This window comes from Gopherus evgoodei, chromosome 7, assembly GCF_007399415.2.
Source record: "Gopherus evgoodei ecotype Sinaloan lineage chromosome 7, rGopEvg1_v1.p, whole genome shotgun sequence".
Taxonomy (NCBI): domain Eukaryota; kingdom Metazoa; phylum Chordata; order Testudines; family Testudinidae; genus Gopherus; species Gopherus evgoodei.
In genome coordinates, this window is record NC_044328.1 from 28,228,906 (window position 1) to 28,473,135 (window position 244,230).

Below are 244,230 nucleotides of genomic sequence, written 5' to 3' on the forward strand. Positions count from 1 at the left end.
ATCATATAATTTGCATTTTTTATCTTGGATGCAAATTACAAATACTTTTACATGGATTATTGATTGGCAAATTAATTGGGTCTAAAAATACTACGGAGCATGTCTTTAGAATACCCATGACCATAATGGCAGCTATAAAATAGATTGGTTATATGTTTTGTCTGCTATACCTAACTGTAAAAATATCTAGCCTGGAAATATGTAAATAAGGAATGTGACCACTACATGCCCTTCTTACAATACTTCATATTTTTCTATTTAACAATAAACCTAGAAATGACTGCAAATGTCCAGATATCTTAAAAATACACATTTATTACTCCAGAAATGCAATGGCTTCTCTGCAGTATCTGCAAAAACACAAATATATTGCCATAACTTAAATTTTCTTATATAATATGGTGCTATTTTCATGCAATAAAAATTACAGAACTGTATTATCTTAAAATACAAAGATATACTTACATATGTGATTTGCACTGAAATAACTAAAAAAAAAAAAAAGAAGCCTGCAAGGCATCAGTATTTCAGCGCTGTTTTAAGTCAAGTTTATGCTGTTGCAGACATGTCTACTGTTTTTCAAAAAATAGTTATTATTACTTTTACTTTTTTGGGCAATGAATAGACCAATAGTTAGCAAAAAAAATTAACCCTTAAGGGACAATTCCTGCATGCCTTTGTCATGCAAAATTCCCAGGAAAGTCAGCTGGAGTTCATTGGAAGGTTTTTTAAGTATTTTCAGAACTTTCCGATGCAACAAACTGAGAAAAGAGGACATTACTTATTTATAGCAATGAATTGATGATAATACTATTACAAATGGCATATGGATAGTACAATGGGTTGTGGAAAAGAACAAAGATTGTATAGATGCATCATGAAGAATGATTAACACACAGAGTATTTGAATAGCTTATGCAGATTCGATTTAGTATTGTGGTTCTGGTAGGAGAGCTAGAGATGGCAACCAATGTTAGTGATCAGCTGTGGAAATAACTGCAAATGATAGCTGTATTCCATGAATTACACTGAGAGTTTTGCTTCTGTACCAAATACAGCATCAGGCTCTAAAATAAGAGATACAGTAAAAAGAGAAATGGTGCAGAGAGAGTCAAACCAAAAATATATTGTTAATAGGAACCAGTCCATTCACAAATAAAATAGAGCCCTACAATACCTTAACGTCATTCATTACATATAATGCAATGAGCTATGCATGTCTTTAGTCTCGTTTTTGCCATGGGTACAGTCAGACATAAGTGGCACATGATTCATATTTTATTTAAAATAAAGTTCCCATGCCACTACTGTCAAGAGCGTTTCTGGCAGTCGGATTTACTATTTACCTCCTGCCCATCATGCCATTATGTACTCCCAAAATTCCCACTGTGTTTTGAGGGGTGTAAGAAATTGGAATAGGGCCACACTACATAGTCACAAGTGTTCTTAAATACCTTACACTTTAAAGGGCCTGGCATGTAAACATAAAAGCCAGCGTAAAACATGTGATCTCCATTTTCCAGAACTCCAGCCAGTCTAAGAATTGATTCTACTAACCTTTAGAATTGTTTAAATGATCAAATACTAAAATCTTTACCTAGGGCAAGCCCTATGGAATGTGAAAAGCACTATTTGAATTATAATAGAAAATGGATTTGTTTAGCTATGAATATAAATAATATAAACAACATCAGAAAAAAATGATTCCTTCCCTCAGTCAAGGATTAGCATTGATGACCTTGGCACTCAAGGTAAATGTTTGTTTAATATTCTTGGCTGCAAGGGTAGAAGAACTAGAAAGCTAGGGACTCTGTGATCTTACCCCACTTAGTCCTGCTCACCGAAGGCCTTAGTCATAAATAAGGGACATAAGTACAGACTAGAAAATACATTAATTTACTATATAGCAGAAAGACTATGCATTAAACTCTGGATTTCTAAAGAGGTCTAACTGTGTGTGTCTGTGTACATGGTATTGATGAAATAATTGAACAAAGAAAACAATCCTATTGTCCTTATACGGTTTATACATATCAAATGAAGTTTTACACAGGGCATTATTTGAAATAGACAAAAAGGGCCCAATCAAATGTCTGCTGAAGTCAATAAGAGGACCATGGACTTTAAAGAGCATTGGATCAGGCCCAATTTGTCCAAAAGATTATACAATTTTAATCAAAGACTCCTAAAAGGAACATAGAAATCAGTACAATGCCACCCAGTCAAGTAAAGAGCCAGCATTAAAATTATCACAATATCATCATTATAGATTCTACCACACCCAAAACAACACATACTCCATAGACAGCAAAGAGAAGGAGATCTTGTAAAATATGCTGGAGTGCACAGCCCAGAATCCTTTCACATATTTTTTTCTAAAGCAAAATATACATTTTATGTTGAGAACATACAAACATAAATGCTATAATACATTCAGCAGAGTTAAACCAGGGATGAATTTGGCCCATCATATTACACCTCACTTTTTTGTTTAAAACAATAAAGCAAATATGTATCCATGTCTTACAATTTGTCTTCTTTTTACAGTTACTGTATGCATGTAATCTCTTCTCTAGGGAATATGTGTAAATAGGCACCAGTAAACCTATTTCCCAGATGGGTATTAGAGAGGTACATTTGCATGCATTATATAAGATAGAAAATGAGTACTAAAATTATATTGCACTCAGGGTGATTCAAATACACGGGACAATAATTCTAAAAGTCTCTCTTTGTCATGTCATTTGCTTCTCGGAGATCAAGATTTAGAAATGCATTTAAGAGAGGCAGAAATAATGTATACCCAAGCATTTCCCAGATCTTGTTTCCTTAGGAAACAACATGTTGCACTTCAACAGTGCCTCTGGGTGACCAGACTTTGGCTCCTAATGACCTAGAAGCAGTGTCTTCATTGAAGCTTTGCTGTTTAGTGCTTGGTACTACTGAAGACATTTCATGCTTGGTTCATATGGAAAAGATAAGTGACAAAAAGTGGAAGTAATGAGCAATAAACAAAGCCTGAACCGGAAAAGTCAGTTCATTCCTATACACTGTTACTTCAACTTCAGAAACCATGTACACCATGTGCTAACTACAGCAGTGAATGGGTTCTATTGCTTTTGCTATTACAGTATATTTTAATGGAGCTGCAGAGAGTCCCTTTAAATGGAGAGAGTTTCTGACATTAACTTGTTAGGAGTGCATCCACGCCTGCCAAACATTGCTCATTTCATTCCCATCGCTACATAAGTTCCTCACAATTTTGGTGTGCCATCATTTTCTTGGTGAAAATTATTTACATGAGAAATAAAGAATAATGAAATTGACACGAGAGAGCCATTTATACCGACAGACTGAGGCTCACAACATTTAAGTATCCTGCACTAATAATGTTTTGTTCCCTTCACATCTTTGCCACACACTGCAACCCATATTTGAAGCTTGGCAAGTTGAGGTATGTTTGCACCTACTTATCTCAGAGCTATTTTTTTCAAACACAAGAAAGAGACAATTCCTGATGCAAATATTGAGTGCTCTGATATGGCTATTGGAATGGGGGATGAGAGTAAATAGCTGTTATTTTGGAAGGTGCCTATGGCATTAATTATTAATTTTGATTCTTTTAAAAAGGTAATTTCCCTGCCATGGGACAGTGGGCTGGTTGGGAAGCTGCAACAGAAAGGGGAAGGAAGAGAGACAGAGAGAGAGCAAAGCAAAATGTGTCTTGGATCAAGACAAAAATGTGAGGCTTTATTTCCATTACCTTTACAAAAATAAAATGTAAGTGGAGAAGGGTGGAATCTGACAACAAAATGCATGAGTAGGGGGGCAAGGTGTTCCTAGAAAATGTTCACTGAACTCTTTCAAAGCATAGGGCCCAGATCATACATTCTATTCAAACATGCTTTAATATGCCTTTGGCGGGAACAGCAAAAGCGGATGGCTGTGTGAATTCTTTTGCTAACTGGTAAGCAGCTGGAATGTTACTGCAGGGCAGAAGGAAAAGGGGGGGGAAATCTCCCTTTTAAAGTTGTTTGTGACTCAGAGCTGGGGAGGTAAATTTTCTTCTGTAGTTGGTAAGGAAGGGGCAAAAGGGAGGGGAATATTTATTTTAGATCTGTTTTACTACAATAAGCCAACCCTTACTTCAACTATCATTAGAGCAGAGATAGCTTATAGTAATATCTAGGAACATGAACATAGTTGGATGGCATTTATTCTTTGAAAAGAGTTGGCTTCCCATGTTAGGACCTATTCCAGCTCACACAACTCTGATTATACTCTGAACAATAAGATGTGGATGGTCATGCTCTAGCAAGAACCAGGGTCTTCTACAGTTTAATTACTAACAGGACCTACCATTTATCTGGTGGTGTCCTAAAAATAACTGTGCAACCGGTATAAAAGCTTTGGAGTCTTCCCCCACCCCCACTCCCCAAGTTGTGCCTGCACACTTGAATATTTTTTTATGAAAATTTGGTTCTGCATAATTTTCACCACTTACCAGTCTCCAAATAAAACTGTGGAAAAGTAAACATGTCTTGTTTTACATATAAAATTGTTTTACACATTTGTTTCATTCATGGACACTGAAAACTATATATCAACACAGCAGAAATTGCCTTGAAAGTATTTGCATTTGTTAAAAACATTCTCTATCCATTATGCTTCAGGAACATACAATAAAGTAAAGATGCAAACATGGCAAATTTCTTAAGGTCTGGTAACAAACAGATTGTGATAGCTTTTGTGTGGATGTAATTATAATGAGATATATGCACGGCACAATAATTGAATGGTGTAGTAGAACTGATGGCTTGATTTCAGTAATAGTAACTTAAAGCCACTATACAGTAGAATAAGCCACTAAGCCTAACATAGAAAAGGCTTTTGAAACAATTAGGCAATATCCACAGCTGAAGCAAAGTCAAGAGATCTCCTGTCCTAATGAAAAGTTAAGACAGGTACCAGTAGATTATGTACAGTACTTTATTTTACACTTAGAATAAAGTAAACAGAAGGGTAAAACTGACACCACCTTTCTTCTATTATTGAGCAGCATTTTATGGCTACCCACAGTGTACATTTCCAGTAAAACTGAAATCCAATAGAATTTATGTCCGATTAATTAAATGAGTTGAAAAAATAGAATAATTTCTGATTCATTTGCTTGTAATTTGCACAGCTCCTTGCAGCTAAGCATAGCCATACAAGGAGAGTAAATATTTTAAACCAGATCCTTTGGTGCAGTGCAACCACTTTGTGCCACTCCACTAACAGATTCTCTTTGTAAAGCCAGTATATCCAGCCCCTCAGGGATTGGCCCAGTGCAAGGAGAAACATCCAGTTGCATTGAGTTGACAGAGAGGGTCCTACATGTAGCGTGCAGCCAGAAGAAAGAGGGTGTGGCTGAGGTGCTCTTAAACTGCATGCTCCTCAGCTATTTAGTTCCTTGAGGCTGTTAGCACCTGTCATTAATCAGAGCAGCCTGAGGGCTTCTATAATTTACACAAGGGGCCAATCCAGTAAACAGTTTTCCGGAGTGCAAAGGTGAGCTTTACATCATCTTCTCAACCTTTCCCAAACACACACTTGTGCTGCATGCTCCTTGCTCATATGCAAGGATTTGACCGGTTCACTTACCATGTTCACATGTGCCTGAGTCAGCAACCTGCCATTAAAGAAGAGCAAAGAAAGAAACTGAACTATTTTCTCCAAGGTGTTGCATAGCAAGTATTTTTCCTCATAGTAGGTAATCCAGTGTTCAGAACTGGCCATCATTTAAATCCATGTATTCAGTTCTTTAAGAACTATCTACCTCTGCTACAGCTTTACAATATTGAATTTGTGACTTTTTTTTTCAATTATAGTACGCAGTGTACAGTATATATTCATCAGTGCAACCTGAGAATGATTTATTCAAGAGGCATGTAGGCTTTTGGCCCCTGGCCTTGAAACTGTAGTCCTAGCTGCTGCCTGTAGAAGAACATACAGAGCTACACATATTTAAATTGGAATTCTCAGATTCAGCTTCTGTCTCGGCTTCATCTGTAGTTTCAGGAGGAGAAATAGATTCATTCATTTGATCTTGACTCCTCTTCAACCTGTGCAGAACATATGAGTAACATGTTACATGCTTTATCTACACTCAAAATTTTGTAGAAACTATGGTTGAAAAAAACTGAAATGGAAAATGACTCCTAAGGTGCCCCTATCATCCATATGTACTAATGTAGGGGTCACAGTCAGGCATCAGGGGGTCACAATCACTTGGTAGTTCTCGGAAAGCTAAAGGGACCCAGGATAGATTCTTCCTAAATGGGAGGGAAATCCCAGTTTTGGAGAAGTATGATAACCAATGATTGAGCCATTGCAGTGAATTCTCTCTTTTTATGTGCTAAGTATCAATTGTAATACATGAAACAAATGCATGAACACATGTAATATATGAAACAAACACCCAAGTGTTTCTTCCATATTTGAGATCCACCTAACCCATATCCTAACGTTTTCATAAATTATTGTATAAGCCCCTGTGTTTTAAAGTCTTTTTGACTATAGTGTACCAGAACCCAAACAGCTGCAGGTGTATTCTTCTATTTTAAACACAATGGCTTATTCGGTGCTGTACATGCTGCAAGGAGATATCTAGTAACCTACTGTGATGCGTTTACTAAGGAGTATGGTTTGTTTAGCGGCGGTTTCCTTATTTCCTAGCTTGGGAAGAATTGCCTTCCATCATATTGTTTTAATTTAATAGCAAAAGTGTCATGAATATCTGCAAGCCACAGGGGAAAGCAGATATTTTGATTGCAGTGCTTTCATTCACCCATTGTGTGCATGGAGGGCATTTTACCATATTTCTTTCATTTGCCATATCGTCAAAAATACAGTGGGTGGGTAGATATTGTGGGTGTACTCAAGACTCAAAATCATAAGTATTTTAAAATCCACATGATTCTGTAGCATATTTGATTTAACTACAGAGTTTAATAATCATTGGGGCTTTTGGAGTTGTTTTTCAGTTCCATATTTTAGATAAGCTTTAAAGAAAAATAGGGCCTGGGTCTGCTCCACTGAAGTCAATAATGCAGAACTGGACCATTGCTTTGATTCTCATATTTATGGCTCCCAACAATCTGTTTTTGTGAATCCCAGTTCTGCTAAGTAAAAAGAAGCCCCCTTTCCTTATGAAAACATACCCCCCCCACTCACTTCTCTCTGTTAAAAATTACGAAGTCTTGCTGGATTGCTTCGAGGCATTCCTGGAGATAGTCATTTTCCTGTTTTGAAAAAAGAAAAAACATCACGTGCATGAGTAGTCAATAGAGAAAACATCAGACTATATATGTGACTACAGTAACTTCTCTCTTAAGGTTGTAGTTATGTTCCTGAAAAATGCGACTTTAAGCGAAACGATGTTAAGCGAATCCAATTTCCCCATAAGAATTAATGTAAATGAGGGATTTAGGTTCCAGGGACTTTTTTTTTTTTTACCAGACATACATATATATATATATATATATATACACACAAACACACACACACCTTTTTTTTTTTACCAGACAAAACACTATACATATATATATATATATATATGTAGTCAAGACTGATGGGGTGGAACTATCAGCGGGCCACATAGCAGACATACAGACCAGCTACAAGTACCTTGGCGTCCCACAGTCACATGGAAACCACGATGAGGAGGCAAGGTAGACAGCAACATCCAAGTATCATCAAAGGATAAGACAGGTCCTGAAGAGCCAGCTCAGTGGGAAAAACAAGATCCACGCCATTAACAGATTCGCCCTGCCGGTTATCAGATACCCTGCCAGTATAGTGAGCTGGCCAAAGGAGAACATGGAGGCTGCCGATGTGAAGACCCAGAAGCTCCTCACAATGCACGGAGGTTTCCATCCCAAGTCCAACTCTCAGAGACTGTATACCAGCCAGAAAGAAGGCAGGTGAGGCTTGGTGAGCATCAAAGCCACTGTCCTGAACGAAACCCGAAGCATCCAGGAGTACATCAGTAAGATGGCCCCCAAAGATGAGCTGCTGAGAGAATGCCTGAGGCGGCAGCGGACATGGAAGGAAGACCAAGCAGAAGAAGTGCCATGGCAAGACAAGATCCTGCATGGGATGTACCATCGACAGATAGCTGAGGTGGCTGACATTGGGAAATCCTACCAGTGGCTGGAAAGGGCTGGACTAAAAGACAGCACTGAGGCACTGATCATAGCAGCACAGGAACAGGCACTGAGCACCAGATCCATTGAAGCAGGGGTCTACCACACTAGAGAGGACACAAGGTGCAGACTGTGCAGAGAGGCCTCAGAGACAGTCCAACACATAGTGGCAGGATGTAAGATGCAGGCAGGAACAGCATACACTGAACGGCACAACCAAGTGGCTGGCATTGTGTACAGGAACATCTGCACAGCGTATGGGCTAGATCCTCCCAAGACCAGATGGGAGATTCCACAGAAGGTTGTGGAGAATAACAGGGCTAAGATTCTGTGGGACTTCCAGATCCAGACGGACAAGCAGGTACTGGCCAATCAACCAGACATCGTGGTAATAGATAAGGACCAGAAGACAGCGATGGTGATAGATATAGCAGTGCCAAGTGACAGCAACATCAGGAAGAAGGAATATGAGAAGCTGGAGAAGTACCAGGGCCTGAAAGAGGAATTAGGAGGATGTGGAAAGTGAAGGCCAAAGTGGTCCCAGTGGTAGTAGGAGCACTCGGGGCTGTGACTCCTAAGCTAGGTGAGTGGCTCCAACAGATCCCAGGAACAACATCAGAGCTCTCTGTCCAGAAGAGTGCAGTGCTAGGAACAGCTAAGATACTGCGCAGAACCCTCAAACTCCCAGGCCTCTGGTAGAGGACCCGAGTTTGAGGAAGACACATACCACCCATAGGGGTGAGAGGGTTTTTTTTATATATATATACACACACACATACACACACAAACATGCGCGCGCACACACAGAGTATAAGTTTTAAACAATTTAATACTGATACCCAGTGATAATGATTGTGAAGCTTGCTTGAGGTGAGGAGTCAGAGGGTGGAATATTTCCCAGGGAATGCCTTACTGCTAAATGATGAACTACCAGTTGGCTGATCCCTCAAGGGTTAACTCTCACACTCTACAAGGCAGCAGGAATGGAGGGAGGGGAGACAGCATTGCAGACAAAGACAGAGACACACACCATGTGTGTGTGAGAGATATGTGCTTTTCCCCTTTAAGTACACTGCCTTATTAATTAGATCAGCTTGCTGAGACCGCAGCTGCTGCCAGCAAGCTCCCTCTGTCCTGAGGCATGTCATATGTCCCCCCTGCTCTATGGAAGATGGGGTAAGCAGGGTACAGGAGCAGGGGGGAGCGAGACACCCTGACATTACCCCCTCTTCCTCTTGCCCCCCAGTACAGCAAGCAGGAGTCTTGGGGAACAGCTCCAAGGTAGAGGGCAGGAGCAGCACATGGCAGTGGGGGAAGGGACAGCTGCTGCACAGGGACCTTAGGGGAGCGGGGAGCTGATAGGGGGCTGCCAGTCCACCCTGGTTCCAAGCCCCCACCAGCTAGGTGCAACGGGCTCGTCTTCCTGCAAGCAGTGGACAAAGCAGATGGCTGCCAAACGACATTAGAAGGGAGCATTGCACAACTTTAAATGAGCATGTTGCCTAATTGATCAGCAATATAACAACGAAACGACATTAACCGGGATGACTTTAAGTGAGGAATTACTGTATTGTTGTCTAGATGCACATGAATATAATCTAATCAAGTAGTATGACTTTCAGCCTAAATTGATGATGGAAAAAAGCCACCCTCATTTCTTTCACATTTTTAAATCACTGTGTTCTGTTTTCACTTCTGGTGCAATAATTTCTCTACTACACAGATAACATATTAATACACACAATCCTTTACTATATGAATAATCAGTTTATAAATAGTGAAATTCACCCTGGTGCAGGGAGCAAGCATAAGGCCTATATACTACTCATTCACTTAAATCCTCAGAACAGGTTTTATGCAGGATTTAAGCGGCATATAGGCCTTTAACTAGTCCTATATCCAGAGGTGAATTTCACCTATATTGACTATCATCCTGAAGGATCCACGGTGCCTTAAGAGCTACAGGCATACAGCACCATCAAGGAGATTGGCAGGACACATAGATGCTGGAGAAAAATGTAGCACTGCCTTTAACTCACTTGTCAGTGAGTGCCTCTGCAAGTTATTGTTAAGTTTGCTTATTCTGGTTTTTGGCTTCCTGAATTATTCTTCCAATCTTTTACAGTAACCTTCATTGATTGTAATGTTAACTATTGCTGAAGGAGGAAATGATCTACTGCTGTTAATAGACTCAGCCCACAAGTCAGGGAGAATTCTAACAGATACTTCCTGCTGTTTATGAGATAAATAGTATTCTTAAAAAAATTGTTTATTTTTATTGGCAGGATAATTTTAATGCTCATGAAATTGAGAGGCAAGGAGCACTGCCCTGAGTCCAGAAATAAGTGGTTAGATGTTGTAATTGCTTTTTCACATAGATCTACCCATATACATCAGTTATAGCCTGCAACACCCCTTACGAATACTGGGTTTTCCCTGAGATGAAGCTACATACTATGCCAAATTATGTAACTGTTATTTTATGGGGACATGTCCAGCATGGAGAAGATTGAAACTCCTGTATTCATTTTACCAGTGACCTGAGTCTAGCCTTAACTCTGCTCCCATGATTATAAACACTTACAGAACTAGTTTCTAAAAGAATGGGTGTTTCCTAAATATTTTTTTCTTACCAGCAACAAAACTATTGCAGCCAATGAAAATAAGCATAGCACAATCTCATGGAATATTAGTGGGAATTCATGGGAGACACCTAGGATCTACTTTTCTTACTTGATTGTTTCCAAAGCTTCCTGCTACCTCTCAAAGAAAGGGTACTGTACGGCCTACCAAGAGTCATCATGAAGATCCAGGAGGGATCTACATGAAATGAGTGATTCTCATGCACTACTGGGAATATTCTAAATCAGGACTGCACAGGATATCCTAGTGTTTGGTTAGTTGTGTTGCAAAACTCAGTTGAGAATAGCTCTTGAGAACTGAACATGCAATATTTGAAACAAGCTGTGAGAAGCCAGCCCAGTAATACTGCAGAATTTTATTATTCTTTCAAGTGGAGGACTTAAAGCTTTGAATCATTAATGTTAGTGTCATCAGTATTTCTAACTTGCCACACATCTCATTTTACTAATAATTTGGTTCTCCTTTCACTAACATGAGGGTCAGTTAGGAGTAAATCCGTAGAATTCAAAGGAGTTACACAGGTGTAAACCTGTGTGACAGAAGACTCAGGACCTAACTGTGTAAATGATACCGCATCTGAGGTGAAAAATCTTTCTTCTCTATCTACATAGTGGATCTTCTGACATTTATAGTTTCTTGATCAATGTGCATAGATATCCCACTCATGTCACTTTAGGGATAACAGAAGAATGTGGAAGAGATCTGCCATGCAGATGGAAGAGGAGAATTTAGCTCTCAGGCAGAGTCAGTCTGACTGTCCACTTGGCTGAACATTTTTATTACAATGCGTATGAATAGAAAGCCTCCATGCAAAGTAACTGCTTTTATAACAAACAGATTTCAACACCTGAGCTTTTTGATTATTTGAGCTATTCAAGGACGGACTTACTGACTGTGAGCTGTCCTTGCTGTTGTCCCTGGACTTGTTTTTTGCGAGTCTTTTCTTCTTTTTATGCAAGGGTCTTGACTCCAGGATCATTTCTTCTAGCTCAAAGGTGGGATCGCAATGCAGACGGCCTTTCTGTTAGAATGGTACAAAGGTACTAACTGAAAGCTTAGTTCTGTGATTTATGAGAATATGTTTCAGCTAATACATTTAGGAGTTATTTCAGCCATAGAAATCCTTTGTCTTATTAAGTAAACAGTAATCATTGTTCAATAAGGGGAAACTGATTAAGTCATCACTTTTGCTTACATTAGGAACAAAACCTGGCTCCACCTTCTTCTCACAGATATCATCCCAGATGACATTTGATAAGTAAGCTGAAGTTTGAACATCAGTGAGGCTGGCAAATCGATGCTCAGGATTCACTGTCAATAGCTGAAATAATAGGCACTGCAGTAAGGCATGGTCTGGACTGAGAAAGAACAGGCATACAGAATCATTCTGTCTTTAATCATGCTCTTATTATTATCTAAGAGAGAAAAAACCCTTTGTGGGAAATGACTTGTAACTTATTATCTGCCCAAAAAAACAAACAAAAAAATTATTAAGGTTGCAAACTCAAGCACTCAAATGTTAGGAAATACCATAATTAATTATACTTGGGTTAGTTGATGGGAAAATTCCTCATTTGGGCCAAAAGGAGGAAACATTTGATTACTAGTCCTGATCTCTTGTTGCCTGGTAAGATCAGGAAGTGCTGTGTGGGTAACATGCTCAGCCTATGCTGGGAAAGAAATGCCCCACATTATTCAGCAATTCCTCAGCCAGCTGATTAAGGGCTAGTCTACATGGCTTGTGTAGTCGTGGCAGAGCACAGGGAGAGAGCTCTCCCAGTGCTCTAAAATAACCATCTCCACAAGGGGTGTAGCTGCCAGCACTGGTAGAGCGGCTACACTGGAGCTTTACAGCGCTGAAACTTGCTGAGCTCAAGGGAGTGTTTTTTTCACACCCTTGAGCAAGAAAGTTGCAGTGCTGTAAAGTGCCAGTGTAGACAAACCCTAAGAAAAAGTGACACTGGGCTCTGAAGAATTTCTCACGCTGCTCTCCTCAACTGGACAACGTTTTAGAGCAAGAAAACTCGTGGGATTCTTGGAGGCCTGGGGGACTTTTTTGTTTGGGGGTGATGACTGATAACTTTTGGATTATGGATATGTATTATTAATTTCCATATATAATGTTCTCTTTAAAAGCATGCAATCTCTGAGTTAACCCAGTAGATGGCATATGTGATCTTGCAGAGTAATTTTTATTGCAATAATAACTAACAACTCCGCTTCTTACTAAAATAAAATCTAATTACGTAAATTGTCCACCCAACTCTAACTTATATTGGAGTCACTTATTTGCTGTCAGTGGAGTGTTTTATACTCTCTTGATCAGCCACTTTTCTGAATCCTTTAATAAACAGAAGCCAAGAAACCAACATCAGCTTCAAATCACCAGACTTTCTTAGATATAAACAGTAAAATGAAAGTGACAGAGGACCCATTCCCCAGAAAAAAAAGAAAACAAACACATTTCTAATTACTAGACAAATCAGACTCAGATTCACTGACTGCAGAATTGGAGAAAGGGAAAAAAAGCATTATCACAGCAGGATATCCAAACACCTATGTATTTTATGCTGCAATCATTCTATGGTGAAAGGTAGTTATTTCAGCAGTCAGCTATGAATTTCAGAGTATTAGAGGTAATACATTTCCACACAGGCAGTTATGTTAACACTACAGATCTTAACCTGAGCAAGTATATGATTATATCACTTAAACCAATCAAGTAACACACCTCACTTGCTAACTAACAGAAGAGAAGATGGATAAAGCAGCAAATGACTACTCAAATTATATTTTGGAGAATTAAATTGTGCTAACCATTGTATAAAGACATAAAGGAGTAATATCTTGAAGCTGAACAGAAGATTAGTTTCTAATTAGCCCAGTACATACTGTAGCCAGTATGGAATTTGTGACCACACAATTGAAATTGTACTGAAGAAACAGTATTTACCTTTCTCAATAAAGCAACACTTTCTTTTGACCATACTGATGAATACTGAACACTTACAGTACTAAACAGCTGAATTAAAGACTCTACTGGGTTACTGGAGTGGATGTCATAGGGTCTCTGAGGAAAAGAAAAGGGAAATATGAAAAAAATACAATTCTTCCCTTTGAAGATAATTAAGAAAAATATCTGTAAACATCATCATATAAGACAATAGAGGACACCAGACCCATCCACGAAGAAGTTCGTAAGCCATCACTCCTAAAGACCACCAATCAACTTCAAAGGAGTAGCCTGTCCCACCATTCAGAAAAGAGTGAAAAATCTCTGGAGCTAAATAAAAACAGAAAAGAAAACTCTGGCTGTAGTATGTTTACATCCTGCTGCAGATTGGATTAAGCGACAGTTTATGGATGCCATAATTACTTTTATTTAGTGCCATAGATGAGATTAGGGTGACCAGATAGCAAGCTTAAAAAATCGGGACGGGGGGAGGGGGTGTGTGCGTAACAGATGCCTATGTAAGAATAAGCCCCCAAAATCGGGACTGTCCCTATAAAATCGGGACATCTGGTCACCCTAGATGGGATCCTACAAGACAAACAAGAAACTGAGTTCCTGTCCCAAACAGCTTCCTGTCTAAGAGCTGAGTCATGCAAGGTGCTGAGTGCCCTCAGTTTCCACCCAAGTCAGTGGGAACTGCACCTTCCAGGAACTGGTCCTAAGTTAGTGCAGGAACAACAGGAACTGATGATGACAGTGGGAGGCTGATGAGAGCAAACACAAAAGGTGTTTTGGGGAGAATAATTCACACATCTTTAGGGACAGACTGCTTGATTAATTAACTTTTCTGAATGACTAAGTCGCTTGCATTAATGTGTTAAATTAGTTCAATTACATCGTGTTAGGCACAAATTATAAAATGGTATGCTGTAAGTAGCCTTTCAAAGTAAATTGTAGAGACAATTAATAAATAATATTTCTTACCCATATATGGTTTGGTTCCAGCTAACGCAGTTGCTTTTTCACCATCTCTGATTATTGTTGCAATATTAAAATCTGTTAGGTGTGCATGACCTTAGAAATAAAGACACATTTTTAAAGAGGTATTAATAAAATAGTCATAAATGGAACATTTTGTAACCTAGACACACATTAAATTATTCAGAAAACATTTGATGCTTGTTTACTAAAAGGAGCAGGCACTGTGGCACCTGGCTCTCATTAAATGGTCATACCAGATCATGGAGGTATTCTTAAGGTCCAAGTCTTTTCAGATGGAAAAAAAATCGTTATTTTTCTGCCTTATTAAATGCCAAACTCGAGGTGCTGTTTTGCAGTCATTAAAAATGTCCAATTTATTCCAGCCCATACAAGCATCTGATCAGAGCTAAAATGAGTTACATATGGGCAAATGAATATACTGCTTTCTGCTCACACAGCAATGGATGCATACTTATCAATTATAACTTAGTGGCTTTCCAAAGGACAAGAAGATGCCTTTTTGATTTCCACAGTATATAAATTAACTCCACATAAGGCAGCCATTACAATTACACATGCATTCATAAACACCTGTTGTCCTTTTTGTCTGCAATGAATTACCCCTTTCTAAAATGTCTTTAATGCTTGTGTGGAGTGTTGGTTTGACAGATCAAGAATCAAAGATGATTGTGAGGGAAAAGACTCTTTGGATCTAAAAGCCTATTTCCTTGCCATTGTAGGATTCTGAACCAGAAACTTTCACAAAATAAATTTAAAAATTGGAAAATTTGATGAGGTTTGTTTGCCAATTTTTCATCATTTTTTGCAACCCAGTCATTTTCCAAAACGTAAAGTCAAAATTAAAAGAAAGGAACTGGATTCCTGGTTGGAAAGCAAGAGGACAAGAGAAACAGTGGTCAAACAAATTCAGTTTTTCAAATATTTAGATAACATTTTTCACTTTGTTGTTGTTTTGAGGAAGAGTGGTCCAGTAGTTAGGGTGAGAGCTTAGACATCAGGAGATCCATGTTCAACTCCCTGTTCTGCCACAGATTTCCCATTTATAAAAAATATATATTGGCTTACAAGGCGCATGGGGAGAAAGACTTGGACCCATTTTGGGCATCACCAAAAATTTTACAAACCTGCAGCCCATGCATTGCCCAAGCGGTAGAAGAGACAGTAGCCCCCCAGCTAGCAGCTCTTACTGCAAATAAAGAGCTTGCAACATGTGTGTTTTATGAGCTCCACAAGTTTTATAATATGCTCACTGTGTAAGAGCCACAAGTCCAAAGATGCTAACGTGCACTTAGGAACCTGGTTGTTCCCCAGCCGCTGTGGCAATTTTGTCTTTTCCCCATTACAGGGGATGGGCATCCCAGTTTGGACTTGTGGCTCCCAAGCAATGGGTAATAAATCTCTCATCTTCTGGTTGGAGAAAATCAGCTCTCTCAGGCAGATCCGGCTCTGGTTTTTTTGTTCTTTACTGCATGAACCCATGTATAAACCAGCAGGCTTAAATATAAACTGGCTTATCCATGAGTATATATAGCAAGTCTTCCAAACAGCTTGTGGTCAAAGTAAGCTGACAGTACCATATCCCTGCCATTTCTTCCTTCTTGTGAGAGGCTGTCTGATAGCTGTATGAATTATGCATATGAGACCAATGCTGCCTGATCTGAAAAGAGATGAAGACAGAGGGATAGGTGGACAAACTGTCAAGAAATTGCTTATAAATCATCAAAAGCTCACTGGTCTGTTTGCATTCAAGTGTCTTCTCCAGAGCAAAAACATATTTTGAATGAAGGAAGATGCAGCACTCTCTATTAGGTCCTTGAGAAAGAATTCAAAACAGCAAGAAAAGAGATGTCACTACAGTTAAGTATAGCATTGAAGGAGGAGAATTTGGGTTGTAGTGAACTCCAGTATTCCTTAATTCTTTAACTCTGATCATGCTTCTAATATAGCCAAGTCTGCTCTTTAAAAGAAGCTGGCTACATGCCAATTCTGTTTTTCATACTGTTAAGGTGGCTGTTCATAGATTACTTGTGTAACAGACACATCACAATAAAACTACATTAGGTGGAGCATATAAAATCTGTGGCCAATTCATCTACTCTGTCAAGGCAAACAAGAAAGAAATCCAACGTGAGTTGCAGCAGGTCAACCAATTATTCCAAAACTTGCCTGAGGGATAGTTACTTTCAAGCCAAGCTGGAAATCTAGTCCAAAGCAAACCACTATCTCTCTCTCTCTCTCCTGTAAGGCTATTTTCTGCCCTGTATCTGCATGTGGCTTCCCAATTGACATCTTTGGACGTTTCATGTCTGAATCAAGGGCTGAACAACCCCTTTTCTCCTCCTGTTTTCTTCTCTCCTCTCATTCTTTCTATCTTATGCTCAGTAGTTTTTCAGTGTTCTGCGATTTGCACTAGCTTCCAGTAAGCTTTCAGGTGGAACTCCAGCTGTTGGTTTGAACCTACAAAAACTGAAAAGGATTAGAACTTGGTTGCCTGAGAGATTGCCTCTTTCCCAATGACGTACGGCAACAGATGAGATCAGCAGAGGTGTGCAAGCTGGAACGCCTTCCATTTAAAACAGAGAGCTGCTAGTAGTACGTCCTCAGGGAAGATTCCTGATCTTGTTTCCCACTTTGTTCCATCAGAGCCTAGATTTGTTAATCTTCCAGGCAAGTTGTAGAGCCCATTCCACCCCCCACCCCCCCACCCACCCCTTCTGTAAGGTTGCTGAAGAGAGTATAAGCTGAGAAGATGTTTATGGGCAGTCCTTTGTTTATGTTCATGTTGTGATTTTTAATGTATAGCCCAAGTGCCCCAAGCACAAGTGAGGTGACTACAATTCTATTTTTAAAGCTCAAAGTAAATATATAAATACCTTTTTCCTTGACTCCAAAGTCCTGAAGATGACATGATTATGATACCTTGGCCTAAGGTATTTGTGGAAACAGGTCCTCAACATTGTTTATCAACCAGCAGATTGGTAGGACACAAAGTTATTTTCTAATAGTTAATTTGATTGGAAGCTATCATATTATTATCTTTGAAGACAAAATAACACTGTTTAAAATCCCAGCCAGAAATATTATTTGTCCTAAAAATATAAGAGCTAGTAAAAAGAAGCGTTGGTTTATGATGAACATACTTGAGACTTCATTCTCCCTTGCCTTGCATAACCTGTGTGCAAAATTAATATAAAATATTTCCAAACCAGAGCAGCAGTGTCTTGCTCCCACCTTGCCCAGGTGTAAATATGCAAACAAAATGCATGGTAGTGGAGAATCAGGACCTAGGCTAGAAGGAGCTGCATAGACAGACAGGTTTTGTTTTTTTCTTACCTTGCTCATCTAGGAGAATGTTGTCTGGTTTTACATCTCTGGGAAAAGAAATGAGGATGTATGTAAGAAGTTAGGCAAATGGAAAAAGCAACTCAAAAGAAAAGCAAAACTATTTATTGTGACCCAATAATTAGGGTAGAAAATATAAAACAATGTACCCTAGTATGAGATAAATTATTCATGCATGTGCCGTCTCTTATATGTGTAATAGATAAAAGGTTTTCCTGTGCAATCATGCAGAAAAAAAAAGGGGGAACAAAACTCCCAGATCCTGCTGTTGCAAAACTCCCATTAAAATTAATACTTCAAGATTTGGCATTTATTGTGAAGAACTTTATAACTTTGAATCAAATACTGGGCCAAATTTACACTGGGGTAAATTTAGAGTAAGTCTACAGATGGCAAAAGACCAGCTCCAGTATAAATGAGGGCAGAAGTTTAACCAAGGGGTCATATGGTCAGGTGCAGTTTAAATAGGAGCTGTTTACTGAATACCAACTGTTAATGACATTGGGATACTCATTAGCGCACAACACAATGGGGACAACTCCACCTTAAACTCAAACATAGACTGCAATGGACCTAAGCCAGTTTGCACCAGCTGACGATCTGGCCCCTTATTCTCTAATGAGCCTGACCGTCTCATTTATCCGTGTTGGTTTATTTAGCTGCACCAGTTTTCAACAGCTGAGACTAACAGATTTTGCTGTTACCTGTGAATAATATGCTGACTTCGTAAATAGTCTAGAGCTAGTGCCATCTCACAAATATAAAGCTTCACTGTTTCCTCCGTGAATTGAACATTTTGCTGTAGATGATACCGTAGATCACCACCTAAGAGTAAATCCACTACCATAAACATGTCTTCTTCATCCTGAAACGAGTACCTACAGAAAACAAACACAGGTGAGTAAACAGCATGGCATCTTGCAAATTTCACAGATGCTACAAAATGAAGGAGCTTTTTTTTTATCCTAATTATACTCTACTTGTTAAATGATAACGACCATATGCTCTCCATTTGCCCAGGTAAAGTCACAGGAATATCCTGGCTTCAATATTTACATCATTTTAGTCGTGCATGCATGATTCAATATACTGTCTTATATTTTTAACTCGTTACGGCTATGTTCTGTTTGGATGAATTAATCTGCTTGCTGCCTTCCTCATTTTGTAACTTACACAGGCTATCCCATGCAAAATTTCTGTGGAGGGGCAGCAATGCACATTAATTTTACCCTACTTGCACAATCCATTGTTATATCCAGGGCACTGTCATTTAACTCCTATATTCTTAACACACTCTTCCTGATATAATCAATACTGTGCTGGAATAATGAGCAGCAAACCAAATGCAATTATCTGATAAACCTCCCTGCTATCAGCTCTAATGAGTCACCAACAAGGAATATGCTACCCAGAGCTACTGTTAGCCAATCTCCATTACAATTAAAATATTGGTGCTAATTCTAGCCCCCTGACTGAGCCTCTATCTGCTTCTCTGACATCTAGTGTGAAGGACCTATCATGGGCCGGGGAGACTGTCCTTGCTTCAGCAGTAGCATGAGGTCAATGTGTGGGGTGCTATGCTGCAGCCTCTCAAAGGCCCCATTGTGGGGAGCATACCTACAATTCTTAGTTCAGCTGGGAGAAAAATTTTGGACAAATAGTTTAGCTGCTGAAAAATGCAGTTTCAGGCTAACTAAAACTGTTCACAGATTTGACACCAATTTGCTAAATACTTTTGGCCCCAAAAATGTTTTGGGATAGATTCATAAAACCAGAGGAGGATCCTCTTGTTTACCTTGACAAAGCCCTGGCTGGAATGATTTAGTTGGGAATTGGTCCTGCTTTGAGCAGGGAGTTGGACTAGATGACCTCCTGAGGTCCCTTTCAACCCTGATATTCTATGATTCTATTCTATGATTCTGTGATACCCAATGGCCCTGTGGCTAGAGAACTGAGCTGGGATGGGGGAGACGAGACCCAGGGTCAAGTCCCCATTCTGTCTGATTCAGAGCAGGGAGCTGAACTTTGGTTTCCCACATTTTAGATGAGCACCTTAACCACAAAGATATAGGATATCTCGCCTGTTGAAGCTCTTCCTCTTTGTATAAAATACTTAAATAATCATTGGAGCAGGAATCTGAACTTGGATTTCTCACCTCCCAGCTGAGCCTTAGGAAGGGAGAGTGAGAACCTGGTGGTTGGGTTAGGTGACTCACCTGGGTTGAGGTGACACCTGGGTTCCAGTCCCTGTTCCAATGAACACCCAGAAAGCCAGTACAGGATCTGCACCATTTACTCAGTAAGCCAAATTCTTCTCTAACACCATGTGCAAATCCTCTGAGGTCAGTGAAATTGCACACAACATGCATCATGGCAGCCTGCGTGTCAACGGGATCATATGTTACAAAAGTTTATTGCTTATGTATCGTTTAAAAAAACCCTCATTATATATAGTATCAGCCAAACAAAATTAAAGGTCCCATCCTGAGTGGCATTCAGTAGGAATAAAGAACCCTTTGAGTGCATTTAGCACTTAATGGGAGGGGCTAAGCAACTCACAGGATTAGGCCCTAACTTATTTAGTTGAAAATAGTTATCTAAGATTTCTAGGGCTTCAGATTCAGCCTGGCCTTAACCAGGCCTACAGTTTTTGTAATCACAGTTTTGTCAGCAGAAATAATTACAGGTGAAATTTGGCACTCTCACTTCTTTGAGAGTGCAATTTGGTTCAATTTTAGCCTAAGGCTGAGGTCCATAGTTCCCATTGTTTTCCAGTGGAGCTGCGTGCTTAGCTCTGAAAATCAGACCGTTAGGTATGCAGTTACCTGATTTGTGGCACTATCAAGAAAATGGCCTGAACTGCATCTACGGGGAGGCTAAGCTATGAAAATTTGGCCTCAAGTTTCAATACTTTGCACTAATGATTTTCACTGTGAGAAACATTGTCAATCCCTGCTAACCATTCACCCAGAGCTACATAGTTCCCTATTATCTTTTATGAATCACTCACCTCATTAACAGGTAAAATTTGGGACTCTACTAAAGACCCATTTCATTTTAACTTCAGATTCATTCTAAATGCAGATTTTCTGTATTTTTCATAAACTGATTTTTCTCTTTTTTGAAAATGAAGTAGGAGAACACAAGAGCTAATTTAATTCATAGAATGTCAGAGCAGGAGCCTTATATCAGTTACAAAATAAAAAGGTCTTTTTAAAATCTGAAATAATTGGCTTTTGTGAGAAAACCCACCACACTCTGGGCATACCTCAAAAGAATTCCCAGTAGTCGATTGTGGCAACAGTACTACTTAGTGAATTACATGTGGGATTGTGTGATGCATGCATCACAAATTATGCATCATAAATTTCTGTTCTTATACTGAATGTGTGCTGGAAATGAATGTACAATTCTATTATCTGATAGTGCTAAGAGAAAACACTTTCTTAACAACCCCAGCAGAGCAATTGTTAAAATGGTTTGACAAACTTAGGCGGTTGTCTTGACTATACTGAAGTGACTTATTGAATCTAATCCTAAAGCATCATGCATTGACTTTATTTCATCATTTTATTTTAGTGCTATTGGGGTTTTTTCAATCTTTGGGAAATTTCACTGCTCATTAACATGGCTGGAGGATTAGCACTGGCTAATAGAGACTGACTCCTTGAAGCAAACATCCCTGCCAACTCTATCAATGCAGATTCAGCCTGTCCTGCTATCAGATTTATGGATCTTTCCTGAGATAAAGTGCCAGTAATTCCTGATGTGTCTTTGTGAAGTCAAACAATATGCAACAGGGATTAATTTTAGACTAACAAACACACTTCATTTGTGATATTAACTTTGGAATCCAACAGGAAATTTGGAATCTATTAGAGAAAACTATGGCACTATCAATATGCTGTACTGTATTTTTTATTTAAAAAAAATCACTTTATTTACCAGTTATTTTATGAACACGGTCTTTTTTTTTATCGTTAACAACACACTTTTCTTAACAGTAGAGAAGTGACTGCATGAGTCTTTAGGTAATTTGAAAAACTGCTGGATTGGAAATATTGGCTACCTGACTCCATTATATTCTCCAGATTCCAAATGAGGAATTGGGGTTTTACAAAAAGCTACTTTATCATTTGAAATAATATACTACAAACTGCAACAAAGGATGCGTGAAGCCATTTGAAAAATATAAAAGCAACTCAAAATTTAAACAGCCCAATGCCAATTTTCAGGTGGGATAAGGATGCTGCATCTCTCTCCCTCTCTGTCTCACTTTCAGCCCCCTTCCCAGTATGGCCATATCACCCTTCCTCCTTGCAACCTTCTTACCTGTCCCCAGCTTCCTTCCACCAAGCTATAGAGATTTGACCTTCCCCACTGACTATAAATATGGGTCATGGACTCATTCCTGTATCTTCCAATATCACCTCTTTCCTAATGCTTTCTTCGAAGATTCTGTCATGGAACTCAGTAATTCTGAAAACCTGTTTGTTGGACCTGCCTGCCAATGAATCGGTATCTCCATACATAAAGTACAATAACGTATAAGCTCTTTAATTAAATACCGTGACTAAATTGTTTGACTGCATCAAGGTTCCTTTGCCAAACTTCACTTTAACATGTTGAATTGCAAAATTATTTTAAATTTAACTTGAAAAGTGTTAGCAGATTAGTTATCTGATTTTCAGATTTGAAAGAAAACTTGTTTACCAATTAAAAATACAAAATATTCCAAAGATATCATGTAAGATAATTTACCAAATGCATTTCAAAATGTGCCTTAAAATGTAGACATCTTAGCTGCCAGCACAGATTCCCTGAGTTTTCACATATGCAAGAAATCCATTGATGACATGGAAACAACTCAGTAGACCTCCTTCATCGCCCCTTGTCAAGTGCAAACTGACTATGAGTGTTACTGTAAGGTGTTTGTGAATGCACGCAGTCACTAGAAGTGTACATCAGAAAAGAAGATATTCACCAGAGATTCACCAAGAATACATGCTCAATTTCCTGCAGGATCTCTAATTCTCTAAACACGTTTCGAACCTCATCTCTTTCGATGCATTGTTGTTTGTTCATGTACTTCATGGCATACATCTTCTCCGTATCTCTCTTTTGTACAATACACACCTAGAACCACACAAAAAAAAAGATGACAGTGATATATCTTTACTTGATGTTTTATCTGACTGTAGCTGTATCATTTGGTATCTTGGGGCTCAAATATGTGTGGTATTCAGTACAGTGCCAATTAAACTAATGGGGAGGGGATGAAAGGAACACTCAGCAAAATCAGGCCCATTTTAATTCAGGTGTTCTTTAGACATGGGCCTGTACAAAGTTATCAGTTCAAATACTTGTGGACTGTAGAAGATGTTTGAATTCTGAATTGGATCTGAATCAAAATTTTAGAACTGACCCTTTATCTTTATAATAGGCCAAATCAGAATCCCACATCCAAACATCCCCAAATTCTGGAGTGATCAAAATCTAGATTGGCATTTTGTTGACATCCTTTAAACTCCATTCCCATCTATAGTCACTAGGCACTCCCTGTGCACCCATGGGACTGAAGCCCTGTGGGTGGCACACCTAATGGGTCAGGTATGCCCTTTTATTCATATCAGTATTTGTTATTTTATGCCATAGCTCCTAAAAGTTTCCAGCGGGGATCAGGGCCCTAGAGTGCTCCAGTCCAGCCACCCTTCCTTCGCAGCTGTTGCTTAGTTTTTTTCACCACTCAGGGATGGGCTTCATGAAATTGCAGACAACTGACAAAGATTCAAATGGTCTATTTGAAAAGAAGGTTCTTTAAGAATAAATTAAAAACGAGATTAAGACAAAAGAAATAGACTGCATAACAGATCTAGTCTCACACGTGGAAAGAGTTATGCTAGGCAGGTACATGTTTATGCTTAGTTACAGCAAAGTAACATATTTCTAGGGAGCACTTTTTTCCCTTGTGATCCATTTAGCCACCAAGCCTACCAGTCCCATGTTGCTTATATATTAGGTCTCTTTCACATTCCTCTTATGCATTTCTGGCTCCTTTGATATGACTGGCTTATTATCACACCAAACATCTCCTTCCCCCAGCCTGGTCTACACTACAAAGATGGATTGACCTAAGTCGACTTGTTTCAACATAGGTTTGTATTATCCAAACCTAAATATGTCTCCCATCAGCTTAAGCACAGTTACAGCCCCCCCAGAACCCCTGCCAAATGACGCACAGCCAAAGTTGACTATTTTTATCAGCATAGTGCTAATGTAGACACTGCATCACCTGTGTCAGCCTTAACTGTCCTCTAGCATCTCCCATGACAGTGGTCACTCCGGTCACAATTTTGAACTCTACTGCCCAGTGGTCATTGATCCTGGAAGCCTGTCCCACCCCGTCCTCTTTAAAAACCTCAACATGTTTTTGAAATGCCTTTTCCTGGCTGGCCTCCTTGGTGAGCAAACCTTCTAGCCCACCTTTGCGAGCATCTGACCATGCCAGCTTTGCAATGACAGAAGGCCTGCCACTTCTATTGCAAATTGTATGTCAGACTTGGTGGGAACCCTACCAGCACCCAGAATGTCATTGTGGACGCTGCATTAGACCCAGGCATGATAATTCCTGCAGTGCACAGGGACGAGGATGAAGAGGGGATGAGGGAAATGGAGGGTGATTCAAAGCCTGCAGTGAGCCAGAAGCTCTTCAAAACTCCACTGTAGTTGAGCCAGTCCCACCAGGCAAGCACAGATAGCCTGGAGATGAAGGGGAAGGGAGCCCAGGTACATGCACATGCACACCTATCCCATCTGCCCAGTTAGAGAACAAATTCATCAACTTTTGCTTCTTCACTTTACTTTTAAAACCAGCACTGGAAATACAATTAAAGTTAATGCTTTAGAATGCATACTTAGTTGACACTTCAATCAACTATGATGTGTTAGAAAATTAATTAAAAAAATATAGTGTAGTAATCCGATTTACACAATCCACAACAGGTCACTGCCCTCCTCTGGATAGAGGTAGAATGAAGAGGTACAGCTGGTGTTCGCTTTTCCATTCTTTGGCTTGTTGGGCTAGATAGGTGACCCAAAATTCTCCCCATGAGAAGTACCTGGCTTATCTGAAGAGCATCTCTCTATTATCTTCTTGAACAATCTCAAAACTTTCACGGAAAATGCTCTGCAACCCTCTCCCAAACATTTCTAGGGATGGCAACCTTGTGTTTTCCCTGGTGATAGGAGACAGCCCCATGCCACTCTGTGATGAGTTCTGCTGGCACCATTACAATAAGCAGGCTAGCAACCTGGGGGGGTTCGGGATGCCAGTAGCAACAGTGTTCTCTGGACCTTTGTCATCCTCACGAGTAAGATATTAGTCAAAATCACCTCTGCATGTGAAAATATGCTAATATTTACTCCACTTTCCCTTTACTCATACCAAGGAGCAGCCAGCATCTAAACCTTCCATGCAACAGTCTCCACACGCCCATATACTCTGTACTAACCATGACTTAAGCTGAAGAGTGATGCTGTAACAAGGTGCTTCAAAGCTAAAGTGACAATAGCATTTTTTATTAAAGGTTTTTATGGGAATAATGGAAGGGAGTTGTGAGACCTCCCTTTCTCTTTTGACTGTAAATATAATGCCGTATCTGTATGTTTTAATCAGCAGCCTCTAGAATGGGGGACTTCAGAAGTGCCCCCTCCATGACCACTGAATGCCTGACCCAGATCGGGGAAGAAGGAAGCAGACCAGGGAGGACATGTTTTGTGCTATCCTCCAGTTCTCCACAGCTGCTGACTATGAACATGGAGATTGGAGGGGCCAAATGGCTAAAATCAGGGTGAAGGACCAGGAATGGAAAGGCTGATTGTTGGAGGAGAGGCAAAGGACTGGGACGTAAGGCAGGAAGTGCACCAGGACATTATGGGTTTGCTCAGGCAACAAATGCAGATGTTGCAGAACATTACTGAGCTAAATGCCCAAAGACCGAATACACAGCTGCCTTGCCATTCCATGGAAAACTCTATGATCACTGATTGCTATACCCCACAGCATACCAGGTGGCAGCAGAACATGAACTCTTACTCCTACCACTCAATGGCAGGAGAAAACAAATAGAACCATGACTACACTTATTCTGATCTGTGATAACTACAGGATAAGCCAGAAAGCACAGTCCCCTACTTGTTTTTACCATGAATGAAACATTGTAATACATTTTTGAATATGTAAACATGCATGTTTTACTCAGTTTTTATAAGGAAGCGTCACACTCTTACAGTGCTGCTAAAATGTTTTTAACATGTTTATTTGCACCTTAACTTTGTTTCCCATTATTTGCACACAATAAAGTTTTTTTTTTAAATGCAGAGTAAATTTACTAGTTTGCAGCAAGCAGATTTGCCACATTACAAATTCATAACAGGCACACAAGTTCCCAAAAGCATTGTATAACACGACTATAGCTGACTGTTCAAATGACTTTTTTAAGGACTCCATTAACTGCATAGCTCCACAGCTGGCTCTTCTAATAGCCTTTGTGTCTGGCTGTTAAAATTCAGCAAACAGCAGGTCCACCTCAGCCCTTCACTCATCCAGTAGCTTTTCCCATTTTGTTTCACAAATATTATCTAATAGCAATAACAATAGGAATGTGTGCCTTCCTGAGATCCAGTATAGTTATTAAATATCACCGTCATGCTTTGAGTCTACCAAATGCACATTCAGCAGGCACCCTGAACCTGCTCAGCCAGTAGTTGAATCTTTCCTTGGTTCTGTCAAGGTAGCCAGTGTACAGCTTCCTGAACCACAGGAGCAAGAGATCGGCTGGGTCCTCCAGATTTACTACTGGCATGTCAACATTGCCAAAGTGAATGTGCCAGTCAAGGAAGAATATCCCTGCTTGCAGCTTTTGCAAAAGTCCTGTGTTCTTAAAGATGCAAGCATCATACACCTTCCCTGCCCCGCCCACACTGTTATGATCAGTGAAGCATCCTCAGTGATCCACTAGTGGTTGCAGAACCCTCGAAAAGTTCCCCTTTCAGTTTATGTACTCACTTGCAAGGTGGAATTGGTGCCAGAATAGGGATATGCATCCCGTCTATTGCCCTACCACAGTTTGGGAACCCCATTGCTTCAGATCCATCTACTATTTCCTGCACATTGCTGAGAGTCACAGTCCCATGCAGAAGGATATGCTTAATGACTTTGCATGGTTAGACGACAATGGCCTCCACTGTGGATTTTCCAACTCTGAACTGATTCCCAACTGACCAGACCATGACGGCCACTCCCTTTAGCAGTGTCAGTGCTGCCCTTCCTCTGGTATCTTTGTGCCAGAGACCTCAGCACACTCATCCAGGAATGTGGCCTTTCACATCCAAAAGTTCTATAGCAACTGCTCATCATCTTCAATCTGCATTACAATGTGATCCCACTACTCAGTGCTCATTTCTCGGGCCCTGAAATGCTAATTTAACAAGTGGAATGGCTTTATGAATGCCAGTAGTAACCTGGCATTTTTATTCTTTCATCCAGTCATCATCCTCATTGCACTACTGGTTGTAGTAGTCACTGAAGTTTCACAGATATAGGAGAATTGTGTGTCGTGTATTAGCAATAATCATAAGAATTGAGCTGAGCTGTGCAGGAGCCATACTTCTGCCAGAGAGATGTCAGAGACTGAAAAGTGGTGGAAATGTTAAAAATGGCATGAAATTATAGCATGGAATAAGCATTATGGGATGGAGAATGTGGGATTGTGGGAACTTGACCCCTAATTCCCCAAAAATCCCTGAGGGAATTGCTGGTATCCCACAAAGCACTGCTAGAACACCCCACAAGGCTTTGTACCAGAGGGAATATCTACCCATGGTGTATTACATTTTCTATCGATGCAACTACTTGTGATGAGGATATGCAGCACCAATGTAAGCAACCAACTGTGCACATATCTGAATGACATATAGAAGCTGGCAGCTGTAAGCCAACATAACATATATTGACCAAACTTTGTAGTGTAGACATAGACCCAAAGTGGTGTTTCCTGTCTCCAAATTCACAGAGGGTTGTATTCAGTTCTGTGGCTAAACAGTTTCAGGATCCGTTTTCCTGTGTCACTTTTTACCTTAAATATGCTTTTGAAAGTAGAGCCACACAACTACGGACTTTCGGGCCACATTTGCAACTCCCTCACCCTACTCTTTGGCTGACTGTCTGTTTTTAGAAGATCTTTTTTGAGTATGATTAACCTCCTTGTCTGAAGATGTCAGTTTATAGACAGCTCATTGTCTGCACTGTCTTTGACTTTAAATAGACGTGGCTTATAAAATTCTTAGATTTTCCTCTTGACTTTAGCTCTACTCTGTATCACATGTGAATTGTTGACAGACTGAAACCAATCTGTCACATAATTTATTACGAGTATTCTGTTCCTTATATTCTGAAAAGACATAATCATTTAGTTCATATCATAGAAAATGATTAAACAATTTATTTGCATTATATTTATGATGCAATGAAAAACAAGGGCTTAACTGTTTAAAATACTATATATATATCAAAACCCCATATTATTTATATCAATCCCTCCCTTCAGAAGTGAGTTCCTCCACTAGACAGAAATTAAGTCTAAATGAGTTGTTTGCCACTCTTGTTTGACTAAATATTTTGTACATTCAATTCATACTACCACATTTTAAAGGTATAAAATAAGTTCCAGGTATAATTTTTAACTTACTTGGATGACAGTTGTGATTCTCAGGCTACTTTTAGAATGGAACTACATTTTTGTTGTCAAACATTCTTATGGTTCAGGGTAGCTTTTTGTGTTTTCCCTGTCTACCACTGATAATTTACAATGTGTGCTAATGCATTCAAGTATTAAATATCACAAGGAATAGTGTCTGATCCCCAGAGCCTATTGAAATCAATGGGAGTCTTTCAATTGACTTTCTTAGGCCTTGCATCAGACTGGATGTGAATAAACAGTAAATGATGTGTAATAGCAATTGGCTGCAAGAATATCTATCTTTAGCCTTCTAAGGTGATGGATTTAGTTGAAATTTTTTTAAAAACAAAACACCTCTTACTAATATAACAAAAGTTACAAAAGAAGTCGATTTTTTTTTAGTTTAAAACACTGATCTCAAAGGAAAGTACAGAAAGACACTGATAAGGGCTTCTCTACACCACACAGCTTTTAGTGACAAGACTGCATCAACACAGGCTTGTTGCTGAAAGTCAGCATGTGTAAACACTTTTTGTCAGTACTTTGTCATCACGTTTGCCGACAGAATACTTCCAGCCCTGTGAGCGGCATTAACTTTCTCTGCAGGAGAGCCTCCTGCTGACAAAGGTGCGGTCAGACTGCCACTTGCTTCGGCAAAACTTCTGTCTTTCGCGGGTGGGCTTTTTTAAGTACCCATGGAAGACAAAAGTTTTGTTGACAACTTCGCAGTGTAGACATACCCAAAGATACACAAAGAGAAATATCAAGTTAAATGAGACCCAAAATGGGTATGTAAGCTGCAAACAGCCTTATTTTTTAGCAGTCTACATAGAGTATCCTCACTGACTTGAAAGCACTAGGAGCAAAGTATTTCTGAAGCAGAATTTGAAAGCTTCACACATATATCACCTTTCACACATCACATTACAATAGTGCATAACCTCTGGATTCCATCAGTGAAAATGTCAGCTTCCAATTAATAAATTAAATCTGTCAGTGCCTTGGACATCAAGAGTCACAATATCTTGTCCTTGATATGTTTATTCAGCAGCAGACATGATGGCAGCAATTGTTGGTATCAAAAGGTTAATTTGTTATTTTCCCCACCACCACCCTTAAGCATTATGAAATACTGCAAAATCAGTCAGCTTGATTGTGGATACTGGCTAATTTTTCTTTTGGAATATCTTTCTGTTATTCTTCTGTGTACTAATGAAACTCTAATGATCAAGGTAACTATTTTTAAATAAGCTAATGAAAATTCTACACATGGTATAGTTGTCTGTTCTCTTTTAATTGCCATACTTATGATTACAATGCAGTGCACACATTTTCTAAAAAAATCATTTATATAGCTCCTCATCTGGAACAGCAGACTAAGATGACCTCAAAGTGACTTTTCATGACTCATTAGAAAGAATCAATATCTTCCATTGTTGTATGCAGTGTTGTTGTAGCCATGTTGGTCCCAGGATATTGGAGACACAAGGTGGGTGAAGTAATATTGTTAGAAAGAGAACATTTATATGATATCAAAATCAAACAAGATAAGTTTTATACATGGAGGGGAAAAAAACAAACTAACCCATTAAACTATTCCAAACTTCCAGAATACTTCCATTAATAACAATTTGAAAGTACTAATGGCAGATAATATAAAATTATCATGGATATATTACAGCTTGAAAGAGACCGCATAGTGGATAGTTACTATTAGCTTGGTAAAAACATCTGATTTAAAGATACAGATTGAAATTGTGGGTATTATCTTGCAGTTACCAATATGATTCTTACTGAACAAGAATGTTATGGATTTAAATATTTATACACATACCTAGCTGTTGACACGTTTACTATGAAAAGAGATGTTAAACCAAGATCCTATCTATCTGCCTCCTGTAGCAGCTGGTAGATGTTCAAGGTTATCATCACATTATTTTCTCTGATGATTATTTCTTTCACTTGCTACTACCACAGTTACTGGTTATATGCATAATGGTAATAAATATTTCCTAAACCTGGACACACATGGCTGCATGATGAAATCTCTCTATTAACGCTAATCTTATTTTCTGCAATATGATATCTGCTGATATTAAAGGAAACTGAAGTGTAAAAGCTAGTAGCTAACAGCCACAACTGACACTCAGTTACTAATAGCTGTTCCTGTTTTCCATTTCTTTAGAAATAGAGGTCATGTTGGCAAAAGATATGAAAGAGATTATAGGCCTCACTCACCGCTGTGTTATTCCATCTTTGCACTGCAGTAAGGCCATTAAGATCAGAACTGAAGAGAGGAAAAGGTGACACATTAACCTCTTGGTGTCAGCACTTGTTGGCATCATGTCCATTATTGAGAATGAATACTGATTAAATTATAGCAACTCTGATGTTAATCTGGAATAATACAACAGTGAATCAGGCACTATATTTTAGATAACATCAACATTTATTCTATATTACATGTATTATAGAATAGTTATAGAGTTTAATAACTGTACCACAGCACTGATTCACTCAATATCATAATGATTATTGATGCAGGCTGGTAAATTCTGACAATGTTTCGTTGGTTTCTTCTTTGTCTGCTTTATCATCCATCTTTCTTTTCTTTAATCATCTTATTTTCTTTGGTGCTATTCTTTTTCCTTCTCAGTTTTCACAAGATGTTGGTATTAAAACTTGGAGGGGGGGCGGCATTTTGAAATGTTATCCTCTAACATGGCTCATTTTATGCTACTTCTGGAACTCCCTTCTATCTTACATCTCCATATAGCACTTTTTAAACTGAAAAATACTGTTAATAAAAGATTAAGGATTTAAAAAAAATTTATAAACAAGCGAGAACACACTAATAGCTTATTGTTGTTAGCAGGCAGCTAACTAAGAGTGGGAGTTAGAACTCATGCATCAAGATTTCAGCCTTTGAAAAATGATGGGCAAATGACTTGTTTATTAGTTTAGAGGTGGTGGATGAGGAGAAAAATGGGAAGGAATCTTGTAAGGGTCTTCAGATGTCTGCAACACCACAAACCTTGTGCTTCATACTGCATTAGGGTACTATGAACTCTAATGCAGTGATTCTCAACCAAGGCTCTGGGGCTGCAAGCAGTTTTCAGGGGGACCGCCAAACAGGACAAGCATTAGACTCACTGGGGCCCAGGGCAGAAAGCCAAAGCCCCATAGCACGAGGCTGAAGCCCAGAGCCCTGAGCCCTGCCATCTGGGGCTGAAGCAGACGCCTGAGAAACTTAGCTTCTTGGTGCCCCCTGTGGTTTTGGGCCCTGGGCAATTGTCCTGCTTGCTATCCCTTAACGCAGGCCCTGGCTTTTATATGCAGAAGACCAGATGTTGTGACACAGGTGGGAGGGCCTCAGAAAGAAAATTGTTGAGAACCCCTGCTCTAGTGGAAATGAATAGGGTTGGCCTCATGGATCCAAATGTTTGCGACGCTTGTGATTCTGATAAAAAACCAGTTTTGTGCATGCTGTTTGAGTGTGTGATGCAAAACCAGTAATTCATCTTGAAAACAAAAATGTTGAGAATATAAAAAGCACTCTACTTGCCCAATAAACCCTCCTCTCCGCTATTCACATTAACTACATTGTAGTTGACATACACATCATGCCAGGTTCTATCCTGTGCCTGAGCACCACTCAGCACAGAAGAGGGGGATACTGAGGCAGCTAGTTATGGCTCTCTGTTCCTGATGGCTGGTATATCCTTAATGGATCCCGTGTCTGTGAAGAGTTGGTACTGCAGAGCCCCTCTGACATGTCCCCTTCCTTGCCTGGTATGCCACTCTCTTTCCTGGTACATCCCCTAAGCTGCAGCCGATGAGCAGAAGGGCAGAGACCTAGATAGGGAATTTTTCTATGCAGGGGGAATTTTCTGCTGGCCATTTGTAGCCAGTTGCTGACACCTTTGTATTGCCTGCGTGATACAAAAGGGATAGATCTCAATAGAGAATCCAATCCTTACTGATTATATACTCTTTTGGGGAGAGAAAATAAACATATTCTTTTTCATTTATGCTGCTTTTCCCAATGAGGGTCGTGGCAACAGCATGGACAGTAGGGAAGACCAGACTTCCTTAACAGGTTTCAGCTCCTCCTGGGGGATTCTCCAGCATTCCCTGGCCAGACAGGAGATATAATCCCTCCAGCATGTTCTGGGTCAGCCTTGGGGCCTCCTCCCAGTGTGCCTGGTAGAGTTCCAAAGGAAGCCTCCTAGGAGGCATCCTTATCAGATGCCCGAACAACCTCAGCTGGCTCCTCTCGATCTGCAGGAGTAGCAGCTGTATGCTGAGGCTCTCCCGAATAGCCAACCCTCTCACCCTATCTCAGAGAGTAAGCTCAGCCACCTTGCATAGAAACCTACTTTCTGCCGCTTGTACCTGTGATCTTATCCTTTCGGTCATTATCCAAAGTTCATGACCATAGGTGAGGATGGGGACGTAGATCGACCCGTAAACTGAGAGCTTTGAGAACTCAGCTCCCACTTCACCACCATGGATTGGTACATCACCGCATGCCTGCTGCTGCCGCACCAATCCAACAGTCAATCTCACGCTCCTGCTTATCATTACTTGTGAACAAGACCCCTAGACACTTGAACTCTTCCACTAAAGGCAACTGCTCCCCCCTCACCTGGAGAAAGCAGTCCACTTTCTTCCAGGAGAGGACCATGACCTCTGACTTGGAGGTGCTGATTCTCATCCCAGCCAGCAGTGAAACATTTGAGTGCACATTGGAGATCACAATCTGAAGAAGCAAGAAGGACAATATCATCTGCAAACAGTAGAGATGCCACCTCTGAGTCCCTGTACTGGATGTACTCTGCAGCTCGGCTGTGCCTTGATATCCTATCCATGAAAATCACGAACTGGAGTGAGATTCTCAATAGAGAATCCGATCCTTGATCTTTATTGATTATATACCCTTTTGGGGAGAGAAAATAAACTCTTTTGCGAAATTCTTTGTAAGTGGTTACCACAAACCTCTCTCCGGCCTATCCAAACTCAGGAGTTTTCAAGCAGCCCCTCTAATTTCAGACTAAAGCCAGAAGGGGCCATTATGATAATCTAATCTGACCTCCTATGTAACACACAACATAGAATTTCACCCAATGATTCCTACAGGTAGCCCAATAATTGTGGTTGAATTAGAGCATGTATTTTAGAAAGATATAAAATGTTGATTGAAAGACTCCAATGAAGAATTTACCACAAGCCCGTGGTTGATTATTTGCATTATTTCCAATTTGAATTAATCCTATAAGAATGGGTTTCTAGCAGAGGCAGATGTAGCCTCCTGATTCAATGGATGCACTGTACTAAATTGCAGAAGGGGGCACCGACAGAGAGGCAGCCTGCCCAAACCTGAGTGGGGCTGCAACTCCATGAATCAGGTCTCAATGCCTGCAATGGGGAACCAGGCCCAGTACTGTGGGACAGGAGCTGCCACTGCTGGATGAGGACCGGGCAAACTCACTTTCTATCACCCACCCCAGGGACCTTCCATCTGCACCTGGCCAAGAGACATGTATGTTTGCCTGTTTTTACACCCATGGTTTCATGATTGCTGTGTGTGCAATTGAACCTGTTAAAGCCACCTGTGATGTCTAGGCTACAGGACCTGGTGAACTGTACCATCACCCATAATATCTTCTAGAATGGAAAAACTGCCAGCTCATAACTACCATAGATAATACTTAGTGGATAAAAAATAATTACAAATTTGTAGGCACAAGTAACATTTGATTCTGTCTAAAACAACCTAATACACAAATCTTGCAGAAATACATTTTACAGACTATAAGAAAACAACTCTACTCTTACCATTTCCTTGCTGCCTATACCACTTTAACCAGAAATGGTCATTGTGCTAAAGCCGTGGTTCTTAAGCTTTACTGCAGCCTGCAACCCTTTGGTTTTCAAAATAGCTTCTAGCACCCATTATAAAAAATGGTTGAAGTAGGTCAGTTCTTTAAACCTAGATATATATTTTTTGTTTGTATATTACAGCAATTGTTAATAAAAAGTATACTGTTAGTAAATACAAAGGTTTGATGAAACAAAGTAGTTGTACATGCCTGTGCTTAATTTGTGTTTTCGATGATTTACCTTCTAAAAATCTGGCATGTCTCGCACCCCCAGAAAGGGCATCTCGCACCCCCAGGGGGTGCATGCACCCAGGTTAAGAGCCACTGCTCTAAAGCATCCCTAAAAATGGCAATGTTGTGTTATATTATGTAGTTCAGCTGGGGGCTAGTCATGAAAATTGGAACACCCTCCCTAAACCCAAAAAACTCTTTGATTTCAGTTCATCTCATATTAAGGTTTGAAGACCATGGATTTCTCAGTGTGCATTTTTAAGGAGCAGGAAATGTATTCCAAGTGTCATGGATAACTCTACATTAATGGTTTTGATTTGTAATAGCATACCATGTACTTTGTAGTATATTAATTTCCTTTGCTTCTTGTTTACATGCGGGAAACCAGAAACAGTGTAATGAATGAGAAAAGGATGAAAGCTACTTGTACCCTGTAATCATAATAAATAAGTTTTATGAAATGTAATTGCACCAAGAAAACACAAAATCATCCCAATTTATTCAAGCTCTCTAGAAATCTTTGTTCTCGGGCTTCTTGAAAATGTTAATGAGAGTACATGGGAATTATCTTCTGTTAGCCAAGAATTTCAGCATGTGGTTAGGGGATGTGTGTGCAAAGAGAAGGGGACACTTGAATTCTGACACCCAGAAGTGTTGATATAATCCTAATTTCATGCTTTGTCTGGAGTATGGCTATTACTTTGGGATCTGATCTTGTGGGTCCTAATCCAACTGGCATTAAAATCAATAGGAGTCTTTCCATTGACTTTTAGGAGGTGGGAGTTGGATTGGGCCCTAAGAAGCAAGAGGACAAAGTTTTGTACAGCACTCTATGAAGTTGCTCTAATTTATGCCAACAACTACTTCAGTCACTGGAAGCTCCTAGGATTGCCATCTATGGCCCCCACATGAATCTGTTGCAAGATTTCTCTGACCACACAGACACGTAGCATATATATATATATATATATATATATATATATATATATATATATATATATATATATATATATATATATATATATATATATATATATATATATATATATATATATATATATATATATATATTATATATATACACACATATATACACACACATACATTTATCTTTTTTTTTCTATTTCTCTGCTTGACAGAGTCCTGTCTACAGGCAGAATGCACAGTATTTACTTGGTAAAAAGTTAAAGTATAAAAGTAACCTTATCTTTAAATTAATCTGAGATTCATTATTCAGGACTATCTTGGTTCTATTATACTGCATAGCATGGAAGACAGCAGAAAGAAGGAGGGTATTGTCCTAATTTCTCCAAAATCCAGTCCCTTATTGCATAGAAGAAAATTTTCAGCAGTTAAATATGGTCATTAGAAAAACTGTATTCAGTTTTGCCAGGTTCGGGATGCAGAAGACAGGGATCAGCTGGTAGTAGTTTGCTCAAGACATTTCATATAAAAGATTTAAGAGAGTCCCAAATAACCCGAACATTGAGCTGCTGCCAAATGGTTTGTATACAGCTCCCTTCACTTTTATTGCATTAAAAGCATAAAGGGTTTAGAAATGAAATTACATTTACTATTTAGGAAAGAATATATGAATTCATATCTCCCAAATCTATCTCACTTGAAACCCTGGACAATGTCTTGTATTCCCATCCACAGCTGACAATCCATTTTCAGCTGAACCTGGAGCTGCATAGATCTCTATTCCAAAACATATTTAAGTTTACTGATATATGTGAAGAAACATGGATCAGTGAGCCATGCAGTGTTTAAAAAAGTGGGTTGACTTCTTTTTGCAAATGATTCTATTTCTTCAGGCAAGTTACTTTTAAAATGTGAGTGGGTCAGAATACATGGAAACCTAAACTTGTGGATAGTTCTAAAGTCATGAAACTCACCTCTGCCTTCTGAATGAAAAGACAAACAACACTTGGTAGAGCCACAAAGAAATGTAATTGTTTCTTTAAACAGCTGCTACTAAAGTTTGTCAGAATGTTTCCAGAGTCCTTTATGCATCCTACCATATTAGGACTAGAATGCAGTAATCATTTGCCATGTAGCTCTTAAATACTAAATTTAAAATACTGACTTGCAAAATCCCTTCTCTGAGATGAAAACTTCTTAAAAGAAATAGGGATCATATGGAAGGAAAATAAAACTTGATGAGCATACGGTACCATTGGCATCTCTGCTCCTGAGAGCCAGGAGATGCTAGGATTTTGAGAAAACAGAACCAAAGTTGGTTGAAAACATATTTTGCAATACCTGAGTATTTATACTGTGTATAGAAGTTTGGTGTAATTTTTAACTAAATTGGCTAGTAATTTATATGGTTTGTCCTTTTTTGCTGGTTTATTTTGCGTCCAATAGAAAATTATATTGCAGTATGTCTAATACCAAACTTCTAGGAAAGTTGACAGATAAGTAATTCTGAGCAGCAGACTGTGAAATGAGAACATCAGAACTCTGTGTAGTCCTGGGCAAGTCATGCAAACTCTTTTACTTAGTTTCCCTGTCTATAAAAGAGGGATAACACTAGAGATTAGTGTCATAATTAATTAGCTAAGTGTTTTGAACCTTTTTGTCCAAATTCCTCAGACCACACTCTAGTGAATCACCACTGACACCAATGGGTCTGCTCACTAAACAGCCCCCAAACACTGTCTATTGGGTTTGCCTTTATCAGTAGAAGCAGTCAAAGAGCGATATCTAATATATGGTATTTATTTTATGCCCAAGAGATTTTAGCCATTAATATGATTTTATTTCTCTATTCCAAGAAAGACATTGCATTGCTTCTCTTTGCCATCTTTGATGTTTCACATAACAAAACAGGGCTAATTTTGCTGACTATTTGTTGTGAATTTGTCCCCATGGTTTCCACTGTCAGAAGTTTCCACTCTCTGTAGTGCAGATGGCAAATACATCCATTTAAAGCTTCTGAGATAATCAGCAAAATGTCCAAATGTCAAGGAAATGGGTACATGAACTGATGTAGCTGGAACAGCAATCTGGATATACTTTAAATTGCAGATGAAGCTATTGAACATGCATGGAAAGGCTTTATGATGGAGACTCCAGAATTATGAGGAAAATGTCAAGTCAATGCCATGGTCCAGACTGTGTTTTTGTCTCTAAGAGGAAAGCACAGGGGAAGAGAGAGCTCAAGGAGCTCCCTTAATCTGTGTCTCTGCACATGATCCCACTGCACTATGCCTAGGGAGTACAGATCATCATAGAATATCAGAGTTGGAAAGGACCTCAGGTGGTATGTAGTCCAACCTCCTGCTCAAAGCAGGACTAATCCCCAGACAGATTTTTGCCCCAGATCCCTAAATGGCCCCCTCAAGGACTGAACTCACAACCTTGGATTTAGTAGGCCAATGTTCAAACCACTGAGCTATCCCTCCCCCAATGTGAGGGCCCTCAGCCACAACAGATTTTCCTGATGAGTTGGAGTGGAGGGGCAAGGGCCATGATCCTCACCCCACTCTCTGTACTGGCCAAAAGAGGTGGCTGAGAATGGAGCGGAACAAATGTTGCACGCATTTAAGGTGAGCTGCCACTCCAGCATGCACTCCCTGCACACCAAGAGAAGGAACAGATGCTGAATCAGCCAGAATTTCTCCTGGCAGTCCCACCACAATGTGCCTATTTTTACACTACCTGTTGCAGGGCTCTGCCTTAGAGGAACAATTTAGTCCTGTTTGACTCCTGTACAGGGCTCTCCAGAAATAATTCAAAATTAGTGCATGAATCAGGGAAGTCTCTTAGAACCCCAGACAGAAAGCGCAGCGGAAGGCTTTCATTTTCTCTTGTAGCTTTTATTACCATAGTACTTAGGAGCACTAGTCAAGGAACAGGACCCCTTTGTGCTAGGCATTGTAGAAACTCAGAACCCAAAAGACGACCTCTTCCCTAAAGAGTTTACCATCTAAGCAAACAACAGGAAACTGCAGATGGAGATAGGCAGGCAGACAGACAGGAGAGAACAATGAAACAATGAGATAATAGCTATAAGGGGCAGGTTGTCTACTGGCAGCCCCTTGGGGCACTAGACACCCAGTGTATACAGGGAGGAGGCAGGATTGCGGCTCTTCTCACCCCTGAAAAGCATCGCTGGGTGACCAGGGTGAAAGTACATGCTCCACCTTCCTAAAAATCCACTCCCCCTGCATGCCAGTAAACCCTGACACTTTGTTTAGTTCCTGCTGCCGTAGTGAAGCTCCGTATTGCCCCTGTATACAGACATGTGCCAAAGAGATCCTAGATATCAAGCAGTCCTGAAATGCAAATCAAGTTTACTTAATTTTCTTTTAATATCTGGAAATCAAAGACAAACAAAAAGGACAGCTTTACCTTTTCTATTGTGGAAGAAAAAGAAAAGCCTTTACAGACTGAACAGCTGGCATAATTATGAGTCCATTGTTAGTGAAATGAGCTCATTATTATTTATTTTTGCCAGCTGATGACTGATTCATGGACAACATTTCAAACACCAGATCATAGCATGGTGTACTAATCTGGGGAATCTATGTTCAATTTATGAATTCTGTTTGAGATTATGAATTCTCTATGTGTATCTATATCAAACTACAAATTCCATTTTGATTGTAAGGCTGTTCTGCCTTCTCTGCTATCTTTTTACCTCCACCTTGGTTTGAAATTTCTTGACATAGGGCTAACAACAGAAGATCGTTAAACCTTGGTGATTATTTATTAGAATGGAGGCACCCTAGGTCAATGATTTGGCTATTATCCAAAAGAACAAGTCCTTGCAGATGGGTTGGTAACCAAGCAACTGATCACTGGATGGTGGGGAGGCACTGAGCCTGACTTAAGGGGTCACCTGACAAAGAGGACTGGAAGTTATAAAAAGAAGGCTCTCTTACCAGCTGTTTTAGAAAGGAAGAAGAGGCCAGAATTAGAAGGAAGCAGGCTGCAGGACTGAGCTCAGACTCCATGTTTTCGAGAAGAAGCCATGAGCTGCCATGAGCATGGATACCATTGAGGACTCCGTCTAGATTCCAAAGAATGCTCAAGAGTGATGAGAAAACTAAGGTGGGGACAGCATACAGGTGTTTATCTCTTGTGTTATCTAAAGTGAAGGGTGATTGGGCTAGAAACCTTGTGCAAAGTCTGTGTCTTTTTGTTTCAACTGTCATGTGTCCCTGAAGAGGTAAACTATAAAACAGAGTTTGAGGCCCTATACAGCTGGGCCATGGAGTCCCAGCTCTCAGAAAGGGAGGCAGAAAAAGAATCTGCATTCTGAGAGTGTGCCTAGAAACCCACAGCCAGAAGCAATGCATGCACTCTGCTTAGATTCAGGAAAGCTGCAAAGCACACAGGTCCAGTATGTAAGGCCCAAATACATCTGCCTGGTGAGTGTCCAGCAGGGGCACCTTGACAAAATCTGTGACACTTGAAGTTCAATATAAAAAGAAAACTAATATTAGGAGCAGATGAATGGACTGTGTTTGATAGACATGGATCTTTGACTGATTCAACCTCTACTGACGTACATAAACCTAGTCCTGCAAACTGTCTGTTGGTGAAACTTGCTTTTTTTCCTGCAAAGGTTACTCAAAGAGCTACTGTAATGGGTACAAGAATGTTTTCCAGCTCCTGCCAAAATCCTGGCATGAGTGAGGATGGAAATGGAGTATTGGAATCCAGATGCAGATCCAGCCTTCCCTCTCATGAAGGCTTCTTGGGATTAGAGGCAAAGGGCCATCAGGTGCCCCAAAATGCATGATGAGTTATTTGATTGTCCTGCCCTTGCCTCTTTTTGTGCTCTTTTTGTGGAGATTTTTGGAGATTTTCTTTGGTTGTTTTCTTTTATTAACTCAGTGTTTTGTATCTTTTCTTTTCCTCAGTGCTCATGCTGATACCTGCATTTTTTTTGGTCCACTTTACCAGCCACCTCCTTATATAAAGTAGACTTTGACTTTTTTTCCTCTAGAAATGTAATAACTCCTTTTCCTTGATGGTTTTGAATGACTGAAATGTGCTAAAATCCCCACTTAGATTAAAGGTCATCTAATCCTTTGATAACATGTCCTGAGTTATCTCAAACTAACTATACTGGACAGCACAATTTGTCGATGGGCTGAAACAAAAGCAAGTATTTTGTATTCCAGACAATGTCCATGAGGCAGATCAAATATTTGAGATTAATTGCTTATCTCTGCTGTATAAAGACATCTTTTTTTTTCTTCTGCAAATTCAGACGTCATTCCAAATTAAGGCACTCATGATCCTGTACTTCTCTTGGAAATTATTGTCACATTCAATGCAGAAATATCATTCTGCTCAAGGGATCTTCCTTTTGTTTCTGAAATCCGAGTGGAATTTTTTAAAACTTCTTAATGGCTTCTACTTTTGAAAGGGTGCATAAATGCACTGCAGTCCTTACACACACAAAAGTTTTTGTCAAGGCTGATTTCCCACTCTGGCCATTTGAGTGCAGAAGGTGAGGGCCTGCAAGGATTCTAAAAATTAATACTGGCCACTTCAGGCTTGTATTAAACTTCCACGGTTACAGCTTTTCTCTGACCTTGGATGGATAGATGCTGCCACAACCCAAGTGCAAAACCCCTTTGAGAACCCAGGAGGGCACACTTGGGAATTCCTTCCTGTGGGATACTCTCAAGCCTTTCACACCCCCACCCCCACCCCATTCCATGGAAGAGCTGAGAAAGAATTAAAGAAATCAGCTGTTGCCATCAGCTAATTAAACAGCATGTGCACAAACCTCTTAAGACACAAAAATCCAATTCTGTTCTTTAAAAAGGAAATTTTTATTAATAAAATAAGAGAGAAAATATAGCTGTGAACTTAGGCATTTGCTACATTTAAAAAAATACAACTACAAGGATTAAGCTTAGGTCAAGGAAACTGATTCACTCTTGGATTTCTACTGGCAGACTCCAGACTGTGGACCCCCAGATGCATAAAACCTACTCAGACCAGGGGAGATGCGTAGACGTCACATTGCCATTCTACTGCAGAGCTGGAGCTGCACTGAATGTGGGGGATGCTAGCTATATAAGGAAATGGCCAGGATGCTTGATAACGCACTGATTCCATTGACAGATCTTAGATGGTACCTAATGATAATTTAAAACTGTTTTCTCCACCTAGAACCCCAGGAGGGAGCATCAGTATAACATTTCTGTCCTTCCACGGGGTGAATCCCCCAGGAGGCACAGCTGCCCAGGGGGCAGCAACTTTCATCCATTAAGGTTGAATCAAGCCCAGTGAGGTTACTCCAGATTTATCCTGGTAAAAACAAAAGCTAAATTTGTCCCTTGATCTTCTGTCCATTTAATGTGAAGCTAAAGTCACCTTTGATATCAGTTGTTTTTTGAATTAATAGATTATCCAACCGATAATATGTGCAAATAAACCACTACAATGGAACAGAACGTACTCTGTTCTCTACAGCAGTCTATACTATTGCTGTTGAGTCCCCAGAATTCAGCCTGAAATGTCATTGTTGCTTATTTTTTCTAACAGAACATATGGAACCTTCTATATAGGCCAAAATACAGAGCCCAGCACCTGAGTCTAGAAGTTGGATTAGGTAAGGGAAATAGGAGACGAAGTGGGTATTCACCCACGAAAGCTCATGCTCCAATACATCTGTTAGTCTATAAGGTGCCACAGGACTCTTCGTTGCTTTTAAAGATACAGTTGAAAGTCTGGGAAGGGAGAATACTTAGTGGGTAATATGGCCCTGATTCATGAAAGCACTTAAGCATGTGCTTAAATCCATTTCCACTCAGCATAACACTTAAGCCTGTGGTTAACTTCAGCGTGTGTTTACTCCCCATTGGGATTTAAGGACATACTTAAGGGCTATCCTGAACAGGGATGCTTTTCCGAATCAGGGCCTATGACGAGCAATAGTAAAAGCTGAAATTACAAGGTGTTGCATAAATGAGTTGCAGATTTGATATAGGTTGCTGTAAATTATGCATTACACATGCTGTTATAAAACCAATCAGATTTTTGACTAGTTCTTTCTACTTGGTCCATCTTTAACAGTTCAGCTGTTAAACTAAAACAAGCAGCAAATTGTTTCATTTCTCTGAATGCATTCTTGTCACACACATTTCTGTCTGATGATTGGAATTAAATCAGGATTATGCAGCCTGCAAAGGAGAAGAGTTGGAGAGGACTTGATTGAGGTAATTAAGATTATGGAAGTTGGAATGGAAATGTATAATAAGACAGCATAATAATGAAAGGTACAACACCAAGGGTTCACAAATGCGGAACAAATGATGCGAAAATACTTATCACTATTAATGTTGGCCAGGATTTTTCTGTCAAAATGGTTTTTCAATGGAAAATGCAGTTTATTTTCAAGCAAAAACTTCAATGGGTAACCTTCAGTTTTTCAAAGAAAATTCCTATTTTCCACTGGGAAAGCTTTTTATTTTTCCAGTGGAAAATTTGAAACAATATATTAAGTTTTGCGTCTGCTTGATCTGAAGCAGAATACTTCAGTTTGTTTAACTAACCCAAAACATTTCATTATGAATCATTTCAACGTTAAACTGCATTTCTCCATTGTGGTGCAATGCATCATGGGAGCTGTTGTTTTTCTCCATTCTCTCCTATTGGCCAGGGTCCCTTGGCTAGACTATACCTTTCATGATGCTACTAGGATATCCTCCCCTGCTCAGTGGTATATCATGGACGTCATGACTAGAGGTGCATCATGGGAGAAGTAGTCTAGCCAAGGAGCCTGGCATATAGGGGAAAATAGGGGCATCAGGCTCCTATATCTTTTTTGAAACGGACTGGCCACATCTGCAAGCAGTATTCAAGATGCGGGCATACCATGGATTTATATAAAGGCAATTATTTTCTGTTTTATTATCTATACCTTTCTTAATGATTCCCAACATTCTGTTAGCTTTTTTGACTGCCGCTGCTTGTGAATTTACGCCAGCAGAGAACCTAGCCCAAGGTGTTTCACAGATTCATAGTAAGGCTGTCAAGCGATTAAAAAAATTAATTCCAATTAATTGCACTGTTAATAATAGAATATAAAATATTTTGGATGTTTTTCTACATTTTTAAATATATTGATTTCAGTTACAACACAGAATAAAAAGTGTAGAGAGCTCACTTTATATTTATTTTATTACAAATATTTGCACTGTAAAAAACAAAAGAAATAGTATTTTTCAATTCACCTCAAACAAGTACTGTAGTGCAATTTCTTTATCATGAAAGTTGAACTTACAAATGTAGAATTATGTACAACCCCTTCCCCCTGCCCCGCATTCAAAAATAAAACAGTGTAAAACTTTAGAGCCTTCAGGTCCAATCAGTCCTACTTCTTGTTTGGACAATCACTCAGACAAACAAGGTTTTTTTTTACATTTGCAGAAGATAATGCTGCCTGCTTCTTTACAATGTCATCTGAAAATGAGAACAGATGTTTGCATGGCACTGTTGTAGCCGGCATCACAAGATATTTACATGTCAGATGCGCTAAAGATTGATATGTTCCTTGATGCTTCTGTCATAAACAGATAGCTAAGGGTTAATGTCTCTTTCACCTGGAGCACCTGACCAGAGGACCAATCAGGAAACCGGATTTTTTCAACTTTGGGTGGAGGGAATTGTGTGTCTGAAGTCTTTGTTTTCTGGCTGCCTGCTTTCTCTGAGCTTTGGAGAAGTAGTTCTGTTTTCTAATCTTCTGTTTCTAAGTGTAAGGACAAAGAGATCAGATAGTAAGTTATATGGTTTCTTTTCTTTGGTATTTGCATGAATATAAGTGCTGGAGTGCTTTGATTTGTATTCTTTTGAATAAGGCTGTTTATTCAATATTCTTTTAAGCAATTGACCCTGTATTGTATCATCTTAATACAGAGAGACCATTTGTATTTTTTCTTTCTTTTTTTATAAAGCTTTCTTTTAAGACCTGTTGGAGTTTTTCTTTACTTCAGGGAAATTGAGTCTGTACTCACCAGGGAATTGGTGGGAGGAAGAAATCAGGGGAGATCGGTGTGTGTTGAATTGGCTAGCCTGATTTTGCATTCCCTCTGGGGGAATAGGAAAGTCCTTTTTGTTCCAGGACCGGGAACGGAGAGGGGGAGTCACTCTGTTTGGATTCACAGAGCTTGTGTCTGTGTATCTCTCCAGGAGCACCTGGAGGGGGGGAGGGAAAAAGGATTATTTCCCTTTGTTGTGAGACTCAAGGGATTTGGGTCTTGGGGTCCCCAGGGAAGGTTTTTCAGGGGGACCAGAGTGCCCCAAAACACTCTAATTTTTTGGGTGGTGGCAGCAAGTACCAGGTCCAAGCTGGTGACTAAGCTTGGAGGTTTTCATGCTAACCCCCATATTTTGGACGCTAAGGTCCAAATCTGGGACTAAAGTTATGATAGCTTCAACCACCATTCCAGAAGACATGTCCATGCTGATGATGGGTTTTGCTTGACAGTGATCCAAAGCAGTGCGGACTGACATATTCATTTTCATCATCTGAGTCAGATGCCACCAGCAGAAGGTTGATTTTCTTTTTTGGTGGTTCGGGTTCTGTAGTTTCTGCATTGGAGTGTTGCTCTTTTAAGACTTCTAAAAACATGGTTCACACCTCGTCCCTCTCAGATTTTGGAAGGCACTTCAGGTTCTTAAAACTTGGGTCGAGCGCTGTAGCTATCTTTAGAAATTTCACATTAGTACCTTCTTTGCATTTTGTCAAATTTGCAGTGAAAGTGTTCTTAAAATGAACAATGAGTGCTCAGTCATCAGCTGAGACTGCTATAACATGAAATATGTTAGAGAATGCGGGTAAAACAGAGCAGGAGACATACAATTCTCCCCCAAGGAATTCAGTCACAAATTGAATTAATGCATTATTTTTTTAACAAGTGTCATCAGCATGGAAGCATGTCCTCTGGAACAATGACCAAAGTATGAAGAGACATTTGAATCTTAGCGCATCTGGCATGGAAATATCTTGCAACACCAGCTACAACAGTGCCATGAGAACGCCTGTTCTCACTTTCAGGTGAAATTGTAATTAAGAAGTGGGCAGCATTATCTTTCATAAATGTAAACAAACTTGTTTCTCTTAGTGATTGGCTGAACAAGAAGTAGGACTGAGTGGTCTTGTAGGCTCTACAGTTTTACATTGTTTTGTTTTTGAGTGCAGTTATTAACAAAAAAAACTATATTTGTAAGTTGCACTTCCATGATCAAGAGATTGCACTACAGTACTTGTATGAGGTGAATTGAAAAATGCTATTTCTTTTGCTTATCATTTTTACAGTGCAGATATTTGTAATAAAAATATTAAGTGAGCACTGTACACATTGTATTGTGTATTGTAATTGAAATCAATATATTTGAAAATGTAGACAAACATCCCAAAATACTTAATAAATTTGAGTTGGTGTTCTATTTTCATTTGATTGTTAAGAAACCAGTCCTTCGAGAAGATTATTACTTTGCCACAATCTAATATGTGAGACTGTGAGTGGATCTGACTATCTCTGGCCCCTGCTGAAGGTGTTAGCATCCTGACAACCACTGCTCAGGGCACCAACAAGACTTAGTCCTCCAGATGTCTAGAAAGGCCAGGAAGAGACACTGACCAACAGGAAGCCAGGTGTCCAGTTAAGAATGCTTGTTCAGGCAATTTCTGGCAGAACCAAAGGCTAACGAACAACAGTCCTTAGATATCATTTGCTGGATGCTGGCTCCATTTGATGACAAGAAAACTGCCACTTGAAAACCCTCCTGCATTTCTGGGGACTGTTTAGGGACGATTTTTTCTCATCAAATATCATATACAGTAATGTTTCAGATTTACACCGTGCTTACATTGGCATCATCAGGAAGAGGGGCGCTAAATAAATAAGTACATTGACAACTACTGACAAAGAGGGATAGCTCAGTGGTTTGAGCATTGGCCTGCTAAACTAGGGTTGTGAGTTCAATCCTTGAAGGGGTGATTTGGGGATTGGTCCTGCTTTGAGCAGGGAGTTGGACTAGATGATCTCCTGAGGTCCCTAATAATCTATATCAGTAAAATATGGAGCATTTTAGCCGGACAAACTAAAACATTCCATCCAAAAAGTTTCTGATGATAATTATATTTACACATAATTTTATTTTCAATGCAATAGTATAGCTAATACGAACATCCACACCTTCTATAGTTCAAATGACTCACTCAATATTATATATGAACATTACCAAAAACTGATGTTCAGTAAGTAAACTGAACATCTGTCTTTGAAAAAAAGTGGAAAAGGTCATGATGTTAACATATGGATAAAGGAGAGGATCAAAAGCATGGAATCCACCTATTCCTGCCCATGCAAGCTCAAGAAATTATGTTGAGTTGCCACCTGTTCAGGTTTTCCCAAGATGGCCCTTTTTCGAGGTAGTTGTCCCGGAAAATTTGTAAGGGTGCTCAGTACTCCCTTACAGCTGTCCAGTTTTATGAGCTCAGGATTATCCCAGATGTCCCAGGTTTTTGTACCTCACAGATAGAAACCTTCACTCATTTGATTTTAGCAGCTAAAACAAATAGCCAGATTGTGGTCCCAGCCAGCACAGTTATTTCAGCATGCCAGGAGAAGTACACTGCTGCAGGAATAGGCTGGTATACAATATTCTTACTCCCAAACAGGGTGTGGGGAACCGGGAGGCAGACTGAGATGATCTGTGTCACAATCTGCTTCTTGGGCTGCTCCTGAGTCAGAGCAACAACATGCTGCAGTTAATTAAGTAATGAAAGAGGTACCAGCGCTCAAGCAATTAGATGCCAGGGTTCAAGCAATTTTTTATGTTCATAATTGATGCAGCAAGCCCAGAGGTGCCAGGCCTATGAACTTCCAAGCCTAGAGGTGTCAGGGCTCTGCCTTGGGAAATCCCGGCATTAATTAAGCACTGGCTGTACCATAAATGGGGCTTGTAGCAAATCCACAATGGAGGCCAAACCTTTTACTTACTTTACTGCATTTGTACTACAATTTTAAAAAACAATAGGTTCAAGTCTCCCCTCAGTAACACTAGGGACACCCCTCTGGCTTCTGCAGGGTTGCACCAGTAGCTCAGAGGATAATTTTCCCAATTATGTCAAAACCATAAATTAAAAGCAATCACTAGCTGTTATTAGAAATGTAATGAATGGGTTCTTATTACCAAGTCTAAGGTAAAATCAAAGTAATTAGTATTGAAACAAATTGGCCATTACCTATCCTAACGCAACAGTTGATATTGTTATTAGATGCAGTATCAGCTACACCGTTATTTTAAAGCAATCTATATCCAGTTTGTTTTATGATTGCATAAGTTGTAATTGACAGCCACTACTTCCTTGGTGATAAATGGCTGTGCTAAGTTTGTAATTAAAAAGATAACAAACTGTTCTACTGCTCAATAAATATTATGGAAAAAATCACTAATCAGAACCTTTATTAAGCAAAGCCAAGATAATGAAGATTAACTGCCTCGTATGTATCTTTTCAAATAACTAATTAAAAATTTCATTCATCAATTACACCAAGATTGAACTGTTACGGTCAGAAATTGGAAACAGCTCTGTTACAAATTCATGCATGTTTTTCCACAGACCTGGCTATTATTTCAGTACCTCACAAGGAAGCTGTATGAATGGCTGAAGTTGCTCCCTGCAACATTTTGAATAAAGTTAATTCCTAGCTCCAACTGACATGTAAGAGATGGCAATTCTGCCAAGGTTGTAAATGTTTCCACTTGAAACAGCATTGCATTCCCTTGTTTATGCTATAGTTAGAATGGTTATCAATTACTGCCAGCTAACAGTTCCCAATGGACTAGTGTGGTGAAGGACATGATATTTAGTCTACAAATAATGTGCTTCTTCTGGAACCTGGAAACTTAATTGTCTAAGTCAGCCTTGCTCAATCTGTGGGTCATCACCCACAGGGGTCAGCAGTAATTGTCTGGATGGGATGATAGCTTGCTCCAAATTCATGTCTCCAGTCCTCCACTGATGGGATTTGCTCAGTCACTCTGAGCTCCCATTAATCATTGTGCTTATCCACAAGGTATCTTTTTCTAAAAGATGATGGAAACTAACACCTCCTATGAAGGGACTCCATGAACCAATGCAAAGAGTTATAGGTTTTCTGAGGAGGACTTGTGTCAGGTTTGAAAAAAGTGAGATTCTCCTATTGTAGATCATCCCAAATTAAAAATCCCTAAAGGTAACAACTGTATTGAAGAACTGCACAAAGGAAGATACTCAGCTATGCGCACATCAATTTGGGTTCTAAAATGACGCTGAGTTTTCTCTTGTCTTTTTTATGACTGTTTATAGCTACTTAGATTTACTTTTTAGAGGTGACAAAAGAGGGGAGGGAATGGAATGGAGAGAAAGGACAAAGAAATAGTAAAGGATGATGGTGTGGTGACAGGAGCAGAGCAGAGGAGGGAGAAGGGAGGGTATGAAGATCAGGTGCATAAGTGGGGCAGGGAGGCAGGGAAAAACAAAGGGTATTGATAAAAACATTTTCAGTGAAGCAGATGGCAGTAAAGTCAGTTGATGGTGGACTCTAGGAACTGGGCTGGAGCACAGGCCTATTGCGGCCCACAAAGAAGAGAGAAGAGAGTTGGCAGTGGTGACTGACACTCCAAAAGGCCAGGGCTCTCGGAGATGTGAGTTGCTATGAAGTCTATTCATAAAATTTCTATGGATAGAAATTCCATGCTTGAATAACCAGAGTATAACGCTAGGAATACACTACCAACCGTAGGAGCAGGATGGTGACGGGGGCTGTGAAATGCTCAGAGGTTAGAGAGGCTACAAAAACAGAAAACTGCATAATAATGGGGAATTTCAACTATCCCCATATTGACTGGGTACATGTCTTCTCAAGATGGGATGCAGAGAGAAAATTTCTAGGCACCATTAATAATTGCTTCTTGGAGCAGCTAGTCTGGAACCCACAATGAGAGAGACAATTCTTGGTTTAGTCCTAATTGGTGCACAGGATCTGGTCCAGCAGGTGCATTTAGCTGAACTGCTTGGTAACAGTGACCATAATGTAATGAAATGTAATAACCTTGGCAGCGGGGAAGGAATACTAAAGAAACCTACCACAGTAGCATTTAAGTTCAAAAAAGGGAGCTATCCAAAAATTAGGAAGGTGGTTAAATGGAAATTAAAATGAACATTCTCAAAAGTGAAATGCCTGCAGGCTGCATGGAAACATTTTAAAATCTCCATAATCAAGATTCAAATGAAATGTATAACCCAAATAAAAAAAACAGAAAGAGGACCAAACCCCCCCCCCCCACGGCTAAACATCAGAGTAAAAGAGGTGGTTAGAGACAAAAAGACACCTTTTAAAAACTGGAAATCAACTCCTACTGAGGAAACTAGACAGGAGTGTAAACTCTGGTAAGTCAAGTAGAAACAGACAAATAGGCAGGCCAAAAAAGAATTTGAAGAGCGACTAGCAAAGGAGTGACAAACTAACAGCAAAAAATGTTTTAACTACATCAGAAGCAGGAAGCCTGCCAAACAATCAGTGGGGACCACTAGATGACTGAGATGCTAAGGAAGCACTCAAGGAAGACAAATCCGTTGTGGAGATGCTAAATAAATTTTTGGAATCCATCTTCACTGCACAGGTGGTGAGGGAGATTTCCCACCTGAGCCATTTTTTTGGTGTCAGATCTGAGGAACTGACTTAGATTGAGGTGTCAATAGAGGAGGTCTTGGAACAAATTGATAAATTAAACAGTAATAAGTCACCTGGACCAGATGGTATTCACCCAAGAACTCTGAAGGAACTCAAATATGAAATTGCAGAACTACCACTGTGGTATGTACCCTATTGCTTAAATAACCCTCAGAACCAGACAACTGGAGGATAGCTAATGTAAAGCCGACTTTTAAAAAAGACTCAAGAGGTGATCCTGGCAATTACAGGCTTGTAAACCTCACTTCAGTACTAGGCAAATTCAAAGGAAGAAATGGTGGTGATAGTATGTGACTGCATAGAAGCTCTAAAGTCCCGTAAATCAAAGCAGATTCCAGTGAAGATATAATTGGGCTGAATGAAGTGCTGGTTGTGAAATTGCATACATACTCTTCTGGTTTTAATCGCTTACACTTCCAACACGCTCAGAAACATGTTAGACTCACTAGATGCATAAAGCATGGGCTAATGAAATATAAGATCACTTTAAAAACAATCTAAACATAAGAAACCTATTGCAAGATATGACAACTCTTTCATTTCACTTTTATGTACCGGAGCTGATCTGGAAGACTGTTTTCCTGCCAGGATATGAAGCTCAGATACTGTTGCTGATGAGCTGCACTCCCATTTCGTTGCAAGACTGAGAATTGTGCATGCAATCTTAAATTTTTATAACAATTCCTTAACAATATACAGGCCACATTATGACTGGCCCTGTGCACATGTGGAAAGGGGTGGGGAGACTGGGGCGAGAACTCAAGGAGATGCTGCTGTATGCCCCAAGGCCAGAAGCTCCAGAGGTGACTGAACTTTCTACTCTTCTGTTGATGAACTGAGAACAATGCTGCCAACAATTCTCTAGTGACTCTTGGGAGGTAAGTATAAGTACACCCTAATTTGGATTTGGGGGGGATTTTTGGTAGGCTCGTAGAGAGGCTCAAAGAGAGGAAAAAGCTCTAACCCGTGTCAGAGCACACTTCCAATCATCTAGGACTCTGCTCCAGGGTCCTAAGTGCTCTTGGTTCCCCTCCCATGCGGCCTTTGCTATGAGAGACAACATAGACTGTGGCAAAAGACAGTGCAGGATGGTCCAGTGATTAGGACATTAGCCAGAGACTTGGGTTCAGTTCTCTGCTCTGGGTACAGACTTTCTATGTGACCTTGAACAAATCACTTAGCCTTTCTTTGTCTCAGTTCCCCTGCTGTAAAATAGGTATAATGGCTCTTCCTTACCTTACCAGGGCATTGTAAAAATAAATACATTAAAGACTGAGGCACTCAGATACTGTGGTGCTGGAGGCCAAGAAAGTACCTCAGCTCGACAGACAGAGGCCTTTAGGTCAAGAGATAATGCAAAGAACAGCAGTAGAACTGACTGTACTCCAGTGAGGCCCTACCTACCCAGCATTTATTCAAGCTGAATCATTAAGCTGGGTTAGGTGGCGGCACCTCCAGACAGGACCAGGCAAGCAGCTTGCTTGGGACTGGAGAGAGACCAGCAAAGAGACACTTGAACGACGGCTACTCACTGATCCCAACCATGGGTGGGGTTTGGTGGATACGTGATCTGAGCTATGGCCAAAGGATTATCGCCTGTGGGACATTCTCACTGGCATATGGAAAGGTAGTAAGATGGACTGCTACCCAAGTTACTGGAGAGGGGGGTATTTTACTCTTTATTAGCGTATATATTCTGATGGTGGGTTTTTCCAAGTTTGAGTGTGTTCCCTTTCCCCTAAAAAGAATTCCCTTGTCTGTTCACAGTCTTGGAGTGCTTGTGAGTGGGGAAGTTCTGTATGAGAAGGAACCCAGGGAAGGTGTGTTTAGTCTTCCCAGGTTTCTGGGTGGGGCTTGAGCCAATCTAGTTATTGTCAAGAGGGAACCTAGATATATTGAATGTGACATTAGTTGCTGCCATTAACCACCTGGCAGAAGGGTTACACTGCTCCACTGCCCACCTGCACAGTGAGGAGCCACAGTCCTGCCTGTGAGTGCAAGACAGGGCAGGGTTAGTGTCGCCTTGAAGTGAAAGATGATCCAAAGGGGGCAGGGTGATGGCTGGAACTGGTGCAAGGTAGGCCAGCACATGATACACACACTGCACTGCCCAAGTGCGGCTGCAGGAGCTGCTTTCTAGCATGGAACCTCATCAGTCCCTGGAAACATTTTGTGTGCCTGTACCGCTGGGGACTCTTGGTGCTGTCGAGGCCCTCTGGACTCCCCTCTCTCCCATCAGCCATGCTGTGGCTTATACGGTGGCATACATTCCTGTGTATTACATGCACAGAAAGGAATGGGAAGGTTAAATTTGGTGCAAGAATATTTAGGAATAAATTGTGGTTGGATTGGAGGAAAATGAATTATTTGGGCCAGATTCTCAGCTTCACTATGATTCCTTTGTACTGTACTGACAGCACAAAGCAGCTGTAAAGGCAGCTTAGCTAGCCATGAGTCTTCCTGAGGGATATAGAACCAGCAGAGCAGCTCTACACAATAACCCCTCCCATCCACCAGTACAGTGAGCATATCCACGGAAAAGGTCTGTTGGCAGCTGGTATAATTTGTAGCAGCTTTGTGGTTACGCTAACTTGCTTCTTGGAACCTGATCAGTACCCACTGGTCCCAGAATCAGTGAACAATGAATATGTCCCCTCCCTACCCAGACCACCTGAGCATGAAGAGTGGGGGAGGGGGTTTCCAACAGTACAGGTCTGACCTAGTTTCCGCTGCAGAGAAAGGCAAAACTCATTGGGAAGCAGACTGAGTGGTATTGTGCAAAATGTACCCAATATTTTTTCCCTGCACATTCAGAAAGGGCACTCCACTGTAATAGTGTGCGATGCTGTATAGAAACATACATCAGAGCAATAACAAAAGATCCTACTAACTGTGCTCGTGCATCTTATCTAGTCAGAGCTTTGTTCTGTGAGTAGTTTTGACAATAGTGTCACTGGCAGTGTTTTTGCCAAGAATTATCTTTAGTACACAAAGACCCATTGAAATGTATGGGACATCTGCAGCATTGATTTCAATGGCAATCTGCATAACAATACCATATATTATGCAATGTTGTGGAGCAAGACATGGTAGTACAAACACTTCCGTGACTGGTGGATGTGATAAGAACTTTGTTTCAGTCCATATTCAGTCCATAGACTCTGGCACAGGCTCTCATTGGCAGAAAAGCTATTGAGGGGAGAGTCTGCAATGAAGCGAAGTGGCTGCAATCTCAGTTGGGCCTTGGGTTAGGGTAGGCAGCCAGCACTGCTCCAAATGGAGAGATGCTGGTCAGGAAAGAGACAAATGAGCGTCATTATGTGCAGAGGACCAGGGGATGAAATGAATAAATGCAGCTTCTCCACAGCCTCTGTCTGTGGGACCGTGGCCATAAATGAGCTGTCCCCAGCCCTTTAGAGGGAAAGTGACAGCAGTATCCCATTTCCCCTCCCAGAGGATGATTATCCTCAGAGATGGAATTCACACTGCAATAGTGAATCTGTTTCATATTAGGCATATTGATAACATTACAGTTGTTGGCGCAGCATTTGATGTAATCCTACAGGCCTGCACCTTTGTATATTCCCTATTTTTTAAAAAAGAGAGAATGAAGTGTGAGAGCTGTTTTAAAATAGCATTAATGGCCTTCAGACCAAAGCAGCAAGGAAATTAAAAGCTGTGGTTGCCACTCTTCTCTTAACTAAGTGTGCCTTATGTTGTAGCTCATAGGGTATGTAAGATGACCCTCTCCTGTGAGACCTCTTTACAGAGTACTAGGGTGTATGAGCCGTGCAAAAGGGTGACTCAAGGACAAAACTGCCCTGGTAGCTGCAATTGCGGATTTCCAGGCTTCTGTGGGTTGAAGTCAGCTTGTTAATGTTTATTAATCTATATGTGTATGTATTCACTGGAAATCATTCACTACTTGCACATGATTAAATGCTTTGAAAGGATATAAATATTGTAGTGATACAATTCACTGTAGTTCTATAGTTAATTCTTAAGCTGCTGCTATTTATCCACTTTGCCCATCAAAGAAATGTAGTAGGAGGGAGCTTATAGGTGGTCTCAAATGCCAGTGTGTAATTAGAAAGTAGAGCTAGTTTCAGAGGTTTGCAATTCAAATAAGCAATGGCATATTATGTGGTGGTTCTGTGATGGGCAGATAATCCCTAGGGCAGTGGTGGGCAACCTGCGGCCTGTGCGCCACACCGGCCTATCAGGGTAAGCTGCTGGCGGGCTGCAAGACAGTGTTTACACTGACTGTCTGCAGGCATGGCTGCCCGCAGCTGCCAGTGGCCGCAGTTTGCCGTTCCCAGCCAATGGGAGCTGTGGGAAGCGGCAGCCAGCATGTCCCTGTGGCCCGCACCCCTTCCCACAGCTTCCATTGGCTGGGAACAGCGAACTGTAGCCACTGGGAGCTGCAAGCGGCCATGCCTGCTGACAGTCAATGTAAACACTGTCTCGTGGCACGCCAGCGGCTTACCCTGATAGGCTACAGGTTGTCCACCACTGCACTAGGGACTAGGATACGGTTGCTACCCAAACAAGCTTTCAGCTTGCCCATTCTTTGCTTGCAGGACATTTAAAGGATCATACATTTACTATGGGCCTGATCATTTAGTGATGTTGTATACCCTCAAATGCCATAACCCAAAGATTTTTCTTACACTGGACATAGGTGTATTTCAAGATGAGATGCCTATAGACACAGAGCTGGATGTCTTGCTGGGAACAAGATCTACTCTTGGTGCTGCTGAGGCGGCAGAGGGGAATGTAAAGTTAGCTTTCAGTGGCTTTTGCTGCACCTGGGTCTTGGGGAGAGATCCAGTCAGGGATCTTTCCCAGTCCTTCGTGTAATGTAAAACATTCTCAGAACAGCTCTAAATTAGGTTCAGAGGCCCACAGCCCCAAGCTACCAGTCTGAGAGTCAGTAATCACTATTGCTTTGGATAAACCTCCTTTTCCCTGGGAACACCTCCATCCAGGGCCCTGGATGAAAGCTATGTAGCTCCAACTACAGCAGCTCTGCACCATCTGGTAATTATCCAGGCTATGCAGATTTGCTGGGCTTTTGCAACTGTTTTGCACTACCGAAATGGCACTAAGTAGACAGAATGGGTCTGCAGACCTGTCCCAGAGTATTCTAACATCACAAGCAGTTTCCAGCTGACTTCCTATATGTTCCACCCTTCTGTGATGTTTTAAAGGTCCCAATTCCTCTGAATGCCTCTCACTCTTAAAGGTGCAGTATCTTTTCATACTTCCTAACACACATCCCTAACTGCTGACATAAGAATAAACAATCTCCTCTCCACCAGTGTTGTGAGCAGGTTACCAGAGCTTTGAAAACCTTATCTGGATTCCAGTGCCTCATCAGTTAGATCTACATTATAGATTAGTCTCAGCCAATGACACCAATAGAATGTCAAGAACCTCATGTTACACATGTGAAAATCAGGACTAACTCCACTGGAGTCATGGAAGTTACGAATGTGTAAAACTGGGATAAATGGGAAGAGACCGTAGCCTTTAAAAGTCTACTGTCAGTTCCCCCTGGGGAAATATTCAGGTTAGCAGCATAACAAATCATCTTATCACTTTAGTACAAAAGTTCAATACACCATTTATTTCAAACATTTCACCATGTTTCTTCTGAAGTATTTCTCAAGAAGTCTCATGACCTCTATTCTTCTTGCAACAAATATTAAAGATATAACTTTGCTGAAAGTTATGCTTTCACACAAAATTGAAGGAGTGGTTCATCAGAATGATGAAATCATTAGTCTCTTTAACCACTCACTGTTGGCAGAGAAATCATAAAAGCAGCTGTAGAACTTTTATTATAGCAAGTCAGTGATGTGTATTGTTAACATTGTCAGTATTCCATTAGAATTCAGTTTTTTCCCAATGTTTTTTATCAGCCATAAAAATCTCTTCTGACCTAGAATAAAACTGTCATTCAAGCCTGGACTTCATTGTATTGCACAGCAATAGCCCTATGTTTTTACATTATTGAATGCAAAGCATACATAGTAAATGTGTGTGTACAATTTCCAATCACATAAAAACTAACGATACAGATTTTTTTCCAGAATGAATCTTACTAGTTTCCTGCTGTTTAATAAAATACCACCGAAGACGTGACCTAACCTGCAAGCTAAAGTCAGCTCAAAAAAACCTCTAACATCATCTGCATGCAGTGAGTTGGGAGTCCAATTCTTATCCTTGGCACCTATAACAAAATTGAATTCAATTTTCCAGCAAGGATGCTTGAGGGGAAGAAACTAGAGAATCTGACTCTAAATCATATTCCTCTATATGATTTAGATTAATACTCTCTAGTTACTGATTAAACATCCATTGCACAACATAACAAAACTGCTTGTGATATTATATATTATACTGAGCTATGAATGTTCAATCAGATATTAAGCAGAGGTTGCTATAGTCCATACCTGGTTTTAGGTGATGATTTCACTTGCCAGGCAACAAATGCCTCCAACAAATATGCTGACTTCTTCAGTGCATGAAAGACGTTTATAGCCAAATACACAGAAAGGAAATGAAGGATGTGTCTGCATCTACATCTGTGAAAGCTGAATACAAAAGAAAGTCCTTCCTTGGATTTTGCTAATATTCTCTCACACCCTCCCCTCTTCACCTGCCTTCCATATTTAATTTTTTCATTTCATAAAAATTGGAAGCAATCAGGATTCCTGGAGACATATCATCGTTAAGGTAGTCTTTATATAAGTTTAGGGCTAGACTGTCCCGTTAGACACAACCTTGAGCAACCATCTTACATCTGAAATTGCCTAAATTTGGTGACCCTCAGAACATGCTGCATCTGTTCGATAGGGGTTTTGGAGGGGGCTGAGGCTGTATTTCCCATAAAGATGGAGTGGAAAGAAAGGTTTTTTTTGTAGCTGGCAGGCTGGAATCATTACTTTAATGATGCAGGAGTTTTGTAACTATTAATTATGAGTTAGAGCCCCAGAGAACTTGGATAGCATCTCTTTGGTATTTAAACAGAAGTAAATAAATAAGCCTGAAGTAGTTCCAAAATGCACCGTGAGTCAGAATCAGTTCCTCCCCTTTTTCCTGGCTCCCACAGAGTAGTAATTTGATGCTGGTCTATACAAGTGTCAAATTATGACAGTCCCCCTGCTCCAGTTGAGCTGAACTGGCCAGCAAACACAGGTGCAGCCAAAACTCTGCTCTTTTATCTCCCAGCCTACCAGCTCTGATTCAATGGAGCTATGCTGATTTACATCAGCATCTGCCCCCCAATATATACAGTACAAAAACTAGTAGTGACTTTTTCTCAGGTGCACACAGGAAGCTATCTGTAAATACATTATCCCATTGCTGTTTTTCATAGCAGCAGTACACAGTGTTCCAGAAGGTTTTGGAAAGTCCTATATTCGGGGTAATCTTTCATTATACCGATAATTAGCTTCTGCACTATTGTATATGCTTATGAAAGAGATTAGCCAAGCCATTTCCTAGTTACATGTATAATAAAATCTGTGGAACTGAGAGAAATCTAATTATTTTCAATGAAGAATGAAGGGGTTCTTTTTCTTTGAACATAAATTAATGTTGAAGTTCTCCATGATCCCAAGGCAATAAGACTCATTACACTATTAAGAAACAACTCAATTGCTCATCTTGAAAGGATGTTGCCAGGCAATGGCCTTGAGAGCTTAGTCTAGAGCTCTGGTTTTTGCATTGCAACTGTAACATGCCCTGAAGACATTGTGAAGGTTGCATTTTTATACTGAAATAAAAATAGTAGATAAACTATTCAACAAGAAGGGAAAATAAGGCTGGGGAACCTTAGCTTTCTAATGTAAATCTTAGCAGGAATGAAATGCAATCTACATCAAATGCAATATCCTTCAGCAACAGAAGCTTACTATGGTATACCAACCTACATACTGTACCCTGATCCTGCAAAGGAATCTGGGACATGAACTCCATCACAGAGGCTTGTTGTAATCAGTCAGTTTCCCTGTGTCAGTAAGAGTCTGTGCTTTCCAGCATCAGGTCCTCCGGGTAGTGCAGGGTACCCAGAACAACTATCATGCTACAGAAGGTTGCACATATGATGCCAGTAAATTATGCAGACTGTCCTCCAGTTCAGACAAGCTTAGAAGCAGCTGCCTTTTGGCTCACCAGCAAGAGCTGCTATCTGCAGACCATGAGGACAATCCAAACTTTATCACCAACTATTGTGTCTGCCAGCTGATGGTCAGAAATTAGAACAAGGCTAAACAATTATTACTGGAGTGCTCTAGTCAGTTGCTGAATTTTCTGTGCACATCCAGTAATGCTACTGCATTTGGGAATTTCTACAGGCACCTTCTTGGTCCAAACCAAGAGGGATTCTGGCCAGGCTACAGTTCTATCTGCTCACATTTTCTCTTTACAATTACTGCATTATAATTCCCAGTTTCTCCTTCCCTGGTGGAAAATTTACTGTATATCCAGAGCTTATAGAGTTGAACCAAACACAGAACTAATTTCTCAGCTAATACTTTTATTCTATACCAATATCTGCATCACTGAAAATGGAAAATACTAGCACAGAAGAATAGATTGAGAAAGTATCCCAGTGTAAAATCAATAAGAAAGTCATATACTGGGGATGGGGAGTGAACTGGGTTCTTTGGTTAGGGATCATTTAACATACATAATAATATCTTACTAGCTGTAGTGGAATTATAATTTTTAATAATTGTTTACCATCATTATAGAAAATAGTAAATAAAATTCTCTGGGGTCAGCACTGTGACAATACCCTAGGTTAGGGGTCGGCAATCTCTGGCATGTGGCTCGCCAGGGTAAGCACCCTGGCGGGCCAGGCCAGTTTGTTTACCTGCCGTGTCCACAGGTTTGGCCGATCGCAGCTCCCACTGGCCACGGTTCGCCACGCCAGGCCAATGGGGGGTGGCAGGAAGCCACGGCCAGCACATCCCTCGCCTGTGCCACTTCCCGCACTCTGGCAAGCCGTGTCCCAGAGTTTGCTGACCTCTGACCTAGGTGACGTTCTACCCAACTCCAGTACATACACACATAACAACTCCATGGAGAAATCTGAGTTCATAATCTATGTAATATCTCCTGAACCTGGTACCCAAGAATATATTTTTGTCATTGTTTATTATAGTGAAGTTAGTTCTCATGAAAGATACTAACTGAAGTATTTTTATTCACAGAAAGGCACAGCATAGTAGAGACCATTCAAGAGTCCTTACAGCATCCTACAAATGTACCTCGTTCTTGACATGAAGTGACCTCCTTTATAGGGAAGAAGGGAATTCAGTCCCCAAACCTGTTCAGTCCTTAGCTTCTACTGATCCCCTTTACTTCACTGTTATCCCTCCAGCTAGTCCCAGCTCATCTTCTGATTCTCATCAGACTCTGGTGCTCCTAGTAAACCCTTTCAACCTTTCCATTCCCGTCCTTTTCTGAAGCTCCTCCTACTTGGTTCTGGCCCTTTTCTCAATTCACTAGGATGCTCCTGCTAACAATCCCTAATGTTTTCATAAATTGTGCAGGCTGTTTCTGCACATGGGTTGTTCTGACATTGGTGTATCCACTCTCAGGAACAGATGAAGGATGGATGTATTCCGCCAGCACAACTTCATTTTTTTACAGAGTAATGCATAAGTTGCATAAAATGACTGCCACACCAAATCTGCCAAATAGTATTTAACTATACTTTATTACTATCGCAGTAAAGGAGAATGTGTAAATTAGCTTTTCAATGCTTACAAAATATCCTGAATACTCAGGAAATGAGAAGGAGCACTCCCCACTGGTGCCATCCCATTATGCAGCCATCCAGCTTTATGCTTTCATTAATTAACTCTCCTGAGTTTCCCACAATGACTAAGCAGTTTAGTGCTGTGGGATAGACTCTGCAACTCTACGCATGTTGACTAGCACTAACTTGAACAACCTATATAATTCCATGAGACCTACTCAGTGTGAGGAAGTACACCTCTAGCCCGATATAATGAGGTCCTCGGGAGACAAAAAAAATCTCACCGCTTTATAGGTGAGACCACTTTATATCAAACTTGCTTTGCCCCCGCCCCATTCATTGTTCCCTGACCACTACCTCCAGAGACCACCATCCCTAATCACCCTCAGGACCCCACCCAACCCCCCTGCTCCCTGTCCCCTGACTGCTCTGACCCTTATCAACCCCCGCCCCCCCCCAAGGCACTCACCAGCAGCAGCGGGAAGCAGAGCAGCCCGGTCCCAGCCCACTCCACTCTGCCACCTCCCAGCCATGGTGCTCCGTTTCCTGCCCCTAGTGAGCGCGGGCAGGTGGGGCAAAGGATGTCCCTCTCGCACTCACCTATGGCAGGAAGCAGGGCGACACGGCCCCAGTGGGCATTCACCTGACGAAGTGGGTATTCACCCACAAAAGCTTATGCTCCAATAAGTCTGTTAGTCTATAAGGTGCCACAGGACTCTTTGTTGCTTCTATTAAGTATGATCTTCATTCATTTAAATACCTGCTAGAGGAACAAGCTTGAGTACTGTACTCCTTGTGATTAATCAAGAGGTATTAAATAGGAACCAAAACTGTCTCCTTTGTTTATGCTGAGTAGAACTTACTCATACAAACACTCCCATTGACTCTGCAATCTCATTTATTTGCTACAGCTATAGCAATAATTTAAAATTAAGTACTATTCAGCAAGCTTCAGGCCTGATAGTACTGTTATGCTACCTAACTTTCTAGTACATTGACTCCTTTAATGGGTCTACTTGCATGAGTAAGTTCCCCTCTGAATGAACAGGGATGGCAAAACCAATCCCCAAGTTTCTTTATTAATGGCATTTGTTAACATTAGCCCAGCTGCTGAAGTAGTCCTTTAGCCGAGTACCATTCAGCCCAGTCCAGCTGAAAGGATGGTAGCTGCGATGAAAGGCCTTGAGGGTGAGGAATAGAGAAATTAAATCAGAGAAGAAAAATGAAGGGATTTTCAAGCTCACTGTTCAAGGACTCAGAAAAAGCAAACAAAATGAAGTTATATTGATCCTTGAGGTTTATACCTGACTTCCCAAATACAGATGTCCCTTTTGCTAACCATCCAAGGAAATAGTCAAAGAGTGAGGTGACTTGATCTAAGGAATGTGATCAAGCCTATTCGTGGTTAGAGGCGATACTGTGTGCTCTGCATTTATACTAAACTGCCAGCTTTCCTGTTTCTGTTTATACTGCAAAACAATGCTACAGAATTAGGCCTGGGGGGAGAGGGGACAGTATTGAATGAGATTATTGATGGGGAAGAACATTCCTTTTTATTCATTAGCAGATTTTCTCCCAGAGAAAAGAAGTAATCACCAGCTGAAGAAAGAACTGCCTCACCAACAATGGGCACTTAGATTCATATATTCCAAGGCCAGACTGAAGAGGCCTGTTATCATATATTGCTTCCCCACGTAGGTACGTACAGACAGTAATAACGTCACTACTTTTTCTTCTCTTTGTTGAGCTACATAATAGACTCAAGGAAGCTTATCACTATAAAACATGTTTTCTAAGCCTCTAATATTCTTGTGGCTTTTCTTTGAACCCTGTCCAAGTTATCAACATCATTCTTGAATTGTGGACACCAAAACTGGACCTATTATTCCAACAGCGCTGGCACCAGTGCCAAAATATGGAAGTAAAATAACCTCTCTACTCCTCCTCAAGATTCTTCTGTTCATGCATCCAAGGATCACATTAGCCATTTTGGCCACAGTGTCATCCTGGGAGCTCATGTTCAGCCAATTATCCACTCCTTCCACCAATCTTTTTTGGAGTCACTGCTTCCCAGGATAAAGTCACGGCTTCCCCTATCCTGTAAGTATGGCCCACATTCTTTGTTCCTAGATGTATACACTTACATTTAGCTGTATTAAAATGCATATTTTCTTGGACCTAGCTTACCAAGTGATCCAGATCTCTATGAGCCAGTGACCTGCTCTCTTCACTATTTACCACTCCTTCAATTTGTATGTCATCTGCAAATTTTATCAGTGACGATTTTGTGTTTTCTTCCAGGTCATTGATAAAAAAATGTTAAATAGCATAGGGGTAACAATAGATATCTGCAGGACCCCACTAGAAGCACATTCACTCAATGATGATTCCGTGTTTACAGTTATATTTTGAGATCTGTCACATAGTCAGTTTTAATCCATTCAGTAGTACCATATTAAATTTATATTCTAGATTTTTAAATGAAAATGTCATGCATTACCAAATCAAATGCCTTACAGAAGCCAAGTATATTACATCAACGCTATTACCTTTATCAACCAAACTTGTAATCTCATTAAAAAAATACCAAGTTAGTCTGACAAGATCTATTTTCCATAAACCCATGTTGATTGGCATCAATTATATTACCCTTCTTTAATTCTTTATTAACTAAGTTCTGTATCAGCCACTCCATTATCTTGCCTGGAACTGATGTCAGACTGACAGGCCTATAATTATCTGGGTCATCCTGTTTAACCCTTTTTTATACGCTGGGAACAACATTAGCTTTTTTTCCTGTCTTTTGAAACTTCCCCATTGTTTCAAGACTTACTGAAAATCTGCTTTAATGATCCATGTGATCTCCTCAGTTAGACCATTTCTAAAGAAGCAGACCCACATAACTTATGTCCAGAGTTTTAAAAGAGCTAACTTAGTAGCTCCTGTTTAACATCCTCCTAATGGATAAGAAAGTATATGTTAGTTTATGGCAAATTATACCAAAACAGCGATATATAGAGAACTAAAATTATTCTCAGAATCAGGCCCTAGGCCGTGTCAACACTAGAGAATTGAACCATTTGTAATGGAATTAGTTGGAGAGAACCAGTTTAAGCAAAAATGGTTCAGTGGATACACACTAGGCATGCTGATGCAGTTTAAAAACACTTACACTTTTGTCCCGCTTCCACTTCAGCATTGTTCTAAACTATTTCAATTGCAATAATTTCTGGGTTTCTGTCCTACAGTTCCCAGCATAGATCGTAAAGGGGAGTAGATTCTGGAAGATTTCAAAAGACCATTGGTGTACTGTGTCAGATGAGTAGGAAAACTAGTTCAGCGGTTTAACCCTGGCATTAAAACAGATCTGAGAAACATTTTAAAACTAATCTGATTCTTATGCCTGCTGAAAAAAAAATCTAGTCTAAATGGTTCTTGGAACCCAGATAGCCCAGTTGGAGCACTCCACTGGGAAGGCATAAATTCTAGGGGATCAGAATGGTAAACCTCTTTAATGTGATATGGAATGACCAACTGAACTGATTGCTAACTGAGCCACTCTGACTGCTTTTTGTTTAATGTTATACAGTGCTCATACTGTGTTTCTAGTATGGTGATAGGCACTATCTATCTATATCATCTCTATCAGCACAGAATGGCAGGTGTTTAGACAGATATATATGTCTGTGTACACGCACACATCCACATCACCATGGTTTACTGTTATGTTGTACACAAATAATATTGATGAAATAGGGTTTATACGAAGATTAGAAATGGATTGTTTTATTGATCATAAAAAGCGTGCCATTGTTATATATATTTATAACGCCCAGTGCAATGAAGTTGGGTCTTGACATGATCCTGCAGCACAAATGGGAAAAATAATTTCCATCAAGTGAACCTAAATATGCATTCAAAACTTCTGACCACACACCCCAGATGAAATTCTGGTTTTGCTGAAATCAATGGGAGTTTTGCCACTGATTTCCACGGGCCAGGATTTCACCTTTAGTACATTTCTGTAGTCTCTTGACTCACAAAGCAGCTGTTGTGCTACATTTAAACAGGAAAATGGGGAAATACTTTACCAGCTGAATAAAAATATTATATCTATTGTGACAAAGCTCCGAGTCTGTTAGATTCAGAACTATTAGAAAGTAGTTTCTTCAACACTGCTAGAAACACTGACCGCGGAAAACATGTACCAGCCCATCTTATATGAATCAATCATGGAATCTGCCTGACAGCAGGTACTTTCCCAGAGTTTGGCTGGGGTAGAAAGACCCCCCTCCCCAAGACTATCCTCAAAGTGTGTAATATTATCCAGTGACTTGATGAACATTTTAAGCTGAGAAGCTCTGGTTTACACTGCTAAAATGACACAAACTCTTTGATCTTTTGTCCTCCTAAAGTATTGCTTCAGTGAACTGCTGACGCATAATATGTAACTTATTTGACGTTTAGAAGATTTAGGGCACAAGGTCTCTAATTTAATTGCAGAGCTGATATGACAATGTGACGCTACCTTGGGGGAAAAGAAGGAGATGTCTGGTTTAATAAAAAATGCAACTTAGAATAGGTGTTTTACTTTTGATAAGAACCACTATCTACCATCAAGGACACTGCTTCATATGGAAAAAAAAAAAACCTTAAGTCAATTAAACAGATAAATTCAAACAGACATTCAGTAAGTAGCCTTAATTCTCAGCAGTAAGGTAGGAAAGCTTGAGGAGGAAGAAGCCTGAGGATAAAGTCCAGGAAGGCTTCAGTTTTTTGAGAAACAGCTGTAACCTATACCTTTGAGTCTACAGCTTGCTCCTCATAGCCTCAAAGCAGGACTCAGGCACCTTAAACACTAGTCTTATCCCTCAGACCTTGCTATCTATATATCTTTTACAGCACTTCGACCAATATTTGCACAGATTCTCAATGAACTCAGTGGGAGTTGCACATACATGACAGATGGTAGAACTTGCCCACTTCTCTTTACTTATCTCAGTGATTCTCAGACTTTTCCAATCCATGACTCCATAGTACAAGAGAAAAATGTTTGGAAATGCCAGTCCCATCTAGCCATACAAAAAAAGTGGTTGGCCACAACCCCGCTGGACCTGTTCAAAACTCCCAGGTTGAGAACCTATGACCTATCTCTCTTCCTGTTCTCCACCTCATCTTTGTGAGAAGGTAAAGAGAAATCCATGTAAAAGACTCAATGGCTGAAAGAAGCATTCAGCAGAGAGATGTAACATCATCTTATAATCTTACACAAGGTGAATAATAGAGATAAAGAAAGGACAGGCACATCAACCATAGGACTGAATACAGTCAAAGACCAAGAATTCATCACTTCTCTCCCCTTCAACAAAGGCAATTTTTGCTTGAGAACTAAATGAGAGAACGAGGAAGCCTAATTTTTATGTGGACAGGCACATACGCAATTTTTGCTGGAGTATTTGTGTTTTTATTCTGTTAAAGGACAGGGTTTTGTACTGAATGTTTTGCAATACATGTTCTGATTTGTTCCAAATCATCAGATTGTCCCTCTGTGAATTCTTTGTTGCCTCAGAACCTATGTTGGTCATGTGTTAAAACAAAGTGACCTGACTGCATGTCTATTGCAGTAGATGCTGCTGAGGATCCATTGCGTTATGCAGTGAGTCTCTGTATAGATATTCAAGAACCACACTGACCTTTGCTAAATTAATTTATTATCCAGAAGCAGTAAAATAAATGTCAAGTTTCTGTAAGTTATGCCAAAGCAGCATTCATTTGCTACTGGCAAAATGCCACCTTTTGTGTAGCAAAATATGTTTCTAAGCAGGCCCATGGTTGATTATTACAAATATGTTTTTCTCATGAATCAATGGCATCATAATTTACATTGTGAAATTCTGCAGATTTTTGTCATAACCTTACTGGGGAACATATTGCTCTAAATGTACCGTGGGTTTTGTAGTTAGCCAAAATATGTTAAGTTTTGAAAAATAAATTCAACTTTTGACCACAGTGCATGTGCCCCAAATGTCAGCAGGTTGATGAGTCATACTGCAGCATGCGCAGCTCAGCAGCACTCAGGAGCAGATAACATCCTCTGAAAGCAGAGTTTCATGGGTACACAGACTCTGCATAAAAGGCTATCATATGTATTATCAAATGCATTTAACGTTTACCTTACAAGCCTCCAGGATCACAAAATCTTTGCTAGGGCTGTGCTCATAAACCATGGTAAAGAGCAACATGCTAAAAAACACTAGCTAGACAGAGACAGATACAGATATGAACCAAATCAAACAACATAAATCAAAGAGTAAAAATAGCTACTGAGTTTGATGTTACTTGTCCTCAGTTGTTTCTCAGGGAAGCAGAGGTACAAATAAAGACTGCCTGGAAACGCACAGACCTGCTACAAGAGGTCACCTTATGCCAGCACTACACATGCAGCTATTTTTTAAATAAATGTACCAGTTCAAGGGAACATGGCAAATTATATGGTTAAGAAATAACCCTATAGTTCCGGGTGTGCCGTTCATGCTGCTGTTATCTCTGTAATGAAAAGGCAACTGAATGAGAGGTGACCAGCCAACCTAGTTTCATAAAATTAACACCATTTCTTAAATGAATTCTAGTCCCTCAGTGTCCTGAAATGCCACAGTGGCTAACATGCTCATCTGGCAGAGGAGCAGAATAAGTTACAAATCACTGGTTGAGAAGAAAGAAGGTATTAACAGAAAAGAAGGCATGTTTAGGGCCCTGGTTCTGGATGGAAGTCAGCCACCTCTGTGGCAGCATTACTCACTTCCCCTGAACCTCCTCAGCTCAAGGATCTGTACAGAGGAAGGGTGCAGGGCATATCAATAACCAACAGCTGCACAACTTTCCCCAGGTTAAGGTAGTAGAGGTAGAAATTATAGCACTGCACTGAGCCACCTCCCTTTTGCTAAGGAATCACCTCTTTCATGTGACGCTGTGGCAGCTGCCAGTTGGGGAAGCCCTGGTAGCCTGGCTCCAAAGGGTCATGCTGCCAAATAGCACAGGGGCAGAGTCCAAGAGTTGATGTAGAGAACCATATCTACAAATGTTGAACATTCACAGAAGATTTCACTGAAAACTTTGCAAAGGGGATCTCATTGAAGTTTCCTGGATCCTGTCCAGTAATATATGTGTGCATTTATCCTCTCCCTCCCGTCTAGCTGTCTGGGGGTAGAGGACCAGCCTATTCCAAGCAGAGAGAGGTTCTGTGCCTAACCCTGGTGGTTAGAATTTTCCACAGAAATGCCAGGCTTAGAAATTAATTTCATTTTCTTTGATGTATTCTATCGCTTTGCCCTTTTAAGTTAGGGCTGGTTCACTGAGCATCACTTACGCTTCCTTTTTATAGAAGCAGGAAAGGAGCAAAAATTTAACAGTGAAACACCACAGCAGAAAGCAGGCATTGAAGGTTTATGGCAGCCCTACAGTAACTTATTGCATTCGCTTTTCATCTGTAGAGACCATTGTCCAAACTCAGCTATTACAATGATGAGAGCCATATTAATATAAAAACAGACAGTGTAAGCAGGCATAACTCTACTAACTCCAATCATGATGCATTTCCTCATGCCTGGGCTAAATTAGGGTCCACGTGTTCAATTTCTGGTTTAGGTCAAGAGGGAAAGTGGATTGAATGGTTTCTATATAAAACTTTGAAGACACTTGTCTATATTACAAAGCCACCCTACAATTTGGTGCTACTGGTAGTATCTACTGAGGAGATCCCCAGTGCTCAGATAATAAGGATATTGCAGTTATGAGTGAAAACCGTATTGATCTTGTTAAGGTTCTTTGCAAATAATACCTTTTCCAGAGGATTTTCAGTGATTTTCATAGAAAAGGCTGCCTGGTGCTATGGGTGTACCAGTTAGGATAAAATTAAAATAAATTAAATAAACAAGCCAAGATATTATTTTGGAGATTGAAATAAGCTGATATTGTAACACTGCCTACAGTTAAGGTTGCCCAATACTTCCTACTACCATTTGGATTGAAGTTCTCTATGCTGGATGTCTGCCTCAGGCTGAATCTTTGTGAAGACTAACTAAAACAGTAACAATTGCAACTGAAATTGTTTGGAGCAGTGCTTTGAACACAGAAAGTACTATAAAAATGCTAAGCACTCTGAAAACAATCAGCCCATAGTATTTTCAAGTTGGGCACCCAAATTTAGTGGACACTTTTGACAATTTTGGCCTTCATCTCACTGTGCCTCAGTTTCCTGCTTGAAATGGGAATAATAATACCACCCAATCTCACAGGAGTGTTGTGGCGATAAATTCATTAATGCTTTTGAAGAACACAGGTACTCTGATGATAGTACCAAATTAATACCAATTAATAATTCTCTATTCAGTGCAGTTTGGATGGTGTACATTTAAAAAGGCATGGGGCCACACAAGCAATATGTAACATAAAACTAAGTGTTGAATAACCACTCATTTGCTGAACAAGGCAGAGGACCTGTGGAAAAAATAGTATATGATAATATAATTAAGAACTATATCATAATGCATATGCACAAGAGGGAGGAATTAAGGTTACACACATATCTTCATTCTGACTTTTCCTAACTTTTGCATGTTTGGCTTCACATCCTTAATATTCGTTTAATGTAATGTTTTGAAGTTATATCTAACAGCTACAGTTCCTGTGTTGCTAGTTTCTTGTAAGCCTTGAAGCAGAAATACCAAAAATACCCCACAAAAAGTTATCCTCAGGATATTCCTGGTCAAGAACCAAGGAGAGCTGGACATTTCATAAGATAACCTATTCTTATAAAATATTTCAAGAACTATTTCTAGATGAAGGAGTCGGTTAAAAGTCCAAACCTTTGAATGATCCTAATGAATCATCTTTTAAGGTTTACCCCATATTAATAATACTCTCTTTTGGTGAAAGTTCAAAATCCATCAACCTTGCTCACTTGACACACAATGGGTCATTCATCTACAAAATTGCTAGAAAACAGGAAAGGGGGCAAGTTCAAAGGAGAAAAAGAGCAAGGAAAATGGTGACCAAATGCACATGATGTGCTTTTCAGTGGAAGAGATGTTTTCTGAGAAGCCTCAATTGTGAGTAGCTTCTTCCTCTTAGGCAAGTCTAACTCACATACTGTAGCTGACATTTCTAGTACACAGAGCAAGCTGAAAGTCACCCTAACTATTGCAGAATTACATAAATAATATTATCAGAACAATAGCTGCTTTATGAACAGCATCTCCTATATGTTGGTTTGAATGTATTCTTTTATTTTTTCTGAGTCAATGTATTTTTATCATCAATGTACTGGAAATTCCACTATCTACTCAGTATGAGTTGCTTCTGCATGTGGGGACAGATTCTGATCTGCTTATTCCATAACAAATCTGGAGAAACGCTGATGAAACCAACAGAGCTACTCTGGATTAACTCTGGCATAAATGAAATTAGAATCTAGTGACAGAAAGCCATGCATCCTGGTTTTCTTTGAAGGCCGAGACCAGACTCTATGAAAAGAAATCATGAAAGGAAGAACGTTGTCTTAATGGATGCTGCAGATGCCATTTGATTATTTTGAAACTGTGGTGTTATCTGTAGTGGCACGAAGGGTGAACCCTATATTTACCCACGGAAATCCCGGCTAGAGTTGTTTTGAGGGTTGACTAGAGCCTAGGGTATCCTTGCTATGCTGTTAAACATACATAAAATCTCAAATATATGACAGTGTCACATATTGCAGTTTGTTATTGGACCATCCTGTTGCAGACTTAAGAACGTATGCAAAAGGCACAATCCTGCAAACGCACAGGCTCAGATTTCCACAATCACCTACAAGATTTGGAGACCTGATTCTTGTTATGAGGTACTGAATCCCCTCTGTACCTTCAAAAATCCCACCCATAATCCTTACTCAGAGTCTTGATCCAATTAACCTCAGTGGAGCTGCTTGCATGAGTAAGTGTTGTGAGGCACAATCTACATGCATGTGCAGGCCTTCAGTTAGCACAGGTGTTAAACCATTACATAGGAAATAATGAAAACTTTGGCAGATATCGAATGCATTAGCGATCCAGCTCCAAATCCTGGTCCCATTCATGGCAATGGGAGAGTTGTCATTGGTTGCAGTAGGATCAGGGTATGGCTTACAACTGGGGGTTTTGATAGCATAAACTGAGGTGGCTTTTAATTACAGTTATAAACTGTTAGCGGAAAAAAATTCTAAAATATTTCCTACTTTTAAGAAATTCTGTTGTGCTGCAGTGTGACACGGTGGTAGTGCTCATGATAACACGGCTTTTGCCATTGAGGACTGATATACAAAATCCACTCCTAAGAAAATATACATTCAACCTTTTATCGATGATATAGTTGAACTGAACATTCCTATTAATGCAACAATTTAGGAATTTTCTGGCTAACAATTTTTTCCCTGTGTTATTGTTGACTGATGGGTTTTTCTTGCACTAGAAGTGATTAGAAAGGGACCCTCTTAGCTGGGGTGCCACATTACATTTCTGTGCCTTCTGTGGACTTCACTGCTTTCAATTGCCTGTCCTGAAAATGCAAAGGAGCATCTTGCAGTTAATACATTTTGTTCTTTGCTGAATAAAGAACAAATTCCTAGTACATACAGGATCAGATCACTGGCAACAACAGCAGCTGTTCTAATGTTACACGCTGGGACTGAGGTAGGAGAAAAGGGCTGGAGTCAGAGGATTCACTTTAAGCTAGTCTTCTTAATTGTCAAAGAGTAAAAGAAATGCAGAAGGAAATCAAAATAACACCAATTGTGGTTCTCAGTGAAAAGATGTTACAGTGACAAAATGCCCTGCTCTCTGCTCCTCACAGCTGGAAGGTATCTTATTAAATTCAGTGATGCCTTTAGACCTGCTTTCTTTGTAGTCATTCAACTGATTTTCTTGTGAAACTTTCCAAATTGACTTTTACAGTTCATCCAAGAGTTGTCTCCCTCTGAATCTTTAGTTCTTCCTTTCACTGTCTCAGATTCTTGCTCAGTCCTTTTGATCCTAAACATTTATGTTTGCTTCAAAGCTATCTGCCATTCAACTGACAACACATTGCTAAATCCACAACAGGCCCCCATCAAAGGGCTGGAATGGAGGTAATAAAAGTGCCCACTGCAGACTGCATGTAAGAAAGATGTTGCGAGAACTTAACATTGAAAAAGTTACTGTCTGAGGTCAGGAAAAATCAGACAGTCTACTAGCCAGTTTGCTTTGATGTATATTTTGTAATATACGCAAAAAGAATTCTAGATGAGACAAGCTTAGCAAATCTCTTACTGCACAGATAGACAAAAGCAGCTGGCTGATTCACCTGCGAATGCAGCTTCTGCCCCAGCCCAAGGGGGTAATGATTCAAGTCCCAGCTACAGTTATCTCCAGAATGCACACACAGCATGTCCAGCTACCATTTGGGAGATAGTGTTAATTGGTTAAGTCTGCATTAGTGGCTCCGTTCTTTCTCTCTAAGAAACCAGTAAAAGGCAACTGCTCATAGGCCCTGTAGTAGATTCTCTCATGTGGAGTATCACCGGGGTCTATTTTGTCATCTCTCTTCTTCAGTGTGTACGAGGCTGTTAGGGAAATAAGTAGGCAGTGGGAGCAGCACTGACTCCAGCATATCATCTACACCACTTTCAGGCCCAGACAGTACAGTTGATGGGCTCTCTCAATGGCTGTCTTCGATCAGAGCATGAATGAGAGCTAATGAGGGTCAATCCAGATAAGATAGAGGTAATGTGGGTAGGGTGAGGAAAACAATCAGAGAATATGATGGAAATTATTTCCAGATATGTATTTCTTAATGGACTCGTTACTATAAGTTACACACCTAGATGAGCATTTAAAATAAACCGCAAATGCTTATTCAAGACTGCACTCAAAGCTAAATTAATTATCTGAAACGTGGCGCAGTAGCACAAATAACAACTATGGATACATTTATGAAAACCACTTATATATATTAAGAGTATTCTTTGCTTTATAAGTTGCTGTGATAGGGTGCAGAGCATTACTGACTCCCAGTGAACAAGGGGGTAATACCTACTCAGTCATTATCCCTTTTCACAGGTGCAGGGGAAGGGGAGCAGGCTATAATAGTGGCTTTGTGGGAGGGAACAGAGAATGCCTTAGGAAAGTCTGGCCTCACATCCAGGATCCATCACATCAAAGGACTGAGCTGGATCCCGCGTTGGAGACTTTCACTTGTTTACTTTCTGAGCATGTTAAATTATTTGACTTTCTTGTTACAAACACTAACCACTGAGGAAGAGGCATTGCTGACTGTGACTGTTTAGGCATTCCACACACTTCTGCAAACATGATTTAACCTTTTTATAGATTTCACTGTATGAAACCAGCAGCTAGAGGATGCCCTCAAATTCAGGGTTTGTGGCATTGCAAGGGGCTACTTGGGCCTTCCTGAATCCATGGGCAGAGGTCAAAAGAAACAGTATTCTGAAGTCTTCCCTTTCAGCCTTTCCATAATTGCTAGCTAAAAATTGTTTTAGAGAATTTTTGCAGGATAGGTGAAATATAAAGAGGAAAACATCTTCCGGGTTCTTTAACAGATTCTTTAATTATTAATAATTTTAAATAAAAATATGATTGACAATAGTAAAATAGTTTAAAATATCTTGTTCTTAAGTTATGCCAGATGCTCAATGTTATACAACAAAACATATTTTAAATAACTAATGGCCAGAGCGCCTGGCATGCAACTCCCATGTAGGCAGCAGGGTTACATGTGTGTAAGAAACAGTCCAGACTCACAGTCCCCTTGTCTAACCACTAAACTGTGCTGCCTCTCCTGTCTCCATTGGTGTATGGGGCCTATTTTTATGCTTTATTTATATAAGCTGAGTGGTGTATTTAGCCAGAGTGTCACAGCAAGGCTGTTTAACCAGTTCAGTCGTCTAAGATTATATAACCCTGTTGCTATAGAAATGACTATGTTCTATTTTCTTGCTCTGCACAGGCACAAGGTATAAATATTAGGAATTTATATGCCAGGCATTAATTCTCTGTAACACCAAAGGTCTACACAAATGAAATGTCAAACTCATCTTCCTAATTTACATCCAACTTGCAAAACTATTAATTGTATGTTCTGCAGTTAGGTTATATTAGAGACAAACTGAATTTGTTGTTAAAGGGAAACTATAGACCTATAGAAACTTAGTTTTGGGGGGAACAAACATTATTTGATAAAGAAAAGGCTGATCCCGAAAGTTCAAGTGCTGTACAACGGAAGTTTCAAGATAGGCCAGCTCTCTGATCAGGGGCGGCTCCAGGCGGCAAGCGCGTGCCTGGGGCGGCAAGCCACAGAGGGAGGCCTGCTGGTCACTGTGAGGGCGGCAGTCAGGCAGTCTTCGGCGCGTTACCAGCAGACCTCCCGCAGGCGTTCCATTGAAAGCCGCCTGACTGCCATGCTTGGGGTGGCAAAATACGTAGAGCCGCCCCGTCTCTGATTACCCAAACTGTTCTCCAAACTGCTTCATGGTGCCAGGAACTATGTCACTATTTCTTCAGCAGGGAATGTTCTGTATTGATCACTCAAGACGGTGGCTGAAGGCTGGTACTTGTGGAGTTGGCTGGTACTTGTGGAGTTCCCAAAGACATTTTGTTGTCAGTGCTTATCCATTTTTAGGATTTAAGCAGTGGTATGCATGGACAACACATCTCTCTGGAGCTTTAGTACACTCCTCAAGCAGGAGGCCCCTTGAATATACTCTAAATTTCCAGTAAGGTCTTCTTTGGTTCCAAATTCCATTGAAGTCTACTTTCATCTTCTACTTACTAATGCACACTTCAGTGTAGAATGATGAATATTTAGTTCCTAAAGAAACATTGATCATGCACCACTGAAGCCAATGACAGCTTTCTTATTGACTTAAAGAGAGAGCAGGATAAAGCCTTGAGTTCCTAAAGAGAGGGACTGTAGCACCATATCTGCTGCTTCTAACCCCTTTGGAATATGAAGGATTTTTTTAAACATCAGTGTCAAAATTGCAAAACTATTTCCCAAAGCCATTTTTTAATAACGCACAAACTTTTACAGTCTTCTCCTGGTGGGAATATTTTGATATGTTGCTATAACACTTGTCTAGCCCTCCAGTGACTGAACAGAACAGGAGAGAAACAACTGGTTAGTAAAGTGAGTTTTAGTGCTAGGGCCAGGGAGGTGATATGTGATACATTGACAGCCCCAAGGCTGCATCTCCACTGAGAATTTTCAGTGCTTCTGTCACTGCTGGTATTGTACTAATGCTACTCCATAGGTGGTAGCAATGATGGAAGCATGAGTATACAGAGGCACAGGAGTTTTACCACTTTGTTGACTTATCCTGCTCAAGTCTTGTTTTGCAATGGATTCTAGGGGAAAGGCTCAGATAACATGGTGATAAAAGCACCTGTGCCCAGTCTAAGCTAGCTGCGGCAATGCTAAGCCAACCACGAGCAAAGTGGTAGTGCAAATGGAACAAGCACAGACAATCAGCAGCAACGCAGCTTTCTCGGATTCAGCCTTCTACGTGCTTCAACCTCAAGATACTGGAGGACGCACTTGTAGGAGCAAGAAAATAATTCAGTTTCCCTGTTCATTCTGTCTCTGGCTTTCTGCTGAGACTGCCTACAAGGCTTTTGAAATAAGCCAACCCTGTGACAGTTTACAACCTGTCTCCTAGATCTGCAATAAGACCACTGACCCATATTCACATGGGCCACCGAGCAGTCCCCAGCTAACACTGACAGTTGGGCATTACTGACCTAGATCAGATATGAACCAGTGACCTAGAGGTGAAAGGCTCCTTATCCATTAACGACCCCAGGAGTCATCCCATCCCTCCCAAAACAATTTAAATTTCATATATTACTTGTTTTCAAAATGTCTCTAGGGGCTAAAGAGATTCTTTCTCTTTCTTTTTATTTAACGTTAGCAGTTTAAAAATCAAAACAATTTATTCCATGCAGTATTTCATGTTTCATAGCTGTTCTAAGGCTGCCGGAGAAAGAAAGCTTGTTTTGAAATGGCTCCCAGAGGAAGCAGCTGGTTTTATTACCGAATGGCAAACATGAGGCATTGGTTGTAAAGTAGCCAGCAGCCAAACCTTTCTTTCCTGACATGAACAAAGCCCCTGGAAGACAGGGGCCAAAAAGGAACAGGATGGTGATGAGGAAAGAATGGAGAAAATAAGACACAGGATCGTTGAAATACATATACTTGTTCTTCATTTTTATGTCAGTTACCCATGCTAAGGACAGTTTATAATGCCACCAACAAACGATATATAAATAGTATTAGGATACTGAAGCCAGCACATCCGAGTACCATTGTCAATACTATGACATTTTGAATTAGTGCATCCTATCAGGAAATCCTGACTCATAGTCCCTAAGGCTGCCATCCTGTTCCAACAGGAGGAATAGCCTGTTTTAAAAACGACATTGATGTTGCTGCTTTGCTCCTTGATCACTGCAAATGACTGGCTGCTGAGATAACAGAGGACAGCATTAGGGACAAAGCTATAAAATCACTCACAGTCCTGCTTCTGCCCAAGGGTTAAAGAAATAGTTTTTAAGAAAAGAGTTGTCTATTGTAATATACATTGTACTATCTTACAATGCAAGTGCAGGGCATTATGGATCAGTGTGCTGGACTGACTTCTGGATTTATAATATCTGCATTTTAATAACTAATACTGGCTGGTTTTCTTCTAGCTACAAAACACCAAATCTATTCCAGTGTTGGAGAGCTTTAATGGTGAATGGCAACTTGACAAGGGAAAATGACAGAGTTTCAGCAGAGAAGTAAAGAAGAGCTTCCCCTACCAGCTCTGCCAGTAATATTGTGAAAAGGGCACATTTCTTAATTATGGGGGAATCAACTGAATGAAAATATCATACTGATTATTTTGTAATAACTAACAGAGATAGGTTGACACACACAAATCTTGTAATCGTTTATGCTATTATTCTGTTGTTTTCAGAATTTAAGTGAATTTTTTAGCTACACAAATCAAGCTAGTGACAAAATTAAGCTACAGTGTGGCTTTCCACACATGCTACATCCATGCTCAGCTTTGTCTTTGTGTCCATTTTCTACTATCAATAAGTGGTAGAGGAGGGAGGCAGGTAAACAAAGGAGCATATGTGTGATAAGCAGGGAGAACAACAGAAATACCAGTGCAGACTTACTCCAGGCATAGCTTCACTGAAATCAAAGGAATGTCAGCCTGATCCAAAGCCCACCGAAGTCAATGGAAAGACTTGCATGGACTTTACTGGGCTTTGGATCAGATCCTATTTGAGGAGTAAGATATTACAAGAGTAAGGGTGCCAGAGCCTGGCCTATAAAGAACATGAAACTAGACTACTCAAAAGCCAAAATCTGGCATATCTGTTCCGTAATATGACTCTGAACTAGACAGTACATTGGTGAGCCCTTTCTCACGGAGGACTCTACGGAACCATTTCCTGTGAGTAAGAGCTCAACAATGTGAACAAGATGCACAGACTGTGTAGCCCCGGAGAGGGCCTGCCTGCTGCACAGTCTCCACTGAGTAGTGAGATTCTGCAGCACACCTACTGAGGACATGACGTTCACAATTTAGCCCAAAGTGAGCGAGGATGGGAGAATCCGGCCCACTCCAATAAAAATGCAAATTTGGCACTGAACAATGAGAAAATGATTAGCTCTTGCTGTAAATCACTGACCTTTAAAGACCACCTGATATCTCAGAACACTTTGAAACAACATTTTCTTGTAGGAACAGTTCCGCTGACTGCTGAGCAGTTGGATCCTCTTTAGTTGAAGTTTCTCTTGCTTTTTCACTGTGAATATTTAACATCATTTTCTGCTCTATAATTTTACTCCAGCTTCTCTCAAACTACAGTGCTCAATAGCAAGTCGGTGCTAGACAAGCTCCACACTCCTTTGTTTGCCTGAAATTCTTTAGATTCTCTTCTCTTTGGCATTCATCTGTTCCGTACTTAACAGGAAAGCTCCATACTTTGGGCTTTGTCCTTTAACAGCTTCTAGGAAGCAAAAGCAGAAAAGTAGTAACACCAGTAACTATGGCTGGGTGAACTCTGCATTTAGGTCCTAATTTTGGTCTCTATGTCAAACTCTAGTAAAAGAATTTGGCCACAGTGGGCAGGAGTGGCTCCAGGCTCCAGCATGCCAAGGGCGTGCTTGGGCGGCAAGCCGCGGGGGGCCCTCTGCGGTGCCGGGCGAGGGTGGCAGGCAGGCTGCCTTCGGCAGCTTGCCTGCGGAGGGTCCGCTGGTCCCGAAGCCACGGGACCAGCGGACCCTCCACAGGCAAACTGCCAGAGGCAGCCTGCCTGCCGTGCTTGGGGTGGCAAAATCCCTAGAGCCGCTCCTGACCGTGGGGGGTTGTGCCTCTGGGATTCTGTCCCCTGGGTTGAAGAACCTACAGTGGCACCATTCCATGACCAGTATTTCAGCCTTGGGATGCTCGTAGTCTCCGCTGTTGCTGTGCCCTCACCCATATGGGACTGGGGGGGGGGGGGTCTCGCCAGTGGATACATATTCAGTGATTGACCAGTCCCTCAAACTCACTGCAAGGATAGAGAAAGTCTCCGCTTAATATAGCTCATGGACATGAAATGGACTCCCTTCAGCTTGCCCCCACATAGGTTCTGCTGCATTCAGAAACTTCTGAACTCATAGTTTGCACTTTCACATATTGTATGAAACTACTGAATTTCTTCCATATATCCTAACTGAATTTCTTCCATATATCCTATCTCCCCATATCCTAACCTCAGAGTAGCTGCAGTAGATTTCATGCCAGCTCAATGGAAGATGGTTTCTGAGTGTCCCTCTTCAGGAAGGCTCACCTTAACATAATTTGCTTTGCAGAAGTAGTTTAACCTTATTATTTCTTGTTTTAATAATTCACATGGCCTGCATCTGTGTATGGTGAACCTTTAATCTCCTTTGTAAAAGTCACAAGGCCTACATTGTAGATGTGCTAAAAGTACAATTCCTTTAAAATAACTTTACATCTATTCTCATCTACATCACTCTTTGACATCAAAATGTGTTTCTTCTTTTGTTTAGGACTAATTTTAAATGTGCTGTTTTTGGGTTAGGAGAGGAGAGGTGAGAGGATGGTAGAGGGGATAAAAATGGAATGCCATTTTATAAGAAACTATTGACCCATGGGGGAAAATATATTTGGTATAAAAGCATTCTGAATATGCCAACAATTAATTATAAACTTGGATAACTGTGTTCTATGAACCTTCAGTGAAACTCTAGACATCTGAACTTAGCTCATCAGTACAAATGCCAGTAGAAAAAAATAGCACAGTTCCTTTCTCTTTGCATTGCTTAATAAGATGGTTTCTGTTTGTTTATTTTGGTTATCAACATACTGGGGAAAAGTTCACATCCTTTTAACCATCTCATCCTTAGCTAAGATCATTTCCTTTTCCTGCACTGGTTGGTTTGGCTGACAGCTACCTGTGACTACTGTGACCACTCAGGGTAATATTTTATGCAAATACATCCATTCTTATTGTTACCTTGGCTCCCATTTCCACTTCACCTGTTGTGTAGATGATGATAAACCTAGTCTGTGACCTTTCCAGGGAAGTGACTCTCATTTGCATAGTTCTTAGCAGAATTTAGGCCTCTGAATGCTACCACAATATTATTATTATTGGAGTAGTAGTAGTAATAATAATAATAATGCAACTGAAAAAAAGTATACATAGTAAATTCATATATTAAAAAATACATGCAGTGAATCAGAGAAATATGAACTGTTCACTATGCATATATAGGAGATGCAACTGTATCTTTCCTGTTGAGTAGAGACCACAGTTTTATTTAATAGACAAAATATGTATTTCTGTCTGTTCCACAATATCTAATCTATCTATATACCTACCTAGCTACCTTTTTTCTATAGTGTGTATAACCATAATATCAGAGCCTCACCATCATATCCAAGTATTGAATGGCACTTGGTGGCATGGCAGCAGCTTCATAAGTGCCCATTGGGATTGAAACCATTGGGATTTCTTTTAGGCAATCTTGGTTTTAACCATAAAATAGGCAGTTTTAAAATATCACTGAACTTTCATTCTGAGAAGGAGAATTTTCCGAAGTGACATCAGTGCCTATTCTTATCAGGCTTTGTGAAGGAGTTAGAAAAGTCTGTCTAATAAACATTCAGTATATAAATATATGCACTGTAGGCCAAATTATGCATAGGCACATATGTGCAATCCCATAACAATCTATAAGGCTGGGTGAAGGCACTAAGACTAGAATTTGTTCCAATATCTATAGCTCATCATAAATAAGGTAGTTTCCTCTACTGATTAGAATAGGAGTCTGTGAATCAGCCACTTCCCAGCTTTGCCACTATCTCTGAGAGGTATTGGGCAAGACACTTACCCTCTCGGTGCTTCGGTTTTCCTGTTTGTGAAATGGTTACTATAATGACACCCTCTCGACAGTATTGTGAGGTTTAATTAATATTAGTGAAACCCTGTGACATTTTGGACAAAAGGTGCTGCATAAATACAAAGTACTATTAGAGTGGTTGCCATTAACAAGTGGGCATTATATCACACAGCAGTGTTGCAGATACCATATTCTACAGGAAATAATTGCAGTAACTGTGTGGAATCTGTTGGTAAATACTGACATTTTAGTGTGACCTTTTATTGTAATTGGAACAGTTTAGGGCAGGTGAGAAAACTTACTCAAGGAAATGATACATTCAAAACAGTTGTGAATTAGTTTTAAAATTTCCAGTTTGCTCTGAAATGATCCAAGAAGGCTAATGTACAGATGATTAAATTACAATCCTGCAATCCTTAAACAGGCATAATGTCCAGTGAAGCCACAAGTGTGTATACTCAAGTAAGGAGGGCAGAATGAGGCACTTGGTGTTTTGAACTATAAAAGTCCAGCATGAGTTATAGCAAGGCAAATTCTGGATCATTTTATGAAAGACACGCCTGCTTTATACTAGTGTGAATGAGGCAAAAGCAGGCCCACAAATCTGTAGGGAATATTAATACCATCTCTGCATTCTGTCCTTGACCTGTTTGTAGTCAGTATTGTTTCTATTTATTAAACATTTCAGTGAAATTAGTCAGAAAATACTTTTGTGATATATGACCATAAATGTCTGTGTGACCATAAGTGTCTGTATTAATTAAATATTTTGATCTGCATCTCAAAATGCAATTTATATGCTTGACTTCTTAGAATGACAAAGAGGATCAGACAGTTTCCGCACCTTACAGGGGAGACACAGCCATAAGGCTAGTGATTACAACCCACTGAGACTAAATGGGTCTAACTGCCGGACCAGTGGAGAGGCCATCTTGAAGGCATTCTCCAGGATAGGCCCTGTTGGATGCTCCAACTGACTGGGAAAAATCCAATCTCAGGGCTTGACTACATTTACGGCACTGCAGCGGCTCAGCTGTGCCTCTGTAGTGCTTAGTGAAGATGCTACCTATGCAGACAGGAGGGCTTCTCCTGTTGGCATATGTAATCCACCTCCCCAAGGGGCAGTAGCAATGTCAATGGGAGAAGCCCTCCTGTCAATACGGCACTGTCTATACCGGGTTAGGTCGGTACAACTGTGTCGCTCAGGTGTGTGACATAAAGTGATACTTCACACCCAGTGCCCGAAATGAAGAAACTAGTGAGCAATAAGGTAATTGGACCCAAATACCCACAAGGGAAGGCAAGGACTTTTTAAAACCCTCTTTTCCACCAAGAGGGGAGAACACAGACTAACACAGAGGAGCATCTGGATTTATCAGAAGAATGTAATTTGGTTCTGTACTGTTCCTGTAACTTAAGAGAGAAGCCTATATAACTTAGCTTGTGGCAAAGCATACGGTTATTCATGTTTGTTGTTTTAAAATCCTTTTTTTCTCTCATGCTTTGTTCTAACTGCTAAATAAAAATACCTGTTGTTCACTGTCACTGATCACAGATTCCCAGGGGGAGGAAACGCAGATGCCTGAAAGCAGCTGGGAGTGCAGGGTGCTAACGGTTGGTTGACAAAGGGTAGTGGACTTGGATACCAGTCTAAGAGTGAAAGAATTGCAAGATTCTACCTTGTGGCAGATGAGGGAAAGACACCTAATTCCTGAGGGGGTGCTCTTAGAAAGACGAGGATGGGGTCCGAGGTGCCAATTTTGATCTGCATCCCAAAATGAAACTTATGTGCTTGATTTCTTAGAATGACAAAGGAGATCAGATTGTTTCAACAGCCTACAGGTGAAGGAAGCTTTCAAGTACATGGTATTCTACAATTGCAAATATGTTTGCTCTAACTCACAGAGGTGTGTGGGTTTTAAAATGTCTGCCAAATGCCTTTTCCCAAAGACAGCACTTAAACTAAGTGAAATGGGCAAGCTGCTCTCCAGATATTAATGAATTTAATTTCAGGCCTGTATTTATAGCAATGTAACTATCTTCTCTGTCACAACTCTCACATAATTGCATCTATTTGTATTTGCCATCCTGGATGACTCCTCTCAGTTTCCCCATAGATAGCACTTCTCCAACTGCTAAACTCGGTGCATTAATAAAAAGCAGGATTTTTTTTCAAACTCCGTCTCAGTGGACCCTGTCCATTACAAAAATCTTTTTACTCCAACAATTTCCATTGTATCATAACGTAGGCTAAAAATTATAGAAATAGCCACCGAGATTTTTAAAAAAGGGGAATGAAAGAAAGAAATGTGCCCACATCCATGTGAAGACTGTCCATGAATGGTCCTCTATTATAAAGATATGTTTGTTCTCTCTGTAATATTTCATTTCAATACTGTTCCTCATTCCATGTGATTTAGCCTTATGCTCCAGCAGATGACAGAGTGAGACTGCAATGTATGTTGAAGCAGCAAAGATCCTGTGGCACCTTATAGACTAACAGACGTTTGGAGCATGAGCTTTCGTGGGTGAATACCCATGCATGCATCTGAGGAAGTGGGTATTCACCCACGAAAGCTCATGCTCCAAAACGTCTGTTAGTCTATAAGGTGCCACAGGATTCTTTGCTGCTTCAACATACATTGCAGTCTCACTCTGTCAGCTGCTGGAAGCATAAGGCTAAATCACATGGAATGAGGAACAGTATTGAAATGAAATATTACATCTGCATATTACATGCATGCATCTGAGGAAGTGGGTATTCACCCACGAAAGCTCATGCTCCAAAACGTCTGTTAGTCTATAAGGTGCCACAGGATTCTTTGCTGCTTTTACAGAATGTATGTTGAGGAACTCCTGATACATTTTCCTTTCTTCCATAGCAGTAAATTCAAATTAAACAAAGATAATTTTCCCATAGCACTAGGTCCCTCTTTTGCCATTTAAAATAAAGGAAGAGGCATAGGCTGGTTCTGACTGTCTAAAGGAGCTTGCATAAAGGGAATGCAGAGGAAAGAATAAATTAACCTTCAGTAATGTTTTCCCCACTGGTCTGGGATTAGGGAATATAAAACAGAGCCAGATTTTTAAAAGTATTCAGGTGCCAGATGATGCAGAGAGGCACCTAATGGGCTTTTCAAAAGCATCCAGATGCCTAGCTCCCAAGGAGACTTGAGTGCCTAGGTGCTTCTGAAAATCCCGCCAGGTGCCATCTCAAGGCACCTAAATATCTTTACAAATCTAGCCTTGAACCCTTAGGAAACTCACCACTTCCCAGGTGGACATAATATGGAGAGTAGCTAGATTTCCAGTTTTGGAGAGGCTATGAAGAGAGGCTCTGAAGCTTTCGGCACTGCCTCTCTTCAAAGCAACATGGATGGATAATTGGTACTGGATCACAGGCAAGCCAGGAAATGGCATGGTTCATGGATCTGCAACTACTCCCCCACAACCAAATCTACAGAAAGTATGAGTGCAGGGGTAGTGGCTGCCATAACAGCTCATGTTGCATCATACACAATTCTTTTTCTCGCGTAGTCCATCGGTACAACGATGAGGTTTCCATGCTACCTCTTTTTGTGGATTCTGGAGTGACCCTGAAGTCCAAAGCATGATGCACCTGGTTGTGAGCAGATTGGGCAGACAAAGTCATTGGTGAGCGTCTTGGTAGCTATAGCAGTAGTCTGACACTTCTCCTTTGTAGCTAACAGTCGATTGTTTCTGTCCTCTTCAAAGGCTTAGAAAGGTCTGAGTGTTGTATGTTGCCAGGCTGATCTATTTGATGCAGCCTCCTCAAGATCATCCAGTTTTATTGTACCAATGTGTGTGCTACTCTTGATGCTGTCCTTGTAGTGCTTTCTGGGGCAGCTTTAATTCCACTGTCCTTGTGCCAATTCTCTGTATAAAGTTTTTCTGAGGAGTCGATGTTCAGACATTCTAATGATGTGTCCAACCCAGCTTAGTTGGGCTTTCAGCATGCTTGTGGCATGTGACTTTTGGAGAACCTCCAGGTTGGTAATTTTGTCTTGCCAGCGGATCTCAGTAATGGTGCACAGAGTCCGCATATGGAAGGCCTCTAGCTGTTTGATACGCCATTTGTATGGTGTCCAGGTCTCACTGAGAGATGTGAGCACAAAAGCATTGTAAAGTTTTGTTTTTTGTTGAGAGGGTCATGTTGTGGGATTTCAGGACTTTTCTGTGAAGCTTTCTGTGACTGAGAAGCTTTCTGTATCCTGTTCATGATCTCTTTGTCAAGAGATCCATCATTGGAGATGTTGCTGCCGAGATAGGTAAAATTGTCAACTTGCTTTAGTTGGATTCCACTAATGGTTATGCCAAGGGTTACGGCATGGAGTGGTGTATTTACATGTAATACAGATATTAGTAGTTTCCCATTCCCACAGAGGGTCACTGTCTCATATTCAATTCTAATAATCCTTTCATTGGTACCAGTGTATCTGCTTACTCTGAAGGTGGTGTCTGAATGCCAATCTGCTCAGAGGAGAGTCTGTGAGAAAGAAATCAATCTGGTATACATCTGCTACATAAAATGTATTATGCATATTTTAAAAGAATGTAATTTAGGCTATTTTTGTTATTTAAAAATCTATGGCAAGACACACTGTAAATTTAAATATGCCGATTTCAGTAAATATGACTTCATGCATGATCACGGACCGACTCATAGTACCATAGTACAACTAAACTCACCCTCTACAAATATCGCAGAGGTGTCGAGAATGAACAGATTTGACCTAGGTATATCAGGTCCTCCACACTCCAAAAGAAGGGACATTTTGGGCCCTCTTGTGCTTTGCTCAGTACAAACAGCCCTTGCAGTGAAGAGCTCACAGTCTCCAGAGAAAGAGACAAAGGCTGAGAGGAGAAGCAGAGGCACTGAGGGGTGAAGTGACTTGCCCAAAATTGCACAGGTTAGTGACAGAACTGGAAATAGACCACTGGTCATCAGATGCCCAGCTAAAGGTCCTATCACTAGACAACACTGCCTCACATGATGTCACATGAACTGAAGCACAATTCACATATTAGCACAAGCGTTGCATAAAATACAGACATAGTTAAAGAAAAGTAAGTATAATGATATCACTTTTTAAATATCAGACCTAGGGGTGGGTAGTTCTGCAAGGTACATAAATACGTATTAGTACTGAAAGATATTTTCATGTAAAAAAGCTTTGCTCTGTACCTTGGACAATTCAGCATATTGAAATAATTATTAAGAAAGGTTATATATGAAACAACACTGCATGTTGTTAAAAATACATATAAAACTCTGATGACTGATATGCTACTTTAGGTTTGACTTATTTTTCCATTCAACAAGGAAAGCTAAAAAAGGAAGCTCCTATGAGTCGCTCCACAAAAGTCAAAGTGGTGTTGCCTGAGGATAACATTTTTATTGCATTGTATTACATTTTAAGTATGATTAATTACTTCTACTATGCTTAGTATCACTGCATGTCAGAATCAAACTCTGTTTCTTTGGAGGGGGCTAGATTCAGAACAGAGGGTGAGGTCTCCTCATGTGAACTGTGCCTAAGAGCTAGACATGATTCTCCCCCCCACACACACACACCCCTGCACACTAGGGCAGTTACAGTGTACATGAAAGAGTGTAGCGAGTATGCGGTCATGCAAGCCTGGTGCATGACAAAGCATGTGTGTAATAAGGAAATACACAGTATAAAAGGTTAATGTTGCACTGATGGCTTCCTGGCCCAAAACAGATGGAAGATTCATGCTTCCCAGTATCCCCAAGTCTTTTTCCACTTCACATCACCCATAAACTCTTGAATTATTTTAAATTAAGCCCTTTTCTTCCTCCCACCAAAAATTAACTAAATCTTTTGCCTTTTTTCCCATGCTGCTCCTGTATGTATGTATCACTTGGGTTAAGAATTCATGTTAGTTCTCATATAAGGTGACAGCAAATCACAGGATAGGAAACTGACCTTGAAATAACAGATTGGCCCCCTCCCCAAGTTTCTGTTCTCTCTGTGACACTGACCCACCCCTCCACTTTAAAATGACTGTAATTTTGTAGCCTGAGTGTTTTTCCCTCCCCTATTTTCTGAATACACAGTACTTCTTAACATTTTTCATTAGTTCCTTTAACTTCTCTATTCAGTAAAAATCAACTTTTACTAATAACAGTCTGGCCCACACTTTGCTGGTGGGAACCAATGCTGGCACATACTGCTGCCTGTCCCTGCAGATTTTGTTTCACTATCCCACATTTTGGAATGTTGAATTGAAAGGTTACACAGTCCTACTGGAAACAGAAGTCATACAATTAAACCAACACCCATTCCATGACTCACAAATAGATTATATGTTGGGATCCTAACGTTCCAAGATATTTGGAGCTTTTATTTTAATCTTTTGGATTATTTTTGGATTAGCAGAACAATCATGTTTTTAATTTTAAATCCACTAATTAATGTCCAGGACTAGATACAGGCTTATCAAAATACTTTTAAAAAACCATGAACTGTGACCTAATTATGTTTTTGAAATAGACAGCGCTTTTCCTTCCTGGTTCGCCTGGTTTCTTGGTGAAGAGTGTTATAGCTGCATTTCCAGCATATATTATTTAGTACATCCTCTTTTCACTGCTGCTCAGAGAACTGATGTCTAATTGTATTTTACCCACTCATTTTTGTCTCATTGCTACAAGATCCCAAACCTTTTCTTCAGTTTTCTTGAAGTGAATAATAGCCTTTTGGAGCCTCTGAACTGCAGTCTGTCTCCATCGTTTTTGACAGTACCCAGAGTATTTACAACCAACTCAATAAAAATGCATTCATTCTATTAGCTGCTCAGAGCTGGTCTAGCCAAAGCATGGCCCTATTGGGTAAGTGAGACCTCTAGAGTTCTACAACGCACCTCACAGCCACCATTCAACATGGTGCTCTCTCTTGATAAAAGTGCAAAGATGCTTAGATCAAAACAGACCACTGTGTGTTGGTACTTGTAGGGTCAGACTTTGATGTCAGTTACACCAGTATAATTAGGGAGTTAATTATACTGTAGTGAGAGGAGTGATACAGATTTCCATTGGAATAGCTGAGATCAGAATTTGGCCTCTAGCCTCTTAGGGTCATGTTGTATGTTGGAACTCATAATCTCCATGGGTCACACCTTCATATCCAAAAACGATCTGCTCCATTTAATGCAAATTACTAAAGGTGCAGCCCTCAGGCTCTAGACAAGTTTTCAGTGCAACCCTTTTCTGGCAAAGTCTGGGTGCTCCCTGCCCAGAACACATTGCCAACAAAAAAAGCACTGAATGGAGAGAAACAGCTCAAGTCTCATTTCTGATACAAGGGCACACATCACTGTGCAGCCTGAAAAACTCTCTAAGGAATGCAACCACACATTGAAGCATGGCCTCACATCTGAGATTCAAGCCATGTCTAAAATTTGTGTCATGACCTGAAATTGAAAATCCAGTGTCACCTAGCTGTGAAAATTCCTGCCTGTGCAGTTCTTAAAGATAGTTTTAGTAACACTATCTGGTAAACAACACTAAGCCAGATTATTGGGTGTAGCATGGCTGCTTGCAGCAAACTGCTAATGTCATGTGGCGGTAAACCTGGCTCCAAGAGAGTCATCCCAGTACAGAAGTGCACCTGCAATAGTATACAGTAATAGGTGTTTGTGTGCCACACTCTCTCCCTGTTACCAGCTTCTTGTTGTTATAATTATTATTATATTGTATTACCATAGCATGTAGGAGCCCGTCATGGACCAGGACCTCTCCGTGCTAAGTGCTGAACAAACACAAAACAAAAAAAGACAGCCTCTGCCCCAAAGAGCTTCCAGTTTAAATAAAGCAGAGGACGGCTACAGAAAAGGATGTATGTGATCAGGATGTTTCTATGTCACATTCTGTGGACATTAAGACCAGCATGAATTGCAGTCTTACTGTACCTGGTCCTGGCAAGACTGCTATGCTGGGGCCTACTAGATGGGGCAGAGTAGGCCAATTACATCAGCCCTTTGGTGCTTTTCCATCAGGGGAATACTTCCATTGCCCATCGTGGGCTATATATACTGATTTCACAAAAGCAAACTAAATTTGAAAGATAAGGACACAATACATCATTTAGCAGCAGGTTCTGATGTTAAGCTGTTCACAGTCTCTAGAATCAGTAATTTGCTCTACAAGGAAAATATCTGTTAGCAACATTACTTGATGTGCTCTTTAGGGGCAGAACTGAAGACACTGCCAGAGCCTACGGATCTAAATCATTGTGCATGTTATAGGCTGCAAGGCAGACATTTTGTTCTGCCTAGTTCTCTATGCAAGATAACATGACAGTCATCAGAGGACATTTATAATACCTTTTATGGTCAAAGCATGTATAAATATTTCAGCACCTTCATATCTCTGATCTTTGGTAACAAATTGAGGGGCTATATTGCTAAATTTTGCACTTGTTACTAATTCACATACTAAGTGAAATCTAAATATTAAATCTATCTATTTAGCAATGCACCCCAAACACATTTTAAAATTACAGGATGTTGTTCAAGAAATTCAGACCTTTATGACCAAAGTAAATTGTAGGCCTCTCCTGTCACACTAAAAAAAAATAAATCTCTTTATCTCAGTTATTTTGCCTTGATGGAAATTCTATTGTCGATATGTCTATAGTAATTAAATAGTGAAGGAGGGTTATAGATACAACAATAAAACATTCATTCTTCAGCTTCTCTGGCACAGTTTTATATAGTTAATAACTGGCTTTTTTCACTTTATATATTCTTAAATAATTAAGAAAATTAAGTGTATCAGGTTGTTTGACAGGGGAGATTTTTAAAATATTAGATCTATTTTACTTAACGCAAAGTAACTTCATATATTCTCAAAGACCATAATTAAATATCAGTTATAATCACCTAAAAGCTTAAACAACCATAATAAAGTAATATTTTTTCAAGATTGAGAAATGGAAGCTAATTAACAGGATTAAAATGCCTTGGTTGTAACATTAACCTTCTGGACACTGATTTTCCCACTGTATGTGAGAGCAAGACATACTTTACATAAAACCTTGGTTAATTTATTATTAGTTCTTTATTTGTATTGAAGAATCACCTAAAGATCCCAGCCCTGCTGTGCTGAACACTGTAACAAAAAGATGGTCCTTTCCCTGAAAAGTTTACAAAATAAGACAAGTGACAACAGGTGGATACAACAGGAGAATGCAACAGGCAGACTGCAGGAAACACAATGTAACAATAAGTCAAGTATGAACAATGTCATAAGCAGCAGACACAGCACTTCGGCTGCCTAACCACTGAAAATTTCAGAGGACTTTCCCTTAATGTTTATACAAATCTAGGGACAGATCCTCAACTGGTGTAAACTGACATAGCTCCATTGATTTCAAAGGAGTTATGACAACTTACGCCAGCAGAGGTTCTTCCCTCTACAGTTTTTTATTCATTCTCCAATGTCTGTAACACCATCTTAGAAACATGACATTTTACTTCTTCATGTTTATTCTTTTCTGCTTGAGACATTAATTATTTTTTAGCCTACGACTGAAAACACGGCTGTTTTCATTTTATAAAAACCTCCTCTCTGACTTACATCCCATGTAGACTCACAATGAATCCAGCAGGAGTCCATGTGAGTTGATCTAGTCCTTAGTGTGACAGAATCATGGATTTGATAGCTCTCAGTGTTGGTCAATGGCCTGTTGCTCTGTATCCACAGAGGAAATGCAAGATAATATTTTTGTTGGGAGACATTAAAATAGTGGTTGTTTTGTTTTGTTGGGTTGATATAACTTCTGAAATTTTATGCAAGTTATGTCATGTCTCATCAAGACAAGGGTTGTTCTTTTTCATTCCCAATTGCTTCCTCTGTCTTGTCACTCTGTAGTTTTTAACTATTTTAAAGTACAGTTTTAAAAAACTGTATGAAAACATGGTCATCTTGGCAAAATGAGATCCACAGGGCTTCAGGGAGAGAATTCCTCCCAGCTTTGCTTCTGTAGAGTTCCCTAACACCCAACCACATTACTGAAGCTTAGCAAGGAGGGTAGAGCATTATAGTTCTGGTTATCCACATATAGTACTTGCCCTATATTACAGAGCGCAGATACCATGGCAATAGGTGGGTACAAATAATGGGAGAACAACACTGATTGCCCAGCAGATTTCATCTTAAGGGCCATATTCTGATCCCTTTATTCACAATGAATAGAACTTAATTATATTCCAAATAGTCCCACTGAGTTCGATGGAGATATTCATGGAGTAAAGTGCTAAACAAAATGAGACAGTCAGAATCTGGCCCTCAGTATTTGATTCATAAAAACAAAAAGAAAAAAATAACAGCTTCCTTGCCAGTACTCTGTTTGTTTCCTAGGTTATTACTAGGAGAAGGTGAAGTTGGTGAAAACTGTGTTGCAGCATTCTTTGCTCATCTGTTATGTGCTTTTGTAACAACTTTAACATTTCATATTTTGCAAAACTTCAAGGACCCATTTCCCTGTCCTCACCCACAAGACACTAGCTTGTGAAATTCACCTTTGGCACAAAGCTTCAGACTTGCAAACTGTCATGTAGTGGTGCTGTGGTAGCCATATTTGGCAATTTTTTCAATGTGTTAAAACCACTGCTATTACTGCTACTTTTTCTCTTAATTGTTTGCAGATGCCTCAGCTGATCAGAGATTTCAGAGGGCAGTTGCCCTTAGAACACAGTAAACTAAATGTGATGTAGGTAGCAGAAAAAATATGAAACAGCGGCACTGCAACAAGCTTCTGTCAGCCCAAAGTTAGAGGGTGGCTGCCCTTAATGCAAGGACACACACATGGTGTACTTCATAGATGTGGTGAAAAATAAACTGTGCAGAACATAAATAACAGACAAAAGCATAGAGGTCGAAACTCTTGTCAATGTAATTCAGGCAACACCAGAAATGTATTTTATAATTAATTTATATCTTTTTCATCTATCTTGATGCCAAAGATATATAAATTAGGAAAGAAAGAAAGCATCAAATATTAGTGCTGTTCTGATTGTTAGACATACCCCACACATATTTATTATTTCTCAAAAAAATAAACAAACAGCCCCCTTAACTAGAACTAGTTTTTCAGAGAAATGGAGACCAAATGACTTCTGAGAACCCTCCTGATCACATGATGTCAGCTCACCCAGTTAAGAAACCAGATCTCGTACCACGGGACTTATCATAGAAATGCAGGGCTGAAAGGTACCTTGAGAAGTCATCTACTCCATCCTCCTGCACTGAGGCAGGACCAAGTATACCTAGATTATAATGACCAATCACAACCAACAAACCCAGCTCGAAAACAAAAAATATAATACATAGTTTTGCCATGACATTTTCAGTTATTCTAGTAGTTAAAAATGAATTGTGTGAAATTTGAAACTTAGCATCTCAAAAATGCTGCAAATTTACAGATGTGCCAATGTCAATGAAATATTTTCTTGACTAAAAATTTGCCCACCTCTACTTACCACCCATCATACAAGAAAAAAATCACTTTCAGGATTATTATTCTTGCTACAATAAATAGTTTGTGCCTAATTTGTTTTTAGTTACAATGCACCGCACTGAGCTCATGAATAAATTCAACTTCTAACTTACCTTGCCAAAGCTTCCCTTCCCGATTGCTCGGAGTATCTGGAAGTGGTCAAAATTCACTACAAAGTAAAAACAAAAGAGTTTTAGTTCCTCATTTCCAGATATTTTCCTACCAACTTCTTAAAAAAAACTCAAAAAGAAAAAATAAGGAAAAGAGATGAGTAACTGATAAAAAAAAAAGTACGTTTTGATAGTTGGACAAGTTGTTGCCAAAAGATCAGTATATTCCAGAGAAGATTTTTATTTAAAGAAAACCAGTCGGATGGGCCCTTTGTATCAGCTTTAAAGTTAATTGCTTTATAAGGACTCAGTCCCCCTTACCCTGCTTATGGCCAGAATCGTCTAGTTTCTAACTCCTGAAGTTTCTTTTAATCATGGTTCCTGGATGTCTCATACCCCTATCGACAAAAATAAAAGGATACAACTAGGACCCAACTCTGACACTCTTCTAGTGAGCAATGCCTCACTCCATGAGGAGTTTTTTTCAATGAAACTACATGTGGAGTATGGTACTATTCTGTGTTGGTATCACAGAGTGTGTTGGACCATAGTGACTCTGACTGGCCTCTGAACTTTCCTTTACCAAGTCCTCTTTCTCAGCTGACATTGTTTGACTTTCACCCACAAATTGCACCGAAAATGCTCTCTAGCATAGTTAGCAGTGTGCTTAATTTAAAAAAAATTGCAAATGTATATAGAGATTTAAAAAAACAACTAAAAGTCAATTGATTTCAGGATAATGTCCACAGTGTATGAGGATAGGCACTTATATAGTAATATATAAATAACAGTTTGTTAAGTCACATGCCAATATTAAACTGGTGTATCACAAGTTAAAAAAAACCCCACAAAACACAAAAACTTAACTTATTACAAAAAGGAGACAGTGAATGAGTGCATGCATGTGTTAAAGGCTGTATGGACGGAGGGCTCAGGGACACAATACAAACAAGTCCCACTGCTAAAAATATCACAATGCTTTTGTAATCCATCGTTATAGATGGCTGCTGTTCTTGTACATGAAGAGCTTATTACTGTGCATGCAAGTTATCATAAACCTAGTCCCAAATTTGGACCTTAGCGTCCAAAATATGGGGGTTAGCATGAAAACCTCCAAGCTTAGTTACCAGCTTGGACCTGGTAAAGCTGCCACCACCCAAAAAATTAGAGTGTTTTGCGGCACTCTGGTCCCCCTAAAAACCTTCCCTGGGGACCCCAAGACCTAAATCCCTTGAGTCTCACAACAAAGGGAAACAAACCTTTTCCCTTCCCCCCTCCAAGTGTTCCTGGAGAGATACACAGAAGCAAGCTCCGTGAATCTAAACAGTGGGACTCCACCCTCCCCGTTCCCAGTCCTGGAAAACAGAATTACCGAGAGCTAATCTCTCTTCCCCCCTCACCCAGAGGGAATGCAAAGTCAGGCTAGTAAATCTAACACACACAAATTTCCCCCTGAATTCTTCCTCCCACCAATTCTCTGGTGAGCACAGACTCAATTCCCTGGAGTTCCCCACTAAAGAAAAAACTCCAACAGGTCTTAAAAAGAAAGCTTTATATAAAAAGAAAGAAAAATACATAAAAATGGTCTCTCTGTATTAAGGTGACAAATACAGGGTCAATTACTTAAAAGAAATATGAATAAACAGCCTTATTCAAAAAGAATACAATTCAAAGTACTCCAGCAACAATAGACATGTAAATACAAAAAAAAACATATAAATCACTATCTGATCTTTTGTACTTACAACTGGGAAACAGAAGACTAGAAAGGCAGGAGACAGAAAAAATCACTTCTCATAGCCGAGAGAGTACAGGCAGAAAACCAAAGAACAAAGGACTCACACACAAACTTCCCTCCACCCAGATTTGAAAAAGTCTGGTTTCCTGATTGGTCCTCTGGTCAGGTGTTTCAGGTACTTCTTTCCAGGTGTAAGAGACATTAACCCTTAGCTATCTGTTTATGACACAAGTGCTGCAGCCAGTTTGACTATTACTTGCTCTATCAAGAAGCCAACATGTTAAGGATGGGTCATTGACGTCTATTCCCTGGATTTTTGTATCCATCTGTACTTTAGCTGCTAGTGATTCCAGAGACAGAACGAAAAGTAATGGTGAGTGGTGAGAGTGTTAATCCAATACTTTAATTAAGTGCAATGTTGCTATGTCAGCAGCCATAGCAACTATAAAATTATGATTACTAAATTACTGCTGTGATCTAATCTCTCCAAAAATTAATCTCAAATGAAAGGTGCTATGTAGCCCTTCTGTCTACCTAAGTAATGATATATCTCCCAGTACCACAGATTTTGAATACCTCAATGACATTAACAAACATTATCGATGATGATGGCTACTTCAGTTTTGAGGGCAATGTTGACCATCATAGTTTTATACAAATGGGGTTTTGCATGACTCCATAGACCAATTCAGGAAGAACAACATTACTCCACTGACCACGGAGCCATTTGCTTAGTTGTGTTGATTGACCTGCACATTGTTTCTGTGGCTGGCGCTGTGCTTCCTGCTGCTCCACATGATTTTTCTCAAAGTTGTGAATACCCACCCTTCTGGTGTGGTGCCACACAATATGATTAATCGACAGTTGCTCAAAGGTTGAATAGGAAATGTTCATCTTGCACAGATTTTCTTTCGGGGTGTATTTGAAGTATTTCATCTGACCTCCATGCTTACAATGGCCAGAGCTTAATTCTGAATATCAGACTTATTTTTATAGATGGGTATCAGGTATTTGCATTACATGGCCAGTCCATCTCAATGGGCACAGACCAAATGAGCCTCGATGCTGACCAAACCAGCTTTCACCAGAACTTTAGTGTTGGAAACCTGGTCCTGCCATTTGATGCCCAGCAATCATTGTAGGTGTTGCAAATAGAACCTCTCAAGCTTTTTAATGTGTCATTAAAAGTAGGTCCATGTTTCACACCAGTAGAGCAATGTCATGAGGACATCATAGACTTTGGTTTTTGTCTGGATACAGATTCCATGTTGCTTCCAGATTAAGTGATAGAAGCGACCATATGTGGCACTGGCTTTCTTAATTCATGGTCAACTGTTGCTTCATTGTTCAACATGCTGTTGAAATAGGCAAACTGATAGCATAGAGCATGGTACCTTCCAGTCTTATTGACAGGTCTTGGTAAGGTTGTTGAGGAGCTGGCTGGTATATAACCTCAGTTTTCATTCAGCTGATGGTGGGGCCAGAGTTATGAGGCACCGCAGCAAAGCAGTGTGCAAGATACAGAGTGCACCATCAAGGCACAATCATTGGCATAGAGTAGTTCCTGGATCAAGGTTCCTATCATCTTTGTGTTTGCATGTAGATGGGAAAGACTGAAGAGCCTACCAGTGCAGAAGTGTATAAGGACACCATCTGAAGCATCACAAAGGGCTTCCTCTAGCAATGCAGCAAAGACCAAAATGGCTAGCAGTGAGACACATCCTTGCTTCACTCCATTCATGATTGGAAATAGATATGTTTGCACTAGCTCTTCCAGCCATGTCTTCAAGGAATTGCTGAATGATGGTAATAAATTTGTCTGACATCCAAATTTACTCAGCAATTTCCAGAGGGAAGTGCAGCTGACCATATCAAATGCCTTAGTTAGACTGAGAAACAAGATGTTGGTGCTATTCACACCATTTTCCCTGCAATTGTCGAATGATGAAAAGCATGTCATAAATTTTCCTGTAGTTATTGAATGATGAAAATCATGCTTGCGGAGCATGAAAGCCACACTGTGACTCAGATAGAACACTGTTGATTATTTGGGTCTGTCATAAACAGATAAGTAAGAGTTAATAGAACAGAAGTACTTCATCTCTATTTTGCCTGTAAAGGATTAACAAGATCAGTGAGCTAGGCTGTCACCTGACCAGAGGACCAATCAGGGGACAGGACACTTTCAAATCTTGAGGGAGGGAAGTTTGTGTGTGTGCTGTTAGTTTTTGGTTCTTGTTCACTCTGGGGCTCAGAGGGACCAGACGTGCAACCAGGTTTCTCTCCAATCTCTCCGATACCGGCTCTTGTAAGTCCAGAATAGTAAGTACTAGGTAGATAAAGCAAGTTAGGCTTATGGTTGTTTTCTTTATTTGCAAATGTGTATTTGTTGAAAGGATTTTAATTTGTACTTGTATACTTAGGCTGGGAGGGTATTCCCAGTGTCTATAGCTGAAAGACCATGTACCTATTCCATTTTAAATTTACAAAGATAATTTTTACTGTTTTTTCTTTCTTTAATTAAAAGCTTTTCATTTAAGAACCTGATTGTTTTCTTATTCTGGTGTGAGACCCCAGGGGACGGGGTCTGGATTCACCAGGGAATTGGTGGGGAGAAAGGAGGGAAGCGGGAGAGAGAGGCTAATTTCTCTCTGTGTTAGGATTACTGTCTCTCTCAGGGAGAATCTGGGAGGGGAAGAGAGAAGGAGAGGGGAAGGTGGATTTTCCTCTCTGTTTTAAGATTCAAGGAGTTTGAATCACAGTGATCTTCCAAGGTAACCCAGGGAGGGGAAGCTTGGGAGAGGCAACGGTGAGGGAAAGGGTTTACTTTCTTTGTGTTAAGATCCAGAGGGTCTGGGTCTTGGGGGTCCCCGGGCAAGGTTTTTGGGGGGACCAGAGTGTACCAGGCACTGGAATTCCTGGTTGGTGGCAGCGCTACAGGTTCTAAGCCGGTAATTGAGCTTAGAGGAATTCATGCTGGTACCCCATCTCTTGGACGCTAAGGTTCAGAGTGGGGGATTATACCATGACAGGGTCACAAATCAGTTCAAGAGGATCTGTGCAAGAATCTTGCCAGCCATGGAGAGCAAAAAGGTACCATGGTAGTTACCATAGTCACTCTTTGAGCCTTTACACTAATAAATAGTGACAATGTTGGCATCTTTCAGTTGTGACAGTATAACTTCATGTAAAAAAATTCAAAGAGCTCGTCAATTGAGACAATTTCCTCCATGTTTAAAAACTGCAGCTGTAATGGCATTGGGACAAGGGAATTTATTATTTTTCATTACTTGAACAGCTGTCAACACCTCAGCTTGTGTTGGTGGTTAGGCAAGTGCAGTAGATGTAGGCAGTTTATGGACATTATCCAGCGACTCCTCAAAAACAGTAGATGAATGATTAAGTAGTTCGCTAAAATGTTCACACCACCATTGGTGGATGGCAATACGATCTGTGATGAGAGATTCATCATCAGCATTTGTTAGTGGTGCTAAAGCAGATTGAGTGGACCCATACACAGCTTTGACCACCTCATAGAAACCTTTCAAGTCATGATTATCGCAACAGTCTGTAGTTCCTCTGCTCTACAGTCAAACAACATATTTTGCATTTGCTGGAGTCTGTGTTAGCGTTCTGCAAGCTGCCCTATATCTGGCCTTTTTTGACCCAGAGGGCAGGTCAGCTAAGAATGCAGCATTCACTTATCACTTGACATCAAGGAGATTCAATATTTCAGGGCCATTATAATTGAGCCAGCCTGCATGACAGCATTTCATATACCCAGCACAATCCACAAAGCTGTTACAGATCGTGTCCCACAGGGATACCAATTCGGCAGATATGTCATCACTGATCACTGGATATTAATAAATGTATCATCACTACATCCCTGGGAGATGGAGAGGTATTACTATCCTCATTTTACCAATGCGGAACTGAGAGCCCAAGGTCACACAGGAAGACTATGGAAGAGTCAGGAATTGACCCCAGATCTCTTGAGTCCCTGGCCAATTCTTTAAACCAAATAAACATCTTTCCTTTCTGGGGCCCTGATCCAAAGCCCAGTGGCTGCAAAAGATTCTTGGATTAGGACCAAAATACAAAATACTGTTACAGGACCCAATCCTGAGGTCCTCACTTAGCTCTTTCTCAGAAAAATACTCATTGACTTTAGTAGGATTTTGAGAAATGAAAATGGATACATATTCTGGGCCAGAAGCTGATTAGCCCTGGCCTCAGGGAAGTACTGAGAGAGAGATGGAGTCAGTCTCCCCTATAGCAGCATCTCTTCTTTGTGGGAGCCTGCAGCAGGCTCGCTGAAAGTCAGGGTGGGGAGGTCCATGGAGTATCATCCTTCCTGGCAACCTGCTGGGATTCTATGGGAATGTTCACTAAGTTCTTGTTAAGTCCCTTTTGTGCTGAGAACCCCTTTTGAAAGCAAGGATCCAGGGTCTCTCAGCTAGAGGAAGCTCTGGCCATGCTTCCAGGCAGCTGGGGAAGGCTCAGTACCAATGGACATGCCCAGAGATTCTATGAAGATGGCCCTGTGCCTCTTGTGGATCCATGAGAGCAGCAGAATATGAAGTCTACAACCTTGCTCCTTCTGCAGTGTGACAAATCCTAATTTTTGCAGGAAGGAATTTGGAGTCACAAGGGGAGAATATTGCTGAGTTACCTCCTTTCCTGCTCCCTTCCCATTAGACTTAGAGGGAACAGTCTGGCCCTGAGTAAGGGCCCAATGATTTGATTTAGTATTAAATAGTAATATTTAATAAATATTTGAGGTGAAACATACAGCTAGACTACAGCTCTAAGAGCTAGCATATATTTCTGAGATGTTTTTGACAACAGATCTAAACTTTTTACATACAGACAAAACTATTATATGAACCTCTGTCTATGAAAAATACACAAGGTTAGATTACAGTGAGCACGTTTTAAGCATAGTAAATTTGTTTTATTGGCAATTAGACTACAGGGCATGGTTTCATGATCTGGGGAATTCCTAGGAAGTTTTATTCCTGAAGTAATATTATGGTAATTTATTACAAAGAGCAAAATTCTTATGTCTGAAACTGCATCGTTACATAAAAAGTCTTTCTTTATTTTTATCCATGACTACAAATGAGCTAAAAGCACATTTTAGTCCATAGTCAAGATATAACTTCAAATATGCACATCAACTATATATGCCCCTGAGCTAAACTGTAAAGAAATGTTGCATTTAATAAATTAAATATACAGTGTCCATTTACTTCAGGTACAACTGAAGTTATATGAGTGGCTGCTTATTTTTCTTCAGTTCCAACAACTTCTTTTAGAAAGAGCTAGGCAGCTGAGGTTCTAATAAGGTAAAAGCAAGTTGCAACATTTTTTTTAAATGCACTTTTTTGTGCACAGTGCACAGTATTTCTAAAAATGACAACACAGTTCTACAGAATATGTGATTATCTCTGAAATAGAAATCCTAAACTTGCCTAGTACAATTATATGCGCTCTGGAGATTTCACTTTTTTGCAAGTGACAAGACAAAACTGTCTTTCCCTAACCACTCGAATATCTTATTATTTTTGGATGATTTGTACTAGCCTGAGTCATGTATAAATGCTAGTGAAAAATTCCATGACACATACTCCCAACAAGCAGGAAGATGACAGCTGTTGCATATTTGCAGGACCATATTCACCCACTACTTTGACTTCAGCGTGGCATAGTTTTGACAGTCACAGTTTGTAAGTACAATAATGGTTTTGCTTGAGGTGTCACTGAAGGAACCTAAAGGGGGAGGAGGGGGAACCTGAAAACTTTTATAAATTATAAATAATATGGAATGTAGCAAAATAATCTAATGACATTCAATTGTTAATAAAATTGCCATCTTGTTTGGTTGAAATGCTCCAAGAGGTCCTTTGTCAGATTATTATGAAACAACTAAATTAATTATTCCTATTGACTTTCTGAAAGCTCATTTTCAGTATGTCCCTTCCCTTTTAGTGAGGGGATGGTGGGTGGGGGATTGCTGGGTAGAAAACAGTCCCTTTTGTCAGGAGAGACAAATATCCTCCCTTGGGATTCTTCCTGGCACCAAATAACTAAGGATGATTCATAACTGAGGATAACATGCCATGATTTTGATTTGTTTGGTTCAGATTGTTTGCTTTAAATTTCAAGGAATGCATGAAAAGCAGAAGAACGGCAGTTATTATGCTGCTGTAGAACTTCATTAGAACTCACGCTTTGCAATCCACCTGAAAAATTGATGTTCTCCCCCCACCCCCACAAAGATGTAACAGTATATGCTGCAGTGAGCTCTCTATTAACTAAGATTTCATTGTTTTATAAAATGTACTACAATATATTGCCAAGTACAGTGGATTTACAGCTCCACTTTGCCAGCAGCTAAAATTCATTTTATACCATTTCTTTCTTCTTTTTTTTCTGCACATAATTTTAATGCAGGATTATTATGCTTCAAGTTACAATGTGCGCTCTTTTTAGTCCCCACACCAGATATTTCAAAACTGTGTTTCTCCATAATTTTTATTTCTCTGTTTTATTCTGCAGTTATACAATACAACAGCTGAAAATGTGGCAAGGTAAAAATAAAGCATTCCCACCATGGTCCTACTAATGGACATATAAAAATACAAGGGTCTGATCTGAAGGTTTCATCAGGAACAGGATTGGGCCTCAAGTGTCTAGATAGAGATGTGCTTCAACCCTGATTACAAACCCCAGACTCTTGGGAAAAGTTCCAGCCCATATCTGGGTCTGGACAGTACAGGTAGTTTTTATGTCTGGGTCAACCTAGGACAGCTGTCCACTGCTTGAATCACAGGATAGTGATGAGTTTACTTAAAGGATTGTGCCTCAGAGACCTAGAATCTCTTCCTAAGCAGCCTGGTGTTCTGGTAAAATGAGCATGCTGCATACGTTAGAATAGTGCAGCCGGCTTCCCCTGTGAAGGAAGGGGACAAAGCTATGGCTTCTCTGCTCCTCCCTCAGTTCAGTGACTGCAGTTGTGATTAGTCTTTGAGCAGGATCCAAAAAAAGAGAGAGGGTAGCTTGGTGCATTTACCATAACCCATCCATGCACTTGTCCAGCAGTCAGTTACAATCTATGACAATGGGCTGAGCCTTGCTACCATTTCCAAAGGCCTTGAATTTTGGAAACATTCATGCTAGGATCAGATTTGAAATTGGCAGCTCACACCCATACATAATTAGAATGTGACAATTCTTTCATGATGCAATGTCCAGTGAACTCCATCTGGAAGGCTCTGGGAAGAGTGAAAGGAAATGAAGAAGAAGATTTAGTTGGGGATTGGTCCTGCTTTGAGCAGGGGGTTGGACTAGATGATATCCTGAGGTCTCTTCCAGCCCTGATAGTCTATGATTCTAAGAAAACTCAAATCTTAAATATGGATTCATTTTTGTGAAAATTTTGGTATATATTAACATATGCTTTGTAGGTAATGAGTCATTATATGCACAAAGCACTTAAAATGCACTTTAAATGATCTAACATAATGTTTGGTACTTTCTCAAACCAATTATGCTATCTAGAAAGATAAGAGATGATGCTTAGTATAAATTTTTCTCCACTCACAAATAAAATAATTAAAATATATCTCACTGTAAAAAAATCTTACTTTGTACCAACAGCTGCCAATGCTTAAATACATGTGTGCAAATGTTTTCATGAATAAAGCTACGTGCACACAAATGGAAGTCAGGATGAGAGTTATTTGGAAATTTGTCTCTAAATATCTCATCCCAATTTTCACACTGTCAAATTAAAAAACATATTGAAAAAAAATCTATCACAGTTTCCAATCTACATTACAGATAACACTACTGAAAATTAAAAATAGCAAAATTTTAAAGATCATATGTACATTTCACTGTTTGTATTATTAACTGTAAGCATGTCTCTCAGCTTGAACAATGAAAACAAGCTAGTTTTTGAGGACTGCCTATACCGTAGTCAACATCATGTTCTGTCTTCTTTGCCAGCACAAAGCTGCAATGATTGGGCTGTAAATAACATAGGGTGAGGTTCATCCCTGTTTATAAAATGACTCATTCCTGCTCTATTAAAGAAATGGGAACAATCTATTGATTTTAGTTTTTGTAAAAACTTATCTTAAAAAATCTAAGTGTTGCACCAAATTTGACCTGACAGTGCTGCTTCAAAACTGTACTATGGCTAAATTCCTATTTGGATAATTGCACTCAGCCGGCAGTACTTACAGTATATTCGTCCAACAGTTGCAATTAGATACAATATTTTTGACATATGCAATTATAATGTTAAACAGCTGCTTAGTTCCACACCACCAATGCTCTGCATTATACTAGGATGCAAATTGATTCCTGTATACAGAAAGGTTGTAGAGAGTTAGATAATTCTTCTGGCTGAAAAGCACTCAATAAAAAATTAAGGTAGTATTATTTCATAATATAAAATATGACTGACCAGCGTGACGCCATCAAAGTTTCTTTTTTACAGAGAAAAATCTGTACCTGGTAAAAAAAGTAAATGAATAGTTCTTTTCAACCTAGGATTATATTATATTACTGTTTGCTAACATAGTAAAAAATAATTGGTATAACAAACCCAACATTGTAATTATTGATTCAGAAACATTACTATATGGCCACAGTAAATGCAGAGATGCTGCCACAAAATGTTAACAGTTTCTATTCATTGATAGAAAATGTACAGCTACAACTTAGAAGCAATTACCTGCTTCTAACTGGGTCTCAAAAGGGGGCTGTTTCTCCAAAGCTTTGACCCATGCCAATGGAAGAACACAGAGAGAAGACCAAGAATGAACCCAGATGGAGGATGGTTAATGGAAGAACTTATGAACGAGAGGTATAGGAATGAGATGAGAAGAGTCATGAAATAACTCAGAGATAATGGAAAGAGACAACGACAGCCACAATGGATGCTGAAAGGCTGAGATAAGACTGGAGAGGAACGAGGATGGCATGAGCAGGGATGTTAGGAGAAATGGAGAATTGGCAAGGGATGTGTGTGGAGAGACTGGAGGAAAATGTGGGCTTCTGTGGAAGGAGAGAGAGACATTCAAGATCTGCAGAAATGCTAAAAAATAGAGTAGTAAAAAAAACCTACTAAAAAACTGGTGGAAGACTAAGGGACGGGCTACAAAAGGATCAGGAAAGTATGTTAGTGAGCAGAGTATAAGGATTCCAAAGGGAGAAGCCTGGGAGGACAAAAGGATCAAGTAAAAACCTGGCAGGAATGAAGAGTGAGTATGCCTAGAACAGAAGAGCTAGAAAACACCTTAAGTTGTGGAGAAAGAGGGGAGATTGGAGGTGACCTGAAAGGAGAAGGGTTTTGGAAGAACCCAAGAGAAGTGGAGAAGAACAGGGCCAGCAAGGGAGCACCATCTGGAGAGGCCTCTCTGAAAATAACAACATACGCTCTGTGGTTAGATGTTTGGCTGCGGGTACGTGTTTTCCCTGTATGCTGCCCCAGCTTTGCACAGACAGCCAGCACAGCAGACCTTGAGTGAACCGCCCAATTACCACAAGATCTGTTAATGTACGAAGGTGCCAGGCCAGGTTTATGGTTGACAAAGCACAGTAATAGCACCTGACAACTCTATGAGGATGTATGCCTATAACAATGGGCACAGCTCAGTAAATGTTGGAACTTTCCATTCCACCCTTAGCTGGACAAAGATACTCCCTCTGAGACATGTTTTATACCCTGATACAAATAAGTTAGTACTGCCTCTGACATAGTTAGTTACTGCCCCCTGATGTGGCGAGTTATTACCCATCACCTTGGCATGTTAGTTCAATCAAAACATCTCTATTATGTACTGTCATCCTGCCCTTATCTTTTAGGAGGGGCCAGTGTGTTCCTGTTACCCTCGGGGAAAGTTTTTGTACCATCCTTAATATCGGAACGTTCTGGTACCACTTAATATCAGAATGTGTTTGCGTGAGTACTTTGTACTTAGCACTTCTTAAAAATGTTTATTTCTGCATTATCAGCCCTGTTCTTGCCAAATTCTGCAAGCAGGTCCTGCCTCATACCAGGCCTCTAATACATAATACAAGAGCTTGTATCTCAGGCTCTCTTCCTACTACACTCTCTAATTACCGGACTTTTGTTCTCCTCTCTCCTTCTTATAGCTGGAAACTGTCTAACAGGGTGGCTCTGCATTGTATAAGAATCTCCTTGCTTTCTTTCCTTTCACTTTCCTTTTATTTCTACTAAAAAAAATGTATTAAAAATGTACATTAGGTTTTAGTCCACACTATCTAATGCTGTTCTGTTTTGCCCATTTGCATCCACAAAGAAGAAGAAATAGGTGAGACTAATGGAAGTACACTGTAGTCTGACTAATCGGCAACGTGAATGAGTATTAGCTGCCCAGGAATTCAGGGAATGTTGGCAGATAATAAAAGAAATTAAAGGTATAATATGAACAACTTTAAGCACTAAGGAATCACACATACTATTAAAAATACAGCTGTGAAGTCATCTTAAAAGAAGTTATTGGTACTAGATAGAATAATGTTTGCATTGGTCCATGACAATTCCTGAGTAGTGCATGGCTATTAAAATCATCTGTTTTTTCAGTGAATGAAAAGCGGAGTGCTACTAAATTGGATGAAAAGAACAAATACCTTTTCCACATAAGCTCTGTTTTACAAATTTTGCAAGTGCTATTTATGTGAGAAAAATTAAGCTTATTTGTGTTAGCATTCCAAAGAGGCAAATTAGCTATTCATTAGCAACTCAGTTGAGCTCCGAATAGGTGCAGTTTTTGAAAGTATTAAACGAGAAGTCAAAATTACACAATGCAACTTATATATGCCATGCAACTTTCACAACAATCACAAAAAAGAACATATCACACAAGAAGCTGAAAGTGGGAGGGTTTTGGTCAGAGTTAGTATTACACCTTTTTTTCAGGCTAACTATGATGATATAAGGGTGTGATAATAGCCTAGCAGCAACCAAGCAACTAGGATTTATTCATGACCAGTTCTGTGGGGTAGCCAGAATGCAAAGTACTCACCAATGCTACTTGATGGGAGCTGTAATGAAATGATGGAATAAAGGTTAAAAATCAGCATTCAGGATATTTTGGATTTTGAATGCTCTTAGATGCTGTGCTAGATTTTGTTTAGAAGAGAGTTGGGTCAGCTTCTCTGCAAATCTTTTTCAGGAAATGACACCACTTGCTGAATAGCCATTAGCCTGACTTGTCTTTATATTTTGCTAGGAGAATTTTCCAACTTTTACTACAGTAGATGAATAGATCACTCCACTGGTCAGTTTCCTGAATGCTTAGCCATCTTCTCCACACAAGCACTAAGCCACAGAATTGAACAGATCCTTAGTTTGGTGTCCCAAACTCACCCAGATCACAGGCAAGGAAAAAAGAAAAGATTCCCTCCCTCCCAAAGAAGGTGGGTGATTTCACACCACACAATGGTCATGTAGTGTTCACAGAGACATGTCAGCACTTCCCTAGGAAAGAAAAAAAAATAGTTCCAATGGTAGCTAGCAACTTAGATGCCAACAAATAGTGAATAGAGCTCAACACATTTAACCTTGGTGTCCAGATTATATAGTTAGTAGTATTACTTTAAAAGACACCTTCAAATGTATAAAAATAGTGGGTTAGAAATTAGTCCTGTCTACCAATGTGAATTTCATCAGTCTAGGTCTACAACCTAGGTTGAAGTTTGCAGAGGCAACTTCATGGTGACCTAGCCTGATTTCCAATGAGTTCAGGAATATAGCTGAGCTTTTGGCCCAAGCACAGGTTGCTTTTGGAACTAAATCTATTAGCACTTAGAACTTTTAGTATCTGACACTTTATTCCTTTTCCTTAAAAAAACCCTTTCAAGAAGAGGTTATTGGTTTAAAACTATGGCATTTGGGGGCTTTCTATGATATTACTTGGAAGAATCTGCTCCACAGTATGATCAGTACAAAGAAGGGCTTTGGAGACACTTTTTTCTCCAGACTGGCATCATACTCTGATGAAGACGGGATGGCTTTTTAGTATTGTTTGGTTATATTTCTATGGCTTGTATCTACAGTGTTGTTTATTCTGTTGAACCCAGCTGAATGCATGTATTTTGCTTTATTTTAAATACACTATTATCAATCTACACATGGAGGTTACTATTCCTAATAATAATTATTACAGTAAAGCAAATAATAATGTTTTATGTTAGAATTTCATTGTTAAAATGCAATACTGACAGAATGTGGTTCGTACTTTATAAAAAGCTCCTTAATTGTGACTGTGTGTCACACTGAGAGTTAGGTTCTGTACTTAAACAAAAGCCACAGCAGATCTTAGGCACAACAACACCTCCTTCAAACTACATGCTGCATAGGGCCACAGGAAAAAGACCATGGCATTTGCTCACCATGTCATAATGCAAGACATGGGAGCAGAGGAGATAGGAGGCCTTGTACAAAGTAGACAAGGTAGCTAGTGATGATCCTTTTCTTGTTAATAAAGAAATATGTGAGGAGACAACTGACCACAGGGAGGAGAAATTTGAGGCTCAAGAGAACAATGGGCCAAGGAAGAGAGACTATACAGGAAAAGAGAACAAGAGGCTAGGAGATGAGGGAAAAAGAAGGTGTGAAACAATTGCTTAAAGGCATAAGTGAGAAGAAAGAGAGCAAGGGGACTCTCACAGGTTGGCACTGGCCCTTTTAGAGCGAGCCAGGCCAGTGCAGCTGTGACTCATCAGCTCGCTCTGAAGCCTGGTCTACACTACAATTTTAGGTCGAATTTAGCAGCATTACCTCGATTTAACCCTGGACCTGTCCACATGACCAAGCCCTTTTTTCGACTTAAAGGGCTCTTTAAATCGATTTCTTTACTTCACCTCAGATGAAGGGATTAACGCTGAAATCGGCCTTGCCGGGTCAAATTTGGGGTAGTGTGGACACAATTCGATGGTATTGGCCTCTGGGAACTATCCCAGAGTGCTCCATTGTGACCACTCTGGACAGAGCTCTCAACTCAGATCCACTGGCCAGGCAGACAGGAAAAGGTCCGCGAACTTTTGAATTTCATTTCCTGTTTGGACAGCTTGGCGAGCTGATCAGCACAGGTGACCATGCAGAGCTCATCAGCATGATGTGCACATTGCTGGGGCACGTTGCCCAGCCCATACTTTGTGAGAAATCTATGTCCATGTCTATGTCCTCATCACTCTCATTGCCGCGCTGCCATCACCTCATTTTGCTTTTGCAGCTTCTGGTTCTGAGCTGGAAAAAAGGTGTGAAACAATTTTCTGTCGTTGCTCTGATGGAGGGAGGGGCAACTGACAACATGGCTTACAGGGAATTAAAATCAACAAAAGGGGTGGCTTTACATCAAGGAGAAACACAAACAACTGTCACACAGAATGGCCCCTTCAAGGATTGAACTCAAAACCTTGGGTTTAGCAGGCAGTTGATTTCACAAAACAAATTGGGTCAATTTCTTGTTTTGATCCACTCCATCTATTTTTTACATCTCAGGCTAGCAGGAGACAGTGCAGTATGACTGCTAGCCGTCATCATCTCCTGGGTGCTCGGCAGAAGATGGGAATGACCTGGCTGAGTCACTCTCATGTCTGCCCAGGCGCCCCTGACCAACCTCACTGAGGTTGGCTAAAAGAGCACCCAGGAGTATGACGACAATGGCTACCAATCGTAATGCACCATCTGCTGCCAAAAGGCAATGAGCTGCTGCTGTGTAGCAATGCAGTCCCACGTCTGCCAGTACCCAGGTGACGGTGAGCTGAGCAGCTCCATGCTTGCCGTGGTATGGCATCTGCTCAGGTAACCCAGGTAAAAAGGCGCGAAACGATTGTCTGCCGTTGCTTTTACGGAGGGAAATGGGGACCTGACAATATGTATCCAGAACCACCTGCAACACTGTTTTTGCCCCATCAGGCATTGGGATCTCAACCCAGAATTCCAGTGGGCAGTGGAGACTGCGGGAACTGTGGGATAGTTACCCACAACTACCCACAGTGCAATGCTCTGGAAGTTGATGCTAGCTTCGGTACTGTGGACGCAATCTGCCGACTTAATACACTTAGAGTATTTTATGTGGGGACATGGACAATCGACTGTATAAAAACGATTTCTAAAAAAACAACTTCTACAAATTTGACCTAATTTCATAGTGTAGACATACACTGAGTTTAAAAGAGGGCATCTGGCCTCAGTGAGAGAGAAGATCTGGTGAGACAGAGACAGCCTGAAAAGGAGGTAGGTGGGACCTGCCCGGACCACTCAGGAAAAGAGGCAAGTGGGAGCTTCCAGATACCATGGCACTGTGGAAGATCCCTGAGGGAAGCTGTGGTTGGTCCCTGGGAGAAGGCTGAAAGTAGAAGAGCTGTAACAGGAGTTTGATGGCTGGTGTCCTCAAGCCAGTACTGGAGAGGGCTGAAGGGCACAGAGTAGCAGAGGGACGTGCCCACTGAGAGAGCTGAAACCAAGGGCTGGAGAGGTTGAAGGGAGGGAAGCAGTGGAGGTGCTTACCCTCTGACATCCCCATGCCAGGGAGTTGGACAGAGGGGGACAGTGAGCAGGCCAGGGGTAGTGAGGGATGCTCATTTCGTGAGGATGATCTGTGGGTGTTCCTGCTGGGAAGAGGGGTTGAACTCCAGTTGTCCTGACAAAAGGACAGAGGAAGACTGACAAAGAGTCTAGGTGTGGAAGATGATGCTGGAATGTGGTATATGTTATCTCAGTGGATGAAATTTCTTGGGATTTTCAGGAATACTTGAATTGGGGTGGACTATGTTTTGCACAATGTTTTTTATAATAAACTAACCCCAATGAGGGGTATTATTGAGTCAAGCGAATGCTGTGGAATCCTTGGGTTACCTGAGAGGGGAAACTGAAGCAGGTTAACCTGTTGTGCCATGGCCTGCTGGAGGAGGGTGTGGAAGGTGAAGCTGCCCTCTGACAGGGGGAAAAACAGAGCTTGACTGAGCCACTCTGGTCTGCATATGGCCCTCTGTGTATGGATAATAATACTCCTACACACAGTGAAGCCACAGCTGTCTCCATGGTAGCATCTCTCCCACTTCTTGCATGTCCCGTAGAATCCACATGAGAGAGGCTGAGGCCAATCATATTTCTCTTAGATCTGGCTGAAAAATGGAATTATTGCTTATTATCTCTGATATCAATTCTTCCACTTCTCAAGTCAGCCATAGAGTTTTACAAGAAAAACATTAGGTCCCTTCCAATCCTACGCTTCCGTGATTCTGTGATTCTATGTTTGAGGCTCCCTTCCCCCTCCCATGGCAGATCTTTTTCCTCTAGTCCCACACTCTCATTTCCCACTTTATATATGTTGTCCTCTGGAAAGACAGTAGCCTCATACCAGCTCCCCCTCCACTCGTGCCTGTCCTCATCCCTAGAGTCTTGCAGAAGTGCCTGGGGACAATTTTATCTGGTAGTTTTTGCAGCAGGGAAATGCCCCCTCTGAGTATTTAAAAGGCTGGAAGCAGCCTTACTGTCTCCTCCAATAGAGAATCTGGAGAGGGGAAACACACTTACCAGTGTAGGTGATGACTACAATAACCTCCAGGGAAGATAAAACCTCATAATCGTTAGGGGGTAATTGAGAAATCCTCCTTCAACCAGTATATTAGCTGGAAAACTCCAGAATTCCTACCCTGGCATAGCTAGCTACCCTGAAACTTGTGCTTGAGAATGATGAAGCCATCTGCTCATAGAGCTCACTCGAGCAGCCAGCTGCAGGTGAAGACAAAGTATCCTCCTCCCTTTGTTGTCCTGTGGATGTCCAGGCCACGTCTGTCTTCTGCCTGGCCTGGCTGTAAACAACAATAACAACAAAACACCACCCTTTGCAGCTGGAAGAGCAACAAACCGTGTCTGCTGAGCACCCCAAGTGAGACCACTGAGCCCCCAGAAGAGCGGTAAAGGTAAGATGATTTGGGACCTCCAGCAGGGCTTACGGTGATGTATTTGCTACAGCTTTATATAGGGCTCCAAAAACTATGGGCCCAATTCTGCCTCCAATTCACCAGTGCAAATTTGGACTAACATCACTGATACCAGTAGCAGTTACATGAGCACAAATGCCAAGTAATGACAACAGAAATTGATATTTGATCCAGATTTTCAATTGGTGCACCGTGACACTTATTAACACCAGCTGAGAATCTGGTCCCCATCAACTACCTGTAAATGTTTTATAAATGTAAAAGTAGCATTAAACTATGCACACTTTTCTGCAGTTGGGTATTAAGGCTTCAGATTTACTTTTCTCTTTCATTCTGTGTTAAGCCTTAGCATGTCTGAAGTTCTAATGCACATGATAGGTAAGGATTAAGATTGGAGCTTTGTGTACCCACACTCTGTGTTACAGTTCAGTAAAATGTATTCTATAGCTACGGCTAGGTACTATGCTGAGAGCTTTACTTCTGTCAAGTTTTATGAGGCTTAACGTTTTTATGGAACTCCAAGGGGGCAGAATTAATGTTTAACTCTGTTTCTAGATACAGTTTTCAATAAAATGTAATTGATAAGATTAAACCAAGACAACGTGGGATGTAATAGGGACATTGGGAAACTCAGGCCATATCCTCAACTGGTGTGACATGGCCCCCACTTATTTCAATGGAGTTGTACTGATTTATACCAGGTGAGCACCTAACCCTCAGTGCTAAACTGAATTTCATCCTTTCACTGTCAGGATGTATTTTAAAAGAAGAAAACTAGGGCTTATTCTTATTTACACTAAGGATGCTTTACTGTGCGTGGGCAGCACAAACAGATATTAAGGGTGGGCAGAAATGGTCCCATGAATACTGCTGTGTGGGCCCTTCCTATCTCAGGTACAGCTGATGTTTTGGCTCTATATCATCCCTTAGGGACTGTCTCCTATATTTTGTGTTTGTACAGCACCTAGCACAATGGGGTCCTGGTCCATGACTAGTGCTTCAAGATGCTACAGTAATACAAATAAATAATCCCTGCCTGTGTGTCCTAGCACATGATGTGGCCTGAGTGCTCTGCCCTATGGCTGTTCTCCGTTTCCTAGGGGCTACAGGAGCCACAAAAAAGCACAGCAAAGGTTAACGCAGTCCTGAGGGTCTAACTTACACTGGGGTTTGGTAGGCTCCTCCTGGCCCCAGAATTTGGGGAGCACAAAGATGGTATAAAGCCACCTTAGCACCTCACCCCTCAACTCCAGCTAAAAGGAACAGAGTAACTTGGAATCAGGCTCTTACTGTTTATCTGAGGAAATAGAGGTGGCTGGGAACTGGAATTATTAGCACTAAGGAGAAAATCCTGACCTGCCTTTGTGGCCAAGGAGTGTTCTTCAGCAGTGCAACTAGAGAGCTTCTTTGCATTGATTGTGGTAATGCCTTCAGTCCCCTGCTGGTGTCATTGTTCTACATGGGCCTCCCTGCATACCAACTGCCCATGAGCAGCGCTTACCTGCTACATGCTTTCTGCCACCCCGAATGGTCTTCATGGCTTTCCTAACACCTGCAACAATGCAACCTGGCTTGTTGGCAGACACAGGTACCTTTAATCTGCATGGGTGTCTTTCCTCAGCTGTTCAGATATTCTTTCCTGGCACATGCAGCAATAAAACACCTCTAAGAAATACTTCCGATAGGATGGGGAGAAGTTAAAGGTAAAATAGGTCATCCCTCAGTCCCTCCTACCTATGGTCAGCAAACATGAAGATAGAAATAGCTTAACACAATGTGAGAAGCAGCCTTGAATTCTGCAGTGGTTATTTGGAATAGGTAAGAAGCATCCACTCTGAACTTTCAGGAACCCAGCGCACATGTCCCATCTGCTGACTCACATCCTCACTTTATGACTGATCCACCAAAGGAAGAACACTTCAGTCTCTACTGACAAGGAGCAGAGCCCCATCAGCAAGAGATAGGGCAGTGGGCTGCAATCTCTCTGAAGAGCAGGTGTCTCTGGAAAAGTGTGTTTACAGTCTGCTATTCAGAGTAAAACAAGATCTCTTCTGTGCTGGATAGGAGTCCACTTGTTCTTAAGAACACCACCAACTTTAAAGGGCAGGGGAATCAAACTGAAACTGTAAGGGGAAAGGTTTCAGAGGGGTAGCTGTGTTAGTCTGCATCAGCAAAAACAACAAGGAGTCCTTGTGCCACCTTAGAGACTAACAAATTTATTTGGGCATAAGCTTTCGTGGGCTAGAACCCACTTCATCAGATGCATGGAATGGAAAATACAGGAGCAGATATAAATACATGAAAAGATGTGATTTGCCTTACCAAGTGTGAGGTCAGACTAATAAGACAATTCAATTGACAGCAGGATACCAAGGGAGGAAAAATAACTTTTGAAGTGGTAATGAGAGTGCCCATTTCACACAGCTGACAAGAAGGTGTAAGTAACAGTAGTGGGAAATTAGTGTTGGGGAAATTAGGTTTTGTAATGACCCAACTACTCCCAGTCTTTATTCAGGCCTAATAGGATGGTGTTCAGTTTGCAAATTAATTCCAGTTCTGCAGTTTCATGTTGGAGTCTGTTTCTGAAGTTTTTTTGTTGAAGAATTGCCACTTTCAGGTCTGATATTGAGTGACCAGAGAGATTGAAGTGTTCTCTTACTGGTTTTTGAATGTTATGATACCTGATGTCAGATTAGTGTCCATTTATTCTTTTGTGTAGAGACCATCCGGTTTGGCCAATGTACATGGCAGAGGGGCATTGCTGGCACATGATGGCATATGTCACATTGGTAGATGTGCAGGTGAACGAGCCCCTGATAATGCGTCTGACGTGGTTAGGTTCTATGATGGTGTCCCTTGAATAGATATGTGGACAGAGTTGGCCTCGGGGTTTGTTGCAAGGTTTGGTTTCTGGATTGGTGTTTTTGTTGTGTGGTGTGAGGTTGCTAGTGAGTATTTGCTTCAGAGTGGGGGACAATCTAATCACATTTGGCTAGTACACCAAGTTAAAAGCGTAAGCTGCCCAATCTGTAACAGCACCACATTGGAAGCAGGAAGAAGGGATGCAGAGAGGAAAGCACAGCACTCTTACACCTCTTTGAAAGGTTCTTTGCATTTGAGACAAACCTAATGCTCTATACCTGGTGCTGATGCATGTTTCAGAAGAACCGAGACATTGGGCAGTCCCTTTGCTTCCACGCATGGCAGAGATTATGTTGTGGTACAGAGAGTAAGAACCAATGTTTGAGATGAACTGGATACTGAAGCAAAACACTTTGAGAGACCAAATTAACCAGATCTGAGAGAGGGGCATGGAAAGGTAGATGGAAGAAAAGCCAAAAAAGGACCCTAAGTTACTTACTGCAGCACTGTATCCACATGTACATGACCCTGTCTACACACCCATGCCATTATATCCAATCACACAAAATCGAGATGATAATGGATAGAGATGTGGAGTAGGAGCACCATGATTCAACCTGTAGCCAAGAAGTAGGGCTTGTGAGACAAGTGCTCTAGCTGTGCAGAGCTGACCAAGTCTTCATGGAACAATGAGATTAGAAAGTAACACGCACACAAAAAGGAGGATAGAGAATGAAGCTAAAGGTTTTGGCACAGATTTGTTTGTGAAATAATATTTTTTCAACTCCTGCTGTTGAATCAGTTAAAGTTAAGGGAGAGAGTGTGAGTGTATTTGCCTGTTAAATGCAGGAAGTAAATCCCAACTTCAACTAAACATTTGACACATTTTGTAACATGCTTCTGCAGGCTAGTAGTTTTCCAGCTAGAATAAAACAATTTTCATAATGTAAAATTTCTTAAATGGATGTAGAGGCTAGATCCTCATCTGGTGTAAATCAGCCTAGCTCCACTGAAGTTAATGGAGTTATGTTGATTTATACCAGTTGAGGATCTGGCCCAAAATGCACTCATGTATAGTTTTCACTAAGAGAGCAAATACTGTCAGCTGATGAAGTGTTCAAGAATACCTCGCTTTATAGCATGTAACTGGGGCAGGGAGGGGAAGGAGAGAGAAATGTTGCCTGCCAGAATCTTCCTATGTACTGCTAACATTTGAAGCATGGTGTAAAGAAAAGAACTTTAAGTATTTTGCCAGAGTTTTGTGTTGCAAAATTGTTATGCTGTGTTAATATTGCTGAATGTGAATCTTAAAAGTCAAGGACTATAAAAATATTGTATTACTTGTAAACTAAGGGCATGTTTGTGACCTGCTCTAATGTGGCCTTGCAGGAGAGTAATCCCCTCTACCCTTGCCTCTGCTGATTGTGATTCTGGGCATGGGGAGGGAGCAGGGAGTGTACACCCTATACTCCCCATTGAAAGCAAGTGGGTGGGAGATGAGCAGAACTGTGGCTGTCCACCAATCCTCACATGCCAGTCAGCAAAGGAAATGCCCACTAGGACAAAAGTGGAGCAAGAAGGAGCTATGCTTTTCTGAGGGCTTCCTTGACTGGTTCCTTACTCTTAGCTGATCCAAAAGGCTCAATCTAGCTCTAAATGAGTACTCTATGGCATAGCCAGGCATAGGGTGACCAGATGTCCCATTTTTATAGGGACAGTCCCATTTTTTGGGATGTTTTCTTCTATAGGTGCCTATTACCTCCCACCCCCGTCCCGTTTTTTCAGAGTTGCTATCTGGTCACCCTAGTCAAGCATCAAGCACATAATTCTGGGGGATGCCTGCTGGGCATATCACAGCCTGTGTACTATTGGCGATCGTTAATACTGTGGATTGGAAATTGAAGAAAGGCTGAAGTCTTTCATTATTCAAAACTTTTCCTCACCTTTCTCCTACAGGTGGGAAAGTGCAAACTTAAAAGAACAACAACTTAAAGAATTGTTACTAGAAGGAATAGTTATTTTAATCCTTATCAGACCCAAGGGAATTGATCTTGCATCCTTTATATAAATGAACGGAGTGCTAAGTATTAAATTACATGCATGGCAATATTATCTGTGTATTCCCTTCCAGGATGATGGGTGTTTTACATTATCTTCTAAAAACTCTTCTACTATATTTAAGCAGACTTTCCTGAGTCAGTCTGACATCTGTTTCACGGCCACTGTCCATCGAAGGGCAGATGATGCCAACTGGGTGCGGCAAAAGCTTCGAGCAAATCTTTCATGATGAATTATTTAAACTTTGATTCAGACACATGCCAGTTTTATGTTGAGATAATTCCATTTGTAAGAGGCCCAGTCTCTGCAAGAGTTTAAGATACAGAAATTAAAACTGTGGAAATAGCCTCTGGACATGATTCTGCTGAGTTACACTGGTGACACTCTGCAGAAGTCAATGAGCCAGATCCTCTTCTCCCTTACATTGGAGTAAATCAGCAATTACACCTCTGAAGTCAATGAAATTACACCATGTGAAACTGAGAATCAGGCCCATTGGTTCTGAGTTTTGCCATTTTGCTGCTCTTCTCTCATACTCATTGTTAGCTCAACCACCGGGCTTCTTTTACATTTTAATCACCACTTTTCTTTACAAGACACTAGTTATTATTTCTTTATGTCCTCATGCTCTTTACCCTAGAATGAAACAAAAGAAACAGGAAGGTTACTTAAACCATTTAATTCTGTGATTGTGCCATCATAATTACAACGCTTGATTTTTTTTATCCCAGCAGCACAAGAAAACTTTTATAGGAAAAAGAGGCAACAAAATTTCCATTCCCACCCCTCTTTCCTTGAGTTCATAAAGCCTAGCTTTGCAGCTCATTACCCTGAATTAATGATATTCTGCAGCTGTTTCTTGCCAATCCTATAACCATGTTATATAGGAGGAGGGCTACATTTTCAGTGGGGAGAGGTGCCATTGTTGCTGCATCTTTAGGCACAACTGTGCCTCCAATATCTGATCCTGCACTATTTAAGCCAGGATCAAGCCCTTAGGATCTAAGGGTATGTCTACATAGTAGCTGAGAGCATGCCTCCCAGCCTGGCTAGACAGATGAGATCTAGCTCCACTCAAGCTAGCATGTTGAAAACAGCACCATGGATGTTGTGCCATGGGTGGTGGCGGAAGCTAGCCACCTGAGCTCAGACTCAGGGAGTCAGCTGGGTGTGTGTTTGGGCAGCTAGTCTGAGCTGCTGCCCATACCACAATATCCCCACTGCTATTTTTAGCATGATAGCTTAAGCAGAACTAGCGTGAGTCTGTCTGCCCAGCTTGGAGTATAGACATACCTCTTACAGTTCAGGGTATCTGCCTCTGTATTTCCCCTTAGTGGTCCAACAAGGGCAGGCACTCTCAGGTATCCAGCTCCCCAGCCATTGCCTTTCTGGGGGGAGACTCCAGGAGTGCTGGAACAATTAGTATAGTAGGGGTGCTGGGAGCCATTGAATCAAACTATAGACCCTGTATATGATGGAAACCACTTCAAGCCACGGGATGCAGCAGCACCCCTAGTTCCAGCACCTATGGGAAACTCATGTCTCTTTCTCTTCTGCCCGCGGTATTTCCAGGCTGCACTGTTCCCTGCCCATACTGTTTTATCCCCAGCACAGAGAGGCTGGCCAAGGACACGTGCTTCAGAGATGGTTAGCAGCTGTAATTGCTACAGCTATGTTATTACACAGCACTTCCTACGCAAGCCTACTTTATTCCAAAGATAAAAAGCATTACAGAGAAAACACATTTTAAAAAAAGAAAAGAGCCTGACATGCCTGCTAACAAGCTTACCTGAGTTAATCCCAACCCTAACATGGATTCTGGCAGGAGTAGTCTTTCAAACCCCAAGAGGATTCCTTGTGGTTGCAGGTTCTTCACAGCTTCACAGTCTGAGACCTAAGTAGACCCAGTTCTTCCAACCTTACTCAAAGGATTAGGGTGTGTCATGGACCAAGGCTCCTGCCCATTTCCTGGATCAGGAAGGTGGCCACGAGCCACTTTAAAACAAGGCTATTTATTCAAAAACCCTTTCATTGCCTCTTTGTCCCTAGAGAATCATGTCTGAACTAGTATGTCACAGAATCATAGAATCACGGAAGCGTAGGATTGGAAGGGACCTCAATAGGTCATCTAGTCCAATCCCCTGCACTCAAGGCAGGACTAAGTAATAACTAGACCACGCATGATAGGTGTTTCTCTAACCTGTTCCTAAAAACCTCCATCCTCCCAAGGCAATTTGTTTCAACGTTTAATCACCCTGACATTTAGGAAGTTTTTCCTAATGTCCAACCTAAACCACCCTTGCTGCAATTTAAGTCTACTGCTTTGTGTCCTAGCCTCAAAGATTAAGGAGAACAATCTTTCTTCCTCCTCCTTGTAACAGCTTTTTATGTACTTGAAAACTGTTATCATGCTCCCACCCCTCAGTCTTATCTTCCCCATGCTAAACAAACTCATTTTTTCAATCTTTCCTCATAGGTCATGTTTTCTAGACCTTTAATCATTTTTGTTACTCTCCTCTGGACTTTTTACAATTTGTCAACATCCTTCCTGAAAAGTGGTACCCAGAACTGGACACAGTACTCTAGCTGAGGCCTTATCAGCACGGAGTAGAGTGGAAGAAGTAATACTGCTGTCTTGCTTACAATGCTCCTGCTAATACACCCCAGAATGCTGTTTGCTTTTTTTGCAACAGTGTTACACAGTTCACTCATATTTAAGCTTGTGATTCCACTATAACCCCCAGATCCCTTTCTGCAGTAATTCCTAGGCAGTCATTTCCCATTTTGTATGTGTGCAACTGATTGTTCTTTCCAAAGTGGAGTATTTTGTATTTGTCCTTATTGAATTTCATCCTATTTATTTCAGAGGAGTACTCCAGTTTGTCCAAATCATTTTGAATTTTAACCCTATGCTCCAAAGCACTTGCAACTCCCTCAGTTTGGTGGCATCCACAAATTTTATAAGTGTACTCTCTATGCCATTATGTAAATACGTACTTCTAATATGCACACTTCTACAGCGGGTGGCCTCAAAGGGTTGATTAGAGAGGAAGTTCATTAGCATCCCCTCTCCCTACTAGAGAAGGCACATAGAGTGCCACAATAATGCACACACAATTGCATTTTTAATACAATGTTACCCCAAAGGTATTAACCCTAATTCAATACAAGTTAATTTAATTAAATCAAGTTCATCTTAATTTCATATGGTTTGTTCAGGATATTGTCAGTCTGTCACAATACTCTTAATGCTAATTTGCAATTACTGGTACACTTGCTATTTTCAATGTCAAATATTTGCAGAAAAGAGCTTTAGAACATTGTGAATCTTCTTACTATTCCACCTCAAGCAATAAGAGCATAGACAAAAGAGTCTTTTCTCCTTCACTTTTCATTTTTAATCTTAGCCTGTCATTTTGTTTTTACTTAAAAAACAAAACAAAACAAAAACCAAAAAAGGAGCTGTGTCATCTTTTAAGTTCAACTCTGCCAGGCAGTGGGGAAAACACCTGTTTGTCAGACATATGGATAGTGAGGGGTGGACAAACCACACTGTAGATTATGTGAAAAACAGATTAGAGCACCTTGAGTTGTAGCAACCTAAGAAAGAGCAGTGAGGGAGTTCGGGGAAAAGGATTTGATCGGTCTGGAAAGTGCAGAGAGGATGGGAACTGTCAAGCTGAGCACAGTGTGAGAAAGGAAACTGTCAAGAAGTGCATGGAGAAAAGATCAAAACCACCAGAGGCAAAACGGAGGATGAATCAGCCCAGTCAGCAGGAGCTGGGAGGTCAGGAATTGTAGGGTGGAGCACTTGAAAAGGATCACAGTGGCCCTAGGGAGTACAGAGAAAGCATGCAGATAGCAGTGAGCACTCAAATAGGCTATCTAAGTGGCAGTGTAAGCACACGAGGAAAATTAGAGAGCATCAGCAACAGCGCATGAAGGTCTATTCACTGAAGAATAATAGCTGTTTTAAACAGGGCTTTTATAAAACTTTCATATGGGCCTCACGCAATGTACATTGATGAGGCCCTGTTGATTTCAATGAAGCTATGTTGATTTAATCAGCTGAGGCCTTCCCATCGTATATATGGCGTACCTAATAGTGTAAACATGCTTGTTCAAAATGGACAGGCAGGAGGAAAAAGGGAGGAGGGGTTGCATTGTACACCAGGAGTATATACATTTGTTCTAAGGTCCAGAAGAAGGGGAGAGGCAGACCAGCTGAAAGTCTCTGGGTGAAGATAAAAGGGGGAAAAAACAGGGGTGATGTCATGGTAGGATCTACTTTAGACCACCTCTTCAGGCAGAAGAGCTGAATGAGACATTTCTAGAACAAACACAAACACATGACCTGGTAGCGATGGGGGACTTTAACTATCCAGACATCTGGTGGAAGAGTAATATGATGAAACACAATATCCAATAAGTTCTTGGAATGTATTGGGGACAACTTCTTGTTTCCAAAGCGGAGGAAGTAACCAGAAGAACAGTGTAGTGAGAAGGCCTCACTCCCCGTCGCGCCTAAGAGGGACAAGCCAGAACAGGCGCGGCAGTGGGCGGAGCCACCACCACCTGTCCCGCCCCCCGGGAAGTCAAGGGGCGGGACAGGAAGTATAAAAGCCCAGCCCCAGCACTCAGTTGGTGGGAGGCTGCTGGAGAGGATGGATGCTGGTGCCTGAGCTACCGCCGGGCCCAGTCTGCCCCGTGCTCGGTACCCGGAGGAGCACTGGCCTGACCTGCCTTGTGCTCAGTACCCGGAGGAGTGCTGGCCTGACCTACCCCGGGCTCGGTACCCGGAGGAGCTGCCTGAGCGTCCCAATGCCCGGCCTCTAGAGGAGCTGCCTGAGCTTCCCAATGCCCGGCCTCTAGAGGAGCTGCCTGGGCTTCTCCATGCCCGGTACCCTGAGGAACCCATGGTCTGGGACCCACTGAACGGCGCCGGCGGATGGCAGGTACCCAGTGAGAGGGAGATTGGAAGTGGCCTGGGGGTAGCCGACCCCAGTCAGGCTGTAGATATACCTGAGCCTATGTCAGTGTGTTGCGGCCAGGACCCCCACTGAGTGCAGCGGATCCTTGCCACTGCTAGGGCCCCGGGCTGGGATGCAGTGGAGAGGGAGGGCCTGCGTCCCCCCTGCTACCCTTCCAAGGGTGGTGGACTCCCCCTCCCCCCTGGGCTGAGAAGACCTTTTGTACCGGTTACCTTGCAGTTCAGCCCCTGCTCGAGGGCCTGACTTGTAGCTGTGTTTGTTGCCCCGCCCTGAGCTCAGGCTTGGGCTGTACAAGCCGCCATTGTGTTTGCTCAGCCCAGCTGAGAGGCCAGAGCTTGAACTGCTTGAGGCCCCACCCCACTCCAGGGCCCGGCTTATAAACTCACTGACTGCTGCTCAGCCCTGCCTGAGGGCCTGAGCCTATTAACTCTGGGAAGCCCGACTACTGCTGGTCAGCCTTGCAGAGGAAGGCCCGAGCTCCCCAGCTACTCAGCGTTGTTGCCTCAACCCTGAAGCCAAGGGACTGGGCCAACAGCGTGTGGCGAGCCAGTGTGGCTCCCCTCCGCCCCTCAGGGAGAATTGAGCCCCGGTCCCACCCTTCTACAAACAGCTAATTTAGACTTGATTTTGACTAACACAGAGGAATTGGTTGTGAATCTAAAGGTAGAAGGCAATTTTGGTGAATGTGATCATGAAATGATAAGATATGATTCTACAGAAAGGAAGGAGCAAGAACAGCGGAATAAGGACAATGGACTGGACTCATATAAACAATACGGACAATGGTCTCAAAGTGGCAATACTGCAAATGATCCCCATGCAAAGGAAAGATGGGGAAAATGGGAAGAGGCCAATATGGCTACAGCAGAAGCTCTTTAATGATCTGAAAATCAAAAAAGAATCCTACAAAAAGTGGAAACATTGCTAAGGATGAATACAAAAGAATAGTGCAAGTCTGTAGGGACAAAATAGAAAGGCTAAGGCATGGAATGAGTTATCCCTAGCGAGGGGCATATAAGACAATAAGAGGAGGCTTTTTAATATGGTAGGAGCAAGAGAAAGATGAAGGAAAGTGTAGGCCCTCTCCTTACTGAGGAAGGAGAGCTAATAACAGATGTCACAAAGGAGCATGAGATGTTTAATGCCTATTTTGCTTCACTCTTCGCTTTAAAAAGTTAATTGTGACCAGATACTCAACACAATTAATGTTTACAAAAAGGAGGAAGGAACCCAAGCCAGAATAAGGAAAGAACAGCTCCAAGAATATTCACCCTACAGTACTTACAGAGCTAGCTGATGCAATCTCGGAACTCCCAGTGATCACCTTTGAGAAATCATAAAAGATAGGTGAGGTCCCAGAGGGCCTGGAGAAGAGCAAGCGTAGTGCCTATCTTTCAAAAGGGGAACAAAAAGTAACCAGGGAATCACACACCAGCTAACCTAACTTTAATACCTGGACCAAATTTTTAAACAATCGATTTGTAAGCAAACAGAGGACAACAGGGTTACAAGTAATAGCTAGTATGGCTTTATCAAGAATAAATCATGCCAAACTAACCGAATTTCCTATTTTGAGAGGGTTACTAGCCTGGCGGATGGGGGAAGCTGTAAATTTTATGTGTCCTGATTTTAGTAAGGCTTTTAACACTATCTGTCACGGGGTAGGAGCATGTCCAGCAGGGTCAGAGGGGCAGGGCTTCCTCAGCCTGCAAAGCAGAGTTAACCCTTTTGGGGCTGGTGCAGGGTAAGTACAGCCCATCACACACCCTACCCCTCAAGACAGGACCCAGTGGTGGTCCATCCCCATTGTCCTCTCCTCTCGCCTGAGAGTAAAAGTCTGCATTAGCATGGGCCCTACCCGGGTGTTATAACACGCTGAACTCATAGGTACCATCTTATAATCCATGCGTTTGAATCCTTCATGGTGTTGATCCATCGTAGAGGAGCATGGTCTATAATAAAATAAAAGGGGCTCCCCAGTAAGTAATACCACAGAGTCTCTATCGCCCATTTTACCGCCAGGGCTTTTTTCTCAATGGTAGAGTACTTGACTTCTCAGGGAAATATATTTTGGCTTAGGTACAGTACCAGGTGTTCCTCCCCATCTCTTTCCTGTGATAGCACGGCCCCATGCCACACTTCTGAGGCATCTGTTTGTAAAATAAAGGGTTGAGAAATCTGGGTGGAACAGGATGGGTTCATGGGTAAGTTGCTCTTTCAAGGTCCAGAAGGCTCTTGCACAATCCTCCGACCACTGGACGTTCCATGGCCGGGAGTTCTTTGTGAGGTCAGAGACGGGTGCAGCCATCATGGCAAAGTCTGGCACAAACCACCTGTAGTACCAGGCCAAGCCCAGGAATTGTCTTACCTTTCTTTTCGTTGTAGGGGTGGAATAGTCCCTCAGAGTCTGTACCTTGTGCACCGAAGATGGCGTTGGCCCGCCCCCATCATGTATCCCAAGTGGGGCACTTCTTTCCGCCCACAGTGACACTTGGCGGCGTTTGCTGCGAGCCCTGCTTCCTTCAGAGCCTGTAGGACCAGGGTGAGACGTTGTAGGTCCTGCCGGCTGTAGCAGCATCACCACCTGCTTGACCAGGCGTTCCTGCTGGGTCTGGTGCTGGGCCGCCAACTCTTGGAGCAGCTGCTGTTGTTGCTCCTGTTGCTGGATCATCTGCAGCTGCTGTTGCTTGGTGAGCTGCTACATCAGTTGACCCTGCTGTTGTTGCTCCTCCTGCGCCGCGTGCTGCTGCTGACTTTCCAACATCCACTTAAGGAGCTTCTTGGTATCCATGTTGGGTTGTTGCAGGGATTCTCCTGTCTAATTCCCCTTGTCTGGACCTCTCAGCAAGTCCCAGTCAATGCCAGCATTCTCCACCAACTTGTCACTGGGTAGGTATGCCCTGTTGTGAGGTGTCAGGTCATGTAGGGTTAAAAGGAAGGATGGAGGCAATTCTGCAGCCAGTTAGATCCTACACTGATGACCATTACTGCAACATAGGGTAGCATTGCCTAGTGACTAGAGACAATAAACGGCCCTTCCCATCAGGGTAGCGTGGCCCAATGGCCGGAGTCAGTGAGTGGTAAAGGGACCCGGGCCCTCCCTGCTCCTCCGAGCCACATCCCAGGGTCCTGGCGGTGGTGAAGTGCTCACCACTTAGTCAGTGGGGATTCTCCCAAAGCATGTTGGACGGTTTCCCAGTTCACTGACCAGTGAAGTGTTCGAGTCCCCTGGCCTGCTTCTTACACTTTCCCCTTGTTGAAACTCACTGGGTCTCTAGGGTCCTCAAATGGCCGGGCTCCCACCGGTGCCATCCCTTTTCTGGGCCGTAGTCCTGTAGTCGGGGCTTGGAGCAACTTCCTGCAGGGAGCTTGCAGCCTGTGTCGTTTCCTATCAGCAGCCTCTCCCCATTAAGTTGGGCTGCAACCCTTTATACACTGCCTTCAGATTGAGCATGTCCCACATGACATTCTCATAATCAAACTTAGAAATATGGTATAGATGAAACTACTATAGGGTGGGTGAATAATTGATTGAAAGATTGTATTCAAAGAGTAATTATCAGTGGTTTGCTGTCAAACTGGGAGGCCTTATCTAGTGGGATCCCACAAGGGTCTGTCCTGGGTCTGGTACTATTCAATTTTTCATTAATGACTCAGATAATGGAATGGAGAGTATCATTTGCAGATGACACCAAGCTGGGAGTGGTCCCAAGCATGTTGGAGGTTAGGATTGGAATTCAAAAATATTGTGACAAATTGGAGAACTGGTCTGAAATCAACAAGATGAAATTCAATGAAAAGTGCTACACTTAGGAGGGAAAAAACAAATGCACAAATACAAAATGGGAAATAACTGTCTAGGCAGTACTGCTGAAAAGGATCTGGGGGGTCACAAATAGAATGAAAACCAAGAATGAGATGAATATCATTCTGGAAGGTATTCACAGGCGTCATGTGTAAGGCATAGGAGGTAACTGTTCTGCTCTGTTTGGTACTGGTGAAGTCTCAGCTGGAGCACTGTGTCCAGTTCTGGATGCCACACTTTAGGAAAGATGTGGATAAACTGGAGAGAGAGACCAGAGGAGATGAACAAAAGTGATCAATGGCTTAGAAAACCTGGCCTATGAGGAAAAGTTAAAAAAGCTAGGCATGTTCAGTCTTGAAAAAAGAAGTCTCCTTCATAAGTCTTCAAGCATGGCAAGGGCTGTTATAAAGAGGACAGTGATCAACTGGTCTTTATGTCCACTGAAGGTAGGATAAGTAGTAATGGACTTAATCTGCAGCAAGAGAGATTTCAGTTCAATATTAGGAAACGTTCTTACTAAAATGATAGTTAAGCACTGGAATAGGCTTTCAAAGGAGGGTGTGGAATCCCCATCATTGGAGGTTTTAAGAACTGGTTAGACAAATGCCTGTCAGGGATGGTCTAGGTATACTTCATCTTGCCACAGTGCAGAGGATGGACTAGATGTCCTTTCAAGGTCTCTTCCAACTTTATGTTTGTGATTTTATACAGAGGTCAGCACACCTGGCTCTGATTGTATTTACATTGGTGTAAATCAGGAATAAAGCAGTTAAAATCAATGTGGTTACACAAGAACAAAACAGGTGTGAGTGAGATCAAACTTAGACCCAACGGCTTTCACCAATTCAACAGCACTCTGCTAGCAATCATAATGGCCATAAAAATGTATCTCACCATTATATCCCCCTTCCTTAGGCCTGATCCAAAACCTCTGGAGACTATTTCCATATTTCTGAGCCTGTTTCACAATGTTGTTTGTTTGATGCCAGCACCTTAGCATCATCATCAGGGTACAGTATTTGCAAAATGATTTTATGAAGAAATCAGCAAGCTGAGAAGTACTTTCGGTGAACTTTAATCCTTGTGAAAAATGTCAGACTGCCTCAGAGAGTGACATAATGAGTGTATCCATGTAAATACACACAGCACAAGCAGAGACAGTGCAAGTTTCACTTCTTGGAGACACTGGTCAAACTACCTATCTGTCTGTCTATAAGGGATTGTGAAGATGGTTTGGGACTGTAGATATTTGTTGTCCAGCAACCAACATCTCCAACTCCTTTCTTATAGGCAATTGTCAGCAACCCAAATGTACTTTTGGGGTGTACTTTCTTGCTTACTTATCAATCTGGGTCAATTTTGAACTGGTAACTTAAAGGTAAAAGGTTTGATATTCCATTACAGTGCTGAAAGCTATCCATTCCTCTGTCGCATGGTATTTTATTACAGAAAATGAGTTTTATTGAAGCAAGAGTTATGTGACCTTTCATCAGGCCTTTAAACTGAAATTGAACTTTTTTGATGGCCAGTCATTTTTTAAAAAAGGCAATATTTTCCTTGCTTAGAAAACTTTATTTTAAGTCACTACAAATGACTTCCCAAAGATTGATTAATGTATTTATGGCACATGGTCGAGGTAGTATAAAATTAGCAATAAACATCTACTGCATGTTTCCTAATGTTTTTGCAACATATGTTACAAGTGATAAATAGATGACTATAGGTGCCTGATAAAATATGCAGGATGCATCGTGGTTAGTGCTGTACTACAACTGTTACAGAATCCATTGAAAATAATGTGAATGGAAAAGTAAAAATTGTAGGTATATCCAACTATGCATAATAAGGTTGAAATCCTGACTACATTGAAGACAATGGCAAAATTCTCATTGACTTTAATACAGTAAAGATTTCACCCTAAATCACTTACAATGAAAGAGCAACATTTAGCAAATTGTAGTAACTGTTCAATAAGGCATTCATCACATATCACATAGAATACAGAGTACAGTAACTTCACATATGCCAATCTGCCATTTTTACTTTAAATATTTTTGGACTAGATTCCAATATCTGGCCAGCATTTGTACATCAACAGTTAACAAGGTGTTTTCTTATAATACTTGCATTTGTAGGTTTTTCAGATTAGGCTGCAAAACCAGCTCCATAACAAGAGTTTGAATCTAGCTCTTGACTTTTTAACTGGAGCTGGTCAAGTATTTTCCATCTAAGCTATTTTTAATATGGAAACTTGGGATTTTGACTAAATATTTTTTGCAAAATGTGTCTGCTTTCCACGGAAAATTTTGTCTTTTTATTTAAATATATTGACCCAAACTCAAAAGTTTTCAGCCAAAACACAAACGATTTTGGCCAAAATCATTCAGTTGGTAGTGAGAAATGAAAATTTCTGTGAAAAACATTGACAAAAAATTAACTTTTTTTTCATTGAAAATTTCAGGGCGGGTTGGGGGGTAAGATCAGCTCTATTTTTAACATATTACTTGGAACAAATCCATTTGCTAAGTGGAGCAAATCAAATCAAAAGGATACGCCTAGAGTCTAGGAACCAGTAGCATCAGCCTCAGTTCATCTTTGACAGCTAAGCACGATTCAAATTTTTTATGTAAGTATTTTATGCCTTGTCATTGCAGTTGGTAAGGTCTGTTTAACACTTTGCAGGGAATACTGGACTTGATAGCTTTCTAACAGATATTTGAAACCTATAGTAATAAGGAGTATGATTTAACCAGAGAAAAAATTCCTAGATTATTAGCAGAAACATAGTGCTGCAAAAAACCAGTTCCAATGCTCCAAGTTTTAAGAGAAGATGGCTGGTAACTCTGGAATGGCTAATCTATGATGTGCTATGGTGCTACCAGCAGAAAGCGTGGAGGACAATAGAAGTTTCATAACTAAAATGGGGGGGGCAGGTATTGATTCAAGAACACAGTGCTCAGTTACATATATCTTAAGGGTGAGTTTTTTAAAGTTTTCATTAAATATACATTTATAAACTCTTTGAGGCAGAACCAGTTTTTCTGGTGTGTGTGTGTATGCCAGTGTGTGTAAGAGTTTAAAAGAATAAAACCAGAAGTTTGTCTATACATTTTTTCTGCCTGAAAAATACAAAAACAGAGACATTTTAAAACAAAACTTGGCAAATGATTAGTCCATAGTGTTACTTAATTGTTTAAGTATTTTGAAAATGGAAAATCAAGGCATCAAGCTGTATCACTCTGGAAAGTATCTATTGCACTTGTGCTTCCATTAGGCATTGTACGTGGGTGTGTATTTAAAAATGAATATGAAAAAGATATTAAATGCAATACTAAGTTATGCAATTGACAGATCAACAACATCCCTTAGAATATGATACCACACTGGAATCTGAGATGTTATGACATATAAAGCATTTCAACTAAAAATAAACTAGATCTTAAAAACTGCTTTTAAATAACATGGAACTGGTCCAGAGGAAACTAACAATAGCCAGCTGAATCAGGGTGAAATCATGGCTTCACTGAAACCAATGGCAAGATTCCTAATGACTTCACTGGGAGCAGGATTTCACCTTCGGGGTCGAGTCCTGCCTCTTCTTCCTCCTCAGATATGTAGGGCCCTCTCTGCAATGGAACGAGTGCAGTTCCTCTGCACAGCAGGTCATGATTTAAGGAAACCAAGCAGGGAGTGCACATATGTAGTGTGCAGATGTGAAGATGGTCAGATATTACAGTGATTGGAGCCATATAGACTCTCAGATAGATTGGATAAGTGTCTAGCTCCACAAGGGGTCATTGATACACATCCACCAGCCACCGTCACCTGCACAGGGGATGCAGAAGCAACACACAGGCTACTCCAGGTTGGGGGAGGAATACCAAACTCAGAGCAACTCCACTGTTGGGATTCCAGATTCTCTCCTTTGATTGGCCGTCTGCATAACAGATTAGTCTGAAGCCCACCAGTACAGAGATTCTGATCCCTTTGTGGAGGGCAGGCAGGAAATTCTGCAACTATGAATTACTTGATCATTTGGCTTGTCCAGTATGTTGTGTCACTGTGGTTATTCATTACCAAGTTCCTGGCCACTAGCATCACAACATACTGCAGAATGAAAAACAGACACTTCAGGAAAAAGTATTGCCAAATTGATTTAGATTCTAGGAACACAGACTTCAGTAGTCAATTATTCTTTCTTCAGAAGGCAGAATTTACTATTGATTTTTAAAGTAGCCACTAACTAACTCTGCTCTTTAGCTAAAGTGTATTCTTGCCTGATATTGCACCTGTGTATCTCAAGGCATTTTTTGAAGATAAACAATATCTATGCGGCTTTTATATTTTCAGAAACATGTTGGCATGGTTATACCTTTCTGACTTTGTCCTTGTGTATGGAATGCAAGAAAAATGAACGGAATAAATGGAGGAGGTTGACAGATGGCAGATGAATTTGAGACTGGCACATTTTTATATAGTGCACTGAAAAACAGTTTGAAATGGAACCTATTTTTCATATTTTTTCTGTTTCAGGGAAAGAAGCAGCCTAATTTTCTGACGACGTTGCTGTAATCCAGGGCCGGTGCAACCCATTAGACGATCTAGGCAGTAGCCTAGGGTGCTAGCATTTGGAGATGGCATTTCAGGTCCTTCGGCGGCGACCGTAGCAGCCGGATCTTCAGCTGCCCCGGTCATCGTCAGCATTTAGGCGGAGGGACGTGGGGCAGGAAGGCGTGGGGGGGGTTGCCTGCAGCAAGTAAGGGGGGGGCGCGGCATGCAGGGGAACCGCTCCCCGCCCCAGCTCACCTCCACTCTGGCTCCTCCCCTGAGCATGCCACCCTCCTCTGCTTCTCTCCCTCCCAGGCATGCAGCGCCAAACAGCTGATTGGTGCCACAAGCCTGGGAGGCGGGAGAAGTGGAGCGGCGACAGCGTGCTCGGGGAGAAGGCGGAACAGAGGTGAGCTGGGGTGGGGATCTGCCGCATGGCTCCCTGGGTCAGGGGGAGCTGCTGTGGGGGGGCGCCTCAGGGTGGAGGGGGGCAGCTGCCGCGGGGGGGGAGCGCCTTAGGGCGGAGAGCTGCCACAGGGCTCGGGTAGGGGGGTATGCAAGATGGAAGTTTCACCTAGGGCATGAAACATCCTTGCACCCACCCTGTGTAAATCATAGTAATTTCATCAAAGATGAAGGAATTACAGTAGTATAAAGAGGGCTTCTGCTCCAAGTTTCTCTCATGGTGGTTTCCCCTACTTTCATATCCCCTGTCCCAAATCATCCCCAAAGGAATGCAGTGGAGATTAGCAGGCTTCTTCTGCAGTTTCCCACCACTCTCACTTCCCCCTGCCCCACTCATTATTCTCCTCTGAGGAACTTTGTTCACGAGAGATGTAAATCATCTCATACGCTTTGCCTAAGTATGTCCCATTTCATCTTCCCTGAGCCAGGAGATGCTAGCCATCTGTGTAGCATCATTATTCAGCTATGATAGGAAAATATCTTACCAGCCTGACCCCATAAATATTTCTGATATTTTGGATTTTCAAATATTTTTTAGAATGTTATTTGACCTGATCATATAAAGAAACAGACTTGTCTCTCTCCAGGATTCTGCACACATCTATCTAGTTCCCGTTCTTAGAATAGTTATAATATAGTAAATAAAGATTGAATATTTTGAATGCTCTACTCAAGGGATATACATTAAAATATATGCATACAACATAAACCTATACTTATGCCACCTGCTACCCTTTAGTAACCAAACTGGAAGAAATTTCCTTGCTTTCTCATAATAACCTCCTACTCCCTCAAATTAAGGAGTCCCCTATGAAAATGCACTCCTGGCCACAGGTTTTCACAGTAGCTGTACGAGAAGCAGCTCATCCTGAATCCAGAGTCTGAGGCCCAGTGCTAAGCTGCTTTAAGGCCTTGATCCAAATAGGAGCCCTTCCACTGACTTCAATGAGCTGTGGATCAAGCCATACAAGCCCAGCCCTGCAATCCTTTATTACATGGATTTCAATGGAACTCTTCACGAGCCAGTTTGGTGCTGGTCATTTTGCAGAAATACAGGGAAAGACGGAAACTACAACTTTCCTTCAATTCCCCTACCTGAACAAAAGGAAGGAGCAGTCATTGTCAGTGTGACCCCGTCTGGCCAGGCGTGCATTTCACAGGTAACTGCTTAGTATGGGAGGATTTGTTATGGGAGAGGAAGGAAACTTCTTCCCAGCTGGTTACTGAAGGGTAGCAGGTGGCATAAATATAGGTTTATGCTGTCTGCATATATTTTATGTAACATATCACCTTCCTCTGAACAGGTAGAGAGTGGATGGGGCGAGAGGCTTTTCCTCCTACTTTGTTTTGGCTGCTGGTGCACAATCCCTTCCCAGAACTACCCTTAGGACAATATGGGACCGTCCCACCCCTATTCAGGGCTGTGGCTATGAGCCACATTCTAGCCCTATTTAAATACTACTCATCTGAGTGTATGTTTATAGGACTGAGTCCTAACTGAACTGCTAGGTCCCTGTAAACATACTTTAAAAGCTAAACAGCATGCTAGGCAGCCATGTGCAATAGTGGCCAAAAATTTTCATGTTACTACCATCTCTTCAAGAAAAACTTCCCTCAACCAACTTTCTAAAAGTCATCCGAATCGGATATACAGGCCATCCAACAAACCTTCAGTTTTATCTCACAGAGTTTTGACTCTGTTGTCTGTGTATCATTTACTCTATTTGGCATCACTAAATAAACAAACTAATTAATCAATTAATAGCAGAGTCCAAAGCCAAAGTTTTCAGAAGTGCCTAGTGATTTTGAGTGCTTCCATCTTTGATTGCTGAACCAGGATACCTTAAAAGTGTCTGATTTTAAGAACGGTGAACACTTGATGTGCCTCACGTTGGGTATCCAAAACGTGAGGCACTCAAAGCCATTAGTCACTTATGAAAATCCTTCCCCAAGTACTTTGGTAGAGTGTACAGGACATATATCTATTTGACAAAGCATTGGAGATATGTCAATCTGGCCAATTCTTTCCCTGAAATACAGATTCTAGGTCATGCTTATTAGCGAGGCAAGAGGCCAGTCAATAAACATAGATTCATTTACATTTTCTTTATAAGGGATTAACAGATTAACAACTTGAACTAAAAAAACATGTATGAATGTACGGGCTCACACACACATTTCTTGCACCAAAACCTGGTCCCAGTTGCAGCCACTTTGTGCTGGTCTGTTGGAACTAAGGAACCACAGAAACAGCAGAAAAACATCTTAAACTTAATTGGAGAATTCTTAGGTGATGGATGTACTGGTATAACACTCACATATCCATTTGAAGCTAATGGGAGTTGTGGGTGCTCAGCACCTCTGAAAATCAGGCCCTAGGTTTATGAAGATGTACTTCCAGAATGGAAGTATCTAAAATTAGGGGCCATTTTTTAAAAAGAGGCCTTTAATCTCTGTACCTTAGTTTCCTTATCTGTCAATAAGGGAGTAGTAATATCTACCTACTTACCTCACAGAGTGCTGTGAAGCTAAATGTATTGGGACTCAACTGTGTGTAAATTAGAAAGAAATGCATTGACATTCAAAGAATTCTGGGGGTGTAAAAGTGGTGTGAAAGCAGAATCAGGCCCACCAGTTACCAAGTTGCAAGTTGCTGTTATTATTTCACCTTTATATTATGGTAGTGCCTACAGGACTCAATCAGATGCAAAACCTATTTTGCTAGGTGCTATACAATCATATTGTAAATGATGTCTGCATTCATCGTAGACAAAACATAACAAAGGGATGAGTGAACAAGTTGGTGAGAGCTAAGGCAAGGTTACAGACTATTGCCGTAAGTGCAATTCTTAGCCAATCAGTAGCAATAATCACAACTCATTACTTCTCCTATTTATATTCATTTTCTAAGGAATTCACATGCAATTCTGCTCTCAGTCACATCAATATAAATCTGACATATTTCCACTAACATCAATGGATTTACACTGTGTTTACCCGCAGGTAAATGAGAGAAGAATGTTGCCTTTGCATGTTACTTATATCATTGTTTACTTCACTACCAAATTTAGCTCAGTGGAGCTACTTGAGTAAGCCAGGTAAGAAAGGCTGGCCAATTAATGATCATTTTTAAGGATTATTATTCCTACTCTTTTTGTGCTATGGGCTGTAAATATTTCATCGTTGTTCTAAGAAATCTGTTTCTTTGCAAGCAAAATTAATAATATATATTTATTTTAAAAAATCTCCCATTGCACTAAGGGGGGAATTATAGCCTTAAAGTTATGTCCAGGGCAAGGTTCCACAGACCATTCCTGTTGTAATTGCAATCATTATCATAAGTATGGGTTACTTCAGAATTTTTAATCTCCTACTCTGAATTATACTACAAAGGTCTGATATTTGTCAAAGCTGTATGCAGATTGCTTGTCTAATCCACACTTCCCCCAGAAGACTGTTAGGTTACAAACAGCAAGGCAGCAATATTGCATGTTCTTAAAACTCCCCAGATAATTGTTTATCCTTACTACTTGTCAAGAAGGATGCAGAGGCCACCCACTCAAAATGGTAATTTTTTTTCCTGCAGCTTGTTGCTGTGGTTCAGTTTTAACTATTCAACAATACTAGGTACTTGCTATTCAGTGGCATTACATTTTCCAGTTCTTGCTGTTTACTCTGTCCTAGTTCTCTTAATTTTGTTTATCACATTAATACATCTGCCGTCCCAGTTTAATCTTAAACCCAAAACCTCAAGGGCAATATTCCTTACATATAATCTTGAGATATTCTGGGTACCTGCACGTCCCCACACAGCAGAATTGTACTTCACTTCTGCCAGTCTTTTAGTTTTACTGAGCCAAATCCTAAGAATGACTCCAATAGGAGTTGCACAGTGGACAAAATCCAGAGGTCAGAAGTGAAATCCTGGCCCTGTTGAATTCAATGAGGCCAGGATTTTACCCCCTGACCTCACTAGGACTGCTCATATGGATAAATCGCTCATATTCATAATTGTTTGCATGATTGCAGCCCATATCTATACCCAGTCTAAAATGTACACTGATTAAAGTGAACCATGAAATAACTTGGAGCGCAGTAAGGATGTTCAAAAATGCAATTAAAATGCCATCAAAGCTTTTATGAAAAGTTCTCTTTTATATTTAAATCCAATTTTATTTTCTGTAACTGAAATAAATTTGAATTGGTTCCTGAGGAATATATTACATTAAGGGTATAACTGGATTGTAGCTGGGAGCATGCTTTCCAGCGCTGGTAAACAGAGATGCACTAGCTCTGCTTGAGCCTCAGTATTAAAAATAGCAGTATACCAGGGGAGGGGGGTGGGGTAGCATGGGTGGCAGCTCAAGCTAGCCACCTGAGTGCAAACTCATCCAAACCCCTGGGGACATACTTGGGTAGATAGCCCAAGCTGTCACCTGTGCTACCCCCAGCTACACTGCTTTATTTAGTGTTTTTATTTATTTATCACACATCTGTCTACCCAAGCTGGGAAGCAGGGTCCCAGCTGGAGTATAATCGTGCTCATAATGTTGGACACTTCTTTGCAGCATGTGATCACTCCCATGAGCTACAGAATGGACACATTATGCTATTAAACGATTCAGGATGCCAGGCAGTGAAGTAGGCTCAATAAGTAATAATGCTGCTAACACTTCCTAACAACTGTCTTGGCAAAAACTGCAATGCACACAGAGAAAAACACCCATACATGCAAACGTATAGGTGATGGACTGGCAAGTATAATGGCTCAGTCAGAGAAAAACTCTTGTCAAAAAGGAGTGTACAATAGCCATTAAAAAGCCAGGTGACTGAGATGTGTTCTGTGATGTGCTGCTTGTGCAAATGTTTAGAAGTGACGTTTTCTCTGCTGCAGGGGTGAGCATAGCAAAGAAGGGAAAACTGAACAAGGAAACGTGGACTGCAGCCTCCATCTAGGACCCTGCTTACCCAGTAGGCCTGCAGGCCACCAAATATATGGCAGCCTGCTTGTATACTGGATGTGGTGCATAACTGGTTAGTTACAGGGGATAGATAAGGCACAGGATCCTCAAGCAGAATCAGGCCCACAGCAGTAACAGCCGGGGGAGAGGGCGAAGGAGGAGGAGAAGAGGCTCCCTTTGGGTGAAAAGTCTGATTTTAAACTATCAGACTTTCTCCTTTCCTTTAATTTCCCACTCCTACTTTTGCTTTCATGTGTATACATGTACATTCTTCTTCACATTCTTTAGTTTGTGCTTTTCCTTAACTACTTCCTCAGGCTTCCCATCTCTTTCAAAGAGAACAAGTAGGATAAGACAGCCCAAATGACATTACATACAAAATTGAGGATTATAGAAGAAGAGGAAGAGGCAAATTATAATATTGAAACAACTAATGGGGATGGCTCCAGGTGTTCTGAGCAAGCAGGAATGCAAATAGCCTGAATCCACATGAAATGATAGCTGCTGACAACTTCCCAAAGCAAATCAATTTTGCAAGGATGCAGAAGAACTTGGCAAACACCATGATACAAATCCCTGAGAAAAACAATCCCTGCCATTTCCCATCTGTGATGGGGTGGACATGCCCTACACTAATTCAGGCAGAGAAAGGGTTAATTCCCAAGGAAAGGAGCCACACAAAGGCATTGTCATGCCTTCAGAACCTGCCATGTTTGCAGTGTAGGCAACTCTCACAATTTTATCATGTCTTGCAATAGCTGGTCTTTTATTTAAAGACTTAGCTCCTGGAGCCAGGTGATTACATGAGATTTCACCTTTAATTTAAAAAATAATTTTTTAGCTCTAATGGTTGAGGAAGAAAGCTTGAAAATGTAACTCAATTCAACCTGAAGGCTCAAAAACCAGAGGCAAATAGAAAGAACCCAAAATGTATATTTTAATCCTTTGATTTTTTTAATCGAGTCCCCTGATTTTGGGGGGCCTGACTTACGATTTTTTAATGTGAGGGGTCAGCAACACTGTTTGCAGTTGTGTTTGTCAGAGCACTTGCCTAGGAAGAGGAACTTAAGAACACAAGAATGGTCATACTGGATCAGACCAATGATCCATCTAGCTCAGTATCCTGTCTTCTGACAATGGCCAATGCCAAATGCTTAGGAGGGAATAAACAGAACAGGCAATCAGTGAGTGATCCATCCTCTGTCATCCACTTCCACTTCTGGCAGTCAGAGGCTAGGGACACCCAGAACATGGGGTTGTGCCCATGACCATCTTAGCTAATCCTCCATGCACTTGTCTAATTCTTTTTTCTACCGTCATAGTTTTGGTCTTCACAAAATCCTCTGGCAAGGAGTTCCACAGGTTGACTGTACATTGTGTGAAGAAACACTTCCTTATATTTGAAACCTGCTGTCTATTCATTTCATCAGGTGACCCCCTAGTTCTTGTGTTATGTGAAGGAATTAGTAACACTTCCTTATTCACTTCCTCCATACCATTCATGATTTTATAGACCTCTATCAAATCCCCTTTTCCAAGCTGAAAAGTCCCAGTCTTTTTAATCTCTCCTCATAAGGAAGCTTTCTAATATATATCCACTGCTGCCCCACTATAACTCAGTCATGGGGAGCCAAAAATCCCTACTGCGTTATAGCTGAAACCCCGTTATATCGGGGTAGGAGCGACAGGGCTCCGGCGGTGATTTAAATAGCTCCGGGCTCCAGCCCCTGCGGAGAGCCCTAGGCCCTTTAAATCACCGGTAGTACCCCGCTGCCACAGCCCCGGGGTAGGGGCGGCAGGGCTCCAGTGGGATTTAAAGGGCCCAGGGCTCCCCGCAGCAGCAGGAGCCTCGGACCCTTTAAAGTGCTGCTGGAGCCTCGCTGCTACCGTGCTATACGTGAATCCATGTTATATCGGATCAGATTATAGTGGGATAGAGGTGTGTATATATATATATATTTGAGCTGGGGCAACCAGAACTGCATGCAGTATTCAAGATGTGAGCATACTGTGGACTTATATAGTGATGCTATGATATTTTCTGTCTTATTCGCTATCTCTTTTCTAATGATTCCCAACATTCTGTTGGCTTTTTTGACTGCTGCTGCATATTGAACTGATGTTTTCAGAGAAATATCCACAATAACTCCAAGATCTCTTTCCTGAGTGGGAGCAGCTAATTTAGACCTCATCATTTTGTATGCATAGTTGTGATTATGTTTTCCAATTGCATTACTTTGCATTTATCAATATTCAGATTCATTTGCCATTTTGTTGCCCAGTCACCCACTTTTGTGAGATCCTTTTGTAGCTCTTCGCAATCTGCTTTCGACTTAACTATCTTGAGTAATTTTGTATCATTTGCAGATTTTGCCACCTGTTTCCCCTTTTCCCGGATCATTTATCAATATATTGAACAGATCCCTGGGGGACACCACAATCTACCTCTCTCCATAGTGAAAACTGACCATTCCCACCCTTTGTTTCCTATCTTTTAGCCCATTACTGATCCATGATGACAGGACCTTCCCTCTTATCCCATAGCTGCTTACTTTGCTTAAGAGCCTTTGATGAGGGACCTTGTCAAAGGTTTTCTGAAAGTCCAAGTATGCTATATCCACTGAATCACCCTTGTTTCTTGACCCCCACAAAAAATGTAATAGATTGGTGAGACACGATTTCCCTTCACAAAAGCCATACTGACCCTTCCCCAACATATTGTGTTCATTTATGTGTCTGATAATTTTGTTTTTTTGCTACAGTTTCAACCAGTTTGCCTGGTACTGAAGTTAGGCTTACCAGCCTGTAATTACCAAGATAGCTTCTGAAGCCTCTTTTAAAAATTGGTGTCACATTAGCTTGACACCTGGCACCCCAATATTCACCATTGTCATGTAATTAGGATAAGTTTTGTACAAAATATGCCTTGTGAAGTATCATTCTAAAAGTCTTGATCTGCTAGTCAGTAATATCTCATTGGATTATGTGTGCTCTTGGTATGTGAAGCTATGAAGTTTGGCTATGTATGTGTTATTGAAACATGTGAGGTTGAAAACACCCACAAGCAACCTTTCAAGTTCAACAGTAAAAAGGCCAAACAATGTTAATGGCTTATTGAGGAAATGCACACAAGCACAAGGATCATCCCAGGAACTGTGTACATCTGAACCATCTCAGGGAAGAGCACTACATAATGGGAACTGTTTGACCCAGGTCACAGCAAAAGAACTTTCCAGCAGGTGGGAAGAGGATATAAAAGGGGGACAATGACATCACGATGGTTCCTCATGGTCCCTACAACAGCACACCTGGAAACACCTGAGGGACAAGGACTGAATTGTGGAAAGTGATGATCCCAGTCTAGAAGGATTTTTAGCCTGTGTCTGAAAACCTGGAAAAGCCAAGGCAGCTTGTGTCTTAATCTGTCAGCCTGTTTATCACACAGGGTGAGAATTTGCTAATTCATATCCTACCTATTTAGTATTTTAAGCTCAGTTTGCAGTTTTGTTTATTTACTAAGGTAATCTGCTTTGATCTGTTTGCTACCATTTATAATTACTTAAAATCTAGCTTTTATAGTTAATAAACTTGTTTTGTTTTGTCTAAAACTAGTATGTGTGGGAATTATAACTTGGGGCAGAAAGCTGTTGCATATCTTCCTCCACACTGAGGGAAGGGATGAATTTAATGAGCTTACACTGTACAGTTCCCTGTGTAGTGCAAGATGGTATAATTTTAGATTTACACTCCAGAGGGTGGTGCGCGCCTTGGCACCAGGGAGGTGCCTTAGTTGAGCCTTCTCATGCAGAGCTGATCTCAGCATCTATGTGTATAGCTGTCGCTAGGTGTGTCCATATCTGTATGTGTGCTGGTTAAGTGCAGTCTGAAGCCTGGGGAAGGGCTTGACAGGTTGCATACAAGCACAGTGCAAAGGGAAGCCAGGCTGGTAGATCAGGGAGGTACTTAAAAATGTTTGCTGTTAGTTTTTGAGTCTTTGGCTAGTTGCTCTTCAAATTCTTTTTTGACCTCCCTAATTATACTTTTTTACATTTGACTTTCCAGAGTTGATGCTCCTTTCTATTTTCCTCTGTAGGTTTTAGCTTCCAATTTTTGGAGCTGCTCAGAAGGAAGCAGTAAGCAGTTTTCAATGCTTCTCCTAGTTTAGAAAACCACAAAGCCAAGAGATTCCCTGCCCTAGCCTGCTTAGAGGACTCAGATTGCTTGGGAAGGAGAGAGTGCTGCTGACAATCTCTTCCTTCTAGGGCTTTGGAAGGAGCCTTGAAGAAGAAAGCTGGAAGACTAGGAAAAAATCTTAGGAAGGGGATGTTTGTGTGGGTTAATCAGGCTTATGTGGCTCTCTGCAATCTGTCTGAGGAATGCCTCAAAGCTTTAAGAAGGATTGGGATGATGGCATGGAGGGTAAGTTTTGTTATCAAAACTCTTGCATTTATTGGGCTGGACAGACAGTACATTCAGCAGATTTGTTTAGTTCATCTGTACTGCCAGAGACAGGGCACATAGACCCTGGGCCTAATGGGTTCAGGGAAGCAGGCAGATCTCATAGCTCAGACTAGGATGTCTGCTCCCTTTTTGGCTTCTCAGGGTGGATTTCCCAGAAACAGTGGGTGTGAGCTTTATTTGAACATCACAATATCAATGTGGGAATGTACCACGCCCATTTAAAGAGACCCTACCCAGAGTCTTCAGTCAGTATTGAAAGGTTGACTCCTGCCTTTAACTGGCCCATGATCCCAGCTTCCATCATCCACCTGTTAAATTTAAACAAGCACCTTTGTTCTTTCTCCTGTGCTGCTTCTCATGCTTAGGAAAAGTTTCCCATTAACATCCACAAAGCTACCTCATTACCCACCTTCAAAACCCTCCTTAAATCTCTCCTCTCCCATGAAGCCTGTAAAAAACCAGCTGAGACCATAGCCAATTGTGCTGACCAATATTGTCTTATTGTTTTATTGTACTCCCCCATCTGTTGTCTCTTGTCTTTGATTTGGGCAGAGACTGCACAATGGGGTGTTGGTCCCTGCTACAGTAATATTTTTCAGTCTGGAATTATTATTTATTATTTGTAACACATTATATATTTGGTAAAACATTAGTCATTGCATGCATTCTTATGCAAACATACTTGCTCTATTTTAATATTGGATTAGTCAACTTTTCCATTGACTCAGTTAGACAAGGGTATTTGTGCTCTTAATTTGGGGTTGGTGGCGTTGGTTATGTTTTTTTGCTGTTTTCATATAATTGGCACTTGCAGTACACCCTCCATTTGAGGACTGCAAAGTCCATTACATATATTAATGAATTAAGCCCCACAATATCCCTGCAGAGCCACACGTTCAGTATAGACTATGGGCAAACTGTGCTCTTAGTTTTCTGATTAATCGAACTAGCAGCTGCTAAATGTATTCCTGAAGCAGGTAAATCTGGAAAATGACTAAAAATACCTTTGGAAAATAACATTCATTGCAGAAGTAGGTCAGAAATTATGATGAAAGCCAGCTTGGAGCCAACTGCACTGGTACCAGTACTGGCCTCTCCTTATAAATAATAAAGTGAATGTCCCCAATACAGTGTTGAGTTACATTTTGTTTTCTTGCAGTACAATTTCCAAAGCATTAGTTTTCAGTATTTTTTAATATAACTAGGACTGCATTTTGCATTGTTATGCTGTAGTAAATCCCTCTATAACAGAGTTTAACTTGAAACATTCTGCATAAGAGATAACAACATAGTTTTTTACAAGAACTAAATTGTATTACTTATTCGGTTTATCTTCTTTAGTTAGCTCTGTACTTCACATATTTCCTGCTGTACCCAAGAAATGAACACAAGGAGACAACACAAAGTGCTTGATAGAGGTATATACACTCACTACTATGCCTTTAAGTCAATTCAAACTGGAAATTCAATCAAAGTAATAAGCAGCTGAGGAATCTCAATTCCCATTGGATTCAAGGGGATGTGGGTGCACCAAACAGTGGATGAATTTCACCCTTGTCTTGGGGGCCAACACAAGACCTAAATTCTAACACTTAAGTTCTATTAAACTCTACTTTGAGGGCTTAAGATAGAAGTGCAATGATGCATAGGTTTTGTGCTTCATTTTCTGCACTGGAGTACATTTCAGACAGAAGACCCAGAGCACTTCACACACTAGGGCTCGTTGGATATGTTAATCACTTTTAAGTTACTAAATTATTCAATGTTCAGAGAGCATAATTTCACTTACTGAGTTGGCAACTGAAAATCTTTGCTCCTACAAAAATAGGTCATCCTTACCCCATATAGGAATGACCAGTGGGGTGGGGGGTTCCACTGTAGATATTATTTTTATAATATATAGTATATAATATATAATATTTTTATACTCTGTTTCATGAGATGAGAGACTAAAATAAAACCTCCTGCATTCTTCATGGAGTTCCAATGTGCCAAATCCATGTCCTCACAATTTGCCCTTGGTTTAACACATTTTAATAAGCTGTACCAGCAACAAAATTATTACACATGCTCCCGTCTTGTATTAGAGTGGAGCCTGTTAGCAAAGCTACCTACATGAACAGCATCTACATTATGACCCTGGTTTTCTGAAGTTTCTAACTCAGCCACAAAAATTCACTCTGAGCTGGAATCTGGCAAGCAAAGATGCAATCAAAAAGCCTTTTTATTTGCTTATAAGTTTGCAACATAAAATCTTTTTGTTATATTAATCTAAAAAATTAAGATTTGCTGGTTTTATTTGTGCTGTTCTTTGTACTTCTATAAACCATATGTAGCTTTACATTTTAAAGGCTATCCTTCAGCAATCATTAGTAATAATGGCCCTGTGCCAGCTCCTGTTGAAGTTAATGTAATTTTTTCCTTTGATTTCAACTGAGCAGGACTGGGCCCAGAGTAGAGCTAGTCCTTTTGTTATTTTAATACTTTGTATAGTTGTAGATAGCATTTGTAAATGTTCTGTTATATGGAGATCCTACTGGCATATTCCTCCAGGAAACTGAATTCAATTCAGAGGCAACTATGGTGAATGAAGTAAAAGTACTTTCAGCACATAACAAAAAGCCCTCACCAGCTGTCAATGGGAAAGTTCAAGTTCAGGCTCAAAAAGAATTACACATAATTGGCAGAGAAACAACTAATCTGACAGGTGTGGTGAATGATGCACCAGTTAGGATGGCAGTGTGGTCCAGAGTATAGGAATCAGGAGACCTGGGTTCTATTCCTCACTCTCTCACTGTATGTCTATGCTGCAGTTACACCTGGGTCTGGCTGCTGTCAGCTGACGGTCTTAGGCCGCAGGGCTGTAAAACTGCAGTGTAGACATCCAGACTTAGGCTGCAGCTGAGGCTCTAGGACCCTCCCCCTGTGGAACCCAGACATTTACACTGCAGTTTTATGGCCTTGCAGCCCAAGTCAGTTGACACAGGACAGCCATGGGGTGTTTAGTGGCAGTCCAAATACCCTCACTGACCTGCTGTGTGATCTAGGGCAAGTCACTTCACCTCTCTGTCTTGCCTCTTTAGAATGTAACTACTTCAGGGACAGGAAAGTCTCACTCTCTGCTGTATGTACAAAACCTAGCCCAATGGGAAATCCGTTCTCAGTTAAGGCCTCTTAGTGCTACTGAATTTAAAAAAAATAAAACTCATTAAAACCATAAAATAACAATTTTCCTAATTCTTAGAAAGATCCTGCAGCCTAAGTAAAAAAAGCAGTGACACAGATATTGCAAACCCATGCAGTATCTTTGGGGAGCACTGTATTAAATGTGTGAATGGTTTATGTATGATTGTGTTCTGCTCCATGAGGAACGGTACCATAGCTCCTCCAGGAACTTAAAATAGTATGGGGTGACTATGGCAAGTAAGTCGCTAAGACTGTAAACAACTCGAGAGAGGTGGCTTGCATATACTGGTTCAAACTGGGTTTTCCAGTGACAGAACACTTGGGATATATAAAGTTTGAGTTTAAAGTTAGGAGGATTCCAATATTTGCTGAAGGGTTGGAGGAGACACTGGCCTGACAGACTTCCCATCTGAAAGACAGGAGATTTCTGGTGTGTTTAATAAGCATGTAGGAACTTGTATTGTTTATTTCTTTTCTCTTTGATGCTTTTACCCTGAGAATAAATGCATTCAGCTGAGAAAAAGCTGCGTGGTAACTTGTAAGTGCTGGCACACAGTGGTCATAGTCTCAGCCCTTGGAGAGAAAGCAATGCACAAGCGCAGGCCTTTAGGCAGACTGGCTTGCTGAGGAATGGAAGGAAGTGAGACAAGTGTCCCTGCTGAGAGACACATGATGGCTAGAAGCCCAAGACCTGACTGGGCACTCCTATTATGGACCATGGAGGGAAGGGAAGGAGGAGGAAACAGGTACAGTCACCCTTGAAAGTGTGACAAGTTTTTACCAATGAAAAATAATACCAACAGAAGGCAAGCAAGGATAAAAGTCGTTTAAGTGTAAATATAGACTTGATCCAATATTTTAGAATTAGCAATTTCACATTCAATTTTAACTACACCTCTGACCCAATATAACACGACCCAATATAACACGAATTTGGATATAACGCAGTAAAGCAGTGCTCCAGGGGGGTGGAGCTCAGCACTCCAGCAGATCAAAGCAAGTTCGATATAACATGGTTTCGCCTATAACGCAGTATGATTTTTTGGCTCCTGAGGACAGCATTATATCGGGGTAGAAGTGTATTGACATTTCAGTACTGGAGTCCACCGCTGCAAACTCATAGCTGAACGAGCAGTCCCCATGAAGTCAATTGGCTCCAATGCTACTCAGAACTTACATTTTTTTGAAAATTGCAAATAGGCATGAAAAAGAACTTGCATTTATGATGTATTGGTCACTGTGTGTTATTCTTCTGTTAAAATTTTCAGCCATCCAGTCAAGGAGTAGAAGTATATGTGAACAAATCACATGCTGCATAGAAACTTGAATAGATGTAGTCAGCAGTGCATGAATAACACATTGCATGAAAACTATTCATCCAGAATATATGGTGAATAGCAGACACATTCCAGTAAATCAGGAATGCTTCATAAATTATTTGCAAAATCTAAGAAGGCCCAACTTCATTGACCAACCCTATTTTAAAAGGGCATTTGTAAACTTTGAAGGTGATGGTGAAATCCTGGCCCTGCTGAAGTCAACAGGTGTTTTGACATTGACTCCCATCACATCAGGATTTCACCCTTTTAGGCCGTGTCTGCACAGCACCTAAACACCTGCGGTTGGCCTTGGCCAGCTGACTCAGAGTCGCAGGGCTAGAGCAACGGGCCTGTTTCATTGCTGGGCTCGGGCTGAAGCCCCAGCTCTAGGACACTGTGAAGTGGGAGGGTCCCAGAGCTCGGGCTCCAGCCTGAGCCCAGCAATGAAACAGCGCTGCAGCCGAAGCCCTCCTGCAAGCCCGAGTCAGCTGGCATGGGCAAGCCGTGGGTTTTTCTTTACTGTGTGGATATACCCATAGAAGGTTTTCACCTGAAAGATGAAGATAATGCATCTGCAGCTTGTGTTCTGGTTTGCTCAAAATTTCAGCACAGTAAGCATAAGGTAATTTGCATTTTCTTAAGCTTTTGCACTCAAAAAGAGTTAGCAGATGAATAGCTATTAGTATTAACTGCTAAAATCAATAAGTGTCAGTGAGCCAAAAACATTTCTTTAGGACAACTTCTAAAAACCATTTGAGATTACTACAAAACTTTGAAGGGATCACCAAGCTGACTGAGGTATTTTTTTTTAAACACACGTACACGTACACACACACCCACACACACACACCTTCCAACTTTAGTTCCACAAAACATGTTGGATTGGACTCACAACTGGTTCACTCCAGTCTTAATTTGTGGCAAGCTGGGGTGTAAATCTGCTGCCGGCTAGCCTGCTGCGCACTAACTGTCTGCATAGATCCTGCTGCTTGGCTCTACAAATTCCCTAGTGCACTTTAATTGACCTCACTGTGAAAGAAGAGTAGATTAAAAAGGACACTTTTAGAGCATGGCAGCAGGCCCACATGGACAGTCAGTGAGCAGCAGGCTAGATTTACACCCTAGCTTGCCACAAACTAAGTCCTTGTCTAGACTATGGGGGTAAGTCAGCCTAAGTTATGCAACTCCAGCTACATGAATAATGGAGGCGACGTAGCTTAGGTCGACTTACTACAGTGTCTACACCATGCTGGGTCGATGGGAGGCACTCTCCCAGCAACTTACCTTACTTCTCATTCCGGTGGAGTACCAGAGTTGACAGAAGAGTGATTGGTGGTCGATTTAGTGGGTCTTCACTACAACTGCTAAATTGACCCCCTGAGCATTGATCGCCACAGTATTGCTCCCCAGTAAATGTAGACATGCCCTGAGTGTTCACATAGAAAGACCTTGCTTGGGTGCGTAACTCCATTGACTGACTGATTTTTAAATGAAGTTACATCGGTACAAAACTGGTGTAAAGGCAGTGATGAATCAGGCCCTTCGAGCTTAAAATGTGACTGTGTATCTAGCTGTCCTGTGCTTCATACCAAACACGGGTGATGCTGATCACCGAAGTAGAAGCTGCACAAATGTATGCAGTAGATCACCGACTTGTTTTTTTTGCAGCAGGTCAACAATGATCATTATCATCTTAGCACAAAATACCACCAGGGTGCAAATAATAGTATCACTTAGTACCAGAGTCTAACATTAAATTCCAAAGCAATTGTTTAGCTCAATAGCCAACAGCTTACATTAATTCCTCCTCAGGCTTAATGTTTGGATAAAGGGAAATACAGAATTCATACTGAAATGACACATTCTTATAATCAGAGGGATTAACTCTTTTCCTCTAAAACTTTATTATTTGTAGTCACATAGCACTTGATGTTACTTCTTGCTTAGTTAAAGCTAACAATACACTTCTAATGACTTCAGTGTACATATGTTGATGGAGCTAATTAGGGCTCCCAGAGAGCTGATCTCAACTTTTTTTCAGTCTTTTCTAAACTGAAAACACAATGTTCTGGAAGTCATATTGTGTGGTTCAGCTTCTGTGCAGACAGCTCGTTTCTGTACATCTGCAATAACTCAGTCTAATGTTTATAAGGAAAAAACAGTTTTATCATCTCAAAAGACAAAGTAGACATTAAATGCTCTAATTACCATGGACACTTTCTAACAGTCTCACAAAGGACTCAGATGTGAAGCCGATCAGATCAAACTGGGAACACACTCAAACCCTTACTTGCATGTATTGAAATGGATTATGCAAAAGACTGAATGAAATAAAAGGTCAATTTAAAATGACATCCTGGAAACAACTTTCTCTGTCTATGGCCCTATCTTGAATGGGTGAAAAGAACTGCATGTTAGCGCAGCTGAGTTAACCTCCATCTTAACAGGATTTTTCAATCCTTTAAAAATTAAAATGGTGCCGAATTGTAATCTAGATTTAGGAATTGAAGACAACAGTGGAAGTGTTTAAAGAAACTAAAGCCCGATATTTATGAACAATCTCTCCTGCTTGCGGTCATGCCTCAGGCAGACAAGAGAACTAAATTCATTTGTTTCTAACTCCCCTAGGGATATATTGTGCTTTTATAAGTAGTCCTGGGTAAAAGGTGATTTGTTGCTGCAACGCCCCAGGTGCATTCCAGGTACAGAATCATTTCCTTCCTTGCTCCCATGGGTGGGGATTGGAAGTAATGGCTGGTCTATACCCCCAAGTTTGATATAACGCGATCTCTCCTATAACACAGTGAGATTTTTTGTCTCCCGAGGACAGCGTTATATCGGGGTAGAGGTGTATTTGCTCAGCTGTAGCATAAATCATAAAGCAGGGGATGGCAGGGCACAGTGTAAATGAAAATGAGACCCTGTACGTTCATTTTAGACCTTTACTTTAGACGTGCTGCCATTCATATATAGTTTAGAGCAGACTTTATACTTTTGGTATATTTGTTTCTGTTTGGTTTTATCTTAGAAGTTTCTGTGATATTAACATATAACAATTTTTAAATGCTTTTTTCCAGTCCATAACCATCCCTTACCTCTTCTCTACTTCCTTATTTAATGAATTTTCAACAAATACACTTAACTACTATCCATAAAATAACGACCTCCTATTGTGAGAGTGACATCAAACACTCACAGGAATTATTACCAACACCACAAGAGTAGCAAAACAAGTCTTCATAGACTGAGGAAGTGAAAATAAGCATATTCAACAAGGAATAAAGCTTCCAATGACTCATATATACCACTCTGCACCATATGCTCTGGAATTTGGGGAGAAAAACATTTGCTGGTCACACAAAATAATTTAGGTTAGTCCACACTAGGGTGGGGTGTAAGGAACTCAACAAGAATCTAACAAAACAAGAGACTAGGACCACACAAAGGAACAAGATATTCAGCCTCAATGAGTGCAGTATAAAAGTTGCACGCTGCAAGGAACAATTTAAGCTACCTGGACACCAATGAGTTATGAATATAGCAATGACTATGTTTGCAAGAACCCTGTCTTTCATGGTACCAGCTCTCTAAACCAGGATGCTGCCCAGGTAGAAACACACACACACACACACACTTCAGTTATCGCAATGGGGTGCCAAGAGTGCTTAATTTGTAATGAAAGAGGTGCCGGGGCTCAAGCAATTTTTTTTACATTCATAACTGATGCAGCAAGCCCAGAGGTGCCAGGGCTATGAACTGCCAAGCCTAGAGGTGCTGGGGATCAGCCCAAGCAAGCTCTGGCACAAATTAAGCATTGGATGTCACAGGCTTACAGGCTCCTTTCAGTGATGGGGGGACAGTGCCCCCGTGCTGGCACAAGCGTGTCCCAGGTTGACCTGATGCAGAGGTGGAGCACCATCTGGAACTAATAAATTAGAGGAAGAGAGATGTAGTTGAGGAGAAGGTGTTTAGAAGGCCTTCCATTCAGAAAGCTGAAGACCAGCAGAGGAGGTAGAGCCAAAGTGCTGTTGAGGACTAAGAAACCAGGGGAGGGACTACCTTGCTGACCTTTCCCAGGAAGTGGCTTGGCATCTAGAAAGAAGCCTGAGAGAAGATCCTAGGTAGAGAGGCAGGGACAGCTGTTTTGCTAAAAGAACATGTAGGGATGGAAGGAGAGACCATGCGCAGCAGAAATTGCTGGAGCTGGGGGTATGAGGTGTATTGACAGACTGTGTTTGCGACTTTGTGTGTAAATGGACGGCATTTGGGGCTTCCAGGACCTATTTATATTATGTGCGATAATGTGCCAGCCCCAGCTCTGGGGTAATATTGGACCGAAGAGAACTTGTGTTGGAGTCTTTAAGGAGTCTGAGAGGAGAAATGAAGAGAGTAATTACAGTGTCCAACCACAACGGGGTGCTTGGGGCTGTGTGGGAATTATAGTAAGGGGTACATTTGGGGCATACCTGGAATCCTCCCATCAGGGGCAGCTCTAGGTATTTTGCCGCCCCAAGCATGGCAGGCAGGCTGCCTTCGGCGGCTTGCCTGCGGGAGGTCCCTGGTCCTGTGGATTTGGCGGCATGCCTGTGGGCGGTCCGCCGAAATCGCAGGACCAGCGGACCCTCTGCAGGCATGCCGCTGAAGGCAACCTGTCTGCCGCCCTCGCAGCGACCGGCAGAGCGCCCCCTGTGGCTTGCCACCCCAGGCACGTGCTTGGCATGCTAGTGCCTGAAGTCACCCCTGCATAAGACTACAGTGCTCAACACCACTATCTGAGAGCTGCTGCTGACCCTCAATTACCTTAACAAGAGGAACAAGATTACCAAACACACTTGGTATTTGAATAGGGCAATGTACAAATATAGTATTTTGCTCCCAATCAGAACTGCTCTCTCCCTTACATCTCAACCCCAGAGATACAGATAACCAAGATATCTAGAAGCCTGATTTATAAGATGAAAACAATAAGCCAAAATGCAGTTATATTAAGAAAAAACAATCAATGTAACAAGCATATCCAAGGGAAAATCATGCCATCTGGAGTCTGCTGGATTTTCCATTTATTCATTACTGCATTTTATTTCCCAGATAATCTGGTTTGTGGGTGTACTGGATTTAAAGCAACTGTTTTAAAATTAGGATGTTTTCATATAGCAGCTACACATTAAAAAGTGTAAATTTTAAATTATAAAAAGATTCATAGAGGAACTTGAAAATAAGAAAGGAAAACAGGCAGTGCTGGGCTGTGTTTAAATGGCTAGTAACTGACTTTACTCAACTTATGAGCAGAAATATAATATCTGGATCTTATGATGTCTCAATTAGAAAATTACAAATGACACATTTGGTAAACTCTCTGCTTCCTGTTATCACCAACCCCACTCAAAGCCCTGGGTTCAGAAACTTTATATTTTGATCTGTAGAAGAAAATATAGCGCACAGAAAATGAGAAATGGATAAACCAACAAATAATTTACTTAAATGGCATCAGCTTACACAGATGAAGAAATCATTCCTTGTGGAATGTCCTAAACATTGCCATGAAATACATCTCAAAGATCTAGTGAAGTCCTGGCCCCATTGAAGTCGATGGTAAAACTCGCATTGACTTGAGCAGCTGACAATGGCAAGGTTATAGGTCTATTGAGCTTTGGGTTATCAGGATGTAGACAGTTATCACATGATCCTCTTACTTGTTTGCTACACCCTTTTCCCTACTGCCCCCTCTTCATTTCTCTTGGACTCTTTTTTTTTTTTTTTTTAAAGAGTATAAGCCCTCTGAGGGCACGATTTTGCCGCCTTTTGTGTTTCTTGTGCCTATTACTCTACAGCAGACGCTGTGACCAGATGAATAATAGGACTGGATGGAAAAAATAACAAATTTTCATAGAAATTTTTGCAGATTTCCACCCATTTTTCATCAACAAAAACTCCCTCCTCCCTTGGGGTTTTTTAATTGAAATTTTGAATACTTTACAACAACTTTTATAAATGGAAAGTAGTAATTTTATTGCTTTCTCCTGCTGACGCGGGTTACATCTCCTGATTCTGGCATGAATGGTGAGCCATTGTTTGACAGTCTTTATAACAGCAATATGCTGAGACCATTGCAAAAACCCAAACCTCCCTAACTGAAGAGAGATATACAAACAAATAATGAATTAAATATAGGAGAGCTGGTTATTGGAACCATAACATTAGCTTCCAGCTTCAGTGGTGATAACTCAGTCACAGAAATTAGAAGGAAAAAAAGGCGACAATCATGGTAATTCACTTCTACAATTCTATTAATAGGATAAAACCTCTTCACAGAATATCAGGGTTAGAAGGGATCTCAGGTCATCAAGTCCAACCTGCTGCTCAAAGCAGGACCAATCCCCAGACAGGTTTTTGCCCCAGATCCCTAAATGGCCTGCTCAAGGATTGAACTCAAACCCCTGGGTTTAGCAGACCAATGCTCAAATCACTGAGCAATCCCTCCCTTGGAAAAGCTTCCTTATACTGAGGAGAGAGACTAAAGAAGGTCAATCTAGTTAATTTATCCAAGAGGTGATGATCACAGTCTATAAGTATCTATGTGGAGAGTAGATTTCTGATATGGACAGCTCCTAAACAGAGCAGATGAAAGTGTAACAAGATGAAGAAGCTGAAGCTAGATAAACCCAGACAAGAAATAAGGTGCACTTTTTTCACTGTGAGAATAACTAGCCATTGGAACAACTTACAGAGAGATGCAGAGGAGTCTCCATCATTTTAAGTAATTAAGATTGGATGTTTTTCTTAAGGATATGCTACAGCTCAAACAGACATTATGGGTTTTATGCAAGAAACACCTGGTGAAATTTTATGGCCTATGTTATGCAAGCGGTCACAGATGGCCATAATGGTCCCTCTAGCTTTAAAAATCTATTAATCTTACAGAAGCCTAATTTTCACAGGAATGATGCCTCTGTGACCCAGAAAGAAAAGGCTTAGACATTTCTAAAATTCCCTAATCCTACTTATCTTCTGCCTCTCCCTAACCTGCTGCCTCTCCTTGAAAAATTCAAAGCCTGGTAAGTCTTTTAGGCCGTCCACTCGATTAACAGTTAGTTAAAAGTCATCCAGTCGCGGAATAAATCTATCTCACGTGACTTGTGTTACTAATCACTTGAATGTTGAATATAGATTCAAATATTGTTCCCAATTAAGCAATAGGAAATAATTAGACTTATTCTCTGCTTGAATGATTCACTATTCAACACAGGATATTGTCTCATCACAGTGCAAGAAATTTAACTGTTATCATCTTACAAATAACATTAAAACCCATACTGGCAATATAGTTGTCTTTTATCTACCTTACTTAGTGCCTCTTACTGTGGTATCTAAGTACTGATGTCACATAACCTCATTTTCTTACAGGTTATTTTCTTAAATCAAATCACCTACATGACACGAGGGGGAAATTCTCAGCATAGAACTTTCAAACCTTCACATATCAAGAAAGACTTTTTTTTTCCTTTAAAAAAAATGTGGTGGCTTGATTTGGTTGTGAATAGGTGTGTGGGTTCTGTTTGGGTGAGCGGAAATTTGTCTTTTGCTGCTGATGCTCTTCTGTAAAAAAAAAAAACGCAAACAAAATTTGTATCACAAAAAAACCAAATTTTCCCAAAGTTCCCAGGAATTCAGGGATAGAGTTTGGGGTCATGCCTGTGTCTAAGTATTTTTGTCTTGTCATAATATAAGAACATTTACAATACTGAACAAAATATGCAATAAATAGCTATCAAATACCACAGGTTCAGTTAAGCATTTAATTACCTGCAAACATAACGTATAACCTTGGAAATGTCCCATGAACATATCCCTAAATAAATCCAGGCCAAATTCAGTTCATGTTACTCATGAAGAGTGAGTAAGTAAGATTTGGTCCTTTCAACTGTAGTAGAGTGGATCACTTCCAAAATATTCTCTCATCTGACACTTCTTATATCCAAAATTTGACCTACCTTAAATAGGATGGCTAACCCTTAAAAGGTTTGGAGCTTGATTGTGACTTGGACTATACATCTTACATGGGCTGCCCACACCTTGGGTCTGGCAGTTTAGGAGTAAATGAAGTTAATCAGCTACTTACTCCCTCCCAGGTTCAGGTGGGTAGGGAATGGGTGAGTATGGGCAGGGACCCTTGGTTCCATCTCACCACTCCCTGGCCAAAGTAGCTGTGCCAGAGCAGAGTAGGATAGTGATTTACTGTTGGTATAGGCCACTTGTAAATTGTCTTTGAAAAGTGTCCATGCAGCTTGCAGGGATTTCACTGTAGTCACTGTACCTTTTAATTTCTGTTTAACTTATCCTCCTCATTTTTGCATAGTTCCCCTTTCTGAAATGAAATGCCACAGTGTTGGGCTGTTGAGGTATTCTTCCCACCACAGGAATGTTAAATGTTGTTATATTATGGTCACTATTTCCAAGTGGTCCTCTTACAGTTACCTCTTGGACCAGCTCCTGTGCTCCACTCAGGACTAAATTGAGAATTGACTCTCCCCTGGTGGGTTCCTATACCAGCTGCTCCAAGAAGCAGTCATTTAAAGTATTGAGTATCAGGGGTAGCCTGTTAGTCTATATCCACAAAAACAACAAGGAGTCCGGTGGCACCTTAAAGACTAACAAATTGATGCATCTGAAGAAGTGGATTTTTTATCCATGAAACCTTATGGCCAAATAAATCTGTTAGTCTTTAAGGTGCCACCAGACTCCTCGTTGTTAAAGTATCAAGAAACTGTCTCTGCATTTCGTCTTGAGGTGATATGTACCTAGTCAATATGGGGATAATTGAAATCCCCCACTATTATTGAGTTCTTTATTTTGATAGCCTCTCTAATCTCCCTTAGCATTTCATCATCACTATTACTGTCCTGGTCATGTGGTTGATAATAGATCCCTAGAGCATGGGATTGCTATCCATAAAGATTCTATGGAACATGTGGATTCATTTAAGATTTTTACTTCATTTGATTTCAATGACTTTGCATCAGCCTTGTTTCATGGTTCAAGAGAACCTTAGAGAAGCTTCTTTCATGTACTGGCTGGAATAGATCTACATCAAATAGGCTCACCTAACAAAAGCCTCGAACAGATTTGAAGTCACTTGATTATTTCTTGTCTTAGCTCCTGATCCTACCATGCAAATTATACAGGAGCAACAGCAATCTGGACAAGAATAGAAAATGCTTCTGAAAGAAGGCAGCTTGTTACTCTTTCTATTATTTTCTGTTTATAATTTTGTATCTTGGGTTACTAGATTTTAAAAAATTACAACCAATCAGTTACTAGAAAGTTAAAAGAATTCTATGAAACCTAAAGGTAAAACATGATCTGCTAAATGCTTAGCACCATTGACTTCCATGATCCCACTAACTCATAGCCATGCTTGTTAACCAAAGGGCATGATGAGCACTCCCATGGTACATGGACTGTGATTGTCACAGGCCAGGCTGACTTAAAGGGACTTGACTGCAGCTGAGGTGTGATTCCCAGCATGGGTAGATGGACTTGTGCTAGCTCTGCTCAAGCTACCACACTAAAAATAGTAGCATGGACATTGCGGCACTGGCAGCAGCTCAAGCCCAGTGCAGCCTCAAGGTCCAAGCTCAGGTGAACCACTGTCTATACCACAACATGCACACTGCTATTGTTAGTGCACTAGCATGAGTCTGTCTACCCTCTGTGGGAAACACAGCTGAAGTATAGACATACGCTGTAGTGTCTTACCATCAGTGGACAGTCATTTGATGTATCAGGTCATACCAATCATGTATTTTTTATGTATAAGAATTGCTCATGTAGCTACAAGAAGTTGGATGTGTTCAGGTCACTGGCTGAAACAAGTGAGCATGAAGTGTTTGGTTCAAGACTGCATAAAATGTTCAGAGGAAAATGTCAATATGTGCAGACAGCTATCAGCAGACACAGTGAATCTGATTCTCCTCTCTCTGGGCCAAATTATTCTCTGCTACACCAGGGGAACTTAACAGATACTGGTGGGATTCTTCCAGATTTACACTACCGTAACAGCAAAAAAACCTGGGCTTCTTACATCAGTGTTACTCCACTGCCTTAAATTTAAAACTTAAACTTAAAAGTAAGAAGACAAAGCACACTTATTTTAATTGAGACTATTGAAAACCTCTGAGAAATCAAACTGATGACCTGGAACTGGGGTTAATCCTTATTCACTGGGGGAGGAGGGACTTCCTCCTATGGAACACATTACTGATAATACACAATTAGGGTGACCAGATGTCCCAATTTTATAGGGACAGTCCTGATTTTGGGGTCTTTTTTTTACATAGGCTCCTGTTGCCCCTCACTCCCTTTCCTGATTTTTCACATTTGCTGTCTAGTCACCCTAACACAATGAAATTTGCAACAATGAAAGCCACATTGCTATTGGTATGGGTTCACAGAGATTGTTCAAGGAGCAACCCCTTACTTGCTCATCCTGGTCTGTGGTGATCACTGTCCACATACCAGGGGGAGGTTTATCATCCATTGGGAATGGGGAAAGTGAAGCAGGAGAGAAGGCTGGGTGCAGTGATGGAGCCCTCTGCAATACGGTATAGTGCACTGCAGAATGTAGGCAAACATCATAAATTGTGGGAAGTAAATAAGAAGCTTTAAATCTTTTCAGAATCCACATAAACATAGTGCAACAGATAATCCAAAATATAGGCAGGTAAGGATCAGCTGTGGTATTAACTCCAGCATGCTCTGCCAGCTCTGCTCACATGGTCAATTCCATTGGCAGGTGTGAATGGGGTTTCCTCTGAGAAGGCTTCCTTTTGGGCGCTTGGCTGGAGAAGTCCCTGACTGGTCTTTAATTGCATGCATAAAGTAGGAGAATAGATCCTCATACTCCCTCCACCCTTGCACACCTTTACACAATGCAAGCCTATACACATTTTAAACAGACATTCACCACAGTTCATTATGGTTCTAAAAGAGCAGCAACTAAATTACAGTATTTGAAAATAAAACTGCAATTGCACTGTGGTGGGATGTGTACTGTGGGGCACATGGAGAGGTGTTAGGTATAAGAGATGGTCAAACCTAGCTGGAGAGGAGCTGGATCTTCACAAAGAAGGAAGCACAAGTCCCTGGGAAAGAGACCCGGAAGGGACTACAGGAGAGGTGTAGCTCGGAGTTTCATCTCTTGGCTAAAAGCAGAGATAAACCTGGGAGACCAGAAGCTAAAGCCAGAGGGCTCTGAGACAGGATGAAGCCTGGGAATGAAGATGGGTACATCGAAGCCAGGAGGAAGCTGGAGGCACACAAGGACAAGAGGAAGTGACAGTAAAGCCTACGGGGTGTTTGGGACAGAAGTTTGAAGGGCTGCAGGGAGAAGGTGGGGGGAATCTACAGACACTCTCTGGGGAGCAAGAGAGTGGAGACATTTGTGAGGAACAGGAGGGCCTGCAGGGCAAGAAGGAAGCCTGACAAGGGAAGATATAGGATTGGAGTAAATCCTGTAGCTGATCCTGCCACAGGGACAGGAACTGGACCTCTGGGGAGAAGCCCTAGAACTAGTAACTCATTACAAAGAGCCCAGGGAAGAGGCTGGGGAAAGGTGTGAAGAAAGGCAAATGATAGGAAAGAATCTAGGGAGGCAGGGACAAAATGTCTGATGGAGCAGGATTAGCTGATAATCCCAGGGTCTCTGGACTAGAACCCAGTGTGATGGGTGGACTTGGGTTCCTCTATCCACCACTGGTAAGGTAAAGTAAAACTCCCTGACATAAGGGAATAAGGGCAACTCAGAGCCAGGAGAGATGGATGTGATGATCAATTGGCCTGGAGTCCTGACCCCAGATTTTGAAAATATTTGTTGGACACTTATTGTTGGACTTTCTGTTAACACTGAAGGGGTGGGACGAAACATGATCTGGCCAAGTCATGGGAAGAGGGGGACCACCACAAGTCCAGAGTGACTCTGAACAGGGGGTGCTTGAGAGGAGAGAGCTGCTACACTAGGAGGAGGTACACCAGAGGTGAGTCTACCCTTCCTCATGCACATTTTAATTATGGAGAAAATAATATTGTTTGAAAAGCTCAATAATCAAATACAGAATGGCCATGATAGCAAAGCCATTACAGATCAATTACGTTTTTCAATTACATATTTCATATCACAGCTACATCACAAGTTCTAGTTTACCCTGATATTAAATCAAAGACTGGCCAGTCAGAACATTATGCAGCCTGAGCAATGGACTGGCTATTGGAACAGGTGACAATCAAATTACCATCTGAGATTCATACATTTTGGAGCTCAGGATCATAGTAACTAATTTGCCCCAGAGAGGCTGTATTTGGGTGCTAAACAAATCCGCTTCTTGAATCTGATCACATCCCTCACAGTGATCAAAAATCTCTATCTTGTTCATTTATGGCATATGTGAATTTAGTGAATAATCTCTGTCCATTCCTGTGTGAAATTAGATGGTGATTTCTGTCCAGTTCTCAGAGAACAGGGTCTAAATCCTCAGCGGGGATCATGTGATGTACCTTGATTGACTTCAGTGGAGCTATGCCAACTGACATCAGCTGAGGATCTAACCCCATCCCAGTAATTATCACATTAACTGACATTCTGTTTCACAAAGGAAACCAAAAAGTAAAGGAGCATGGGAAGTCATTTACCTCTTTACTTAGTTTATGCCATTTTGCTTCTTTTGCAACTTGAGGTTCATTAGTGAGATGGCACAAACCCCAACAACTAGTTTCAGTTCTCAAAGTCCTTCCTTTAAACTGGGTTTAAGGTGAACTCATAGGACTATATGTTCCCATTCATGTCTCATTAGACATGAATATCCATCTAAAGGTATAAAGTCTGAAACATAATGGGCCCTGTCATAAACAGATAGTTAAGGGTTAATGCCTCTTTTACCTGTAAACGGTTAAGAAGTTCACCTAGCCTAGCTGACACCTGACCAGAGGAACCAATGGGGGAACAAGATGTTTCAAATGGAAGGAGAGAAGTTTTCCTTTGTTTAGAGTTTCAGTTTCAGCCGGAGTGAAAAAGGTCAAGGAACCAGCCTCTTATCAGAGTAGTAAGTTTTAGAAAGGGATAAATAGGCTTATGTTTATTTTCTTTGTAACTTATCTTGGTACCATTAAGGGAATTATCAAAATTGGGTATTTGGGTATTTTTTTGTGTAACTAAATTTGAGCCCAGGGGAACATCCTCTGTGTTTTGAATCTGTTGTCTGTGAGAGGAGCTGGTATGCTAATCTCTCCCAGAGGGTTTTCTTTTACCTTTCTTTTCTTTAATTAAAAGCCTTTTTCTTAACACCTGTTTGATTTTTTCCTTGTTTTTAGATCCAAGGGGATTGGATGTGGACTCACCGGTTATTGGTGGGGGATAGGAGGGGGATGGTTAATGTCTCCCTGTTTTAAGATCCAAGTGGTTTCGATCTGTGTTCACCAGGAAATTGGGGAAGTCCCTCAAGACTACCCATGGAAAAAGGGGATACTTGGGGGTGGTGGCAGCGATACCAGATCTAAGCTAGTAATTAGGCTTAGAACTGTCCATGCAGGTCCCCACATCTGTACCCTAAAGTTCAGAGTGGGGAAGGAACCTTGACAGGCCCAATATTACTCCCACTGGAGTCAGTGTCACTGGCTTTACTGGGAACAGAACTGGGACTACAGCTGGTCAAAAGATGCTAGTTTTTCATGGAATCAAGCAGATCTTCAGTTAAACAAAACCTTGAAATTATTTTGTCTCACAGTAAACAGGGAAGAAGAGAGCGAAAGGGTAGGGGAGATAGTTCTTAAATATTCCCGCTTTTGACAATTATTTTCTATTCCTTTTTTATCAAGAAAATTGAAAATTTCTAACAAAAAAAATCTATGAAAATTTTGTTACAATCGACAAGCTAGTTTTCAGTTCTGATGACAAATTTTAATCAGCTCTACAATCTTTAAATATATATTTCAGATATGTTGCCACTAAACTGATTTTGCAAGTGCATTGTAATTCTCCTCTCTTCTATTCTGTCTAGGTGTATACTCTAATTTACATTCATAGATTCATAGACTCTAGGACTGGAAGGGATCTCAAGAGGTCATCGAGTCCAGTCCCCTGCCCTCATGGCAGGACCAAATACTGTCTAGAGCAACCCTGATAGACATTTATCTAACCTACTCTTAAATATCTCCAGAGATGGAGATTCCACAACCTCCCTAGGCAATTTATTCCAGTGTTTAACTACCCTAACAGTTAGGAACTTTTTCCTAATGTCCAACCTAAATCTCCCTTGCTGCAGTTTAAGCCCATTGCTTCTTGTTCTATCATTAGAGGCTAAGGTGAACAAGTTTTCTCCCTCCTCCTGATGACACCCTTTTAGATACCTGAAAACTGATATCATGTCCCCTCTCAGTCTTCTCTTTTCCAAACTAAATAAACCCAATTCTTTCAGCCTTCCTTCATAGGTCATGTTCTCAAGACCTTTAATCATTCTTATTGCTCTTCTCTGGACCCTCTCCAATTTCTCCACATCTTTCTTGAAATGCAGTGCCCAGAACTGGACACAATACTCCAGTTGAGGCCTAACCAGCGCAGAGTAGAGTGGAAGAATGACTTCTCGTGTCTTGTTTACAACACACCTGTTAATGCATCCCAGAATCACGTTTGCTTTTTTTGCAACAGTATCACACTGTTGACTCATATTTAGCTTGTGGTCCACTATGACCCCTAGATCTTTCTGCCACACTCCTTCCTAGACAGTCTCTTCCCATTCTGTATGTGTGAAACTGATTGTTCTTTCCTAAGTGGAGCACTTTGCATTTGTCTTTATTGAACTTCATCCGGTTTACCTCAGACCATTTCTCCAATTTGTCCAGATCATTTTAAATTTTGACCCTGTCCTCCAAAGCAGTTGCAATCCCTCCCAGTTTGGTATCGTCTGCAAACTTAATAAGCGTACTTTCTATGCCAACATCTAAGTCGTTCATGAAGATACTGAACAGAGCCGGTCCCAAAACAGAACCCTGCGGAACCCCATTTGTTATACCTTTCCAGCAGGATTGGGAGCCATTAATAGCTACTGGATAACGGTTATCCAGCCAGTTATGCACCCCCCTTATAGTAGCCCCATCTAAATTGTATTTGCCTAGTTTATCGATAAGGATATCATGCGAGATCGTATCAAATGCCTTACTAAAGTCTAGGTATACCACATCCACCGCTTCTCCCTTATCCACAAGACTCGTTGTCCTATCAAAGAAAGCTATCAGATTGGTTTGACACGATTTGTTCTTTACAAATCCATGCTGGCTATTCCCTATCACCTTACCACCTTCCAAGTGTTTGCAGATGATTTCTTTAATTACTTGCTCCATTATCTTCCCTGGCACAGAAGTTAAACTAATTGGTCTGTAGTTTCCTGGGTTGTTTTTATTTCCCTTTTTATAGATGGGCACTATATCTGCCCTTTTCCAGTCTTCTGGAATCTCTCCCATCTCCCATGACTTTCCAAAGATAATAGCTAGAGGCTCAGATACCTCCTCTATTAACTTCTTGAGTATTCTAGGATGCATTTCATCAGGCCCTGGTGACTTCCATTGTAATTATTACATTTTGTGGGTTACTTTTACTGTTTCATTGTTACCACACACGTTTCATTACACTGCCAATCAAAATTATGCAATCATGAAGATTCTTTCTTTAGAAAGGCTGCAAAATATCTACCAAAGTAGTTTTACTTTGAAATACAGGCATAGTCTGGCCAGTTTTCTCTCAACTCCATGCTACATTTAAATTGGTTTTATTAGTGGCAAATCAACTAAAAGTAAGACTGTTTAATGCTAACCATTTTAAAACTTTCTGGGACATTAAGTTCTAATAGGCCATTCCAAACAGGTCTAAGTAGATCAGTCAGATGTCATCTGGCTGCTTATTAACTATTAATCCCAACTTCACTAATTCTATCTGCAGCTATGTGTACATTGCCACAGAAACCAAATGTTAATGCATTTACACTACTGCCTGCCCAAAGAGACATGAAGAAATAATTTATGCTTAAAAATGTTGACTTGCACTTGTTAAAAGTAATAGGCAAAAGCCAGCTTTCCATCTGGGTACAACATATTTCCAAAAGGGCTTGTCTTTCTTAACAAGTATTGCTTTGTTTAAAACAGATATATGGATGTTGACATAAGCCATGGTGGAATCTACACTTTGCAGAACTAGTTAAGTGTTAATCCTGAGAAATGTGCAGCATATTTAGCAAATGTTGACAAGATTGCTAAGACAGGTCTTCAATGCTGCAGAGAAATTTCTCTGTGGATCACAAAAGTTGTTTAGCTGAAGGATTTGTTAGTGACCTTCTTCATGTAAGAAAACAACATGGCTTGAAGTGGTATTCAGTTTTATAAAACAGTCAGCCTCATTCATTCAAGAAAAACTCCACAGCAGTTCCCTAAAACAGTTATAAAGGCTATGATGTTCCAGAACTAATCATGTCTTTGGAGGATTGAAAGCACAATGTACCTGTATGTCATAACTTGTGAAAATGTCCTAAAGATTGGCACTTGCTTGAGAAATAGCTTAGTTTGATCAAAAGAACCCTGCCATAACTTATTTTGACTACAGCATACCAATGTTTTTATGTATAAACTTCCTTTCCTAAAGTATAAGATGCACTTCAGCCATGTTGCAGTTTTGGGGACTGAACTCGTGTGTTAATCACACCTCTCCTGCTAACGAGTTGCCCATCGAAATTTTCATCACAGCTGTGTTAAAAATTATCTCCTTCTACTGATCTGATTCTGCTCAGCTAACTCAATGGGGTGCCACCTCCATTCAAAATATTTTAGGGGTCCACAAATGAAAAAAGGTTGAAAACCACTGCTTTAGAAAGAGATCCCAATACAAATATTTACCTGGTTTGTGTGCCTGCTCCTTGGTGGCTCAAGACTTTAATGCTCCAATAATTGCAAAGGATAACTCAACAAAATTATCAGTGATTACTACTACGTAACTTTTTGAAAAAAAATTACTTGAAAGTATTTACTTCCATTTTTTCTAAAATAACACTCTGGGTGTCCCTTGGAGATGTTGGACACTTGAACATGAGATGCAGGTTTTCCATTGAGGCTAGTTTTAATATTTTGTAGATCTCCATACTTCTCGTTGAATAATGTTTTTGTAATACCATCCTAATCTCCTTGCCTCCCAGGCCAGCACTGCATTGATTTATAAGCATCTTATGCTGAGCTATAAAATCCTTAGTAATAAATATCCACTTCTTGACAAACTTTCTTTAGTAGTCAGTTTGTTACATTTGTGGTTGCTTGCTCAGTCAGCTACTGGCTGTTATCTGGTAACATCCAAAAACTAAAGAGAGCCTTTAGAACTATGCTCCATGACTGCATAAACCACTCCCGGCTAGAAGTCTGTTCAGTGGGCTATGCGAAAGAAATTGGCGGTTCCCATTGGAATGATACACACACCACAACAACCATTATCAAAACTAGCTCTCTTATTGACTTCCTCAGCAGAGAAGTCTGATCAAATGAAATGGAAACTGCCTTCCCATATAGCTCTGAAGGTGGTCCCTGCAAGTCTGTGAGAAGGAACCTTGGACAGCGTGGAGAATTGTGGCGTATGACTTGTGGATTAGCATTGCTAGTTTTAAATATACAAGGCTTTTGATCTGACAACTTTCTTTAAAGTTTATTTTTAAATACTACTTTTTCTTCAGAAAGAAGAGGCTGGTTCTTTTTGTTTGTTTTACTTTAAAGGTGTTAATTTCATATGAGTCTCATTATTGTGGGGAATATTTTAATAACCCTATATAAATGCATGTAACTTTTCTATTTCTGAATTTTCTCCTTTTGGAAAATCTGTGCACTGCAACAGGACTGTATTGAACGTTACTTTTTACCAGTGGTGGTGAAGGACACTTGATGCCAACTTCTCCTGATTTCTTTTAACTCAATGTGAGTTTTGCCATAGACTTTTATAAGGACCAGGATTTGACTTGTAGGACTGATTCTCCATTGCTCTGCACATGGTGTAGTCATTGACTCTAGCCACAAAGTGGAAAAATGCTACCAAATCAGGAAAGTAGCATCCCACACTCCACTCCGATTATTATCTGAGTGCTGTACAATATCTGTGTGAGGTGCGGAAGAGCGTATGTGTGTGTGATATATTGTAAGGTGGGAATTGAGTCAAAGAGTAGATGAAGTAACATGTCCAAGGTCACGAAGGAAACCTGTGGGTTTGTCTTCACTGCAACAATGAGCCTGAGTTACTCCATTGAGCTAATTCAGACAAGTCAGAGTGGCCACGTGATGAAATAACACTTAAGCTAAGCAGAATGATAGGATAAGCAACACAAAGTGTTTGCTTTCACAGCTGATTTGTGCTAACTTAGGCTGTAACTTGTAGTTACATCCCCACTGCATTACTAGTTTAAGAGTAAGTATCACTTGAACCGCAATCTATATTGTCAGACATATAGCTTAACATAATTTGTTGGGGAAGAGTCAACATGGTTTTAGTAAAGGGAAATCATGCCTCACCAATCTACTAGAATTCCTTGAGGGGGTTAACAAGCATGTGGACAAGGGGGATCCAGTGGATATAGTGTACTTAGATTTTCAGAAAGCCTTTGACAAGATCTCTCACCAAAGGCTCTTAAGCAAAGTAAGCAGTCATGGGATAAGAGGGAAGGTCTTCTCAGGGACTGGTAACTGGTTAAAAGATAGGAAACAATGGGTAGGAATAAATGGTCAGTTTTCAGAATGGAGAGAGATAAATAGTGATGTCCTCCAGGGGTCTGTCCTGGGACCGGTACTATTAAACACATTTATAAATTATTTGGAAGAAGAGGCAAACAGTGAAGTGGCAACAATTGCAGATGATACAAAACTACTCAACCAGACTGTGAAGAGCTACAAAAGGATCTCACAAAACTGGGTGACTGGGCAACAAAATGGCAGAAGAAATTCAATGTTGATAAACACAAAGTAACACACAATGGGAAACATAATCCCAACTATATATAAAAAAACGATGGGGTCTAAATTAGCTGTTACCACTCAAGAAAGAGATCTTGGAGTCATAGTGGATAGTTCTCTGAAAACATCCACTCAATATGCAGCGGCAGTCAAAAAAGCAAACAGAATGCTGGGAATCATTAGGAAAGGGAAAGATAAGACAGAAAATATCATATTGCCTCTATATAAATCCATGGTGTGACCACATCTTGAATACTGCGTGCAGATGTGAGCGCCCCATCTCAAAAAAGACATATTGGAATTGGAAAAGGTTCAGAAAAGGGCAGCAAAAATGATTTAAGGGTATGGAACAGCTTCCATATGAGGAGAGATTAATAAGACTGGGACTTTTCATCTTGGAAAAGAGATGACTACGGGGAGGATATGATAGAGGTCTATAAAATCACGACTGGTGTGGAGAAAGTGAAAAAGGAAGTATTATTTACTCCCTCTCATAACACAAGAACTAGGGGTTACCACATGAAATTAATAAGCAGCAAGTTTAAAACAAATAAAAGGAAGTATTTCTTCACACAAGGCACAATCAAACTGTGGAACTCCTTGCAAGAGGATGTTGTGAAAGTCAAGACACGAACAGAGTTCAAAAAAGAACTAGGTAAATTCATGGAGGATAGGTACATCAATGGTTATTAGCCAGAATTGGTGTCCCTAGCCTCTGTTTGCCAGAAGCTCTGAATGAGCAACAGGGGATGGATCACTTTATGATTACCTGTTCTGTTCATTCCCTCTTGGGCACCTGGCATTGGCCACTGTTGGAAGACAGGATACTGGCTAGATGGACCTTTGGTCTGACCCTGTATGGCCATTCTTATGTTCATATCCCCCTAATATCCCAGCTAGCTTGAGTTTAAAGCACCACTTAACCTAGAGATTTTTGTATATGGATGGGAGTTGGGTTGGGGCAACACTCACGATACCTTGAGCTAACACTGCATTAAAGACAAACCCTTTGGCTTATCTGAGAATTGAACCCAGGCCGCCTCAGTCCCAGTCTAGTGCATTCTTCTTTCTGTTCTTTGCACTCATTTTGGATTTGTGTAAATTACTACACAAGGTGCAGGGCAATGGAAGATCAGGCCTCTTGGGCTTAAAGCCTTTAATTACAATTCACCATAGAAAAATATTGTCTTCAAGTTTATGCCCATTTTTCCCACACCTACTCTAAAGCATCTGTTGATGGACTAATTGATAAGTGGGAAATATGGACACAGACAACATCCCTACAATTTTCAAGAGAGATTGATGACAAGGGTAAATTATCTAAATTGGTACAAGTCAAGAATTTCTCTTTAAAAAAAAAAAAATCACACACACAATATGTACCTTGACTCTTGCATAAAGGATGTGCACCAGAATTGCATAATTTCTGCTTAAATCTTCTATTTAAGGAAGTGAGCTTTCATCTCATTTTCATTTACAATGCATTGAAAGCCTGTGATTACCATTTCAATGTGCACAGCTTTCTTAAAAAAAATAAAGCAAGCAAGAGAGAGAAAACATACTACAAATGTTTGTTTTTAAGTTCAGTCTTTTAGGACCAGAGGTCATGACTTGACCCAGATCACACCTTTTGCAGAGTTTCTTGATGTTTCTTTTTAAAAAGCAACTCTGATATATGCTAGAAACTCTTTAATTCATGTTAACGACTGGATAGCTCACATTGGCAGAAGGATGGGTTAGTCCCCTGCATCACACAATTTAAACATGGGGGTTGGGGACTTCAGCAGAGTGGCTGTATAATGCTTCAAAATGAACCCTTGGGTGTAAATATGGAATTAGGCCACTGAGTATGTCTACAAAAGGTCAGGAAACTCAACATTTAGAGTTTGGTGGGAGAGATGCCACAATACAAGATCTACAATTACTTACATGGAGAAGAAATTTCTGATAGCAGATGGCACTTCAATTTAGTAGGAAAAAGGCATAATGAGGTTCAATGCTTGGAAGCTGAAGCTAGACAAATTCAGAAGAGAAATAAGGTGAATATTTTTTAATAGTGAGGGTAACTAACCATTGGAACAATTTACCTATGTAGGTGGCAGATTCTCCATCACTTAAAACCTTTCAATCAAGACTGGCTGTTTTCCTAAAAGATACGGTATAGTTCAAACAGAAGTTGTGGGTTTCATGCAGAAATTATTGCCTGTGTTACATTTGCAGAAGGTCAGACAAGATGATCATAGTGGCCTCTTCTGGCCTTAAAAAACTATTAATATTAACCTGTACATCTATCCCTGACTGGGTGTGGTCAATTTCTTTTCATACAAACGCCACTTAATTTCTTGAACAAAACCCAGCTAGGATATATCAACACTGCACAGCTAACACAGGCTCTTACCCGAGTTTTAGTCTTAGCACCCCTACCATTCATACAGGAACCTCTGACCTGGGTTTGGAGGTGCTTAAACCCAGGTTAGCTGGCTTAACTGGGGATGTGGGTTAGAACAGTCTCTGTTTTAACTTGTGATGGAACCTTCCCACACTGCAGTGAGGACCGAGGTTAAATCACTCAAGTGCTGATAGTCCTCCAATGCCCTTCTCACAATTCTTTACAAAAGACAGACAAGTTCTCCTAAAATTGACTGGGAAAGAATTCTAGAGCATTTTAGCACAAGGAACCCTGGGATATGCCCCCAGACACAAAGGTGAATGCAGAACCATTGAGGACACAGTCACTCAGGTAGGGCATGGCAGTATGGATTCTTGTAGTCAGACTAGGCTAATGCAGATGCTGGCCTTGTGGATTAATTCTGTAGTGTAGATATAGCCTTGCTCCAGGTGGAAAGGTGTGTTTCATCCATTACAAATTACTGAGTTTGCAGTCACAAGTGAACAACTTAATAAAGATATAATAAAGGATAATGCATCACCAATATCATAATGTTCTACAACTGGCAAAATAATTGTACAGTTTTAATTAATGATAATACTTCCTAATGTATTAGGGAATGTTCTATTTTGTGTAACCAAGGAAGTTTCAGTGATCTGAAGCACTCTGATATTAAAAGGGTGACATCAATTTGAAATCTAGTCAATTTTTAAAAACTAGATTAAAAGTCATTTTCAGGTCCTATGCTTGCTAAAGAGTCCCCCTGCCAATTACTGTTGTTTTTTACAATCAGATTTTCCACTTTTTAAACGTCTTTTATTTCCACATAGCTACATGGAAAAACGCACACACAGAAAAGGGGAAACTCATCTATGACTAGATATGCATGGTAATGGTGACACTGATGAGATGCAAAGATCTGGCCACAGCACAAACTAAACAATTGAAGGGATGGGGAAGAAGAACCAGAGAAAAACACATCTGTTTGTTTGATATTTAAATTACAAACTCTTCTAGGTTGTTTGAGATTAGAATTCACAGGTCTCATATAATTTAGCATAATGTACTTTAAATCCAGACACTGTCCCAAAGTCATGCATTTTTTTAGAAACTAACTTTAGGGAAATATTGGTTTTAGATTAAAATATTATATCATCTGCATGTAAAGCTATTTTGATGTGTTCCTGCAAGTTTTAGTCTGTGATACAGTCATTGTTCCATATTCTCAGTGCAAAAGTCTCCTGGCTAGTGTAAAAAGTAAAGGAGACAGTGAACATCCCTGTCTAGTCCTATGTAATTCAGACAGGGGAGACTTAACCCCATTAACTCACACAGCTGCTTTTGTGTTGGTGTAAAGAGAAGTTACCCATTTAAGAAACTGGGGGCCAAGGTCCATATGGGACAGGACATGGAACAGAAAGTGCCACTCTATAAAAGCTTTTTCCACATCAGGTGATTTTAAAAAATTGATCTTTTCTGCATCTGGCATTATGGATGATTCCAAGTACTTTCCAAATATTGTCTAACATCTATTGATCCTTAACTAAATCAGTTTCATATGGATTTATATATACTGAGAGGGGGACTGCAGTCGGCTGGCTTCTACCTTTCCTAAAAAAATGTCTACGATTTTACAGTGATACTGGCCTACAAGAGCTGCATAAGGTAAAGTCTTTCCCCAGCTTTAGGGAGAACAACCACAGTAGTTTCTTTCATAGGTTGTGGAAGTTCCTCCCCTAACAGAACAACACTGCAGGTGCCTCCTAAGGGACACAATAACTTCCCTTTAATATCTTGTAAAATTTAACTAGAATTTTTAGCTGGAGTTTTACCACTTTTCATACAGCTATCACCCCCACTTAAAGCACAGGTCATACTATTTTTGTCTTTAAAACACTAACAAACACTGTTCATTCTTGGTGACTCCCCAGAAGTCCCTTCTGATTAATCTTTAGGTTACGCCTCCACTTTGTTCAGCTTCAGCTCTGCTATTACCAGTGTGATCTCTAGAGGCATTTGTCGTGTCTTATCTTCCTTTCCCTGTGTTTCACTATCTGCTAGGAGTTTTCCAGCAGCTTACCCTTCATTACCACCTCTGGAGTATGCTCTTACTTCTGAGTTTTTTAGCATTCTATCCCAAGCAATTGGAGTGTATTTTTCCTTGTTTAAAGTCTTACTGTACAATACTTACTTTAGAAGCTGAATGTGAGTTGGAATAGAAATCTGCTTCTATAGCAGAATCTTCCCTCCTGAGTGTGGCTGTAATTTCTCTCAGCCCTTTTTTTTTTTTTTTTTTTTTTTTAATTAGGGCAGAGAGGTCATGGAAATGTTAATGCTTCTAGCCTTTTGAGTATGAGCTCTGAATGTTCTCTGGCTTTATTCATAATTAAATTTTTCTGCTGATTATAAAATTTCAAAATTAGCTCTCTAGTTCTCTATCAAGGCCCTAGCAGGGCAAACAGCACTTTCTCCACTGTTACCTCTGCCAGCGAGTTCAGGTGTAACAAGTCCACAACTGTTTTTTTTTTTACATACTGGATTTTGACTCCTCCTGCAGCATTTTCAGGCATTCTGTTAAGTCTGATGTTCTATGTAGTCTGATTTAAACTGCACTGCTCTCTGTTCTCCATCAGCACCATGGGACTCTGTAGCTCTGTGTCTCTCACTTGCTTCTCTTAGGCCAGTCTCTAGCACAGTGACTCTCTCTTCCAAGTCAGGCACTTCCTTCTTTACTACTAGAAGCTTGATCATCTCTCATGGCCTTAACTACAGATACCCACTTTGGTAGCCAGGTAGGGTGACCAGATGTCCTGATTTTATAGGGACAGTCCCAATTTGGGGGCCTTTTTCTTATATAGGCTCCTATTACCCTCCAACCCTATCTCAATTTTTCACATTTGCTGTCTGGTCATCCTAGTGCCAGGTGATCTTTTTCAGCCCTGGCATTTCTCCCTTGGAGTCTGAGAGGTCTCTCCATTTTGGGAGTCAGAAACACTTTTTTAAACTTTCCCCTGGAGACTCCATCCTCCATATTTCACCATTAGCGCATAGAGTCAGAAGGCCCATGGATCCTGGAGTGACTTCATGTTGACTGGACACCAGGGGAACGTGGAACATGGGGAGTTACGCTGGAAGCAACTCAGCCACATAGACCGAGCAGTGCATAGTGTTTAATGAAGTTCCACTTGTTCAGCATAACCTGTACCCAAGCTCTCTCATTGCAAGTGAAATACCCTATGCTGATGTTTTTTGTTTGGGGAGAGGGGGGAAGTTTAACAGTTTTTTTTTTGATAGAGGCAGATTATTCTGCTATCCCCTCAGGCTGCAGGCACCCATGTTATTCTGGCCCCCTGCTGATCTCCCCATCTGTGGTTTATAGAGGGAACAAAGAGTTAAGCACACAAGTGTAAGGATATATGTAAAACTGGCTGAAAGCAAGGGAACCAATTTGGAAAGCAGATCAGAACTGCACAACTGCTACATGCAACAGGAGTCACTTTTACTCCTGTAGGTCTTGGGAATAAAATAATAGGCACAAATCGCTCTGATATTAGATAAAGTTGATTTATCAGCCATCATCTCTGAACCAGTAAGGACCTTGTCATAGGCAGCACTTCCCCTTTCCCAGCTCATTCCATCACAGTGAGTGCAGTGGGTTGTGTTGCTATAGTAACAGCGAGTGATAGCTCTTAGGGTATTCTCTAACACTCTCCACAATGTCTTCCAGCTCCAGGCTTTAGACACATCAGTGTCACTATCTGTGAAAATGAGCATCCTAACAATGTATTACAATTGCATCCCTAGCTGATAAATAAGAAAAATAAACTAATCCATGAAATCTTTAATAGAGATGGTAGCATTTCCCACAATCAACCTAATAGTTTCCTCTGGAGTCCCCTCTGCAAACACTCTAGGACACAGAGCATACATACTGTTAGTAGCTCCACTGACTTCAGTGGGATTCCTCTCGATAGCTGGCGCTATGTCCAACAATAAGTATTTGTATTCCTTCAGCCATGTCTGGGCTCCCAGAGCTCGGCTGTACAATGTGTTGAGCACTCTGGCCCCACTCCAACAACTCTTAAAGCATGTGCTGAACTTCAAGTCATGGAGACTACTCAGCTGCTTAAAGTGGGAATCCTCATGTGCTTACATATAAGCATCTGCTTAAGTGCTCTACTGTTACGGGGTTAGACTGCTCAGCACCTTGTGGAACTGAGTCCCCAAAGTGCTAACAATCTCCTCCACTATTGGCTTAGAACGGGGGCGGGCAAATGTTTTGGCCTGAGGGCTGCATCGGGTTTCAGAAATAGTATGGAGAGCTGGTTAGGGGAGGCTGTGCCCCCCCTAAACAGCCAGGCGCAGTCAGGCCCCTGCCCCCTATCTGACCACCCCTGCTTCTTGCCCCCTGATAGCCCTCCCCCGGGACGCATGCCCCATCCACTTCCCCCACTGTCTGTTCCCTGACCACCCCAGACCCCCACCCCATCTGCCACCCCATCCAACCCCCCTCTCCTTCCTGACTGCCCCCCAGAACACCTGCCCCCATTCAACCCCCCTGTTCCCCACCCCCTGAACTCCCCTGCCCTCTATCCAACCAACTGCTCCCTGACCCCTTACCGCTCTGCCTGAAGCACCAGTCACTGGTGGCGCAGCTGCACCAGGACAGAGAGCCACGCTGCTCAGCTGGAGCCAGCCATGCACTGCGCAGCACAGAGCACCAGGTCAGGTCAGGCTCTGCAGCGGCACTACCCTGGGAGCTTGCAGCCCTGCTGCCCAGAGCATTGTGCCAGCAGCGCAGTGAGCTGAGGCTGCAGGGGAGAGGAAACAGCAGGGGAGGGGCTGGGGGCTAGCCTCCCAGGGCAGGAGCTCAGAGGCTGGGCAGAAAGGTCCTGTGGGCTGGGTCATAGTTTGCCCAACCTCTGGCTTAGAAAGTCAAAGATCCAGATCCTCAGAATTATTTAGGTGCCTAATTCCCATTGCTTTCAATGGGAATTAAGTGCCTAAAAAACTTGGAGCATCTCAGCCTTAAAGTAATTTTTTTTCTCAAATCATCCTACTTTTTTTTTTAACTCCCAACCCTGCTATGGGAGACTTTCAGGTAGATGCTTTAAAATATTCATCTGTTTTCACATTAATTGAAAATGCATGTGTGATAACTGTCCCTCAGAAACACTTGTTCATATATTGACTGTTTTAAGGAAGGTTGCATACCAAATCCATGTGTTGTATTATTATTTTACACTAGAGTAGCCACTACAGGCTCAAAGAGATTGGGGGCCCATAGTATGCTAGATGTTCAAGCACATAAGAGACAATCCCGGCCTTAAGTTTTACAATCTAAATAGGCAAGACAAATGAATGGTGAGGTGGAAACAAAGGCACGTGGAGGCAAAATGGCTTGCCTAAGGTTACATAGCAGGTCAGTAGCAAACTGGAAACAGGCATCAGGTCTGCTGTTTCCCAGTCGAGTTGGCGATTTCCTTCTTAATAGTTCAGGCAATTGTACTCTAGAGAAAATATTCCAATCCTGGCCAGTGAATCCAATGCAAAAGAGACTAATGAATGTAAGAGTTTAATACTAGCAAGAAACTTGTTTTCTTTGCCTATGACAAAGGGTAACTCTTTATATTAAAAAAAAAGAGAGTTAAATAGATTGGTGTTGGTTTTTTTTAACCATGTATGTGCTTTCCAGAGGGGAATCTTTTTGTTCAAAGAAATCACTGTTGGTCTCACCTCTTGTAGTCTCATCAGGTCACAAATCAGTGTCCATCCAATTTACCTTAACACTCACTTTCTGATGTGCTCTATAATCTGGAGCACCAACAGTCTCTCAGTTTGCCCACTTACTTCAAAGATCACATTTCACCTAAATATCTCAAACTCTTCTGCAATTTTCCTTCACTTTGGACCCAGTCCTGCTCCCACTGAAAGCCATTGTTAAAATCAATATGAGTTTTACAGGAGCATTGGGCCCTTTATCTCCTATCTTTCTACTTTCAACCTCTACATGGTTACTTTGACTTTGCTCTCCCAGTACTATAAGCCTGAAGTCCTCCATCTGGAAACAAATTCCTCCTTTGCCTCTGAAGGAGGTTTTTTTTTGGTGTCATATCTAGGGCACGTCTACACTTGCCATTTAAAGCACAGAAGTTTCACCGCAAAAAGAAAACCACCTCCACGAGAGGCACAGCTCTTACTGGTGATGTGCAAGTGAAGACACGTTCTTCCTGTTTACAGAGCTTTCAGCCTCCGGAGGATATCCCACAGTGCCTAGGGTGACCACTCTGACCAGCAGCTCTGCTCCTCTGACAAGACATCCACCCCTCACCCTGTAAAGCCCTGGGAACTTTGAAACTCCCCTTCCTGTTTTCTTGGCAAGTGCTCACTTATCTGGCCAGGTGACAATGACTGTTCCATGGAGCAAATGATCCCCTGCTTGGAGCAATGCTGAGCTACTGGAGCTAATCAGTGTTTGGGGAGAAGAGGCTGCGCAGGGACCCAGGATGCCCTGTGATCATTGCCCTCACACACACACCAGCCCTTCCCACAAGACCTATTATCCCACAGTGCAGCTCTCTCCATTTTGACAGCTGCCCTTAGTGCGCTGCAGCGATGGAAGTGCTGCTAATGTAAACACTCTCTGATGCCTGAGGAAGTGAGTACACAAACCAGCACTTTACTTTCACTGGTTCCCTATCACCGTTGAAACTGACAGCACAAAAACTCGGCAAGTGTACACATAGCCTAATCAAGTCACAAGCCAACAACCACTATTCATCATCCTGACTCCTGCACTAGTGACAGCAATTGCAATACAATTTAAAGGGCAGCAAGATAAGCTGAAGAAATAACATTAGAAGGAAGAAGCATCAGGTTTTTATCCTGAAAATACAGCCAAGAGTCTGAGGCTTGTAACTTTACACAATCTATTCTTGCAACTCTGCAATTCATTTCCTCCATCCATTTTGCTAAGGGGTGGGGGAGAGAGGGTGAGTCACTTCACCCCTTTTTAAAAAAACAGAAATTTACTACTTTTCTTCCTCCTAGACCTGGACAGTTTCCCCCAGCCCACTCCCTAGCTGGAATGAGATGGAGCTAGGGCTCCTGCCACTCCATACCCTTCCCACCCACTTGTTGGCCAGGTAGGGGGGTGAGCATCAAGCAAGAAATCCCTCTCTCTATTGTGGGCAAAGTTGTATGTCTGAGCAGGAAGGGCTCCGAGAATCTAGCCATTAGTAAGTATTGGAGCAGAGTGGCTCCAGGCACCAGTGCACCAAGCGCATGCCTGGGGCAGTAAGCTGCAGGGGAGCGGCCTGCCAATCGCTGTGAGAATGGCAGGCAGGCGGCTTTCGGTGGCACACTTGTGGGAGGTCCACCAGCCCTGCGGCTTCAGTGGCAGATACACCAGAGGTGCGGGACCAGCAGACCTCCCGCAGGCATGCCATTGAAAGCCACCTGACTGCTGTGCTTGGGGCAGCAAAATACATACAGCCGCCCCTATATTGGAGGACCTTTTAGGTAAGCCCAAACTGTAGATTCCAAAGATCGTGATATGTATAAGACTTGAATTTACCTGATAAGCTTAAGATATGATAGAGAAAAGAGGTATCTAAAGCTGTTTGTTGTCCCAGAGAGATTAGTTGCTTTATTAGGACATAGAAGAGATTGAAGGACATGAATACTAACATCAGCCCTGTGGAAATGAAACATACTATTGCTTACTAACTACAATACTAAAACAGATTTCATTGCTATAGAAGTGCCTTAACAACTGTGACCTTTTGTAAAACAGCATTACTGAGCCATATTCTACCTTCCAGGACATAATGAGATTGCACTCATGTAACAGAACAAAAATTGGCCCCACATTTCTCTCCTAGCACTTGTTAATTGGGTTTTTGGTAATTATTTTCTGGGACTCTTCACGCTGAGGTCTGCCTCAATATACTGAATTATGCTGAGAAGTAAATATGTTAGAAGTTAAACATTGTGTATTAGCTGATTAGAAACAGATGTAAGTTGGTGTACAAAGCAATGCAGAGTTGCTTACTTGAACTGATTTGGCATATTTGAGTATGCAAAAAGAGTAAGACATATCCGGGGGGAGGGAGGGGGAGCGGGAGAATGCATAAGGAAAAATCAGCCAAAAGGAAAGTGTAACATACAATGGAGGGCTTGCTTTATCTCACTCTCTCATGTTAGTTTTCTTGCTGCCCCCACTCTGTCTTAGCTCTCTTGGAATATATTAAATTTTGCACATCCATTGCATAGTGAAAGTTTCACTACTTTACTATATACAGCCACTTCCAGTACACCTGTTTCCTTACCAATTTACACCTGGTGTGTAATTTCTATCACTATTTATGTCTCCATAGAATTGACTGACACGGAACTTTCATCCAGTTATTCTAACTATGAATTAGGTTCAATGACTGCCAAGTGAGGAGGACTGGGGGGAGGGAATCAGTTTTGGGGAGAGAAATTACCTCTTCCACTGTGCTCAATGGTGATGGCTTGCTGAGCTCATCAGTGTCCAGTTAGTGAATGTTGCTATGCAGCCTGGTTTTTATTTTAAATTGTACAGGACACTTGGAACTGTGTGGTTTTTTTTGTTTGTTTGTTAAAAAAAAAAAGTCTGTCATCCATTAGATTTCAATATTTAGAAGTACAGGATCCCATGCTTAGATCTGAACCTTGGCTGGTGACAGAATTTGCTCTTTTTCAGGACCTTAAGATCTCTATTTATTTTTAATAATTTTGAATATTTCCTGATGCAGCATTTTATTCCAACTTTGCCTCGTACAACCTGCTATAAAAATTGTGATCACCTTAATAAAAAAAAATTCAACAAGACTTGCTCATCTTATGCAATCTGCCATAGACTTTTCTACACATGAGTTAGAATAGGATCCATAAGATGCCAATGGACATGTCTGTGCTGAAGGTACATCGGAGCATAAGCTAACGTCTTCACTATGAAGTGAACAGTTTAACAATGGATGCTAGAGCTGAATAAAAATCTCTTTCTACCACAAATACAATATTGATGATTTGGAATGGAAAGATTGCTACAGCTGTCCTTTGCTACTACAAGTGGAGTGTTATTTTAAATTGATTATAAGAGTTTAAAATCCGGCAGAAGGGAAATATGTAACAAGAGGTCCTACATGCTCTTGCTAAAGCCTTGTGAAGAGAGACTTCAGGACTGTTGCACTATACAAGTAGTGCCCCCTCTCCACCTGGTTACCTTCTTTAATGCCAATCTGCTTACAGGTTTTGATGGCTAGGCCTGGGTTCTTCTGGATTCTGCCACCCACTCAGCATGCTGTATCTTCTTTATTCTTCTATATGAATTTTTTGGGTGGTGTCTCTATCTTCCCCCTCATCCCCCGCTCCTTCCTAGCAGGGTCACCAGGGCATCTTGGGAAGAAAATTCTAATCACATTGGTAACCCCCGCTTACTTGCCAGATAGTTGGAAACTCCCAAGAAATAAAACATATAGATGCTGTATTCAACATAGTAATTATATTAAACAGGAGACAAATATAACAGGGTAAAACATTATTCTTAGGGTCACTGGTGCCCATGCTGATAATACCTGTGACTTTCCCCAGTCACAGGACCTGATGTAGCAAATGTAAGATTTGTGGCCCGTTGGTACATGTACTTTTTTGGGGACCACACTATCTTCTCTGCAGTTGTTTAGCAGTGTGGTTGACTGGGTTCAGTACAGCCCAAAAGACTCATAAGTGGGAGGAGGTGGTTAGTCCCTCCAAAGGCTTAATAGGCAGCAGGTTATAAAATTCCCCAAACCCTAACTCCCTAGCTTGAGGACACAGTTCAGGGAAGAGGGGGGGTCCCCAAAACAAGTTCCCTGACTAACTAAAAGATGGTGCACTCACAAACTCCATGAATGATCCTCAGGTTCAGAGATGACTCTGGACTCCTCAGTCACTGCAGAGGGGCTGATCTCTGCTGGCAGAGATCCTCTTCAGGCAGGAGTCAGGCTGCTTTTGGTCCCAGGATTTCCTCCGACCACAAAGCAGTGCAGGGCTCAAAGTGCAGATTACAGTTTGGATTTTAGTGTAGTTGTGTAGTCTCCTAGCCCAGCGTCCAGACACACACACAGCAGGCAGCAGTCATGGGCTAGCAGCCAGAGCAGAGCTGACCAGGTGGTGACTGGTTTCACCTAGAGAGCTGGACGGCCAACTCAGCCTGGCTGGGGAAGTTTCCCAGCAAAATTCTACAAACTGAGAGTCATCAGTGGAGAAGGAAAAGCCCAGCTGAGGGATCTTGCTTTCAGACCCCTAGAGGCCTGTTCTCAGGGGGAACCCTGCATGCAAGCCTTGGACCAGGGCCAGCTTTATGACCCACGGGGCCTGATTGGAAGGGGGCCCCACTCCAGGGGTCTTTAGCAGCATTTCAGTGGCAGGGGGTCTGCTCTGGGTTTTCCATGGCACCAAAGGACCCCCCACTGCCAAAATGCCACCAAAGATCCCCAGAGCAGACCCTCCATTGAAATGCTGCCAAAGACCCCCAGGTGGGGCCCTCTTCAGCATGGGGCCCGATTCCAGAGAATTGGGTGAATCGCTTAAAGCCAGCCCTGCCTGGGACTCACCAGCTCCCCACACAGCCAGTCCTTCCCTTGCCCTGGCTGGCTCCAGACTGACTAAAAAATAGCTTCTCCCCTTTCCTGAGCTCCCTGGGAAAGGCATCTCACTCCCTATTGGTTGCCAAACAAACTCTGAGTCTGCCTTGGCTCCTCCTCACTACCAGAGACAGTGTGCCTCTCCCTGAGCTTCCAGCAGACACAGCCCCAGGAATCTAGGTAATCCCCTGGGGGTTATATACAGAAATCCAAATCATGATCATGCAAACAATTCATCTTCAGTTTTGTGAGTAGCACTATTGTAGTCAATGAAACTACTAAGATAAGTGCTCACTGTAATAAATAAAAATTCCAACTCAGTCTCGTTATCTTTTTTTATTAACATGCCCCTACTCTGTTTTACAACCATTGAATAAAGAAAGTGAAGTCATTAATATAAGTAATATTGAATCTGTTGCCCTTGTTCCTAGTGAGTAGTATGTTACTGCATGAACAGCCACATTGAATTCTAAAGCCAATTGAAGGATGAGGTATTTCTCAAAAGGTCTGAGCCAATGCCGATTGGAATCATTGGTATTCTTTCCATTGACTTCAGTGGGCACCGAATTAGGTCCATTTGAGTAAATGTTGCAGGTAGATATATAGTAAATATGAGGCCCTGATTTTGAGAGGGCACAGAAAAGAATAAAAATCTAGATTACAAATTGAAGTCTCAGAGACATGATCAAAATGTGGTGGAAGCCAAAACATTTTGGCAATACAAAGCAAGTTGTAAAACATTAATTTGCTTCTAAACCAGAGAAATTAGCCCTGATATTTTTCCTCTTTGCTGCTTAACTGAATAATAAAACCTGTATATAAACAACATTAGAGATGAAGTACAAAGATGCTCAAGAGAAACATAAACACATGCTACTCCTCATACTGCGTATATATGCAGGATGCCAGCTATACCATATGGGGTGCAAATATCTGTCACAACAGTGTGAGAGGGATAGATAGACAGCTTTATCTCTGGATTTTCTTCTTTTCATTTTATTTGCATCTCATCATCGTTATTCTAATACAATAGTTCTAGTTATTTTCCTTCTTCAATACTGATAAAGGTCAACAGAAAATAGTGGAAAGCATATTTTAAATGTCAAGAAAAATACTGCCAAAACCAAAAATAAGCCCAACATGCTATTAAATCAGGAAAAATGCAAATTGACCGAATGCACCTCCAATATATAGCTAGGAATAAGATCCTATAACAAACTCTGGGCTTGTGATTTCTCATGAGTGTGCATTCAGGAGGATAATGAAAAGATTCCTCTCTGTCAGAATGAAAATGAAAGTGCTACACACCTGTGTCTGAACCAAGGCTACTCAGTGTGTACCCAGCTGGCCACATCCGTCCCTCCATTAAATGAATCTGTGGTTCCTAAAGTCTTTTGGAATGGGATTTTCAAAAGCCTTTAACATTGGCTTAACTTCGCTCCCATTGATATTAATTGCACAACTCAATGGGAGCAAATTTAGGCTAACATTGAGCCCTTTTGAAAATCCAAATCCTAATGAATAGGAAAAAAATCAAAATATCTGTATAAATTCTCTTGATTTTAATTATATATTTATAGGCTATTTACATAGTAAAAATATACTTATTACACACTAATTATTAAATGCAATGTCATCACCAGTATAACATTACAAGAGAGCACTATAATTGTTTTCATGTTAGTACAGCAGATTACTTTTTTTCCCCCCCACCAATTAAATCTTGAGAGTAGGTACTTATAAAGCCAGAGACTGACTGACAGCCAAAAACTAAGCCTCTGTTTTGGAAAACAGTGACATGTGGCAATCCCCACTATTTTAAGGCAGCTCATTCTGAGCTTTAATTTAACATAAATATTGTATTTCTTCTTGAACATCTGAAGTTACTATAACTGAAATATTTTTTTGTTCGTTTACTTTGTGCATTTCCCAACACTTTGTGAATAGTGAGTTTCATTGTTTTCACTGTATGATAAATCAGACACTAACTTTCCCCTGTTATCTGAATTCAGAGGGAGACAAACTTCGTGTTGTTATTGTTTTAATAGGAAAAATTGATTACGAAACCACATAAATTGGCAGGGGGACTTTTGAGTACCTGAAATTACTTTTAACTTACTTTTTTAATGCCTATATTTTAACTGGACAGCGCCTCTTTATTATCAGTGTCCCACATTACTAAACATCCTTGTAGCAAAATATACTACAAAACATTCTCCAGCACATTAGAAAGTTATTTCATAAATAATTAAAACAATTGTCAAACAAATAAACTATACATATACAAACACACACACACAGAGATTGAGATTGTTCACTCACTACTGGAAATTTGCAACAGAGAAGGAAGGGATCTGTTGTTGGATGGTAGATGTGACTGGGGTGCTGTGGAGAAGGCAAAGTTAGGGTTGTGGATTGCAAGGGTTGGGTGATGGCTGATTTTCTGGCTTTGATGGTGGTATCTGCACTCGAGCAATCTTCACTGGTTTTTAAAGAAGTTTTCTGTAAGAAAGTCATGCAGGCTTTGTAATTTATTCTGTTTGTAAGGAGCTCATGCAGCCTATGCATTAATTGTAATTAAATTAGTACCGCTTACCCCCTATTGGCTATTGCTTACCAGAGACCGCCCACACTAGCTATATACGAACTCAACATGTGCCAGTCAGTACCTACCCAATGCAATGGTTACTTAATTCCTTATCTGCTAGATGCTGTTCTAGGACTAAAGCAGTGGTCTCCAAACTGTGGGGCATGCCCCCCTCGTGGGAGCACAGAGAAACATTCAGGGGGCACGTGGAGGAGTCTGGACCAGCCCCCATGAAGTAGGGGAGACTACCACCCAGTCCCTCTCTGCCCCCAGGCCAGTTCTGTCTCTAGTGCCAGTTCCACCTTCAGCACAAGATCCACTGCTGAAGAAGCCTTGGCTATGCTGTAATGGCAGGAAGGGGGGGGAACATGAACAGATTTCATTACTGATAAGCGAGGAGCCACCGAACTAAAGCCTGATGCCGCTTCAGCTGAACTGGAGTCCGTTGCGTTATATTGTCCCAGGACATTTTTTGGCCAGGAGCTCTATAAACTCACGTGAGAATGAACAGAAACTAAAATGGTGTGCCTGTGGTTACAGCTGAAGAATTTTAGTGGAAATAAAAAAGCACCTTTACTGAAGTGCTTGGGAGAACCTTCTTAGTTGTGGAATGCTTTTATCCAGTCACTGGCTAACTAGTATCAATCAACCTTAGCAGAGACAATCATTTCTTAAAGACATCTTACCAACCTCTGACCATAGTGGACTCTGTTTTATTTACAGACTGACCCATGATGGAACACTGGGACTAAAACCCCTCTGAATGTTAGGAAAGTTCACATGTAAGTCTGACTCCAACCTGAACTTCGGCTTTGACCCACAGGTGAAACAGATGCATTTTCTTGTTAAAACTTGCTACGTAGTATTGGTCCAACTCTCATGCGACTACTATTAAAGGAGCTCTTCCTAATTGACACACATATTATAGAATCATAGAATAGTGGGTTTGGAAGAGACCTCAGGAGATCATCTAGTCCAATCCCCTGCTCAAAGCAGGAGCAACCCCAACTAAATCATCCCATCCAGGGCTTTGTCAAGCCAGGCCTTAAAAAACTCTAAGGATGGACATTCCACCACCTCCCTAGGTAGCCCATTCCATTGCTTCACCACCCTCCTAGTGAAATAGTGTTTCCTAATATCCAACCTATACCTCCCTCATTGCAACTTGAGACCTTTGCTCCTTGTTCTGTCATCTGCCACCACTGAGAACAGCCTAATCCATCCTCTTTGGAACCTCCCTTCAGGCAGTTGAAGGCTGCTATCAAATCCCCCTCACTCTTCTTTTCTGCAGACTAAATAAGTCCTGTTCCCTCAGCCTCTCCTCATAAGTCATGTGCCCCCTAATCATTTTCGTTGCCCTCCACTGGACTCTCTCCATTTTGTCCACATCCTTTCTGTAGTGGGGAGCCCAAAACTGGATGCAATACTCCAGCTGTGGCCTCACCAGTGCAGAATAGAGGGGAATAATCACTTCCCCCGGTCTGCTGGCAATGTTCCTACTAATGCAGCCCAGTATGCCGTTAGCCTTCTTGGCAGCAAGGGCACACTGTTGACTCATATCCAGCTTCTTGTCTACTGTAAGCCCCAGGTCCTTTTCTGCAGAACTGCCACTTAGCCAGTTGGTCCCTAGCCTGTAGCAGTGCATGGGATTGTTCCATCCTCAGTGCAGGATTCTGCATTTGTCCTTCTTGAACCTCATCAGATTTCTTTTAGACCAATCCTCCAATTTGTCTAGGTCACTCTGGACCCTATCCCTACCCTTCAGCATATCTACCTCTTCCCCTCTCCCTTCCCCTTCCTTCCTCCCCAGCTTAGTTTCATCTGCAAACTTGCTGAGGGTGCAATGCATTCCATCAGCCGGATCATTAATGAAGATGTTGAACAAAATGGGCCCCAGGACAGACCCCTGGGGCACTCTGCTTGATACCAGCTGCCAGGTCCAGGACAAGGCTTTCATATGCCTTCGTTCAGCTCAGCAAGAGAGGTGACACATCAACAGCAGCCAACAGGAGAAGCAGCACAGACTAAGTGGTGCTTTCAGAGAATTTGCCATATTCATACAAAACTTCCATTCAAACTTGGTAAAAGGGTTGCCCAAGGGAACACTTGAAGATTCAGCCTTCTTACTAATGTTGGAATGATGAATCAGACTATGGACAGCAACAGGGATGGAAGAGATGAGGAGAAAGAAGAGAGGCTGAAGGAAGAGAGGGGAAAAGAGAATCAAAATATTATATTGGGCCTAATTTTCAGTCAAAATAAAACCTGTAGGGCCACTCTGGCAGTGTAAAGGGCTTCTAAAGGGGTCAGAAATGACCACCTGAGAATGCTCCATGAGCAGGGACCATCCCCAGTCAGTGCACAGCTAAAGGTAGAGGTATAAGGGCTCTGTGCTAGCCCCACTCCTATCCTGTGGCATTGGGGGCTGTGAGGAAACAGCTATTTCCTGCTTCCCATGGGCATTAGAGCATAAATTACAGCAGCCTTGACACTATAACTTGCACTGGGGGCTGGGCAAATCTCCTGCTACCCCAGAATACGGGCAATACAAATGTGGCTTAAAGCTACCTTTGCTCCACCCCCCACTGCACCCACCCTCTATTCCTGCATCAAGGGAAACAGAGTAATGGATAATCAGGCTTGTTGAATTTTTAGAAATATGTGGCTACAGTATCTAAGATCTTGACAGAAATGAACAACAGCATAATTTATCACAGCTAGAAGAACCAACCCAACTAAATCCAAGAGCAAGAGCACAATAAACAATCCAATAATAAAGACAAACTGAAAAGGAAACTGTCATTTTGGGGATCACTCAAACCAGTGAGGGATTCTGTCACTGCCTTCCTTGTAACTCTGGGTGCCTTAATGATATGCTGCTATGGCTGAGAGCTCTGACAAAAGTAGCCAGCCTATAAGCATAAAGGTCTCAACCCTGGGTTCCACCTCCCTAGTTACTGCTTGCAGGGTGACCTCACTAGCCCTTTTGATCACAAGTCCCCACAAATCTGTCTCTCTCTGAGTTCTTAACTACCAGACACTTGGGCTTTTCCCCTCTGGTTCATCACCCTGTAGGAGTGAAAGCTACTCCCCCATTATCAGTTCATTTGGGCATATACATTCCACACAATTTGCACACCAAAGACCTGCGTGGGGTAAAAACAAACAAAAGATTTTATTTTAAAAAATCAGATTCAAAAGATGAAATAGTAAGGGAAAGCAAATGTATACATGTTATATCACAAATAAGCCTAAAGATACAATTCTCAGGCTTTACACTTCTATACTAGCTAAATTCTCTTTTCTAATACAAGTTATCTATAGTCTCTGAACAGTTTCCCAGCATGCCCTCTGTCCTAGAGGGGATCCAATGTTTCATGGACAGCACCCTACTTAAACACAGTCCTCAGTTTCGGGATAGCCTTCACTTCAAACCCCCTTCCCTTTTAAATAGGGTTCAGTGTCCTTCCCCCCTCCCCACCACACACACACACACACACACACTTTCTCTCAGACTCTGGTAAGTCATGGTTACACAGAACAGGGAGAGGCGGGGGGGGACGGACGACTCCTTCCTTCCTTATTTTTCCAAGAGTGGGGTTTTCTTTTGAGTTTCAATTTTTTTCCAGTAATTTTAAATGGTCCACCACTGTCTTTCACTAGATTGTACAATGCTAGGTGCATTTAGTTTCATGTAAAGGTGCCCCTCTCTACCTGATTACTTCACTCCCAGTTGTGAGGTGATGCTGCAGTTGCATCATAAATACAGTTATAATGTTCTACACATATACACATGTATACATTCATAACCTGTATACATGTCTAGTGCCCTACCAAATTCAGTCCATTTTGGTCAATTTCACGGTCTTTGTCTGTTTGTCTGTTAGTCTATAAGGTGCCACAGGATTCTTTGCTGCTTTTACAGATCCAGACTAACAAGGCTACCCCTCTGATACTTCATGGTCTTAGGATTTTAAAAATTGTAAATTTAATTATTTCAACTATTTAAAGCTGAAATTTCTGAGTGTTGTAACTGTAGGGGTCCTGACCCAAAAGAAATTGAGGGGAGGGGAAATCGCTGCTGGTGACAGTGCTGCCTTCAGAACTGGGCAGCTGCAGAGCCACAGCTTCTGGCTGGGAGTCCAGCTCTGAAGGCAGAGCCGCTGCCAGCCTCAGCACAGAAGTAACGGTGGCATGGTATGGTATTGCCACTCTTACTTCTGCACTGCTGCTGGCAGGACTCCCAGCCAATAGCCACCTCTCTCCAGCCACTCACTTCTGAACGAAGCACAAAAGTGAGGGTGGCAATACCATAACCCCCCTAAAATAACCTTGCACCCCCCTGCAACTCCCTTTTGGGTCAGGATCCCGAATTTGAGCAATGCTGGTCTCCCTTCTGAAATCTGGTAAAAGCACACAGAAGTCCAGAATTCACGGCCCAGGACGCATTTTTCATGGCTGTGAATTTGGTAGGATGCTATGTATCTCCTAATGACCATCAAGTTCAGAACATTACAAGCTTTCATAAAAAAGACTTTACCTGACATATTTATATAAAACAACATTCTATACAACCAGTTGATTCAGTTGCTTATTTGTTGGGGTTCAAACCCCCTATTCTCCCTTTAGGGTGTCTGGACTCTGTCACAGAAACTGTCTCACCCTAAAGGTGTGTCCCAGATATATGCTGGCAAATAGTTATGGAAGAGTGAGCCAGAACTTGCTTGAAAGAGAACAGTTTGCCTCCCAACCATTTCGCAGTATAAACCAGGACTCTCAGCAGGTCCAACTTTATCTCTCTAGCTGCCACACAGAGACCCAAGGCAAAATGGTCCCTCAAGAAGAAAAGAGCATTTTTGTTTTCTTGCCCTCACGCATACCAGAAGACATTCAAGATGCATCCTTTGTATGATTGCACATCCAACAGTAATTACAGAAAAGAGCTTAAAATACTGGACTCTTTTGGTCTACCTTAAAATTGAAAATAGTCATTTTTATGGAACCCATGTAAACCAATATTTTGTTCTGGATCTAACTGGTTAACTAACAAACATTATTTCCAGAGAAGTGCTGACAACATTTGATGCTGCTAATTCACAAACATGTTTTCACAGAAGATGCTTCAAAAGCTTAGGTAGCTGTTGCTGTTAAAAGCGATACACATTTTGGACAATGTCCTCACATATTTAAATCACAAAAATGAATATCCCTAAGGACTCCAGAATTAAAGTTGCAGACTCGTAGAGTGGTATATTTAAGCTAAGCAGCAGTTTCCCTGGGTTAATGCTTTGGATCTTGCAGCACATCTCTACCATGCAGGAGACAGCTTCAAGAGCAAACTCATGCTGTACACTATACAAGCTGGCAGAGGATGTGTACATCAAAGAAAAAATGCACTTGACCTGATTGCATTACTTAGAGAGCTTTCCTCTACAAGCCAATTTAAAAAGCAAGAGCGGGACTGGATCCAAAGCAACATGCACTTGCCTTCCTGCCTGCAGCTCATTTACAGGAATGGGAAGAAAGAATAATGAAACAGAAGAGAATAGGGGAGGATGAAAGTAAATGAAATGAAATCTGATGTCAAAAATGAATGGAAAGCTGTCCATAGACCACAGGAGGAGTGGAATCCCATCTCGCTCACCACCCTTCCCTCCTAGTTTTTTCTCCCCCTTTTCCCTTCCCAATTTTTCTGCATAATCCTTTGAGGGGTTGGGCCTTAATCTCTCTGACTCAGTTCTCAGTGTGTGAAATTGTGATGGTGGTAATGTTTCCCTAACCCATGCAGCTAGTGGGAAGAGAACTTTGTGACTAATTGGAAGGCACTCTGATATTATAGTGATAAGAGCCATATATGTAGACTCCTCATGTACAGTGGGATAAGATCAGAATCATGTCCATAGTTTCCTTCCAGATCCCTATTCCCAAATCCTCACCTTTCTCCTCCTTTTTTCCACCATGTCCCTCATCTGAAATATGAAAATATTTCACTGAAAATACCAATAGCATGATGTCTTCCAGTGGGATCAAAAAACCCTGCTGCTTCAAAGGGAGCTGCATGTCACTATAGAAAAAGTTAACGGAAGCAAGGCAAACCAGATGAATATGTAATTGTTAAAGAGATGCTCTGCAGAATACATGTACACTGTTGTATAAGTACACAACTGACACTGGCCTTACCAAATTAAACAATGTCAGGAAATATTGCAGATAAAAATACCGTTTAAGAATATGACTGGACATGGATGCCAGAATCCGTAATGCAAATTTGTGATGTGTTCAGATAGCCAGAGGAAATGATCTAGTTTAATTCACCTTCCAATGGGTGTATCCATCCACTTGTGTTATTTCAGTCTAGCATTATCTTTCTGAGAGGCATTTGTAGGAGGAAGAGATTTACATTGGTTAGATACATGTTAAAGGACAGCGGTAGTCAATAGGCAGACCAAGGACCAAACTGCTTTTGAATGGACCCTGAAATATTTTTCTTTACTTTATTATCATCATCATCGTTATTTTAATTATTTTCTGGAGTCTGGTCCTTGACTACACCTTGACCAAGAAATTTGGACTTTGATACAAAATAATTGACTACCTTTATTATAGGGGGCTGGATGGCATTACTATTATTTATTATGTGTATTACTACAGCACCTAATTACAGATGAGGACCATACTGTGCTAGACACTGTACAACAGAAGAAAAAGACAATCCTGGCCTCAGATGGATGGGGAAGAACAATGAAACAGTAAAACAATATTGGTCAGTATGATAGGCTGTGGTCTCTGCACATCAGTAATCTAAATGTCAAGTTTTTTTGTAGCCTCATGGCAAAGAGTTTTGCAGAAGGATTTGAATGTGGATAATGGGACAGCCTGGTGGATGTTTACAATGAATGCCTCCCAATGTGAGCAGAAGCATGAGAGACAGCACAAGGTGCTTGTTTGAAAATTTAACAAGTGGACCAGAGAGATCATATCATGGGATAATCTGACATGAGCACTGACAGCCTGATAGAGAATGAAAGACGATAGGCAGGGTGAGGATTGGCTGTGAAGGCCTTGAAAGTGAATACTAGCAGTTTAGATTTGATGCAACAGAGATGGGGGAGCCAGTGAAGGGTGACATGATCAAAGTGACGGGCTAGGGGAATGATCTTTACAGTAGCCTTCTGGATTGATATGACTGAGGCCCAACTGCATTAGTTAAGATCATACAGAAAAATGTTGCAGTAATTGATACATGAGAGGATTAGAGTCTGTATGAGTTTTAGTTGTGTAGATAAGAAAAGCAGGATCTCAGACGATATTCAGAAAAATCAGCAAGATTTAGATATAACCTAGATATCAGGACATAGAGAGAGGTCCAAGTTGATGCCCACGTTATAGCTTACAGTGACTGTGACATACCCAGAGTACAATCTAGACTGATGAACAGTTGTGTCACATTAGCCATCTTATCTGGAGCATCCTTTACACTGCATTGCTGCTGGAGCCACCACTTCTAGTCTGCTCACAGACAGTCTCCGGCATGTAACTCACTCCCAGCTATATTATATGAGTGGTGCAAGTCAGCCCCTCTTGAATCACACTGCACAGTAACACCAGCATACTCCCAATGCCAGATTTCCCCCCCAGAAATGTGTGTCTTGTACAACCAATCTTCTCCTGCTCATAAAAAGTCTGTCATTTTAATAGAAATTATATGCACAAATCCTGTTATCCCAAATACTCCAAGTCAAGCACACCAGATTAGATAATAAACTTGTTTGTTTTATTTTAACTACAAAGAAAGAGATTTCAAGTGAACACAATTAATGAGGCATAAAAGTCAGAATTGGTTACAAGAAAAATAAAGATAAAACACAACTAATGCCTAACTTAATAAATTAGGGTAAGTTCAAAGCAAAGTTCCTCTCACCACATGTTTCAGCAGTTCTACTGGCTGAACTTCTTTCAGTTAGGATCCTCCCCCAGTTCAACAGTGCTTCCTTTATTCTTCAGGTGTCATGAATGCCATAGGCAGAAAGAAAGAGAGGGATCCTTTGGGGTCTCTCCACTTTCTTTTTGTAGCCCTCTGCCTCCTTTGAAAAGCTTCTCCAGTTGGGAGCAGAGCTCCTGGCAGTCTCTCGGGAGAGGAACTCTATGCTGTTTCTTTGCTAAAATGTCAATTTTTCACCCATGTACCTTTTCCTGCCAATAAATAGCCACTTAGCACAAGCCTATTTGGCCTTGTTTACATCTGACTGAGGTATCACCTTGCCCTTTATCTCTGAGGAACTGGCTGGGCCACTCCCCAGACTTGGAACATGTCTTAGGGTATGGCTACACTTGCAGCTGTACAGCGCTGCCGTGGGAGCACTCCCGCGGCAGCGCTTTGAAGTGTGAGTGTGGTCGCGGCGCCAGCGATGGGAGAGAGCTTTCCCAGTGCTGCAGGTACTCCACCTCCCCGTGGAGATTAGCTTGCAGCGCTGGGAGCCGTGCTCCCAGCACTGGTGCACTGTTTACACTGGCACTTTGCAGCGCTGTAACTTGCTGCGCTCAGGGGTGTGTTTTTTCACACCCCTGAGCAAGAAAGTTGCAGCGCTGTAAAGCGCCAGTGTAGCCAAGGCCTTAGAATACTATACCATGGAATCTTATAACTGTATATGCAGTGTTGCCATGCACATTTTATCAGGACCAGCAAATTAGGAGTTTTCAAAGGATACCTCACAAGGTATACTTTGTACAAAGATTATTACGTTAGTGTGCAAGGGGTGAATACAAGGGTACAGACTGTCACGGTGACACACAGAATGGTGGTTTTATCCATGGAGATTGAGAAAAGTAGCTGCAGGAAGGGTTTAAAGTGGGGAAGATTAGGAGCTATGTTTTAGCCATGTTTAGCTTGAGTTTTGAGCCTACATAAAGTTGGTGCTTATAGGTTTACTTTTGTAATAAGCTTTAAACATGGTGCATACTGCGTTTTAGGAAACAAAACTCTTGAAGTGTTGAAGTGCCATGCAAAACTTTGAAAAACAATCTCATAGGAACATTTCTGCTTATATGTCTTTGACCTATCAGATACCCAACAAGTGCCTGTGAGAGACCTGGGTGGTTGGATCTACCTAGGTGGCCCCAGTTCAACCTTCAGTTTCCTTCTCAATTGTGGAGGGCCATAGAAGGATTAAAGAGTGTGAAGAACATGCTCCTGGGCTCTGTAGCTCATCAGGCCTAACTGCTGGGTATAAAAGAAGAAAAGAGAGCTTTGATAGCCTGTGTGACAAAGTTCTTCCTCTACCTTGGTGGGTCCTGCACTTATTGGCAGATTTGCTCACCTCAGTGATCTTCCCCACAGTCTGGATCAACTCCTCCTGTGTCTGATCAGGAGTTGAGAGGTTTGGGGGGAACCCGGGCCCACCCTCTACTCTGGGTTCCAGCCCAGGGCCCTGGGGATTGCAGCTGTCTATAGTTCCTCTTGTAATAGCTGCATGACAGTTACAACTCCCTGGGCTACTTCCCCATGGCCTCCTCCAAACATCTTCTTTATCCTCACCACAGGACCTTCCTCCTGGTGTCTGATAACACTTGTACTCCGTAGTCCTCCAGCAGCACAGCCTCTCACTCTCAGCTCCTTGTGCTTCTTGCTCCCAGCTCCTCACACACACTTCCTCTCCTCTAGCTCCTCCCTCCCTGACTGGAGTGAGCTCCTTTTTAAACCCAGGTGCCCTGATTAGCCTGCCTTGATTGGCTGCAGGTGTTCTAATCAGCCTGTCTGCCTTAAATGGTTCTAGCAGGTTCCTGATTACTCCAGTGCAGCCCCTGCTCTAGTCACTCAGGGAACAGAAAACTACTCAGCTAGTGACTAGTATATTTGCCCTCTACCAGACTCTTCTACCCCACTGGTTTAGATCTGTCACACCTGGTAGAGGAAAGATCAGACAGAGGAGGGAGCAAAGGTAGTTTGAATACCAGAAATATTTGGTGTTTACCTGGACTATTATACCCTAGCAAGGGGAAAGATATATTGGATTGATTATTAAGGTAAGGAATAAACAATGAGAAATTTTGAGTGAGTGTGTCTGGGTGCCTGTATCTCTAAAGATGCTATAATAAATATTTTTATTTTTTCATGGTTGAGAGGGCTCTTTAAAGAATGAGAAGATTACAGCCTGGCATGAGAGGTCAGGGAAATGAATGGAGCAGGTATAGTTTTGACATTTTATTTTGTTCACCTGCTTTTGTACATTTTAGATTCTACACACCAGCAGACCACACTGCTGTCTCCCATTTCTCTTGGAGCACCTTGCAATGTGAAAAGAGAAAAGTGATTTGGATTTGGAGTCTACTCTCCCATCATGTTTAGGGATTACTGCTAACCACAACCTTTGAAACAGGTCAGCAAAGTGAAGGGCAAGATTTAGAACTCCATATTTTTACTAATTCTAAAATAAAGAAGTGACTTACATTAAGCTCTGAGAGAGAAACCATTGTTAAAGTCAGTGCTGTTTACTTTTTGGAAGGGCACTGACACAGTATCTGATTATCTAAGGATACCCAAGGGAACCTCCATGCTAATTAAGAGAGGTGAATTAGCAATGTTAATAGTGAAGAGCTCTTTTCTGAGAATAATCTGAGTTGGTTACATTAAATCCAGTGACAAGAGAGACAATGTACTGGCTGTAATTGTTAGAGATCGGGAAGTAGCTCTGTATCTGTTTGCCAGAACAAAACAAAAATAGAGAGGGATACTAATTGCTTAAGGTCCATCAATGGCTATTAGCCAGGATGGCCAGGGATGGTGTCCCTAGCCTCTGTTTGCCAGAAGCCAGGAATGAGCGACAGGGAATGGATCACTTGATGATTACCTGTTCCGTCCATTCCCTCTGGGGCCCCTGGCATTGGCCATTGTCAGAAGACAGGATAATGGACTAGATGGACCTTCAGTCTGATCCAGTATGGCCGTTCTTATAATCTGTCTTGTTGTTTAACTGAATATTTAATTCAGAAAATTAATGCTGCAGTATTGTGAAGAAAGAAGGTAACTAGTCTTACAATGATGATATTGTGATTGATCATATTTAAAAGGGGAAAATATCCCTTATTTTTAAAATAGCTAGCCCTTCATCTGTTAACACTCGGGCTCAGATTCACAGAGGTATTTAGGCTTCTCACTTCCATTGATGTTTCCTTTTAGGCTTCTCTCTTCCATTGATTTTCCACTGATCTTTCTTTAAAGTGCTGTAGTACGGTTTGAGCCCTATAGGTAGAATAATCTGTAGCTCGGTATACAGTTCTGGGAGGTTAATTATCCTGATCAGGGCTGGTGATGATTAAGACTCTGGTGATCCAAACTGGAGACACAGGTCATTTCCCATACTTGCATGGAACTTCACTGACTTCAGTAGGGCTCTGCAGAAATACAAGGATCTGCTTACTTGGAACTTATCAGAAGAACAGCCTAAATTTCCCAAATCTTCTCCCAGTGAAGCTCAACAACTCTAGGAAAGCAGATGATTGTCCTCTGACCTTAACTTAGTGCTTGAACTGGCCATTAAAGCAACCATTTCTAGATGATTCTGACACTGTTTTCAAAAATGTACCTAGCTACATGATCTGGAAATATTCTGTGATCAAAAGACATTAACATTGTATTGCACTTCATAAACATAAGTTGTAAGATATGAACCTAAAACAGACTGTAGCTGGGTGGATTGTCTAATCTAGATGTCAGAAGTGTTTACTTTAAAAACTCACCCCCTATTGCTGTATAAAATGTCAGAAGTTGGCAATGGCAAAAGGGCACAGCTGATATACATGTTGAAAATAAATAAATAAATGGAACACCAAAGAAAGCAACCATGTGCTATTTTTTATCTGTGCTCTATTGTTATTTGAGAAAAATCAGACTGCTCTTTCATTCTTCTTCTCAGCCGATGAAGATGTGCTTCTATAAATATCCTCACTGCTGCAGACGAGGGTGGAATATCTAATAAGGCCAACATATCATTTGTTAGCTTTAACACAGAAGTCTGTGCCGTCCAGATGTGAAGATTTGCTGAGCACCCAAATGAGGTAGAGAACAAAAATAGCCAAAGCCACTGTTTTTTTTTAATACTTATTAAATACATATATTCTGTATTAAATTCAAAGGGCAAAACTTTGAACTCCGATACATGTATACACTCTCACAGATTAAAGTATTACATGGGATCATCCAAGGGCAGAATTTTACCCTTAATCTTGTGACTAGCACAAGTTTCTCTAATGTGGTTATAAACAATACATGCTGGTCTGAACATATTTATATTGATGTATTGACAAATCTGCAGTTAACTCCAGTGACATCAAAATGAGGAAAAGCAGGAAGCTTGAAGTCAATGGAGTCACTGTTCATTTATACTAGTATAACTAAAAGCAGAATTTATCACAAAGAGCAGTCTGTGCATAAATGCCTTTGAGGATTAGACCTGAATGAACATGAGCAATGTGATGCCATCTATTTTTTTGGCAAATCTTTCAACTAATTGAAAAGTGTACTTCCTGAAAATGTATGGTCTAATTTGGCTTTCAGTTGATGGTGTCTAACATGTAGTGGCTCTAAACTCTAACTGTATCTCACTAGTTAGAGGAACACTGCACCCTTTGGCTGAATTTGCTGTTTGGTTGGAAGATTTTTGCGAGTACATCATATTTCTATAGATATTTTTTTACAGATGGAACTGATGAGTGAAGTGAGAATCTACCAATATCTGCCTCTCTTGACTCCACAACTTCATCAACAAAACTCTTCAGCTTTTCATTTCTTCTGTAGCATATACTTTGTATGAAGAAGAGCCATTGCCAGACATATCTTTCCAAATAAACAAGCATGGATACCAATTAATGCATCAATTAACAGCTAGTGAGACAACAACTTGAGTCCCTAGGCGAGTGCTCCAACAGCTGAGCTCAAAGGCATGCACTTTTAGTTAGAAACCAGCAATTGCTTGGCTCTGAGTGCCTAGTAACATTGAGCATTGTTAAAGTCTGTCACGTGACCAGCTGTAGCCTAATGCATTCATCACATGGGAACTGTGAAGTAAAAATACTCCTACCACCCCCTTGCTGTGGGCAGAACAGCACACAGATAGTGAAACATCACAGCTAATTGACAACTAGTGGGACATCATGATTGAAAGGTGATAGTGCATAACATAGTGCAACATGACTGGCAGTTGATGTTGCATAACTGAAAAGCAAGTCTTCCAAGATGCTCTGGCATGGGGGAGGGCAGGAAAGTAGGCAATCACAACAGTAATAGCAGGATGGAGAATAATAGCACAGCTGAAGTTGGTTTAAAAATAACTTTCAGCAGCTCTACATTTATTAAAAAAAAAGCATTTTGAACAATATTTGCATGATCTTCTAAGACCCAGAGAGTCCCCTCTTTTCCCCAACTTTACACCTTCCCCCTGCCTCATAGCTCCTGGCCTTGCCACTTAGAAGTATTAGGCAACACTCCTTTCCACAAGAGGAAACCCAGCATCCAGTACCCCTGCTCTAATCACTCTTCCATTATTTATCCACTGTGAAACAGCTTCAATAAGAAAAACTGAGGGAGATGCATATCAAAATATCCCATAACTCAGTGGTTCAAGTACTTTGTGAGGTTAAAGACCCCCTATTTAAATTCTTTCCCCCTCTCTGGCAGAGAAGGGGGAATTGAACCTGCATCATCCACAACCAAGATGAGTGCTCTAATCACTTGACAAAAAGCTATAAGGTTATCCCCACCAGCAACTGTGATGTGGCACAAAGCAGATGCTTAACTCATTCCCACAAGAAATACCTTAGGCACTGAAGCTACCTCACTCCAGAAGACGGGTTCCCATTTGTGGATCACTAAGCAGAGCTAGGCACCTCCCAGCAGCTCAGACTGAGGCATCTATCCCAAGAAAGGGGCAGGGCTTAGCACACACCCCTCTCTTATCTCCCATTGGCTAGCTTAGGCAGCTCTTTCCCTAAAATGCAATCCACAAAACCCATCATGCTAAGTCACCTATCTCTCCCCATGTGTTGTATAGGGAGTTTAGGTACGTAACAGATTTGTGGACTGCAGTGTTGTTCCGGTGAGTGATTTTTCCAAGTTAGGTGCCATGATACTCAAGACTGCAACATCTAAATCCTTTTGTGTATCCCACCCTAAGTGCTTTGGGGTAGGGATTGCCTCTTGGAGTATGTTTGTACAACACCTAACACAATGGGGCCTTGATATCAGTTAGGATACCACAATGCAAATTAATAATAACAAAGTTACATTGGTGGCAATCTAGTCAGCCTTAGGTTCTTGCATCCAACATTCTTTCTGCTGGGATCTAACAGTCCTGTGTAAAGGGTTGGCACACTTGAAGTTTAGTGAGAGCAGTTGATCCTATAGAGACTGCCAGAGCTACTGAGCATTAAAAAAAAAGGGCTCCTGCTTGGGATTGGAGCACAATTTCTCTTGCTAAAATATTTACATTAATAAATTGGTCTACTGAATACAGTTTGTATTTAGTATGAGATTTAGCCTGTGAATTAGGATCTTCGTTATGTTTTCCCAAACATGTTCAGTATCCTTAATTATAAGTTAGCTAAGGGTTTTAAGTGTGAAACTAGTGAGAAAATAACTGTTGAAAAGGCTGCCTCAAATTCCAAATTTATGCTTTCAGTAACTTCAGATCCAGCTGGCTCAGTCTGTAAGTCAAAAGATGTTTTTACTACTTGCCATCACGGCAAATCCTGGGATGTGAAAATCAGCCTGGGTTCTTTCTGCCACTTTCACTGTTGCAAGTAATAATAAATATCAGCATTCAGATAAAAATGTTGTCAATCATGTACAAGCAAGATTAGAATCCACCTTTGTCTGCCACTGCTCTATTGAATCTGCAGAGCTAAGCGTGCAAAATGTTTTGGGGTTATATTAAATTAATCAGTATATAGTATAAAAATGATACATGGAATAGAGATGCCATTTTATATGGTTACCTTTCTGACTGTGAGGAAGCTTTTGAGACATTTTCTTATCTGAGCCAAAAGGAATGCAATGAAGGAAGTTTTTTTTCTGAATTTAAAAACTAAATTTGATTTGCTTGATTCCCATTTCTTTAGGTATTCACTATAAATTCAGTAAAGCTGTGAATAAAATCAGGAACTCTCTCTAATAAAACCAACCATCTCTGCAGTGGCAAGTTGCAACACACAGAACCTGGAAGAAAATTGGAACAAATATCTCATGAACAAACTGGGTTGCAGTAATAACAATTACCACACTACTGCCAAACACTGATAGTGAGGTAGATTCATATATCTGTAGTTCGTACAGGACAATTTTGAGTTATCTAGAAGGTTACTTACATTGTGTTTGTAAAATGGCTGTGTGTTTAACAGAAGGAGCTGTGTCCTGCACCCACTAAAGTCAACTGCAAAACTACTATTGACTTCAGTGGGTTAGGCGTAGTTCCTAGGGCCCCAAAAATAAAGATCATCTTGACATGCTAATCTTCTGGAGCTACTACCATGATGGGGGAGGTATAAAAACCAAAAAGGAATGTGTTGTTGTTATGATTTATGTTATGGCCATGCCCAGAGACGAGGGGCCATTGTACCTAAATATAGCAGGATATATTCTATATGCTCGTGACACAATATTATCCCTCAAAAAATATTGTAAAAAGACACACACTGAACTAAAATCAAGTACGCTTTTTGTGAAGGAGTGTATTCCCCCTTTAAGGGTTAGCCTGGGGCTCACAAACAGATCAGCCTGGGTGCAATTAAGGAGACACCCTGCTCTGCCCTGCTGACCTAGTTAAACAGAAAGAGGAAGTTGAGCAGTGGGGAAAAGGCTAAAAGTTGAACAGTCTGTAGAAGGAGATGCTCTTTCTCCAGCTGCAGAAGGCTAGGTGTACCAGGCACAGAGACTTTGTTTGGGACTTCTAATCTGGCAAATCAGAACCTGGGTTCTGAGGTAAGGGCCTTTGATTTGTTATTACATTTGATGGTTTCTTGGGGCTTCATTAAAGGAGACCCACTTCGTTTGAGTAGCTTGGTTTGGCTTCTCATTGCTTCGATTTGTGCAAGTGGATTGGTTGACACCCAGCTGGGGGACAGAAAGGTGAGGCTCAGCTGAAGTGACCTATTGGGCCAAAAGGGGGTGCTTAGGATGGCCCACCTTCTTACATTCTTCCATTTCAAAGGGTGGACAACTCTCCAAAACACTAATGAATCCTTGATTTACCTACCTTCTCTGTGATAAAACTAGTGTGGAGGGGTGTGTATCCTGTTAATTAACTTGTAGTTAATTTGTATGTAACTGACATACAGCTTTTTTTGTGTGACAACCATATCAACAAAATTATGATATTTGGAAAACAAACACCAACTCATTTTTTTATTCAGGTGCCATTGGTGCAATTTGCATTGCTAATAGATGGCTCTAATATGCTATCTTAAGCACAATCATTTCTTGATCCTGTAATTCATGAGGAAACAGACATGAACTCTTAAAATAGTTTTAGCTTGCATAAATGAATGGGCTGTTCTGACAGAGGTGGCTCAATAATTTAATGTCCCCGGGGAATTCTGCTATTCAATCAACTTACAATTTTTTTGGCATGTACAATTTAATGGAGGTTACACAAACTGGAGGCTGTGCAGTGTCCATTATTTTCAAAGGTTTTGAAAGGAAGACAAATCATAATAATCAGACATCTGCATGACAATCTTGATCGGCTCAGCCATAGTAATTCTTTCTTAGTGGAATGAAACAAAACAGTTTAGGTTAAAGAGAAAACATTTCAACTAAAGTCAACCACTTGAACTAATTTGTTTAATTCTGACCATTAACATGACCAACTCATTTTCCTTCAAAGAAATGAGTAAGCTGATGTAAACCAGATTTGAGTGTGTAAATATTAATGGTTATGCACTCAACTTTCCCTTAATGTGGCTAATCCTGGAACAGGAAAACAAAACAAGGCCTCAGTGATTCCTGTGCATTTGAAGGATGTCCTTTGAATAGTACAGATATAATCTTGGATAAGGGCAATGGCCCAATCCAGCTCCCCTTGGCATAAATGGCAAAATTCCCATTGACTTCAAAGGGAGCAAGATCAGGTCTCACGGCATATATCTATGCAGCCTGCAGCGGCGAGTCTCAGAGACCACATCAAAAGACCCAGGCTTGCACTGGGGCACTAAAAATAGCAATGTAGGTGGTAAGATTAGGGCTCTGAAGCTCAGGGAAGGACTTGGACTTCAAAACCTGAGCCAGGGTGTCTACAAGGCTGTTTTCAGAGTCCTTGTGCAAGCACACATATGCTGACATAGGCTCTAAGACTTGTTGCCACAGGCTGTATAAACATACCCATAGATATGAGAGGGAGGCATTGCTTACTCTTGCTTACCAACTCAGTTTATTTGTGTTAGCTCCCCTTGCTTTTTGTTTGTGGACTACCCTGGAAGGGGAGAGAGACTTTTGAAGTGACTTGGATGGAGGGCCAAGTCACAAGAAGATGCAGACCACCATAGTGGTGGAGCAACCATCAGTAGCAGACCCTAGTGGGCAGAGAGCTGCCACACCACACCCAGTCACAAGGAGGCACCAGAAGTGAGTTCACCAATTTACACAGTGATTTTCTTTTACGAAATTCCCTTTTAATGTTTGTTACTATTTTGGATTTAGGAACATAGGAGTTGCAAGACTGGATCAGACCAAAGCCTGTCTAGTTCAGCGTCCTGTCACTGACAGTGGCCTGTACCAGGTTTTTCAAGAGTTAGAGGCAGGAAATTCTGCAATAGGGTGTGGAATAAACTGCTTCAAGGGGAAATTTCCTCTAAACTCCCAACAGTTAAAAGTTGGCATAAACCTTGCAGCATGAGGATGAAAATAGGACCTTTCTCACTAGAGCTTAAAATCCCATTACACCTCTACCCTGATATAACTCTGTCCTTGGGAGCCAAAAAATCTTACTGTGTTAAAGGTGAAACCACATTATATCAAACTTGCTTTGATCTGCTGGAACACGCAGCCCCACCATCAGAGCGCTGCTTTACTGCATTATATCCGAATTCGTGTTACATCGGGTCACGTTATGTCAGGGTAGAAGTGTATAGATTCAGTAGAGGCTCTGACAAACAGCTCAACTTTAAAAAAGGCGGCAAACAAACCTAGTGGAAACAAACTTATCTGATTACTATTTGCTTGCAGGGGGCAGGTGGAATGAAAAACAGAATGAATTACAACTGCAGTGGCAATGGGTTAACAGCAAAGTTGTAGCCTTAACTTGGTATTTCCTTTTGTTTAGAAATCTTCATCCTTATATTAAATAACAAACGGAGAGAACATGTACAACACACCCATACTCGAGCAGAAATGGGGGGCAAAACGCATAAGCTTCTCAAATGTTTTTTGTACTCGACTTGGGCTATGAGCCCATTAGATTAATAAATCCTCCTCATTCCCAAATATAGCAATTTATAGAAAGAAAGTGGAAGCCTCCTCCTTTGACTCAAGTTGCCCCCCTTCAACTGGGGCCTCCACAACACCATGAGTAGGGGCTCCCACCATAACCAATGACTGGAACAGGAGCTTTACTCTGCACCTACTAGGGAAAAGGAATCCCACAGAATGCCCCTGTGCACCAATTGTTGGGGGATTGGGACTCTCACTTTCAAAGGGATTTTGAAAATAGAGAGATGCCTGACAGGGCCTATCTGTCCCCTCTCTAGCCTGCAAGAGCTAAGGGATTTGTGCAGCCTATACAGCTGCACCCCCTCAGTGAAGGGAATGGATAGGTAATGGATCCATCAGCATTTCATAGATAATTATGGTGTGTGAAAATCAGCTCATTCACATGAGTTTTCCTCTCTGGGGAGCTTCTTGAAGTAGAGGTAGAGGCATTCCTCATTACTATTGGAGGTCAGCCCAACTCCTAGATGGTATTTCCTGACTTCTCAAACTTGCACATGCCAGAAGGACCTGGATATTTTCAGCTGATTTGAGCTTTAAGACATGGACCTTACCTAGCAATCTAGCTGGGGTGTGCATTTACTAAAAGAAATAATGCTCTCACACCAGTTCCTTAGAACTTCAGTCTCCAGAGCTGTTAATCTGCTCTTTTTCCATCACCATTAATTCAAACTCTCACATAAATAAAATCTGCACACACAACCTTAATAAAGAGAATGAGAGAAAACTTCAGTCATTGGATTTCTATCTTTATAAAAGTCCATAGCCCTTTGAGGAGGGGGGGGAAGAGACCAGCTTAACAGGTAACCTTTTCCATGCAGTCAGTTCACTAAGTCACTCACAAATGTTCAACCATTTTTATACCTATAACGGCTAGTAAAGTCTCGGTTGATTGTTTATCTTACTCAACACTTTCTGAGAAATAGAAGCAATTGATCTTGATCAAAAAGAAACTTGTTGCTTTAATGTAATGTCACAAGAGCAGTATTTTTATGCAGAAGATTTTGATGGAAAAATCAATATGTTGAAAATTTTCACTAAAATCCCTGAATTTGCCTAATAAATGTTACCTATGGATTGCGTCAAAACAAGTACATTTGTACACAATACTCTTGCTGTGACATTCAGTATGAAGTCAAGATCAATTGAACAATGTGAATAGAGAAAGCAAAATCCTGTTTTTTAGCCTCTTGCAGCAAATACTACACTAGAACTGATTAAAGCTAACAAAATTATATCATTGTCTTTAAAGTATTGCTGAAGGATCCAGTTTTTAATTAATAGCCTTCTAATATATTAACACCCTACAAATAATTAATATGCACAAATCTCAATGCCATTAGGAATTTTCATCAATTTTCCTAGGACTATGTAAAAATCAATGAGCCAAGTTGTCCTCACCAGCATTAAAACTCAATAGGGGAGCAAGGAGGATCTTTCTCTGAGCAGCCTTTTGTGGTGTTCCTTCCCTATTGTTCTGTTGGGGCGGGAGGCTGCCTTAATCCTATGGAAGACAACAGGGGGCCTACTCTGCATATCCTAGTCTGTGGGAGGCCAGGGCCATCTATGCAGGGCCTATGATCTTATTAGCTCTGCTGTCTGTTAGCCAGGCTCCAGTGGACTCTCTCCTTTGGAAGAGGTTTTGGAACAAACTGATAAACTAAATAGTAACAAGTAAGTATTCACTCAAGAGTTCTGAAGGAACTCAAATGTGAAATTGCAGAATTATTAACTGTAGTCTGTAATCTATCATTTAAATCAGCTTCCATACCAAATGATTGGAGGATATAGCTAATGTGATGCCAATTTTTAAAAAGTGCTCCAGTGGTGATCCTGGCAATTATGCCTGACTTCATTACCGGGAAAACTGGTTGAAACTATAGTAAAGAACAAAATTGTCAGACATATAGACAAATATAATTTGTTGGGGAAGAGTTGACATGGTTTTTGTAAAGGGAAATCAAGCCTCACCAATCTACTAGAATTATTTGAAGGGGTCAACAAGCATGTGGACAATGGAGATCCAGTGGATATAGGTACTTAGATTTTCAGAAAGCTTTTGACAAGGTCCCTCGCCAAAGCAAGTTAAGCTGTCATGTGATAAAAGGGAAAGTCCTCTTATGGACTGTTAACTGGTTAAAGGATAAGAAACAAAGGGTAGGAATAAATTGTCAGTTTTCAGAATGGAGAGAGGTAAATAGGGTGTCCCCCAGTCATCTATACTGGGCCCAGTCCTATTCAACATATTCATAAATGATCTGGAAAAGGGTAAACAGCGAGGTGGAAAAATTTGCAGATGGTACAAAACTACTCAAGATAGTTAAGTCCAGAGCAGACCATGAAGAGTTACAAAAGGATCTCTCAGCACTGGGTGACTGGGCAACAAAATGAAATTCAGTGTTGATAAATGCAAAGTAATGCACACTGGAAAACATCATCCCAACTATACATATAAAATGATGTGTCTAAATTAGCTGTTACCACTCAAAAAAGATCTTGGAGTCATAGTGGATAGTTCTCTGAAAACATCCACTCAATGTGCAGAGGCAGTCAAAAAAGCAAACAGAATGTTAGGAATCATTAAGAAAGGGAAAGATAATAAGACAGAAAATATCATATTGCCTCTATATAAATCCATGGTACACCCACATGTTGAATACTGCATGCAGATGTGGTCACCCCATCTCAAAAAAGATATATTGAAATTGGAAAAGGTTCAGAAAAGGACAACAAAAATGATTGAGGGTATGGAAAGGCTGCCATCTGAGAAAAGATTAATAAGATGGGGACTTTTCAGCTTGGAAAAAAGACAAATTGGGGGATATAACAGAGGTTTATAAAATCATGACTGGTGTGGAGAAAATAAAGAAGGAAGTATTATTTACTCCTTCTCATAACATAAGAACTAGAGGTCACCAAATAAATCTACTGTCCATTAATTTCAAAACAAACAAAAGGAAGTATTTTTTTCACACAACACACAGTCAACCTGTGGAACTCCTTGCCAGAGGATGTTGTGAAAGCCAAGACTATAACAGGATTCAAAAAAAACTAGATAAGTTCATGGAGAATAGGTCCATCAATGGCTATTGGCCAGAATGGAGAGGGGTGGTGTCCTTAGCCTCTGTTTGCCAGTAGCTGGGAATGGACGATGGGATGGATCACTTTATTACCTGTTCTGTTCATTTCCCTCTGGAGCACCTGGCACTGGCCACTGTCGAAAGACAGAATACTGAGCTAGATGGACCTTTAGTCTGATCCAGTATGGCCATTCTTATGTCCTTGAAGTGATATTCTCAATGCAGAACAGGCTCCACAGAAGAGATAACAGTATTGCCCTATGCTGTATTATCTTCCACTTAAACGCTATGGGGCCAGAAGGGAGACAATGTGCATCAGCACCACCCCCCACTCTGGCTAGTCCTGCCCATGGAGAGTACTTTTCACATACACATTTGGGGGCCTAATACCCACCATTAACCCACACACTCGTATATTATATGGCTGCCATTGAAAATATTTACTGTACCACATCCATTTTCCACCATAAATGCTATGGTGATTAGGCACTTTTAAAAAGACCTACATATAGACAAGGCGTGCCAAACCTGTGAAAAATGCAGAAATTGGACTTGTTTTTGGCTTAATTGGCTTGCGAGTTGCTTGCTGGCTAGTTTTTGGCTTTAGCTTGTTGCTTCTTTTTTTGATCAGCTCCCAGCAAGCAGGGGCAAAGGGGGACAACAGGGGCAAGGGGTGGAGAGAGTCCGAGGCACACAACAGGCCCACCACCGTCCCAGACTGCAAGCCGGAGGAATCTAGTCACGTAGAAAGTGTTGGGGCTCTTAGGGGTTGGCTTGTTTTGGCCTTGTTTTGAAATAGGATTAGCTTGATTTTTTGGCTTATAGTGAAAGTTGGGGTGCTTATTTATCATGTGAAAGTTGGCAACCGTGATACAGACTGTGTATTAGGCATAACAACTTAGGAAAAACTGTGCTCTGTATGTTGGCTCAGGATTCCTGGCTCTTTCATTGACTTACTAGGCATACAAACCAAAAGCCATTAAAGTCAGTGGAAAGATGCCCAATCATTTCAACAGGCTTTGAATCAGCCTCTGTGTGAATTTTTGTCCCAGTTACTTCAGAAAACGGAGGCAAAGAAAAGTTATGTGCAAAATGGGAAAAGTAATGCTCCCTGTACCTACATCACAGGGGTGTTGTCAGGCTTACTTTACATAATTAAGGGCTTGGATATCATTAGTAAATAGCTGTATAGCAAGTACTTGTGCTTTTATTTTGGTTTACACATACTGTGCCTCATTTACACTAACACCCATTTACACTGCTTTTTAAAGGCCTCTTTGCAGAAGCAGAGTAGTGTCAATGAGAATCAGGCCCACTACTTTTGGATATGATGAGGAAATCCCAAGATAGGATATATGCAAGTTGCACTGTATGATCAGGCCTAATGAGAATAAAGTAAAGCTGTGGTACGACATAGCATACCACAACCAATAAAAGGAAACTTGGAAATAAAGAGGATTGGCTGTATTTGTGCTGGCAAGATAAGCCAAGCACACCATTTATCAGAAAAAAAATGAGGATGCCAAGTTGATTTTGATCACATCCCTGCTATCAAAATAATTCAATATACAGTGTATCTTTGGTGTTCACTATAGTATGAATTTAATATCCTTGTATAAGTAAATTATTTCACTACCACTTTTTCTTTTCTTTTGTAACTGCAAAGGCTTGTACTAAGCTAGTGGTAACAGCACAAACTCATGTTGGCTTTTCTGGCAGGGTTTATCATCAGTTAAAAATGCAGTGATGTATGAAAGTAAAGGAAAACAGGTCAAGGACAAAAACTCCAGGAAGTTTAATTACTGTGCTACAGACGTTTTCAGACCAAGCAGGTAAAATAAATCCTGAAGTGGTGTTGTGATAATTGGGCCTACATATTTACCCTAATTATGTGTCCAACCCTAAAAAGTGGATGAAAGTTTTTAAATGTCACAACGACCTATATAAACAAATGTTGATGGTAGGGGGGAGGTGGGAAAAGTATGAAAGGGAGACAGAGACTGAATAGAAAAGGCTTGTTGTTATAATTCAAGGACTGTGTTAAGACCTACCTGATAAACAAGAATAGTGAGAGACTGAAAATCAATGAACCAAAACTGGTGTTGAAAATTAGGGCAAACTGATGGACGAAATAATGAGGGGATGGGCTATTCTACCCATAAGTCTCAAAAGACACTTTGGAAAAAAAACTGGCTAGTGGAGCAAGCTTCACCATCATGGCTGCCACATCCACTGTCTGGGACCCTGAACCATCTTTGTCCTAAGCCTGAGAGAGATCCTGACTAGATTGTGCTGGAGAGAGGGAACCAGATGATATCGCTACCTGGCTCCAGCTAAATCCTGAATACAATCTGGAATGTGAACTATTTCCCCTCTCCCCATGTGTCCTTTTCCTGATTTGGTGGATAGGGGGAATATTGTGGACATATACCTGGACTTCAGCAAAGTTTTTGACACAGTCCCACATGACATTCTGATAAGTAGGCTGGAGAAATGCAGGCTCAACAGAACTACCTTTAAATGGATACATAACTGGTTAAATAACTGCAGACAAAGAATAACTTAATGGAATGATGTCATATTGGAGGGGGGTCTCAAGTGAGGTTCCACAGGGGTCTGTTCTGGGGCCAGTATTGTTTAATATTTTATTAATGACCTGGATGTAGGTAGAGAGAGAATACTGATCAAGTTTGCAGATGACACAGTGCTCCAGGTGGCTGCCAATACATTGGAGGATAGAGCTAAAATTCAGAGGGATCTTGATAAATTAGAGAACTGGGCTATCGACAACAAGAAGAAATTCAACAAAGACAAACATAAAGTGCTACAATTAGGGCAGAAAAAACAAATGCACAAATACAGAATGGAAGAAAACTGGCTTGGCAGCAGCACTACTGAGAAGGATCTGGGAGTTGTGGTGGATCACATCCTCAACATGAGTCAGCAACACGATGTTGTTGCAAAAAAAGCAAATGCCATTTTAGGTTGCATTAACGGTGCAAATCTTGCAAATCAAGGAAGGTGATAGTACAGCTCTACTTGGCACTAGTTAGGCTCAGCTGGAGCACTGTGTTCAGTTTTGGACACCAAGGTATAGAGAGGATGTAGAGAAACTGGAAAGGATCCAGAGGCGAGCGACAAAGATGATCAAGGAAATGTGATGCAAGCCATATGAGCGAAGGCTGAAGGAACTGAGTATGTTTAGTTTGGAAAAGAGGAGATCAAGGGGAGAGGGATACAATAGTGGTCTTCAGATACTTGAAAGCCTACCGCAAAAAAAGATGAAGAAAAGTTGTTCTCTTTGCCACAGAGGAGAGGACAAGAGGCAATGGGTTCAAACTACAGCATAGCAGATTTAGATTAAATCTCAGGAAAGACTTTGTAACTTTGTTTCATTGTCCTACTGTTGTTAGACTGCCTAACGAGGCTTTGGAAGCTTCTTCACTGAAGGCTTTCAAAAGAAGGCTGGATAGCCACCTGTCTTGGATGGTTTAGACACAACAAATCCTTCATCATGTCTGGGGGTTAGACTAGATGACCCTTGTGGTCCTTTCTAATCCTATGATTATGAGATTCCTTTCTCACCCAATTTCTTCTCTTTCCTATTCCTCTCCCTTTTTTCTTCTGTCTAATAAGAGTCTGTCTTAGCCAGCCAAGACTGTATAGTCTGCAACACTGATGTAAGCCTTTGACCAGAACAAGGCAACTAAAAGCAGTGCCCTAAACAACTTGATGCTAGTACAAATTTGCCATGTTTTGAAGTGTCTGACAAGACCCTCTGCTACGCCTGTGTTTTTCCAGCAGTGAAATTGCACGTGATTGTCAATACCAGAGACACCATCTGCTTTTTCCATCTTTGCTGCTCTTTTCTCTTCCCTTTTGTGTGTGTTTGTCTTGATATTTCTTAAAAGAAACAGGATCAACTTTAACAATAACAGCAACAAAACAGGTCCAGCCCATCTCTGTTAACTTCTCCTCTGTCAAAGAAACTGTCGAGGGTTTTTTTTCTTTCAAAAATTTTTATCTAGCTAAAGGAAAAGGGATGGTGTTAAAATGAAAGCCTTACTTAATAAGTTTACATTTCAAATCTAACTTTTTCCCCCCCTTTTCTGTATCATTAATAAAAGTTTTAAAGGATTTTTAATTATGTATTTGCCTGGGTACTAAGCAGCCTGAGCATTCTGTATACCAGATCTCAAACCTTGTTTAAAAATGTTTAATGTTGGACAGTGACTGGGTTATATTAACAACTTTGTCCCATATATTACATCTTAATTAACACTTGAGTGGCTAATGAGGAATGCAATGACTGCTAAGTATACAGATGACATACACTGTATCAAGAGCTCTCCATTTAGTTTTAAGTTAGGGATGTTTCCTGATCACTTGTGCTGGAGCAGTTATCAACTAAGATTGGTCTTTAAATGTGAAATGATTGTTTTGGGACTATCTGAATGAGTAAGGATTATTCATGTGATTTTTAAAACCTGCAGCATCAAACTTTTAAATTGTAAGCTCTTTGGAGCCAGGACACAGACTTATTTTCTATAAAGTGTACAGTATCTTATTTATATCTTTACCACTTACTGTTTTCTGCCCATTTCCTTTTAGACTAAAGAACAAATATAATATAACAATATACGGCATATAGTTTCTAATTAATTACATTAAGTTCTCTTTACACGGTAATTTAGCCTGCTGTCATAAAGAGAATTTATTAAATTCCATTGTCACAACTGATATAATGTTACACTGCACAGTACAAATGCAAGGAGATGATTCAGAAAAGTAATGTCATGTCTGGAATAAACATTTAAATGGCTCCTTATTGGATGGTTGCCATTATTGGCTGATGATTGTTTTCAAGAGACAACTTTACCTACCTCAGCCAAAAGGTTGAACATTAATATACACCCAGCGTATCCCCATGAGTACACTTGGACAGATTTCAGTGTTGTTCAGTTGTCATAGTATTAGTTTATGGGTGTTTGCAATATGTGCTGATGGGGAGTGTGAAACTTTTGTAATGTGTTTGGCATACAATGCTTTGAAAGTGTTCATACTGTACTTGAAGCAGTACAGAAAGGGTACTAGTAGTAACAAGCTATTTGCAAAGAGAAGGAAAGAAAATGTACATGTCCAGAGTTCTTCGCACTGACTATTTAAATTACACTTATTTTTAAGTCTTTGGGAACTGTGTGTCCTGTCAGACCCTCAAAGTACTCCAGATGACTAATTAGCATTTAATCAATATGAGTCTTGATAACTTTCCTATCTATTACTTCATTGAAAACTGCAGTTACCCTCAATTTTAACCAAATTCTACTATTGTCTCCTCCTTTGTAATCCTTATGGAGAACTGCTTACTCAGGAGCTTGATAAATTAATTGGATTATATGAGGGGATTGCTTGTGACTTCACCTGGCATTTGATTGGATCCTCACTGCACTGGATGACACTAAAACTTGGACTTCTCCAAACAATCTTGAAAAGAGGTCTACATTAATATTTTCCAAATGGCTTTATATCAAATATTCTGTTAATACACTATCAACAAAGTCCTGCAGATGTGAAATGTCTTGGGTGCTAAATTCTTAAATGCCATAATAGTGCATTATCGATTAATTTTTTTTAACAGTTTTACTGTTCCAAGTACTACGCCTAGTGCCTCTTTTTTCAGTTTATACATAATTCTTTTGTCTTTCTGCAGGTGTGACATTTACACAATGGCCTTTTCTGGCAAGCTCCTGGAAATCACAGTTGCCCCCTCAAACAAGAGAGGCACCGTGAGCAAAGATTACAGGTAAAGTAGAGTCAAAATATAATCATAGAAATGTAGGGCTGGAAGGGACCTCAAGAAGTCAGTTAGTCCATCTACCCTGCTGAGGCAGGACTAAGTATATCTACACCATGCCAGGACTGGTCTACACTATGGGGGGAAATCGATCTTAGATACGCAACTTCACGTCACGTAGCTGAAGTCGAATATCTAAGATCGGATTATTCATCCATCCTCACCGCGCGGGATCGATGTCCGCGGCTCCCCCCGTCGATTCCGCAACTCCCTTGGGGTTGGTGGAGTTCTGGAATCGATATAAGCGCGCTCGGGAATCGATATATCGTGTCTAGATGAGATGCAATATATCGATCCCCGAGCAATCGATTTTAAGCCGCCGATACGGCGGGTAGTCTAGACATAGCCCCAGAAAGAGAGCTGTGTGTGTGTCTCTCACCGACAGAAGTTGGTCCAATAAAAGATATTACCTCACCCATTTGTTTCTCTAACCTGACAGGTATTTGTCTAACCTGTTCTTAAAACTTCCAGTGACTGGGATTCCACAACTTCCCTTGGGAAACCATTCCAGTATAGACTATCCCTATTGTTTGGAAGGTTTTTCCGGATTTCTAACCAAAATCTCTCTTTCTGCAGAGCAAGCCCATTACTACTTGTCTTACCTTCAGTGGACATGGAGAATAACTGCTGATTGTCTTCTCTGTAACAGCCGTTAACATATTTGAAGACTGCTGTCAGGTCCTCCCTCAACTTTCTTAAAGTGTAACTCCTAGAACTGGATACAGTACTCTAGCTGAGACTTCACCAGTGCGGAGCAGAATTACCTGAAGGTTGTTTTGAATTCCAATCCTGTCCTCCAAAGTGAATGCAACTCCTCCCTTGTTTTTAGCAACTCTTGTTTAGGAGCAATGCTTTTAAAACTTAGCCCAGAAAATCCCCACTTTTACTAAAGTTTTAACCCCTCCATCCCTCTGCACACACACCATAGGCTTGAAATTTAATAATATTAACAGCTAATAGTATTCATTCTCTAGCTTTAATACATTCCTTCAGGATCAGTTCAGTAACCTGGTAAGATTTAGTAAATTACATACATCCCTGGTCAGTGGAGTTACACCAGGAATTAATCTGACATCCTATCTTAAAAAAAAAAAACATTGTGCCTGTAAGGCCCAACCCTGAGCATATAGGGGCTGTGATTGTAGCTTCTGCTTTCACAGACTATGGATAAAGAATAAGGAATAAGGGATAAGGAAGGCCTCAGATGTGCTCTCCAGTCTTGCACAAATGAGTAGGCGTGAGGCACAATTTGGCCCTTTGATTTCTTTACTCTTATCCCAATGACTTACAGTCTACTTACTTCAGAGTTACTCAGTGGACTTCTGTTATGTGTCCTGTAACTAGAGTATAATTGCTAGTATAATATGACCCCATTTGACCCTTGTGCTAGCTGGCCCATAAGGAAAATAAAACCTTGCAGGGGCACTGATCAGGCTATAAGGTAACCTGTTATACTGGAATAATTCTTTTTCATATAGAGCAGCTTGAACTAGAAGCTCCTCAGCCGACAGCCCATATTTTATATTTCTCTTGAAAGCAAATTAACCTTATATCATGGTGTTACATACACTCCTTGTGTGAATAACAAAAAACCAAACAAACTTTGGCTTCCAGGGCTGTCAATTTGACACTTTTCATGAGCTCTAAATGAATTATTAGTTCAATTAAACAACAGGACCAAACAGCTACCCCTAAAGATTATACATACACACTCAAAGCAACAAAATATTGAGTTAAAAAATACTATTTCACGTGTGCACCTATCCACTGAGCCTAGGTAACAGAGAGTCTCTGAGCAACACACTAGATGTGAATTAACACATCAGAATTCACACTCCTATCTTACTGCTTAAACAGTGTTCAGAACTGTCTGTTTCCACACACATTCAAATCACTTTTAATTTTCCATAACTGTCACCTAAAATGGGAAGGTGGCGGGGAGGACCTGGATATTTATCTTTCTTTGCTAGAAGCTAAGATGCTTAAGTTACCCCTTCCCCATACTTGGGAAGATAAATACAAACTAGCTTTTAGCTGTTCTTTTCTCCCCATCTCTCTCTTTTTCTGTCTATATATAGGCACACAGGACATTTTATTTTTGCACAGCATCCCTCTGTTTTTTTAAACTGGCTTTTTTTAAATGTCTGTCTTTGTGCTCATGAGATTACTAAAAACACTTATTACTGATCTGTATCTGTTTTATTAGTAGTATTCTAAAAATATGTTGGAAAACAGCGTAATACGTAGGATCACAAAATGTTTCACTGAGTTGACTGTAAACTAAACAGGTAAAAGCAAGTCTTGCTACAAGAGATTTTCAAAGGCACAGAGGGAAGTTAAGCAACTAAATCTCAGAGCCTCAAAAATATCCAGGCTTCTGCCACCCCCACTACCCCAGTGTACAGAATGCCCTCTCTATTCCAATTTGGCAGGCATTACTCTCTTCTCATTCAAGACCTTCTTAAAAACTCATTTCTAATCAGTGATGCCACAAGAAGTGAGTTTATATTTTAAAAGAAATACACTGCATCTTTCCCATGTATGGATTTCCTAGCGAGGTCCATATCATGTCTGTCTCTTAGAATGTAAACTGTATGCCTCTGACTCCATGGTCTGCACTAAAACAAACAAAATAATCTATCTGCAATTTTTCAACCTATTGCTGTGACACCTAGGTTTTATGTGACCATGAGATCAAATCACAAAAAGAAATCACTTTCTTCTTTTCTAGGGCTCTGCCATTTATAAAATGATATGAGCTGATTTGTATTCCGTCACAAGCTTAAAATTATCATGACACTGCAACTATCTTCTGAAGCTTTCATATGCCCATATACTCAGCAAACATGTTTTTTGTTTGGGAATACCTGGGTTTGGAGTCTGAAAGCCATCTGAAACAAAATGTTGTGGCATTCCAAACATTTACATTCGCTCCACTGAAACAGTCACTGCAGGCATCTGCTGAAATGATGGCAAACTTGGAAACTTTATAATGCCACAACAGGGGATGTGATTTAGAACTTCAAAAGCATGCTCTGTATTTTATTCCAGATCTATAGACCTTCTGTTCTCAACAGCTTGTAGAGTGGCCTGTGGAGAACAGATAAGGTAGGAATTTGTTAGGACAAATTTTATCAAGGAAGCCCATCAGTTCTGAAATATTTGAAGTGACATTTCAATCTATTTCTGATTTTTCTGGGTGTGCCCTCACCCCTCTTAATCACTGAAATGCCTCAAGGATTGTAGCTGGGCTAGTTACAGCATATATTTTTTATACTTAATGTTAGGCAAGCAGTCTCTGCTGCCTTCAGGATTTGTTTTAACCTTATGTTCTTTCTTAGACTACCCATAAACTCAATTGTCCCTCTAGGCCTTGCAAAATCTCTCTCCTTTTTCCTTCAGAAGATGTCTGGGGTGTTTGTGATACAATTAAAGGAGGTGACAAAAACAGTATCAGCTGAACGACATTATATAAGTTGTCAGCATGAAGGAGCAATTGCCAGAATCCACTAACTGAGTTTAGTGAGCAGAATATTGTTGCTCAGTTAAACTATGGGCCAGATTCACTACTATGCTCTGGCTGCTTTGTACTGCTACAGTGAAGCAAAACAACCATATTCCTGATTTAAATGGCAAGTCACTGGAGCGGCATAAAACAGCCGGAGTAAACCAGTGAATCTAACCCTGTATTTTCCCTCTTTACTGCTTCAGTCTTTAGGTCTATGCAAAAAAAAAATGCTCATTTTTCCCATAGTAGGTATCATAGGGGCAACCCCCTCCTGCATATTAGTTCAGCAACACACTACTGCACCATTTTTTCATCCTTTCCAGCTCTTCCTTCACTCTGGGAAGCAGCAAGATCAGCCTTTAACGGTATCCACACTGGTTCTCCTTGTCAGCAATCCACTTTAGCTGAACACCATCCCAACTTCCTCTGTGCATTTATGAGGCCCATCACAATGGATGCAGGTCAGTCTAGATGGTTACCCAATGTCCTTTTTCCTTACATTTGCAGCACATGATTCCACTGGCTGAGCAGACTTCTGTCCTTTTCCCATTCCACACCTGCCACAATTCTCCCCAGAGAATTTAGGGCCCGCTCCTACTCCCAATGAAATCACTGGCAACTTTCCTATTGACTTCTATGATGGAGGATCAGAGCCTAAATGCCCTAAAGCAGCATTTTTATGGGGCTGTCCATTTCCCATGGGGAATTTTTCTTTGCTATTACTTTAATTATGCTTCCTTGCTGGATGGCTTGCAATTTCACTAGTTCATACTGCTGTTGCTGTTACAGAGTTAGCGCCATAATTTTTCAGAAAGTTCCTGATTAAAATCTCAAATGATGATGACTTTCTTACTGATAAAGTCACAATTCTTTCCTTATAAATGACTCTTATAAATGCTTCTTTATTGTCAATGGATTTTGTGCCCTTTGGTAAAAGCTCCCTTTTCATATAGTACATTCCTTTTTGGAGTGGAATGGAATGCTTATCAAGCTTCATAAAACTGATGGCACAGTTATTCTTAACTCCTTCTTCAGTGACGGTAAGTGAATTATAAAACACTTTCAAGTTCACTCTCCATTGCATAAATTAATGAATTGACCTGTACTTCAGTGCTCTCTATCTTTTAAGCTTCATTGCAGTTCAGAGTCTGGTTAAGTTTTACTTCCACTCAGTCTATTCAATGGACATATCAAACTGAAAATAGGGTGGAAGGTTCAACATTTGTATCTTATCTTCCTCTTATTTAGGGCTTGGCTACACTGGAGAGTTGCAGCGCTGGTGGTGGGTTTACAGTGCTGCAACTTAGTAACTGTCCACACCTGCAAGGTACATCCAGCGCTGCAACTCCCTGGCTGCAGCGCTGGCTGTACACCTGGTCTGCTTGGGGTGTAACAATTGCAGTGCTGGTGATGCAGCGCTGCTCATCAAGTGTGGCCACCAAAAGCGCTGTTATTGGCCTCCAGGGTATTAGGAGGTATCCCAGAATGCCTGCTCACAACAAACTGGAAGAATGGCTGAACTCCGAGCTCACCTGAGCTACTTATCTAAAAAACAAACACAGCTCCTGTTTGCTGGAGCGAGCGAGCGGAGGCAGGCAGGGGAATTGCTTTGGAAGGTTCACAGCTGTTTGCTTGAAGACAGAAGTCACACGGCGGGGGGTGGGGGCGGGGAGTCCGTGTTGAGCAGCTGCTTATGTGGTCTGAAGGCTATTTAGGAGTGCATAATTTGCATTTAGTGAATAAGAGAGGGGTGGGGGAAGGGCTCGAAACTTTTAAATTGATTGCAGGTTGGTGATGTGTATGTTCCAGTCCTTAGAACTTGCAGCAGGGAGCTGACAGATCCAAGAATCCACTCTCTCTCTCTCCCCCATGTTCCCCCTCACCCCGCTCTTTTGAAAAGCACGTTGCAGCCACTTGAACGCTGGGATAGCTGCCCACAATGCACCACTCCCAACAGCACTGCAAATGCTGCAAATGTGGCCACACTGCAGTGCTGGTAGCTGTCAGTGTGGACACACTGCAGTGCTTTCCCTACACAGCTATACGAAGACAGCTGTAACTCCCAGCGCTGTACAACTGTAAGTGTAGCCATACCCTTAGATTCAAAAGAAGGTAATTTCTGATCCTGGTAAAGAATCAGTCAGTTTCTTCTAACTCCCAAGAAGAAAGGGGTTAGAATAAGGAAACCAATATTATCCATAAAACTTTTCTCTCTCTACCTTAAAGCAGAGCTTCTGCTTAGAACACTTCCCAGACTTCTCCTGCCAGGCTTCCTTTCACAGATTTACAGAAACAGTTTACACATTCTTGCACTAGGCACTGAGTAATGACTCCAGCACCAGGTACATTGTATGGAACACTTATTTTAAAGGTCCTAACAATACAAACTCTGTTTCAAACAAATGGCACATTAGAATCATCCATCTAAGAAAATTAGTATCATGAGAACATTTCCTATCTAATTATTCACAGTGGGAAAGTATCTTTACCTCACTTCTAAAAGATAAGAGAATTACTTCAATGTTGAAATGTCTTGAAGTTCCAGAAATGAACCCTTTAACCTCCTTGGAAAAGAAGCACTAAGTCTGTCATAAAATATTTACTAGCAGCTCAATCCTTCTCTACCTTAGGGAAAGGCAGACATGAAAACTCACAACTTTCTTAGTCTTGGGGGTGGTGTGTGTTTTTAAACAGCTGAACACTATTTTTAAATGTATATTCTGTGTGCATTGTATATCACTTACATTGGATTTTTTTTTTAAATGGATAAACTTCAGCCTCCTGGTATCTGCACACATTTAGTGCCCACAAAACAATGCATTTGCCTTTTTTGTCCCCAAAGATGAATTCAGGGTATCAGTGATTACACATCTAACTACTTTACTTGCACCTAGATCTAGTAATTTAAAAATAGAAATACTGAGGTTTGCACATGCCGTTTATGGCAAGCACAAGCAGAAAATGACATGACAGATAACAGAGGATAGAAGCCCTAAAGGCATTTGATTAAAGGTCAGATTTAAAGATCAAAGAGCTAGGAAAACAATGCTGATGCAGGATTGGACTGAGAAGAATTTCAAGGTAGAGAGTAGCTAATATGCAGAGTTAGAAACACTTTTTTTTGTAGGAGTTATATAAGTGTTTGGAAGAAAAGGATAATTAGTGAGCGGGCCAAGTTCTGAACCCAGAGGTATCCAGAAGGTTGCCAATGAAATCATCAACAGTATTGCCTGAGAGCCTTGCATGTGCATCCAAAAGCACAATTTGGATCATTGTGGGAGTACAATTGCTTAATAGGAGGTATCTGGATACATTTTTGGTCAATTAATAAACCATATGTGCAGTCAGATGGACTCTACAGAATTCTGAAAATCATTAGATAGTATTAACTGAGAGAGAAAAATAGCACATCCAAAAATATGAAAAATATATTTGAATAAGATGTATATTGCAATACATTTAAAAAATATACATATACATTTTCCAGTCCCTATGGTGCACACTGTATGATTCATTTAAAAGAATCTACTTCAATACTTTTTTTTTTAAAGGATTTCACTGAAAATGTATGTACCTAAACTGAAGTTAGACGAGCATAGAATAACCAAAGCATGGCCCTAGAAAAATAATAGTGTCTATTCTCATGCCTAGGCCCTAGTCATGTTTACAAAATGATAACTTTAGTTAATTCTAATCTTATGTTCAAAGCGCCAGATTGGTTCTGTTATATCAATGTAAATCCAGACTGGTGTTTCCCCATATTTATGTTGGTCTGACTGAGATAGTTTATAGCCCACAATGTGTATATTTTAAGTCAACCAAAATGATTGATTTTTTTTCCTGGAAGAAGAAAGGAGAGAGACCACTAATCAGAGTTTAAAACATGTTTGCACTATGCCAGAATTATTTTCAATTACCAAACCATCTGCATGTAAGTATTTCTGCATTATTCAAAGCACTCAAAAGAACTCCCTATTTTAAATTGATAAAAGATAACACTGAAAAGGAGTAGAACTGGTCATTTTTAAAATATTCTTTTCTCAGAGAGCTGTAGCCATTTTATAAGCCCATCAACTGACTCCAAGGGGTATAGGCCTCCATTCACAAAGGTACTTGGCACTAAACTGTACATTTCAGTGCCTAAATTCTAGTTGTAGGCTCCACTGCAATCCACAAAACTCCTACGGAACGCTGTAGGCTCTTCACCTCACTTGGTGCCTAAGTTTCTGCCCCTTCTGGGAATCTAAATGCCTGTCTCCCATCTAAGCCCCAGAGCTATCCACAAACCAGGAAGTGACAGGCATTTGCCCACCTGTCTTGCGTGTAGGGCCTGATCCAGTAAATGTGCTCAGTGGCAATTTACTGGATTGGCTCCCATTCAAAATCTAGGAGAGGGGTGCCACCATTCACCTTAAACATACTTTTAGCACAGTGGTGAGACCACTCAGCTGGGACACAAGAGGCTGGTTTAATTCTCCCCTATCTGCCAGAAGGCAGGGAGAGAGGATTTGAACATTTCCTAGGGAGAGAGGATTTGAACAGAGGGTCTCCTACCTCTGAGTGCTCTAATCACTAATCTATGGAATAGTCTGATGTGCAGCTCCCTCAGTCTCTCCTGTTGAAGCTGTTCCACTGTGGATACTTAGTGATTAGGCCAGAGAGTGAGTGGGAGTAACTGACTCTGTATCCTAGTGGTTCAGAAACCCAACTGCAAGATAGGTGACCCAGCATCTAGTCCCACTATTTCAATCAGGTGTTCACTCATTCTCACAAGAAATTATTTAGGCACCTAAGCAGGAGAGGGTTTCACTTTCTTGGATCACTAGCACAGATAGTATCAGAGGGGTAGCTGGGTTAGTCTGGATATCTAAAAAGCAACAAAGAGTCCTGTTGCACCTTATAGACTAACAGATGTATTGGAGCATAAGCTTTCGTGGGTGAATACCCACTGCATCAGACGCAACGTCAAAGTGGGTATTCACCCACGAAAGCTTATGCTCTCATACATCTGTTAGTCTATAAGGTGCCACAGGACTCGACTGCCTTTTAGCAGAGATAGGGGCCTTCCTGTAGCCTGAACTTGAGCATCTCTCTCTCTCTCTATCAGAGAGGAAGGGCTTAGCACACATCACTTGATACCCTCATAAGTATACTGGGAGCTTAAGAGAACATACCCTCCCTTTCACTTTTAAGTTAAGGAAAATCAAGGCATTGTCCTTTCCTTGATAAGTAATATAGTTTGATTTTTCTGGATTATGCCTTACCTTTACAGCCTGTGTTGTTCTCACTTAAATATTTTTTCTGATGGTCTTTAAATTAGACTGAAAAATACATACATCAAGCTACACAATTAAACACAAGCCTAGCCCACCAGAAATTACCTTTTGGGGCTGTTTCACAGTTGAGAATTCTTGGCATTCCACACCATTACCTCTACAGAAGAGTCCCTGCCTACAGCTGGCTTCACCATCATACCAAGTGTATGTGAATGATGTTGAGGTATTATACAGAGGGAACTGGAGAGAGTCCTCCAATGTTTGTCTAGACATCAGTTTTTAAAGCTACCACTCAAAGACTTTAAATTATTAGTCCCACCTATTGGCCTTTGCCTTTTCTAAGCAGTTCAGAAGGTAGCAGGCAATAGATGCTATAAAAGGCTCTCTGGATAAGTTCCAGAAAAGAGTAGTCAGCCAGGAAAGAATGACGTTTTAACTTTAGTATTTTACCTATGTTATTTTAATACTTATGACCTCTCCTCACAATCCCCACTTCTTACTCCTCTACAGTATTTATGGACTTGTCATTCCAATACAGCCAGGGTTATTGTTCTGCTTTGAAACAACAAGAAAAATTACCTGTACTCCCAACCCACAGCCATTCAAGAAGGTCATGGTCAGAAAAATAGACTGCAAACCAAACTGATAAATATTTTTAAAGATTCATAATTATCTGGACCTTGAGATACAGCAGCTCTGCTGATTAGAGCAACAGGCTTATTTTTTCTCCTCTTCTTTCTAAACAAATCTTTGATCAAGTAATTTACAGCACATGGAAGCTTAGCGAATTCATCTTTGACCTTAATAAATAGAATTGTGGATTTTATGGCAGCCTTAGGCACCAGTCCATAGTTTTCTAATCAAAACCCACATTATTTCATTCAACAGAGCTGGCAATTCCTGCTAAGCTGAGGTCAAAAGGAATTATTCTTTGACTCTGTCACAGGGTGAGCTGTCCCTTTAAGGGTGCTAGGGCTCTGCCTCAGCTGGGCCAGGTTTAGCTAACCTCCCCAGCTGAAGAGAATGAAATCAGGGATCACCTGATGGGAGTATATGACTAGAACCTAGGCTTCACAGAGAGTATATGGGCAGCCTAAACTTAGTCTGAGAGAGTTTAGGAAGGGAGTCTGCTTGGAAAAGGGTAGGTGAGAAATTTCCGGAGTTCCTAGGAAGGAGAAAGAGACACCTGCAAGAAGCAGGAGGCTATTAAGGGATAAGTCTCTGGTGAGATTCCTGACCTGTAGCAAGAAAGAGTCTGCTTGGGGAGAAACCCTAGACTGGGAAGCTAGGGAAACCTATTATAAACTGAAAGGACTAATGCAGCTTGAGTAGATGATTTGTGTTTTGAACTTTGGTCCAGATCTACTCAGGTATTTAGGCTCCTAATTTCCACTGAAATCAATGGAGCCTAAATACCTGGGTGGATCTGGGCCTTTCAATACAGCAGACTTCTAAAAGAGGAGACTGCTCAGAAAATACACATAATATGAAGTCTGATTCTGTAGCAAAGAAAGGGAAACTGAGACCACAGCAAGGCCTGATGCTGGATAGCTAAGGGAAGTAAAGAAATTGAAAATCAAGAGGTCACTATATCACCAGATTTAATGACCCAAAAATCTTTGGAAAGAATTCTTGGGATGTATGTAATCTTGCATAGAACTTACCAAATAGTGAGTTACAATAATAGAATATCAGTGCTAGTTGTTCTCTGCACATAAGGTCTAATTCTGCTCTCAAGCTGGAGTAAATCAAGAGTAACTCCATTGATTTCAATGGAGTTATACAAATGTAAACTCTGTGTACGTGCCATCAGATGCACAAGATATGGAGCTCTCACACTGTATAGAGACACCAGGAAAAGAATAAGACACAAATCAATAAAGCCTTGTTTTTTGGTAAGTAATCTTCAGTCAAGGGAGTAGTCCCCACTGAGATTAGTTGAATGACCTATGTGAGTAAGGAACTGCAGAATCAGACCCATAAAAGAGCACATTGCTATACATGTTGCTTATAATTTTATAAAGTTCTACTTTTTGTATAGACTTCTTTTTTTTTTTTTTTCCCCCAAAGCCTGCCATTGCCACTCTGGTCCACCTTCAATAACTTCTTCCCTCTCTGACAATTTAATTTTTCAATTGGAAATGTAATAATGATTTTGATACAGTTCACTTGAACTCAGTAATGATGAGGCAGAGCCGAAGATGATCATCCTTCTGCACCTGTCTTTCTTTTATTCAATTGGCCATTGGTTATTACAGTCTGCAAACGAGGGACTAAATCTAGACTTTGTGTAGCACCATTGAAGTCAATGGAATTACACAGGGATGAACTTGGCCCCATCTGTCCTAGAAGATATTTCTGTGAATCTACAGAACTAGTGGGGGATTTTCAATTTGATCCAAACATCTACAAAATAAACCATTTGGCAGGTTTCCAGGTAATAAACCTGTCAAGTAAATTATGTAAAAAGATTTTCCCAACCAAGAGAAACTATATTGCTACCTAATAAAAGCTTCATGCTGCTCCTTCAAAAGCCAGCTGAGCACCCTAAAGGGAGGGAAAATGCAACCTCTTGCAAGTTAGCAGAATATAACTTTCAGAAGACTATCTTCATTTTCACTGACACTTCATTTACTACATTACACTAGGGCCCATCCATGCATGCAAAATGCCCACTGGGACTTCGATGGGAGTGAAATGTGCATAAAAACTTTGGGACTAGGACTAACGTTCAAAAGCACATCAGCTCATAAGTCACTTATGCCTCAATTTCAAAAGTGACTAAGGGACATGAAGCCTAAGTGTCACTGACTTTCAATGAGACTTAGGCTCCTAACTCACTTCTGTAAATTTTGAACATTTTACCTCCGGCTTACCTTGAAAAGGACATGAACAACACTGACAAAACAGATAGATTGATCCTCTCCCTTTAAAAAATTAGGTTGTTAAAAAAACCTCTGATGCTGAATAAATGCCAAACCCTTCAAAATAAGGGCTACGACTGATGGGCAACCCAATCACAGTAAGATTACCAGGATAAAATTCAGGGAATATATGCCCCTGACTCTGCTACATCCATGTCGGTGGGATGGGAGAAGACTGAAAATGTGATTTCTGCTCTCCACATGCATCACAACAGTAGAACTGACAGACAGAGCAGCAGAATAACATGATGGTCACACAGCGACTCCACATTGTCAGCAGATCTTAAGGCTGCGTTTATTGGTGTCTAGCCACTCAAATAAAACTCATGCTGCTGAAGTGCTTATTTTGGGGGTGTGAACGTTTTTGTGCCAGTTAACACTGAAAGTGTCCCTTTTAAGTGCATATTGAGAGTGCATATTTTTTCTTGTTAATGAATGTACATTATATACACTTTCACAACAAGAAAGTATAACATCCCAAAATGTTGTTTCCTTCGCATTACAACCATATTTGAAAGGTAATTCATGTTTTCTTCACTTTTTACTTGCATCGTTTCTTTTCCTTATTTGGCAGAGACCGGCTGGAAGGGTAAATGAAGATGGGCATCAGTAGGCTGAGAGAAGGAGGTAGACAGTATACCCACAGGTGCTGTTATAGGGCAAAAGTTTTCCGGCAGTGGAAACAGTGCTTTTAAAGTTGGGAGGAGTTCAGCTTGCAGTGTTACTGTCATTTCCCCGTTATGGAGACCAGTAGATTTATACTGGTGTAGATGAGAGGAGTATCAGATCCTTCTTGGTTTATTCAATGGGAGGAACACATATGCAGCAAATTAATCAATCTGGGTAACTGATATAGTGAAAGCATTAACTGACCCCTGGGGTGGGGGGAGGGGAGTGTGTGTGTGTGTAGGTAGAATTCAGATTGTTTTTTTTCCAGTGTTGACATGTGAATTGTGCCCTACAAAATATACTAAAGGCCAGGTTCACTGAATATACTGGGGTTGAGCAAGGTGTAAGTCAGCAAAGAATTTAGGCTGATATTTCTAAAATGAAAAGCCAGTAAAATAGCCTTGCTTCTTGCATATCTGAGCTGGTTCTGTTTCTGCAGTTGCCCTATTAGTCATTGTATTAAGCTGTATCAGAATTCCCTGCCTGTAAAAGAAGAAATAATTACTCATTACATATGCCTTAACCTTTCTTTGTGACAGGTGCATTGCTTTAATATTTCACTCTGATTACACTTTAAAAAACAAAAGCATCTGGCTCTTTACAAAACTTAACTTAAATGATGATGGCGAGAAAGAGAGAACTACTGCATGGCAGTGATGAGCTGAAAGGCTGCATTACAAGTGTAATAATAACGTATTAATTTACTGCCCAATATGGGCTAGGAGCTTTCCAAATAAATAAGGAGACATTCCCCTTGCCCAAGTGGCATTACAACCCATCTAGGTGAGACATGGAGGTGGAAGACCATAAAAACAAGTGACTAAGTGGAGATACTCAGTATGGGACTTGTGAGTCCACCTTCATTTTTTCTTCCCCTCTCTGTCTTTCTCATCATGATGACTTCATACAGGTCAGGATGGGGACAGGGGGAGAGCTAGGATGAATGTGCCTACTAGAAGCACATTTTAAGCTGAAATTTGAAAGAGGTGAGGTTTGAAAGAGGTGAGGATGGAGAGAGATGGCAGACCATGTCAGGAGAGAATTCTAGGCACAGGGGGATGCATAGAAGGAAGCATGAGAAAAGAATGGGAGAATGGTGTGCAGTGGCTATGATCTGGGTGCTCATATTAGTCTCAGGCAGTCTGATTACATCCTAATAATATTCATGTCCCTATAAGGTCTCCTACATAAAGGGAAAAAATAATTAAGAAACTCCATCACATTCCTATTGCAGAGTTCTTGATTCATGTTTCCAACAAGGTAGGGGTCAGGGTCTTACAGAGAATATAAGAGTTATGGCTTTAAATCCTTGTGAAGCCCAAGGGTCCACAGAGAAATGAGGCTTTGTTCCTAGACCCCTTTAACAGTTGTTCCCCAAGAGCAGCTATATTGCAGAATAAGAGGCATAGAACTAGAACTATTAATGTACATTTTAAAGTGCTTTGTGGTGTTTTCAGACCCTTCTGATTGTGTGAACTGCTTTATTCTCAAGTTTTCCTTAGTTGTGCTCCAAATATCACAATATTTTAAAAACAAAAAGGTCTCGTTTTCATGGAAACCTTCTCCAAAATGTTCCTTTCTCCACCTTATTCCTGAATTTTTCCAAATATATTTTTGAGATATATAGAAGTGACAAAGTCTGGAAAACTGAAGAAAATATATGTAGGGCTGGTCTACACTGGGAACTTACATCAGGCATAGCTACATGGCTCAGGCCAGGTCCACACTACAGCGTTAAATCGATTTAAACAGCGTTAAATCGATTTAACGCTGTAACCGTCCACACTACAAGGCACTTAAAATCAATTTTAAGGTGTCTTAAAATCAATTTCTGTACTCCAGCTAAACGAAAGGAGTAACCCTAAAATCGATATTCCTAAATCAATTTAGGGTTAGTGTGGACGGATATCGAAGTTATTGGTCCTATTCTTTTACTGAGCTACCCAGAGTACACCGCTCCGGAAATCGATGGTACCCTGGGACCATGGACGCACACCACCGAAGTAATGTGCCCTAGCCTACGTCCACACTACAGCTTTAAATTGATGTTAGTAAAATCGATTTTATAAAACAGGTTTTATAAAATCGATTTTACGCGTCCACACTAGGGCACATTACTTCGGTGGTGTGCGTCCATGGTCCCAGGGTACCATCGATTTCCGGAGCGGTGCACTCTGGGTAGCTCAGTAAAAGAATAGGACCAATAACTTCGATATCCGTCCACACTAACCCTAAATTGATTTAGTAATATCGATTTTAGGGTTACTCCTTTCGTTTAGCTGGAGTACAGAAATCGATTTTAAGACCCCTTAAAATCGATTTTAAGTGCCTTGTAGTGTGGACGGTTACAGCGTTAAATCGATTTAACGCTGTTTAAATCGATTTAACGCTGTAGTGTGGACCTGGCCCTAGTGTGGACGCTTAAAATCGATTTTATAAAACCTGTTTTATAAAATCGATTTTACTAATATCGATTTAAAGCTGTAGTGTGGACGTAGGCTCAGGGATATGAAAAATCCACACCCCAAGAGACATAGTTATGCCGACATATCCCCCAGTGTAGACAGCACTAAGTTGATGGAAGAATTCTTCCATTGACCTAGCTATTGCCTCTCGGGTAGGTGGATTACCTACGCCACAGGGAGAACCCCTCCTATCCGTGTAGGTAGTGTCAACACTGAAGCACTACAGCTGCAACAGTTTAAATGTAGATATATCCTTAGATTGCCTCAAACTTGATTCTGATTGCAAGTCAGTTATGAACAGCTCAGCTCTGGTTCTGTGGGTAGGATTAGGACATCAGAGGAAACTCAGTCAATTATCGGACAATTCACTTTAGTTTATCTGCATACTACAATCTTATTGGTAAAAATGTGGTAAACATCCTTATGGATTTTTCCCTGTACTCTGTCATCTAGTGAATCAGACATCTCCTGGCTGTCATATAAACAGCAAGCTAGATTTTATAGCTGAGGCAGCTTACCTAGCCTTGACATGACATTTTAAATTGTTAAGTAAAATAAAATCATTTTTGTGCTATGCCATCCTTAACTGGAGTTTGTTGATCTCAACTAGCTCCTTTAACACTGATTTTTTAAATGAATATATCCATTAAATATGTATGTAAAATGAACATTGCAAAAACCCCACTGTCTGCTCTAGTCTTGGCTGTAGTCATGTATTAAGCATATTTCACAATTATTGAAGTTTTGAAGTACACATTTTTTAAATTATGTTATGCTTTATATTTCAAGTTGATAAATCAAATACATTAAACACACTAAAAACCGCATGATGATTGGATGAATTACATCTGTCACAATCTCTCCGCCTAGTCCTATAGTCCTCCACCAAACATTGTTCAAAACTGTCCTGAAATCAAAACACAGTTCTGAAAAACATCTCTGAAGTGTTTCTCCTGTTTTGCTGCTACTTTTGTGTTTCATTAGTAAGCAGAAGCAAAGAATGATATTGCATACTAGGCATCTACCTGATAACTGTCCTCCACTTATTTCTGAGTATGCAAAACTGGCAAACAGAAACATCAATGCTGGTAGTGGTAATTAGAGCTGTAAGCAAACAGTGCTTTTCACACAATGTAAAAAAGCAAGATCTAGCCCCAAAAGGCTTCCTATTTAAGGACCTGATCCTGTAAAGTGCAAAGTTTCTTTGCCTTCTGGTTCCTGAGCAATTAGGATGCACTTGGATTACATTTTTGCAGCTTTTCTCCACAACTGTGAGGACCAGAAACTTATTTTGAAATGCCATGATCAATTGACTCCAGGAGCTGGGGCTTTACAAAAAACACCAAATATCACAATACTCATGATAATACTGTCAGTTGGTAACACAGCATGATGTAGCTGCTCTCGGGACAGAGCTGTTGAAGGAGTCCAGGAACAAAGCCTGATTTCCTTATGAATCTGCAAACTCCATAAGCGTTTAAAGCTACACCTCCAGTGGCTTCAGTTTCTCAACACCTGGCTGGAGCAGATAGGATCAGATCCACAGGAGGATTTAGAGAGCATATGGAGGTGCATAAGGAAGAAGAGTGCAGATAAAAGTAAAACACTTGCAAACATGATTAAATCTACATACACCCCCGGATGATTTCTCAAACCACTTGAGTTTTTCTCCCAAGATTACTACAAAGATAGAATATGCTGATGCGTATATAAACCTATAGATCATCAGCACCTTGTTCAAAGTTAAAACGGAGATTATTTTAAGCACCTTACCCCATGTTTTGCAATTTCATGTCTGTTTCCATGGGGATTGGAGCAGCACTGTAGCAGCTGGCAGCAAGGCCATTAAAAGTACTATAAATTTCAACTGTGACTGCCAGTGAGAAAAGTAAATGCCATTTTTTTCAAACACTACTTTACAGACTTTAAGCACCTTTAGGGTCCTGTAGACTCCTAAGTGTTTTAACTTTTACTAGACAAACAGTCAGGAAAACACCATCAAGATGCTTAATGCTGCTTCCCTTTACACAGAAATAATTATTGTGGAATGATGATATTTCTCAGTCAGAGCACTGATAGTCTTCCATGCAGCTAGACTTTTCACAAATTAGATTTTAACTGCAATTTTATATTTCTATATAGATATGATGGATACAGGAGAGAGGATATGTGGTGTGGTATAAAGGTTTGACTGCCAGAAGTTTCAAATGGCTGCCTTCCTCAGGAGAGGAGAAAACCATATTTAAAGATTGCATTAAGAAGTTAAATCTAAGTAAAGTTACTAAGGCTGAGATTTTCAAAGGAGCCAGGCACCCAACTTCCACTGCAATTCAATGAGATTTGGGAATCTAACCCCCTTGGTCTTCTTTCAAAATCCAAACCTATATTTTTCAATATTTAAAAATGGTTTAGCTATTTCTGTGATAAGGAGAAAAGGCTCATTCTCAGTCATCCCCATCCCCACATATTTATTAAAAAATCTGTACAATTGTGGTAGACAGCAAAGATCTATAATGTTCAAAAGAAGAGCTAGCCTCTAAGGAGATGAAACCAGCTTAGAAGCACTGCTGCCTCCCACTTCTTCTTCCACCTACAAAGGCAGGAAATCAAATATACGGGATATGCTCACCAGCCTGACATTTCTAGCTTCTTATCCTAATAGACAATCATTATTCATTTCTCTTTTAATTATTCCAGTAAGGTGGATTCTACCAGTACTTCCTGGCTTAAGGAATTAAAATACTGATTGTCCTTTGAGGGGAAAAAAGCCCTACATTCTATATAACCTAATTTGAGGATTATTCCTGTAGTATTGACTACAGTGAAAGCTTTTCTGAGAAGACAATAAGAGTTGTGCCTGTGGAATGCATGACTGAGCTCTTTATTAGACAGGTTAATTTTGGTATAAATAAGATGAGCAGGAGACAAACCCAATCTTACCCCTCATTCAACTATAAAGGTCCCAGGGATCAGTAGATCTGTGATCAGACTCAAGAGCAAGGCAATTCCCAAGTGTAACAGAAAACGTTAAACATTAAGGGCTTTAAAAGCCGTTAGACCAGTTACAATTTCTAATTTCAGTTTGTATTCCTTGGATGTGGTACCCAAAAGACAAAAGCCTTCATACCTAATAATTTCAATTTAAACAAAGGAATGGACACTAAATCCATTACACCAAATGTACTGATATGTCCCTGACTTTCTTTTAGTTAGCCATTTTGATGCTGTTAGAGAAGCCAAGCCAGTTCTTCTTTAGTTCATTTTTAGATAACTTTAAACTAAAACACTGTGACAGTGTGGGGAGCTAGCAGTTAGGCTTCAGTCAGCGCCCCTGGAGAAAGCTGACAGGGATGTATAAGCTAACTGGCTAATTAGTGTGGGAGACTGGGTGAGCCAATTAGGCCATCAGCTGAGGGGTATAAAGGACATAGGAAGGGAGCAAGTAAAGCTGACTGAGCTCAGTGTGAACAAGAAGCTCAAGGAAAGGACACTTCTATTTTTCCCTGGCCTTGTGGGAAGGGGATGAATAGAGAAACATGGTAACCATGTTGTTGAATGGGACTATACTGAGAATGGGAACGTAACTAAATCACACAGAGTTGCTACTCTACACAGTGAGTCTGAGAGTAGTTCCTACAGCATCTGAGAATGGAGGTGGAGTGTGCCCTGTTCAACACAATAAATACTGTTAATTTTTATATCTCATTCTGTTATAGGTACTGCAGGCAGCACCTCCTATAGTTAAGGTTGCCCAATACTACTACTTATAAAAACCTGTCTTTAGTTGCTTATAACTTTGCCAAACTTTAAACATTCAAGCTAAAATTTTCCTGTCTGTCTCAGCCATGTATAAAAATACATTTATGCAATTGGTTCAGCATTAGGGGAAATTATGATGTTTTGTCCATATTAAAAATTCTTACAACTGTTTCATTGAAAAGCACTGGCTCGTCTATGTTTTGGAGCAGACACTCCAAACATGGTGGGCGGGCAGTGAGTGATCCCGAGGTTAAGGTGTGCATATTGTTTTTCCATAGGAAAAACTTCCCAAATTTGGTCAAGTTATAAGCCTTTGAAAACTTCTGATAGGTACAGATAGGAATCTGAAGCACAGAGAGGTTAAGTTCGAAGCCAGAGGTCTTGTAGAAAAATGTGATCATGTAATTTTAAAACTGTATCATAATGCATGAGCACAGGGAGACTGAATGAAGGTTGTACAGACAACCTTAATCCTGACATTTCCTAACCTTTGTGTGCTTCATTTTATAACCCACAATGTTTTTCTAACACTTTAGTGTTATATATTTTCCTGTTTGTGCATGCTAGGGAATGTGGAGTCCCATGTATTTTCTTGTAATTGTCTTTACAGTAAATCCCACTGTTTTTGAAGTAAAGGATGGAAGACTCATATTATGACAGTCCATACCCCTATGCTCACCCCTTTTATAGGACTGAGGTAAAACTTGTACAAAGTAGGCCTTATGAGGTGTCATTTGAAAACCCATGATTTGCTGATCATTATTGTCTTAGTAAAATACATGCGGCAACATTGTATATAGTTATAAGATTCCACTATGTGATATTACTGAGGCATGTTCCAGCACTTATGCCTCCAGAACTTAGGAAGCAGGGGATGTTGTTGCAACCCTTGGCTTGAAGTGGTTTCTATTATATACAGGGTTTACAGTTTGTTTCAATGGCTCTCAGCACCCCTGTCCAGTGGGCAATCACAAATCTGTTCCCCAGAGACAAAAGGCTAACCAATGCCTCAGTCAGGTGTCAATGAGATCCAATGGACCATCACCTGATTAAGTGACCACTCTTTGGCAGGAGAGATGGCATGGACCAAAAAAAAAATCTACATTTTGACAAAAAAGCAGTTTGAGGTTCTGTCCACACAGACTTTCTGTCTCCTGGGCCTCAGCTGGAGATGATTCTTGGGCAAGAGAAATGACTATAAGGGGAGAGAGAAGATGTCCCAAACCATCTCTCCCTTTCTCTTTATCCACTGAATCAACACTTGAAGAACAAAGGAAGCAGCATTAGACTGGGGAGGAATCCTGATTGAAAGATTCTGCCAGTAAGACTGTTGGAACTTGTGGTGAGAAAGACCTTTGCTTTGAATTCACTTAGCTTGTTAAATCAGGTATTAGTTGTGTTTTACCTTTTATTTCTTTGTAACCAATTCTGACTTTTATGTCTCATTATTTGTAATGACTTAAAATCTATCTTTCTGTAGTTAATAAACTTTTTTCTTTATTTTATCTAAACCAATATGCTTGGATGAAGTGTTTGGGAAACTTCATTTGCGATAACAGGATTTGTGCATATGACTTTCTACTGATGAAATGATGGACTTGATATGAGCCTGTATTGTAAGGGGGGTTCTGGGCAGTACCAGATGCAACATTTCTGGAGGAAGTTTGGGACTGGGAGTTTTTGTGTTGCCCTGCAGTGTAATTCATGAGTGGCTGGTTATAGCATTCATAAAGTATAACTAGGGGGAGGCTGTGTGTGAGCAGGTCAGGAGTGGTTGTTCTCATGGCGAAGTAATGTAAAAGGCATCCCAGATTAGAGAATTGAGGGGACACAGCTGTTCATCAGTCCAGATTGTACTCTGGGTAATGTCTCCCACACCTCATTTTTTAAAACAATTTAGAGGGGAGTAAAGCATTTGCACCACATTAGTTAGAAATCCTGACAATGTTGAGTTCATGTCAGATATAATTATGCCAATTAATAACCTCTGACTAATCTAAAATATACTATATATGGTGCAGTTCAGTTTGGGGAAGACCTTGTTTCTTGTCAGAAAATCATCACTGAAAAGCATCTCCAGATGGAAAGCTATAACAAGTAGCTAAAGCTGCTACATTTTTAGAAAACATCATAGATGCCAAACCAGTTTTCTGTAGAAATTAATAGCTCTTAAATCTAACAATTTCAGAGCAGTGGGGAAAATTGCTCCATGGATGTGTTCTGTCTGTTGGCTTTTGTAAATAATCACAAAGCATGAGGAACACTTCTTTCTTTTCAAGACCAACTTTACAGATAGCTGGAGCATAACACTGAAATGCTGTGAAGTGTTTCAAAGGTTAAACCAGAAAACATAAAATGGGATACATGCGTGTTGTAATCAAGGGGAAAACTAAAATGTGGATTTATCAAAAGCAATTGCCTTATCACTTCTATATTAGTTTGGATTAAATTCAACAACATGTTTTTTCTTGGGCTACACACAAATGTATTAAGAAATATTAGCTGATTTTCCTATTTGGGGAACAGTATCCTGGAAAAAGATTTTGGGGTTGTGGTGGATAACTAGCCAAACAGGAGCTCCCCGTGTGATGCTGCAGCTAAAAGGGCTAATGCAATCTTTGGATGTATGAACAGGAAAAACTCAAGTAGGAGTAGGGAGCTTATATGACCTCTGTATTTGTCACTGGTGTGACTGCTACCGGAATACAGCATCTAGTTCTGATATCAACAGTTAAGGGAAAGTGTTGGAAAAATTGGAGAGAGTTTTGAGAAGCACCACAAGAATAATTAAAGGATTGGAAAATATGCTTTCCAGTGAGAGACTCAAGGAGCTCAATCTATTTAGTGTATCAAAAAGAAGGTTAAATAATAACTTGATCAGTCTATAAGTTCCTACATGGAAAACAAATATGACAGTCTAGCAGCCAAAAGAATCATAAGATCTAGTGACTGGAATCTGAAGCTAGACAGACTTTCAATACGGCATAATATTTTTTAACATGGAGTGTGATTAACCATTGGAACAAATTACTAAGTGTTGTGCTGGATTCTCCATCAGTGGACACTTTGTAAAATTAAGAATAGATCTTTTCTAAAAGAGATGCTCTGGTTCAACCACAGCTATGGGACCTGAAGCAATAATTAATTCAAGGAAGTCCTATGGCCAGTGTTATGCAGGTAGTCAGACTAGATGATCACAATGGTCCCTTCTGGCCTTAAAATCTAATATTCAGGTTTCATTGGAGGAAAAATTTAAACTTTGTATTAACTGGCAGAATGTACAACGAGGGAGGGATAGCTCAGTGGTTTGAGCATTGGCCTGCTAAATGCAGGGTTGAGAGCTCAATCCCTGCAGGGACCATTTAGGGATCTGGGGCAAAAATCTGTCTGGGGATTGGTCCTGCTTTGAGCAGGGGGGGTTGGACTCAATGACCTCCTGAGGTCCCTTCCAACCCTGATATTCTATGAACATTTGTGTATTTACAGTAAGCTTTCACCTTTGATTTTTAGACAACTATGTCTTTAATTCATCATACTTGTCATATATACAATTTTGTCATTAGAAATGTATCAGTCTACTTTTTGCCCTTTTTAAAAAGAAAACCCTGACAATTGTGATAATATATGAAGAATTACTGATGACATCTCACATCAAATTGAAATATTAATTGACTCTTTATTTCAGGAAGTAATCAGAATGTCTTAAGAGATCTCCATAGCAACCATGCTGTGCCAGTAAATATGAGTGCACCAAAACAACACTGTAATTGCTCTGAATATACTAACAAGCAATGATGGAAAAAACAGGCAATACTAAAAAAAACTTGTAAATGTTTATACATCTATTCTATTATAAAAACACTGCTTGTAAGTACCCTTTTTATTCATAATCACTCTTTAGCAATGTTTCCTCACTTGGAAGGATTACTTTTCTCTTTAAACATACAGAGTCTGATCAGAAAAATCCCTTCTAAACTATATTGTGAGGCTGACTTTCTAAAGCATTTTACAATTATCTTACTCATTGCCCTTGTTACCTCTTAATATTCAAAATGGGGCACAGTGTGTTTCTATGGTTCCAATCCTGCAGCTGCCTAAATCAAAAAATTCTAGTAGAGCTCATGGGAGTTCCATGAACATAGCAGCCACATAAGCAGGCCCATACTCAGCTAATCGGTTGAAAGTACTAGGTTTTACTGAATTTTGCAATATCAGTCCCAAAACCACTCTTACATCCCAGTCACATCACAACACTGCTTAGTAATTAGTTGTAATGTTGTGTCTGTAGCATTCTAATAGTTATATTCTGTACTCCTTAATAATATGAAAGAGATGCCAGTGTTGTTAATTCTTCAATGGCTAGTAAAGGCTTGTTAGCCAATAACCACTAGCTACCTTTTTAATATAATTTTCTCATACTTGGTAGATCTTATAGAGTAGTGGTTTTCAACCTGTGGACCATGGAGCCCTGGGGCACTGCAGACTGTCTAAGATTTCCAAAGTGGTCTGCAAACTCCATCTGAAATTTGTTAGCAGTATGCAAATGAAAAAAAGGATTAACAACCACTGTTTTAGAGCAAAAGTAGAGCCTCAATTTTGACCTCACTTACACAGGTGACATCAATAGAAATTCATAGAATCACAGGACTGGAAGGGACCTTGAAAGGCAATCTAGTCCAGTCCATGCACTAATGGCAGGATCAAGTATTGTCTACACCATCCCTGACAGGTGTTTGTCTAACCTGCTCTTAAAAATCTCCAGTGATGGAGATTCCACAACCACCCTAGGCAAGTTATTCCAGTGCTTAATCACCCTGAGAGTTAGGAAGTTTTTCCTAACATCTAACCTAAACTTCCTTTGCTGCAATGTAAGCCCATTGCTTCTTGTCTTATCTTCAGAGGTTAAGAACAATATTTTTTTCTCCCTCCTCTTTGTAACAACTCATGTAAATAAAGGCAAAATTGTGACCTGAGGGTTCACAATATATACATAATAATAATCTGAACCTAATGTATCTAGTGTGAAATTCTAGCCCTGCTGATGTCAGAAGGAGTTTAGCCATTGACTTCAATGAGCCACTATTTCACCCTGACAATGTTAGCGGTTATTAACGAGTTTATAATGATGTAAAACATTGTCATATACAAAGAAAACAACCCTTGCTGGTGTGCTTGAAAACAGTTATTCAGGGTGTAAAAGAAAATTAGGGTCATATTCTGGTCCTGATTCATCAAGATACTTAAACATGTGCCTAACTTTAAGCATGGGCTAAAAGTTAGTCATGCACTTAAGTACCTTTCTGAATCAGGAGCGGTGCCAGGGTTTTTGGAGCCCTAGGCGCAGGGCCGGCTCGCTGGTCCCACGGCTCCAGTGGACCTCCCGCAGGCATGCCTGCGGATGCTCCACCGGAGGCACCGGACCAGCGGACCCTCCACAGGCACTCCTGCGGAAGGTCCACCAGAGCAGTCTGCCGCCCTCCCAAATCCTGGCACCCTAGGTGACCGCCTAGGTCACCTAAATGGAAGCGCCGGCCCTGTTCTGAATCAGGACCTTTGTGCTACCTTAAACCTATTAAACTTCATTGGAGCTCCATGAGGTGTAAATCGGTGAAGAATCTGGCCACTAGAAATTCTTTGAGATCAACAGTATTAAGATCTGGAACAATATTAAACAGATATTAGTGATGAAGACAAGCATACAGTACTTCAAGATGACTTAACATTCAAACTTATTGTCCCTCAAGGTAAAGAACTAATGTATGATCATCTTAACAGAAGTGAATGTAATTTTATGATATTGCACTCTAACTTATACTCACCATTGTCCAATCTTCTGAGCTTTGCTCTTGTTATTCTGCGACTACCATGAATGTGTCACCAGAAGCTGAAGCTTTATATTTTTAGTTATAGCAAAGAAGCCTCATCATTAACTTCTGTTTTCCTTCTCTGTTCTTTTAAATGAGGCATTATTTCTTATCAACAACTATCCTATCTTTACAGAGGACCTGCAAACCCTCTGTGTCAGTCACTCCAATTGAAATCAATAGGATTTCCATATTTGAATGACCATGCAGGATTGGGTTCTATGTATGCTCATTCTTGCTTATCACACTGCATGCAAATAGCAATGGTGAAAATCACATTGCCCAGCTACTTAACAGAATATGTGTTTATCAGATGTGTCAGCTTTGAGTACTTAATCCATCCTTTTATCTGTGAAAGCTGAGATAACAAGACTGAAGTTAGACAGTACTCCTAGATCCTGTAAATTGGAAGTCAAACTTGTTCACGCTTTGGTCCTAGATTGAAATGACAAGGTAGTGCTGGCCCCCCTCATTGTACCCAACCAGATTTCCAGCAATCTCTGCGCAAGACCTTCCTGACTGTGAATCTCCCACTAGGAGAGCTCCTCTTGTGATGGGGGTGACGAAAGACCACATTACACTCTGTGATTCAATACTGCCAAAATAGCTTTTCAGTTGGAGACTGCCCCCAAACCAAATCACTAGAAGATAGTGGAGGGGGGTGGTATCTAGATAAGAAAACTACTCAGATGAGGTGAACAAAGCACACTCCATTCTGCCACCTATAGTGCATATGTATGTACTGTAGGCATTGGTTTAACAAAGGAAACATTCATGTTGGTGGCTTTGTGAAAGCCATTCCCTCATATGGCCAATAACACCAAGAAAATATTTCCTCATATTCTAACATCCAAGTTTATGATACTAAAACTGCGTCAAAATGCTATCTTGGAACTATATTTGTTGCCTTTCAGGTTGATGAAGCATATGCAGAGTTTTTTGTGTCTGTTACATGCCCACTTCCTTTTAACTTTTGATTTTTCCATTTAAATCTTAAAATCACTGTACCACTTCCCCTCTCCTCAGACAGGTAAACATGTTCTGCGTGCTAACAACTCAAGAGGGAAAAGCACAGCACCAATATGAGACTTTTACAATCTATGGACAGAAGGCTCAGACAGCGCACAGATGAGAATTTGGGTTGGGGAGCAATCTATGATTCACACAGGTTAACTTTCTCCCCATATCCATGGGTCTACTGCAAGATACTGTATAAATTATAGGTTTGCATATTATAAATGACAAATCCAATTACCGCTAAAGCAGAACTGCTTTCTCCAGCACCAGTTAGGCAACTAGAAATTCAACAGATGACCCACCACGTGTGTGCACGCTAGGAATTCTGCCGTATCAGCTGCATACATCTTTTGATCATCTCTCAGCCTAGAGAAGTAAAGTGGTGTCGTTGTGACATTTTCAACGGTAGACCTTATTTTAGTGTGTTTGCCTTCCCTCTTGTCCATTGTGCACTTACTATCAAACCATAAGCAGAAGTTTGCTTTACATAAACACCCCCTCAACAGAATTTAAAATCGTTTCGTTCACACACACACACACACCTCACAACTCTTTCTCTAAGTTCCTGGAGCCTGTCTCTCGCCCAGACAGGTGCCTGCAATTGACTAAAGAATGTCCCGTCAGAAAGGATCCGTCCTAGCTCTCTTCACTCACAAAGCAGAGCAGATCCCTGTGAAATAAAAGTTGCCTTCCTCAACTCTCGGCTGTGACTTGCAATCACCCTCGGCGCCTGGGTGCGGGCCGAGCCGGGAGGCTCTGGGGGTGCACCTCGCTAGCCTTTGACCGCCCGGGAAACGACTGGCGGGGGCAGCCAGGAGCGGGTGCGGGACCGCACGGTACTCACCATCCTCCTTCTCATCGAACACGGGTCTCTTGGAAGAAGAAGTGGTCGCTCCCATCCTTTTCTTCCACTTGCCCCAGTGAAACATTGGAAGAGGAGGCGAGCTGGCATCCCCTGGCGCCCGGTGATCTCGGCAAGCCTGGCGCGGCGGCGGCGGCAGCGGCAGCAGGCAAAACCCCTTCCAGATGGATCTGTGCGTACGCGCCTCCCTCTCCTTCCCTGGGCGCCTTTCCTCACGCCTCGCTCGCCCAGGCTTTTGTCTGTCCGGCACGCATGGCCCTGGCCGCAGAACCTGCCGCTGGCTGCACACGCCCAGGCGCCGAGGGGAACTGCTGCCTCTGCTCCCCGCTGGGTCCTGCCCTATCGGCGGCTGCTGCAGCCAGAGGAGCCCGCTGGCGCCAGGGGATACGACCAGCGGCAACAGAATCAAGCGAACCCCTCTCCTCCTACCGCTCGGCAAGGGCAACGCAGCCCCAACCCATGGGCAGCCCGAGCGTGCGGGGCCCTAATTACGGCTAGGTGGCGCCCGAGCTGTGCGAACGAGGAATTACCTTTAACCTTTTGAGCTCAGAGAGATGCTGACTTCTGTGGGTGGCTTTGATATAGGGAGAATTTAGTGGGAGCTAAGCACATTCCCCCCGCCCCATTGCGATTTGAATGGTAGTCAGGTGTTCCATAGGGGGTGCGAATAACAGCTAAGGAACAACATTTTTCTCCAGCACGGTGTTAACAAGGAAAAACAAGTAATGGTAATACAAACATGAGCACCACCACCACTCTTCAGACTTACCACTAGTAACTGGTGGAAGAAAGTCATTGGGTGTTTTGGTCATTTGCTTACTTAACTTTCACACCCATCAATGACTCCACTCTTTTTTTTATGGTGTGCTGTGAAAAAAATACACAAGTTCAGTATGGACTTTTCTTCCCTGCAACCGTAATATCATACTGCTTTACAGTCAGAAGCTACAATCTGCTCAGAAATGCAGCAAAAGGTCCTTTAATAGGAAGAACAATGTTTAATTACTGTTTAACAGACTAATTTTAGTGGTACATTACTATCAGATAATTGTATATTTCAAGCAATTTAAATACTTAATGTAGTGCTCACATTGCAATAATTTCCCCAGTATATTATGTAGATACAGTTTTTAAAAGGCTGCATTGTTCTTAATTTGCATTGCTAATTAATTTAGTGGTTTTCTAGTCTCTTGTTTAACTGTACATTTAGGTTGCACTCTGCATAGAAAAAATTTGTTCACGATATTATGGGGAAATTGTACTCGGCATGTATGTTAGACAAGTTTAAACTTCATCATTGGTGATTTTCAGAATATAAAGATATTGTTAGATAACTGAAAACAAAAATTAATATTTTCTGGACCTGTAGGAACACTCAGATATCCTGTTGTCTATTTCTTTCTTTATTTCCCCTATACTTGTAATTTGATGTGCACATTCTGAACTCAGATAACTCTCAGAACAATCATATCCATTTGTTTTTTCCTGCATTTTGATGATGAATGTTCATCTAAGTCCTGATCCAGCACAGCTTTTAAACACGTTTAATTTTAAGCATGTGAGTAGCTCCACTGAAGTCAGTGGGACTACTCATGCTGGATTGAGACCACAGAGTCTAATTCTTTCTACTTATACAGACCTATCATCTACTGATGTCCAGGAGAGTTTTGCTTGATGGGTCAGAAGTACAGGATCAGGTTTACAATAAATGTCTCTGGTGCCATAGTGTACTTTAGATGTATATTCTCACTTACTTTGTTTAGGCCATTATTAACATCAATGTAAGTTTTGCCTTTGATTTCAATGGGAGGAGGACTGAGGGTTTTTTTGCACTTCTACTCACACAAAGCTTTAAATGGAGCAGGATCAGATCTCATATATGTAAGATCTGCCAGCATAATTACAGAGATTTTTCTTTTTGCAGAGTGAAATAGACATTGCTATAAGTGTTTCAAATCAGGGCCTCACTCCTGCACTCTTTACTCAGCCAAAACATCCATGGATTTTCTACTGGGAGTTTTACTTGAACATGGTGTTTAGGGTTGGGTTCCAACCACTATTTTAATTGCTTTATTGGTGCTTTTAGGAAAACAATTCAATTGCTTACCTGGAATAAGATTATCCATACTCTGAATGGTTGTTGGAGGGTAGAGGGAGATTGTTTGTTTTTCTTTTTTCTTTCATTTTGATTTGGAACATGGCGTTCTTCACTCTTTGTACTTCTACCCCGGAAGTATGCTGTGCCATGGCAGTGCCATCTTTCAGATCAGATCATTGTCCTGATGACTATGGTTATTAAAGAAAAAAATATGCCATGAGATAAGAATAGGAGGAACTGAGTTTAGACGAGTTACTCCGGATTGACACTAATGCAGCTGAGAGTAGAATTTGGCCCATTAACCTTGCCATATTCCAGCTTGATAATTATGTTTTGCTTATCAAAATTCCTGCTACAGTTTCAAATGGCAAAACAATATTCTGTGCTTCCTGCCCTAAACCAACATTTGAGAGCACTACTTGGAGACTAGAGATGTGATTTATTTGTTTATTTATTTATTTATTTTAAAGCTCCATTGAGAAATATTGCATTTAGATAGCAATTGAGAGGGGCAGAGTAGAAAAATGTCAGATTTTGCTACAGTAACAGTACCACCTAAATAAAGGAGTTGCCACTATACTTTAAACTGTTTTGTAGTATTGCTGTTTTCTTTTAGACACAAGTTCCTCTTACAGGTGAGTTCTGCCACTGACAGGTGACTATATTTCACTAGCAGGTGAAGTGATGCCTATGTACATGTAAAGCACTTTGGGATCAATAGTGTCATATAAAAATTATAGTGACTCCCTCTGTGGTCTTGAGCACCGTTAGATGCTGATTCTTATTAACCTCTGGTTTTATACCAGTGTAGCTCTACTGACTTCTGTGGAGTTGCTCCTGATTTTTACCCTAGCATAAGTGAGAAGACAAGCCAGCCCTCAGTCTTTTGCCTCAGTTTTCTCACTTGTCAAACAGACGATAGTGAGTTTGATTCTCCACTGTATACAGCTTGTGTGGTCATTAACACCTGTGCAAACTTGATGCAAAATGCATTAATGCGTCAATGCATTCTAATTTCTCTCTGGTTTTTGCAGCTTTGTGGCCACATGTTGCTCTCAGATCATACATGCAAATATGTCAATTAACTTCAGTGAGACCTGTGCCATGAACCATGACCATATAGAGCAGGGGTGGGCAAGCTCTTTGGCCCGAGGGCCACATCAGGGTTGCGAACCAGTATGGAGGGCTGGATAGGGGAAGCAGTGCCTCCCCAAACAGCCTAGCTCCACCCCTTCCCACTTCCCGCCCCCTGACTGACCCTCTCAGAACCCCTGACCCATCCAACCCTCCCGCTGCTTGTCCTCTGACCACTCCCTTCCGGTACCGCCCCCTATCCAACCCCTCCCCTCTGCTCTCTGTCCCCTAACTGCCCCAACCCCTATCCACACCCCCACCCCCTGACAGGCTCCCTGGGACCCCACCCACTATCCAACTGCCCCCTTCTCCCTGTCCCCTGACTGCCCCCTAGAGCCCCGTACCCCTTATCCAACTCCTCTGCTCCCAGCCCCGCTTACCATGCCGCTCAGAGTGGGAGGACTGGCTTATTGGAAAGCTTGGGAGGTGGGCGGGCGCAAGCCATGCAGCCTGGCACAAGCAGCTGGCCAAAGCGCTCCTGCGCAGCAGCATGGCTGCGAGGGAGGGGAGACAGCACATGAGGGGCCAGGGGCTAGCTTCCCCAGCCAAGAGCTCAGGCACCAGGCAAGACGGTCCTGCAGGCTGGATATGGCCCGCGGGCCACAGTTTGCCCACCTCTGGTATAGATCTTTGTTATCTTTATAGTGGAACAATATTCATTCTTTGTTTCTATCTCTAAAAACTGCAGCTAGGTGCCTTTCCTATGTGCTGGACACCCAGGCATAATACTAAAATTTACAACTAGTATAATAATGTAAATGAAACAGCTCAATTGTCTCTCAACTTAAATATCATAAATAACAATCCTAATAACAAAGGATAATAAATATATGAAAATGTATATAATAGTGATTATTATAATCAGAATGGGAATATGCCTAAAAGTTGCTTAGAATTCTGAGGTGACCTGCCTTCTGGTAGTCTGGTCTCCAGGGAAACTGGAAAATACCTTGTTTTTGAAATATAGGAGTTTAAAAAGCAGTTGGGAGGTGAGATTCAACTCTGCAGGTCACTTTGAAGACAACTCTGAATATACTGCTCAGCGATGGGTGAGCTGTGCAGGCTTGGTGACTGAATAAAGAGTAGTAGTTCTCGAAACCACTCAGAATTTCTTCCCTCCTCTCTGGTTTTATACAATGTATAAATACAAAGAATGGAAAACAATGTTAAGAGAAAAGTGATATTTTTCTTTAAAAAAAATGTTGATAGCAGAATCCTGTGGTACGTGTTTTGTTTATATATGAAACCCTGTGAATACAGTGTAAACAATACTCCAAAACTGAGAGTGATCTTCTGAAGTAAGAGAAGAGGAAGGATGTATGAAGCTGCTTCTCTTTCTGGGTGAAGTGGAAAAAACCCTCAAAAAACATAGGAATTGCCATACTGAATCATACTTGAGGTCCATCTAGTCTGGTATCCTGTAATGGCCAGTACCAGATGCCTCAGAAGAAGGTTTAAGAAGAGTGGGATAATTTGCTCAGCCCACCCAACCCCCGCATACACATTGACTCAACCTGGTCTCTAAGAGTTAGAGATTCGCTTAAGTCTAACGATATACTGTGTGAAAAAATATTCCTTTTAGCAGTTTTGAAGTAAGCATATTTTAAATTCATTGAATGTTCCCTTGTGTTTGTGTTATGAAACATGAACAGAAGATCTCAATCTACCTTCTCCATAAAATGTCATTGATGGCATAAAATATTAGCAGATGTTAAAAGAACTTATAAGAGCCTTACACATTTATTTGAGAGGAAATGATAAACTGACAGCATTTTTGTTTGAAATTCTGATTTTTGGGTAGTTCTATATGTTTAAAGTTGGCACTTTGAGATAAACACCTTCTATCTCTGCAAAATTGTGTTTTCGGAATAGCACATGTGAGAGCTCAACAGGGTAGAAATTATTTTTCAAGAGGAGGAGGCACAGTGTTTCATAGGGCTCTGTAACTAGGCCCTGGGGTGGCATGCACTCATCCATTACAGTCCTTGGGCCCTTAAAAGTGGGGTGGGTGGAAGTTGTGGTCTCTGGACAAGGCATACGATGGTGAGGGGTCACCTGAACAAATGACATATGACTGCCCGCAAGAGACTGTAAAAGAAGGTTCCTAGTTTAGCCTTGGGAATATGGGGGCTGGGGAATGGTTCTGTGGGAAGGTGTTTTATAAGGCAGGAGGCTTAAGGGACAAGCACAAAGAGTTACTGAGCTGGAAGCAGGGCCGGTGCTACCATTTAGGCCAACTAGGTGGTTGCCTAGGGCGCCAACATTTGGGGGTGCCAAAAAGCAGTGCCCCCAATTTTTTATTTAAAGCCTTTCAGCGGCCGCTGCGCTGGGAGGGAGAGGGAGTCTGAGCCGCTGGCAGCCAGCCCAGGGGTTCCAGTGAGTCAGCGCACTGCTGCCAGCAGCCAGCCCAGGGGTTCCCCTGGGTCAGCACGCCGCAGCCAGCAGCCAGCCCAGGGGTTCCCAACAGCAGGGCTTCTGGAGCAGAGGTGAGCTGGGGTGGGGAGGTGTCGGATGGCTCTGGGGGGGATGGAGGGGGAGCTGCTGCGCGGGGACGCCTCAGGGCGGAGCTGCTTGGGGGGAGCGGCGCAAGGTGGCAGTTTCGCCTAGGGCGGAAAACTTCCTTGCACCAGCCCTGGCTGGAAGTATGTGTCCTTTTCCTTCCCAGCTTGCAAACAATGCATGCTGTTACCTGTTACTTAATATTTTATGATATGTTAAGACTTTTGCATTTTCTATTTATTAAACTGACCCTGAGGAAAGGAGTGTGTAAATGAACTTGAGAGTCTGGACTTTACTTTGACTACCCTAGCTGGTGAGTCTGCCTAGTGGTTTACAGGCATAGCCACCCTAAAGTGAAGTCTGTGTCACACACAGTTTTCCATCTGTTTCATACCATCTAGGCTGTGTCTTGTCAAAATCTGTTTCATACCATCTAGGCTGTGTCTTGTCAAAATCCTGGTGGCACTGTACAGTCAAAGAGATGACTTGTCACTTGCCTTTCACTTCTCTAAGAGGCAAGCCACATGTAACAAAATGCTGTCATCCCTATAGCCAAATTCTGCAATATAGACTGGGCCATATTAATCCCTGTGAATTTCATTGATTTAAACTAGGGAAGATTTTGTCTAATTACTCACAAAGTGTCTAGTCCTGCAAACTGCTAAGCAAATCCTTCAAGGTGGTGAACATCCTCAACTCGCACTGATATTCAAGCACCTTGTAAATCTCTATATAATACCATCACTTTTGATTACAGATATACTGATCCATATAAGAGAATTTGAAGCAAATACTTTGTTTCCTAAGATCAACGTGTTAGTTAAGCAATTAGTCCCTGTAGCTTCAACTGAAAGTTGTTTATTCATCACATTATATTAGTGTGATAGTAAACTCTTGACCATTTTATGATGTTTGAAGTAGCACAGGATTATCCATTTCACTTAGCTGACGAAAACTACTTCATAACATAAATGCTAATAATATCATAAAACTGCAAAGAACACAAATGTTGTAAAACACTCTTAATTTGGGGATAACACTATAAGGATAGCACATTCTGAATGTTGTGATTCCCATTAGAAAAACCTATACTGAATATGAATGGATTAGGGAATTATGAAATAAATGTGCACATTATCTTTTCATGTGCTTTTTGCCCATAGGATAGTTTGCTGAGATAAGCCTAAATTTATTTCAAAGAATCTTTTAAAAGAACATGTAATTCCTTTGATAATATTACTTAAAAGGGACATTTCCCACTCCATGTTCCTATCATTAGTGTGTCCGTAAATAGTGACAACTCTATTTTAAAAGATGCTAATAGTATTAGCTCTTCTCCAGCTGTTTTCTAGTATTTGTACATTAGCACAGTTAACTAATAATATCTTTCTGTTATGGTCATCTGCAACAATCAGCATAAAAAATGAGCATTTGCCAACAACTGCCACACTCCTTAAATCTAAGGTCTTGCCTAGATTGTAAAAAATTGGATGCATATTTCAGTGTCAGTGCAGCTCTACTGGTGGTAGCACAGTGGAAAATGTAGTGTAGATGAGGTACATGTATTTTTACCACTGTTATTGCATCCTACTGGACGGTAAAAAAAAAAGACTGTGCCCTCTCTATGCTACTGCTGACACCATTTTTACTATTGATGGAGCTACACCAGTTGTGAATTACGCGTTTGACTTTTATTTTTCAAGGTACAATACTGGCAAATCTAACATCACGTTTAATGTTACCAGTTCTATAGTTCCCTGTGCTGTGCAAGATTAGCTCACCCCTTTAACTTCTTGTTCTTTTCACCAGCCTTTTGTTCTCTTGTTTTTTTCTTTTTGTTTACATGTCTGTCAACTTTTTTTCTGCTTATAGTTATCTATTTATATAGGTTGTTATTCAAATGTCTCATTAGGAAAGTGAGGACATATGTTATCAGTCTTTAGTCAGACTCATTCTTAAATCCTGCTCATTCATTTTGTTCATTTATTCATTTATATGGAAATCTGTATAAAGCTGGTTTGAGGTAGAGGAGTTTGATTTTTTTTTTTAGCTTAATTTAACTAGCTTTGCTTTGGAAATTGGAGAAAAACAATCTTGCCCTATGTGTCCTAAATGAAGAGTTAATTTATTTTTCATAGGAAAGTAAAATTTCCCTATGACCTAAGCCCTGTAAAACTAGACAGCGAATCTAGTGGGGGCGGGGGAGAAAGGGAAGATTCTCTTTGAAGTTTGGCTGCCATTGCTTCTCAGATAGTTTGGATAAATACCATAGGCCAGAACATATAGTAGAGATCTATGAGAGGAGTCTAGTTTATGCAGATCTCTCCTGCCTTGTTTGTTGTGTCAGCTGTGTCAGCCAACCACAATGTGCAGATATGTCAGATATCTCTGCAGACATTATCTACAGCAGTGAAGAAAATGTAGGGCATTCCAACTCCTCTTTGAGGCATCCCAGATAGACTCCTGTAAGTCTGGTATAAGGCAAACTCACTATTTCGAAGGAAACCCCTCAAAACTAAAGTTTGATTCAGTCAAGACAGCTGCGTGTGGGGATCTCAGACCTTTCACCCCTGTTCCATCAAGTACTGACTTACTGATGCACTTGCAGGTCAGTGCTTGAAGTCAGTAGTTGAGGCAGGAGGCACTTAGAGACAGGAGCTCCCTGTTGCCTCTGTCAAAGCCTTTGACTCGACACCTCTGTGTTGAGGCTTCCAGATTTACTCCTCACACGTTCATGTGCTAGAACAGAGAATAGGACAGTGATTCTAGGTATGAATATATGCTCACTTATCTGGCCTGACCTTCTGCAGGACTGAGAGCTTGGCCTCAGCTCATTGCTCAGAATGTAGATTCCTCACTCTAAGCCAAACTAGGAACCTCCTTCTGACAGTTTAGCTTCTGAGAAGGAAGACATCTGTAGACATGGTGTCTCCAAATTTGTGATTTATATTCCAGCACCATTTTCTTGCCCTACAAAAGCTGCTTGATTACCTCCTTCACCTGTGAGTGTAATTTAAAGATTAACTCAATCCTGGTATGTTTGACAGTTATTTTGAGGTATTATAAATTGGATTACTGTCTCTTCAGACTTTTTTTTCTGGTTCCTTTGGGGCTTGGGGCTTTCAATACACCCCCTCCCCCACCCATAAAAATGACCGTGTCACGTGATGATAACATGGTCTTGACAAAGCTGATGAAATCTCCCTTTATACCATTACTTTTCTATAAGATTAAGTTTCTTACTTGATGGGTCATTTTCCAGGTGGTTGTGACTTCAGTCTATATAGTAAGTGAGCTTCAAGTCCTGGCAGGGCTGCCCAGAGGGGGGTGGCAAGTAGGGCAATTTGCCCCAGACCCCGCAGGGACCCCCACAAGAGTTTTTCAGGGCCCCTGGAGTGGGGTCCTTCACTTGCTCCAAGGGCCCTGGAAAACTCTAGTGGGCCTTAGGCCCCCGGAGCTGCTTCTGCCCTGGGGTGGGAGGACCCCCTGCCCCCGAATTATCACTGAAGTGGGACCCACCGCCGAAGTGCTGGGTCTTTGGGGCACTTCGGCAGTGGGTCCTGGAGTGGGAGGACCTCCCGCCTCCGAATTACTACCAAAGTGGGGGCCTTCCGCCGCTGAAGACCCCAGGCCCCCTGAATCCTCTGGGCTGCCCTGAGTCCTGGTAACTTGTACAATTTACATTTGCTTTTACAAGGGTAAGAGGGTCTTCTAGTTTCATTCAAAATTCCTCTTCAATGTGGTGTGGCAGTTCTATCCTAATGAGCATATTATCTTATTCTTCTCATGCTTCCTATCCATTCTTTCCATCCTTATCTGGGAGGCCCATCTTCATGGATCCAATGTCAAAATATCCTTGCAGTTTAATTGGAAGCAAATTTAAGTCCTTAAAAATCCACTGAACTTCTTGCTTTTTCGACACCAGTTCTTTGGACTGTGCTGTACTAAGACCATGTCTAAATGGATCTCTGATTGCATTTTACATATGCCATATCAAAGCTCACTTGATTATAGACAAGGCTGCCATCACAGCCTGCTTCAGGGATGTTTTCATCACAGACATCTGCAAAGCAACTGCATACTCTTCTCTCTACAAATTCCCAGAGCACAATTGCTTGGATTTAGATTTCAGGAGGGAATCCCCTGATTGGACTTTCCATACCTGAGAACTTTTTTTCCAAGGTAGGAGAAGACAAACCCTTTTGGGTTATCCCTCTAGAGTATCTCTTATCTTCAAGTGGGCAGTTTTTTTACGTGGAATCTTCCCTATCTGGTATCTCTCTCGGCAGACCTGAAAATTATTATTATTGTTTTTATGGTAGCATTTGCAGTGTACTTGGTGCTTTCCAGACATTCAAAATGTCATGCTCCCTGGCTCAGGAATGTCACAGTCTGAGGACAGACAGGCAGACAGCAAGCTTGATATAATGCGGTTTCACCTATAAAGCAGTAAGTTTTTTTGCTTCTGAGGACAGCATTATATCAGGGTAGAGGTGTATATAGATTACAAAGATTGTGCATCAGAAAGTTTTGCAAATAATTTGGTTTATGTACTATTACAAAATGTAAAAAGATAAACATATTTTTGAAAGAAATATCTTCTGAAGAAATATTTTGTTTTTCTTGAGCCAGTTTGATACAGTATTTGTCAGCAAAAAAATAAAAAAATCATGTGCATAATATTGCAAATTCATTGTCCAGCTTTCAAAATTCTTCATACTTTTTGTACAGATGGTACATATGAAATAACAGACAGGTTACAGGGCTTAGATATCTGGTTGCGTTTCCAGAATGAAATTAGGTTTGTTACGTTGGGGCTTTTTTTGCATATTTATGGCCCCATGACAGATTTCTATCAATCCCTACAAATCCTCTTTAAAGTATATCTTTTATGTCAGATTGACACAATCCCTCACTAAATCTCCAGTGGAGTTATCCACTGCAGTTTGATTGAGGAACTATAGGATATTGCTATCTAAACAAGGGCCCAATTGTAGCATCAAAGCAGGGAGCTAGAAAAAATTGTGTGTAGTTTTATATACAATAGATCACGGTGAAATGGCACTTCATTTTTGTGAGTTTAACACAACTCCATAACTTTCCCCCAGAGAGAAAACAATGTCTAATATCAAGCCATTCCAAACTAATAAAAAATGTGCAAGACCTGACTTGCCTCTCTGGAAAACTCTACCACCACTATGGGTCTAATACTGAAAACATTTAAGCACATGCTTACCTTCATGCAAGTAGATTCACTGAAATCAACAGAACTAAGTACTGAGTTAAATGTTTGCAGGATTGGGACCCAGATCGTTATTCTATAGCCTAGTGAGGGAAACTTTTCATGTAATGACTAACTGCAGGCAAAGATTGATTTTTCTTTTAATTATTATTTGCAAGTTTATGAAGGATAAAAACGAATAATTTTCATCAGTAATTTTGGCTTATTTCATGGTGAAATTGTTAATTATATGCTCCAAAAATCCCAGTTAAAAAGGTTCATTGGGAGTCATCTAACCTGACTCTTGCACATTGAAGGCTGAGGGGGATTAAGGAGGGGAAAGAGAGGTTAGAGAAGGAGAAGCTGGAAGTAGAGGGGCAGGAAGAACATTTAAAACGAACAATAGGAAGTTCTTCACACAGTGCAGTCAGCCTGTGGAACTCGTTGCCAGGGGATGTTGTGAAGGCCAGAAGCATAACTGGGTTCAAAAAAGAATTAGATCAGTTAATGGAGAATAGCGCCAACAATTGCTATTAGTCATGATGGTCAAGGACACAACCCTATGTTCTGGGTGTCCCTAAACCTCTGACTGCCTGAAGCTGGGACTGGAGATGGATCACTCATTAATTGTCCTGTTCTGTTCATTCCCTCTGAAGCATCTGGCACTGGCTGCTGTCAGAAGACAAGATACTGGGCTAGATGGACTATTGGGCTGATCCAGTATGGCTGTGCATATAAGGCTCAGATTTGTCAGGCTCAGGGAGGGAAGAATGAAATGTCTGTGGGGCAAAGACTGGGGGTGTGGCTGTGGAGGGTCTGTATCGGGGGAAGGGAGAATTAAAAGTCTGCAGAAAGGATTGGGAGTGGCTGTGCAGGGTCTGGGTGGGGGGAGAGGGTTTGTGGGGCACAGGGAGGGTTGGGGTAGCTGGGTGGGATTTGTGAAGAGGGATTTGTGAGGGTTCAGGGAGGAAGGGGTCTGGGTGGAGGTGGGATTTGTGGGCACAGGGAGGAAGGGTCTGGCCCTGGGTGGGGTCTGGGTGGAGGGGGGATTTGCGGGGCACAGGGAAGGTTGGGGTGGCTGTGTGGGGTCTGGGTGGAGGGAGGATTTGCGGGGCACAGGGAAGGTTGGGGTGGCTGGGTGGGGTCTGGGTGGAGGGGGAATTTGTGGGGCACAGGGAGGGTTGCGGTGGCTGGGCGGGGTCTTAGTGGAGGGGGGATTTGTGGAGCACAGGGAGGGTTGGGGTGGCTGGGTGGGGTCTGAGTGAAGTGGGTATTTGTGGGGCACAGGGAGGATTGGGGTGCTGGGTGGGGTCTGAGTGGAGGGGGCATTTGTGGGGCACAGGGAGGGCTGGGGTGGCTGGGCGGGGTCTTAGGGGAGGGGGGATTTGTGGGGTACAAGGAGGGTTGGGGTGCTGGGTGGGGTCTGAGTGGAGGGGGATTTGTGGGGCACAGGGAGGGTTGGGGTGGCTGTGTGAGGTCTGAGTGGAGGGGGGATTTGTGGGGCATAGGGAGGGTTGGGATGCTGGGTGGGTCTGAGTGGAGGGGGGATTTGTGGGGCACAGGGAGGGTTGGGGTGGCTGTGTGAGGTCTGAGTGGAGGGGGGATTTGTGGGGCAAAGGGAGAGTTAGGATGGCTGGGCGGGGTCTGGGTGGAGGGGGGATTTGTGGGGCACACGGAGGGTTGGGGTGGCTGTGAGGTCTGAGTGGAGGAGGGATTTGTGGGGCACAGGGAGGGTTGGGGTGGCTGGGTGGAGGGGGGATCTGTGGGGCACAGGGAGGGTTGGGGTGGCTGTGTGAGGTCTGGGTGGAGGGGGGATTTGTGGTGTACAAGGAGGGTTGGGGTGCTGGGTGGGGTCTGAGTGGAAAGGGGATTTGTGGGGCACAGGGAGGGTTGAGGTGGCTGGGTGGAGGGGGGATTTGTGGGGTACAAGGAGGATTGGGGTGCTGGGTGGGGTCTGAGTGGAGGGGGGATTTGTGGGGCACAGGGAGGGTTGGGGTGGCTGGGTGGGGTCTGAGTGGAGGGGGGATTTGTGGGGCACAGGGAGGATTGGGGTGGCTGTGCGGGCTCTGGATGGGGGGGAGGGTTGTGGGGGGGGGTGCGAGTCCCCATTGTGCACCTCAGCCCAGCTCCGGGGCCCTAGGCCGGTGGTAGCCGCTAGGCTGTTGCTATGGAGACTGCGGCTGCCCGGGCCTGGGTGCGGGGAGAGGGTTTGTGGGGCACAGGGAGGGTTGGGGTGGCTGGGTGGGATTTGTGAAGAGGGATTTGTGAGGGTTCAGGGAGGAAGGGGTCTGGGTGGTGGTGGGATTTGTGGGCACAGGGAGGAAGGGTCTGGCCCTGGGTGGGGTCTGGGTGGAGGGGGGATTTGTGGGGCACAGGGAGGGTAGGGGTGGCCGGGCGGGATCTTAGGGGAGGGGGGATTTGTGGAGCACAGGGGGGGTTGTGGTGGCTGGGTGGGGTCTGAGTGGTGGGGGGATTTGTGGGGTACAAGGAGGGTTGGGGTGGCAGTGCGGGGTCTGGGTAGAGGGGGGCTTGTCGGGTATAAGGAGGGTTGGGGTGGCTGGGTGGGGTCTGGGTGGAGGGGGGATTTGTGGGGTACAAGGAGGGTTGGGGTGGATGGGTGGGGTCTGGGTGGAGGGGGCATTTGTGGGTCACAGGGAGGGTTGGGGTGGCTGGGTGGGGTCTTAGTGGAGGGGGGATTTGTGGGTCACAGGGAGGGTTGGGGTGGCTGGGTGGGGTCTGAGTGGAGGGGGGATTTGTGGGGTACAAGGCGGGTTGGGGTGCTGGGTGGGGTCTGGGTGGAGGGGGGATTTGTGGGGCACAGGGAGGGTTGGGGTGGCTGGGCGGCGTTTGGGTGGAGGGGGGATTTGTGGTGCACAGGGAGGGCTGGGGTGG

General features: G+C 41.1%; 1 protein-coding gene across 5 annotated transcripts; it reads right to left on the bottom strand.

Moving 5' to 3' along the window:
* Positions 1-5,817: 5,817 nt before the first annotated feature.
* Positions 5,818-230,843, bottom strand: STK32C (serine/threonine kinase 32C). 5 transcript variants are annotated; one of them, XM_030570519.1, is made up of 12 exons: positions 230,369-230,843; positions 91,608-91,663; positions 23,111-23,262; positions 18,831-19,004; positions 18,118-18,155; positions 14,767-14,856; positions 14,009-14,112; positions 13,783-13,899; positions 12,025-12,150; positions 11,719-11,850; positions 7,216-7,283; positions 5,818-6,104 (listed from the first exon to the last, which is right to left on the bottom strand). In XM_030570519.1, exons 1-12 carry the CDS (start codon positions 230,451-230,453, stop codon positions 5,966-5,968), a joined length of 1,281 nt encoding a protein of 426 aa, XP_030426379.1. In that variant the 5' UTR covers positions 230,454-230,843; the 3' UTR covers positions 5,818-5,965. The 5 variants fall into 5 exon arrangements, with proteins under 5 accessions (XP_030426379.1, XP_030426376.1, XP_030426378.1 ...); XM_030570516.1 differs by having other exon boundaries at positions 13,840-13,899; positions 230,369-230,540; XM_030570518.1 differs by lacking the exon at positions 230,369-230,843 and adding an exon at positions 230,067-230,213.
* Between the last annotated feature and the right edge of the window lie 13,387 nt (positions 230,844-244,230).

Excerpts from the sequence above, each read along its gene's own strand:
- STK32C (XM_030570519.1), bottom strand. The coding sequence starts at position 230,453 with ATGTTTCACTGGGGCAAGTGGAAGAAAAGGATGGGAGCGACCACTTCT. Across the intron at positions 14,113-14,766 it reads TGGAACCAAACCATATATGG|CTCCAGAGATTTTTCACTCT; the intron begins GTAAGAAATATT and ends GTTTTTATTTAG. Across the intron at positions 13,900-14,008 it reads ACGAACTTCTTCGTGGATGG|AGACCCTATGACATCCACTC; the intron begins GTCTGGTGTCCT and ends TCTTTTCCTCAG.